At 42.3% G+C, this 288,358-nt stretch overlaps 14 protein-coding genes across 38 annotated transcripts in view; 5 read left to right on the top strand and 9 right to left on the bottom strand.

The window, feature by feature from the left end:
- Positions 1-5,126, bottom strand: part of mlec (malectin) — a 7,949-nt gene extending 2,823 nt beyond the window's left edge. Inside the window, exons 1-6 of one of the 7 annotated variants that reach the window (XM_061261565.1) lie at positions 4,987-5,126; positions 4,095-4,337; positions 2,829-3,007; positions 2,366-2,542; positions 2,042-2,099; positions 1-1,473 (exon numbers count right to left, since the gene is read on the bottom strand). The exon at positions 1-1,473 is cut by the window's left edge and continues 2,823 nt beyond it. In XM_061261565.1, the coding sequence (XP_061117549.1) occupies positions 1,229-1,473; positions 2,042-2,099; positions 2,366-2,542; positions 2,829-3,007; positions 4,095-4,302 (867 nt within the window). In that variant the 5' untranslated portion in view covers positions 4,303-4,337; positions 4,987-5,126 and the 3' untranslated portion in view covers positions 1-1,228. Of the gene's footprint in view, positions 1,474-2,041; positions 2,100-2,365; positions 2,543-2,828; positions 3,008-4,094; positions 4,338-4,440; positions 4,872-4,986 lie in introns of those variants that run through there. The other 6 variants (XM_061261568.1, XM_061261566.1, XM_061261563.1 and 3 more) reach the window with 6 other exon arrangements.
- A 2,396-nt stretch (positions 5,127-7,522) lies between these two features.
- Positions 7,523-32,957, bottom strand: cabp1a (calcium binding protein 1a). Of its 3 annotated transcripts, XM_061260490.1 has the most exons (9): positions 31,793-32,957; positions 12,330-12,539; positions 11,140-11,223; positions 10,967-10,997; positions 10,574-10,717; positions 10,150-10,259; positions 9,442-9,516; positions 9,264-9,336; positions 7,523-8,528 (listed from the first exon to the last, which is right to left on the bottom strand). In XM_061260490.1, the coding sequence occupies exons 1-9, from the start codon at positions 32,498-32,500 to the stop codon at positions 8,503-8,505; spliced, it is 1,461 nt and encodes a 486-aa protein (XP_061116474.1). In that variant the 5' UTR covers positions 32,501-32,957; the 3' UTR covers positions 7,523-8,502. The 3 variants fall into 3 exon arrangements, with proteins under 3 accessions (XP_061116474.1, XP_061116475.1, XP_061116476.1); XM_061260491.1 differs by lacking the exon at positions 11,140-11,223; XM_061260492.1 differs by lacking the exons at positions 11,140-11,223; positions 12,330-12,539.
- Positions 32,958-43,765: 10,808 nt separating this feature from the next.
- On the bottom strand, positions 43,766-50,242 carry asphd2 (aspartate beta-hydroxylase domain containing 2). Of its 4 annotated transcripts, none has more exons than XM_061259291.1 (4): positions 49,913-50,242; positions 47,292-48,575; positions 46,694-46,807; positions 43,766-45,518 (listed from the first exon to the last, which is right to left on the bottom strand). In XM_061259291.1, the coding sequence occupies exons 2-4, from the start codon at positions 48,157-48,159 to the stop codon at positions 45,409-45,411; spliced, it is 1,092 nt and encodes a 363-aa protein (XP_061115275.1). In that variant the 5' UTR covers positions 48,160-48,575; positions 49,913-50,242; the 3' UTR covers positions 43,766-45,408. The 4 variants fall into 4 exon arrangements, with proteins under 4 accessions (XP_061115275.1, XP_061115276.1, XP_061115274.1 ...); XM_061259292.1 differs by having other exon boundaries at positions 47,292-48,364; XM_061259290.1 differs by lacking the exon at positions 49,913-50,242 and adding an exon at positions 49,277-49,901.
- A 10,698-nt stretch (positions 50,243-60,940) lies between these two features.
- On the bottom strand, positions 60,941-128,550 carry LOC133140614 (glutathione hydrolase 1 proenzyme-like). Of its 2 annotated transcripts, XM_061260662.1 has the most exons (13): positions 127,827-128,550; positions 70,605-70,781; positions 67,548-67,678; positions 67,342-67,431; positions 66,087-66,279; positions 65,683-65,843; positions 65,305-65,454; positions 63,949-64,085; positions 63,611-63,798; positions 63,277-63,404; positions 63,091-63,203; positions 62,863-62,976; positions 60,941-62,487 (listed from the first exon to the last, which is right to left on the bottom strand). In XM_061260662.1, the coding sequence occupies exons 2-13, from the start codon at positions 70,772-70,774 to the stop codon at positions 62,341-62,343; spliced, it is 1,722 nt and encodes a 573-aa protein (XP_061116646.1). In that variant the 5' UTR covers positions 70,775-70,781; positions 127,827-128,550; the 3' UTR covers positions 60,941-62,340. The 2 variants fall into 2 exon arrangements, with proteins under 2 accessions (XP_061116646.1, XP_061116645.1); XM_061260661.1 differs by having other exon boundaries at positions 62,863-63,203.
- Positions 79,292-117,954, top strand: LOC133140970 (leucine-rich repeat-containing protein 75B-like). The gene is made up of 4 exons (XM_061261304.1): positions 79,292-79,912; positions 89,425-89,553; positions 93,287-93,399; positions 115,979-117,954. The coding sequence occupies exons 1-4, from the start codon at positions 79,622-79,624 to the stop codon at positions 116,571-116,573; spliced, it is 1,128 nt and encodes a 375-aa protein (XP_061117288.1). The 5' UTR covers positions 79,292-79,621; the 3' UTR covers positions 116,574-117,954.
- A 144-nt stretch (positions 128,551-128,694) lies between the features above and the next one.
- On the bottom strand, positions 128,695-143,068 carry anapc5 (anaphase promoting complex subunit 5). The gene is made up of 17 exons (XM_061260660.1): positions 142,356-143,068; positions 142,051-142,130; positions 141,050-141,159; positions 140,690-140,936; positions 140,343-140,409; positions 139,980-140,081; positions 138,865-139,055; positions 137,587-137,668; positions 137,180-137,272; positions 136,578-136,759; positions 134,218-134,353; positions 134,064-134,138; positions 133,619-133,740; positions 133,236-133,343; positions 132,598-132,745; positions 131,245-131,407; positions 128,695-129,549 (listed from the first exon to the last, which is right to left on the bottom strand). Exons 1-17 carry the CDS (start codon positions 142,554-142,556, stop codon positions 129,338-129,340), a joined length of 2,319 nt encoding a protein of 772 aa, XP_061116644.1. The 5' UTR covers positions 142,557-143,068; the 3' UTR covers positions 128,695-129,337.
- Positions 143,069-144,409: 1,341 nt separating this feature from the next.
- rnf34a (ring finger protein 34a) lies at positions 144,410-166,384 on the top strand. Of its 6 annotated transcripts, none has more exons than XM_061259355.1 (8): positions 144,415-144,630; positions 152,808-153,026; positions 155,072-155,461; positions 159,107-159,169; positions 160,343-160,544; positions 161,655-161,684; positions 162,111-162,152; positions 164,351-166,384. In XM_061259355.1, the coding sequence occupies exons 1-8, from the start codon at positions 144,622-144,624 to the stop codon at positions 164,533-164,535; spliced, it is 1,140 nt and encodes a 379-aa protein (XP_061115339.1). In that variant the 5' UTR covers positions 144,415-144,621; the 3' UTR covers positions 164,536-166,384. The 6 variants fall into 6 exon arrangements, with proteins under 6 accessions (XP_061115337.1, XP_061115339.1, XP_061115335.1 ...); XM_061259351.1 differs by having other exon boundaries at positions 162,111-162,173; XM_061259354.1 differs by lacking the exon at positions 144,415-144,630 and adding an exon at positions 144,899-145,011 and having other exon boundaries at positions 162,111-162,173.
- Positions 166,385-168,523: 2,139 nt separating this feature from the next.
- On the bottom strand, positions 168,524-211,907 carry LOC133139894 (lysine-specific demethylase 2B-like). Of its 6 annotated transcripts, none has more exons than XM_061259345.1 (14): positions 211,782-211,907; positions 209,555-209,643; positions 202,414-202,540; positions 201,413-201,789; positions 199,514-199,600; positions 180,250-180,474; positions 178,551-178,694; positions 177,535-177,621; positions 176,739-177,053; positions 174,615-175,492; positions 173,043-173,206; positions 171,564-171,725; positions 170,453-170,671; positions 168,524-169,615 (listed from the first exon to the last, which is right to left on the bottom strand). In XM_061259345.1, exons 3-14 carry the CDS (start codon positions 202,502-202,504, stop codon positions 169,434-169,436), a joined length of 2,931 nt encoding a protein of 976 aa, XP_061115329.1. In that variant the 5' UTR covers positions 202,505-202,540; positions 209,555-209,643; positions 211,782-211,907; the 3' UTR covers positions 168,524-169,433. The 6 variants fall into 6 exon arrangements, with proteins under 6 accessions (XP_061115329.1, XP_061115331.1, XP_061115330.1 ...); XM_061259347.1 differs by having other exon boundaries at positions 176,739-177,044; XM_061259346.1 differs by having other exon boundaries at positions 180,250-180,471.
- Positions 211,908-218,407: 6,500 nt separating this feature from the next.
- LOC133140890 (calcium release-activated calcium channel protein 1-like) lies at positions 218,408-222,145 on the top strand. The gene is made up of 2 exons (XM_061261171.1): positions 218,408-218,755; positions 220,660-222,145. The coding sequence occupies exons 1-2, from the start codon at positions 218,642-218,644 to the stop codon at positions 221,221-221,223; spliced, it is 678 nt and encodes a 225-aa protein (XP_061117155.1). The 5' UTR covers positions 218,408-218,641; the 3' UTR covers positions 221,224-222,145.
- Positions 222,146-222,421: 276 nt separating this feature from the next.
- morn3 (MORN repeat containing 3) lies at positions 222,422-225,687 on the bottom strand. The gene is made up of 5 exons (XM_061261641.1): positions 225,286-225,687; positions 224,075-224,232; positions 223,710-223,869; positions 223,244-223,428; positions 222,422-222,556 (listed from the first exon to the last, which is right to left on the bottom strand). The coding sequence occupies exons 1-5, from the start codon at positions 225,425-225,427 to the stop codon at positions 222,467-222,469; spliced, it is 735 nt and encodes a 244-aa protein (XP_061117625.1). The 5' UTR covers positions 225,428-225,687; the 3' UTR covers positions 222,422-222,466.
- Positions 225,688-227,819: 2,132 nt separating this feature from the next.
- On the top strand, positions 227,820-236,432 carry tmem120b (transmembrane protein 120B). Its single transcript, XM_061261138.1, has 12 exons — positions 227,820-228,001; positions 229,470-229,588; positions 229,732-229,848; positions 229,986-230,045; positions 230,453-230,548; positions 230,706-230,795; positions 231,861-231,926; positions 232,101-232,162; positions 232,430-232,522; positions 233,012-233,076; positions 233,558-233,626; positions 234,129-236,432. The coding sequence occupies exons 1-12, from the start codon at positions 227,939-227,941 to the stop codon at positions 234,243-234,245; spliced, it is 1,017 nt and encodes a 338-aa protein (XP_061117122.1). The 5' UTR covers positions 227,820-227,938; the 3' UTR covers positions 234,246-236,432.
- A 1,140-nt stretch (positions 236,433-237,572) lies between these two features.
- rhof (ras homolog family member F) lies at positions 237,573-246,647 on the bottom strand. The gene is made up of 5 exons (XM_061259641.1): positions 246,130-246,647; positions 244,504-244,591; positions 240,263-240,372; positions 239,034-239,168; positions 237,573-238,392 (listed from the first exon to the last, which is right to left on the bottom strand). The coding sequence occupies exons 1-5, from the start codon at positions 246,256-246,258 to the stop codon at positions 238,225-238,227; spliced, it is 630 nt and encodes a 209-aa protein (XP_061115625.1). The 5' UTR covers positions 246,259-246,647; the 3' UTR covers positions 237,573-238,224.
- Positions 246,648-251,803: 5,156 nt separating this feature from the next.
- Positions 251,804-280,771, top strand: LOC133140077 (histone-lysine N-methyltransferase SETD1B-A-like). 3 transcript variants are annotated; one of them, XM_061259633.1, is made up of 19 exons: positions 251,804-252,235; positions 252,728-252,854; positions 255,097-255,251; positions 255,671-255,769; positions 256,102-256,372; positions 257,418-257,539; positions 259,108-260,292; positions 267,707-268,438; positions 268,712-268,891; positions 269,690-269,783; positions 270,457-270,668; positions 270,776-270,875; positions 270,999-271,451; positions 272,005-273,468; positions 274,242-274,408; positions 275,138-275,263; positions 275,655-275,774; positions 275,997-276,134; positions 276,904-280,771. In XM_061259633.1, exons 3-19 carry the CDS (start codon positions 255,111-255,113, stop codon positions 277,075-277,077), a joined length of 5,778 nt encoding a protein of 1,925 aa, XP_061115617.1. In that variant the 5' UTR covers positions 251,804-252,235; positions 252,728-252,854; positions 255,097-255,110; the 3' UTR covers positions 277,078-280,771. The 3 variants fall into 3 exon arrangements, with proteins under 3 accessions (XP_061115617.1, XP_061115616.1, XP_061115615.1); XM_061259632.1 differs by lacking the exons at positions 251,804-252,235; positions 252,728-252,854 and adding an exon at positions 254,670-254,932 and having other exon boundaries at positions 271,002-271,451; XM_061259631.1 differs by lacking the exons at positions 251,804-252,235; positions 252,728-252,854 and adding an exon at positions 254,670-254,932.
- Positions 280,772-281,490: 719 nt separating this feature from the next.
- On the bottom strand, positions 281,491-287,489 carry LOC133140085 (4-hydroxyphenylpyruvate dioxygenase-like). The gene is made up of 12 exons (XM_061259642.1): positions 287,469-287,489; positions 286,952-287,056; positions 286,749-286,791; positions 286,512-286,594; positions 286,314-286,403; positions 285,721-285,824; positions 285,049-285,126; positions 284,391-284,553; positions 282,969-283,040; positions 282,745-282,867; positions 282,477-282,593; positions 281,491-281,878 (listed from the first exon to the last, which is right to left on the bottom strand). Exons 1-12 carry the CDS (start codon positions 287,472-287,474, stop codon positions 281,768-281,770), a joined length of 1,095 nt encoding a protein of 364 aa, XP_061115626.1. The 5' UTR covers positions 287,475-287,489; the 3' UTR covers positions 281,491-281,767.
- Between the last annotated feature and the right edge of the window lie 869 nt (positions 287,490-288,358).

The raw sequence follows: 288,358 nt of genomic DNA, 5'->3' as shown, positions 1-288,358 counted from the left end.
ATTCCTTTTATAGGCAAGATATTTTGCTTCCCCCACCTTTTGAAATGTACAGTAATAAACATCTTAGGTTTATGGGGAATACAGATTATTTGTGCTTCAGTAAGCAAAGATGGTCTTCCATTTTAATCGGAGGTATAAAAGGGCCCAGTTATTGGGGGGGAAAAATTTTTTAAAGGCAGCAAGTGAGTGCACTATGGCCCGTATTAATTTAATTGAAGCGACGTACACGGTTACTCTGGTGGTGGAATATTCTCAGCAGAAACATCCCGACTTGTGTACATTTCCCCACAAACAAGCTGTGGCATGAAGATTCAGATCTGGTTCATCAACCTAAAACAGGCATGTGTTAAATATTATATAGCACAAACTTGATGAAAACAAAAACAAAACAAAAAAAAAAGCAAGCAAAAATGAAAATGTATGAAATAAACAGCACACATCTACTGAATCTGCTATATTTTTCCACTTGCTTGCTTTTTGCATAACCCACAATCACACACCTTGTTTTCATACCCTGAAATCTACTGGATTGGTAATGGACCTCTTCAATTAGAGCAAGTCTCATCCCCTGAAAGATCTGTCGCCCTGCAGCATGCAACACTTCCATCCCCTCTGCACCTCTACCTTACCACTATACTAAAAGCAGCACTCACAGGTATGGCAGGGGACAGCTAATTGCTAGCAACATCCCCATGTATGGCACTTTCCATTTCCTGCAAGACCCGACAATCTGGTTTGAAAGCAGTCCTTTCTTGTATTGTATGTGTGTATGGTATGCGTATGCCCGTGCATACGCTTGTGTGTATTTGAGAGAGATTGGAGTGATTCATTGTCTGTAACAGTGGTGTTGTGTTTGGTTGTCACCAGTCAGTTTCTTTCTTGCACACACCCATGCATGCACAAGCACACTCTTTTCAGCTCCTCTCTCCCTCTCCCTGGTCGATGGAGTAGGAAACTTTATGTCCTTGTTTCGCATCCTTTTCAGCTGTACCCATTTCTGCGGTGACCCTCATACCCACCCCTTCTCCATCTCTGTCAGTACTCCCAGTCTCCCTCACTCCCCTCTGTGTGTCTGTCGCCCTCTTTCTCCCCCTCCACTTGTTCCATTTGTTTCCTTGCGTCTGTATACCTGCCTCTTCCGTGGTTTCTCCCCTTCCTCTACTCCCTCTCTCCTCTTGTCCGTCATGTCCCCAGTCCTCCCCCAGTCCCCTCCCCCATTCTCTTGTTCTCACAGCCGACAGAGGCAGAACAAAGTAGGGATGAAGACCCCAAACGCCACCAGAATTGGGAACATCAGACTGCTGTTGTCGGCTGCATACGGGTTGGGCGTTCGTGGTCCCGACTGAACCCTGTGCTTGGGCACCGTCGAGGCACTCTTCTTACCCCCCTCCTCTCCTCCATCTACATCGTCCTCCTCCTCTTCCTCCTCTACCCCCCTCTCAAGGCCAGGGTGAGGTTGGAGTTTTGGCACATCTGACAATCACGATGGAAGGAAGGAGCGAGAGAAAAATAGAAAAGGGAGAGCAGGGAAAGAGCACAGATGAGGGATGGGAGGGAGGGGGAGCAGAATGGTGGTGCAGAGGGAGGAAACATTAATAAATGAGGGTGGGACGAATATAAGGAAAAAAACAGCACATAATGTGGAGAAATGCAGATGTAGGGAGGAAGTAGGAAGTAGAGATTGTGAAAGGAAAAACCGAGATTGGGGAAACCAGGGAAGAAAAGAAGTAGGGGAAAGTGGTGGGATTAATCCTGGATTCTACCTCTGAATTGCTGGACTGCTATATTGTTCATTATGTTAACACTGCTCTATGAAAAACTGCAGTAAGGAATGGGAGGAATCCTAGCAGTGAGAGAAAAGAGGGAAATCGGAGATTGGAGGAAAAAGACAATCATTTCAACAGACAAGGAGAAACAGGAATGCTGGAAAGATAATCTCTCTTTCTGGAGCTACTAAAAGCACCATAATTGCAAGAAATTATGCAAGATGAAAAGTAGCTTTTCCCCCTCTCCCAGTACCCCACACAGATGTCTTGCTCACCTTCCAGAGTCCCCTTCATCACATAGAGTGCACACACCTTAGGGTTGTCATAGTAACCCTGCAGAGACAGAAGCAAAATAAAATAATGTTAAGTTAAAACCATGTACAGAATGGGCACAACACAAGTCAAAGTAGCAAAAAGACAGTGACGCACACAAAAATTGGCACCAACAGAGCTGCATCACTTTCAGAACAGGACAAAAACCTGAAACAGATTATGTACATCACTGTAAAACTGGGTAATACCTCAGGGTGTCAGAGATTTCGTTTGCTGGAACTACTGTAAACCAGAGTGATTTTACATAATATGCGTGTGACTATTACCTTGACAAACTCCACGGTGAGCTTGCCGTTGAAGGTGGACACCTCATTCTGTACACTCAGCTTGCCCTTGCGGATAGAGAAGGACACAATCTCATCATGGGCTGTACTGTGCCCCACTCGTTCGAAGATATCCAGGTCCTTCACTACCACGTGACCGTTAAGCCGCACATCAAACACCTGAGAGGGAGGGAGAGAGTGAGACTTCAATAAAGGGAACATTAGGTAGTTCATAGCCTTGCACAGAAAGGCAGGCTGGGTAAATACACTACAGTTAAAACAACTTATAACAAACCTAAAGGTCTAAAATCATAGGTTTCATAATCACATTTTTTCTTTGACCTAAATAACTGACTGTTACACCAATATATTACTCGAAAGAAATTGCTTGAACCATATACATTTTTAAAAAATCACCTGACCTGCCTGAAGACAACACAGGTTCATGCTGTAGGCTGCACCTCACCTTTTGCTGGGACTGGGCAAAGTAGACCTCTGCATATTTCATAACCAGGGTGTAATCTCCTTCCTCACGGATTGGCACCTCATAACCGAACGTGTCCTCATTGTATCTCTCGGTCTGATACAAAACCTGGTCCTCAGGACTAGAGCGTAGGATGGGCAGGCGCATTCCATAGTCAGAAGCTATAGGTAGGTGAGCACAGATAAGAGATATTAAGTTAAAATGAACTACACTATAATACCATACACCATGGCATACCACATAACCTATATGTCCCCTGTTTTACAGCACTGATTGTAATGGTTGTGTGCATTACAGTGAATACAAAGCACGCTGCCATTACATTAGTGCAGTAAAAAAAAGGACATTACATACATGTGACATGGCACAACATACAAAAGTGGACAGCATGAGTGTTAGTCTCAGGGATACACTAAGCTAAACCCACTTTTTTTAAGCCGCTCTGGATAAGGGTGTCTGCTAAGTGATTGTAATACAATGTATATGCTATGAGAATATGGCAATGGTAATTTAATTATTTACTTCCCGTATAAATTGAATATTACCCTTATCCATGCAGAGGCAAAAACACACTAAACTTCAACAACTTCAATGAAACCTACTTCTGTTGAGGCCTGACATCCTGACGTACATTACCAGGCGCTTTCACTTCCCCTTTAAGCAAATTAAGTGAATTCCCTTCAACGATAATGAAGTGAAGAAATACCCCTGTGGGATCCGGGATCCAGAGAATGGGGTGCATATCGCAGGAACACCAAAACCCCATTAAGAGCTTGCCTTAATCGCTTGCAACGTTGTTACCGAACGTCTCGATTGTAAGCAATTGTTCATTGGGACTTGATGAACCAGTCCGTGTTGTTTCAGAACAAATAGCTAATCAGCTAGCAGCTAGCTGGAGGAATTGACAGCTGTGCAACTGAAACGTTTCACTTCAAGTCTGTCTACCGCATGCTCGTTTACAATGCCTGTCTCAAGAGACAACTGGTAGGCTATGAACTTGAATTTATCGTCGAACATGAACAAATACCCAAATCAGGACACACTGACAATTTATGCAAACGACCTGTTGTAATTATAACAGTTAATTAAAACTAAAAAAGAAAATCCTTCAAGGAAAACTTATTAACAAGTCCTCTCCATCTTGAGTGCTCAGTTGACTGGCTTACTACACAAGTAACATTAGATAAATTACACTATAGCTCGGTACCTCAGTGACATATTACTCCCCTCTCCAAGAGTCACACTCACCTTTACCGACTTTCCCCTCCAGCGGGTCTTTCTTGAAATGAATACCATGCAGATCCGTGTGAGCATCACCACCGGCATTCACTGCCCAGATTACACGTTCAGCCAGGCTTGGGCCCCCGCCGTCCGCCCGATACTGTTCAGCCAATAGCGACAGCACCGCCACGACAAACCCGGCACCCCACGGCATCGTTACACGCCGCATAGCCATCCACAACTGGGAACACACCGACACACACCCGTGGGCTTCAGATTCAAAGGCAGAAGACAGCAGATGTTGATTATAACGCTTGCCACTGAATACTCAAAGTAAAATATACACAGCTAAATAACGTAGCTATACATTTACCGATAGATAAATAACAAGGAAGCTAGCAGTACCATGAAGGAAATTAGCACGTATAAGCCAGCAGGGCAAAGAGCTAACTTACTCGTCGAATGCCGGTTGCTAATTTTAAAGCAGCTCCGGCCAGTTTAGCTGCTGTCCCACTCAATGCGTGTCTACCTGTCTAACTGACTTCCTCCTCTGTCAAATGTTGCCAACTGTAGAACTACAGGTATTTTCTTACATTGAAAAATCCTATATTACAGCGTGCCTCTCTGCCGCTTCCTTGGGTAAAAGAAAATCCGGATTATTCGTTTATTTCTGCATGCATGCAAAACTATTGCTATTCGTAATCTTAAGTGTCTATTTATTATGATTGTTAGTTTCTATTGAGGCCCACACGATACATTGGCTAGTGATGTTGGTGCAGGTTGAAGGGGGAAGGGCGAGTCTAACTTGCTGGTTGGGCAACATAGCAGCGGACGGACAGCAGCAAAGTCCAATCACATAACAATCCAAGGCAATTGTTTTACATCCACAAAGATATTACATATTAATTAGAGCGCATACCTGGTTCTAGCAAATCACTACGCAGTATTGACGGGACCGGCGACCACAGTGTATCAACTTTCACTTCATTATACTAATGAAAGGTAAAATTCGGTAGATGGGAGGGAAGAAAGAAAGAGGCCTTGAGTGTTTGGTTGAGCTGCACTGCTGTTCAGTTGGCAGAATGCGGAAGGCAGGTACACAAGCATGCAGTGAAAGGGGATTTTTACAATTCAAATATAGTTAGAACCAGATGCACACAGTCACAACGGTAACAATTTGATTACGTCATTAATACGTTTGCTAAATTATCTTAATGGGAATTAAAATATGCGAGCAAGTTGGGTTAATTTTCCTCAACCATGAGTCCTTCAGGTTACATTAGTCACCCATGTTAAAAATGGTTTTACCTAACTCGGTGTCGTCAGTACAGACGATAGTATTTCTTCACTGGCCACAGGTAGCTTTGTGAAAACCTTCAGTTTCAACAGTAAAACAGTACCGCTGATATAATTGACAGTACTCTTTCCACAATAAATAAAATATTTAGAGTATATTTTGACATATAAAGTGTAGCATCGATCGATACAATTATGCTTTCGTTACTAAAAATATAGCTTCACTCCCTTAGGTGTAGGCATGTGGTCGGTCTGAATATCATCCAATCAGGTTGGTCCAGCGCAGCGCGGTGTGCGGTGCATTCTGGGCTGTCAAGGGAGGAATGAATGAGCGCGTGGAACGTTGTTATGGCGACAGTTGATGCTGTCTGACTGTCCAGATGTTGGTAAAAGCTGAGATACTTGATAAAACTGTCTCTAGCAAAAAATATGTTATTTTATTAATTGTAGCTACTACTGTTAATGTAACGGCTCCTTATGTTATTGGTAAGGTTGATGTTTTGTTGTAAACAGTAGCCTATGGCCATATATAGCATATTTAGCTAGAGCGAACGCATAGCGTATTAACCCACTAGGCTAAATGAACGTAGCTAAATGTCCGCGGTGGCATCTAATTATTAATGTATGTTAGTTGAATTAAATTATTAGGACTAATAAATAAATGAATTAATCAAATAATAAAAAAATGCCCAAGCACAAGCACAAGGTGGAGTTGGACGTCCACTTCAAATGGCCTGTTGTTGTGAATACATTTGGACCACCAGGAAGTGTGTACTGAATCTATGCTTTATGACTGACATCATTAGACCGAGCCTTTATATACTTACTTTACTAGGATGAGGCAAAATTGGTACTTTTTAGTCAAAAAGCAATGCAGATATCAAAATGCATTTTGTGAAAGTTGGTATATTGTACTGGTTCATTGATCAATTTCCTCATTTCAGGCATTGAAGTCTTCCTAGCACTTTCTACTCAACTGGCCTCACAGAGGTTTGCCTGGCTGTGTAGTTGTGAGGTACACCTTGATCGAAGCAGCATATTATAAGTAGGACAATACTGCTGCCCATTTATGCTCTTCCCTTGATCTGTGACTTCCTACAACTTCATCCATGAGTTGAGAGTTAGATCTCAATCGAGTTTACCTGGTTAAATAAAATACAATAAATGTAAATAATAATAATAAAAAAGTGATGATAATGATGACGTCAACTGTGTAGGTCTCCGTTGTTACCAGACGGGGGAGCCCGAGTTATACCTCGCTTTAGACCAAGAAAAAGAAGAAACTGTTACCATGGAAACTTGGCCATTTCACTACCTGCGGCAGATATCGCCGCTGATCAGTGCATTTGAACCACAACAGAGCACACGAACAGCGCCCCCTGGGCCCGGCACCTTGTTTTAAGCAAATGTACTGGAATAATTTGCATGTTATGTAAAATATGCCCCAAACGTGCACACCATGTCACTGGAGATTTCTCCTGTAGATTTTTACTCATGGCTGTCTGACCAACTGTGGAAGTGGTAATGTTATGACTGGGTTTTTTTTAGGTCATGTAAGGACCAACCATACCTAATTGTACAATCTGTCTACAGGTTGCTTGATTGCTTATAGGCTCAAATTCTAAATGGGAAAATTTTTTCCTGTGTTGGCTACTGCAAAGTACTTTACCTGCAACATTCACTATATATTTTTCCATCAGAAAAGAAAGCATGCTGGCAGTAAGTTGATAAATGTGAGTTTTCAATACTAATTGTTCAAGGACACAATTGTTGCCCGGAACAGCTGACTATGCTCTAAGTGATCATAATTTCTGCACTATGAACCTTTACACAAACAACAATTGGTCCAGTTTGACTTTGTATCAAAGGACTGTATATTACCTTTCATTGAACCAGTTATGACATGAGACAAACTGTCATGAGTCTATTGATGCTCTGCTGCAGAAGCATTTATGCAATTTACAGTAAACTGGATGTGCATCAGTGGGGAAGTAACCCAGTGAACACAAATCAAATGTCTGTAATTAATCACTGATATAACTTTATATCAGTATACTGATACCAGTAAACTCTATGTTGTCTTCATATCAGTTCATTATATAAGGATCTTCATGTGCAAAGAAGCCCAAAGCTGTATCACATGAGTTGACACCAGACCATTACCTGTAAAGGAATATTTATTATCTGTCCTCTGAAAGGAACAGATGTGTTTTCTTTATAGTTTGTTTCTTTTTTGGCATGCGTAAAAACACGTAACATGACAGAAATCAACGCAGACAAAGTCACACACCAGTAACTGCCATACAGTACATTTAAACAACTAACACACAAACACAGTTTATCGCATAAGTGCATCCATGTGTTCAGAAGCTGTGTAATTAAGCTCAGGACGAGTGAAGTAAACCCAGCAGAAGTCTGCTTGCTGTGTATTAGACAAGAGAACATTTCTTACAGACGTTAAGTGCAGATAATGGGATGTACTGTCTTGTATGTCTTCAGTACAAAACTGGTAATATTGGAGCATAGTGGTCTTCACATGGCTTTGTGATGCTCCTCAATATGTTTAATAAAAAGTAAAAAATATTCTCTTGTCTCACACATTTTATAGCTCTGACTGCAATTGAATCACTCATCCACTTTAATTCATTCACAAAGTCAGGTAACACATCTTAATTAAACAGAACACACACAGACACATACACACACAGACATGCATACATACCAACAAGCAAAGAGACATACATACAAAGTAGTAAACATAACTAACAGACGTTAAACATAAATAAATAATATTGCCATTACATGGTAGGACAGGGGAAGCCCCCACTCCCCAAATAAGATATGTACAATGATATTTGAGGATTGGGGAGGGTTGAAAGTGCTGAAACTGTCAGTGTGTCAGTCTATCACTTGGTGTCAGTCTGGCTGGGTTTGGGCAAGCTGTGGTGATAATTCTTCTTGGTCTGTAGTTGAGAGATCAGAGGATCTTCAGTTTCCAGTTCTCTTTAGGAAAGGTGGCTCAGTTCAATGTAAAGTGATGTTCCTCTTCTTTCTCTTTCAATGTTTCTTCCTCATCCGTGTAATGGGGCAGGGGCAGCAGCTGACTGACATCCAGTGTATGTGGTCAGGTCCTTGTCTTTCAGCGGGACATCATTCGGACAAACTCTGGGGAGAGAGGGAAAGAGAGAGAAAGGGAAGCACAGAAATGTGTCAAATGTACACTCAACACTACAAGGTAGTATATAGTACAAGGAAGGTATGGTTGTAATTGACAAACTCAGTTAGGTTGAGCAATAGCGCAACTGGAACGCTAGTGGAATGACCTGTAAATGTCCCGCAAAGATGTTAGATTTAAACCTGAAAAGGGTGAGAAAAAACAACAACATATATATTGGCCAACCTGTTACTGAAGTATAACCAATATAAACAAAACAGCTGACTGATTCTCACCCATCTGCTTTTTTTTATTAAGGTTTCCCTATGGGAGGAGGTCTATGAGGTGCAATAATCTGTTGATAAAGACATAATCTGACAGTTACAAAGCTTTCACCCTCCCACCTGTCACAATGCACTTTTGTAATACCAGAGTGCTACTGTAGATGGGGTGTAATGTGAAAGGTCCAGTGTTAGCTTGTCCCACACTACAAAAAGTCATATTCATACAAGTATAGTGAGATGTGAACTTTCCTGTCTTCTATTTTCCATCATAGCAAAATTGACAAATATATGTGTAGATGCTCCTTCTTTCATTCTCTCTCTCACTCTCACAATGTTCACATTTCAAAGAGCAGCAGGTTTGTGTGCTCTGTGTTATGGTAAAGATAATGAAATAAATATGGAACTTGAATATGACTACACCCACATTTTACTAAAATGCAAGAGTGAATTGAAGCTGCTCACCTTCAAAGTCAACATGGCCATCACCGTTCAGGTCAATGTCTCTCAAAATATCCTCTAAGTCCCTGTGACCAACCTGCCGGAAAAGGGACATGGTTTACTGCACAATTATGGAATCACAATTATGGACAGCAAGGTGGACAGAGTGCCAGGCAGTCACAGGCTACCCATCTGACCTCACCTGTTGTCCTAACAACTTCTTCATGGCTTCTCTGAGCTCTGCTGTGCTGATCTGTCCATCACCATTGGTGTCAAACTGAGAGAGGAAGGGATCAAGCCGTTTGGGGGGGGGTGATAGGAAATGAAAGAGTTGTGGAAGGGGAAAGACAATGGGGCAGAATGAGAAATTTGGAAGGAAGAATTGAGGACTGCTTGATATGCTGTTCTCCAAAAATTCCTCCTGAATTCCAAATACTACATGTAGAGGCGTTATCAATGACTGTGTTATACTGTAGCTTCTGTACTCAACCAATTGTTTGAGACACAATAAAGAGATTGCCTGAAGGTAAATACGATATTTAAAATCCAAAACAGCAAAAAAACTGATTGGAGAACCCTGATCCTTCTCATGAGTACCTTTAATGAGTAACTTAAACCGAAAATCATAATTTTGTTTGTTGGTCTTCACATTCAGAATGATAAATATTTGTAATTTCAAAGGTATCACAAATATTAAAAATTTGCATCTTAAATATTGTGATTGTGAAATTAACAATAGATTTGTTGCAATTAAACAGTGTTCTAAGATTCAAAATACACCATCATTTAATTTAATAATTACAACAGTTATATTTGAATGATATCTTCAAAAATAAACAGGTGATTTGAACATTTTCTGTTGGAATAGAAAGGTTACACACTCTCTCCTCCAGCTCTCTCCATTTCTTACCTCTTTGAAGGCGTCCCTTAGCTCCTTGACACCAATCATGTCTGCCGTCTCTGCAAGAAGCTTGGGTCCCATCAACTCCACAAAGTCCTCAAAATCCACATGACCTCCCACTTTAGGGACAGATGGTGGAAAAGAGAGACAAAGATCATGACCAATAAAAGGCTTTAGAGAGAAATCCCAGACCAGTAACATAGTTTATTTGAAGAATCACTCTCTGCACTTTCATGCTCACTAAGTGAGCCAAAAGACGCAAAAGTCTGCCTGATGGTACACTTGATCACTTTTATGGTTACTGCAATACCTTATAATAATTGACTTGGTAAATTATGGCAATGTAATTTATGCAATTAGTGTAGGACCCTTGAAAGGAAGAGTTACAGTGTTTTCTTATGATGTGAGTAAACCCTGGTGCGCACACACTCACGGTTCATGTTGATCTGCTGGCTGAGTTCAATCAGCTCCATCTCTGTGGGCATATATCCCATGGTCCTCATGCAGTTCCCCAGGTCTTTACAGCTGATGAAACCATCTTTGTCTTTATCAAACTCTTTAAAAGCTTCACGCAACTCTGCAGAAACAAGCACCTTTTTAAATTTCTTTCATTTACACACACAATATTCATAACAATCGTTGTAATACTGAGAATCATGACAAATCTAAGCTGCTACGTATAAATTCTCAATTCTCAATTAAATTTCTCTACAACTCTTGCTATATGACACACCAGTCAAAGCCAAACCTACATATGGGCTCCATCTGCCCTAAATACCCCATATACCATCAGGCAAAAGGGCAGCCTCAGGGCAACAGGACTCACCATCAATTTCCTCTGGTCGCAATTCTCTGTCCTGTAAAACAAAAAAACAAACAAACAGATTAACCACCAGGTATACTACTGAAATATGACAGGATTCATTTAATTAATGAAAAAAAAGTGAATTAAGTAAAGAGATTCATTAGTGCAGTATGTTGAACTGGGTGAATGCCCACTTTGATACATGCATTTGAATCCAGGCCTGTGTGGCTGAAGGTGCAACACCAGGTGACTGGAGCTTCCGCTTTCCTCATGCTGCTCTGTGGTAAGAGAGAAGCTGTAAGGCCCATGATCCTCAGCACAGGCAACATCACCACAACTGTCAAAAACCCTCTTCTGCATGTTCTGAGGCCGTACCCCTCCACAGAGGCACGGCCAAAGCCGTACGCACACAGCTGCTACCTCTGTGACAAACGCGACTGGTATTTTCTGCTCTTTGACGGTGGTATGACGGAGGAATCGTTGGTCTTGCTTACGCAGGAAGGGTATTGTTTGGGAGGGGGGATGCACGTTCTTAACCCACCCGCCGTGACCAGCGGCCTTTAAAGGAGATGCTAGGCGGCAGGGGAGAGACACTTTCCAGAACCCTCAGGGGTTAACAAAAGGATAGAGGGCAGGAGACTAAACACAATGTGCTCGCTGACATCACACTCCGCATGCAGCCTAACCGGAACCATGGAAGAGAGCTGGGGAGGGGGGTGGGGGTGGGGTTGTGAGGGCAGCTCTATGGCCTTTTCCCAATCGCCACCCCCCCCCAACCAAAAGCGTGTTTTCAGACCATAAATCATTCGCCTTTGCCCCACTCTGCAGTGTCTTTACTGCTTGCCTCTGTAGCCTCTCTATGAACACCTTGTGATGAGAGGCAGGTCAGACACAGGCACAGGCCATCAATTTGGTGCAGGTGCCAAAAATACCATGTTCTTCCATCCATTTCAAATGGCTTTGTGTTGTTTTGATACTGTGACATGTACAAGATTCTGTTAAAGCGGTTCCTCCAGCAGTTTGCTCCAGATTCCTTTTGACTGCACAAAACAGATAACATCTTTTTTATCAACAGTCCTCAACACACACACATGCACACACACGCCGTTTCTCGAAACGCTATGGCACGCAGTAGCATGCAATCCTACAAAATCTATTTTTGTAGCTGCCATTGTATTGGCAGTGCATACCAAACTTCACTCTTTGGCTCAGGCTGTGCCATTCTCACATGCAGCAATACATTAAAGAGATGCTGTGGATATATGGATTGGACTGTATACTGTATGCGTGTTGGCAGGTATTTGCTTGCACATGTATGCATTGCCTGTGTGCGCGTGTGTGTGTGTGTGTGTGTGTGTAAAAGTGTGTGTCCAGACTTACGTACAGTCTGCCTGTTCTCAGCGAATCCTTTGCGGAGGAAGATGCAGGCAGGCCCCAGTATGTTGTGCATCAGAGCGCAGTTCTGGGCTAGGGCCACTAGAGGCTCCTGGCAGGCCCCCGGGCCCCCTCCTGGGCCCCCTCCCGGGCCCCCTCCCGGGCCCCCTTCCTCAGAGGACCACACTGCTCTGTACCTCCGCTTCTCATCCTGGAGCATCTTTCAGGGGGGGCCCAGGAGATGAAGTAAGGGAGGGGGGCAGAGACAGTGTTAGGAAAATGGAATAATAACTGCAACCTGAACACAGAACTGAGAGAAATGCATAGACACCATGGGTTGGGGGAAGGGGGGGGGGGGGTGACAGTGAGGATGAAATGTGGGGGATTTGGGGGGATTCTGGGATGACAGGGTCCCCAGTCGGTCTGACTGACGGATTTATGACGTCAGTCATACTTCCAGCTCACTGGAGAGCCTGCATAAGCCGGTTTTAATGTTGGTCAGCCCATCAAACATATCTGTGCAGCCATGAAAACGCGTTAAGCCCAAGTGGCTGGATTATCATGCTTAACTCGCATGTCAAGAACGCCACATTTCAGCTCAATTCCAGCACCCTCATCACACACAGCCCTTCACACTGTCCAGACCCCCTTCAGGAGTTATGCACCAATAAACACACAATACGCTCTCACTAACTCCATCTTTACTTAGTCAGGAGGATTCAGATTCTTAAGTAAGCTCTTCTTAACTCCACTCTATTTGATCTCTCTGTCTGTCTTTCTCAAACACTCTCTCTCTCTCTCTCTTATCTCAAGTTAAGCATTTTCTTTTAATTAGGATTTGCCAAGCTTGGCGATTTTTTGTTTTATATCCCTCAGAGGTGCAGCTAAAAGCATCTTTCCTTTTTCTTGTTCATCCCCTCCTCATTCTGACACCAGTTTGCATCAAAACTATGACTAATACTGCAGAGCTTGGATTGCCTTCATGCACAAATCTGAGTTTCTGGTGGAATCAGGATCATTACATGCAATTATTACGGACAATGCTTTAAATAACGTATGTCAGTATATTTAACAGCCATATTGCATTTGTTTCTAGCAGCTTGAGTGAGCAGTGTCAACTAAATCTTGCAACAGAGTCCATTTGCAGTTGCACTAATGGAAAAAAGCTAAATATTTGCTGCCTTATCATTTATGCAATATTTAAAAATGTATTCAGTTTTTAAATGTTCACCCCTTAACTATTTATGTGGAGTTTGTGCTGGGGTATTCTGTACCTCCTACTTGTAATATTATTTGAAGAGGCTTTAAGGAAGTCTACATATTATTGGATTAATAACTTGTTATTAATAGCTTGTAATTATCTCAATATTCACATCTAGGATCAACCTTCCTCTGTTATTCCATAGTTTCACACACAATTATTTAAAATTGAACATGAACAGTCATTACTTCACAGTAACATGTAAATGATTATTGTATCTTTAAAAAAATGATTTATCATATGAACTAGCCTAACTGCTGAAACCTCAGATACCCTCAATTCAATTGAACCCTTCCCCCTTTCCATTTAGTAACTATGATAATTGCTTTTTTTTTTATCACTCTCTCCGGTTCCTGTTCTGCCATTAAATTAAGTAAGCATTTACTTTAATCTTCCTCACCGTGTTAATACAACAGGCAGTGCACAATGATATTTGCCACTGTGCTTTTGAGTGGTGGGCAGGAAGAGGGATGTTGCCCACTGTTGTCATTGTAAAATGCAACGGTACAGTGCTATTGCTATGGCTGCTCTAAGGAAGTACTGCATTACATTGCATTGTATTATATTCATTTAGGTAATGGTCATGTCCAACATATATACATTATTTTACAGCAAAGTACAATTGCATGGGTACTAAATCTTCAAAAAACATTAGCAAGAGAGAGAGGTAGAGAGAGCTAGAGGGACCAAAATAAAGAGAGGAGCATCTGTATTTCTACATCAATAAGAAACATGTGCCCAGTTTTCCATTCATTCATCATAACAGTTTACTAGCTGAGCTGTGTAGACTGGCACTACAGACCTATACACTGTCAAGTGCACTGTAAACACACAGCCAGTGTGTGAGAGAGACTGAAGTAAAAGAGTGAGAAGGTGGAAACAAACAGGGGATGCGAAAAAGAGATGTAAAGAGAGACTAAGATAAAGAAGAGAGGAAGGAAAAATGAATGAGACCTGGTGGACCTGGAGCTCCCATGATGAGTAATTCACACAGACAGCTGAATAATGCAACTTGCACATCTATTAACCAGGGCACGTGTTTGGACAAGGTTACCACGGTCAATAATTGGGCATGAAGCCTGATACTGACAAGGGAGATGCAAAATGTTTCAACCTCAGCTGTATAGTCAGAGAGACTGAGAGATGAAATTTGAAATAGAGTGACTAACAAGCTGAGCCAGTACTCCTTTGGTTGAATTCTATAATCTGCACTGTGCTCTGTTTACGGAAGCAATGCCAGACACATAACAGATGAAATGACCATACAAGTAACTGGCATGGTCCCCAGAGACAAGTATTTATGTGCTCTTAGATGAACAAGAGAACCGGAGATACACTTCCTACAGAAATGCTGTGTATCTATAAATGACGCAGTGAAATCACATTTCTGATTTCTCATTACAAGTGAAAGAGAAACAGAGCAAGTGAGAGTGAGAGAGAGAGAGTGAGAGAAGAAGAGGAATAGAGGAATAAGAAATTGGAATTTGGTAATTACAAGGGCTTGAATGGAATCAATATCATTCAAATGTTGAATGTACTGACAGAATGTGGCAGAATGTGGCAGGATTTTATGTAATGTAAACTTGCGTAAAGCATTCACAGAGCTGGAAACCATACAGCTGGAAATATATCACAATCAACTGTTTGGCAACAGACAGACACACAAAAAAGAAAATGAGATAGAAATGCATGTGTACAGTGCAGTATTGAGGGAACATTAGCTTTAGCTCACTTTAGCTCCCTCTTCCAATAGTCCTCTGTTGCTTTTCCTTCTTACAGTTTATCATGAACTGTTTTTTGGCCCTAGTGTTCACGGTCAAGCTGCCATGCACTAACTTTTTTACAGTCATACAGACAAACAAAACAAACTGATGACTAACATACTGACTGTAGATTGCCAAACAAACAGCCACTCCAATACACTGTTTCACCTTTTATTTGTGCCATTTTACTGGCTGGATCTTGCACATCATGCCCTCTGATGCCCTGTCAGCTGTTTCTGAGTAACTGAGTAAAATGTGCATGTGACTGTGGCTGACATACAGCTACAACACAATTATGCATTCATATAATTGCCATTACATACATCTATTATATCTCTCAAACTGATAACAATGACATTTAAACAACATCCTTCCAGTTCATATATAAATACGACAGCAACTACTGTTAAAGGGTATGTTATATGTATTATCTGGTCTAAGTGGGGTATGACTATTTGCTGTAAGTTGAAAAAAGGAGAGTGGAGTTGGAGGAGAGTGCTGCCACCTGTTGTTTCTGTTTCACTGTTAATTCCCTGTCAGTCTGCTTTGTATTTACCAGCTTGTGTGTGTGTGTTTGTGTGTGTGTCTGTGTGTGAGTGTGTGTTTGTGTTTGTGCGTGTGTCGGAGGGGGGGCGAGGGGCGGGGGGGGGGTTGGTGGGGGGTCTGGGCGAATCGCGTCAGCTGCTACTGCCATTTGAACTGATGGTGCAGTGATGCACTCAAGCATTACGGTCTCTGCACCTGTAAATCGCACCCTGTGGAAAGACACCCTTTCATTAGAAATTTCAATTACCCTGACTATATTTCTACATACAACGTACATCCCAAAATATAGTCCCCCTCTCACAACGGTTCCCCTGCACTAGCTGCAGTAATGTGTCGAAAGGCAAATCTACATTGAGATCTTTTCAACGTTCATGGATTGTTGTGGTATTCTTAGATGTGACCCCATTTAACAGCCTTGTTTTTCAGTTGAACAACTCTAGCCCTGTTTAAAAAGGTGGAGAGTTGTGTGATCATTCCCTGGGTTGTGTTTCCTCCTGGGTGGCCCAGGGGGTTTGTAAATACTGCGATGCAGACCTGCATTACTGACCTGCACTGTATCCTGCCCTTACCCATATGGCTCACTGTGTCCCTGTACACAATGAAAATGTATTGACATTTACTGAAAAAATACATTGGATGACACATTTGAAGACATGAAGGTTATCCAAATCTTTCAGTAAATGCCAATGTACTAACATTTCTTAATATTGATACATTCTCGGTCGTTATACAGCCAAAGCAGAAATAACTGGTATATCTTGCGACATATTTCAAGCATAAATTATAATGAATTTAAAAAGTAGCAGTTTATAATTAATGCATTAATGTTCACAGTTTGATTGTGTGAAGAAAGGGAATGCTGTTCCCTGCTACAAAGCAACGCAAGCAAACAATGGACTTTGAAGCCTCTCTTCCTTGAGTGCTGTGCTCTTTTGCATGTAGGTCTGCAGGTTGGGAGATTGGCCATCTGCAGGCTGCAGCTACTACACTACATTGAGGTGGTGTCTGAACTGAGATTTAATTAGAGGGCCAGCTGGGACTTGCACTCTTAATTAGTTATCAGCCCAAACTTGCCCTCAGATGGTCTGAACATGGTCTCCTATGTATTCCGAAGGTAAATCACAAAAGAAGTGGAGAAGCTTCCTTTCATTCACATTCTATGCCCCCATAGACACCTGCTATGCCCCCACAGTCACCTGTTTTAACAGACCTCTGAAAACACATGTTTTAGAAATGGCTTTTAGGTGTTTGTACTTTAACCTGAACAGGGTCGCAGGGGGGCTGGAGCCTATCCCAGCATACATTGGGCGAAAGGCAGGAATACACCCTGGACACGTCGCCAGTCCATCGCAGGGCACACACACCATTCACTCACACACTCATACCTACGGGCAATTTAGACTCTCCAATCAGCCTAACCAGCATGTCTTTGGACTGTGGGAGGAAACCGGAGTACCCTGAGGAAACCCACGCAGAATATGAGAATATGCAAACTCCGCACAGAGAGGCCCCGGCGACGGGGATTCGAACCCAGGACCTCCTTGCTGTGAGCCAGCAGTGCTACCCACTGCACCATCCGTGCCGCTGTATACAGTATATGTCTTGTTTTATTTTATTTGTTATATTCTATAAAGCATTTTGTGCTATACTTTTTGCATGAAAGGTGCTATATAATAAATGAATAAAATAATAATGATAATTATTATTATTATCATTATTATTATTGATAATTGATAATAGTCCACAAAAGAATATTGCAGTGAAATACAGCCCATCACAGCATCTAACATCACAGCGTAACGCAAGTACAGTACAGGCCAAATAAAAAGCTGTCAGACCACACTAATGCTCTACACAAGAGCTTAATGAGGTACAATTATATTTCTAATACAGATATAATACAACACAATGTCTTATCAAGTCCAGCAGAGTGAAATATAACTGGTCTATTCTGTACAGTCTGTTACAACAGAATTGCAATGCCAGCCTGCATAGTGTTGAACTGAAAACTATAGCAAAGCCAAAACCCTCCTGTACAATGAGCCAAAGCCCTCCTGCACAATGAGCCAAAACCCTCCACCCTCCTGTACAATGAGCCAAAACCCTCCTGTACAATGAGCCAAAACCCTCCGGTACAATGAGCCAAAACCCTCCTGCACAATGAGCCAAAACCCTCCTGTACAATGTAACAGAGACTAAGACACAGCACTCACAGTATATTCACTCAGAGACTCAGAATACATTAAGCACAGCAATCCACAGAGAGCTTACCTTCTTTTTTTGATTTTTGATAGGAGATTTTATGCAGTTTCCCATAGCTAAGGATCTCTCAGTCTGAGTGTTTGTGTGTGTTTGTGTGTGTGTGTGTGTGTGTGTGTGTGTGCACGCGTGCGTGTGCGTGTGTGAGAAAGTCTTGTGAATTCTGTGAACTCTTGTTTGTGTGTGTTTGTGTGTATGCATGTGTTCGGGTGTTCTTGAGTTCTTTCTTGGGTGGAGGCTAAAATTTGGTGGAGACATGAAGAACCTAGGGAAAGATGCTGAGAGCCCAAGGGAAAGGGAAAAAATGGAAGGAGAAAGAGTGAGAGACACAGAGAGAGAGTGAGTGAGAGAGAGAAAGAGAGAGAGAGTGGTGGGCTCTGCTAGTTAGCACGGATGGATGAACCTGCTGACATGAGAGGCAAAGAAGGAGAAAAAACACATCAGCTCACACATCTGGAGAAGCAGAGGGAGGGGACAGAGGAGGGTAGGGAGATGGAGAGAGAGGGGGGAAAGGGGGTGAAAGGGGCATGCCCGTCATCCAGCTGAAATGTAAGTGTTCAAAGCAGCAAAGTGAGGATTGGGGGTGTATTCATCCACCTGCATTCTCCAACCATTTCAGTCTGCAACCATCCATACGGATAGAGGGAGAGAGAGACTCAGACTCATCAGCCAGCACATTCTCTTTTCCTCTTTAAGAGCTCAAGACACTAAAACAAAAGCACATACCCACATAGTCCATAACATGCGCACACACACAGGGTTGTGGAGGCTGCTAAAAATACAACACCAGACGCAAACAGGCCTATTAAATGCATTTCAAAATTCACCCACAGCACTGCACTAGCAGAGCCTGAGATCACTGCAAGACGTAAGCAGAAATAAACCTGCTTCAGTGGCCTTCAACTGAACATGATATCACTGTGCATTCACTTCTCTGTATACTCTTTACATTTCTATACACTTTTCTCTGCCTATTTTCTCTTTGTCCTCTCTTCTGCTTTACTCCCTCTCTCCATCTTCCCAGCACCTGCATCTATCACTCTGTCCTTTCATCTCACTTCTTCTTCTCTTTCTCTATCTTTCTTCCTCCCTCCCTCTCTTCATGTCATCCCTGCTTTTCTCTGAATCCTCTTGGTAAAGACACCAAGCACCCACACCCCCCCGGCGCATAAGAGGCTCACTGTAAACTTTGAAACACATCACAAATCAGACACAAGTGGTGTGTGCTTATCATGTAAGCACAGTGTACACACACTCTTGTACACTGATGCATATGTAAATGCTATGTGAGTTCCTCACACATGCAACACACTTGCACACACACACACACACACACACACACAATCACAAAGAGGGAGAATAAGCAAGAGTGGTAAACACTGGCAGTTAATCCAAAGCAGAATGTTAATAATTGCAGACAGAGTTTAACAAAGATGTCTGTTTGAGCTCATGCGCCACGGTAGGCTAATCCCATTAGATACAGAGGGAGAAGGGGGCTAAGGGGAGGGGACCGAAGAAGCAGGAGAAATCTTTTTAAATGGCGCAGGAACGACAGAACAGAGACGGAGAAGGGAAAGAGCATGCTGGCTGGCTGCCTGCACAAGACAAGGAAGAAAACCACACGGGCCAAGTATCCTAAGACCCTTTGGCATGTGATAATTTTCCAACCTGTGTGGATGTGTGTTTGAGGTGCGATGTGAAACGATGCAGAGCTGACGGAGATGTAGTGAAACATTAAACGATTCAACACTGGATCTGTAATACACCCCTCTGCCTCTGTCCAGCCCTGGATATCTGCTTGGGTTTTCACTCATTCAGCGCCTGCCTTCATCCCCTCATCTTCTATTCTGTCCCAGACTTCCCTCTCTCCTACCACCTCCTCCATCCCTTACACCCACTGTTGCCATCTTTGGGTGGCCTTCTATATTGCATTAATATTATGCACGCATGCACAGAAACTCACACACACACACACACACACACACATTTTTGTCTTTTTTCTTCTATTTCTATAATACACATTTATTTTAATGTAATTTCAGACCCTGTCTAAAAGGTGGCTGCACCTTTAATTGCCATTCTAGGTTTTGAACAAAAGGAGGCAAACTGACCTCACACTGAGCACGCCAAGGCCAGGGAGCCATGCGATAAATATAACTACACTTTTCCATTCGCCCCCTCTCTTGCTCCCTTTTCTGCTTTCCCTTTCTCCTAGCTCCATCTCTATCCTCATCTCCCCTCTCCTCTCCATCATCCCTCCCTCCTTTCTGTCTCCTTCTCCACAGGGACCACGACAAGGTCATTCTGACCTGGGCACAGACGCACACAGACACAGAATGGAAGGAGAGAAAGAGAGAGAGAGCCAGAATACCTCAGCTGTGCTTTTACATAACACTTCCTTACATTGTTTCGGAAAGACATTTCCACATAATATCAGTACGGAGATGCAAAAGAAGAGAGAAAGAGAGGGGGAGAGGAAAAGACATTTTGCTGCATGTTTTTCTTACATAACCGCACCTCTGTGAGACTGTGTTCACGCGGCTCTTTCTTTGTCTCATCTTTCTCCTTCTCTCTGACAGGGTGCCATGCAAGACGCTCTCTCATGCTGGACATATGTCACAATGACTGACACATTGATTGGTTAACACCACAGCTAAAAGGCTTCTGCACTGAATGATGGACAGGCGAAGCCTCACACTCTGCAGCACACTGATGAACAGAGAGGCTCAAATTATTCCATTCCTTGATGGCTCATAGTCATACATGACATCAGTGTAGAGCTTTATAGTAGAGTGGTCCCACATACAATGCCCAAAATGTTTGGTATTACTGCCCCATTGCCCTTTCTGTGCACGGCCCTAGAGTCTTTTTACAGTGCTTTTCCCACCTCTCTGTTTCCAGTCATCTCCATTACAACTTTTCCCTGGTGTGTTCAGTGGGCATCTGCACGTTATGAGGTCTAGCCGAGCCATGCACTTCAAACAGAATTAATTTCAACACACAGCACATTACATTGCCTCTCATGTTAATTTTGTATTTAAACAAGCACTGGCCATTAGCAGAGAACCTTGATTATATTGATCTGAGTTTTGCATTGCATAACCTGAAATGGAAAATACCTCTTTTCATAAAAAATGCTAAATGAAGTACATGTCCAGCTCTTATGATTGGGTTGAAAATTAATATTTCATTTAAAGTAGAATTTTCAAAACACATACTGTTTAGAAACCTGCCTTTTCTCTCTTTTTGTGTCTTATAATCTGGTTTTGGAGAGGGCTATATTTAGCTACTACTGCCAGAGTGTGATTTCTGTAGGGATTGTGTGCAGGGTTAGAAATTGGCGAGAGAGACTGGATCAGGATAGAATCGCCTCCTTTGGGATGATGTCAATTTTAATAATAGCCAAAGCTTCAGTGTGTCAGAGAAACTTGTCAGCAATGTGTGTGTGTGTGTGTGTGTGTGTGTGTGCATGCATGCGTGTGTGTATTTGCACCTGTTGTAGAAAGCAGATATAATCATGTACGCAGTACAGCCTCCACAGCTTATCTAATGAAAATAAATATACAGGTTTTATTTTTGCCATTTCTGTAAGAGCTGTCTGGCGGGCTTCATTTAATTTCCCAGGTGATAGGTGCTCTAGGAAATCGAGTAAAGTATGAAATTACCAAAATAAATCTACACTTGGAAATTAATTCCTTGAGATTAAGTTTTTTTTTTCTTCTCAAAAGTGACAGGCTTTCAAATAATGTTATTTGAAACCACCAACAATGTCTACTGGAACTGCGTCTGATATGTGTGTCACAGAAGTTAAAATTCAAGGTCAACAAATCATTTTCAGCTACTTTCTATCTCAAATCACCTGCCAGTTATGTTACTGGCGACGTCTAGGAAGACACTCCTGCAACCATTTTACTTTGTAGACACAATGATCTAAGAGTAAATTAATTCTCTTTCGCTGTTTTTAATTTGATATTTGCCATTGAAAAGAGAAGACCGGGGAAGGATAATAGAATACTAAATGGTGAATACACAAAAATCACAGGCACATTAAAACTAAAATGATAGAATAAACATGTAATTATGCTTATAGGTATAGAAATGATCATTTGGGACGTGGACACATAGATACAATCTCCATAGTGCACTTTAGAACAGCCCTCCACAGCAGAACTATCTCACCAGGGCAGTACCACTCACCCCACTGGGGCCATCATCCTTCCACCTCCAGGGCACCCCCAACATCCCTAGCATGCCTCTATGTGTTCTCACTGCTGTCTGCCACCCCTTCCACCAAACAGCTGATAAATGCTTCTTCCCAAATTATGTTCTGGCCAAAATGTTCCAGTATTAAGAGCACTTTTTTCATTCCACTTGAATGGGCCGTGACATTACCCGCAGAGAGTACTCTATATAGAATGCAACGAAACTGTCCCCACAACACATTCTGAAAATTACCCCTTGCTCTTGCAAAACTTCAATTTCACAGTTCAGTAAACAGTAATTAGGCATACCTTCTCATTATGATCCTTAAATTAATGTCACAACATTTCACTGCCACCACAGGTTGAGTTAATGTGCTATAGCTACGAGGTGAAGAAATAATTTCAAATCTTAAACCTGTGCTCACTGCTGGTCCACTGTCATCAGCACCTCAGGGTGGCAGGGTAATGTTGTATCATTTAGGGGGAGCCAACGGCAGTCACGATTTTAGTCCCCAACATTATTTATTTACAACAGAATGACATCCTGTCATTGAAACTGCAATGGTCTAATAAAAAATAGCTTGGGGTAACTACAACCTTTCTTTTGTACCACACGTGTATATCTGCACATACACACACACACACACACACTAGTCTAAGACATTTTTTAGATTTGAAAATTCATGAGGAAACAAGATGTCTCTCCATCAAGCACTAATATAATTATTTCAATAAATCAATCAGTAAAATTTGACTTACTATTGTGCCTGCGCACTGAAAAAAACTAGATTATTTTGCAACAATAATTTACATTTTATCATACAAAAAGTAATGCAAAAAGACAACTATGAATGAACAGCAGGATACATTTTTACATCAAATATGATTGGGTTAAATCACTTCAATTACACCCCTCTCCTAGCTCAGTGCCAGAATCAAAGAAATCAACAGGACTGCTTCATATTCCTTATTTCACTAATTAAAACTATATATCCCTGAACTGTACTGTAATACTTGCTGCATATCAGTATGTTACCTCACTGATATGCAGAAATGTACACAAAAGGTGTGGGGTGATCAGCACAAATTGGCAGACCAAGTGATATACTGACAGAAGATGGTAAATGGCAGGCATTTATATAGCGCCTTTATCCAAAGCACTGTACAATTGATGCTTCTCCATTCACCCATTCATACACACACTCACACACTGACACACTGACGGCGATTGGCTGCCATGCAAGACCCCGACCAGCTCGTCAGGAGCATTTGGGGGTTAGGTGTCTTGCTCAGGGACGCTTCGACACAGCCCGGGCGGGGGATCGAACCGGCAACACTCCGACTGCCAGACGACTGCTCTTACTGCTCTTACTGCCTGAGCCATGTCGCCCTTCACGCCATGAAGAACTTCACGCCATGTCACAGCATCCTTCAGATTACAAAAAATTATTATCACTATTAATCACCTACTTCTGCAACAGCTGTGCCACCACCCTTTTTTTAGAGAAGTGGAGCAAAAGAAGGGCCAAGGGCAGCAAAGCAGCTGCTGTACTGACCACACCACACTTTGAACATCAAAGTGGCTTTCGTCAAAGCCCAAGCTCACGATAAGCAAGTAGCCATGAATATAGAGCTTTTGATTAATACGAGAGGTTTAATATATGCTCTCAATTACTTTGGTTTTTAAATAGAAACATCTTGCTCTTCAAATACTGCCCCGCCTTCACTTAAAAACACAGAGGACAATACGGTGAAACTCGGGACTTCATCAATTCACAGCTCAAACAGCACCTGTAAAGCATATATGCCAATTAAAAGAGGTTTGAAAGGATTATAATTCTTTCAAATAGTATATAAAAGTAGAGAACGGCAACCGAAGATAACCATCCAACATAGACTTTTTTGAGTTTAGAGTGCTGAATAGAGTTGCTGATAGCTAGGCCATTTTAAATGACCTGTGTTCCAACTTCACAGAACATTCTGGCACCAAAACTGTGAAATATTAAGAATCAAGGAAAGGTGATTTTGTAAGTGTCAATAACAACCCAATTACAGGACGGACTGGGTGACAGAACACAATATTGTTCAGAATAAGATTTATTTTGAATGCTCTATGCAATGTGCAGGACGAGGTATAGTCACTGAAAGACCTCCTGTCAAGGTCTGTTGCACAGATCAAATACATTTAGTTAAAAAATGTTAAAAAGGGAACTACAGTCATCAGAAATAAAGTGCTGGGCATGAATCAACTCTTTCTCTGGATTGAGTCTTTTTCTCTGGACTCAATACAAATTCTATTACTGCTGAATTTACACGAAACATTTCATAATGTACTCTATTTAAAATGCAGTCAGACTTTCTTTTAAAGTAGCTGATGGTGAACTTTATTGAGAAGGAAATTCAGCATCATTTTTGGCCACCAAGAGGTAATATATGAAGGGAAGCCTTGGAGATTCACCATTTGTAACAAAAGGAGGCAAATTTCTGTAATTTGTCTGGCATTTCCTGTTGCTGTTTGCAAATGTGGGCAGCTGAAAGAGTCTGATGAATGTATTGATCTAAGCAGTCAGGCTACTGTTAGCCTATAAGTCTGTAAGTATACGGGAGGTCAGACAGCATGGTTAGACCATTGATCAGGTCTCTGGGAGGCCTGGCACCAATGCTATAGGCAGTGCCTCAGTCCACAAGGACTCCTCATAGGCTGATGTGTTAGTTGCTCACTTGAGGAGTACACTGACTCTACACTGAATTGTCCACAATAGCCCCCCTCCACTCTCAACGCATTGCTGTTTCTCCTCTAATTCTAGCGAAATAGTTAAATGATGTCTACGCATTCAGATCAAACTCTGGCTACATTTGGTTGACAAGTGAAAGTTTGCTATGTGACTAGAACAGTCTTGCTATATCCGGGTAACACCTGAGCTATATTGGGGTAACTCAAGTCAGTTGATGTCTGTTATGTCTCTCAACCTAGATTATGTTCAATTTTGAAGAAAAAACCCTTTTCAGCTGCCAACGGATCAAGAACACTCTCCAGAATGTCGGCAGAGATGTGTCAAAGACTACCATAACAAGTTCTGGAAGCCTTATGGACAGATTAGATGAGTATTAACCAGAACCAAAGTGAAGGAAATAGAAAACTGCTTAGAAAATACACTGCAACTGTTCATGATCCAAGGAACTCATTTGTGCAACATGGTGGAGGTAGTGTTATAGGTTTGGCATGAATGGCTGCTACTGGAACTGGTTCAATTTTTAAATATTTTTTTGCAATGTTCTTAACTGGCACAAGTCAATCACATGCCCTGAATCCAATTGAACACATGTTTCACTTGCAGATGACAAGACGGACGACCTAGCAGAGCATCACCAGGAAAGACACTTAGCATTTGGTCATGTATACGGGTTACAGACTTCAGGTACTCAATGTACATGACAAATAGCATGCAGGGTAGATTTTAAAGAGATAAAGCAGGAAGTGGCATTTAAATTCTGGAGTTCACCCTGTTGACGATGGTGGTGAAGAGTATCTTCCATGACATATCAACATCGTCATTCTGCCGGGTACTTCAGGAGCCAATATCATATTTTTAAGAAAGCAGACACTGCTGTTCAGTCTCCTCTATCTTGACAATCTGAAGCACAACTCCTCTAAACTCCATGAGTGACTGCAGAGAATGCACTCGCTACATTTCAAATATAACAGCAGAAATAAAAACAACGGAAATAATCATTTTTCTAATCGATACCTACCTGTACTCTCAGTTCATTTCCGGAATATGCGGTGAGATTTCAGCATAAATTCAGAGAATCTGTTTGTCATCAATGCTTTGAATACCGATATTGCAGGCGGTATACGGATTGACCGATGTCAATTTAACAAAAAGGACAACGCGTTTACTGCATCTATCCCTCCATACAGCACTATGGACTGGGTCTAATGAAACATGGTATACTTCATAAGTGACAGTAAGTAGAAGTATTGTGATGTTAATTAGTTATTTTCATTTGGACAGATTTACTATGTCTGCAGTAGCCTTTTTCCGGCCTGATAGGAAGACCAATTTTCCCAAAACACATTTTATCCATGTGTGTGTTTTCATGAAAATGGCTGGGTGATTTGCTGTTTGTGAGCTTTTGCTTCTTCAGAAGTACTTGAGAGAGAGAAAAGTGTAGCTATGATGTTAAAAGAATGCAAAGTGTGTGATGTAATGAAATTTTTTTTAACTAATGTGAACTCATAAATTAATATTCTTTTGCAGCTATGAAGACATGGACTTTGCTGTTTTGATATTTCCAGTTTCCAAGTTCTACAAAATGTTTGGTACAGCCTACCAGCTGATTTTGTTATAAAACTGCAAGTGTACCTAAGATAATTGATGCAGTTTTAAAGGTGAGGGGTGGTCACAACAAATATTGATTTTATTTAGTTTTTAACTTTTCACTGCTCTTTGTAGTACATTTTCCAATATGTAAACTGTTAATTTCATTATTTTTTGAAAGCATCTTTGCTTTTTTTGCCAAAGACTTTTGCACAGTACTGTATATGTTAAATGATAATTTAGATGTTAAGATTGATATTCATTGTGAATACCAGTGCAAAGATATTAGACAACATACGGCATTCTACCTGTGCTACATCTATGAATGGCTGCAGATGGAACTCAGCTTTTATAAATCACGTCTTCATAGCTGCAAAATAATATTAATGGATGATTTCACATTTCCTGCAAAAAGTGAGATTTTATTACATCACACACTTTTAATTATTTGAACATCTTTTCACAGCTATCTAGTGACTCTGGTCGGTTGATCAGACACCTGCATTGCATGGGTAAAAGCATATGTGAAAGGTCTTCTTCCAACTCCAATCTGTGCAAGCTTATCTGTGGTTTGTGAAGCAGCTGATACCATGTGTTTCAGAGAAATGCAGATGTCTACAATCTCCCAAATTGGCAATAGGTCTCAAACATGGGGTCTGTGCATGGGGTTGCAGATAAATGGTAAATGATTGGCATCTATATAGCGCCTTTATCCAAAGCGCTGTACAATTGATGCTTCTCATTCACCCATTCATACAGACCCCTACAACTGATCCAGAATGCTGCAGCCCGTCTGGTATTCAATGTTCCCAGACATTCACGTCACCCCCCTGCTCAGCAACCTCCACTGGCTGCCTGTTATGGCTCGCATAAAATTTAAAACGTTGGTGCTCGCATTCCAGGCAGTTAAAGGATCAGCCCCTCTATATATTCAATCCCTTATCAAGACCTATACACCAACAAGACCCCTTCGTTCTGCCACTTCGTGCCATCTGGCGCCTCCCCCCTGTCACACCTGCACTTCACGCTCATGACTGCTGTCTGTTCTGGTCCCACGGTGGTGGAATGACCTCCCGGTGGATGTCAGAATGGCAGAGTCTCTGACCTCCTTCAGGCGCAGACTGAAGACCCATCTCTTCAGGCTACACCTTTCCCTCCCCAACTCCATGATTAGCCTTAGACTGTAATGGCACTTATGTATAGATTGTATACACATTGTTACTTGTATAGGTATTGTTGTTTTTTATTGGCTGTTGTATTGTTGTATTCTAGCTGCCAACTGTTGTATGCTAGTTTGAAAGTTGATTGTACTCTTCAAGGGTTCTGATTATCTGTATGTTTACACTAGGACTCGGAACTGTACTGTCCTCTCAGGTCCTCTTTGCACTTGTTCTTGATTTGCACTTTGTTGTACGTCGCTCTGGATAAGAGCGTCTGCTAGATGCCATGAAATGTAATGTAATGTAATGTAATACACACACTCACACACTCTCACACCGACAGCGATTGGCTGCCATGCAAGGCGCCGACCAGCTCGTCAGGAGCATTTGGGGGTTAGGTGTCTTGCTCAGGGACACTTCGACACAGCCCGGGCGGGGGATCGAACCGGCAACCCTCCGACTGCCAGACGACTGTTCTTACTGCCTGAGCCATGTCGCCCAAGATAATTCAATGGTGACAATCTGATTTAGCTCTCTTCCATAAAAATTTCCATCTGCATTGCTTTTGCTTTTTCACAGCTTCACATCTTTCAGTTGACATGGGGTGCTCCAGATGTAGAGGTTTGTTGTTCTCACTGAGCAATGGAAAACAAACCTTTGACTTCAGCAAGCTGCTTTCTAGAACTGCTTTGCAAATACAAAGGCATTTGTAGCACATTTAAAATATTTTCAGAACCATGCAGGTGTTTTGGCCAAATTCCATCATGCTGATATCAGACAAAGTGAGCTGAATCTGTTTTCTATCCTGCTATAGCTGTCAAGGAAAGTTGTCTTCAGTACATTCATTCTGCAGTGTGTAAGCATTTGGATAGCGACACAATTCTGTTGTTTTGGCTTTTGGCATGAGGTTAAATTGTAGACTCTCAACTTTAATTTGAGGGTATTCACCATTAACATCCACATTGGGAAATCAGTGTAGGAATTAGAGCCCATTTTATACATAAACACTGTATTTTATGGTTGATTGCAAAAAGACATGATTTTGCCATTTGAATTTACGATAGCTGCATCATGAAAACTGAGGAGAAGTCAGAATCTGATGTGGGGAATTTTTTGTATCATGCAAATGCAGAAATAAAGGGAGAGCAAATATTCCTTTGAAAACACGACAATGACATGACTGAAACCAGGCACAGCTCACCGTCAGATCTGTCTGATTTCAGTTTGATCTATGTAATAGCTTTTGTGAAAAAAGATGGATAAAAGATAATAATAAGAATTGCTGTCAATGCCTGATAACTTGCTTTAGACCTGGACAAGGAGAGATCCACTTTAGCATTCCAGGTTCCAATGCAAATCTTATCAGCTTGGCTGATAAAACTATTTCCACACAACTTTGTTGATGTTTTCACATCATGCCAACTGCATGCAAGGTATTTTCAAGGTGAGAAGCTGTTATGACCTGCCTGGTCTAGGACCGACCATAACAGGAACAACGATAGGGAAATGAGTGGGGAATGGACAATGAAAATGACTACTGCAGGCTGACAATTAACTCTGGTTCCTATCTGCCTATCCCAAATTATCTAACCTGACTAGTCTTCGAAGGCCTACCGGGTGCAGGGCGGCTTTGAACACTGAGCTTCAGAGCACTTAATCTGCAGGCTGCAACCAACAAGGATTTTAATTTTCACCCAGTCACCTTCAAAAATGAAGGAAACTAGGAGTGCTAAGGCAGGAAACAGAGTTGAATAGAACGGGTTAATCACAAAATCCAGTCAGCATGTAAAACCGAGAGGGCTAGATGAGGATCGAAAGCCAAACAAAATAAGGTCAAGCATGCTAATTCAACAAAGTATTCCAGGACACAAGCAAATTTCAGCTAGTCTGCACTGGTGAAACTGTGTTTTTTTCATACAGAATAACCAGAAAAAGAAACAAGTGTAAATGCAAAAGGTTATGCCAGAGGTCAGAAGAGAAGCTATATGCTAAATTGTTCTTTGTTCCAAAATTTAAAAAAAAATTATATTTATAGTTTCCCAGAATCCAAACACTGTTCACAAACACAATCTCTACTGCGTGACAATCAACAATTAACATCATGCATTTTCACTGTGGTGGTGGAACTACCCTTACATGATGCTCTATGACCTTGAACCATTGTGCTCAATTATATGACACAGACTGGCACCTGTGGCTGGGGATTCATTAAGAATAGGAAACCTCAGCACTATGTGTTTATAGTGTTCTCCCACAGCATGTGATTTCAATCCAGTGCCTTCAAAGATGGGGTTCATATCTACCACAATATCCACTTTTCTTATCACAGCTGATAACCCGTACGCAATACAGCTGTGCAAAGTCTTCATGCAACACAAGTTCAACCAGAAGGTGATCAGGTTCAAATCTCCTGTGGATGGATTACCTGGCTCCAGAGCAGGAAATTGAATTGGAACCACATCAGTAAGAATCCAGTAACAGTATACACAGATATATAAGACAGTTAGGTGGTCTGACAACAACATATTAAGGAGTATTACAATAACAGTACTAGTACAATAGTGATATTAGTTAAAACACAGGAAAAGCAAGACTTAATTTTGCTGATATAGGCCACCCAGATTTGGTCGTTTAGGTGAACAAGTGACCTCCAGTATTATCACAGGAAACACCAGCAGCCCCGTGTCAGTTCAACGAAAATAAAAACAAAAGGACTCCCTAAACCATGCAGTCACCCACTCATTCGAAAACAATATAATTTTAAATTGATAGTCTTCACCCAGATGTAACGCATCGTAGGTTTTCACGGCCGGGATTCCGCAAAGTGTTGAAAATATGATCCGCAAGAAGCAACCCCCCCACCCTCAAACCCCCAAGCGGCAGTCCCTAACGACTCAGCGATAGAAACAGACGTCAGCGTGATTCAGACTCCAAATATACACAGTTCCGATAATATTTTTTTAACACACACAGGCCCGGTGGGCGTCCTTTAGACCGCGTTGGGTTCTTTCGCAAGTTGACTGTCACTTATGCGCCCCGAATAGGCTAAACATGACGCGTGTGGTTCTCAGTTGACACCACACGTTATTTATTTTTTATAATAGCAAACACATTTTCAGTGAGTAGGCTATGGGTAATGACAACGGTCAACTTATGTGAATCCGTTAAGTATTTGCCTATAGGCCTTCTCCCCTCAGCATCAGCTTTGTCTCGGAAATTGCGCTATAGTCTATAGATCTATAACATAGAAACACAGTAATTACCACATTTCCGCCTTTATGTCTCTAATAATAATTATATCCTAAATTCTGTTTTCACGAATGAATGTGGGCTAATATAGGCTAAGCTTCCTGTTGAAAGAGTTGGATATGCAAATATTCAGGTACGCTATCCATTCAAGCAGACCGCCATCTTTGAACTCACCTGGTTTGAATGTAGGCTATGCAAATTAGACCTAGAATCACCAATGGGATATCGATTTATCTAACGAAATAAAAACACGTGACTTGCTAATTCATGTAGGTTATTTTATTTTATGTATTGTATTCCAAGTGTGTATGGAAGCAGCACAGGTGAGCATTTCAGCACTTTTAATAACTCAGTGCTACCTTCTGATCAATAGGCCTACAGAATCCATGCTTCGTGACCATATATTGAAGGACTGCATACCACCTACATACTTGTAGGCTTGTGTAATATTTTGGAATCGCATTGCACCGGAGCGGACTCTCACTTTCTCTTATACGCAGAACATGCATAGCCGGCCCAGCCTCACCCAAAATAAATGCGCCCCCGTGGTGCATTGTGCTCCAAATTCAAACACTTGACCACTTTACAATTCTTAGGAAAAGTTGGTTTTCTCTTAGCATAGGCAAAATAATCTGAGCCACTTGTAGACATTAAGGACACAGGGCTAAGACTTCATGTGTTTTCACATAGTAACACGCAACTTGGCCTTACCTGTCCAAATACAGAGTTGAGTATGGGGTGTAGATTTGAGTCAGATTCTGAGGAGGCCGTGCTGGATCTTCCGGAACGGCCAGATGAGCGACTGGAGGACGCAGGCAGCGGTGACGATGAAGCAGGGGAAGACAGGCTGGCGGGCGGGTCGGAGACCAGGCTGAGAGACGAACTGGCCCTTGTATGGTCCCTTGACTCAAAAAAGAACGCAGCATCGTCATTGCGCTTTGATAAAGAGTGTGCCGGGGAGGGTACCCGAACTGGAAGAGGGTTTCCGTAATGATGTTCTGGACCTATGTCGTCCGGGGCGGTTCTCTGGTGATGGTGATGGTGATGGTGTGGGTGTCTGGACGGCTTGTTACGCTCCCTTCCACCCCGCCCGATCCCCTGCCTCTCCGGCAGTTCTTCCTGGTCGTATCCGGGGGCAAAGTGGGCGTGCGGATGGTGGGACTGGCTTTTGGTCCCTCGTTTCATCCCACTACTCCGATTACTTACGAGTCGAGGGTGACACAAAGGTCTTCGGGCGCTAGCGTCGCACTCAGCCGGCCAGCATGTTTCTTCTGCAGTACTGCTGCTTCGCTGAGCGACGGGGCGATGATTGCTGCGGCGGCCGTTTCCAGTGTGTTCAGAGCGGTGTGTGGTCTTGCGACTCGCCGCTGAAGATTTCAACAGGGAGGTTTTTGATTCGCTCTTTGGAAGGGAGCTCATTATTGCTGTTCTTCTTGTTTGATAAAATTAGATTACTGTTAAAACAAAGTCGCGCTTAGAATGTCATGTCCATGTGCAGTTGAGGCATCCCGACAATGTGTCAGCAATGCCACATACTAAGCTACTGGACTCTTTCCTAAGGTTGACAGCGCATTATTTAACAGCAATGAAGCAACACCAATTTGTTCACTGTCTCTCACTCTTTTCTCTCTCCCGCTATCTCAAGGAAAAACTGCTAAGTTTCTATAGCCACCTGCTCGCTCCGTAGCGCCGCGTCGTTATTCTGTTACTGAACGTGTCCGTTTGTATACACAGCAATGTTCCTGTGTGGGAGAGACGCTGCGATTGACATCAAACCGCACACTGTCGTGCACGAGGATGTTTTAAGAACCCCGCTTTATGCTGCAGGCTGTATTGCGTGTCTCGCTGTCCTTGGACAATGATGTAGCCTACCTTGAATCTCGGTCCCAGCTGACGACTGATTCAAATGACCCGTTTTAAAGCCCTATATAATGGATATTAATTAGCTCCAGAGACATTCTATTTTTAAATCAGAGCGGACACATTGACAGGAACATCGTAATAGTCTTCGTCACGGTTCATCTGAATCTAGTCCCAAAGGACGGAACATTTAACAGCAATAATAATAATAATAATAATAATAATAATAATAATAATACATAAATCAAATTTATATATATATATATATATATATATATATATATATATATATATATATATGGAGGAGAAGAAGAATAAATTTCAGTGTTATGCATGATCTGTCTGTATGTTTCAGAATGCCTGTTGTCATTGAACTGTCATTGCCCCTATACAGACAAGGCTAGCCTATAATATAGGTAAGGGACTGAGGGTGATCCATTGTGGACACCCTGCTTGACACTCATTACAAACTATTGATCTCAGATATCACTTAGGCTAAGAGTGTGTCCAGCTCATCTGAACTTCCTTCTCAGGTCCTGTTATACACTCATCCCCCATCGTGGAGGATGAGTGTATAAAAGTGTCATTACTGTTTATAATTTGTTTATTTGGGAACGGGTTGCTGCATACCAGGCCATAACAGGAACTGACTTGTGTGCATGCATGCGTGGGCGCACGTCCGTGTGTTTTATGTTTTACTACGGCCATGTTGCTGGTGTGTTTTTGGGACAGGTCTGCACCTGTCCAGTGAGCTCTAATGGCCAAGGAGTGGCAGAGATTTTCTTTCCTGGATGGTGTAATTTGTAAAAGCTTTATTTATTTATGTAGCATTTTTATTGTGTCACTGCTCAAGGTACCTGGCTGCAGGTATCCAGGAGTACAGATGGAAAATAAGTCAGCTGTCAGTTAAGTGGCAATGTGTGGGTAGTAGTGCAGCTCGTGCAGGTAAATGCACAGGTATTGCGCTCTGGGGCCCCTGTGTAGTCTCTGTTGAACCTTAGTGAGGAAGTGAGGAAACCTTGCAAGAATGAAGCAGCGCTAAATCAGATGTAGGCAAAATAGTTGCTAATTTGAATTAAGACAATTGCAGTTGGTGACTAAGAAAGGTAATAATATATATGGCCAATTAATGGTGCACATAACATCCATCCTTTCATATAGCGCTCTATCCTTTTTCTCTTCCATCCTTCTGCTGTCTCACACTATTCCTTTCTGGTGTACAGGAGCCGACGTGTCCCCCCGCCTCCATTTTGGCCCCAGTGAAGTGTAAACTCACAATCATGTGCTTTCATACTGATGGAGAGTGCTGCATAACACAGTGTCCTTCATTTAATGCCCAACCCCTCTTAGCTTCATTTTCTTAATAGTCTAATGCATTTTGCATTTTAGAGGGCATATTCTATTCGCTGCATCAAATACTGATAGCTGCCAATTGTGAAGGACAAGCTTGGCATTCTCTTGGCAGACATGGTTATCCATTGTGATTTATCGCTTAAATTCATATGGCTTGGTATTCACTAAAGCAGTACTGGTGGAGTACCTTGATCAAGGACAATAGGAACAGAACCCATGTCCTCCTGGGTGACCTATTCAATATCGACAAGTTCGACTGACGTCAAGCCAAAGTGCTACCAAGAAATAATTTCAAATATGCAACATATCCATGAAAAATGTTTTATTAATTGCAGGTCAGATGGAAAATGTAAAACAACTTTTTACATGTTGTCATCTGCCTCTACATCTCCTAATTGACAGAAAGGCCAACTATCTCCTGCTTATTTTTTGTTCCCCATACCATTTCTATCACTTATATTTTCCTCCTGCACCCTTCCATTTCTCCTTCTGTTTTGTCCTTTTTCATCTCTCTTCAAACCACACTCCATTTTATCTTCCTTTTTATGCCAGCTTTCCCACTCCCACTCTCTCTCTTTCTCTCTCTCTCTTTCTCTCTCTCTCTCTCTCTCTCTCTCTCGCTCTCTCTCTCTTTCTCTCTCTCTTTACCATATTTCCAACTCTATTCCATTTGCATTTTTTCTGCTGGATTTAATCAATCATCTCTCCTCCTTATCAACTCTGTTTCTGTCAAACAGATTGTCACTGTACAGCACCTCTTCTCCCCCTCATTTTTGCACTTGGCTGAACAGTATGCAATCCAGCACAGGGCATCTGGGCTTCAGGGCATAATCTGGCCCATTTTATTTTCCATAAATATAGTCAAAACATGAAAAAGGACTTATGCACATAATAAGCAGCTGCAAAAAAAGACATGCATTCATCCCTGTGGGACAGAAATATCTCACTGCACCCTCTCACCTACTTCTCTGTTTCATGTAGGATCTGTTATCATGTGATTTGTCCACAATATACCAATATGTTCTTCACATTATTAATGTAGCATTTTATACATATGTAATATAAAACATTATATTGCATATGTATGAAAATGCAAAACATTAATTAACTAGAAGAGTGCCAACCTCTTCCAAGCCACAACCATCTTGCCTCACATGAATGTGCGCAGGAAATATAATAATAACTTGGCAATCCTAGCATTACTTTTCCAGATATGTCTAACAGAAAGTTTGGCCTGATGGTGGCGCTAGAGGAAAGCTAACAGGGTCACCAAAAGAAACAGGTTTTGTCCTCTTGGGAAAATGAATGAGCACAGCTAATTTCATGGCAATTCAGCCAGTATATTTTCAGATACAATATGTCATCACAGATGGACAGACAAACGGATGGATATCCATCATTACATAATCTTCTTGGCAGAGGTAATAAACAAACTTGTTTCTGGACTTGATTGCTGCTTGCATTTCCCTCATAATGCATCACATTGTAGCCTTACCCACGTAAACACCAACCATTGTACACTCAGTGCCATGCTTCTTCAGATCTGGGGCCTCATTTATAAAGAAAGTTATTGGATTTAAGTTTAAAGGCAACCTTAACCCTTAAACCTTAACCCATTAAAACACTTTAAACAAGTGTTTTAATCTTGGTATGGATTTCACAAGATGTAGAAAGCTTTGAGATTGTTTTCCATGTTGACATGATTCCATCACACAATCTCTGCAGATTTGTCAGCTGCACATTCATGTTGCAAATCTCCTGTTCTGCCACATCCCAAAGGTGTTCTATTGGATTCTGATGACTGAGAAGGCCACTGAAGAACACTGAACTCATTGTCATGTTCGTGAAACCAGTTTGAGATGACATTTGCTTCGTGACATGGTGCATTATCAACCATTAGAAGATGGCTACATTGTGGCCATGAAGGGATGCACATGGTCAGCAACAATATTCAAATAGGCAGTGGCATTCAAGTAAAGATTGGTTTGTATTAACGGGCCCAAAGTGTGCCAAGAAAGCTTTCGCCCATTTCACCACTGGCCTGGACTATTGACACAAGGCAGGTTGGGTCCATGAATTCATGCTGTTGCCTCCAAATTCTGACCCTTGCATCTGTATGCCTCAACAGAAATCGAGATTCATCAGAATAGATTACATTTTTTCAGTCTTCAACTATCCAGTTTTGGTGAGGCTGTGCCTACTGCAGCCTCATATCTTTCTGTTCTTGGCTGACAGAAGTATAACCCGGCGTGGTCTTCTGTTGTTGTAGCCGCTTCAAGGTTTGATGTGTTGTGTATTCTGAGATGCTTTTCTGCTCACCAAAAGAGTAGTTATCTGAGTTATTGTGTCTTGCTGTCAGCTCAAACCAGTCTGGCCATTCTGCGCTGACCTCTCTCATCAACAATGTGTTTCCGTCTGCAAACCTGCCGCTCACTGGATGCTTTTGCTTATTTGCACCATTCTAAGTAAACTCTAGAGACTGTTGTGTGTGAAAATCCCAAGAGATCAACAGTTATAGTTACAAATACTCAAACCCGCTCGTCTGGCACCAACAATCATGCCACGGTTGAAAACACTGAGATCACATTCTTTTCCCATTATGATGGTTTCTATGAACATTAACTGAAGCTCCTGACTGTAACTGCATGATTTTAACCAGTGCACTGCCGCCACACAATTGGCTGATTAGATAATCGCATGAATAAGTAGGTGTACAGGTGTTCATAATAAAGTGATCATAAGTTGTTACAAGGCCAGTGTGAAGTTTTACACAAAAATACTGTTTAAAAGTATTTAAAAAATGCTAAGGTACCAATATCATAAAACCTACTTACAAGTCTTATAATTCCAAGGTCACAAAATATTTTTGAAATAAGTCACCTCAGAGTGAAACTCTCACCTCAGTGGAAATCTTTGGATATCAGTGGAAATCTTTTTATTTAGCAAAAGAATAAAATAATAGAAATAAGATTTTAAGACTAAATATAAGTCAGAATTACTTGTTAAACTTGACTTATTTTTCAGTTCTGGCACTGAAGATTATTTCCCAAGTTGTGCTTATGGGAGAATTTAGAAAATAACTGAGACCTGGCCTTTGAGGGGCCCGCAGCAGGATTTGATTTGGAGGCCCTCCCAACCCAACATTACACATAATACATACTGTACACTGCGTATATATTAAATAATAATATAGCCCCCCGGTGGTAGTGGGGCCCTAAGAAGCCTCTTATTTTGTTAATTGGGTATGGCTGTCTCAGGTGGCTAATACAAATCACAGAGGAACACCAATTTGAACTTGCATGAATGCTCTTAAAGCAGGAACACAGCCAATTTTGGGGATTCTCCTGCAGCACTCTAAAGTGTACTGCAACCACATAACCAGCAGGTAATTAAGTATTAAGTTATGTACAGATGAGATCATATCCATGTGAAGGTGGGATTTTATAAATAACTACATGGCCTTTGGTGTAAGTCACGATTTAATATACAATTTGATCTTAAGAGCATTTTGTGATTGAGGCCCCAGGTCTCACATATGCAGCCTTGGTCTCTATCATTGACTTGCTTTCCTCACACTGTTTGATAGGCTACTCATGATGTGTTGGTGGCAATGATAATGAGCACAACAGCTACACAAAGCTTACAGTGTGGGACCATGTTTGAAAGAGTTTTTGATTAGATAAGATGTATCCTTAGAGAGATGCCTGACTGAATTGAGGGGGCACACCTCACAAGCTCATAATCATATCTTAAATGGTGACATAGAATTCCTCTTAACATGCACAACACTTTCATACTGTTTCTTTAGTTTGTGTACTTATTATTTTAATGTATATAAAAATGCTAAATGCTCATGAGTAATGGTGTCATCAAGAATGTCACAATTGAGACTTACTTAACTTACTTAACATTATTAAAATCAGAAGCCTGAAGTTGCATGACAAAATGAAGGGGTAGAAGTCTAATGAAAAAAAGAAGAGAACACCCTGCTCTTCTTCTGCCCTGTTTTTTTTATGATTCTTATTATTGTTATTGCTTTCCTTTCCTCTCATTCCCCCTTTATTTCTCTCTTTCTCTCTCTTCATTCTTATCTGTCTCTCATGAGTGAGGTGAGGATTTCTTTGGTTCTCACTTTACTCTTCAAGTGATGTTCACCTGCACCACAGCATATGCCTGTGTTGTTGTTGTGTTTGAATGCATATGATTATGATTAATACAAAGAGAGATGTGCTTGAATCAGGTGAAAGGGAAGCGGCAGTGTTGGAATAGAATGAGAGGCAGCAGGTACTCTCGGGTGGTGGAGAGGACATGCGGGGAGGAGCAGTTTGATGAAATCAATTTTAAAACAAAAAACGTAAAGGGAGGGAGAAAGTGATGACGAAGATGGAGAGAGGAAAAGAGAGAAAGAGGGAGAAAGGGGGAGGGATGGAGTGACGCATGAGGGGCAAAATAATCACTACTATTTATAGACACACAAAGACCTTTGTCTCTCTGTCACTCACTCTTTCTCCCCCATTTCTCTCCATCTCTCATTCCCTGCCTCCCTCTCTGCCATAGGCCCATATTTCTGCTCAAAAGACTCTCCTCTGTTTTTGTTGGCATAACGAGAATCTGCCAGTATTTTCAGCGCCAGGCAGAAAACAGAAATGCACGGCAAAGACGCTTTTGCGCAGGGTGTCCTCATGCAGTTATCCTGTAGCTCCCATTCATTCATCAGGAGGTTATTCCATTTCTGCATAATCACCACAGATCCTCTTCTCTGGCACAGCTTCTCCAGGTGCAGGCTTTACACAGCCCCCTGAACACTTCTGCTGTCAGGTCCCATTCCTCTGAGGTCAGTCAGAGATTCTGCAGATTATGTTTTAATCCAAGCTCTTTTAGGACACCATTTGCCTTTAACATTTTTTTATATTTAAAAAAACGTTTTCTTAAAATTTCAATTTTCCTTTTGTTTTTTCCTCTTACTTAAAAACATGGCATAATGTAGTCATACAACTTTCGTTAAGGGCTAATAGATACCCTTTAGATATATGCATGCTCTCTGCTAATATTTTGTTTATTTTATTGATTTATATAAGTCTATGCATATACAATCAGGTCCAGAATTATTGGTACCCTTGATAAATGTGCACAAAACTGCGAACTGTAAAGAATAGTTATTGACATGAGCTTTATTTTCCAACATGTGTAAAGTAATGTGTTTTATGAATAATTCAAAGGAATAAAAATTTTTCTGATAATTTATTTCCCCAAAACACACTTATTTGCACCCCTGGTTAGAGAACAAATTTCAGGGACTGTATCTCACTGCAGTTATAGACCCCCTTCTTCAGTTCAGACCACAGGAAAACCCAAGGATGTCAATTATTCTGAAGAGTTCTGCATGGGGGAACGATCAAAAATCCCCCCAAATGTTTTTCTAACCTTATCACAAATTATAGGAAAAGACTCATGGCTGTAACCTTTGCCTGGGGTGTTTGCACAAATTATACAACCAATAATTGTGAAACCTGTTTTTTTGGGGAAATATCTTCTTAGTTATTTTTTTTTATTTAAGACTTTGGTAGATTCTATTGAATCATTAATAAAGCACACTACTTTGCACATAAAATAAAGCAAATCAAAATTATTCAAAATTTCAAATTAACTATATTGTTATTTAGTTTACAGCATTTTGTGCATATTCATCAAGAATGCCAAACATTCTGGAGCCCACTGTAGATTCATATCTGTGTTGTTTATTATATACAGCCTTTTTTCCATCTTTATTTAGTGTGCAAATGATTCTACAGCTGACGGTATAATACAAAATATAAATAAAAATGTATAATATAACTGCAGTAGGTGTTGTTAGTGACAGGAACGTATAATCACACAGCTGCCCATGCGATCACAATCATATTGCTATATTCAGCAGACACAATGTGTACTGCCCTTGCATTCAGTTAACAAGCTACATTTACTTTAAATTGCCCTGGGGATGAGATGTTGGCACCTGCTGATTGGGACTGAAAATATTAAGACACAAATCCACAGATTGGCCCATTATCCATGCAGCCTGTAATACCTAACATCATGTGAGTGTTTCTCAGACCAAATGTTGGGCTTTTAATACACACTAAAAATGAATTAATCCAAACAGCTGCATGGACAGCATGTCCTTGATAGGGGAAATGCCTCCTGTATGCAGCATTGAACTCCCATTAGCCTTTTTCAGTAGTTGTTTCTGCCATATGGAAACAAAGTATTTTACCTTCAGGCCAGGCCTCCAACGCTGCAGATGTGCAGGTTCCATACAAATGTTAGGACTGAGCTTGGATTGTTCGTGTAGTGGTTGGGTCTTGCAGATGACACCCTGATGTAATACAGTAACAAAGACCTTTCTCTTCGAGGGAGAAGAGCGGAGAGGAGTATCTAGCTGAGGTAAGAAATAGATGAACCAGACAGCAGGAAGCAATGAAAAAGCAAGTTTGAAAATGCAAGATGAAGCCTTGAAGGGAAAAATGAAATGCAATATAAATGTTCTCCCAAAAGAACAATAGAAACCTAAGTGGCAGGGTTTGTGTGACGCAAGGCCTACTTAGCAGTTAATAACACTGGTGTCAGTTTGCACAGAGGCAATTAGCTCCTCATTAAGATCTCTTTACAATTAAAGCATTACAGCAAATGGCAGTGTGGGATTAAACACGGCCTCTGTCTGCATTAATACCCTGTATGTACTGTACCAGAATGCGTCAGTTTAGTTCACACATCTCTCTCTCTCTCTCTCTCCCTCTCTCTGGGCTGCTTCATTTGATAGTATTGTTATCTTTGGTCTCTTCATGTTCATTTACTATTATTAATTAATAATATTTACTCGTCACTTTTTTAGGGAAACCTAAACAATAATACGGAGTAGGGATTTTGGTCCACATACAGTTCTTGCATATGGCCACACATTCATGATCTATTCTACCTCATCCTAAAGGGGCCCTATTGCTCTATTGGATTGAGATCTGTGCAGGCCATTGGAGTAACTGAAGTCATTGTCATGTTCATGGAATCATCTTGAGATGATGTGTGTGCTTCTTTGTGATATGATGCATGATCCTGCTGGAAATCATTTGAAAAAAGGTAGACTGTGGCTATGAAGGGATGCACACGGTCAGCAACAATGTTTCGGAATGCTGTGGCATTCAAATAATGTTCAGTTGGCATGAAGGGGCCCAATGTGTGCCAAGAACACATTCTTCACACCATTACACCACCGCAACCAGCCTGCACTGCTGGCACAAGGCAGGATGGATCCATAGATTCATGCTGTTTACACCAAATTCTGACCCTACCATCAGCATGTAACGGCGGAAATCAAGATTGATTAGACTAAGCGATGTGATTCCAATCTTCGATTGTCCCGTTTTTTTGATCATGTGCCCACTGTAGCCTCATCTTCTGTTCTTAGCTGACAGCAGTGTTGTTCAATTTAAAAAAGAACATAACCTGTCAGAAATGGCTCAAAGCCACACAGTCACAATAATGGCAGCTGGCACAAGATGGAAAAAAACATAAACTCAAATATGAACCTGCACATGTGGATGGATACACTCAAACTTTACTTTATTAGCTATTTATTAGACTTACTTAGTCTTCTGCTGTAGCCTATCCACTTTGTTTGATGCGTTTAGAGATGCTCTTCTGCATACCACTGTTGTAATGCATGGTTATTTGCATTACTGTCACCTTAGTGTCAGCTTTGACCAGTCTGGCCTTTTTCTACAGACCTCTCTCATTAACAATGCATTTCTGCCCACAGAACTGCTGCTCACTGGATGTTTTTTGTTTTTCTGCCAAGTCTAGAGACTGTTCTGTGCGAAAATACCAGGAGATCAGCAGTTTCTGAGATATTCAATCCACACTTTCTGGCACCAACAATCATTCCACGGTCAAAGTCACTTTGATCACATTTCTTCCCCATTCTGACAAAAAATAAATAAAAAGCTGAAGCTCTTGACCACGTCTTCATGCTTTTATGCATTTAATTGCTGCCTCACGATTGGCTGATTAAATACTCGCATTAACAAGCTGGTGTACAGGTTTACCTAATAAAGTGCTCACTGTGTATGTGTGTATGAGTGTATGTTAAAAGTGATATGACATGAAGCATATAATGGCTATTTTAAAATATTCTACAGCATTTTTGATGCTTTTACAAAACATTGTTTTGCTGCATAGGGAGCCAAGGCAGCCCTGGTAAAACCAGGTCCCAGTAAGGCCCCAAGCAAGACTGTCTCACAGAAAGCAAGTCTGGGACTACTGTACACATGGATCTTACTGCAAAATGACCTGCCTGCTCCCTCTTGCGTTGCTGTCTTGAAATGGCACTTTGATTAATTAATTTAATTTCCACTAAGAAACCCTGGGTGGATTTTGCATACAGAAAAGGGTTTGAAATATGGTTTTAGCTTTGAGATAACTCATAAATAACTGCTGTGCATGCAGCCATGTCTGTTCTGTGTACCTCCCCACATATCTACAGTAAATGAAAATCAAGATGATTTTATTGAGAAATCAATAGCAAGGTTTATGAACCTTTCCCTCCTTTCTGTGGCAATCATTTCTAGTTAGACCCTCAAAAGTTTGACCACCAGCATAAATGGTGGGATGGGGAATTAAAGGAGTCCATCATGTTTTCACCCCACCAAGGGTGAAAAACAGCCTTTCATAATATTTTTCAGCAGCTAAGCTACCTCATTAAAATGTCTCCATCTATTGGAAGCTTACTAAAATTATACATTTTAGTTTCTTGCTAAAATTATACATCTAGTGCAGACTTTCAGCTTTGATGGTTTTTACATCCATATTGGGTGAACCATGTAAGAATTACAGCCCTTTTTTATAGATTTACGGGACGGAAAGTAATTGGGACAAATTAACCTGAAATCAACCTGAAATAAAATCATAATATTCAATATTTAGTTGCAAATCGTTTACAATCAGTGACTGCCTGAAGTCTATGATCCATATCTATCACAAGATGCTGGGTATCTTGCCCGGTGATGCTATGCCAGGCATGTACTGCAGCCCTCTTCAGCTCCTGCCTGTTCCAGGGGCTATTCGCCTTCATTCTGGTCTTCAGCAAGTGAAATTATAGTATTATAGTGTACCTGCAACTTACAGTACTTCCTGGAAAGTCTCTTTCTACCAGAAAGTTTGGGTAAATTGTTCTATTACTCACTTTCCATGTCTTTTTGACATCTAAGATTAAAGCCTCAATGAAGGTGGAATCTTCCATTCAACAAAACATCATACTGATGTCCAGAAACCGAAATGCTTCTTTAGTCAGCTGAATCTGACATGGTTATACTGCATGCGACTACCTTAACTGGGATATAACCTTTTTGTTTTTGAAATTGTATAATTGACATAGTTTGCAAATAAACACAACAATATCAGCCTAACGAATCAGAAAAAGGGTGCAACATAAACAATAGATCGAAGACACCTTGGGATATGGCCATACACTCATTTATACACATTTCATGTCACTCATCATTGAGAGTAAAAAAAACATACAATGATCACATTGAAAGAGATGAGGAGTCACGTCACATATTTACATATCCATCCTTGCACACTGAAAAGAGCGGAGTGAATACACTTGATAGCAGCTGTGGCAAACGTCCAGCACCTCACTTCCCTCCTTCAGGTAATTGATTGTACATTTCAGACAGAGTTGAGACTTGTTAATAGGCATTATTTACTCATTAGCACACCCTACTGGCCAGATAAATCCCTGCAGCCCCTACTTTCTGCTTTCCTGTAAGTGAAAGGCCCTGCTTTAAGGCTTCAATGAAGATATTAATTCTTAGTCTAATAGTGGGGTATTGTTGGTCCTGGGTCCTTAACATGGCAGTGCTGAGTAGAACAGGTACACCATTTTCCTCAAGGTACAGTTTGTTGCATTCCGTCTGGTCAGTATATACAATACCTCTGCATGAAAAGGATCCTATGGTCTGCCTGATTTGCAAGTTGGATCTTTACATATCGTGTTGATTCCCTGCTTGACACCAATAATTTGTATGAAAATCCATCTTAAGCCTTCTTTAAATGACCCTGCTGTGGTTAACAAAGATTAAAAATGCATGAAGAGCGTTTCTGTGTTGGAGTGCTGGCAAGAATGAGAAATGAATTCCAGAAATGAGAAATGAGTTACAGATTAAAATGTCATAGCCTTTTTTGTTTAAGAATTTACTGTTGCAAAATTCACGGCACAGAAAGCAATGGAAGCAGAATGTCACCATAAAACTGGAATGCAGCGGAATATCACAGAACATGAGTATAAAATTTCACTCAACAATAAAATCACTTTTTAAAATTCCAAAACCTGTACAAAAGTCTGCCCATACAAGAACACTGAATATATGAATAACTGATGCAATAACTTCAAAGTCATTTAGAGAACAAGTACTGCACATACACACAAAAAGAATAAATATAGCCAGATATGCATGCCCATTATTCATCGAATGAGCCCATAACAGCTTTCACGTTACAAACTTCAAACAGTAAGAAACTGGCTCCAATCTTTTTTTTGTTGTCTTTTTTTTGTTCCCAACTCCAGTGAATAGCAATATAAAGTATTTGATTCTGAATTCAACATCTCCCTTTACCCCAATATCTCATCAACAGTAAATCTGTATCAGAAAGTGTTTACAGTACAGTGCAGATTGTCTCTGACAAACTAGTAAACAAGATTCATATGTGCTCATCCAACAGTGTAGTACAATATGTGTGAAATGTCTACCTCTTTTTCAGTTAATGTTAATGGCCGTTAATGTAAATTGATATTTAAGTGCCTCCAACATACAGCACTGTAGATTATCACAATGGAAATGGGGTGAACCAGCAGTAGAATTAGGTTAGAGAGGAGACTGTAAACATTACATTGCACTTCAGATAAAGTCTGTTTGGTCAAATGTAAGTCCCAAAGAGAAGATATAACTTAGTGGAACTGGTGATCAGAGTGAAGAAAAGATATGTACATGGGAAAATGAGGACGGGGACATGAGGGTTCTCCCTCACTCTCTCTTTCTTCCCCTTTCTCTCGCCCCTTTTTTCCTTTCATTCGTTCTCTCTCAGCGACCAGGAGTAAAGATGTAATCCAGCGCCTGTCTCTCTGCAGCTGCCACATTTGGATGCCAGAGGTCCACCATGAAGACCACCCTGGGGCCGTCCTCTGCACTGCCTGAATAAAATAAAAAAAAGAGAGAAATTGGCACGCCAGCCATTCTCAGACATCTTTACAAGCCCCCAGCTTTCATGTGCAACGACACGATGGCTAAATCAAAATGTCCGCACGCCAGACTAGCAGACTGGGCCCTCGTAGACTTTGGTCTTATGTACGGCGACATTGACTGAAGTACTTAGCAGTGATGACATCCACAGAAGCGCAGGGCTGCGAGGGTAAATGCGCTAATCAGACTGGACTTCGGACCTCAGCCATTGCCATGGATACAACTCCTGGTTTAAAGTAAAAACTTAACCAGATGTTGGAACGTCCAATCATGTTGGTAGGTTCAGTAAATCAAGGCAACAACTTCTGCCATCATTTCAAGAGAGAGCAGACTAGCCTATGCAGACCACCAGCAGTGCTATGCAGACACTATACTTTATGCACAGATAGGCAGCTGAGGAGTTAATCTATCAGATGCTGCTACGCGCACCACGTTGTTGTGGAAGGATGAGCCCCAGGGTCTCGGATCAAAACTCGGATCAGACCCAGTGGTAACTACATGGGCCAGGGTATGGGAGGGTTCAGTTGGTTACTGGTCCATATTTCCTTGCCGTCTGGCAATCCCCACTGGTTGATAGGGCGCCTGTGGACTGCATATCAAAGCTGTACAGCATATGAAAGGTCACTCCACACAAGCCTAGCTGTACTATGAGGTCTGAAAAGAAGCAGGCTGGCGACACCACGTGTTACAAAGGAGAACTGTGGAGGTCAGCACTCTGGAATCAGCTGTAGGGTTTGCACTTGAGTGTGGCTGCAGTGGCAGATATTTGGACATCCCAAGATAAGGGTGAAAATGTTCAGCCCACATTGAATACCAGATTTATAGAAAAAACAATACTGTTTGCGATATGAGGAGGAAACACCCTAGCATAACCCTGGCAACTCTGTAGAGTATTTGGGGTTCTGTGGGCCATATCACACTGTAGGGTGCAATACTACATTGAGAACCACCAGCAGGATTTAGCAAGATGCACCTCTAAATAGCCCCGTTATTCATCTCTCAATGAGCATTTATCCTTCCTGTACCTCACCCTCCCAGATTCCAAAGCCAAACCGCTTTTCTTTTAAACTGTTCAAATATATTTCAATTTAAATTCTCTCTCTCTCGCTCTCTCTCTCTCTCTCACCTTCGTGGAAGGCAGTGTGCAGGAAAGAGTCATCAAACAGCAGACAGCTCCCCTCTGACCAGCACTGCGGCTCTCCTCCCACCACCAGTTCACAGCCAGAGGGCACCCTCAGACCTGGAGACGGAAGCAATGCATTCAAAACAAACTGAACATTCAACCGAAATACAGATATATCACCAAAGCTCTGCAAATATAAAAACAGGACTGCTACTTAATGTGGTATACTGTATAAATGAGGATATGAGGTATCCTCATGAGGTATATGAGGGTACTCACACAAGCTTACACGCACATAAAAAACACAAGTTGACCATTTTGATAATTTGGTCACTGCACTGCGTCTCTCACAGTCTGACCAAAGTGAAATGCAGCAGATTGAACAAACCTTCGTGGAAACCGGGCTGATGTGTGCTGACAGCCTCATATGTTTTTATATGCGTTTTATTGTCTTGAATTCCTTGCTGATCACTCCCCCCCGGAAAATATTAAAACTTATTGAAATTATTGAAATATTTATTACTATTTGTTTTCACTCACTGAATATAATAAGACACTTCACTCTACAGATATGTGCCTTCCCAGAACTCCCCTCTCTCACCTAGGTGGCAGCGCAGCCTGACGTTGGTGGGACCGTAGTGTTCGGTGATCATCGCTCCAGGGCTCAGCACGGAGAAGCAGGCGTTCCCGAACACATTGTTAGCGATGAAGGTGCGCAGCTGGCCCAGCACCCTCCAGGCCCTGGGGCAGCGGCGGGCATTAAGAGCCAGTGGGGTGCCCTGGTTCACCAGGTAGAAGGTCCACCACTGCCCGTGAGGGGTGCTGTTGGCCTTCCACCCTGGCGGCAGGGCGGACCCAGACCTGGCCGGGGGGTGGTGGTAGACGCTTTCAAACTCAGCCAGCAGGGCGGGGAAACTGCGCTCCAGCAACTCCACGTCGTGCTTCTGGGCCTCCCGGGAAAAGAAGGGGGCAGAGGGCAGATCAGGCAGGAAGAAGACCTCAGGCTTCTGGATAGAGGGGCGGCTGGAGAGGTAGCGGCCCTGGTCGCGTACCCCCTTGTGGACGCGGCCCATGCCGGCCCAAGTGTAGCGCTTGGCGTAGTCCTGCAGGCTGTGGTAGAGGCGCTGGTTCAGGCCCTCCCCGGCGTGGATGCAGCGGAAGCACTCAGGGGACTGGCAGTAGGCAAACCCGTTCTGCTCCTCCACACTGGCCACCTGCCGCGCCTTGCCCCTGGCCCCCACCTCGGGACTGAGCAGCAGCCCCCCGCCCCCTCCCCCACCCCTGCCCGGGTCCGCACTGTAGCCTCCGCGCAGGGTGGGGGCGCTGTGCTCGCGGCCCACGCGGTAGCAGTACCACACGAAGAGCAGCAAGAGACAAAAGGCAGTGCCCACAGCGCTGGACTCGCACTCCCGCATCGACTGCATCCCACCTGCCACCAGCTCCCGCACCGTCTCCAGGGACCACTCCATCACTGTGTCCCCAGCTGCCGCTGACTTCTGCACTGGCAGATTACCGATCTATAAACCCACAGACCCACTGACCGTTTCGTATTGCGTGATTTCATGCATTGATTGCCAGTCCAGCCAAAAATCTCCTCTCCCTCACTTCTACTGGTGAAGGGGTGTGACGCCAGCTATCCCAAAATGCTTCTCAGCCTCCTTCAACTTTGAAAATCTGAAACGGCAAGACGTGACACCCAGATATTCCGCTGTGACAATCCACTCCATAAAAACCGTACTATGATTAAATCCTCATGATGAGTGTACATGGAAGATGACTGTCAATGGATAATGTTACAGTGTGTGGCACAAGATTTGGCCTGATTTCTTCTTGTTAATTTCAACAAGACACAAGCGGATAGACTGCAGGGCATCCGTTCTGTGCACTGGAAAAGAATGAGAATGAGAATGAGAGAGAGAGATTAAATGCAATAGAATGCATACAGAGAGGAACACAGAAGAGAAGGCATATTTGACATTGTGTCAGCAAGTACTGAAACAAGATATCAAATGAAATTTAGCCAAGTCACAGTACACCTTATGTATTACTGAGACAACAGTTTGCCTGCCGATCTCCCCCACACAATCTACTGTTTGAACAGCTAGCTCCTACTTTCACAACACCCAGTCAACCACCGTCCCTGAAACCCCCAAGCTCACCCACACAGACAGCACTATACTGGATTCGCATACATCTCTCACACACTCAGTTCAATTTTCCACACACCTCTGCACTGCACTGTGCAAATACATGAGTCATGGGTACAGTGCTGCATTCTCTCAAGCACATAAAGTGCTTGGTTGAAATGCACAACATGGAATTCAAAGATATGCCTGCTATCTAACAAGGAACAAAAAGGAGGTAGCAATCTGGCAAAATAAAATGCTACATTGCATCCAACAAGCATACATTTAGATGGTGAAACATAAATATGTGGAGTCAGATATAAGGCGGGTCGGATGTCTGCTACAGACTAGGCGATCAGTAGACCAGACTGTCAGTATCAATGTCAGCAGCAAATGCCGCAAGAAAACAAAAACGATGCTTTACTTCAAATGGCAAAACAACAACGGTTTCCATACTCACGCCACCAAACTTCCTCACTCCTGAACAGCCATCTCGCCTAGCGCAGCTCTTCAAACCAGCAAAGCAGCCTCTCTCTCCACTCACGAGCACAGCCTCGCGGACTGCGGGCACATCGAGCCGCCGCGCAGTGCGCCCACTGCTCGGGCACGTTACCTAATCAAAGCCTATTTGGGTGATAACAATTATCCCCGAGACTAGCGTCACAGTTTCTCCCTCCTGTGGACGTCCCTCCCTCCATTTCCCATTCTCTCCAGCCTCTCGCAATCTCCCTGCCTACAAACTGTCATCCGTCGGCCATAGTGTCAACATGTACAAAAAGCACGGCATATGGTCAGATCTGTCACTGCCTGACAATAGCAGAAACCAAGCTAGTTGCCTTGCCTTTACAATTAAATGCTGTAATGGTAATTGCCTAGCTAGGAAGCTTTTGAGTGAAATTGTCAAGATGAATGGTCATAATACGACTAATAAAACTAATACTAATAAGCGCCATCGTGCACACAATTGAACTGTAATGCACACACTGCATCATTCACTCCTGTCAATCACAGCCGCCTACCTGTCTGACTGTCCATAAATATGCGCACTGCAGAACAGCGGGAAATGCAGTTCACGTGTGTCATTGGTAGTACTTACGGGGCAGGTATATAGCTTGTAATCTGTAAAAAAAAATTAAAAAACGAATCTCTGATGAACGCTGTCGATAGCCTCGCTCGTGCAACGACTGCCAGAACCTTCACAGCGTGAAATGCTCCAATCGCACTCACATGAATGAACATCGGCTTGTTTTATATTACAGATATGTGAAAATACATTGCAAAAACTATTTTTAAATAGCAATCGACCACCACATGAAAACATTTAAGTAACAGGTGTTCGGAGATAACGTCTGTGTTTGTAGCCAGCTAACAACTAGCCAGATAGCATGGAAACTGCAGTTCCCCGAATGCATTTCCTATCGTCTCGTCCAGGAACTTCCGCCTTAACGTTACACGTGACGAAATGAAGCTTTGCTGATGTGGACAAAAAATAAAATAAAAAAGACTACAGCCCTTGATCTGTTGTTGTCATTAATATAGACATATTATCACATCAAAAGTATAACGCGTAAATCGTTTTTATTTGCTGTATTTTTAAAATAACATAATTGCATCATTCACCGTGCCACGCCATTCAGAATGTTTTATTATTTTTTTATCAATTACCATTATTTTAATTTTTAAGTTTTTACTTTTAGAATATAAAGAGTGTTTGTATGATGACAACATTTCATGATTTGTTATTTAGCTCAGTGGTTCCCAAACTCCTGGTGTGCCCCTGTTTTTCGTTCCAACCACAATTGCGATCCAAGAATTTTGACAAGATGTTAATTTTTCTTAATTAGGTGCTTTCATATTTAGAGGAATTAATTACCTTCTTAAGCCACATTTTGACAGTTAGCTATGCATACTATAAAGAATACAATTACCATTTTAATACTGTGCTTATTATGCTATATTGCAAACAATGCGTACATTTTGCATAAGAATTGCATAAAAAGTGGTAAATTATTTTTAACACTGAAAACACCTGACCATTTGGAACATAATGAAGAATTAAAAAGCAAGGCAAATGATAACATCCTGCATCGCGTTGATGTGTTTAATGGAAGAAATTTAATTAAATGCGTTCAACTACCTAATTATTAGCCTATTAGTTATCTTCAGCCTTTTATTTGCAATAACCACAATATCAACTTGGTAATTATATTCTTTATGCCATTGCAAAGCTATTTAAGGCATAAAATGGACATAAAACAGACATAATCTGAAAAGCACCCAATTAAGAAGGATTAACAGCTTTTTGAAATTATTCAATAACAATTGGGGTTGGAACAAAACCCAGCATACACTGGGGTACTTCAGCACCTAGTTTGAGAACCACTGATTTAGGTGACGATTTTATCCAAAGAAACTTACAATTGATTAGACTAAGCAGGGGACAATCCCCCCTGGAGCATTGTGGGGTTAAGTGCCTTGCTCAAAGGCCCAACAAATGTGTGAATCTTATCGTGGCCACACCAGGGCTACACCATGGCTTGAACCGCTATAGGGAGGCCTGTTGCGTAGTGGTTACGGTAAATGACTGGGACATGCAAGGTTGGTGGTTCTAATCCTGGTGTAGCCACAATAAGATCCGCACACCCGTTGGGCCCTTGAGCAAGGCCCTTAACCCTGCATTGGTCTGACTTGACAAATAGACAGTGGGATTGTCCAATGCTGATGGTTGAAAAAGGGATTTTGCATGCTTGTTACCTCATTTTTATTCTCTAGTGAAGCAGAATGTGATGGAATGACACAATATAGTTCCTTTAGACTGAGATTAACTAAATTAAGTAAAATTGTATTGCCAATTTCACTTTGTTTGATTTAATGTACAATAATTGTTAGGGATGCCAATCATTTTCACACCTATGGTTTAAAAAGAAGAAGAGATTACTAAATAAAATACATTGACTCATGAGAGTAAATTTATTGAAATAAAAGTATATCGTTTTCACATATGTTTGAATATAAAATATAGATCATTATCCATGTTGTTTACTATATGCAGCCCAAATCAACACAAACCCCAATTCCACTTGTGAATGACTTTTTGGGTGTGACTCTCTTTAGGCAAATGTTTTGCATGTACTCTATTGAATTCATTAACATTACACAAAACAAAATTTGGAGTGGTCAGCCCCCCACACTTCTGGTTGATTTTTCATGGAAAGACCCTGAGGTACAGGTACAGTGCAACATATTTATCTCTGGGGCTAGTGGTCTGGAGGACTTGCTTGTGTTCCCATCATATGAATACTGTTAATGTCAAACCCTGTTAAGTTTCCTCCTGGCCCCCCTTCCCCCCACTGGGGAAAGGCTACAGCAGGGCTTTATACAACCCTTGCATAGTCCTTGGGCTGCTCCAATAGTTTAAAAAAGATAGCAACCTGGTGGCAGGGAGAAGGGAAGCATTTATAATCAGCTATGGCTCTTTTTAGGATATATTTTAGGGTATATGCTGTATATGCTACTGTTTTGTTGCCCAGTGCTTGTGATGTCAATGTTATGTGCTGTAATTAATTGATTGTGTATGCAATACTAAAATATTTAAGATGTGAATTATATGGTAGTAGTCTTCAACTAGCATGGAAACTTGCATTGCACAGTGTATTTGAATAGAAAGAATACACTGAACCGATTTAGTTAACCCCTTTCCGAGACAGTTTTTTTTTCATGATTTAGAGATATCCTGCAGCAATGGGGCTCAGCAGTAGATGGCGCCATTGCAGCACTGTTGTGCACCTCGCTGATCAACCCGCAGAGCATGGGCCTTGGCGGGCGTTCTTTATTCACTGTGCGGAAGATGAACGGTATAGACATGTCAAGCATGACGAGCAGGTTTCCTGTGCCACCCCATTTACCTTCGCATATCTGCTGTATGTATGCACATTCGCTTTGCTTGAGGTTAATGAAACCCGGGAAATCTGACTCAGTCATACACTTAGTGAGCACTTTATTAGGTATTTATTAGACTTATTTTTTAGACTTATTGGTCTTCTGCTGTTGTAGCCTATCCACTTAAAGGTTTGACGTGTTGTGTGTTCATAGATGCATTCTGCACACTACTGTTGTAATTTGTGATTATTGGTAGATGTCTGACCATACAAGAACATGTTTGTTTGTGTTTGAGGGCTAGATCGACATAACATTACATTACATTACATTACATTAACGGCATTTGGCATACGCTCTTATCCAGAGCGACGTACAGTTGATTAGACTAAGCAGGAGGCAATTCTCCCCTGGAGCAATGCAGGGTTAACGGCCTTGCTCAAGGGCCCAACGCCTGCACGGATCTTATTGTGGCTACACCGGGGATCGAACCACTGACCTTGTGGGTCCCAGTCACGTGCCTTAACCACTACGCTACAGGCCACCCCTAGAGTTCCAGAGTTCTGACATTTCAGAGTTCCAGGGCCACAGCTGGGAGGACCACTGTTCTCTGACAGTCCTGTGCTGCCAAACTTCCCCAAATCCTGTGAGGGAGGCATCTGTTGTCACCACCTCCTGTCTCGAGGGGATTAGGCCCAGGAGAGCTCCAGCAGTAAGGAATTATTGTCTTTGCCATGGAAGGAGGACTAGAGGTAATGCTGAGTGACCTTGACCCACATGTGCCTGCGCCGCTTGGGGTCCAGGTTGAGGCTGTTGACACAAACTGGGAAGGGGCACACCAGCAGGCCCAGAGGGAGATGTGAGGCTCAGGGGTCTGAAATGTGAGCATCCCACTATCTGCGGTGATGTTGGAGGGGGTGGGGGGTGGGGGGGGGGAAGTGACAGGAAAAAGTGATGGCTGGAGAGCATCCTGAGATTAGGAAACTGTACCTAATTTTTTTTACTTGTAGAATTGTAAAAATAGGTCTTTGCTATAAAGAGGGGGAGCATGAGAGGGTGTCCCCCTGTCCTCTATCCTGAGACGTGCTCCGCAGCTGGATCAGATGTGTGCCAAAGCTTCACTGCTTTAGTATGCCATGTGCTCTGTTTCCATCCAGACGGTTTCACACCCTTTCACAACCAGCAACATTGAGCATTAGCAGTCATCAGCTGTGCCAACCATCTCAATGACTCACACTGTCTCGCATCATTCTTTTAGAAATTGTGTCGTTTGAATGGTACTTTATTGCAATCATGAAAAAAATGTTCAAAGCATTTGCTGAGGGTACAATCTGTTCTTCGAAGTAGATTTAGGAAGTATATGCAGTGTATATGCATATGCATTCAAAATGCCAGTGTGTGTGACAGTTTACAGTCCGTGGGTGACTCCCGACTCCGACTCCATCTATGTTTCTTCAAGACAGTTGTTTTGCTTGGAGAATAAGACCGTCTCGACTGTTCCAGAAAAGCAGAAGTTTGACAAGCTAGTGAAGGGGCCATTGCCTTCTACACGGAGGAAGCAGAGTCCTAATCCAGGATGTACGAGAGGCAGGCACTGAAGTGACATTGATAAGCTCATTTCCCCTACTGCTGCCAAGCAAATTAGCACATTAAAATTCAATTTAGCTTTAACTGACAAGTAAACAGATGTCATTTTTGATGACTCACAGCATAATGTAGCACAATACTGTTTACACCACACATCTTTTCATAGATCGTCAGTCTGATAATATCTGAACAAAAAGAACAGCAGTTAAAAACATTTTTCAGACTGAAAATTCCCTCTGATTATTATCCCTTAATCTACACATCATCGGTGTGTGTACTCCCAGATCCTTGTCTTCCCCATTCGTTTTGTAGGTGGAACAGACTACACAATGCATTTGGCTTCATCCTGAATGTCATGAAAGGTCAGTGCTCTGCAGAATGTAGGTTTTGCACATCACAATCTCCTGTTGCATAAAGAGTCTCTTGTATGGTATTATATCCAGTGAATTGCTGCCAGTTTGCCCACAAAATAGGATAATTTTGCCACACATTCACAATAGCTAAATATCTGTGTATTTAATGAATGTGTCAATCCAAATGAAGTGGTCCTCTCAATAAATTTCGTAATGCTGTATTGACACTCATGGAATGTATCACTTTAGAGTGCTATCCCTAAACTTCTCAGTTGTTGTCTAAACAAGTCAGATGCTTAACGCTGATTTTCCTTCTTTACAGGTTACAGCCTCAGTCCAGCATAAAGGGTAACCAACAAATCTTGATATACTGTATCGCTGTTGAGGCATCAAAATTTGCTAATGGACTGAGGAAAAACACCAATGACCCTGACTTGATACGTTAAGCTTTCAAGGTTCGATTGCATATTGTGAGCTGAATGGCTTTGTCTCTTTATTCATTTAGTATCCTTATAACTCGTTATATGTTTACTCGTCTTATGTATGTTGTGATTTAGTTTTAAACTGGTGATATCACAGCTGCTAAAAACTGGGGTCATACTGTCCTGTAGACACATCACGACACAGAACACAAACTGGAGGATCTGCAGCATTACGTATTCATTCTTGCTCCTTGTGTGGGCGTTTGGCAGTGATCTTCTGTTCCTGCAAGTTTGACAAGGGCCCTGGAAGCAATAAAGGGAAGAGACACTTTCAGGCTGTTACAGAATTCTCTCTTCCTTAAAATCTGCAACGTTAACCCACCGGGAAATATAGCACATCTATTCACTGTGCACACAGGGCACCAGATTTTGCTGGACGTGGGCTTACTCCCAGCAGCGTTCTGCATGCTCCGCGAGGCAGAGAGAGCCTTCTATTTATCCAAGCAACCCAGACACGCCGAGCGACAGCTGGCTGCGGGATTCATCAAGCAGGGCCTGAGGGGGGCGCCATCGCTGTCTCAGAGCTTCATTAGTTTCCAATTACAAGCCTCCTGCCACCAAGGGGAAGCCACATTGTAATAAGCCCCTTTATGCAACGTTAACTCATCTGAAAATAAGCCCCTGGGCACATTTGATCTCTTTGTTACTGGTGATATCCATTAACTTTTCTCTTCCTGTGCCATCAGTTCAAACCCTCACAGGTTGCTGCTTTAAAGGGGTTTACTCAATGATTCCTTAAGGTGGCTGGTGTGTGAGGGAAGAGGAGATGAAATACAGTGGAATGGTATTCACTGCCAACTTAAATTTGTGCTGCTTTTGTACAAATGTACCCTTCTGCTATTTTGTAAGTGCCTGTCATGTGGGCCTTGAAATTATGAAAAATGATTTAATAAGCATTTGGAAGCTAAGCTGCACTTGAACTTTTAAAGAAGGATTTGGGCACACGCAGAAAACTTTCCTTTGGCCTCAGAAGATCTTTGCAGCACGTTGCAATGAAGAACCTTATGTGCCAACCATATGTTTCTTTATTACAATTTTTCCTTTTCTCAGAATTTGGAATGACCAATTTAATAGACCAGTCTCTTTCTCAACAGCGAGAGCTATCCAGGTGCCCCCATAAGTTCATTTTAACTGTATTAATGTCAACAATTCCTTTTGCAAAAAAATATTGCCGCACACACGCTGTTTGTACCTTCTATGTAACAAAAATTTAGTTTTCTTCATTGTCTCTTGAGCCAGCCTCTTATAATTTCTATTCTCTTCCGAATCTCATGGTGAGACAATGGTGATGCTGTTTGATATGTGACAGAATTCATTTTGTGATATTGTACTTTATTTGTCTGTCCAGTGATACAGTGAGCATCTTAGACAATAACAGAAGAGTTAGCGGATCGCATCAGAGCAACGATCAGCAGAACCCGTACCCCTGATTTAGAGTACAACATCACTACCTCCTGGGACAGCATGGGGACCTCCCATTTTTCAGTTCTAGATGAGGTTGGCACAGCGGTTTCAGTCACCAGCTCAATCAATGCGAGTGTATTTTACCAAGCATTGTATGATGAAAGATTGGCCAGGTTACCACCTTGACACAACACCACCTTGGAAGTCAGTCAACTAGGGTAAACTTGCAAAATTCCCCTCAAAAAATTTCAATAAGCTTAATTTGCATTTTTCTCCCCAAATTGAATTCAAATAATTCAATAAAGACTCATTACTGTTGGTTCTTAATGTAATCTTTTTCATTATACATCCCAATGGCAGTTGCAATTGGTGGAGTAATCTGAGGAAGGAAGCCAAGTTTGTAATCTTACCCGTTCTCCAAGTCCGGCCAGCAGCCATACCATCTGCAACCTGCTCCTGCCAACTGGCTGGGGCTACGCAGGTTTGGGCTTGGTTAATACTTGGATGGGAGACCTCCTGGGAATGCTACATTGCTGCTGGGAGGGGTGTTACAGTTTTGGTTCCAAAGTGTACTCTCCCAACTATGACATAGCCTTGCCAGCCTACCATCTATAGGCAGTTCTGGCATGGTCAGGATTCAATGCCATGGAGAACAACGCCACTGCAGCACAACCCTATAGGGCACAACCAACGCATGGAAGCTCACTTTTTTTTTACTTTTTACAAATGTATTTTTGAAACACTGTTTTCTAGGTGAGAAGCCCCCTTCTTCCATGGCTCCTGTTGTGCTTTACTCTGAATCCCGGTAAAAGATACTGGTGATCGGGGGGTCAGGAGGTGGGCGGCCTGTAGCGTAGTGGTTAAGGTAAATGACTGGGACAGGTAAGGTTTGGGGTTCGAATCCCAGTGTAGCCACAATGAGATCCGCTCAGCCGTTGGGCCCTTGAGCAAGGCCCTTAACCCTGCATTGCTCCAGGGGAGGATTGTCTCCTGCTTAGTCTAATCAACTGCATGTCACTCTGGATAAGAGCGTCTGCCAAATGCCAATAATGTAATGTAATAAGGCAGTATGATTAAATGCATACCCTGGTAAGTGCATATCTCTAATCCTCAATTATGTCCAAACCCTAGCTAAAATCACCAGGCTTGTCACTGCAGTGATAGTACAAATCAGTTTGTGGATCTGTTCCCCACTCTTCTCCCACTCGTGGATGTACAGCGTGCACTTTATTAGGTATTTATTAGACTTATTTTTTTAGACTTGCTGCTGTAGCCTATCCAGTTTTTTGAGAGGTTTGATGCATTGTGTGTTCAGAGATGCTCTTCTGCATTCCACTGTTGTAATGCATGGTTATTTGCATTACTGTCACCTTCCTGTCAGCTTTGACCAGTTTTCCCCTTCTCCTCTGACCTCTCTCATTAACAATGCTGTGATATTTTTGTGATTAAATTTGACGCATTGGAGAGTGAAATTCCTTACTGTAGATGCATTTTAGACAGAATATTAGGATTAGAAATTACTGAATGAAATTAAGCTGAGCCAAAGACCTTTCAGGGCAAACTTTCTTCATAGTGTTTCACTAAAGTTTGTTCTTGTATAAAAAAAAATTGAAATAAAATAATTCAAAAGGATCTTAACAATACACTTAGCTTTCACGTCTGTTTATTCGTATTTTCCTTACTTCTACATATTTCGTCCAGAATCAGAAACAACACAGAATTCTTCCCTGTGGCTACCCATCAGACTGAAGTCATTTGAGAGAATGTCAGAATATTTATGCAAACTACATAGCCTTCTATAGTCTTCTATTTCACCCAAACAAATCACTCAAACCCTTATTACAGTTGTAGCTTTCTCCTGAGCTTTGGGGAAATGGCATCTTCATTAATTTTGATGTTGGCACAAGCAGCCGGGGACTTCTTGTATTTCATGGGATTTACTCATACAAATAAATATTATGCAACCTTGGCTACCCGAGGACATAGCATCCATCTGCAGGGTCCTAGACACCATGCTTTTCCTGCATGAACATGGAAGTGCAGTCAATGGCAGGATGTGTGGGCGCACTGGGTGTGGCTATTGAGTGGTCATATTTTTGTGAGTGAAGGGAGTAAGGCGAGGAGTGCACAGCTCTGAAAGTGGGCTGGACTAGGCAGAATATGTTATCAGTGGGTCTGCAGCTCAATTCTCTCATAGAAAAAGCTGTGCACATTGCTTAGGGCGTACTGCTAATTTACGTAGTCTACGAATGCAGATGTTTCTCCCAAGATGTTCAAATTGGACAGCATATGATCCACAAAAACAGTTGATTCGCATTTGAATAGGCTATGCACATGTGCCTATGGGAAAGCCCGATATTTACCCATCAGCAATATGATGAGCTGTGAGTTGTGCCATAGGTGAGTGGCGACGGTGCAATTCTCAGGCGATGAGCTGCACTAGAATGTAATGCGATGAGCTGCACTAGAATGTAATGCGATGAGCTGCACTAGAATGTAATGCGATGAGCTGCACTAGAATGTAATGCGATGAGCTGCACTAGAATGTAATGTGATGAGCTGCACTAGAATGTAATGTGATGAGCTGCACTAGAATGTAATGCGTTGAGCTGCACTAAAATATTATGCGATGAGCTGCACTAAAATGTAATACGATGAGCTGCACTAAAATGTAATGCGATAAGCTGCACTAGAATGTAATGCGATGAGCTGCACTAGAATGTTATGCGATGAGCTGCACTAGAATGTTATTCGATGAGCTGCACTAGAATGTTATGCGATGAGCTGCACTAGAATGTAATGCGATGAGCTGCACTAAAATGTGATACGATGAGCTGCACTAAAATGTAATGCGATGAGCTGCACTAGAATGTAATGCGATGAGCTGCACTAGAATGTTATGCGATGAGCTGCACTAGAATGTTATTCGATGAGCTGCACTAAAATGTAATACGATGAGCTGCACTAAAATGTAATGCGATGAGCTGCACTAAAATGTTATGCGATGAGCTGCACTAGAATGTAATTCGATGAGCTGCACTAAAATGTAATACGATGAGCTGCACTAAAATGCAATGCGATGAGCTGCACTAGAATGCAATGCGATGAGCTGCACTAGAATGTAATGCGATGAGCTGCATTAGAATGTAATGCGATGAGCTGCACTAAAATGTAATGCGATGAGCCGCACTAAAATATTATACGATGAGCTGCACTAGAATGCAATGCGATGAGCTGCACTAGAATGTAATGGGATGACCTGCACTACAATTTAATGCGATGAGCTGCACTACAATTTAATGCGATGACCTGCACTAGAATGTAATGCGATGAGCTGAACTAGAATGTAATGCGATGAGCTGCACTAGAATGCAATGCGATGAGCTGCACTAGAATGTAATGCGATGAGCTGCACTAGAATGTAATGCGATGAGCTGCACTAGAATGCAATGCGATGAGCTGCACTAGAATGTAATGCGATGAGCAGACTGATCTTGACTGACACAGCCCCAGCAGCAGCTCTCTTCCCACTTTGGCAGTCTAGTCACAAAATTAGCAAGTGGCTTAGGGGCATCAAAATCCAATGGCCAAAATTCCACTTCACCAGGGTGACTTCTCGTGTCACAGCATGTGCCGGTTGGAAAAAAGAGCCCTGTATAGGAGCTTAAGGCATTTCCTGAGACTATAGCCACCTGCAGAGTACACATGCTTTAGGCATGGAAACAAAAACGTAACAGAAACATGGAGATACTGCTAGATAAACAATCAATAAATTAGTAATTAATTCAAATACATTTTTCATTCATTTGCTAAAATTCTAATTGAATAATTCAGGTGTCAAATCCTGGTAAAAAGGTTATTTTAATTTGGCAATGTGATTATCATGAATATATTTTAATGCAGAGAAATAACGTGTGACTGTACAGAATGATGGTTTTTATTGCCAAGTCTCTTGAATGTGTGAACAAACGTATCATGCATTCAAAGTAAAATCCTGCTTTTAGATTTTAAATATCACCTTTCCTGGCTGCTCAGTTAAATTATGGTCACATAAATTATTTCCATGTATGATCAATACTTCATGAAATATTCAGTGGTTGTGTGGACAGACAGCAGTAGGAGGCAGGAGTTCAGCTGTAATGGTTACTTTCTGAATGCTACTGTAGCTAGGGGACTCAGTGATGGCCCAAATACAATTATACAGTATTTAATATTGACTGCTACATGATGGCATAAAACAATAGAAATTATTTAAATTTATTGGATAGTAAGTAGCATGTTGTACACTGTTCAGCAGGTGTATTGACATTCAAATTATGCAATTTCTTTCTAAAAACCAAGGTGTAATATAACAATTTGTGACAATGCAATGAAAATAATGAAAATAATAGCAAAAAAGTAAAATAAACAAGACAAGACAAATGTTTTATAAAATGTTTAATAACAAGCATGGCAAAAGAACAATGTATGTTTTAAAAAAATATATATGCAAATGTCTTTTCAAATATACTATACATTTACCTCTTTAGTCTTACTTGATATTAAACATTAACAAACTATTTTTCTATGTTTTTCTCAGTCTACACATAGCATCATGATGATATAGAAAAAAATCATTAGAAAAAATAATTTCCCAATGGAACTCAATGGGAGAAATTTTGCCAGTATGAAAGTCAAACATATCCCTTAAACCCATAGCCCAAAGTAGCTTTCCAGTCCGACTCATTTCCAATGAGATTTTCATAGAATCTTCAATGACAAGAGACAGAATTCCACAGTCTAATCACAGTTGTGGGGAAAAATATATACATCATCTTGTTTTCTTTGATGAAAAAAAAAACTGTAATTGAAATCCCTGAACAAGCGGGTAGTAGACCTTGATATGAAGATAATGGAGTCTTGTGTTAATCAGCCATGCTACTGCATACGATCACAGATGAGAGACAAGGCTTCCTTCATTATACCTTTATTTTTCTTCCTTTATTATTTTATTATATGAAAAATGTAACAATAATCTTTTAGCCATATTTGAAAGAAAGAAGACAATTGACAGTCTACTAATATTTTAAAAACAGTAGTGCCCCTTTTCTTTCATCTCTATAAATAAACATGTCTGTTAATTCAAAGAAAAAAATAGTAGAATCGTGTCTGATGTGAACTAACATTTCATTTTTGTTTATGTTGGTGCATATGTGAATGTATACATACCACAATGTATTCCCTGTAATCTCCAAGCAGGCACTGGAGTTGTGTTGATTGTATCTAATGAAGTAGAAATTATACCACTAACTCCATCACACGCAACCCCCCCCCATGATCTTTTGATATTTACAGTAAGAGAACTGGTGTTGGCAAACGTGTACATGACGCCACCTACAAATATTGTTTCTCTATTTATAATGATGATGATTTGTCACTTGATACAAGGCTAGGATTAAAAAATGCCACTCCCGGAGTTGCAAAAATCTCACTTTGTTTTCAAAAACACAAAACTGATATGAAATAATGCTGACAAAAAAATAGCACTTTTAAAAAACAAGTTCAAGAGTGAAAATTAGAGGTATTGAAATGGAAGTGGAGCTGTTTTATTTAACCCCTGGTGAAGTAAAACAGGCTAAACATGGAGCAAGCAACAGGCTGGCTCTCCTTAAGGAGGCCACAATCAAATCTCCCTGAAAGACATTTGGGACATTGCGTATAGAAAGGGAGCATGGTTCTTGCTCTGGCTCTGCTTGCTCATGGCTCTTGCTCATTGCTCTGTGGCAGGCCTGCGGGCCCCAGGTGTGGGGGAGTGATGTTGAATGATACCAATCTCTTAGAGGTCAGTACCCGGCTGGATAACCGCCTTTCCTGGGATCAGATTCGGCACAGATATGGTCTCCCTGGCGAACCACAGCCTGCACGACTGCCCCTGGGGTCTGGTGCAGCTTTGTCACATGGTTTTTCTGCTCCAGGCCATCCAGAACACTCTGCACATACACCCCCCAAAAAATAAACAACCGAAAACCATGTGAAGGGTAGCCTGTTTAAGCTCATTATTGGTGTTGTTGACAATAATAAGAATAAATGTAATAATAATAATAGTAGCAGTTGTAGTAGTAGTTGTAGCAGTAACAGCAGCAGCAGCAGTAGTAGTAGCAGCAGCAGCAGCAGCAGCACTAGCACTAGCACTAGCAGTAGTAGCAGCAGCACTAACAGCAGCAGTAGCAGTAGTAGTAGCAGCAGCAGCAGCAGCACTAGCACTAGCAGTAGTAGTAGTAGCAGCAGCAGCACTAACAGCAGCAGTAGCAGTAGTAGCAGTAGTAGTAGTAGTAGTACAACTGTAGCAATAACATGAGGCTGACCTTCTCAAAGTCCTCCTCCACCATGGTCATATTGGGATTGAGCTGGTTGTGGACCCTGGGTTCCGTCACTGCTTTCTTCAGGTCATAGTTGAAGACCAACGAATTGAGAATCACCTGGAGCAGAAACGAGAGGGCCAGTGCTGGGGGTTGCATTTCCTTTAGGCTCAGTATACAGCACTGAAAGGTCCTCGGTGGGTGAAAAAACAACACAAAAAGCAACAAGCTTACCAGAGCGGTCGCGGTTGTGATCATTGTGCCCCCAGAGGCTCCCACCACCATTTTCACTTTGTTGTGTTTGTCGAAGATAATGGTTGGACACATGGATGAAAGTGGCCGTTTACCTGAGGAAGGAAAGGAGATGTAGGCACATGCAGACATTTGGGGAGTAAAATGATTGGGTTCTTTGAGTCCCACCTGGCTGGATGAAGTTGTTTGGTGATGGAGGTATCCCAAATCCGTTAGTCATATAGGGAGAACTGAAGTCATCCATCTCATCATTGAAGATGATCCCAGTCGAGTGAGACATAACTTTAGCACCAAAACTGGGGAAACAGAATCAAGATGGAACTGTAAATTATATTTACCATGTACCATGTGAACCACTGGCTTTCTTGTGAAATCATATCTTTGCAATAACCTTAGCTATTAAAAAGGGACAGCTATCTCATGTTGCCAAAGCTTGTGTAAAAGTACCACGTATAAGTCCTGCATGCAAACACTGCCATTTTTTGAGAGCCAAAATCCTTACTACAGGTTAATAGTGCTGGTGGCTGCCACAGCACTGCCATCTTCTGCTATGACGGACAGGTGGGCTGTTCCATGGTTGTCAGGGACAAAGTAGTCCGGCTCATAATAGTCGTCAGGGTGAGTGGTGTCATCTGTGATTTTACTCCTGATTCTGTCTGCGAAGTAGTCTGAGGTCATATTGTGAATAAGCTGAGGGGGAGGAGAAGAATAGTCACAAAGCAAGAACTGTTATTTCTTCCTCAACAGCAGAGATACATCGCTACTGCATCAAAACTTTCCTCAGGAAGCAAAACCCTGTGAGTCCAGAGAGTCGGAAAGGGGCAACAGAGGAGAGCTCACGTCTGTGATGTTGAGAAAGCGCGGGTCACCCAGATGGCTTCTCTTGGCGTAGGCAAAGCGAAAGGCCTCCACAATGCGATGATATGTCAGCGTCTTCTTCTCAGAGTTAGAGACACTCATACCTGTGAAGTTATAGCCTGCAAATAAAAGCATTGCGAGTCAAAAACAGTGGGAATACACATCATTTTCATGTCAAAAGAATCAAAGCAAGTCACATCTCATCGTACTGTTACAATAGAGCTGTGCCAGAGTGCAGGTAAGCTTTGCTCTCGCTGCGTTCTGCAGAGAATTTGAAGATGTAAGAAGTCTGTGGTTTTGATGAATGCTTTGTGCGATAACAACCTCAGTATGAGTTGTAATGAATCTTGAGGATGAGAGACTAGTGGGTTTTAGAATGTGCATTCATTTTACTCATTTTAGCCCATTAGTGGCAAATCAAGCCATTGGGACTCCAGAGCTTGGCTAATAATGTTTCCCTGCAAGCGGCCTCTATGAATTAGCGGGATTAGTGTTTCTCTGAGAGACAGGAGGGTGTGTAAAGAGAGCGGGCGGCAAAGAGGTGGGAGGGGTAGACTGCTGAAGCCCCCGGTAGAAGAGTGAGTGGTCCGTTTGAGCAAACTGACAACCAGCCTAACAGCACTAAATCTAGTAGTAGCACTTTTGTAAAATAAACTTCTCCCAGACCCAGATATGCTTTCCATAGCCGCAAGAATAATTGGTGAGCAGATGTTGATGTCACTTTCAAACGTCAGCTTGCTGGATGGTCCGTCCAGTAAAAAAAGATTTGTCCAGATTTTAGTGTGCAATATACACAAGTCTGCCTACTATTACCGTCTGTTAGGACCAACTGCACATGAAGTGTACTCCTTTGACAAAATGACAGCATAATTGGTGGACGGTGCAACATGCAACAGCAGAGGATGTTGCAGGAATGAGAGGGGTCTATGAATATAATGAAGCATTCTGAGTTAGGAGATAATAGGGGATATAAACTGCATTATACAGTATATCAAAAATAAACTTTCTCTTGTTTTTAGACACATATTTGGATACTTCTCTATATCAAGTACCAGGACACATAACTGCCCCAATAGCACAATGAAATTACAACTAGCACCCAAACCAGTGAACTCTAAATCGTAGATGCACATCATAGGTGTCGGCTCTCACAGCCTTCCATACTGCCTCCGGTCTCTAACCACACACCATAGGTAGAACCTCCACACACTGAGGAATTGACTGAGTGTGATTTACAGCTCTCCCACCATGATACACTCTCACAGAATGTGATCCACAGATCTCTCCCTAACTGAAACCCCTGAACCCTCAATGCCAATACCGAGCGAGGTTCCTTACCATCGACAATGTTGAGTATGAGGGCAAGCACAGGACCGCTGGAGGGGGCATCTGGGACGTGCACGGTGTACTCCCCCACATTGAGCTTCAGTGGGTTTTCGTTTAGCAGGGGTTCATAGCCAGCCAGGTCCTCCAGTGTTATAATTCCCCCTAGAACAAGCAGGCATGAAACACAGTTCAGTTCCAAGCAATATCACACTGGCAGGAATGCATAGAACTTCGGTTAATTCCAGAATTAATAATTGACCAAAATGTACTTGAAGCTGCTGAATTTTAACCTTTAAACAAATTGTGCTCCTTCTCTATGCCAACTGTCACCAGTGTGAAATAAATCATGTCATTTGACACAAATAATGATAAAGCAAAGGGGACAATAACCTGCAGCCTGGATTTCCTCCACAATACTGTGACCCATAGTCCCATTGTAGAAAACATCGGGCCCCTCTTCTGCTATCCTTTGGTAGGTGTCAGCTAGTTTAATAAATTTAATAATATCGTTTTCCTTCAGGACGTTTCTGTGCGTGTCACAAAACACTTCACTGAAAAAAAAAAACAAGAACAAAGAAAATGTCATAAGAATCACCCAGCTCCAGTCTGTGTGTCTGGGGAAAAAGGCATCCTTGGACTGGTTTGACAAGAGAAAGTTTTATTTCTCCACATACTGTGACAGAATTCACTTTCAGACAAGGGATATTGTGTGCAGTGAATGCATGCAGCACTCTGTCGTAACCAGGACTGGATGCTGATGTGATGCAGAAACAACCACAGAGTGCTACTTTTACCAAAAGTCCTCATCATTCAGGATGGTGTCCTGGTTCTTGGCGATGGCTTTAGCCAGTGCTTTGCCGACGGGGAATCCTCTGCGTGCCAATGCGATGCTGGGTTCAAACAGCTCTGCCCAAGGTAGTCTTCCATGACGCTTGTGTGCCATCTCATATCCGCGGATCTCTCCAGGGATGGCGATGGCCAGCCCACCTGCCAGCAGATACACATAATTTGTTGTGTGTCTCAAAGGTACAATAGGTAAGATTTCTGTGATAAAACATTGTTACAATACCACCGTAAATCCCTTCCTATCATTGAAAATGTTGACTGACCCTGTCTGTGTTAATAGTCCTTAAATTTGGGTTTAAAAATATATAGTTGATGGACCAACACTCAAAAACATTGTATAGCTGTACAATAATTAAAGCACATTGGTCGAAAATTGGTTCATTGGTTCTAATTGCCACAGTTCAATGTCAGTGCGTGGATTAAAAACAGTGTTGTGATTTTAGGGTGTTGCTGCAATTCCTCTCTTGACCATTAGAAGTCTGGAATTACCTATTGTACCTTTAATACCAGAACTTACAAAATGTTTCATGAACACATGCTATTTGGGTGATGCTTCTATTCAAAGTGACTTATAGTTGTTTAGACTAAGCAGCAACAATCCGCCTTGGAGCAATGTTGGGGTTGAGGGCCTTGCTCAGGGGACCTGGCTACACCGGGTCCTAGTCATGTACCTTAACCACTTTGATACAGGCTGCCACCTGAAGCATATACTCTATAGCAATGGAGAATTCATTTTCAAATGGCTGCTAGGGTGGATCCCAAGCCTGCATAGAGACCATTTAAAGAACAGCCCTGTGAGTGATGCGGACTCATCAGCTTCGAGCTCCACATAGCATGTTAAATACAACTTGTAAGATAAGATCATTTAGTGAATGACCTGTCATGGCAGGCACCATTCCAGCCTTTCTGGTTTACAACAGGGCTGGAATTGAAGTTTCAGCAGTGAATTCCAGAAAACATGTGAGCTCAATTGAGGTTTGGAGGGTCTTTTTATTATGGGCAAATCACCGGTGATTCAAGGCATAGCTCAGAAACAGGGTGGGGACACAGAGGTGTAATATTAACCTTGGAGCGACCTATACATCCCCCCATTCACCCTGCTATCATACAATGATGAATTATCTACCCATGCTCAGTCTCCGTGGATTCTTCCAAATAATTCAATGAACTAATGATGACATGTTACTTAACACAGCACACTACCTTTCCGAGATAGCTGGGTATTATTGCCAAACATGTTTTCCGTTGCATTCATGGGTGCAGTCTCCCTTGCATCAATGGTTTCTACCTTTCCTGATAGAAATACAAAAAAAGAAAACAAACAACAAAAAAGCCAAACAACAAAATCAGTGCTTTGTACTTTTCCTGTGGACAAACTGTGGATGAGAACAGGGGGGAGGCAAACCCACCTGTAGATGCATTATAGATGGTGAAGAAGAGCCCCCCTCCAATTCCCATGCTGTGAGCATTCATGAGCCCTACACACAGCAGGGCGGCGATAGAGGCATCCACTGCTGAGCCGTTCCTCTTTAGGATGTCCCTGAGAGCACAATAATACACTGGGGCTGGGTGTACAGAAAAAAGGTGTCTTTGCTGGTTAGGGGTATAGCACATATACACTCAGTGTGCACTTTATTATGTATTTATTAGACTTATTTTTTAGACTTATTGCTTCTTCTGCTGCTATAGCCTATCCACTTAAAAGGTTTGAGGCATGTGTCCAGAGATGGTCTTCTGCATACCACTGCTGTAATCTGTGTTCATTTGCATTACTGTCACCTTCCTGTCAACTTTGGCTAGTCTGGCATTTCTCCACTGACCTCTCTCATTAACAAGGCTGTCCGCAGAACTGCTGCTCACTGGATGTTTTTTGTTTTTCGCACCATTCTGAGTAAACTCTAGAGACTGTTGTGAGTGAAAATCCCAGGAGATCAGCAGTTACAGAAATACTCAAACCAGCCCGTCTGTCACCAACAATCATGCCACGGTTGAAATCACTGAGACCATTTTTTTCCCCATTCTGGTTACTGATTTGATAATCACAGAAATAAGTAGGCGTACAGGTGTTCCTAATAAAGTGCCCAGTGAGTGTAGTTCCACTATCATTCTCCAAGTATTAAAATCTGGATCGGTTTCAGGGAACTTCTGACAAAAGCTCCCTTTTCATGTCCAGAATACCAAAAAGACTTTCTACCTTACTGTGAATTCTGTTTTCATGGCAAAGTTAAAGGCAGTCAGGGAATCAGGGAAACAGATTTTTAACCAGGAGTTTAAAACTGAACCAGAAACTGAAAGCAGTAGGCTGAAAAGCACTTTTCCACAGTTGAAAGGGGTTTTATCATTTTATTTTACCAGCGCATTTCCCAATAATAAATAATATGCATCTTTGTTTAGATGCATTCAATTCATCATTCATGAGAGCATTTGAATGGATCAAAACACAGAGAGCAATATTCAGTTTGAATGAACAAAATGCACAGTTTCAGTGCCACCAGTTCCATTGACCCAATTTACCAGTGTTAGGTGATAATATCAGAATTTTCATTCAGTGCTTCACAATAATATCTAAATATATATTTTTGACATTCTGGTGGGTTTTTAATTATTATTTTAATGAGTGTCAGTACAGTTTTATGTAAGCTCAAATATTTTTCCCCCTAAGCATTGGAATTTTAATGGAGGCTGGAAAGCCTTGAAGAGAAACTTTAGAGAAGCCAGAACTTTTTGCTTAAGGAAATTATATTCAGCATGAGAGCCTCAGAAATAATTAAAATTCAGTTGATTCCATTCTGAATTTCAATAAGAGTTTGTCCTGAGGCACAATTCCGGGAAAATTTTTTATTTTAACTGGAGGAGGACATGAAGTGAAAGTCCAGGGCCTGCAAGATGTTATATTTTCTAACTAAAATGTTACCTTTAATGAAGAATTTTTCTTTCGATGTCATTGATCTTTGAAGTCTTGGGTATTTATGCATTTGCCTGCATTTCAGTTTCTGTTCTGCATACATGTTCATGAGAGGATGTGTGGGTTTACAGGTAGATATGTGAGTGTATGCTGTCGTATTTGGCTGTGTGGGTATTTCCAGATGCTGGGTATCTTTCCAGGTGATGCTCTGCCAGGCCTGTTCCACAACCATCTTCAGTTTCCATTTTGTTTTTGCGGTTTTGTACCTTCAGTCTTGTTTTCAGCAAGTGAACTGTATGTTCAGTTGGATTCAGGATGAGTGACTGACTTGGCGCGATAAGAACATTCTACTGTACTACCAGGTTGCTTGCTATCGATTAGCTCAACAGTGCATTCTTGCTTCAAAACAGTGTATCATATAGTGCATTCTGATACACCCAATGTTTCATTCTGATAAAAAATGCTAATTCTACACCTAGAACACTAGACCATTTGGTAGGTTCCTTGTGCTGACTGATGTCGTAAAAATACACAGCAGCAACTGAGCAGCCAATTGTCCAATTATTTGTCTAAAAAGGTCTAAAAATTCAAACACAGATCCAATAAGGATGTAGTGGGTGGGTGAGAGTTTTGGCCTCCTTACAGTGAGCTTTCTGCTCCACACTCCACTAAAGGCTCCAGGCTCCCTCCTCTCATACGGCCAAGAATCTTGGGGTGACTCTTGATAACCGCCTCACCCTGGCTCCACATGTATCCTCCACTGCCAGAACCTGCAGGTTCTTCCTCTACAATATACGCCGTATCCGTCATCTCCTGACGGAGAAAGCCACCCAGCATCAAGCCCCTCCAGCTGGTCCAGAATGCTGCAGCCTGCCTGATCACCAGCCAGCCCAGGTCGGCTCATGTCACCCCAGTCCTCATTGGCCTCCACTGGCTTCCTATTGCCGCACGCATCCGCTTCAAGGCCCTAGTATTAGCATTTCAGGCTGCTAAGGGGACTGCCCCATCTTACATACAATCCTTAATCAGTCCCTACTCCCCAGCTAGACCACTCCAGTCTGCCAGCTCTGGTCGCCTTATGGTTCCCTCACTACGAGCACCTGGCGGTTGAGCTGCACATTCACGCCTGTTTTCCGTTCTGGTTCCTCAGTGGTGGAATGACTTGCCTACCACTGGACAGCAGAATCCCTCCCCCTATTTCGACACAGACTAGAAACACACCTTTTCAAACTGTACCTTAGTCCTCCCTCCTGATCCCCCCCCCCCTTTTCCGATATCCCTCTTGTCTAACCCCCCAAAAAAACAAATAAATAACATTTAAAAATATATATATATACATATTTATATATTATATATATATATACATATATATATATATACACACTTACGATGACTACATTTTTTGTTTAGAACAGCACTTACTAGTTACTTACTAGTTATGGGTGTGATGGTTTAACTTCTGGAAGAACCTATGCACTTGTAAATCGCTTTGGATTAAAAGTGTCTGCCAAATGACTAAAATGTAAAATGTAAAAAATGCAAATGGGTTCTTGGTTCTTACCTGCCAATCTCAGAGCATTTCCCTGCATCTGCCGCCACAGCTGCCTTGGAGTAGAAGTGGTCTGGAAAGCGGGTCCTCTTATTTCCCACTCCAAAGAAGATGCCCAGAAAGATGCACACCAAAGCCACCAGCAGTACCACCACACCAGCGATAATCGACTTCTTGACCATTTTCCTTCTGAGGGTAATCAAGACACCTCACAGTCATTTTCGTTTTACAAACAAAGTGTCATTTCATGTAAAAGAAATATTCTCTCAAACATGATCTTGGTAGGAATTTGGTCATTTGTAAAGTAAAACCAAAATTTAGGTCAATACAATTTAATAATACAGCAAAATTGTATTCTTTACAGGATGAAACATACCACTTGAAAGCAAGGCACTGGCAATTACAATGCAGTGTTGTACAGGTACCACCTATATACACCTTTCCCAGAACTAAATGTACCATCCTGGCATGTTGAGACAGATTTGATCAACCAAAACTTTCTAACAGTTTTACTACTTTTTTAGGATATCACACACCCAGTCTCCAACATCCAATTGTTTTGTTTCACAATTGTAGCAAAACTGCCTCCTTGACATTTTATCTGCACACGCTCTGCCTTAGAGCATATGCTGTGCTGCTGTGATGAAATACCACATTTTCTTCAGCTTTACTGAAATGTCTGAACTATCCTGCGGATCCGAACTGAATCATTACATTACATTACATTACATTATTGGCATTTGGTAGACGCTCTTATCCAGAGCGACGTACAACAAAGTGCATACCCATAACCAGGGATAAGTTCGCTGAAAGAGCCTAGAGGGAAGTACAATTTCAACTGCTACCTGTACAACAAAGATCAGGACGAGGGCCTTTTTTTTTTTTTTTTGAGAACAAAGAAACAAACAAACAGAGCAAAAGTAACCAAAGTTAACTATCCAAACACTGCTTACCTAGCCAACTAAAAATACTGATACACAAAGCAAGTCACAGAGACAACAATTAAGGTTCACAGGGAGGTAGGGAGGGATGGGGAAAGGTGCTGCTTGAAGAGGTGTGTCTTCAGCTTGCGCTTGAAGGTGGGGAGAGATTCTACAGTTCTGACCTCAACTTGATGCGAGCCATGACAGGCAGCCAGTGGAGGGAAGAAAGCAGGGGGGTGACGTGCGAGTATTTGGGAAGGTTGAAGACCAGACGAGCTGCTGCATTCTGGATGAGTTGGAGGGGTCTGATGGCAGACGCTGGGAGGCCAGCCAAGAGGGAATTGCAGTAGTCCAGGCGGGACAGAACCATCGCTTGGACCAGGAGCTGGGTCGAGTAGGGGGTGAGAAAGGGGCGGATTCTCTGTATGTTGTATAGAAAGAACCTGCATGACCGGGTCACCGCCACAATGTTCTCGGAGAGGGACAGTCTGCTGTCCATCACCACGCCGAGGTTCCTTGCACTGGGTGACGGCGTGAGTGTGGTATCCCCGAGGGAAATGGAGAGATCCAGATGGGGAGAGGTTTTAGCAGGGATGAATATCATTTCAGTCTTGCCTGGGTTGAGCTTTAGATGGTGGTTGTCCATCCAGCTCTGGATGTCCCTCAGGCAAGCAGAGATACGGGCTGAAACCTGCGTATCAGACGGCGGGAACGAGATGAAGAGTTGGGTATCGTCCGCGTAGCAGTGGTAGGATAGCCCATGTGCAGTGATCACAGGGCCAAGGGAGCGAGTGTAAAGAGAAAAAAGAAGCGGACCTAGGACTGAGCCCTGGGGAACTCCTGTGCCGAGGGGCCGAGGTGTTGATACCGAACCAGCCCAGGCAACCTGGAAGGAGCGACCAGAGAGGTAGGACTCAATCCAGTCCAGGGCTGTGCCACAGATGCCCGTTGCTGACAGGGCAGACAGGAGGATGGAGTGATCCACAGTGTCGAAGGCAGCAGAGAGATCTAGAAGAATGAGGACAGAGGAGAGGGAGGCTGCTCGTGCGGCATGGAGTGACTCACTGACGGAGAGGGGCGCAGTCTCTGTCGAGTGGCCCGATCTGAAGCCAGACTGATGGGGGTCTAGCAGGTTGTTGTTAGAAAAGAAAGAAGAAAGTTGAGTAGAAGCAGCTCGTTCTATAGTTTTAGATAGGAAAGGAAGAAGAGATACCGGTACTAGTTCTGGATGATGGAGGGATCCAGAGTAGGCTTTTTTAGCAGCGGAGTGATGTGGGCCCTCTTGGAGGATGCCGGAAAACAGCCGGAAGACAGGGAGGAGTTGACAAGGGAGGTGACAAATGGGAGAATGTCAGGTGTGATAGTTTGGAGAAGAGAAGAGGGGATAGGGTCAAGGGCACAGGTTGTAGGGCGGTGGCAGAGCAGGAGTTGAGAAACACCAGAGTCTGTAAGGGGGGAGAAAGTGGAAAAGGAAGGGATGGGCCTAGAGGGGGGGAAGGGCACAGTGAGGGGGGCGGTGGTTGTAAAGGATCTACGGATGACTGTGACCTTCTCATCGAAGAAATCAGCAAAGTCATCAGCAGCAAAGGAGGACTGAGGAGGATGAGGCGGTGCATTGAGGAGAGAGGAGAAAATAGAGAAAAGTTTCCGGGGGTTAGAACCGGAGTTCTGAATTTGTGTTTGAAAGTATTTTGCTTTGGTGGCAGTGACAGCGGAAGAGAATGCCGCCAGGAGAGACTGGTAAGTCGTGAGGTCTGAAGCGTCTCTGGATTTCCCCCACTTCCTCTCCGCTGCGCGGAGGCTGGCCCTGGAGGTACGGAGGGTGTCAGATATCCAAGGACTGGGAGGGGATGTGCGAGGCGGCTTTGAGACAGGCGGACAGAGAGAGTCAAAGGCGGAGGAGAGAGATGAAAGGAGGGTGGCAGATGCAGAGTTAGTGGGGAGTTTGAAGAAGGATTCAAGAGGGGGGAGTGAGGCGATGACGGTGCTGGCGAAGGAAGAGGGGGAGAGGGAGCGGAGGTTACGGCGGGCTGAGGAAGTGTGGGTGGGAGGAGGGGGAGGAGGATGGGGAGGAAGAGGGAGGGAGAATGAGATGAAGTGGTGATCAGATGTGTGCAGAGGGGTAACCGTGAAATCGGAGCATGAGCAGTTCCTCACAAAGACAAGGTCTAGGACATTGCCCGCCTTGTGGGTTGGAGGAGAGTGTTGCAGGGAGAGGCCGAAGGAGTGGATTAGCGGTAGGAAGGCAGCAGCCTGGGAGGCTTCTAGGTGGATGTTGAAGTCTCCAAGGAGAATCAGTGGGGTGCCATCCTTAGGAAAGGAGCTGAGAAGGGTGTCTAGCTCATCAAGGAAGTTTCCCAGGGGCCCTGGAGGACGGTAGATAACTGCAATGAAAAGGTTAGTAGGGTAGGATACTGCAACAGAATGGAATTCAAAAGTGGATATGGACAGGTCAGAGAGGGGGAGAACAGAGAATTTCCACGAGGGGGAAATTAAAAGACCAGTACCACCGCCACGGCCGGAAGGCCGGGGAGTGTGCGAGAAGGAGAAGGAGGATGAGAGGGCAGCGGGAGTGGCGGTGTTGTCAGGTGTGATCCAGGTCTCCGTGAGGGCAAGGAATTGTAGGGACTGGAGGGAGGCATACGCAGGGATGAAGTCAGCCTTCCGAGTGGCAGACTGGCAGTTCCATAGTCCCCCTGTGACAGCAAAGTCCTCACAAGGGGTCAGCGGGGGGTAGCCGAGGTTTGAGGGGTTCCGACGCCGTGGAGGCCCACGTCACAGGGGGGGGGTCTTCGAGGGAGAGAGCAGACTGGGATGGGGTGAAACATAACATCACAAACTGGGACGGAGCGACGCTAGAGTCGCTCTGACACGCCTATTTAAATGGCCTACAATTGCTCACAAGCAATATGAAATCAAAGCTAATCTACTGATAAATTCCAAAGCTATTTAAGCTATTTAAGACAAATGTTCAATCACTCTATAGGTATGCAACCAGTATAAGTGATTAACAGGTAACAGACAAACAAACTGGCTCAAGCCCTAACCCTTGCTGTTCAAATGAGCAATTTAAAAATCAACTTTACCGCGTCTAGAGGAAAGTCCGCAGCGATACTAAACACCTGGTCAGAATGATGCACTTACTGACTAATGACAACTTTCGCGAGTCTAATATACGCTAGCGTCGCTCTGACACGCCTATTTAAATGGCCTACAATTGCTCACAAGCAATATGAAATCAAAGCTAATCTACTGATAAATTCCACAGCTATTTAAGCTATTTAAGACAAATGTTCAATCACTCTATAGGTATGCAACCAGTAGAAGTGATTAACAGGTAACAGTGATAATCAGTGGCCACACCTGTCTCTCTCTCTCTCTCTCTCTCTCTCTCCCTCTCTCTCTCTCTCAATTATTTGCCTAGCACAGTTTCAGGTATTCAATAGCTGAAATTGATTACCTCCTTATATACTCATGTTTGATCTCATTAAACATCATCTCTCTCTCTCTCTCTCTCTCTCTCTCTCTCTCTCTCTCTCTCTCTCTCTCTCTCTCTCTCTCTCTCTCACACAATTATTTTCCTAGCACAGTTTAAGGTATTCAATAGCTGAAATTGATTACCTCCTTATATACTCATGTTTGATCTCATTAGAAAGAGGCCAAAACCATTATTTTGATAATATATTAATTCATTACTTTTGTGACTGTAACCTGTCCACGCCTGTAACATTCCAGGCAAAGGTTGAGTGAACATGTCAGTGAACCTTTTTCAATGATAGGAAGGGATTTACAATGGTCTTGTGAAAATGTTTTAAGGTAGTTGAACCTTAATCTTTAGATTAAATCTTGAATAGCTGTTGTAACTGAATACATGTATTAATTTTAATCAGGTTGTACATTTTCATAAAGGTTGATCCATAGGTTGCTCTGCCAAGTATTTGGCAATTTATTTGGTCATTGATTTATTTTTTATTTGATTGATTTAATTGAACTTTGTTTTAATTAGGTCATTATCATCAACCTATTTAACATGTTGAATAAGTGAGGAGTTTTAATCCTTTACTTCCAGCCACCACCATCGGGACTGGATTATGGGCTAATCACATATCCATAATTCATAGTATAGTATAGTGAATGCTAGCTAACATTAACCAGCCAGCTAGGGAACTAGCCGGCTAATGTTACCCTGCTTTACTAACGTTAACGTTAGTTCTCAACACTAGTATTAATCAATTTGATCTGGCTAGAATCTACCTTGATTGAAGTGATCATAAGTGATCTATTCTTTGCAGTTGGCTTTTAAGGTGCTTTTGAATTAAAATGAAATAGAGAGGTCTAATGACAAACAAACCAGTCACATTACTGTTGTAGGGACTACAACTTCCACATTCCCACAGGAAAATTCTGCGACGTCCACCACGAATGACGTCTAACTTGGTTCAGCCAATCCCGTAATGGCGGGAGCAATAAACGGTCCCGTATAAGAGCAAGACACGTTCTTGGGATCTCTCTTCTGGCTCTTCTGCTTCTTCTTCTGCTTCTTCTCTTCGACGCACCCTTTTTGGCCAGTCGCTTCAGCTCATCTGCTCCGAGACTCGGACAGAGGCTGAATGCTGCACAGCGCACTACCAGGCCTACGGACACACCCAGTTACCTCGCGGTAACTACGTGGCCTATAGTGAGTGGAAATTGTTGTACGCGGAACGCTACATCAGTTTACCCCAATAAAGCTCAACAACGAAACAGCAACGAACTTTTACACCTGGAAAAGGACCAGCGGATCAGACGACAACGCTGCTAAGGCGCTAAGACGGGAACACCCCAGCCTGCGCATCTCTCCCGGACACCATTCACAGCACCATCGCCGCTTCTACAAGGACAGCATGTCTTTTGGATCCAGCAATGCGTATGGACTCAGTAAGAAAACAAACATTCAGGCATAGCCAGTGTTTAGTTTAGTCTTAACTGTTTTTGTGAATCTGTGTTTCAATATTTACCATCCAACCATTGTAATGTGTTTGGTTAGCTACATATATATGTACGTGAATTGATTCGCCGTCTTTTGCGCATATATAGAGTAAAACTACGCAAGTAGTCCCTTCTCACAGCTAACTCTAACTCATTACCACACCCATAACTCTAGCGACACGCGCGCTTGCGCGCGCCACACACACGCACACACACATACCCAACTAAATTTCCTTACTAACTTCCCGTTAGTTTATCTGTTATGTGTTTGTATGTTTGTTTAATAAATATATTTTATTAAACCCCGGTGTCCGTTTTGGAATCGCATAGACATGAGAGCCGAGTTAAAGCAGTCTTTCGAAGAACTTCCAACCTTCAGGTTATCGGTATGTTTAATCATTAAAATTGGTTATTTTAATTATTAATTAAAATACTAAATTTGTGGTTAGATATTTCTGATAATAGTAATTTTATGAGACTGATTACTTTTTGCAGTTATACTGCTACACAACGTTTAACTGGCGCCCCGGTTTCGTAGAGAGTAAAATCCCTGCGTTATTTGGCGGCCCGTGCGAGGACCCTACATAATTTGGAGTCCCGTGCGAGGACCCCTACACTGTTAAGGGTCTTTCAGTGAACGTACTACTACTTGCTAACAATAAGAGTAATAACTATATATGTAACTATAATCATAACTATAAGCATGTATATGAGTTATGAACTTAAGAACCTGAGAAAGCATAATGAAGTGAATAGGTCATAATTCCAACTTTAATTTGTAGTCTTTAGGGACTGCTCAAATGATGCCATCCATTTCTAAAAAAGAAAAGAAAAATGGGAAAAACAAATGCTTATTTTATGTCAAATGGACAAAAAATGTACCAGAGCAGGATAATAAATATAATGCATCCTGAAATATAATAATTCAAAGTATTCATACTTGAATGTTTTTTTTTATCCTAATCATTTTAGTGCAGTAAAATAGTTTCACCACAATAAATTCAACCCATGATGCAAACAAAATTTCCTCGACATGCCTTGAATTTCTCATTTACAAAAGCGTCTTCCCAGCCCCCAGTGTCAATGCTCTGTAAACAATTACAGAGTTTTCACATTAAAATAAACACATTATTTATATAAAATCTAAAATAGCATACACATTTCCATCCAAATTTTCTTGAACCTTGCCAAGTTAGAGACAATATTAATGGATTGTAATTTTCAAGTCATACTACAGACAATGGAATTTATGTCTGAGATTTCACTGGACCATTCCATAATACTTTACTTCTTACTCCTTTTAGTTTTACCATGGTGTAATGAGTGTTCATCCCAAATGCAGATCTCTTGTAGACTGAAACAGGTTATTGTGGGAATTATTCTCAATTTGGTTCCATCCATCTTGTCTTGGAAACAAGCTCCCAGTCCCTCCTGCTGAAAGGCAACCCCATATCATGATGCTGACCCCAACACGCTTGACTGTAAGGATATATGGGTGATGGGCTGCATGTGGTTTGTCCAAACATACTATTTTGCTTACAGGCAAAAAAAAGCTTTAAAGCATCAGACCACAAATTATCTTTATCACAGGGTCTTAATGCTGGTCTTTCTCAGAAGTGTCTACTCAGTCTAGCCACTTTTCCAAAGAAGTCAAATACATGAACTGTTGAAGAAATAGTTGATTTCAGGACAATTTCTCCCATTTCAGTCAATGAGCTCTGCAGTCAGCTGGCCTTTTGGTCACTTCTGACAGTTGCCTTAGTCGTCCATTTTCATGATATCATAATAGGCAAACAAATACCATGCATACTGTTGTTGTCGTTGTTTTTTTGTTTTTGTTTTTGATACAGATAAACTCCTAACCTGAATTTTGAAGATGGTAAATAAGGTTTTTCTTTATCATGTTTCATAAAACCAGTTGTAGCATAACAAGTTTGTGTATGTGTAGCTACCAACCTAAATTTGAACTTTTGATTGTACTCTTCAAGGGTTCTGAATTTCTGTATGTTTACACTAGGACTCGGAACTGTACTGTCCTCTCAGGTCCACTTTTGCACTTGTTCTTGTGTTTGATTTGCACTTTGTTGTACGTTGCTCTGGATAAGAGCGTCTGCTAAATGCCACCTAATGTAATGTCATGAATTGACCGTACCTCACGATTCTCGCTTTTCAACCGGTTCCAAATGCCTCCAAGTTTCACAGTATTGCTGAGTGCTTTTCATAAAAGCAACACAAAATGAACCAAAATAATTACAAAACAATATGGTAGGCATGATTACGGTTAAATTGTTCCTGTGTTTGTTACACCTTTAGGGGACCTTATTACATATACTGTGTGTGAACAGCAGCAGTTAATCATTCAATGTATTTCTTTATTTTTGAGATGATGTGGAAGTTAAATGACAAGCCTTATGGCGGCAAAGGCAGCCTTCCCAGTATCTGTGCTAAAATGTTGGTGGTTTGAGAAATGAAAATAAATAATAAATAAATAAATTGAAAGAGTGACTGAACCCGAAAGGTTTTTGCTATCCTTCAACACAATTAATCAACAGGCCTATCAAATAGCCTAAAACGCCGCCATAGGAGGCATCGGATAATGCACCAATAAATGTAAAACATTTGTTGACTGGGACATTAAGGAAACGCACAAAAGTACACATTAGGTTTCTGAAGTTTAAGCCAGGCGAGGGCATTCCTTTATAAAGACACATGTTGGCACGGTAGGCTCTGATTGGACAGAGACTGTACGAGACGCGTGTGGTGCGGTGTAGCAGCAGACACAAACACTGTTGTAAGGGGACAGGCACAGAATAGCAAGCGAGGAATCGGTAGCCGCTAATTTAATGCGAACACCCTTACCGAGGAGACAACATTAACGTAACGTAGCGGGGATCATGCCCCAGTAGCATTAGAACTCTAAAATTGCTATGCTTTTCATTTTAGATTCCTCTTGTTTTCGTTACATTGAACAATAGTAATATGATGATACAACATAGTCATACAATATGAGTGCTTTGCTCAAGTTTGCATGATTTGTGGCTCGCAAAGGTCTGCGTTATTAACATGGTTACGTTATATACTGGACATAGCACATTACACTAATAATTCACTGTGAAACTGTTTATCCCAGCAACAAAAATGGGTTCTAGACTGAGCAGACAGAGTAGTCTGGACAGCGAAACGAAATTTTCAAAGAGGAGACGCCAGGCGCGTGACAGCTCTGGAGAAGGAGAGAGGAATGGAAGTCGGGGTAGCGGGGAGTTTTTGTTTACATCGCTGATGCTGAAGTCAGACAAGCTACCGGGAATGCTGCGGAAAACGAATCACAGTCCGTACGTGAGGAGGGTGACATGGATCAGAGAGATACAAAAGCTTATCCGAGAACATAAGGTGGACCAGGCAGTCGACGTGCTCAAATTACTGAGAAAGGTGAGGACTTATCAAACTCAGTGTTAAAGGGGGGTGTATGGGGTAGTCTTTTTGATGAAAGCTAAACCGTTACTTTCTGTAGGATAATATTATAGATGTAAATTAAGGTTTGTTCAAGATATGGTTTCAAACTGCAGTAGCCTACATGCACAACCTGTGAGAAATATCTTTGTGCCTGTTGCAAATGGACAGATAGTATGAATAAGTGATTATCACTGGAAATAAAGAACTGGTTTAAGATGTAATTAGTATTAATTTATTTTAGGGTCATACTTAATTACTAATTGACTGACTCAAATAACCACCGGTTGCTGGTGTTATTTAAAATTATCGTGCGGTCACTGGTAAAACGGTGAAAAGTACGCTATATGTGTTAGGCCTACGTTTTATAGTGGTTCTCGATAATTACGGTTTATCAGATAAAATAAGGTCTTGGTGACAAAATTTGTTGTTACAAATGTTTTTGTACTACACATAATCAGTCCATAGAGCTCAACTCAATGTCAGTTGAATCATTATTTGTTCCTCGGTGCATCATTGGAATTTGAGTTATTGCTGTTACGACTACCACGACTACTGATACTTCTGCGACTGCTTCTAATGATATGAATACTATAACCACAATACAAATGAAACATCATAACGAATCTTAAAGGTGACTGGAATGTCCCTGACTGTATCTAGCGACTGTGTCTTTAAAATAGATTTCTCATCAGGTGATGACAAGCAAAACCGTGTCAGTAGACACTAGTGACTTCTGAATACAGACTTCCCGAAACGTGCTTATGCTAATTTCGTTATTTATATTATTACATCTGCAAATGCTGCATCCTTCCAAGCATCCTTACTCCCTCGTGCAAGGCTTTCACCTAAACTATTTTGTTTCATTAATCAAACTGTTAAAGTCACAAATTCAGCAAATAGTGTTCACTAACTAGTTTGTCTAAATATATACATATATACCTAGCATGAACTATACAGTTATATCTGATACTATCTACATTTATTTCACAGGAACGTTTGCTATTTAGCGCTTCAACTGGACAAAAGTTAACACACCTGTTTAGCTACAGTATATTGCTTGAATGCATAAATGTATCGAGTAGTTTCCATTTTATCCAGATGTGCTAGGCATAATTTGTATCTGGTTGCATTTTTCAGACAGCAAGTAAGTCTGTAAGTGGAATACTGAACTTCAGTTTGCTGAAGCATTTCTACAGGCCGCTACAGGTTCAGAAATAGGCAATGAAACAAAAAGCGACATTTTGAAGGGTATCATGCTGAGACGTCACACATCAGGTTTGTAGCCCCTTGATGGCATTGAAAACAAGGTGTAAACTGAGTGTCTATTTGACTCAGTTCAAGGTCAATCCTTGTCATGAAAGCAAGATGCTTTAATAAAATATTTGTCAGGCTGCACCCCAAAGTAGAACAGACTGGTGTTTTGACACTGATTTCTCCTGGGGGTTTCCCCCTCCGTTATTTGCCATTTTCAGAAGCTTACTGTAAATGCTTATGGTGCAGTTGCCATCAGCTCGCATTTTTGAGCCAACATGGTGGAGCATGAGTGGGTGTTCGTCTCCCTCTCAGTCTGCTCTTCTGCGCAGAGCCATTGGATACAGAGATCCCCATCTGTTCCACCTTCCTCTGAGAGGCCGTGTGGAGTTCCTGTTCAGGGACACTGGAGTTGGCAGCAGAGATGCTCTTACACCCCCTTCTCCCAGGCAAATGCGCTCTGCCTGCCAAAAACTCCCCAAGAGATGAAGTAAAGTGGGAAGATGGATTTTTGTACCTTCGTCTTCTGTGAAACAGTGTCAGAGTAGGCAGTTACCCTTTATTAATGAAGCAGGGAAGACGGCTGTCAGTGTGCTTTGCCTGCAGGGCAAGCCATTCCGGTTCTTTCCCTGGGTGTGGGCGGAATCGCGGTATCTGGATGGATATGAACCCAGGACCTTGTGTGCCCCCTCTTGGGATTCGGTGTTGAAATCAGCCGGAAGGTAACAGGGAAAGGTCACCCCTGCCAAAGACATGCCCTTAATGTTCTTAAACACACAGTTATTAGTGCCTCAGACTCATCTCTGGTTTCCAAGGACTGGGGTACTATTTCCTCCCAGCCTGACCATAACTCCATGCAGCTCAATGAGAGGAAGAGAAAAACGTATGCCCTTCATGAAACAAGCTTGAATTTTCTCTGCCTTTTTGTTCTTTTTTCTGACTGGTTAAATGATTATTTATTGATGCCTCATCACGCATGTATTTTTCTCGAAACAGGAATTTTTCCTGAAAGATACTGTACATAAATACACATATAGAAATCTATGTACACACATACATAGTACTGTCCTCAGGAACATGTAAAGGAATCATTTCCTCTCATTTTCTTATTAGTCTATTAAATAATAAATTCTAGTATTGTGTATTGAGAGAAAATCACATGCAGGAAAAAGGAGGATATTTACTTCGCTGCACATACTACATGTATCTACATACACATGCTTCCATACCCTTAAGCCCTTATATCTCCAGTGATACCAAGGATGACAACCATGAGTCTTTTCCTATAATTTGTGGTTAGATAACACATTTGGAGGGATTTTTGACCATTCCTCCATGTAGAACATGTCAGAATCATTCATATCCTTGGGATACTCCCCTCATCAGTGCAAACCACAGGCTTTTTATAGGTTTTAAGTCTGGAGACTTGAGATGGCCATTGCAGAACACAGTTGTTGTTTTTACTTGACCACTTCTGTGTGGATTTTGATGTATGCTTGGAGTCATTGACCGGCATATTTGACAGTAGGTATGAGGTGCTTCTCCTTGTATGCATTCAGTTTTGGCGAATTATCTCTTATCTGACCATAGCACTCTCTTCCTGTCATAATTCCAATGAGGTTTTGCAAATTCAAGATGCTTGGTTTGTTTATTGTGCTCAGTAAGGGATTTTGCATGTTTGTTACCTTATTTTTATGTTCCAGTTAAACAGGAAGTGACCTTGTGATCTAATTCCTTTAGACAGAGATTAACTAAATTAAAGTAAAATTGTATTGGCAATTTCACTTTTTTCATTATATTTACAATAATTGTTAAGAGTGCCAATATTTATTTGCACCAGTGGTTTTCAGAAAAAATGAGATAACTAAATAAAAAACAGAAAAATGAATGTTCAATGTAAATGTACATGTTGTTTATTATATGCAGCGTTTTTATTAATGGTGCCAATAATTCTGGAGCCCACTGTATCTATCCACTCTTTGAACATTGGCCTTTCTCTCCAGTGCTTGAGAACAAGCCTCAGCATTGCTACTACACCCATACATAATATCCTAACCTGGGTCTAATTCAGCTCTGGTACCTGAGATATATCATAGAACAAACCTACTCTGGGGCTCTTTGGTATAGAAAGCCCCAGGCCCTCTTTGTTGTTTCAAAGCTCCGAAGAGAAACCCTACTTGGTTTTCTCTGGCTACAGTTTTTTAGGTAATGATGTGCTTTGTTTTCAGTGCTTCCCCCATTTTCTCTCAGATAAGGAATGGGCGGTTGTATAGAGCCGTGCCGTGCAGCCAGTGTGGGGAGCATTGACAAGCCGGCCCTCTTGTTCGAAGCACATGATGTTCCCAGCGGTTTCTTTCCATGCTGCAACCCAAGAGCAAGCAGACATGACCCCAGGAAGACCTTCACAAACATCTTGCAGACTGCAGGTCTGTCACTAGAGAGTGATCTTCCTGAACCCTGGATGTTTAGGATGTTGTTGCCCCATGGGGCTACCGGACACAGTCGGCACAGGCATGGTGAGGATTAGACCATGGGGCCCATCCCCATGCCACGCACTAGAATAGTGCTTTAAAGGAGCCACCCAGCAGCCCTGGTAATACAAGCTATTATGTAAAACTAGTGTCAACTTCCCATATCTAACCAAATTGGTAGGCAAATCATTACGATGATTCATGGCTTGCATACTAATCAGCATGGTGTGCATTGCTGGAAAGGTTGATGTGCAGAAGCGTTGTCCAGCCATGGGCTCCCTTTGCAGGACTTCACCACATTGCCACCCTGCCGCTCTGTCCGGAGGGATCAGCGTGCTCCTTCTCCACCGCCGCTCTGGGTCCTGTCAGGCTGTCACTCCACGTCACAGGGCCCTGTCAGAGTCGGCCATTAGAGTGCATCCACTCTCTCTGCCTCTAATGTCGCTCCTTCACTCACTGATTCTCCTTAATGGAGCCGTGGTGTTATAGCAGGGGAACCGCTGCAGCAGTCGTGGTCAGAAGCATGAGGAATTGCCCTTGTTTTTTAGAATACCCATCGGCCGCCCACCGTTGGTGGTTTGCCCCACACGGTTAAGCACACAAAGAGACACACACACACGTCTGTGTATGTGACACCATTCTAAGCGGTATATAGTGCAGAGAACAAGAATTTACTCAGTGCATCTCCCCGTGAAGTGCTTATTGAGTGCCAGAGGGCAGCATGGGCGATGGCTGGCCGTAGCCTATTAACTGTGAGTGGAGTGACATACGTTTGCGTGGAACCCAGTCACAGGGCAGCACCTCTCATTACTCACTCAAGCCTCTCCTCCTTTGTCTTCATCAGCAAATTCATTTTCCCATGAACTCAGGGGACCACAGATAGAATGGTCCAATACCATAATGGACACTGATGATTCAAAACCAAATTAAATCAATAAATCTTTCAAAAGAAATATTCCAACAATCCCCCCCCACTCCCCACACCCGTTAGTCAAAATGAGTCATATTCCCTTGTTGAAGGCAACATTTCGGTTTCAGTTATGAGAAAGAGTCCCCCTCCCCCAGTGAAGGAAAAGGAGTGAAGCTTGGCTGGATGTGCTGCATGCAGTGGGGAAAACACTGAATGTAATAGCGCTGCGATAGAGACTTGGGCTGTTTACTCCCATATTAATCTCCTCTTCCTTATTACAGTATTCTGTACCATATCCCAACTGATTAAAATGCCCTGTGTGCATTAAGCAGCGGGGTACATAACCACACACGTAATAATGTAAGTATCGCTTGGACGCTAATGGCGCTAGCTTCAGTGTGGCGAGGGATATTTATTTACATTCTCTCGGCACGCAGTGTAGCATAAAACAATAGCAGGGTATTTTTTATTGTGTCAAAATAAATGAGTTCAATTGTGGTGCGTGTATGAAACTCCTCAGTAATGAAATGGGGTATGTGACACAACGGGGGCCACAAGAGATTTGCAGTGCATTTGTGAAAGCTTTGTAAGCATTTTGTTGAGTGTTGTGATCAGTTTTCTGAATTACAAAGGGCATTTGTGTAGTTTAATGGGTAAGGAGCTGGGCTTGTAACCTAGAGGTTGCATATTTGATTCCCAGTTAGGACACTGCCATTGTGCCCTTGAGCTTGGTACTTGAATTGCTTCAGTGTAGTGCCCTAAATGGATGCTATGTTTAAAAAAAAAAAAAAGCTAAATGTAATTACAACTACTTGGTACCTGTATTGTAAATCTGCTAAAATCCATAGCAATGCATCATCTTTCATAACATTATAATGGGGGCCTTTGCTTTCATAGCAATCTCCATCAGCCCATAATACATAAAACATGGCCAAAATCGAGGTTATACAATACATAACCAAGTGCACCAGCATCTTATTAGTGGCATGGCAAGTCATGCCTCTGAAGAAGACGACCCATTTTTTTGTTATGTTTTCCGTGTGCATAATCGTTATCCAGGGATCTACGCATCCTTTGATAGGATTGGTAAAAATAACAATGAGGACTATTACTGTTGGCATGCAGCCACTTGAAAATCCTTTCTAAGCATGGATACAGCTAATGAAGGCTCCCGTTTACTGGAGCGCGCGCTGGGCTTGCTACCGCCGGGCGTGCGTGCAGAGAGACGAACATCATCGGCATTGCAGTTCTTCGAAGTCATTGGACAACATCTCTGACCACCGCAACTACAATTTGTGCTCATTAGCTCTCTGCACATCCCATTTTCTCCTTTCTCTCTCTCCCTCCCTCTCTCTCTTTCACTTTCTCATTCCCTCTCTGTCTGTGTGTCTCTCTTGCTCCTTTGACCAACAGTTAGTTTTGAGTTAATTACAGTGAAGACATGTCTACACTGAGCAGAGTGTAGCACATACTTAATCAAGGAGAAGGAATTGCCCAGGGGGGCCGTACAGCTCAACAGACGTATGAAAGGCTGCCTGTGCTCCGGCCCTTTAGATGAACTGTTCCAGTCTTATTAACTTAGTCTCAGATTCATGTTATCAGTCAGCATAGAATTAACCAGCTTGCTGTTGGCTGAATAAGGCCGCGCATAAGCAATCATGCATTATTGCGGACTGGGATGCTGCCTTCCCGCTGGAACGGCTATTCTTCATGAAAATCACTAAATGGTTGATTCAGATTTTTTGGTGCAATTTAGCCCCCCTCCTGCCCCTCAAAAAATATATTTACTTCTGTATCCACCTTCAGGATGCTGAATCACTGGATTGAGCTATTCGTTTTCTTAAACAACTACCTGCGGGATTTAATCAAATGTCCTTGTGCAGGCTGCAGAAAATGAGAGAACAGGACAAGGAAGGAAAAGATAGGAATGATTTTTACGCCTGTCGGAGGGTGGCGGTCCCTGGAAGAGGAGCTGCTTGACCATTTTGGCTTTCTTCTATTTTCTGCTGCCATCCTTGTTAGAAGAAAGCCAGTAATCTGTGACCTCTGCCTTCACACTCAAGATGTCCATTATAATCAGGGCCGTCTGGTCTGTGCCCGGCTTCCCATCTAACGATCCCACGCTCTCATTACCGGCCTTTTTGTGTCCGTCTCCCTGCAAAACCGCAGAGTCCCATTAATGAGAGCTCGGCAGAGCAGCCTCGCACTCGGACCTGCCACTCAATGGCGTGTCGCTTTCAAAACACAAACACACACACAACACCAAATGATGAGCTCTAACACACAAAAGAAAAGTATCTTCTTGTGAATACAACTTGTTTAAAAAGTTTTAAAAACCATCAGTTGAAGACCCTTTTTTTCCTTCTTCAAATAACACGGTTTATGAATCACTGGCATATGTTGGCTTGTTACTAGCATTTTGTGTGTATAAAGGCAGTCATAGTCAGGCTTATGAGAAGATGTGAATGTTACGGAATGGGAATCAAGCAGCCAAAGGCTCCCCTCCCAGTTAAAAAGAACACCGAGTTCTTTCTAAACTGTCGTAATCTGACCCTGCATACAAACGACTGTGGCTGAAGCAGCACTGTGTTTTAAGGATGCAAAGGGAACTGAATCACAGACAGTTGGCTATTGAATATTCCCTGTCTGTTGATCTCTGTATCTAGAGTGTTGCAGAACTGTTGGGACTCTTAGTTTCCATAAATGGTGCATTTTTGCTTTTTAAACAGGCTACCATTTTAAACAAACTTGAAGAGATCCACCCCGGAGTGTGGCTTGTTTCTCACCATGCCATCCCTTTTGCAGCAAGAGCAAGTATCAAAGCAGCTTCGGTCTTGACATATATGCCACCCGGAAAATTGCATTTACAACAGACAGGGACATATTTCATGCTATTAGTGAATCCTGCCCAATAAATCCGTCTATAAAATATACAGAAGCAATTAAATAATAGATTTGCGGGACCAGACTTTCAGAGTGCTACTTCTCTGCATGTGTAGGGAGAGAAAGAGGGGAGGAGGAGGGAGAGAAAGAGAGGGAGGGGGAGGGAAAGAAAGAAGGCGAGGGAGAGAGATTCCCAGTCTGCACCTGTAATAAATGAGACTGCAGGCCTCCTGACAATACAGTGGCAAAGAAATGCTGATGGGGGCTTTTTCCTCTAAGGCGAATGTTTAGCTTGTCAGCTCCCACCCTGGCAGCCCACTGTTTTATAATCTGCACAGCCCTACGCTCCACAATATCTTATCTGAGGTTATGGAGAAAAGGCCGCCTGTTCCTTCAAGACCTGTTGTGTCTGAGGTGAACTGTTAGCCTCCTTGACATGGGACAACACCCTTTTGATGTCTGTCCTGTGATGTGGGGAGCGAACCCACCTGAAAAATGCAGCCTCCCCTCTGACTTTTATTTGGTCTGTCACTGCAGAATAGTGTACCAGCTGTAGCATATCTTTCTCTCTCTTGCTCTTGCACTCTCTCTCTCTCTTGCATACACACACATGCACAAGCACGAAGACACAAGAACACGTCCAGGGGCTTGAGATACCGTTCCGGGGTTTTTGTTTATTTATAACTGTGGCAGAACTGACAATGTTAGACTCGAGGCAGTTCTCTGCAGATGTGTGCTGTTCCTCTCCAGCAGAAACTGACAGATGAGCTCCTGTCTCGAGCAGGAATACGCTGTGCCGTATTCAGGCTCTGGACTCGTGACGAAAGGGTCTTGGGGAGAAAAAACATCCTGGGTTGGAGCGCCACTTCTGTCGCCCAGAGCTGGGTGCTTTAATGTGAATTGCTCTGGCAGAACCAAGGGCATAAATGGGCTCCAAAATATGCAAGCCACTTTAGATAAAAGTTTGAGCGTCATGAATGAATATTAATAGCAGAAAAGTGTAATGTATTTTTATCTGCCCAATATGACTGTCACAGTTATAATTAGATCAAATGACTTGCACTTCATGACTTCCTGCAAAACACACCCCATCTACCTTATGGATCGAGTCTATTAATTAAGATAGTTAAATAAGCTAAGGGTGGTAATTAATGCAAAAACACATAACTTTTCAGCGTGATACACAAAATCAGGGTTGGATCTTTTAACATCCGACCTGTTGAAGATATCTTGAGAGATGCACAAAATCCTGCCCGTGAGAACCAGATGACTTCAGCTTACATTTGAAGGCCTTTTTGAAAACACTCACAAATATAGAAATGCCTCTTCCCGTTGGAATATACACTCACTGAGCACTTTATTAGGAACAAAAAAAAACAAAAAACATCCAGTTGGCAGTAATTCTGTGGGCAGAATGTTAATGAGAGAGGTCAGAGGAGAAGGGCCAGACTGGTCAAAGCTGACAGGAAGGTGATAGTAATGCAAATAACCACACATTACAGCAGTAGTGTGTAGAAGAGCCTCTCTGAACACACAACGCATCAAACCTCAAAGTGGATAGGCTACAGCAGCAGAAGTCTAAAAAAGAAGTAATAAATACCTATTAAAGTGCTCACTGAGTGTATTTACATTGAGGATATAGCTGAGGCAGCTTATGTAATGTAGCTTATGTTTGACAGCTGGGTATTTTCACTCATGTAGAGTGCCTTGCTCGCGGGTGCAAACCCCTCATGGGATTTCAACAGCCTTGTGCTTATTGAAGTTCCCCAACATCTATTCCACACTCTCTCCCTGGAGACAGGAGTCAAGTGTAGAATCTCGTTTTTAAATAGATAATAAAAATACAAGTATTTCTTCAAGAATATGAGACTTTTTCACCTAGCAAGTTAAAGGTAAGTGTTGAAATATACAGATGTAACTGGTCTTTCTCATAATTTCTCTCAGCTGATTGGTTTTCTTTCTGTCTGTTGAAGGACCTTGGTCTAGAGGGAACATCTCTCAATGACATTCTGTATAAGAACGCAGCTTTTCTGAATCTGGTGGACCCCATTTCCCATGAGCTTCTCATCAGCCTGGCCCGTGACATTCAGTGCCCCAAAAAGGTGAGTTCTCCTGCAGCAGCCTAAAGCCTGAATTGTACTCGGTGTGCGACCCTTGCCATATGTCAAAAATTACGTCTTTTGTTGTCCTGGACGACGTCATACTTTGTTGCTCATTGTGTATTTGACAGGATCAGCCAGATGGAACACCGAAAGTCATTGTCATGGACACGTCTTGTTTAAAAAAAAATGTAAACAAACGGTCAGGAGTTCGACTGTCAAGAGTTGTCAAACTGTCAGGAGTTTGACGTCTCGTTACCATAGACACAATAGAACCCTCATCGCAGACCCTTGCCGAAGTATTCAGTTAATGCGAAACATTATGCAACATTTTCATTTGTGTTGTGCGACTCTTATCGCAAGGGCTGTACAATGAAGTATAAATCAGGCTTTATAGTCCCATACAGGACACCCCACATTGTGGTAATGTCCTGAGGGGGTCTGTGGATCACAAAACCCAATTGTGATTTTGGGGATATATTCATAAACAATGAAGAATTAGGAGTCATATATATAATAATGAGGATTCATTTACTTCTGTTATCCTATCTGTTTGAATGGACTTATGTCCTTGAATGGACATAAAGTCACTTATTTGATTTTGGATTTAGCTCCCTACCTGTACTTAACAAGCGTTTGAGGCCAGTCCAAGGGCATGTGTATCTATCTGTCTGGTTATCCATGCAAAAAAACCTGGAAAAAATCTTGCTCTCCCGGTACTGTTGAACGGCATTTGGTTTCAGGTTTATTATCTTCATGACAAGCAGTCTTGGGTGTGTGATGATGATGCAGACCGTTGCTGTAATCTGAGAGGGGAGGCAGTTTCTTTGCAATAGGAATGAATAGGATGCACTCAGGCCAGGGTTTGCCCACGTAAATCTGCAGTGTTTGATGGGAGGAAGCGGGCATGGTGTCTGAGTGGAGACCGCCTGTGCTGCTATGGAGTGGTCGTGACTGCTCGTATTTTCGGGACGGCGGGAAGGTCAGACGATATGCAGCAGGAGGGGCGGGGATGAGGGAGGAGAACTCTGGACTCTGAGTGGCTCACTTCCCCTGTCTCTGGGCAGTCTGCCAGGTGAATCACAGGAGGGGCTCTGAAGCCTGTAATATACGTGGGTCACTGATTGTTCTCCATAAAACAAATCCAAATCACAACTGCTTTCTGTCTGTCTATGTCTGAGCTTTGTAGTGCCAGTTAAAATAAAATAAAACAACCATTGTAGAGATTGATTGTCCTTATTTTTTGGAATGTGTGTTGGGGGAGGTCGCAATTCATTAAATCCTGTGTGTAAGTCTGTCAGTCAAGCGCTTGAATAAAAAATAATACAAAAATCGCAAAGCAGAACCCTTCACTTCCAAACAGAAATTTATATGTGCCTTTTTTTTTTAAAGGTCAACCCCTGACACACGTAGTACCCGAGTGTTTCCCCAGCACCAAATAGTATTTTCGTCTTAAATCTTAAATGGAGAATCCCCTAAGCTGGTCTGAGCTGTATTAGAATCCAGTGCGCATTTGCAGGAATGAATTCCCTCCCATCGCCCCAGTGCACATCGCAGTCTCCGGCCCTGTTGATCTAATTAGCTCACTCATGACGAATTGCGGCCTGCTCACCAGGGGACAGTAGAAAGAGTGAGGAGTGCATGGCTGGGTCTAATACCACCCCCCTCCCCCTCAGGCCCATGTCCGTGTCTGCTATCCCACAATCCCGAGCGGTGAGGCAGGAGCACGAGGGCATCAGCCCGCTTGCTCATCATGTAAAACGTCACAACTTGACATTAACAGAACTGAAAGAGCTCAGTATAGACTGCTGCTTATCTGAGGAGATCTCAGAACATCAGGGAGCTGTCAAGCTTTTGTCTAATGTGTCAATATCATCCTCTGTGTGCTGCAGTCTTCTGTATTTAACATTTTGTAGAATCGTGACATGCAGCGAGATCCTCATTTGAAAAGATTAAAAAAGGAACATTATTTAAACACCCAATCAAGACAAATTCTCAGAATTATCTTGGAACCAGTTATAATTTTGCCACTTATGATTTCAGGACCAAGAAGAATCATATTTGTTTACACTGAATATTTATATATTCAATTGATGGCTCATTAAGAATCTCATGTATTCTACAGACAAAGGTGATTTATTTTAGAAAGATGGTACCTCAGATGACAAAGATGGTATCTCGGATGACAGAGTTTACTCTGAGATTTTTGCAGCCAGTGCAGAGACATGGATGGAGCTTTGCCAAAATTGTGAAAAATGTTGACCTCCATCATGAGGACACAATGGCACAGGACGCAAAGACATGCAAGGTGCTATGGGTAGTTTAAAGCTCCTGTCAAATGAGATGCCCTTTTGAAGAAAGGAATAGGACTGGTTTTAATATGTGAAAAGTCAGCCCGAATGGCTTCATTGTTAGAATGTTCTGGATGTTCCGCAGGACTGCCCAGGCTCTTCTCCCTTCTTTGCCATTATGTTCGTCCTTGTGTTGTGCCCCTGTAATTAGATTCACTCTTCTTCCTTGGGCTCAAAACAACTAAATTGGGTTTTGTTCCCGGAATATCCCAAGGCAATGGTGTTTACTGGCCAAGAGTGACAGCTGAGAGAACACTGCGTGTGATAATATTAGAGCCTCTTTCCTTTTTGTTTAAATTGGGATAAGCCTTTGAAAGGATTGGACCAGAGCGTATCACCCTGATCTCGGAGACGAGGCCTGCCTTAAGGGAAGGAGAGCCGGCTGTTTGTTGGGAGAGATCGGCGGGGTTGTGCAGACCAGGCATCAGGTTGCAGGCTGTTTGCTCGACAGCAGTATGTGTTGCTCAGGTACACATCACACTGTAGCACCTCCGCCACTACCGCGGTGTCACACTGTGATCCGTGCCGAAAGCAGTCTGATCACACTGACAAACACTCTCCTCTAAGGCCTGTGAATAAGGAATAAATGAAATGCACAAAAGGCATTCACATTCTTTACCAGCGATATTGTGAAGGCTTTTATTCACATTTACATGTGTTATCCCCTTTTAAATGTTAAATATTTTTATTTTAAATTGATCTGCACCCCCAGGAAGACAAAGTAAAGAGCTAGTTAGCGGTTCTTTTCATGGTAATTCATTTTTATTTTGTTGAAGAGGGGTTTCCTGTTCTCTCTGTACTCATGTACTGCATAACCAAGGTACATGAATACAATTGAATGGATCATTCTAGAATAGAATAATTTTGTGAACATTTGTGGTTCAAGGAGTACTTCAAGGAGATTTAAAAATATATTCTTTATGGGTAGGTCACCATTCAACCAAGTGGTGATTGAGAACTGTATATATCAGAGAATGAAATCTGGAAACTAGGAATGAAATGTATTTTAAAGCTAACTGTTTGGAAAAACGGAACTGTAGACTTCACAGAACTGAACTGTACTTTCCTCTTGGGTCCTGAATGTATTTGTCCCTGTGTTTGATTTGCACTTCATTGTTTGTCGATCTGGATAAGAGCGTCTGCTAAATGCCTTTAATGTAATTTAATGTAATGAAAACTATAAAACAATAGCAGAAAGAAACAAGCCGACCGATAAGAGATGGAGATGTAAGCTCTCTATTACATGTGGAGAGAACTGGGAGCTTGGCAGTTGAAAATGTTGTACAACATTTTCGGGCAAGCAGATGAATACAGATTAACTTGCGGTAATCATGTTAGCTCCGAGCTTTTCCTAATTAGCCATGTTCCATTCTGTTTGTCTGTAGGATGTTGACACTGTGAAGTCTTCAGACAAAATCTGCAGACAACTGATCTACCACCTGACCCCTCACTCCAAATGGCTACGTCAGAGCATGCCCAGAAGGAAGTCTCAGGCATGGTGAGTCCGGTCATCTGTCACAATGCTGAAGTCTGCACCCCTGCTACCTGCCCCCCCACCCCCCCACTGTGCTGCCATGGTCCACACGCCATTAATGCCAACTAAACCACCGTCATTTCTCATCACATATACTTCTTGTGTGGATCAGATGCCAAAAATAATTTAAATTAGAATTAAAACCCCAAATAGAAAACATGTTTAACATTCCATCGGGGGACTGTCTGGAGGATTTTCCACTTTTCAATCCTGCCCTTTATAAATGACGACTATATAAAATATGGTTGAGCATATGTGAATATAATTGGTTGTTAAAAGAGAGTACCTCACTCTAAGGTGACCATGTCCTGCTTTTGTTCCTCGCCCGTGTCTTACTGTATGTCTTAATAATAAGTAAATTAACTGAGGGAAATTAGTTCCTTCTGACTCATTGTAGATTTTGATGGTAATTGAGCCTATTAACATGAACATCACACTTCATATCCCTGCATTACTCTTAGAAGAATGTATTGGGTAGTACTACAACTCCTGATCATTTCCAGGGAAACTGATATCTAGCTGCCTTACATGTTTTTTGAAACTAATAGAGAAAATGAGCATCAAAATGATATTTTTTCCTGAATAACAGAAGCAGATACTGTGACACTGTCGTGGGTTCACTTCCTCTGCGGGAAACAAATAGCACTACACACAGCAGGATGTGCGTTCTGAGTTTTCAGCCTGAAAACACGTTCGCAGATGGACCAAATATTCTGTTTTATACCCGATTCTTGTGAAGGTTGTTTTGAACAAACGGCTGATCTGGGGTTTAGAGCTGATGGGCTCAGACAGGAGCAGAACACTCAGTCACCTGCAGGTAGTCATCCACAGGGTCTGAGAGCAGACTAGGTGCTGTACATCTGCACGGATGTCGTGGCTTGTATTTGTTCAAAGCGAGCCTCAGCTGGAGTGTACAGCGTGGAGCCAGTCAGCGGATGCGGTTAGCACGCTCCGACAAGTCAAATCACATCTTCCTGCCAGAGGCATTACCATCGATTGGTGATGCCTGCTTGGCTTCCCGGTGCCAGGCCTGGGTAGCTCTGCAGACAAGACCGTAAATCTCTATGTATGCTAATGAAGAAATCTGATTTAAATAACCACACATCTCCCTGCCAGCAAAATGGCCCTCCTCACGTTGTTGACCTAGCAAGCAGGCATTCGGGAGTGCCCTCAAGAACAAGAAATGAAGAGCAAAGCTGCATTCAAAGTCTCATTACGCTCCGCTGTAAATCCATTGGATGTGCTCAATAAACGCACGCCCTGGCTGAATTACCAAAGCACCATGCTCCATTACACTCAGTCTCCCCTGAGAAAGGTCCCAGCCCAGGGGGGGCTTTCTGTTCCCCCGATCCGGGGGAGGACACGGGCCGGAGTCTCCGGCGGGCGGGCGGGAGGGTTGGGCGCGTGACGCACTCGCCGGGAGAGAGCTGCGATCGCAGGCGTGGCGGTGCTGTGTGTTTATGCGCTGAGACGTTTCTGAGGCAGTGTGTGCCTCTGACAAAGGCCTGAGACACGCCTGGCTCCAGGCAGCCCAGAGGGGACCACTGGGCGGAATGAGAAGTGACAGTCACCTCTGTACCACGGCGAAGTCAATGCCGGAATGTTCCGCCTGACGACGAGGGACCAGAGCCATACCGGTACAGATGGGGCGGCTCAGTCAGCTGCTCGTCATACACTACCTCTGTCGTGTGTTTGAGTCTGTGTGTGTGTGTGTGTGTGTGTGTGTGTGAGTATGTGTGGGGGGATCCCTCTCTAAAGAGGTACATACATATGTAGATGATCAGATTGATGTGCATTAGGAATGCAGCGGTTTTTGTAAAGAAATGAACTGTTCAGACAGAAAGCACAGTTCAGTTCACACATGTTTGGTTTGCTTTTCCTCTTTTTTCTAGCTATGTTTTCAAAAGAAGTACTCACACATATCTGCTTCCTTTTCAATTTTTCATGTGAAGGAGTATTGGCCATTTCATACAGCACTGAAAACTAGGAATACAATGATCAGTTAACTCCGGATGCTGTCATTTAAATACAATTCTGTAAATAAATTTAAAAAAAACGTTTATTTAAATAAAAAATTCCGGTGAACTATTTGTTAAGACTAGCATTTTGTTGCCGTGAGTGCATCTTATAGTTGAAGCTCCAGTAAAATGGTCTGTTTGCAAAATGGAATGAGAAAAAACACAATGGCAGCTCCTCTGACATTGTTTAATCTGCCATTTGAGGGCCTTATAAATTTAGCATTAACAACCGTGGATAGAGTGATGTCTACAGTATGTGCAAGCATTGCTTCACAAGTGTGTCATATTGTAATGCATGTGTCAGAAAGGATCTCGATGCTGATATCACCCTGGTGTGTCTGTTACAAGTGCAAGATATACAGATCATCATATCCAGCATCATGCTTTACCTTTTGTGAGACAACTTATGTTGCAACCATATTGCATGCATTTTGATAGAGTAAAATCCTGCATCTACATAGTCTACATAGTAATACAGTTTGAGATCATGCTGCATTTTCTGATGATGGCATTAGCCTGTAATGTGGGTAGTATTTTCTATTTGAAAATTACAAATGGCACTTTTTGAAAGAAAACGTGTTTGTTCTCAGCCTTTTGAGAATGATCTGATTACACGTTGATGACTATTTTAAAAAACATTTTGGTCAGTTAAATGATAATTTAATTGGCATTGGCACTGGCACTCTTTTCTCTGCTTTACCAAAAAAGTCAAGAACCAAACAAACAAACACCAAAATAGTGAACTGAACAGATCTGTCCCATTGCACCCCTATTGTTCAGTGATTTATCAGTAGTATAGGCTTATATGCAACTGCTTGTTTAGATGTTATATTTCTCGCAGTATTGATGTTGTGATTAAGCTTGTACTCATTGCAGTGTTTCTGCTGGTGTTGCAGAGACAGGAGAGTCACTTGAGCATTTAACACAAATATCTTTGGAGTATAAATGCTGAAGGTGATTCTAGGAGAGGCAGGGGGTGGTGCCAGGCGTTGTTGAAGTATGGAGGGTAATTAAGCAAGGCTTAGAAAGCAAAAACCATTTTACTTGCATCTGCCGGACTGTGTAATTTGTATATAGAATCCCAGCTGATGGTGCAGCAATCACCAGTGGTGCAGCTGATGTGTTTAGGTCATAACGGTCATGCAGACTGCTGAGTTAATGAAGAAGAATGCTCTGTTTTTCCTAGCACACCCTCAGAATGGCATAACCGCATGATGCACAAATATTGTGGATCAGACTTTAGCAAGCAGGTAATTTTATGCGGTCGGGAGCCATCAGGATGGTTAATGACTTGCAGAAATCCAAACGATGAGGCGCTACTGTAGCATGTTAAGAAATTCACCTATGAAAACAAGAAAAAGTAACAGGCACCGAGGGCAAGTGCGAATTGAGATGTTCTCATTGTCATTACATTAATAATACCTGCTGAGCACTCAACTTTTTGTGACCAAGCAACTTTTTCTGGGGGAAATGTCTGTACTGGGCTAATCTTGTCAGAAACAGGAAGAAGAAGCACCTGCTTCTGGGAATAATACGAAACCCAAAAAAGCCTCCTCATGAAAAAATTCCAGAGAAATCTATTCTTATTCAGTCGGTATGAAAGTGGTTATTGTACATTTATTGAGTCATTCAGCAGGCCTGCTGGTGCTAAGTGACAGTCTGACACGTTGTGGAGCAGACAGAGGCAGCACTACTCATCTCCTGTGTCGTGTCCAGGCACTTGCTTGCTGCAGGCTAGCCAGAGACACAACGCCTTTTACCATTCACATAGCATTTCATGTAGGGCTCAACACAACCTGGAATCGTGTAAAGCATTTTAAGCTGAACAAAATCATGTTTAACTACTGCCTGGAGGTACAATAACTTTAAAATAACTTTGCTGTGCCCGGTTGATTTACAGCAAAGCCTACTTATGAAATAGAATCATATTATTGAAACGTGAAAGAATTATGCAAAATTTAGTTCAGCAATGTCCTTCTTCTTAGCCAAGCGCATTCTGAGAAGCCTGCTCAGTCGCATCCGGGACCCAGAACACAAATGCGCTTGAAGCAGTGTTAGATATGGCACTCTCGCGATGCCTCCCACTTGGGACGGTGGGGTGCATTTTGCTGTTGTCACCCCGTAGGTGGTCACACATGTTAGCTTGCCTTCGCACTTTCACTGCACCCCTCCCCAAACTTATCTCAACACGCCCGTTCGAACGTCATGTTGCCTTTCCTGCTGAGATGTGCTGCAAGACGGGCTGCCTTTGTTTTCTCATACAGAGCAGTTATTTGGAGCAGTTGTTTTAGATTTAGTTTGTATGCTATGCCCACTTCAGGCCTTTCTCTGATGTATCTGCCAGCTATTCTTTTTGAAATCAGTGTAAGAGGTAGCAGTGTGCTGTAGTGCTTACCTGACTGGATCACCACCCAGAAGGTCGTCTGCACAAATCTCCCTCTGCTCTTTTATGCTTTGTGAGCATTGTTTTGTGTGGTTTAGTGTCCTGCTGTTTAAGTGGCTGTTGCGTTAACTACAAACTACCGTATGCAAGCCACCACTGGGCTAGGGCATAATTTGAGCAAATGAAAGGGGTCGTATACTTGGTCATGTGTTCATTATCTTTGCAGCACATTAAACTGCTGGGTCCAAGCCCAACAGAATTCAGCTCCTACTGGTTTGGGAAAAAACTGGGCCTGTGTGCAGCTGCTGAAAGTCCAGGCTCTCCCCCAGTGCAGTGTTGGGACATAATTTCCCTCAAGAACCATTTAAACAAAACGGTGGTCAGACAGAAAGCACATCTGTAATTACACCCTTTTTTTTTTCTTTACCCCTGAAGTTCCCCTGAAAGAAAATGTTTTCCAGGAACTACCATTAGCATTAGCATTAGGAGACCGCACATTTGAGAGAGCCCACTTGCTGCAGAACAGCAGCAGCTCTGTCATGGCTCACAGTACATACTAGGGTTGTGCAGTGACAACTATCTGTATCTGCATCTGTTCAACCAAAATAAATGATCTGTAATCATATTTGGTAAATAGGGAGTGGGAGTGTTGTGTATCCACTTGTCTTGCACTGTTATTTACAGCGTCTGTTAACGTCTTTCAAAATGCATTAATGTGTTTCGTTGTTGCTTATTCTTTACTAGGACTTCAGTACTCGATACTATATTAGTACATACTATACTTGGTACTAGATTAACACAGAACATCACTAGGCAGTAAATGAGTTAATGATAATATGAGTCAACATGTAGAATTGTGAGGGAACTGAGATTGGGAGCGTTTTCTAAATGTAAATGTTTTTCTATTTTGTCTTTTGTCAACATGCTGCAAGAAAGAGCCTCCTTGCTGTCTAATAAAGCGAACAGTGATGGATGAGTTCTTCCGAGTTTGTAATAAATCATAATGCTCCAGCACACATTGTGTAAAGCAAAAATATCCTGCATGCATGTTTCCATTGACAATATTTATATATTTGTACATGATGAGCAGAATTTGAGAAAGGGTGCTATCATGTGTTAATGAAACATTTGGAATAACACTGATATTGCAACAGCTTTTCATAAGTTCCAGCAAAATTGGCTTCTGCTTCTTTAAGAGACATTTGTGAAATATTTATTGTGAGTTATATTGCCATCAAGGTTTATTAACCTGTGTACCAACCCATTATTGCAAGGCAAGCATCCATGAGAGACTCTCTAACTTGCAGCTAATAGTTTTCTTAACACAGTTGAAAGAACAATCTTGAAGAAACAGCAAACAAAAATTCCAAACCGTGCTTCAACAGGAGTGACTTATACCATCTGGTCAGTCTGACAACGATGTGTGCAAACCTTAGACTATAACAACAACAATCTATAATTTGCTAGCAGTCAAATCTGATCTGTTAAACATGCCCACATCATTACATTACATTCCTTACTCCTTATTCTTTTAATGTCACTGATTGATCAGATTACTTTTATCACTGGGAATCTGACCTTTATGATAGCTAATATTTCTGCTCAAGGTGATTGAGTTGGCCTTGTGGTAGTTATTCTTGATCTCAGTGCAACCAAGACTGAAGACTTGATAGGCTTGCCCAGGTAAGGTTTCATCAGTAATAATTTATGATTCCATTTTCCATTTGTTTTTGTGAACTTCCAGTGAGGCATGTACTGTGCACTAAATGATAACTAGGCAAGACTGTTTCTTTCAGGAGTGTTTAGTTAGCCTGCAGAATGAGAGGTCAGTCAGTTTTCCATTCGGGACAAAAGCTGTATGTACTCAACTACAGAGTCAGTGTGCTGTTCTCCATTATGAACCTAAGAGCAGACGCCAGGTCATTTTAAATAATGTGCTCACACTTTCAGTAAGCTGAAAATAATTATGGACTTCAATGTACCATGATTGATGGGTGTTCTATAGTGCTGTTTGTCTTAAATGAGCATATGCTTTCCTCTGATATTTTTCATTTTTAGAATTGGTTGCAATCAGTGAAGTGACAATGATCGGAAAATTAACAGAACATATTTTTGATGTGAAAATAAATTGAATTCCTGACAGATGCAGAGTGTGAAGTGTGAAGACAATGTTTTTTTTCACTGAGAACATTCACGTTAATATAGACATGCACTGGTTGTTGAAGACAATAAGACACTAGGGATAAGGCTGCCTCGAAGCACCAACTTGTTGCAGTGTAAATCCAATGCGAAATTAGAAATCGGACAGAGTATCTGGTCACAGATAAGTATTGGCTTCGAACAGGTCTTTGTTATGTTCTCTTCTGTATTACTTTTTGGAGTGAATGACTCAGACTGGCCAGCCAGAGCACTGGGTGATGTAGTAGTCTTTTTGTTGGCCTATAATTTGATTTGGTCCAAACTCCTGGCTGTGATATGGGAGACAATAAGACATTAGACATGACAAGGATTGCTCTGTATTTTGAGAGGTGTTGGATTTGACTCCTGCCCGAGGCTATGGAATCAGTGCTGAGAGATCATTGAAAAGTGAGACTGTTTTGTGCTGTAGAATCCTGAAACGTTGACTATCTCCCCCCACCTGCAGATTTCACAGATCTTGGGTGTGAAACCAGTTCATTTTCTCTGAAACAGACCCATTAATGCATACGGAAACTTTCCGAAGTCTTCACACCAATTTCAGAGCTGCGTTTTTCCAACCCACCCACTCATTATGCCCCCTCCCTCCCCACACCTCCCTGCGCCCATTTCTCCATCACATTTATTTTTGTCACCTTTCCCATTTATGTGCCCATTCACTACACCAAGAATCACACCAATTTTAAGACACTCCATCACTGGCAATTTCTGTAAATTTCCCATCCTCCTCTCATCTCCCTCTATCCGTGGCTTAGCAGAGTCTCAGTGCCCTGAGAGGGCTGTGTGTTTTCTCATTGCGAGGACATCCGTGGACGGCTGGTTTTACTGTCGGGGTTCCATTTGACAGGTCTGTCAAAATTCCATTTGCCACTCAAGGGTTTTTACCACTGCAGCAAGGGTTTTAACTCCCCTTCCTTTCATGCCACAAAGGGCAAGAGAGCATGTGCCTGTTTTCTGTTACTGTACATTATTATCTGGATTATACTACAGTCCTGTCGATAGCCCTTCCAAAGTGTATTTCAAGTATTTGTTACAATGTCCATCAACATAATCCTCTCTTTGTGTGTACTAACAACATCCTAGTATTACTATTTGAAAAGTGTGAATTACTGATCCCTGTAAACACAGTGCAAATCACATTTGAAACATTGAAAATGTGACAGCTTGTCTCTCCTCAGAATCGCCATTGACCCATGTTGTGTATTTTATGTAGCATACCCTAAGGGCTGTATCTCTGAGGTCATCAGCTTCCATTTTTCAATTGCCATTTCATAACAACCTGCGGAAGATGTTAGGACTGTGAGTGAATCTGCTTATTCAATAGTCCTCCAGTACAGACATGACTGTTACAACCAGGTTTTGAAACAAGATGGGTAAGAGGTTTGGAACAAGGTGAGGGCCAGAGGAGGAAGCGGGTAATATGTGTGTAACAAATGGCTTTTCTACAGCAGGAAAACAAGAGTCGTTCATAATTATTCTCTGTTCCCATAATGGAGAAAAATCGCCCTGTGGTGTAATCACATTTTCCTTGAAATCATAATTGAGGCCATGCTGCAGCCGAGGCTGTTTACTGGGCCGAGCCTCCCTCCCAGAGTCTGCTTCCCCTCGCCCTGCTGGGTCATGAAGCCCTGTCCTTCCGTGGAGCAAGTAGTCCGTGTCCTGCTCCGGCTGCAAAGCCAATCCAATCAATTGACACCTCAACCTTGACAAGGGGGCTTAAGCATCTCTCCAGGTCTCTACTGTGATTGAAATCACACACTCGCGTGGATCAATGTCTGCAGGAAGTGGCGAGGCTGCCGAATTGCATATGCAGTGGGGGATTTGCAGACCATGAGCGTACCGCACTTCACATTGGAAAAGGGGACTTTAAACATCATGTGGCAAAATGGCAAAATATGTCCCTTTCAAAGGCAAACAATTTGCCTTGATTTGATCAGCTGGTTTCATTTTGCAACCTCACTTAAAACTTCTCTGATTTGATGTAACTTTCAAGGGGAACTTTGATATCTCTCAGAGTTGGCATACTACAGATAAGTGATCATCACATATTTTTTGTTCTATCCAAACATTCATGCAGTTCTTACTGAGTGGATGAAGCTTATCTTAATTAAAAATATGAAAGCTACTCTAAACTGTCAATGATTAAAGATCATTTTACCATGCCAGCTGCATGGCAGAGAAGTCTCTATTGTGAGACGGAGTGTACCCTATAGCTTAAACCCTGGACCGTGTGAAGGCCAAGTTCAATTCTTCAACCTAATATTTAAATTCAGTGAATTACACCTGGGCAATAGGTCAATGTCACATATCAAAAAGTGCACATAATGACTTTTGGAGACGAAAACAAGGACCATTGGTTATGATGGTTATTTGTTTCATTCAGTGACACGTGTACATTTAAAATTATAAACATCTACAGTAGGTCATGTTTGTACCAGCTATACAAATTTAATTAGCAGCTTTGTGTGCCCAGACTGTGCCTTCTGTTTATGGAAGATAAGCCATAATTAAATGTCTGCAATGACCCAGTTAGGAGTAGAATGTATAATTAAAAAGAATTAGCTTCCCACATTGCTTTAATGGAATTGTAGAACTTCGGTAGTTCCGGAATCATACAGTAGAAATCAATAGTTTTACCCTCAGTCACAGGCTTAAGTTCCTGGTCATATAGGCTAATCTTTGGGAACCAATCATATGCATGCCTCATTATTATTGGCTGGTGAAATTTTCACTGTTAAATCTCACTACAGGGAGAGTTTTTTTTATTACAGTATACACTCACAGAGTACTTTATTAGGTGTCTATTACACTTATTTTTAAAACCTATTGGTCTTCTGCTGCTTTAGCCTATCCACATATGAGGTTTGACGCACTGTGTGTTCAGACATGCTCTTCTAGATACCACTGTTGTAATATGTGGTTATTTGCGTTACTGTCACCTTCCTGTCAGATTTGACCGGTCTAGCCCTTCTCCTCTGATCTCTCTCATTAACAACACTTTTTTGCCCGCGGAACTGCTGCTCACTGGATGTTTTTTTTTTTTCACACCATTCTCTGCAAACTCTAGAGAATGTTGTGTGTGAAAATCCCAGGAGATCAACAGTTTATGAGATACTCAAACTACCCTCTCTGGCACCAACAATCATTCCACGGTCAAAGTCACTTAGATCACATTTCGTCCCCATTCCGACATTTGGTCTGAAAAACTTAAGCATTAAGAAGCTGGTATACAGGTCTGCCTAATAAAGTGCTCACTGAGTGTATGATACTGGATTAATGCCAATGTTTCACTGCATTTCACTGAAATCCGTATGTCCTGACTAAATTTATTTGATTTTACTGAAGCTGTATTAAACTTTATGGCATGAAATATAAAATTATAATCCAAAAATGTTCTTTTAATTATCTCACGCTGCCACGGTCGTGTTCTTCTTGTTAGAGAATGTAAGTGATAAGACTGAGTTCAATTCAGTAAAATCAATTGTATAATTTCAAAGAATAGTCTAATTAACTATGCATTGCATTGGTGATCAATGTTAGCAAAATCTTCAGAAAGTCTTAAGAAGAGATTAGAACACCAGATCTTTACATTATGCAATCCTTGAATTGGTTTGAAATGCATCTCTTGGTATGAAAAGGTTGGGCAGGTATTGTCTGTAAACAAAATAAATAAAGCAATAAAGTTACTATTCTGGATTCATTTATTGCCATGTTACCATCATTACCTATGACATGACAAGAAGGTTCTAATATGAGAGGTTCCTTTGCATCATGCCAGTGTCCCAGATGGCAGGTACCTCTGAACAAGCCCTGAAATGCCAAAACTAATGAACCTTCAGAGCAAGCTGTTTCTATTAAGATTAGAAAAGAGGTCTCTCTCGGGATGAGCATTTTTCCAAATCTGTATTCTACAGTGAATTTTCTTCATAGTGTATCGACATCTTTGGACGAGGGTGTGCGTTCCTCCCCTGTGACGTTCCCCGTAGCATCACAACTGCATACAGCCAATGGTTGTAAGTTCACTCATGTTTCCCGGAGCAAGGTTTAAGTGGGCTGTGTGATTTGTGGTGATGCCACCTTATTGTGGCGCCCTGAGTGACGGTCCCCACACGCGCCCGTGCTCGTGCGACAGGCGAGGACTCCACAGCCGTGACTGTGACTCATGCCTGAGCAGTGCCAGCTCCTTGCCTGCCTGTCACCACGGCTTCGGGCCACGCTCTGGCATGCTCGCCCCGGCTGGAGGTGCTCGCACGTCAGACCGCTGAAGAGACCGCTTGGGATGATAACCCTTTTGATGGAACCCGACCAGCCCAAGACCGTGAAGGAGGGGACAGGGCTAATGAAAAGCTAGTGAAGCCAGATCTGTTTCAGCCCAAGGTTTTAAGATGCCATTCCTCATTGTGATTCTATGCATAGCCGACCCTCTTTGATCTTGCCTACAGTATAGGCTCCCACAGACAGGGGGGGCTTGGGGGATTGAGCGGCAGCGTAGATGTTGGAGGTAGGGGGGTTTCGGGGAGGGGTTGCGGTGGTCTGGGATAGCAGCTGACGTATGACATCAGGGCTGGGGGACAGATGGGCGCACAGGGGTGGCCGAGGTTCAGACTGCCCCTGGAGCGTTCGTCTTCCACTGCCCACTGTTTCCAACCTCAAGCTGTGTGGCATTATTACTGTACTGTCCATGCATCTATTATTTATATATATATATATATATATATGTGTGTGTGTGTGTGTGTGTGTGTGTGTATGTGTGCTGGTGCATGTGTGCAGACCCCTGCACCATGGATTTAGGTCTTTTAGGGGCTGAAATCAGGTGGTACTGTGGGAAGCCTTGCAACTTTGTAGCACCTTTTACCGGACCTCTGCTGAGACAGTGCTGTTGATGGGGGCGGACCAACTGTTCTGCTTCAGTCACGTGGTCCGCACCTCTCTGCAGGGACTCCATAGTGAAAAACACCAGCGGGATAGAGCGGCAGAGAGGGTGGCTCGGAGGCATGGCAGCAGGGAGCTGTCCTGAGGGTGGGGGGGCTTGCATTAGAGCAGACCGTCCCGGCCGGAGCCGCGGCGCATCCGCGTCTGATCCAGATTGCAGCTGGCAGCCCGGGCGCTGCCTGCGCGGGACAACCTTTTCAAAGGCCAGACCTGTGCTACGTGGGAGGCCACAACAGCTGGAGCACAATACAGCCAGGCTCCACTTTTCCCGGGATCGCACTGGGCTGCAGGGCTTTTCCCAGCCTTGCTGCCCTCATAAAGGAGCGGTTGAATAATGGAGGAACGTTAAAACATTCATGCCTTCGCAAAAACAAAACCCTGTGAAGTGAGCCACTGGGTCCACCGGGGGGGACGTGGGGAGAAAATCGTTCTGGCTCCCAGAAGAAAGGAATATGGCGCAAAAGGGCATCATTTATTCATGGAAGCCTGCTTTGGAGACTTGACTATCAGCTTTGGCCATTACCGCAGAACACAGGATGTGCGCCTTCCTCTTTTAGTGGATCTTATTTTTTTCATCTTTTTTTAAAATAAACCAAACAAATACTGAATCCAGGTTAGAATAACTACTTTGTAAACAACCCACTGTACAGCAGTTATTCTAAGTGAGATTCAGTATTTGTCCTTTAATATAACTACAGTAACAAAAGCAATAATTACTTAAGCCAAAGTTTAATGTTGATCGCATACTGGCCTAGAAGTAGAAAATGCATTCTATGATATTTATATCCAATGCAACCATTTGAATGTTTCATCTTTGAATACAATTTGGCCAAAAATATGAAAAAATATCTGAAGCCAGTGAAATTTGATTTATGTTAGCTTTTAATGTGAATACTAGGCTGGCACCAGTTAATATGTGCAAAGAGGGTACTCAAACGACCCTTTGATGGTGGGCGGTTTATCCCAGCACCCTGGCCTGAGCTGGGGATAATCTGACAGACAGGGAGGAGCTGCGTCATGAGAGGAATAGTGCCAGGAAGTGGGTGGTGGGCAGAGAGAGAAGCAGAATGCAGGTCATGACCTTGCAGTCATCTGATAGGGGACACGATGCGAGGTCTTACCCGAGAGGAGGCCTGGCTTTACAGTGCTCAGAGTGTGTCTCCTCGCACCCCCGGCCCGGCTGCCATTTGCTCTCTGTGGGGGGATGTGAGCAGCAGCGCAGGGCCCGGTGACATAATCTGCCTTCATGCTGTAGATAGCTGGGGGAGGCAGGCGAGGACTATAAATCCCATTCTGGCTCAGGCTCTGCCCGGCACTCTCTGATTTAAATGGCAGTTGAGAGTCGTTGCCAGGCGCTACGAAGGGGGAAAAAAAGCGATATGTGCACAGAGGACTCTTGTAATGTCCTCTGCTGTAAAATAATCAGCGGGCAGTTTGTGAGATGGGACAAGGTAATGGGGAAATGTAAAGGCAATTGAAGTGAGTGCGCGATGGCACGTCCCTGCCTGCTTGGAAGTGTACATTTCAGAGGAACGTCCATCCCAAAAAAGAGTCTACTTTTTGAACAGGAAGCATGGTTTTCTCTCCCTTGCCCTCTTTCCGCCTACACAGAAAGCCAGCCAGCCTTTGGCAGTTGATACCAGAGTGTTGTCCAAAGGATGGATTGGTTCCCTAATGTGCCAGTGATTCATTCCCACTGGGGGAGAAGATGCTCAGAGGATGCTGCTCTTAAATTGGCATTGCTTTGCCTAATAGCCTCATTTAATAGGAGATCCATGTCCATAGATCCAATCACCAAAACCTGATGATGGCCTGCTTGACAGCTCTTCCCCTGAAATCCAGGTGTGTTGTTGTTTAATACACTTGTTTAAATGTACATTATTTAGAGGGGATACTGCTTTCAAGCATTTCTCTGAAATACATGGTAATGGTTTGCCCTGCGATGGACTGGCGACCTGTCCAGGGTATATTCCTGCCTTTCGCCCAATGTATGCTGGGATAGGCTCCAGCCCCCCTACGACCCTGTTCAGGATAAGCGGGTTACGATAATGGATGGATGGATGGACATGGTAACGGCTTCTGTACAATATGTTGCACTGTTGCACAGATCCGATGGACTGTATTCAGTACGATGCACAGAGAACAATGTTTTGCTGTGCTTTGACCTTAGGCAGCTGACTGTTGGATGAGTATAAAGTTGGATGAGCAGCCCGCTTTTTCACAGCGTAGCTTCTGTCGAGCCCTGCCCGGAGCCCCCCCCTTCAGCCATATGGTGAAGCCTCCCGCATCCGCTGAAGGTTTTTTCCAGCCCCCGGCCCTCACCGAATTTTTAATTAGACCCCCAGTTCCCCTCAGTCACCGGCCAAGGGCAACAGCCCGCTCCTCGGAGCGGCCCGAGGAGAGGCCCTGCCTGAGCTGTCTGTCGGGCAGATTGATGTCAGGCTCCTGGGGGTGACATTGTTATCGCTGTGATCTGCGGGCGAACAGGTACGGCGGCGCGCTGTGTAATGCAGACCACGTCTCCTCACGGCGAGGAGAATGCGCAGAGCGGCTCAGGGAGATGTGACGCAGGAAAGCAGTGCGGCAGAGACGGCAGAGACGACAGAGACGGACGCGCCCGTCTGGCTCGTCCGTGCGACCGCCCGTGCCCTCCCGCTCGCTCCTTCTCCTGTCTCCTTTCATTCCTGTTTGGCTGTAAAGAGGAAGTCAGCCTGCTGTAAATTCCTCCTCTAATGTAGATCTGGGAGAGGAGGCGAGGCTGTGTGAACGGCGGGGCGATGCGGCAGTGTGAGCGCAGGACCGGATAGGGGAGCAGTGTGTGCTGTACGTGCCTGTTTGTGCCAGTGTGTGCCCTGCCTGTGTCTGTGGCCAGAGGAGGAGGAGGACAGGGTGCAGGGGCGCGCACCCAGCCTTCCCCCAGGAGGACTGCAGCGCTGCCGGGTGATTAGATCATCTGCTGCTGGAGATGAAATGAGCTTTCTGGTCAGTAATAGGCAGCAAGGGATAAAAGGGAGGAGAAGAAAAGAGGGAAGGGAACAAGAACGGAGCGGAATGAGATCCTGTAATAGAGTAGGCTAGTAGCCTTGCCAGGCTCTGTGCCGTTCACATTAATGAAAGCATAATGGGGAGCCTGCTTCTGTGTTTCTTATAGCATTTGCACACACACGCCAACGCATGCACACACACGCACACACCAGTGTAAATAATGAACTCCAGCTCTATACCTGCCTCACACTGCTTGTTCACAAGCTTCAAGGATTTGTAACATGGGGACTCGGTGGTCATTTGCATAAAGCACAGGGAAACAGAACTGCACTGTTAACATAATGCAGACGTCTGGGAAGGAATGTGCAATTGGAATATGACTGATTATATGAAGGGTTGGATCCAGGTTAGGGCACATTGAAAACACTATCTCATGTTCTTCTGCACAAAGGCAAGAAGCAACTAGCTATTGCCACAGGGATTGTTTGCAAAATAAAGCAGAAAAGCCAAAATAATTGTGTCTAGACATTTGTACTCTTGACATGGTTCTAATTTGATAAAAGGGCTTCTGTTTGCTGGTGTTCTCTGACAGAGTGTGTACATTTTATGTTTATATTTTATCTTAAATTTTGCTTGACATCGTATTAATCCCTTGAAATTATGGTTGCTGTCCATTATTCTGTGAATTATGGTTTCTTCACCAGCACATTTCCATAATATTTAAATGTCAAAAAATGTGTTACTGGAGGGTACTGGAGGATTTTTTTTTGGTGGGTTCTCTCCAGTCTCAGTAAGGCTTGTTGTCTGAGGGACAGCTTAAATGTGGTACAGCTTTGAGAAACAGCTTGGAGGGCCTTGATGTCTGTACAGGTTGTGCGGCTGGCCTTCTGTCAAGGTGACTGCAAATGCATGTACTGTTCAAGAACAGCAGGTCCCAGTTTTATTGCCACTTAAGGAGATTAAGTGACTGTTCTTTTCTTTTTTTTTAAACCGCAATTGTCATTGGAGCCTCAGTTTCTGAAGCAGGTGTGTTCAACCAGCAGCCCGCTGCCTTGTACACGGAGGGGCGGCACGGGAGGGGCACACTTCAGAGATGATGAGCTTATTTAGGTCAGAGCTGTCAGATCACTCCAGCACTGAAGGTGGAGGAGGGAGGGACGTAGCCTTTCCTTCTTAGAGATCTAATCAGCTTTATCCTCATCAAGATCACACTAATAATCATCAGATGAGCTGATTGACAGATTTCTTCACTGACGCAGTGACATAGGTGGCTCCAGCACTTGTGTACAGATATGGCAAACAGAGCGTGTTCTCTGTTTGTGATCCCAATAGTATGTTTTTTTTTTTCAAGATTTAATATTTGTTTTAATATTATTGCATTATGTGTCAATTGATAGTGTATTTGGTTCCATGACCCATACTGTATCTGACAGTGTGTTATTAGTTTTTTGTAGAGCTTTAACTTGTCCGATGCCTCTAATATTTATGAATGACACTTGCTGGTGTGTGTTGGAAGATGTGGGGTGTTGTCCAGCTGTGGTTGGTGTGTTCTGGCACTACTAGCTGATTTCTTGCCTGCCTGTGTCGTTGTCTTCCTCCACTAATGAATCCAGCTTGGTGAGCATGGACGCTGTGAGGAGGCTTTAGCAGACTGATTTCTTCCTCCTTATGAGTCGCTCTTGGCTGTGGCGAATTACAAATTCTGGCTCGTCTCACAGCTGACTGAAAGCCATCATCTGTGCCATTGTCCTCAGAAGACGCTTTTCAGGTCAGGAGAATATTGCATGAATGTTTTATTTTATTATTATGAATATTGTTCACCCACGTGCTGGCCACAGCTCTGTCTGCTCAAGATGTCTGAAGACAACCAATATGCTTGCAGTGTACTACAGACGGGAAAAGACAACAACAGGAGTGTGTTTCGTTTGACGTTCCCTATGAGATTAGATAAAAGAACACAAACTTCCAAAAATATTTTTAAATTGTGTTTTTGGCTGTCATGGTGGCTTAAAAACGTCTGCTGAAACGTCTGTCTAAATGGGGACAGGTTGTGAAATAAGATGTCGCCGTAACTCACCGGTTGCTGGGAGGCAATGAGCTCAACAAAGCGGGGTTTTTAAGGGAGTCTAAATCATCGACACCGGGATACTGGCAATACCACATGCTCATGATCTCATTCTCTCCAACACAATCTGCTGTTTTTAAAGTGTGGACTGTAGCAAAAGCATGTCCACAATGGAGACTTAGTATTTAGAAGAAATTCCCATGGTTTTTTCTTTTGTTGTTGGTGCAGAAGTCTTAATCTAGGGTTGACATAAATGAATAACAGAAAATCAATCAATCAATCAATGAAGTACAAAATTACAACTGAAGGGTATTTCAGAAATAAATAACTGCACTTTGGTTGGAATTGCAACACAATTGTCTGACAATGAAAGCAATTTTAAATGCATCAGGCTCAATAGCCTACCCAGAAATGAATAATAAGTCATTATGAGAAATATTCAATAGGTATGATACCAGAGCCAGATACATTGGATGCAGTATACAAGCTGTGAAGAGTATTAATATCTGAGAAACAGATTCCAGCTTCCATGGATATTTCCTTTTCTCTAAAATCTAAATGTATTTTTTTGGGGCTTGCTATTTACATTAGTGATTAAAAAGTATCCAGTGCCTGTTGTCCTCAAACTGGAGTATAATAGACAGTTGGGTGCACCAATCTGTGCTCTCATTATTCACCCAGCAGGGCGCCGATGCCCTTAGTATTCAGCTCACCCTTCCCATCCTGACTCAACTGGCAGCAAATTGATGGGCAGCCCACAGCGAGCCTTCTACCATGTCATTAAAACCATATTCCAACATTCAAAAATCAGCACTCCAAATGCCAGGTACCTTTTAAAGGAAGCATGAGGATTATGACCTTCAGGATGGCTAGTCCAAACAGATATTAACTCTGTTCACATGTCATTCTCCTTTCTGGGTGGAGGGGGCTTTAACATTATCCTGTGGAAACTGGGATGTACAATGGATTTATACATTTTCAGCTCCAGTGGTGCTTGCATGTTTTCAAACAGTACTGCCTTTAGTATTCCACTCATGTGGCTCAAGGGTGAATCCACAACCTTATAGATGTTTCTTGTGCTCTTGAACACAACAGTGTTAACTGCTCAATAAACCAGGATCTCAGCCAAGGTCTTTTTCCAAGAGAAACTCTTCTGTAGCCTCCTTTCCCCAACCCCACTTTGACTGTGGCATCTCGATTCACACTCATCTTTGCTTGCAAAAAACAAATACCACAGATTTTGTTTTCTCAATATTGCTAATGCACAAAAATATTGCTAATGAGTTCCAAACTGCACAAAAAATGGCCAGCAGGTACAGCCCGTTTTCTATCTGAATATATTAAGAGGACCCAACAAAACCTGCAATGGTTAGTTATGGTTTAGTGTTTGTAATCCCATTGAATTATTTCCAATGGAAAGGCTTTTCTTATGCCCCATATTTATCTGTGCTATAGCAATTGGGTGGCAGTGTAGCAGAAGGGTTAGAGAACTGGTCTTCCAATTTTGAGGCTGTACTGTTTAGTTCTCTGGTGGGGCACTGCTGCTGTACCCTTATACTTGGTACTTGAATCACTGCAGTCAATATCCACCTGAATAATATGGATTGTATGTCAAATAATGTCAAGTGTGTAAGATGTGACCTGGCTAAGCAAGTAAAATGTACATTTTGAATTGTTTCACTGAATAGTACAAAGTCTAACAGTGCTAATGTAATGCAGTCTAATTAGTTTTTTTCATTCATGCAAAATAAACCCTTTCACATTTGTAATTTTTGTTTATCACTTAGATGCAAAAAGGTGTGGGAATTGTTTTTGTTTTTTTTAAGCTGTTTCTAAATGCTATTGATTTGCTGCCCTCGAGATACGTGATGTCAATTCCGTATTTTACCACAGTTCCCATCATGCACTTGCAACACTAACTCTTTTCTTGGAAAATGGGTTAGCTAGAGCAAAGGAAATAGAGTAATTGTAAGCGATATTTGTGCATAATCTGTTCTGCATGTCTGGGTCAGAGCAAAGCTGCTGGGTCATATTGCTGTATAATGCTGTTAAGTTTCAGGGGCTGTAGGCTTGATCTTGCGGGTCCCACTCATGTACTTTAACCACTATGTGCATATATTTGATTTCAAAATTATTTTTTTAATAGGTCAGACAATACTGGTAACTGCATATGTATATTGTGTCTTTTTGATGGATTTATGCAAGGATCACATTAGTTATCATCTGCTGCATAGACAGTGTGTTACAATACAATTCTTCTGTAGCTCCCCTGCCCAGCAATTGAACCAAAGTCCCTCAGGGTTCATATTTCACCTAATAATCTGCATTATCTGCAGAAACAAATGTGCACCAAAGTGCTCTGGGTGTTTGTGAACGGACCTGTGTGTGTTTGTTCACACTCCTGCCTGCCTTTCTGATATCCCTGGGTGGGAGAGGGATGCTCTCTGAATTAACTCCCAAGTGCTGTGCTCTTTCAGAGTCTGCACTTGCAGTTACAATAACGAAGACGGTTCATAGATTATTATTCATTAGACCAGTATTAAATAGTATTTTCTGATTAGGAATTAATGGATTATAGCTTGTGAATGAGCAAATACATACTTGGTGATAATTTCATCATTTTGTGCTCACTGCAACAGAAGCAGTGCTATTATGATATGACAAAGAAAATATGTCCACAGTAATATAACATTTACATAGGGTGGGAAGGAGAGAACATTAAGTAAAATATTCAGTCTGGATTATCTGAAAAGGCTGCTCACTATTCGGATGTGAAAAGAATATTGCTGACTGGAGTGGCACTTTCATCTCCTTTGGTTTATCCTTCTGTTAAAATGCAAATATATGCAAATACAAAGATACAACCAGTCCACACATGACAAGTCTAGGAGAAGAAAAACAAAACATCTTTTCCTCTGTATAGGGGTGAACCTGTTGCCACAGTTTATTAACCAATTAGTTTAGTAATCAGAGTTTCAGAGGTAATCAGCTTCCATAGATCAGATTGAGATATTTTATATATACTGAAGCAGTTATAATTGAAGCGCTATTTCCATGCTCTCACTATTGATTTGAACTGGCTGTCTGCTGGTCCCAAGTCAAGTTGTAATCCATATTTTCACACTGTTCCTCAGAACACACCGATGTCCAGACTGCTGTTTCAGGGCACGTACTGTCTGAAAGAGGCACGCCTGGGGTGCTCTGTGCAGAGTGCACAGCCAAATGGAGCTGTTCCAGCTTCACAAGTACCTGTCTGTGTGATGCAGGAACTGCCTCAAACTACAGACTCCAACCCACATACAGCTCCCTTAATTCTGTTCAGCCTTGAACAATTCTCTCTATATGCTCTGTAGTGACATAAAGCAATGAAAACACTTGGAAATAATTATTTTGCTGCTAGCATTTCATGAAATTGATTTCTGGGGGGTTTGAACCCAAAATAACCCCGGACCCCAGCAACATCACTGATCTGAGCCCATGCAGGAACTATTGATTACTTGGCCCGAGCAGAAGACAAACAAGTTGGCTAATTCCATGCATGCATCGATAGACAGTGATGAAGCACAGTGATGAAGCTCACTGATGAAGCACAGTGATGAAGCACACTGTGAATGAGATGATTGAACCGGCGTAGAAGCCGAGGACTGGATAAGCAGCGTTGTGGGGACCAGCATAGTTGCTGGTCTCTACAACAGGGCTGAGCTCTCCCTCAGTGTATGTGCTGGAAATTATATGGAAATGAAGGCACAAAGGATCAATATGACTGCTGTATATCTAATTTGTTTATGCCTTACATTGCCAACATTCAAAAAACATGCTATGTCTTTTTTATTGTGAAAACTGTTGAGTACGAGCTCAACCATTATTCAGGGCACCTTCGCCAGAGAGCTGGGTGAGGAGGCTGAGTGTATTAATTGTGCTTCAGTACAGAAATCGATAGCTCCACAAATCCTGGCTCCGGTTAGCTGAAGGGCCTTTTTCCTGGCTTATGCAGAACAGAGAGTGGCAGGTATAATGACCAGAGACAGCAAATTTATGAGTCTGCAGACTGGGGGGAGGGTGTACAAAACAACTATGCAACCATCTGGATTATAAATATTTCCTAGTCATCTTGTAAATGAATTTTTAATCTGGCTGTGGCTGGGTTTTTTATTGGCTCCACCGGGTTTAATTAGTTCGATGAGAGGCATTAAGTATAATACCACGCACTGAGTGAGAAAATATTACATAATCTCCCTTTAAACAAATCTGTGGCCCACCATTGTTCTCTGAAATAAGACAGCTGTTGAGGGAAAGGGGACTACATCATATTCAAGGCAACAGCAGTGTCTCTTCTACCAGAGGTTCCTCTTTGGTTCTGAAGGATTAGGCCTACACAAAGACGGGGCGCTTGGGCGTTTGAGTTGAATCTGTAGTTCAGAATGTCAGAAGGTGTTTTTTCTTGCCAAAATTGGATGTATATTGCTGAATTTTTTTTTAAGAGCACTCCCTTTTATTTTTGCATTTGGCACCATTGACATGACGTCCATGGCAAACTGCCATCGGCGTACTCTCTCTGGTCCCATATGGATCTGAGATCAGCAGCAGCCTCTCACACGAGTGCATGCTCATCCCTACATCTCTCCCTGCTCACCCCGGCCTCCCGTCAGGAAGGCCAGGCAAATTAAACGTACTCCGAACCAGGGAGCTTGACCTTTGACCCCACAGTGACAAAGTGGAGCTACCTCTGTGATGACAGCTGGGGGCCTTTGTGTGACGGGGGCATGGGGCGGCACAATGGGGACGGTCAGCGCACTCGCCACTCTTTCCACACTCAGCTCTATCCACCCTTCCTCTAATACAACAGGGGTAACACAAAATGACATGAGCCATAAAGTTCCCAGGACACCATAAGAGGATATAAGTGGGGTCAGAAATCCCTCAATCCAACCCCAATCCCCAGGCTCCATGCTCTCACACGACATCCCACATCCCACACGAGTGCAGAGGAAAAGCCTGCACGTTCTGTTCATTTGTTCCATCCTGTAGGTTTCAGTGAGCGCAAGATTAACAAAGGACCCAGCTAATAGGTTTCTTCTGCTCCAACTCTGGATCATAGTATTGCATTATCATTTCTTTGCTTAGCAGACGACCTAATCCACAGTGGCTAATACACTTTATATTTTTGTAGCATATTCATTTATGTAGCTTACTGAAGCAATTAGGGTTATGTTTCCACTAAGTCATCCACATGTTAGGAGAATGTTTCTTTATTTTAGAACAGATTTGGTATAGGGTATCACACATCCGTGTAATAGATACACCTCTAATTGTACATATCCAGCAAGTGAGGGGTCTGGGTTTTCGGGTCACTATGCTGTTGTGTAATGGTTCCGGATTTACAGTGCAATTAATGCTTTGTTTCCTAAGCTGTACTGGGTTCTGGCATGTGGCTCCAGCTGATATTTCCTGTTCACCATCTCCTGTCACCCGCCGACACCCGCCCCCCAGAACCCCAGGGAGTCCGGAGCTTTGCACATCAGCGGCCAGCAGGCTACGCAATCAATCGGTTCTGTACAAACTGACACATTTTAAGTGGCTTCTACAGTCAAGACATAACATGGCTCCTTTCAGATCAATGAACGGGAAGGGACTCATTATGGGAGGGCTTACGCAATTAACACACACGCACACACACACACACACACAAAATAAAGATAATTTACATTGTTAGCTGCTGGGTGATATGTGAATGCGCAATCAAGGAGACAATTGGCTGACTTCCTCTGACGCAACATACTATGCAAATGAGCTACGAGGGAAAAAGACAAAATGGAGGGAGTGAAAGAATACTGATGCTCACTCCAATCACGTCAGTACCGCCATCATTTTCAAGCATTTCACAGCACTGGTTTAGAAGTTCGAAGGTAACGTATACATTTGGAAATCAAACGTCTTATATTTCATTTTTTCCTTCTCCCCCAGTCTGAAGACCACACTGCAGAAGAAGCTGTCCAACGACACTGTGGACCTGTCGGGCATCCCACTCTCCAACAGGGATGTCCACCGTGTGGTCTACTACCTCCAGAACAATGGCGACATGCTGGTGTCCGTGGACCTGAGCTTCACCGAGCTCCAGGACGAGAACCTCAGGCTCCTGCTGCCCTTCCTCGGCAGCCTGCCCAAACTCGCCACCCTCGCCCTCAATGGCAACCGTCTGACCCTGGCCATCATCAAGGACCTGTCTGAGGTCATGAAGGACCCAAAGAAGTTCTCCACGCTGGCCTGGATTGACCTGGGCAACAATGTGGACATCTTCACCATGCCCCAGCCTCTGCTGGTAGCCCTGCGCAGACGCTGTAGTCTAAAGAGCAGCCTGCCCACCATCTACGAGTACACTGAGGGCCAGCCCTACAGCTACCACATGGAGACCTCCATCGAGGAGGCCAGTCACTATGAGGAAGAGGAGGAAGAGGAGGAGGAGGAGGCAGAGGAGGAGGACAAGCTGGAGCTGGAGCCCTGGGGCATTGGCGAGAAGAAGGTGTCTCAGAGTTTTACCCTGCACTACTGTGAGAGGTGATCCCCTCATCAGGCTCCAAGTGGCCTGATCTGGTTAGAGGCCCCCCGTCTCTCTCTGTCTCAGCGTTCAGTTACCACCTTCTACCAGCCTTGCCCCGACCACCCCTAGCTCCCCTCCACACGTGAGCCCAGTTTCCCACATAGGCAAGTGTGAGTCAGCACCAAGTATAAAGAGGATCCTCGATCCAACAGAGCACCAGTACACTATAACGTCTCGCCTCTAAAAGTGAGCAAACAAACTAAGAAAAAACAGAAACTCAGTCACAAAAACTGAACTGGATGAAATGAAATTGCTGAAATATGGTGTTGTCTGTGACTTACTGTGTTGGTTGATGGTGCTCCTGGAAACAAGGTAAGGTTTCATTGGAGGGGGTAGGAAGAAATTTGAGAACGAACCCCCCCTTCTTTGTAGTGGCGGTGGCAACAGTGGAGCAAATTCCGAAGATCTTGGTGAGAAAGGCTCCGATCAGATGTACTGACGCTAGAGTGCCATAGTGGTGGCGCTGACTGGAGCCGTAGACCCAAAGCGTGTTTTCTACCAGGACTGAGCCTGTCTGTGGCCGCCTGGGTCTAGCTCCACATTGTGTGTGCTCTGTTAATCTCCCAACAAAAGCTATGAAACAAGTTCAACAGACTATACAGCCGACGACCCGTCACGTGACACCAGCAAAACTGCAAAGTCAAGACTTTTCGCTTTTTCCCCCCCTTTTGAAACGTTCACTTGTGTCACTTGTGTATATGTGAATGCCGGTACAAAACATGACACTGTTGTGTTGCGGGGGACTTTTTTTGTGAACTGGGGATGAACAAAGCAGTCTTAGAAGACAAACGGGTAAGACTCAACAAAAGGCCACGTTCGTTAACTGTCCACATTGGTCTAAATCAACTCAGTCCTATTTTTGCTAATGTTATCTCTCATGGTGGATCTAAATATATTGAACTAAATGCAAGGTCAGCTGCCTTACTGTAATTAAGCACTTGTGAGTGTGCAATGAATAGGCTTGTAAAACACAGTACCTTGTATTGTAATCACACGTGATTCCAGATGACGATTTAAAGATCAACTCAGACACCCCTTTGAAGTAATTTAAACAAAATTTAGTGCAATGTTAGATTGTACAGATCACATTACTGGGTAGACATGATAGACAGGCCGATGGTAAAGAACGGAGCAAAAAATATTACAGTCCTGAGAAATTCAATTACATGTCTCAACCTTGTCACAGGAAAGTGCCCAATGAATGGTTGCCAAAGTTGCTGTTGCCCTCACTTAATCCAACCCTGACATCTGAAATCCCATGAAGGGGGAGCAGGAGCAGCTACTGCTGCAGAGTGGAAGACACTCTCCTAGTAAAGTACATTTAAATAACAATAACAATAATATACCCATAACCCCCCCCCCACCCACCCCAGCACCGCTCCAATTAATCACAGAATATGGAGGTGGTGCAGTAGAAGGACCACGGAGGCTTGCCAGGTTTTGAGCGAGGCTCTCGTTAATTATGTGGCTTTTTGGGGCTGGAAGGCCCAGCCTGGGATCCCCTGTGTGGTTCAGCCATCTGCCCACTGCTGATGTTCTGCCAACAAGGTGGGGGGGTGGGGGGGTGGGGTGGGGAGGGGGGTCAATAGAGTCCCTCTGTTAAGGACAACCCAGGCAGGTAACAAATTACTGCAAAGCCGACCTAGGTCTCTCTATCTGACGGAGGAAAGGCTCGGCAAATGAATGTGTGCAGAGAAGGAAAGCGAAAGTGTGAAAGAGAATTACTTAACTTACCATGAGTAGTCTTTTTTTTTATTTTATTTTTTACCGATAAAATACTTTTTTTTATCTTTGGATAAATGCAAATGAACTTTGTCCTTTACATCTTAATTAATGGTCATTGTTTTTATTGATTTATTTTTTTATTATTATTTATATATATATATATATACATAGCATTCTTATGCATAGTAGTATATGGATTGCTTTGAGAGAGAGAGAGAGAGAGAGCACCTTTATGCAAGCCCTGTGTTTGCACTGTGTACATTATGTATCGTGCCAAGTAATCAGCACTATACATAAAACCAGGACTGTGTATGTAACATTCACATGAGGCTCCCTTAGAGGCCCAGTCTCTTAACCACCACCCCAAACCCCCCCAGGGCAAAGTGAGGACCTTTAATTACGTTGGCTGCCAGGCAAACAAGCAAACCTCTCGAGCTCTTTTATGAAGTATTCTGCATCAAACAAACACACTGTCATTGGACAAAGGCCATTTCAGATGCCCGTTGAAAAAGATTTGGGTTTTTAATTCTGCTTTCAGTGTATTCAGTGAGTTCTTGTGATTAAACGTATCAGTGCTGTTCCCATGATCTTAACAGAAAATCAAGATTCATTGTTCCAACAAAAAGCTGTAATTTGTTTTAAAGAGTGTGACTGGACTGTTAAGCACTCCTTTAGCAGTTCCAGCGAGGTGTTGTCAGTGTTTGGAGACGTTGATAGATTTCCATTTGGCCAGCAGTAGACCTACAGATGCCCTGGAGCTGGTTTCTGTCCAACTGCCCTACCGTTTTCAGTGCACTGTTATTAGACACATATGCAGACCGGAGTCTCAGTTCCTACTGCCACAGATCTTCCTGTACAGCATTTTGGGTTATTCCCACTGTAAGTGAAGAAAACCAATATTATTTTAAGAAGTATTACGACTAAAAGATGTTAAACTCAATACATCAAGTCCACATATCAATGCTAGCTATGAGTTTACCTATGAATCACACTTAAGGTTGCTGATTTAATTGAAACATTCAATTATATGAATAGTATTTATTATCAGTATGAATAATACATGTAAAAAAATATGGTCATAGGGAAACATTTCAGCGGTATATACTCTGCTATTAAGTTCCAGTGTTTTTTGTGTATACAATTTTCCTCCATTTGGTTGTTGTTCCAATTTAATGGATATGTGATGTTCAGTGTCATGACAACTATACAGTCTGCAAAAAAAATAACACCTTGTTGCTGCAACCCCTTTGTTAGTGCTAGAACATTGTGTCATTACATGTTCTTCAACAGTATACTGTCTGTGATTACAGTCTTTCTTACTATTGAAGATTAAGCTCTTCTGATGGAAAATGAGCTGCATAAAAAAATGCAACACAAACTGCAATAAACAAAAAACTGCAAAACAAAATGGCAGACAAAGACTAAACATAACCAATGTAAGTACACTATTGAAATTACTTGGTATTTCAATGTGAAGGTATTCACAATACTCAGTAAACGTTGGCCATCTGGCATTATACTTCAATTTTAGAGTGAGTTGAAAAAAGTGAGGAATAATAAAATGTACAGAGTTTCCAACCTTTACTTGAAAAGACAAATCCAAGATGAGGTGAAACTCAATTATGTTTAAGTCATTTTTGTGTCCGTGTGTCATTAGTTTTTTTTATTAATTTCATCTGCATGTGAGCCATGTCCGTTCTGTCTCCTGTATTCCGAAATAATAGAATTATAGGTTGTTCAATAAAAAACAAAAATAAAAATATGAAATGGCTGTGTTTTGTGTGTAAGAGCAATAGTACAGAAATGCATTGCCCAGAGACCTCCTACTGAAAAGACTAACTGGTGTACACATACTGTTGGAGTCTTAATGTTTGTTGGATATGCAGTGTGTATGCTGGGTGAGCCTGGAAACTGTGGAGGTGGGCGTACAGGGAGCAATTCATCTTGTGACTGGATTGTGCAGACGAGGGATTTTAATTTTTTTTCTTTTTCAGAGAACCGTATGTTGTCTTTACCAATTCACATTTGTTTGTTGGCAGTCGTGCAAGCAAAGCCCTGTGTGTGTATTTGTGTGTGTGTGTGTGGGTGTGTGTGTGCACATGCACATGCAAGCAGTTCATATTTGAAAGGATCACACATTCTTCGTGATTGATGTTTATGTACAACATGTGGAAGGACCACTTTGTCCTACAAAACACAAGCAAGTACAGTAAGGATGTAAATCTCAGTTTGTGCTAATACAAATAGCATAAAGATAACATTTATAGATAACAATAAATATCTGTCATTCTGTTGAACACATACCTACATACATATATTTGAGAATAATAATTTATCCATAACACAACCAACTGTAGCAGCGGTATTTTGGCTTAATTCAGAAGGGAAATTATCCCACAGAAACACTGTTGCACATCAAATTATTTATACAATTTAATTCATGCTGCTGAACTGGGTGGTGTTAAACTGACAGGTCCAGAGTGCTTTACTACTGATCCAAATGGCATTAGAAAAAGGCATCTTCATGAATATTTGTCACATAGCAGAATAAATAGCTACCAATTAGAGAATTGTTTTACCAGTATTTATTCAATTATTTAAAATGTTGTATGCGGTATTCAATTAGGTTTAAAAATAGAAAAGACTTTGTTATCTGCACACAGTACGGTACACATTTCATTGGATAGTGTTTATTCCGCTGACAGATGGTCTTATCCAGAAGGAACTGCAGGGCCATCATGGCAAGCTACATATAAAGCATATCATTAGAGCTGCAACAGCGCAGATAACTGCGTAGCGGATCAGTGATAAAGCATGAAGCTAAAACACTGTGGCAAGATAAGCGCTCAAGCACATCTGATACAAGTGCATATGCAGTGTTTTAAATGACTGTGAGGAAAAGCTTTCCTGATCTCACAGCACAACATGCCAAACCAAATCAACCATTGGAGTAATGTAAAAGCAACCATGAGTGATTCGGTATATTAGCTTCCGTCACACTAGCACATGCATAAAGCAGTGTTTTACCTGACTACTCTACAGAGTGTGGCACCACGCTACACTCCAGGTTAGGGGTACTGTGGTTCAAGGAGAACAACATCTACTACAAGACATCTATCTACTATCAGACCAGCTGTGGAACCCTTACAGGAAGGTCTTACAGGTCTCCAAACCAGATGTCAAGACCCCTCTAGACATAGTGGGAAGGTCAAGTGAGGAGGTAAAAATCCTTAATTGTCTTTGTGAAATTAACAAAAGCATGTTTTTTGTGACTCTTCCTGTAGGTGATGGAGGAATGCCACTTCCTGGTGCAGAACCACCCCAAACCATTTTGTCTCTCTGAAATAATTAAATGATAGTCATATTTGTTGTACACAGTGATATTTATACCTGCATATCGCAGCTATGCAGACCTCACGGAGCGCATCACTCTGACAGGGTCCCCCGCCTTGCACCCATCAATCACGCCCACCCGCCCGCCGGATTTGACCTTCCTGTACTGGAAGTGTGGCTGTGTCTTTTTCCGCCTGATCGGGCCTGGGGCCGCTGGCGGCGAGGACGGAAACGGCTCCCAGAGCTGGCTGGGTCTGGAGAGGGGACACGGCGCCCCGGGCCTGCTGTCACTCCACATGGGGCTCACCGCCCACTCACTGACTCACACTGCTCACAGTCTGCTACGCGCAAAACACGCTCTCACTCCTGTAGCTGTTCGTTTAAGTGGAGCAGATTATATCAGCTCTATTTTCCTCTATGGGTGGAGTGGTCGTATTTGTTAGGACCATGTGAATAACACAACAGTGACCGATTGTATATTGGCAGATATTTATCAATTGTCCAATAGATGCATCTTGTTAGCAGAAAGGTCTATTCATATGTCACCAAACAACACCTAATTTGTTCCTTTGCTGAGACTTTATATTGAACTTCGGTTTTAATGGTTTTATTTGCAAATAGACTGTAGGAAGCAAGAATGAGCAAAAAGACCGAGGCCACACTGCAGTCACCGCTGGGAGAGATGCTGTGGCTTCAATGCAATAGGAAGCAGATGTTCTTTAATAAATGACTGGTGGGAGGAGAATCAAGTTTCTGCAGTGTCAAGAGTGGCAATGGAGTCCATAAGCCTACTGTAGGAGAGCTGGAGGTGATCCAAGCTAATGAGGGCACTTCTCAGTGGGGGAAAGCCCATTATTTTAATGAATGCAATCAGTAATTAGCTTAGCCAATGCCCTGGTGCTGGGCAACCTCAACTGTTTACATCTTCATGACCCACTTACAGAACTGAGCAGCACACACACAGGTCCCTCCCTGAAGTCCCTACCTGTACCTGAACCAACCACCAAGCCTCATAATTAAAGCCAGCAGCTACACCGGGCTTGGTTAGCATATGATTGGAATCCTACTAGGAAAACCCACTCGCTCCAGACAACCAGTAGAGGGCAATCTTGCTTTAGAATGAAGCAGAAAAATGTAAGAATGGGTGGAGTGTGTGCATGAAGCCTTTCCTTGCCATGTGCTGTGAGGCAAATAAGCACAACCTGCTGTCTACTTGCATTCTTTAAAATTTCCCCACTAAAATGGCTCTTAAAAGATCTCATTTATCGGGATATGGGGGGTTCCCCAGAGTCCTGGTAATATTTCCAGTCTGGCACATTCAGTTCTAGCCATCTAATGATCTTTCAATATTACAGACCAAATTTAACTCATTTATTTTGTTATGTGAAGAACCATCTGCAATTTCACATGAAGTACAACATAAATTTTATGTATTGCACTAGCTATGAGCACATTCTCATCGGCAGTCCCTGGGTAGGCCACAGCAATAAAAGCAGAACACTGATGCAGTGTATTGGTGAGAGTAAAAATAAAGAAATGAATCCCTGCTCTGCATTGCAGCTAATGTGTTTTTTTAGACAATGAGCTGAAAGGCACTATAATGCAGTTTACATTGACATTCATCATTTCAGATGTATTGCTGTTATTAGTATTATCTCAAGTCAAATAATACAGTTAGTCAGTGTTCCATTTCCCCTCCTTTGCTTTTTCCTGAATGAATTCAGAGGGGAAAGTTCCAGTCTGCCTGTCCCCTGCCTCACACACACTGTCTAAACACAGACACACACGCACGCACGCACACACACACACACACACACACACTTTGTTCTCGTGGTGAGACATGGAAATGTGACATTTCCATCAGGTGGCTCTGAAAAGGTCAGTGTGCAGTAGTAACTCTACCAAGACCACACGATCCCTCCTCCGTAGCTTAAAGGATGCCGTACCAGCAAAGTTGCTAAAGACATTTGAAAACTGTCGCGATCTGTCATAAATGTTTAAGCTGCTTTAAGCAGTTATTTCAAACTTTATGGTTAAAAAAGGTGAAAAATAGTGTGATCTAAAGCAATGGTTTGTTTTACTATGATCTGGCTGTGTATGTAACGTGACAGCATCCCTAAAGTCTCCACCAACATGTCTGCACTTTATCAAATGGCCTTTGTGACAACATAACATCCAATATCTCAACCAAAGGTGTTACATGGGAGTCCTGTCTGTCACAGACCTATCAGCCCCTACTGTATCCCCATACTGGAGTATTTTAATGTAGGGCATGTACCCTCACTGAGCACTTTATTCGGTAGACCTGTACACCAGCTTGCTAATGCAAGTATTTCATCAGTCAATCATGTATGCAGACATGGTTCAGCTGTTTTAAACCAAATGTCAGAATGGGGAATAAATGTGATTTAAGTGACTTGACCATAGACTGATTGTTGGTGCCAGGCAGGGTGGTTTGAATATCTCAGAAACTGCTGATCTCCTGGGATTTTCATGCACAAGAGTCTCTAAAGTTTGCAGAAAATGGCGCGAAAAACAAAAAGCATCCAGGGAGCAGCAGTTCTGTGGGAAAAGACGCCCTCTTAATGAGAGAGGTCAGTGGAGAAGAGCCAGACTGGTCAAAGCTGACAGGAAGGTGACAATAGCGCAAATAACCACAAATTACAACAGTGGTATGCAGAAGAGCATCTCTGAACACAGAATGCATCAAACCTCTTAAGAGGATAGGCTACAGCAGCAGAGGTCCAATAACCCGAAAAAATAAGTCTAAATACCTAATAAAGTGCTCACTGATTGTAGGTTCTTCGTACCCCGGCTCCGTACCGCAGCTTATGCTGTCACCTAACAGTGCTGTCAACGCTCAGGCCCCTGCTGTGCCACCCTTACAGGTGCACTGCCCACCCTTCACTCAGAGGGGAGGCATATCCCTTACAGTAGCCTATAGCGCCTCATTGTGAGGAATGATTCCGTAGCCCAAGGAAATCCACACTTGGGAGGACAAGGCCGGTTGTGTCCCACCACTGCGGACTCCTCATCAGGGATGGGTAGGCTGAAACCTGGGACTCTTAGGACCCAGACCTTCACTGACTGAGCCATTCGGGAGCCTGACGAGTCTCATGCACCGGTCCTCCTGTGTAGCCTCAAGTAAACAGTTTCATTCACTTCATCTTCACCTACTCTATGTCAGGGGCTGTATAAAGCACAAAAATCCATTCGTTGTGAATGTAGAATTTACAAAGATTGGCTAATCCTTTCTTTAATCCTTCTCTTTTGAATAAGTCATCAAACTAGGTCCCTAAGATCACCTTATTGGAATTCCATAGCCAAAAACCAGGATGTCCCACTGAACACAAGCACCATCTACCGGTAATATCAGGGTGTATTACGCAGCACATTGGCAATGATCATTCTCTGTATGCTTTGCATATACTAATTTACCCCAGAGATGATTCTGCACACATCAGATGTGTAATGTCAGGTTTCACTGATTTTTACTGCAATACTCAAACTCTCTGAAACAGATTGGGGAGGGAGGTGTTTTTTTGACACATTGTTTTTTGGTGGATACTCTTGCAGCTAGTCGGGTAAAAAAGGCTGAAGCAAATAATTTTCTATAAAACAATGTGGTATTGTTATGTGTATTGTTAATTATCAAATAAAACAGACTTGGCTTTATTTTCACTATTTCAAGGACAGCAGGACCATTATTCAATGTCAATACTCAAGGCTAACCCAGAGACAAGCCAGTTATAACCATTATAAGTGATTAAGAGACTCCCTGCTCAAGAGTACTGGTAAAATGTATATTCACCAATGGTTCTATCTGTCATATGGAATAAACAAGAAACAAACATTAAGTCTCAGCATATTACAAACACAATGTAACAGGAAGGGTGGGATATCTCCTTCCTGCCTTCATCACACATCCCCATTGCTTCCCGCCCAGAGCATAGAGTACACAATGTTCCAGCAAGATCATAGATTGTTGAGTTCAGTACTTAGAATAGGAGGGGCAACACATCATTTACTGTAGGAACAAAAGATTAAGCCAAAGATAGGGAGAGGAGCAGTTACATTTGTACAGATGTTCTGTTTCTTTACAATAACAGACCATTTATTTATAATGATAGATAAAATGGAAAGGGTGCACACTAATCTCAATACACCAGGGGATAGGAGGGTGTATATCAGAACACAATGACAACATTATGCCTAGAGCTGAAACTTCCTAAATTAGCAAACCTGCCAACTACACAATGTCTGGCCCACAAATTATTATCTAATCATTCATATTCATTCATGTATTGCACTGTGAGCAAAGCTTAGTGTCCCCTACTGTGCATTACAGCCCTCACAACACTGCAGTCCAATGCATACTATGCTTGTGCTACTAGTCGTATAAGAGCAGTGAAAAAAGCTCTTAATATTCCTGTAGTATATATTGAGGTCATTCTTGGCTTTGGGGAAAACACTTTCTAGCTCTCTTAGGATTGTTTTGACAGTTGTGTGCCCTGGAGTCACCCCAGCTGTCTGGTGAATAATAATGTGTACTTTCAAAGGGATTCACAGAGCATTAGACAATGTAAATAATGTCTCAACCAAGCACCTGCATTTCTTCTGCATTCAGTGAGTCTAGCGTTCTGCAGCTCATTAAATGTGAACAGAAACAGCTTAGTCAGTATATGTGATATTAGTGTTGCTGTCTTTATCCCATGTTGGTGAACAAATATGAAATATGCTTCCTGTGATTAAAAGATTGTACCATACACAGTAATCACACTGCAGTCATCAAAGCCTACCCCAGTGCTTTCATAAGGCCATACCTGTTATGAACATTGATATTAACAGGAAATAAATAAATTTCAGTAAAGGACTTGAAAGACCTCAAAGCAGAATTAACTGAAAGTGCGCACCAATAGGCATACTTAATTTCCTCTAGGAAAGTTTATCTGGGACACTTTTTGTCTGCCTCAAAATGTAGAAAAAATTTTTTTCCATATAAATACCAAGGGAGCAGAAATAAACAGCAAGGATTTGTGTGGAAATATGTTAGAAAATAATTAGAGAAAAAGAACATCAAAAACTACAAAGGAAAAAAGCTTTCCATATAATCTTGATTCTATCACACTCGTGGTTGTGGCTTTTTGCATGCCTATAAAATGCATTCTGATTATCAGGAATAGATAGGCCTGCAGAGTAATGTGACATCATGAATTGTCAAAGATACTGAGTTCAAGTTTGGTGTTGATGCATCAAAGCGTTGCTGGAATATGAGCTCACTTCTTGTTTGCCGACTTCGCCGTTGATTACGATTGGCAGTGACAGACGAACGCTTGAATTTTTTTTTATTTTATTTTTTTACATTTTTGCTGTTAACTTTTGTGAGGCTTGGTCTGAACATCATCTGTGCATAATTTGGTGAAGATTGAAAAAAAAATAAAATAAAAATAAGTGAGGCCTGTGAAGCTTTCAGAATCCAATGCAATATGGCAGAAAATCCAACATTGGGGAAATTGACGTCAATGGGGGCATCGAATCCAACAGTACCTCATTTTCGTAAATTGAGTACAAGGCTCAAAACTTACCTATAAACGCATAACGTACCTCCAACTTTGACCTGTGGCGCTAGAGCGCTTGAAGAGGAGAGATGAACCTTGGTGAATGGAATCATGGGACTATTCCCAACCACTGTTCCAAATTTAAAAACCTTTTACCACACGGTTCTAGGGGCTGCCATAGACACCCGAGCCAGAAGACATGAATAATAAGAAAATGTAGAAACACACCGTGTGCCTACACTGCTTCGCCCCCAATTATAAGCTGGCTTCATGGAGCCCTTTTTCTCTTTCACAGGTATAGCAGAGCAAATTGAACTGTAGTTGTATGCTTTTTTTTGGTGTCAACAAATAAGAATCTGAACTCTGTATCCAGAAATTAATTAGTAAACGCAGCTTGCTTTCACTCCTTGCCTTGACTTGAAGTGAGCTTCATCCAAAAGAAAAAAAGAATAATAATTCACAACAGGCAATTACCAAACCCACTAGGGCATCACCCTCAGAACATTAACTTACTGCTTTGACTATCTGTCATCCCTAAAAGCATTACTTAACCTGGAGGTTGATGCAAAGCAATTCAGGAAGAACACAGTATACTTACAGTCTTGGGGTTCACTTGAGTCGACTTGCTCACGACAGTTTGTCATATGAGCTTGTGAATAAATTCGTAAACACGTTTTTAATTTGATTGCCCCTCCTATTATAAGAACAGAACTCATGAATTGACACATTTCCTTCCTCACTGATTATTTCAGAATCACTTTTAGGCTACATTCATGCACCAAATAAACCTCTACCAGCTTGCCGATAAACCTCAATCATTATCAAAACTGGATCAGCTAGGCAATATCAGCATATGTCCCTGTCCCAGCATATGTGACTTTGTTCCAATGTGCCGAACATACTGTGGTTAACACTATAACCATCCCAATGTACAATTATTATACATTACAAGCAATTTTCCAGGCAAACTATCCACAAACACTCCGTCCTAGTCTCCCAGGTGAATGATCAGATCTATAGGCTGCGTTTAACTGGCTTAGAGTTACAGTGCAGCCCTAGGGAAGAGCATCACCTGTGGTTTCATGCTTCCTGAAAGCACACCTACGATTGCGCCCTGTAGCCACTTATCTTAATCCGTGTTGAAGACTAATGTTGCTACAGCATTTCACAACTGGCTACAGTTTCACATTTTTTAACATTGTGAGGTCTGGGACACCATCTAGTGGCAATCGGGCACACACGCAGACAAGCAGAAAAAACTGTCCTCTTAAAAATGTATCTTAAGATGGCCATTAGATGGTGCACCTGGTCTAATAACCTGGTCTAATTTCCTCTCTAAAATTCAAAGTTAAAGGATTTTACCCAGTGTTTTCCTTCCCGCCTCACACGTTTACATGACAATCCACACCGACATTCCTTTTAATGCAAATGGGAAAGAAGCGCAAAAAGCAGACCGCTGCCTACCATTAAAACTAAAGACATTGCCTTTATTAAACAAATACAGTGATTTTAACTCCCTGTGCTCTTGCACTGAGGCGAGAAGACAGACTGGTGGCAGTTCTCCTGGGCGTTCTCCGAGAGGAAGGCTCACAGGCAGGTGATGAGGGAGGCCCCGCTCACAGGCGGGTGATGAGGGAGGCCCCGCTCACAGGCGGGTGATGAGGGAGGCCCCGCTCACAGGCGGGTGATGAGGGAGGCCCCGCTCACAGGCGGGTGATGAGGGAGGCCCCGCTCGCAGGCGGGTGATGAGGGAGGCCCCGCTCGCAGGCGGGTGATGAGGGAGGCCCCGCTCGCAGGCGGGTGATGAGGGAGGCCCCGCTCGCAGGCGGGTGATGAGGGAGGCCCCGCTCACAGGCAGGTGATGAGGGAGGCCCCGCTCACAGGCGGGCGATGAGGGAGGCCCCACTCACAGGCGGGCGATGAGGGAGGCCCCGCTCACAGGCGGGCGATGAGGGAGGCCCCACTCACAGGCGGGTGATGAGGGAGGCCCCGCTCACAGGCAGGCCATGAGGGAGGCCCCGCTCACAGGCGGGTGATGAGGGAGGCCCCGCTCACAGGCGGGTGATGAGGGAGGCCCCGCTCACAGGCAGGCCATGAGGGAGGCCCCGCTCACAGGCGGGTGATGAGGGAGGCCCCGGAGGACGGCAGCTCCTGGTCCAGGAGGCGGAACAGCATGGTGCACTTGTTGCGCTCGGGCACGTGGCCCAGGGAGAGGTGCACCTGAGCCTGCAGGTAGTGCACCTCCCGAAGGCGCTCCTTGCAGCCCAGCCTAGAGAAGTAGGCGGCGGCCTCGTCGAGGGTCTGCACTGCCATATCCAGGGCTGGCGGGAAGAGAGCAAGCGTCAGAGACAGGCCCGGCATATCAGGTCAGCTCACCACCTGCTCAGAGGTTCAGCACGTCACCTTGGACCATTGTTACCACAGCTACACAGATGAATGAAGAGGTTCCAGGCTGCCTTTGTAAAGACTACAAAGACTAGGAAACTGGTTGGAACTATATTCTAAGTTTATTTTTGTCTCTATTCCTTCCCATAACAGAAAGGTGTGAATTGATTGAGAAAGAAAAGGCAGGAAATAAATGGATTACTGTAAAGGATGTTTCATCATAAAAATAGACCAGCTGAAAGGGAACATGTAAGTGAGCTACAGTTTAAGAGCATTGCGCAAGAATGACATGCACAAAGGATTGCTGGAAGTTGCATCACTAGATCTTGCACTGTATTCCCTGGAAACTGGAAGTGCAACAGAGGTTACTCGAGCACAGCGACTGAACAGAGCAGAACACAAAGTACAAACAGGCGTGAAAAATGTTCCGCGGGTACATGTAACCAAGCAGAAAATCTTATACACTGATGCTCAAAATAGAAAATGTTCATAACAGTAACAGTCCTCTTAGACATACACATTTCTAACTTGCATCTATTCCAATCACCAAATTCTAACCAAATTCTAAGCTATGTTTTCTACTTTTACCACCCCCCCCCCCCTCCACACCCTTTACAAATTACTGCTTTACATCTCATCATTCAAATTTAATTAAACTGATAGTTATAGTTGATAATGCTGGCTACACAAACTATTTATAATTTCTAAAGAATAAAAAAATGAAATCTGCTTTATAAAACCCAAGAAAAAACCTAAACCAAAAACAACTGAGGCTGGAACATTCAGTGTGATTTCTAATGCCTTCAGACTAACAATGAGACGCATTTATAATAAGCTCCCCATTGCAGCAGTTCTACTTGTATTCACACGCAGCTATGGTCCATCGCACATCTGATAAATGCACAGACAACATGAAGGAAAGGGCTGGAAATTTTGAACTTTTCAAAATAGGATGAGAGGTACAGGTGTACCAGAACACCAACGTGTAACTTGCAACCCACCAGCGTTTAAGTAACTTGTAAGTAACACTGTGGAATACTGTTGCTATCAGATGGTGAAAAATGTCCTCCACAGCCAGTTGGCACACTGGCAAAGAGAAGATCTGCATGACACCTGAGTGCAGTGGCGCAACCATGGCAACAGATGCAGGTAGATACACTGACAATTCCAGTGATGATTGACTAGTCAGCAAAAACAGGACCGCAGACAGAGCTTGCCTTCTCTCAGTATATTCAGAGATGTGCGATTAGCAAAAGGGTAGGGAGCCTCATCGGCCACAGGGTCTGGTGGCCGCAGAGGGAGTCCCGGCCCTGACAAGGCCTCACTGCTCAGTGGCTTATATACTGGGGAAGAGTCACATGCAGCCGTGAAGCAGGGAAGAGCTGCTCTGAAGGGTGACTCCGTACTATAAATGACTAAACGCACCGGTTAAGTGGCCATTTAAACTGATAAAGGGGCATGAAACGAAGCTGACGGATCTGCAATAAAACAGACAACAGGGACTTCCAGGGAACTAGGCGCCCAGTCACCGACACAGAAACAGCAGCAAACCGGTGGGCAGAAGCAGAGAGATGCAGGTTGGGGGGGTGAAGGTGGGTTGGGGGGGGTGGATGACATAGCTCAGCGGTTACCTGCTCGTCTGTGGTCGCCAGGCGGGGCCCCGGCCATGGCGATCTGGCACTTGGCGACCAGCAGCAGGGCGCGGCCCTTGTGTATGACGGCTCCGTGGGCCAGGATGGGCTCAATGGCCTCGTGCAGGATGTTCAGGGCCTGCTCTGGGATGCCCAGCATCAGCTGCAGCAGGAAGGAACGCTCACAATAAGACTCGCAAAGCAGAAAATATTAGCTTGTGTCATGCTATGAAATACTCACATTTTGCCCAAAAAATTGGCAAATCATAAAACAAGTTACCAAAACTGAGGTCAGAAAGTTTATCTTGCAAAAAAATTTATTTAGACTTAAAATATTATTTCTAAGATACTTGTTAAGACATACTTTGGCAGTGTACCAGCCTGGATTCAAACAGCATTTGCCCTTAACTGTGAATTACTAAGGAATGCCTTACTTTCCATACCTGGGTTCAAAGAGTATTTATTTTGAATTTAAATACTTTCTGTGGTCCATTGACCTTGCCTAGAGCATTTGAGCCTGTAAGGAGGATCAGATGGGCAGGGCTTGTATTTTCGGGATGATTTCATTTGTTCCGATAGAGCTTGCCCAGCTTAGTCAAATTCAGAGAAGTATTTGAATCAAAAAATAGGTCTGTTACTTTTCTTAATTACTTAACATACTGTCTCCATTCAAAAGTAGTTTGACGACACCTTAACTTGCCAAAACGTAATTGTTAAGACCAGAACACTTACATTTTAATTTGAGTCCAAGTCAAGAATAAAATTGTTGATAGAAGAGGCCACAATATGGAGAGCAGTGGCAACTTATGAAAAATTGTCAATTAAATGAAAGTACCTCCACTTAGCAGACACTCTTATCCAGACATAAGCACATAAATGTATTCAAAAAGGTTCACAAGAGCAGCAGTAGAACAGAAAAAGGTAATTAATACTCTTGAGAGCCAAAGCTTTTCAGGCTATCACAAAGCACATTTTCAATCTGGTTTGTAACATTTCCAAAGTAAAAACAAATTAAGCCAACCCCCCCCCCCCCCCCTCGCTCACATTTTTCACTGGTGCTTCTACCAGCAGTCAGCCACCTGGCTTTGCGACAGCCGTATCTTGCTGAAACCCACCCTTTCAGTCCCTGTATATGGATGAATGTGCTCGGTAACCCTCCCATTAGTGCCGCCCTGTCAATCATGAAGCCAGTCAGAGAGGCCTCCTGCCTGCTGTCCAAACCCCGCCCTCAGCCTCGGCTAATTACTCCGAGCGGCACAGCCAGTGACCCCGCAGCAGAGGGCTCGTGATTAGACCGCCGGGGCTGTGGTCCACGGAGCCCAGACGACCCCGGCAGCTGGGGGGGACGCTCACCTGGGAGAAGGCCAGGTGCAGAATGGTCTCGGAGGCCAGGGACTGCAGGTGGTGCTGTCGGGCCAGAGCCAGGGCCTGGAGGAGGAGGGGGAGCGCTGTGGCGAAGCCCGAGGACTCCCAGTGCAGCTCGGCCGTCGACAGCATCACCCTGCGGGGCGAGCGGCGTGGAGACTTCAGGGGTCAGAACGTCATTTCTTACACTCATGAACTCAGCCAGCTGATTCCACCAATTAGTTCGACCTCCTGGCTGAATTGTGCGAATTAGTAAACCCAGGTGATTGGAACGAAGAGGACTTTTACTCTGAACCTGAATTTTATACCTTTGAGGACAAGACCATCCGCACGGCGAAAAAGCCAGTGCCAACACCGAGCGCCCATAAAGTGCCACCCACAAACCAGCAGAGCCAACCTTCACATGGGGAGCAGATCTGACATTGCCGATAGATAGACATTTGCTAAGCTCACAGGTCCTTGCTGTGGGATTAGCCAGCCGTTATCATGTGACCAGCCTCAGCAGAGAGACAGTGGATAAAGTGCACAAGGCTGAGAGCGTGTGCGAGACAGTGAAGTCTGGCAGGCGGAAAGAGCTTGTGTGAGCAGTCATCACCAGGGAGAGTCAAGTGTACGTGAAGGCCTACCGTATGATCATCTCTGTGCACTTGGTCTTCTCGCAGTGTTGCTGCAGCTGCTGCAGGACCTTGTACGCTTCTGTGGTCTGGTTCTGGGCCTTCAGCACCAGCGCCTTCCTGCTCCAGAGCACAGGGAAGATCCTGTAAAAATCCTGCCCTGGACCGGCTTCCTAATACCTGTGGCACGCTCATGATACTGTTCTCTGTGCAGCCTGCCGGCTGAGCGGAGCAGTTGTCCCAGCGGGGGGCTCAGCTATACAACCTGGCGACACAGGAAAACTACAGGTGCCAAATTGAGGAGGTAGTGCTATTGAGTGAAAGAGGCGGCACGATGCCCCCCCTGACCCCGGACTGTGCCCCTCACCCCTTAACAGCCTAAACCAGACTCTCACCTGTACAAGCCTTCCGTCTGGTTCAGAGCAGCAATGGCTTTAACATGGGGCTCTGCCAGGTGATACTTCCCATCATTCATTGCTCTCTCAAACTGGATCTTCAGGTCACATAGCATCCAGAGCTAAGGCACAGGGATTGACAACACACCGTTACATAATGCAGCATTAGCATCTCCAGATCTGAGAATTACATGCTTCCAACTGCCATTTCTACAGTTCTCCGATAATGAGCTTTATAGCTCGTCAGTCCACTGGTTTCATCACTTCTTGAAAACAGTAATTACACCAAGATTTTTAACTTTTTAAATTTTTTAACCCCACACAGGAATGAACGATAAAACTTATCGGATACTGGGCCCAATGCACCATGCTCCTGCTCTGACAGAGGACCACACTGGGAGGTGGATGGATGTGCGCTCCGCTTGGCTGGCTATGCACCCCTCACCTCTGCGTGCTTGGTGTGAGGCGGAAACTGCTCCTTCAGGTGTTGCAGGATCTCAGCTGATGCACCGAACAGGCCCTGATGAGACCAGACACAACACACAGTCAGGACTGGCACCAGGCTGAGGGGAAACGGACTGCAGGGGAGTGCTGGATACCTGCTCTGCGTGCAGCTCCGCCAGGTGAAACAAGGCCACGGCGAAGGCCTCGGTGTTGTTCTGCTGCACGCCGAAGCTGACGGGCTCCAGGCTGTTCATGTTCAGCAGCAGCTGGGCCTGCTGCAGGGCCATGGTGCTGAGACACAGGCAACACCACAGCATTAGACAGTGCACACTCACCTACTGTACTAGTCCCCTCTTTGGGAAATTTTGAAAAAGCTTTCCAGCAACTATTACCAAATACAGTTGTGTTCAAAATAATAGCAGTCCAACATGACTTACCAGATCAATCACAGTTTTTGGTAGAAAATATATTTGGCAAATAATTTACCAGTAGGTGTAGTAGTCATAGAAAACCAACAGAACCAACATTCATGATACACATGCTCCTGAGTCTGTGTAATTGAATAATTAATTGAAAGAGGCGTGTTCAAAATAATAGCAGTGTGGAGTTCAATTAGTGAGGTCATTCATTCTGTGAAAAAACAGGTGTGAATCAGGTGGCCCCTATTTAAGGATGAAGCCAGCATATGTTTGCATGCATTTCTCTCTGAAAACCTGAGAAAAATGGGTCGTTCCAGACATTGTTCAAAAGAACAGTGTACTTTGATTAAAACGTTGATTGGAGAGGGAAAAACGTATAAAGAAGTGCAGAAAATAATAGGCTGCTCGGCTAAAATGATCTCCAATGCTTTAAAATGGAAAGCAAAACCAGAGAGACGTGGAAGAAAACGAAAGACTACCATTCAAATGGATCGAAGAATAGCCAGAATGGCAAAGACTCAGCTCCAGGGTGATCAAAGACAGTCTGAAGTTACCGGTGAGTACTGTGACAATTAGAAGATGCCTGTGTGAAGCTAATCTATCGGCAAGAAGCCCCCGCAAAGTCCCACTGTTTAAAAAAAAGACACGTGCTGAAGAGGATACAATTTGCCAAAGAACACATCAACTGGCCTAAAGAGAAATGGAGAAACTTTTTGTGGACTGATGAAAGTAAGATTGTTCTTTTTGGGTCCAAGGGACGCAGGCAGTTTGTCAGACGACCACCAAACACTGAATTCAAGCCACAGTACACTCTGAAGACAGTGAAGCATGGTGGTGCAAGCATCATGATATGACTTCTGAAGTTTCGCGCTGCGAATAAACGCATCAACCAATCACATTGCGTGGAACGACGTTACGACTATGTACACTACGCACGGTACAGCAAAGAGTGCCACAAGTGATTCCAGATTAGTTTACAAAACCATATAAAAAAATAGAAAATGGCGGACCAGTTAATTGTTTGTGTGTCTCAAAACCCCGTGTTATATGATAAGGAACATCAACAGTACAAAGATAATGACGTTAAGGACAACGTGTGGAGCAGCATCACCGAACAACTCGGCTATCAGGATTGTAAGCTTATGTAGTTTACTTTTGGAAGTAGAGGATAATACAGGATGTACCCAAAATCTCCTCTTCTTCTGTCGAGTGAGAAGGTAGAGGACCACATCGTCATCACTGGATGAAGTTGAATCCATGTTTTTTTTCGTTCTGAAACTTAGGCGAATCTTTTGTAAAAAAAAAAGTCTCGCAAAGTCGCAAATTCGCATCGCCTCCGGTGTGTAAGGACCTTAAGCGAGCAGCATCTTGGTTCCAGACCAACAAAATTTAAGTTATGGAGTGGCCAGCCCAATCCCCGGACCTTAATCCGATTGAAAACTTGTGGGGTTACATCAAAAATGCTGTTTCTGAGGCAAAACCAAGAAATGCTGAGGAATTGTGGAATGTTGTCAAATCATCCTGGGCTGAAATACCTGTTCATAGGTGCCAGAAGTTGGTCGATTCCATGCAACACAGATGTGAAGCAGTTCTCAGAAACCGTGGTTATACAACTAAACATTAGTTCAGTGATTCACAGGAATGCTGAATCCTGAAGATTTTTCAGTTTATACAGTAAATATTTGAGTTTGTAAAGAAAAATGCAGACACTGCTATTTTTTTTTAAACAGCCCAATATTCATTTTTCTTCATTTTCTGTAAAGTAATTTAAAAAATTTACACATTTTTCTTCATGTTTTGATTTAGGATATAATGTGCAGTGTTCCCAATGCATCGAAATAAAAATTATTATAAGGATTTTGAGCTTTACTCACGTTTTTAAACACACTGCTATTATTTTGAACACAACTGTAAGTGGTTAGTGGTGGTTTTAAACCTCACCAAAATTATGGACCTCCGTCCAGTCCATTTTTCATACTTATAGTCTTGACCTTGTGCCAACCTGGTCAATGCAAACATAACTGTAAAAGCAAAAGGGTTCCACATCAACAAGATGATGAGGGGAACTCTGCCACATGCCATAAGCTGTGCCTCACCTCTTGCCGTACATCCTCCAGATGGAAGTGGTCTGTGCCAGGCTGATGTCAATGAGCTCTGACAGGCTGTGCTTCCAGTGCAGTATGTCTGTGTCCTTCAGGGCATCCATCAGTTTGTTTGCTGCCTTGCCCCCTATCGCCCCCTGCTGGACCAGGGACTGGATCCCTAAAGAGGCCAGGTACTGAAACAGAAATGTGGGGTTAGAACCATAAGACAGGGGTGCACAACTCTGGCCCCTCGAGGGCCGGTCTGCATGCTGGTTTTTGTTCCAACCAATTGCCTTGTTTTTAATTTGCTGATAGCTCTATACATTACCCTGGTTCAAGCCTGTACTTGAGAACTAGAGCACAGTAAAAGCATTAGGATACACTACAGCCTGCAGCTGTAGCCGGTACTCATTCACATGTCAAATACGATATGATTGAGTCAATCGAATAACTAAGAGCAGAAGTTGACACAAAATCCTGAAACAGATTGGCCCTTGTTGTGCACCCCTGCTGTAAGACAGCAGAAAGTTCGTCCAAAACCCAACACAAAAGTGCTGCAAAATGCTTTCCACTACAGATTGTACAAATGCTGCGATACGTCGGTTTTGTCTTACGGGAAGGCAGAAGTGGGCGGCCATTCTCACAGAGTCCTCAGTCAGCACCGAGCTGTCTGACCCCTTCATCTGCTCGAGCATGTACAGCCAGCTCTGGAACAACAAACACACGCACGCATATTTCAATAACAAACGTGGGAGGTGGAAATTGTCTAATGCAGGATAGTCCAATCTTATCCAAAAACAGCCTGTGTTAGTGCAGGTTTTTGCTTTAGCCAAGCACTATGACACTAGATTCAACCAATTCCCTAATCATGGCCTTCAATTAACACATTGATAAGTAGAACCAGGGATCTTAGTGTCAGGCTATAATAGAAACCTGCACCCACACTGGCCCTCTTCAGATAGGACTGAACATCGCTGGTGTAATGTCGATGTGAAACATGCCCTGTAAGCTGAGCTCTTACCAGACAGTGCTGGAGACACACATGGTCGTTGGACTCCTGGGCGATGCGGATGGCTTCCTGCAGAGCCAGGTCGGCCTGTTGACTGAAGGAGAGCCCTGGCTGAGTTCTGCTCTCAACATGAACCACCAGCTTACCCGTTACAAACCCCATACAACACCGTTGACAAGCGCCAACATGGAATCTACAGCACAAACCCCCAATGATAAATTCTAATTTATCAAGTGCGATTCTTGATGTGCAAATATCTTCCACCATATGCTACTGCGTGAAATGATGTGTGACATTGACGACTCACATTTACAGCCTGTTAAGCACTATGTCATATAACTGACTAAATGAAAAACTGTGCAGGATCAGTAATATCATAAAGCGCAGCCTGGAAGCATCACAATTGGGCCATCCAGCCCAATTAGTTGTGTGACCGTCCGTGACTTCTCATCAAAGCATTGTTTCATAATTCATGATAAATAGGCAGTGTAAAGAATAATCTTATTCCACTCAGGATCTATGGTGGTATGGTGTGGGGCGCATTTTGCTGGAATGGTTTGCATACCTTTATAAGGCAGTGTCAATCATTAATGCAGTTGAATAATCATGTCCAGATGGATTGTCTGTCTTTCAAGATCACTATACCCCAGATCACAGAGTATCAAAACTATTCTTGATATGCAGATTTTGGATGGATTATGCGCTTACCAAGTGCAGACAGAGGCAGTCTGCAGCTTTAACTAAAGCAAGGATAAATAAATGAAATGTGTGTGGAATGCACATGCCACACATTTTACTTGCAGTGAAAGGGTTACAAATAACATGGTGCCCATTTACCATAAGTAACTGGTGCTTGAGTAGTTTTTTGGGATGGCTACTCTTACTTTTACTGGAGTATATATTCATTAAAGTAACAATACTTGAGTAGAGAATACTCTACCCATCTCAGTGCAACCGTTTATGAAGCATGACACTAATATTACCCATATGCCATAGCCTTCTCATTCACTATATCTATCATTATAACCAATATGAGCTCTTACGGAGCATTCTGGAATGACAGCCGAGATGGTGTTTTCCACTCCATGCTCAGGGAGCTGAATTAATTGAACGTGTTATATTACTCCTTCAGAAATCCATAATTGCTAGACAGTACCACAGCAGCAGGCTGTATGGATGGACCATAAATGGTGAATTTATGTCACCATTTCTTCCACTACCTACATAGGCTTATGAGATGTTTCAGTGGCAGATCATACTGCAAACCAGCAGAACTCAGAAGGTACTCACTAGTGACCGAAGCGGCAGTGCAGGGCGGCCAGGTTCAGCGCAGCGTAGCGCAGGCTCCGGCCGTAGCCTTCGTCCCCGTTGCTCTTCCCCTCGGCTCCCGTCAGTATGAGCCGGTCAAAGTAGTGCAGGAGGCTGTGTGTGGAGATGAAGATGTCCTGCACCCGCATGCTGTTCAGGTAGCTCAGGTAATGCTTTAGGGACAAACAGAACATGCACACCAGGCTTCATTTCCTCGTCACTCTACAAACTACCTTGAAACATGAGTTATACTGCCACCTTAAGCACTTATAATTGTTACCATTACTTACAAAGCTTGAAGTGCCGTTCAATGTCGTTCAAGTGCAGGTTGTGTACCGTAATAGTTTATTTCTTTATTTTTTTTCAAATATCAGTGTCACGGCCCAGTGTATGGACCACATTGTAATGTCTTGTGTTTCGATCTATCTCATTTCCATTATCGCCATATCACAGAGGTGCTAACATTCAACATTGAGATGAGCAAGAACAAATGTATTTTAGGCCTACTTTAGTTCACACCATTATTTATTCATTCATTTTTATGCCCAGAAGCCTGGGTCCTATCTTTTACATCCATTGTGGTAGAGACAGGATCTAGGCTTACAGAACATATGCTGTGCAATGTGTAATCATTTTGCCAATAGAGTATTTGGGGGGAACTTTGCTTTGTTTTGGCCACATGGGACTATTTTTTTGTTGTGCACAAACTGTTGATCCCCATGTTATTTTAACACGGGTACATTTTGGGATGTAATATCAGTTTCCACTGAAACCGTAATCTGGATAACACAGAGAATCTTAGAGTGTTTTCCATCAAGTTAACAGGAACAAAGCCCCCGTCTGACCCGAAAGACTGAATCTCTACCAAGGTTACCATTACAGGCCTGTTCTTGCCAGACACAGGGAGAGTGCCTCATTCATTTTTTATAGGCCTTCTGCTCTGAGCTAAAGCACCAGATTTAGATCTTTGTAGGTATGGGAGAATTCTCCACACTTCTGCCTCTGAAGCCCTTCGTAGCATTCTTGTCCTCCTAGACCGCATTTAGGTGGTGCATTTGGCCCGTCAGTAAAATGTGTACGCCTGGTTGGTACTCTACCGCTTCTGCAAAGTCCGGGTTGAACTTCAGCATGTTGTTCAGCTCCTCCTGCAGCGCTGCAGGCTTCAGGGCTTTATTCTCATCGTTTTTCAGAAGGTACGCCTGGAGACAGAACACAGCGTTACCCTATGGTATTTAACTGCATTCTTAAAAGCAATGTTATTTTTGGTTATTTATCCGATGCCTTACTCCAATGTTCAAAATATTTCAGTTCACTGGCATACCACAAAACGACTGCTTGGGAACAAATTAATTTTATTACTTGGATGGATTGTTCAGATAAGTTTAATACGACCCCCACCTAAAATCTCATTTATCATAAGATGGCTCTGTTGGTACTAAAATTGACATGTTTAAACCTACCTGTCGCGCAAGAAAATACTCGGCTTGCTTCTGAGAAAGAGGTCCTCTGCTTGGGGCATCCTCATTACTGAAAACAAAATACAAATCAAGTATTGAAATGTAAGGCAGGCTTCAAAAACCAAAATGTGTGGCGCTACAGTATTATAAGTAATCATGAGTGTTTGATTTCAGCCAAACCATGAAAGTTTGTTAACTGAAAGCAAACCCAATGGGTCATACAAGCCAGTAACTGCCAATAAATGGAGGCACCACCAAATAGAGGCTTCATGAAACCAGAGTCATCCACTACTGCTGAAACAGTTGCAAAATTCAATAGTATAATAATAGGGAAATGGAGGAATTGGTACACTAGCTCAGAGTCGTGAAGTGGAGCACTGTGCAGCTCCTCTTTCTCCAGCTTTCCCTCGATGGTATCCTCGGTGTTGGTCAGCTCCATGTCTGTGTCCTCTATGGCTGAGGCAGAGAGGCTGGGCTTGCCATCAGGGCCTGGGCTGCAGTGGCCATTGCAGTAGTGCTGAAGAGCTGTATAGAGCTTGTACACCTGGCTGAAGGAGAGCTTATTGTAGGCCAGGTGCATATGTCTGATGAATAGACCTATAAAAAAACAACACATAAGTGTCATCCAGGCCAAAAAATATAAAATGCCTCACATGACAAAAAAACCCTGTATAACAATCAATGCAAGCATGTGCAATGCCTCTGCTCACCAACTACACTGGTCTTGCAAGACTCTGAGTCAAGATCACCGAAGGGTCTTAGGAGACCGTAGAAGAAGGACTCCATATCCGTCAGTTCCTCACCCGCCATCACATACAGCCTGGGGAAATGGAGAGCGGGGAGAATGACAGTGTAGAATTTATCCTGCTATTTTCCATTGATGCCTCCTTGTTCTGCTAACAGAACTCAACATGAAGCATCACATGTAGTTCACTTTGTTAATCGTTTTATGAATTTAAAAGCCTCAATCAAATGTACCGTAAGTCTCCTTTGACTAAGCTTGAAGAGATTAAGCATCTTAAGTCTTTCCTGGTAACTTTGATCAATCTGGTTGCTCTTCTTTGAACCTTTTCCACCACCTCTATATCTGTTTTGTGGACCCAGAACTTCACACAATACTCACAAGTGTGGTCTGACAAAGGTATTGTATAAGGCAACTTCCTTACATTTATACTCAATACTCTTGGCTATATATCCAAGCATTCTGTGGGCCTTTTTTACTGCTACAGAACAGTCACTAGAACCTGAAAGGCTTTGATCAACTATTACTCCCTGAGTCTTTTTCAAATCCGGCACATTCCAATTTTATACCACCCATAAAGTAATCCTTATGTTTTTTTTCCAACATTTAGAATTTTACATTTAGTTCAATTGATTGATGATTCATTTGCCAGGTTTCCACACACTGCAAATTCTGCCAGAATTATTACATAGAACCAGATCTAGAATTGATTTCCCCCCTGCGGTCAATGCAGATTTTTAGTCCTGTTCCAGGGACTTTTGAGCAGAACATAATTTAACATTGCAATCCAGCTCATTGAACTTTGATGGACCTGCTGCGATAGAGATAGTGAGAAGTATGAACCAACAGGGTGCTTTCAAAATCAGGCAGTATATGAGCACAATTCTTTGCAAAATGACATCCTAAAATAATAGTTACAACCTGAGGATAAACTATCGCTAATGATGATGCCAAACCAGTAATCCATACCTTATCTTGACGGCATAGGCCGTTTTGGGACAGCATTCATCAATAGTCTTCAAAAGCTGCCCAAGTGTCAAGTCTGGACCCTGTCGAAACAAAAAATGTAGGCTGTGTTACATGGCAGACACTGGATACTTGTCTGATGATGCTGCATCATTTTACTGTGGTCAACTCCACTGGACTAAATAAAGCGAATGGGCTAATGATAGCTATTTAACAAGTTAACCTAAACGAATATGTCTATAAACGGCCAACTGTTACGACACATCACGTGGATAACAACTGAATGGACTACGTGTAAAAACACTCACCTGTTGTAGCGGCAGAATTAGTTTGTTCAAACGTCTTCTCTCCAGAAGTGTCATGCGTTTGGACATGAACATTTCGTTCAGCAACACCAGGACGGAAATTTTATAGGGGGTAACCCAGTCTTTTATCCCAAACACATTTGCATGCACTACCCCGTTTGTCATCATCGGGTTAAAATACAAACTTTCGTGGACACTTGCCATGGTACCGTGTCGACCAGCTAACTAGCGTTTGCTAGCTTGCAGCACCATTCAAACGTGGCTACGGTAACGTGAGCTAGGATAGCTAGTTAATACATCTGCAGTAATGTAAGCGAATAAGTATATTCATTGCGTATGCATCATCGTTTGACAGATTCAGACGTTACATTTGACGTTAGGTGCCGTTCTGGACCTCATTCAATATTCACATCTACAGTCATCTATGCTAGCTGGTAGCCAAGAATAACTAATTTAGCCAACAAGCTAGCTAACTAGTGCTACAAGGACACATTCCTATTTGCATGGGTTACTGCCAATATGAAGTACTTAGCCAGCTAAAATATTTTACTCTTAGCTAGCTATCTATCTCACTAAGTATTTGTAAATCACTGTAAAATTCAGTGGAAAAAAACAATTAGATACCTAGCTAACTGCATTACAACAAGCCAGTTAGCTAACTCATCTGTAAAGAGACGAAACTACCGCCTAGAACATCCGCCTCTTCGTAGTTTAGTACACATAGTAGAAGTAAGAGAAATAGATCGGATCAGAGATTGTCTACTCAATCCAGATACACAACTTCCAAATATTCAATTTGGTTGTGCGTGTACATTGGGCATGGTGACAATTTATGATTGTTTGAAAATGTATACCACGGTAAGGCGAAGTGATTATTTTATGTTAAAAAATAAAATTGGCTACAAAGTGCAAAGCTCCTAAAGCTTGAGCTAATAACGTAGTATGTCTATATACCATTTGCAATTTGATCATTCACTCTTTTAGTCACAGTGACTTTAAAAAAATGCATTTAACGTGGTAAGCAAACACCACAAGAGCTAACGATAGATATATAAAATTGCACTCTGTACTCATGCCAATTGGGAAAGTGCCACAAGTGCCACACAGCACAAGTATTGTAGCTTAATTATTATCTTATTACGTGCTCAATGAACGCCCTCATGTATAGACTATGCAATACAGCATGTCCACTTATAATATAATGCAAATGCCATGTTGCAAGTCTGTTACACTACATTGCGGAAAAAAACAAAAACGTTAAATTAATTTTGTATTTACTGTTCTTTGATTAAATTTGACATTATACTAATATGTATAGATATAATCAATGCGATCGATTTATAACACATTAAGCCCTGTTTCTTGAGAGATTTTTTAAACACGCATGAACAGAATATTGTGTGGAGGCATCTTCACTTGTGAGTGCGTCATTCAGTTTCCTAGGGAACCGCATAGGAAACCAAGGCTGTGCAACTAGATTTTCCGAGACTGCACTTCACGACATTTTATTGGTATTGTTCATAGCAAAAAAGATTGCCCCTATTTCGAAACTTGGGTCGCAGTGTTAATGGCTACATAGTTTCCCTTTTAGGAAGAAAAAAAGCGCACGAAAGAACGAGAAGAAATGAGCGCTGCATTTCAAAGCTAGTGAAACTCATAGGCTGTTCAATAAACTGGACATCATGAAGTCCCTTTTCAACAAGACCACCTTTTCACATCTCACGTGTTTTGAGTAAATATGTATTTGATATCTAGTTGTTGGTGATAAAATATTTTCATTTTCCAGTCAGTGCAAATACGCAAAAAGCAGTATATACACGTATGATGCTACGATTAACTGCATTAGTATTACCGAAAATAATGATTGTGTGCATGGCCTGAGGGTAAACAATTTCTAGACTGATTTTTTTCTTTGATGAGAGGATGACGTCACATTATCCCCATCCACCAAGTGCAGATGAGGTGTTCACTGGCATGCGGCAGGTGGCACAGTCTGATTCTTTCAAACATTACATCATCGTATTCCGGCATTTTTTTTTCTCATTCAAGTCATTCTCAGTTTTTTGCCTGGAAGTAGCTCTTGCGAACCCAGTTCTACATCATCTCGTTTTTACTGACTTACTGAAATGCTTCAATGCATTGGCGAATGTAGCAAATAATGCATTTTCTTTTCCCTCTTGAAATTTCCGTTCATTCACCAGCGCAGTAACACCGGCTTTAGCTGACTGGTGGGCTTCCTAGCGAGGACAGCTGCAGAAGAACATCTAAAATGCTGCAAGTACGTAGCAACCATTAATATTGTATGTTGTACAGGCTTTTCTGTTCCGGTCATTTAAAATTGTAGCGTCTCAATATGTAACGTTAGCTACAGAAACGCTCTCAGTCTATGCACCAATGCATAAAACAGTTTTACACATCTCCACATAGCACGGTAATCATGAAAGTAAACGCCCTTCAATGGTGATTGGCTTCTATAGATAACAGTGCCTGCCACTCCCCTATGATTGGTGGAAATGGTGTCTGTTACTTTATGTTAGTTCTACTAAGGTACGGGGACTGACGGAAAGCGAAGACGTAATGGAGTGATCCTTGGTATTCTTGCAATGGTCATCCTATCAATATATTTTGGTAAATTCCATAACCGGGAGTTGCTATGAAGGTAAAGTCATTTTCTGTCACATTTACAAATAACAGTTTGCTACGCAGTTGGTGGTTGCTAGTCAGCTGAATGAGCTGTATATTTTAACTTTTAATTTAGCTTTGTAGCTTGCTAGCTAGCCCTTTCCGTTGGTTAGTTAACGCCACTAACGTATGGTTAGCTGGTTCTTCTATGCTAGTAGCTTTACTATACCGTCAGAACCACAGTCGAATCACATCTTATCCAATGTTCTGGAACTTGCTTAGTGTAACGTTATATTTGTCCGTAGCTTGCTAGCTAATCAAGTTAGCATAATATTGTAAAATTCTAAAGCTTCTCTTGAAGTCAGATTGAGGAACCTATTAACTATCACAAGCTTATATTTCAGTGCTGAAGAATTACAAGCAATTTAACTACATTCATTCCCTGTTCTCTAGCTAGCTAGATGTATTGCAATTTTGTAAGTAACTAGCTAGGTTACTGCCAGTCATGTACTATTTGTGATTGCTGGCTAAGCAAAGGCATCATCTTTGTTGTTGGTTGTTATCAGCTATATAGTAATAAATGATACTTTTACACTCTTTGGAAGAGTCAGTTAAAAAAAAAACTGAAATTATACAATGCGCGCAAGCCTACATACGGCAACGTTGCTATTTCCGCGCACTTCTATGCTTCGGTTTTTGTCAATGACAGCCACAGCTCAGGAGCTAGCTAAGTTGCTTAGTGAAAGCATAGTAACGATCATTGAAGAACACAAATCCCCTTGGTAACCAGTGCCAAAGCAACGAAATCACTTTTTATTCATTGTTTATTGCTACAGTCAGTGAATGAAGGAGGATTCTATTTTCGGTAAGTTAACGTTACTGTAACAGGGAGTACATTGTTTTGCAAAGCTCGCAAGCCGCTGTTAACTAGCTCGAAAGTACTTTTCAAAATTGTATTTATTTAATCGGTGACGTTTCCAAGTTTGACAGTATTTTTGTTTCAAATGAAACAAAATTAAGACCAGATAATTGGGTTATCTCAATGGGGGAAGAGATGTTACCAAGCAGGTGGTGCGATATATACGATAACCGGTTCCAAAATATATCAATAGAAAGCTAGCTAGGTTCTTCCGTTATATTTGAGAAACGCATAGGGACGTCAGGCAAGTTCCCCGTTGTGATGGTACGGGGTTACGCTGACAAAGACCTCAATGTGTCAGATGTGCTCGCTACTTTGTGAGCAGTCGATATACCCCCTTGTTGTTCAAACCTGTAGGTTATCAAAATGGTTACTTTATCGAGTCAACTTTTCACGCAGTTCAGAGCAACAATGGGTCAGGTTGCAAGAGGACTGTTAAAAAAAAAAAAAACCAAAAAACGAATGGATCCCATAATTGTATATCGTCTTTATTTTCCCGGGATACTATTTAATCATTTTAACTCAGGCAATCTAAGCCATCATCCTTTCTCTGTGCTGCTGTATGCAAAACGCAAAATCATCATTCAACAGTGGATATTTCTCAAAACCCACCTTCAATACAGCCTGTTGCAATAAAGTCCGCGTGTATGTGTGTGTGCGCGCCTGCAAGTGTGTTTTCAGATGGCGAGTGTGCCTACAATTAATTTCTTAGTCCTTATATAATTTGTTGCCCTAATCCTGTTCCCCTGCCGTTTTCAGTGGTCACAAATGGCTAGTTTGACTTGATCAAAAAGAAGAAGATCGCATTACTCTTCTTGTGTGCTACTGTTCATTAACACTGATATGACGAGTTGAGAAACTGTTGATGGCTCTCCAGCTGTTGCGGTTGTACTGTAAAATATTTCAGTTCCACTAATTCTTTGGTCCCAAGGGCCATTCCGTGTCAATTCAAATAAACAAAAAATGACACCGTAGCATCTCTTCAATTTCTCATTTATTTGTGTGTGGTGGTAGGCAATGACGAGGAATAGAAATTGTGAAATGTTCTGTTTCGTTTTTGTGCTAGAGCCTTCTAAAATTTTGGGGGGCATGAACTCATTTGATATTTGGTATCTTGGGAGTGAGTAGTATGTAGAATTCAAATCTGGCGTCAACAAACAATCTCTTTTAATTTATATTGAAAGATATTGGGCCTTGAATGAGATATTTTCAGGGCGTCATATCTCAATAATTCAAATATATCAGATGATTAAGAACGACGATATAGCTAATGAAAAATGCAATTAAGTTAATATATGCATATTTTCACACCGAAAAAGGAAGGAAAATGTGCCATCAACCTCAACTTTGGATGTGTTGCAGATTAAGATTCACACAAGATCACCAGATATGGGGTTGCCACAATATGACAATTGTCACTCTGGCTCAATATACAACACTTTCGTAATTGTCTGTCCCCCCCAGTGCTTTTCCAATGGGTACCAGCCACAGGCTCACAGTCCTCCGCTTCAATTGTAGGAGAAAGTGCATCCACAATTCCCTCAACAGCAAGGCATTATTATTATTATAATTTTTTGCCTTTTTTTGCCATTTTAAAAATAGCTCTTTCCATGAGTTCAATATACAATCACATGCATGTTTTCTGTCATGTTAGTTCATAGTAGTCCACTTGAAAGCATACTTTCTCTTTGCTAGGCTCTAGGCTTTACATTGCGCATTTAATCCGTCCAGTTACTGGAAAATAATCACTAAAACCTACTAGGTTTGTGTCATTTCATTCTAACAATGAGCAATGTTGCAACCATGTAATTTTCATGCAAACCGTAACCTCACATGCTTGGGTCCACTTTTCAGATTTTCCCTTTAAAGGTTAAGAAATCATTGCAGGTTTCTGGTTTTGCTGCCTTTGTCAAGATTATTTTTTTATTGCATGGTATTGCATATATTTCTGTGTCTTGCTGTATAGTGTAGTCTATAGTGTGACCTGTGCGTCTTGCCAAATGTATGACCCACGCACACCTGCTTTTTCAAGGTCAGCGCTCTGCTCGGATAGTTATGCGCTGAAGTACTTGAGCAAATGTTCTCCAATTCGACTTCAGTTCCTGTGATAATTGGGGTTTGGTTTTTTCCACGACCCCTGATTTCATTATTAAAACAATGGTTCATTTTTGTTTTGGCCATCTGATTGAGTCAGTCTGAGGCCCTGGTACCTGCAGACTAATAGTGCTTTTTCTGAAATATAGTTTTATAGTGGGTCCTGTTACAGAGACCTTCTGATGGAAATGGCCCCAAAATATGAGGGAGGAAAGACTATGGCTCTTTCTTGCTGTCCGCTTCATTTCACAATTTTCTTGGAATGCCACAGGCTGATTGCTACACTCTAAATGATGCCGAGATGTTTACTTGTCCTGAGCGGGTATGGTCATTTGCAATCTGTCAAAACTCATACAAACTAGGAGAAATATTGGACTGATAAATATGTCTCATTAAGCAGGTAAATATGACATGTTTGCTGTTATTGAAACTGCCAGTCAGATTTTAATATCCCAGGAGCAGCTAAAAGTGTATAACTGTTTTTGACTTTATTACTCTAACACACCTAGAAAACACTATGATAATATTTGATTTAGTCTCATCTCATTCATCATTTTTAAAAAGAATGTGTCTGCTGCTACCCCAAGAGTCCATCTGCATTTATACTCAAAATAGAATTGTTTTCTTTCATATTGGCGTTTGTAATACAATCTGGCTTCCTTTAAATTTGTGAGTCAATCTGAATGTGATGGGCATATCACCTGCGGCACATAGATTGCCTGGGTTATTGGTGTCATGCTTCAATCTCTTCAGAAACACAACATGAATTCATTTCTTCTGTATATTTTATGATGATTTTATGGCATCAGGTGTATCAGGGAGGGGAGCTCTAGAATCTCTTTAACAGAGTAATCAGAGACAATCCATTGCTGCCTGCATGCAATTCACTGAGCTATGTGCAGAACAGAACTGTGCAGGACTGTCCCACCATCGTGTAAGGGCCAGGTCTATAGTGAGGGAGACTTGTCAATTTAAAGTGTGGCTTTATATTCTAGCTTTTATCAGGACTTTATTTGCAGAATCCCTCTGTACTAAAAATTATTAATAATATGTACTTGAACCAATGTCCAGCAACTAGAATGAACCTGTGGATGTTTGTTGGGAAAGTCTGATTACTACAAGCATGCCTCTATTTGACGGCAGCATTCAAGTCTGTTTCATTGTTGGTCATCAAAGGGCAACCTGATTGCCAAGGATTAGATTCAAGACCCTGTGTTTTACTGGTTTCAAATTAGTCTTTAATGGCTTCAAAGAGAAACTGAAAAATATGAATCACTGAGCTCCTGTGTATCTTTTTTTAGCAAGTAGTGGCTCCTGTTGTAATGATGCACCAATAGTCTTATATTGCATCCTGAATATGCCAGTACTGACTGTGGCTGCCAGCCCCTAGGGTAGCGCATAATTGGTTGAAGGGTTGGCCAGTGGGGGAGGGTTTCTGTCAGTCCCCTCTGGCTGATTGGCTGCCTGCTGGCTCCCTGCACCAGCTCTGCATGAAGTGTACTCTTATGTAGTGACTGTACAGCTCAACAGGTGGACCACGCAGTGAAGAGCTGCCGTAGGCTGCACACGTTTCCGAAATGAAACACACTCTCTCGAGTTGATGCAGGATGTTTCCTTGAAGGGAAACCGGTGAATGGGCCCGTAAGTGTGATTTCTGGTTCACAGGTGATGACGGTCCAGATAAACATCGCTGAAACGGGAGCTGGAGTTGGGATCATTGCTAGGGCCAGGTTGCTGTTGAGAGGCACAGGGTGAATAATTTCCTGTTGCTGTTGTGTCTGATTTCTGTGGCTTAGCTCCTCCACGGATTTGCAGAGAGCTAATTAAAGCCATAGGAGAAAAGCTCCGCCTGTGGCAAGTAACGTCTGTTCTTTTAACGTATCTCTGCTGCCATGGCCACATGTATTATTATGGGATGGAGTTTTGCAGTAGGTTTGCCTGCACCCTCGCAACATGCAGCATCTTTTCTCCTTTTTTTGCCTCCTAAAGGGCGGTGTGGTGTCCCCTTGGGTTAAGCAGAGGTTTGCATTTTTTATGTGTCTCTTTGCTTTGATCCTCACGCTTTGAATATGCTCCCCGGCAGAACCCGGGACGGGTTTTTCCTGTCCCTCTCTTCTTTGAGGGTCGCCTCTGCAGTAAACCCCATGATCCGGGGCGGGTGGGGGGGGGGGGGGGCGGGGGGCTGTGACAGCAGGGGCAGTGCGGTAGGAAAATGGATCAGTTTGAAGCAGAATGCTGTTTGTCAGTGTGAGAGACAGAGCCTGTCTGGACTGATGTGTGCGCAGAGAAGGCCGATCACAGGCTGCCGCTTGTCTGGTGGATGCATGCGTCCGTGGGACGGCTGTCACAAAAGAATGGAGCCTTTTTACTCCCGTCTGGGCTGTGCCCCGGCTCCTCTGTACCGCCTGTGCTTTGGCACAAAGTGTTCCCGCGTGTGGAGGTGCCGGGGACGACCCGGGCTCGGATCGCTCGGAAGCAGCTGACACTGGCAGTGTTGATTGTTTGTGTAAGACAAGGAGGGCTGAAGTGTGTTCTTCCTCTTAGGCTCTCTGTATCAAAGTGAATCTGCACATTATGACTCTTTCTTTTCTTTGTTTTACTGATCTCTCTACGCTGCTCCTGCGCTGAAAGCTTTTTGGCTGTTTTGAAGTGTCCCTGAGCAGCCTATCCTGGTTGGCGACTTGCATGGCAGCCTTTAGCTGTTGGTGTGTGAATGTGTGAATAAGAGCTTTAGTTGCTGGGAAAAGTGCAAGCTATATGAATGCAGGCCATTTCCCCTTTTGTCCACCTGCTGGTAATGAGGGTCGTTGGGAAAACGTAACTCTGTTAGCTCGAACTCTGGGTTGGGGGGAGTGGGGAAAGTTTGTTCTGGCAAGGTCAGGGAGCTCATGTCAGCGATGAATAGCAGACTGGGGGACAGACACGGGCAGAAGCGTCGGCCGTACCTCCCACAGTGCAGGTAATCGCTCCATCAGGGAGCAGGCTGCCATTGTTTGCCCATCTCATCAGCCATTGCCCGTGAGGCTTTCTCATTAAGTCCTGCTGTTTGGAACTTAGGGGCTTAATATCCTGTCTCCATGAGACCGCCTGCTATTTTTAGACAGTGCCTGTCTGTACCGCTCATAACATCCCAAAAGTGTGTGGTATTATTTCCCAGAAACCATTCTGGTATACAGTTTTAACAACAAGCCAGGCAGGTTATCAGAACATGGTTGCAAAGTCAATCAGAGTGAGAGGCTTCTCACCGTGGTTGTCCGGGATGTTTGTGTTGTGAATGATTATTGTGTATTTCTATCTACTGGTTAGGACAGCCTCCAGAACAGCCTAGATCCTTTTTTGCGGCCTGGCTTCAGCAAAATGCAGCACTTCGGCCTCACATTCATGCTGTAAACCCCCTGTTCCACCTCATCCCAAAGGTGCTCTATTGGATTGAGATTTGGGGACTGTGGCGGCCATTGGAATAAATTGAAGTCAGTCATGTTCATTGAACCTGCTTGAGATGATGCATTACCTTGTGACAAGTGTATTATATAGCTGGAAGTAGTAAAGTGGATAGTCTGTGGCCGTAAAGGGAGACACAGCTTAGGTGCTGTGGTGTTGAAACCATTCTCAGTTGGTATTAAGGGGCCTAGCCAAGAAAACATTCCCCACACACCATGACACCACCACCACCACACATGGCCAGAATAATCTATTTAACGTACAATAGGTAAGATTTTTGTGTTAAAACATTGTTACAAGACCATTGTAAATCCCTTCCTATAATTGAAAAAGTCTCACTGACATGTTGACTCACTCTCTGCCTGTGTTCATAGTCCTTAATTTCGGCTTTCAAAATATACAGTTCATGGACCGACACTCTGTGCCAAAGCATTGTATAGCTGTACAATAATTCAAGTTCATTGCTTGAAAATTGGTGCTATTTGCCTCAGCCAATGTCGTGGGGAAGGGGGGGCGGTTCAACGTCAGCTCATTCACAGAGGAGGGGGAGTGATAAACAGTGTTGTGGTTTGAGGGTGTTTGTTGCTGCAATTCCTCTCTTGACTGTTAGAAGTCTGAAATTACCTATTGTACCTTTAATTCTGTTTACGCCACATTCTGACCCTACCATCTGCCTGTTGCAGCAATAGAGCAGAAATCGAGATTCATCAGTCAAGGAATCTTCAGTCATCCCGTTTTGGTAACGCATGCCCACTTTAGCCTCGTCTTCATGTTCTTAGCTGAAAGGAGTGAAAACCAGTGTGGTTCTGTTGCTGGAGCCCATCTGCTTCAACATTCAACGCATTGTGCATTCTGCACACTACCATTTGAGCATATGTGGCCTTCCTGTTGACTTAATCGAGTCTGCCCATTTCTACCTGACCTCTCTCATTAACAAGGTGTTTTTGCACAGAGAACTTCCGCTCACAGGATGTTTTTGTTTATCGGACCACTCTGTAGTCTCTAGAGACTGTAGTGCGTGTAAATCCCAGGAGGGCTGCTATTTCCGGAATAGGCCCTTTTTAAAAGAGGAGTGTGAACCGATCAATCGAGATCAGATTCTCTTTATTGAAGGGTAGAAGTTAACATGGTCCTTTTCTAATGCATTGGGAGACTACATTCAAATAGTACCATCATGAGGGCCACTACCACATTATACCAACCACTATCTAATATGAACTAATATTAATGAGAAAGCTTTCCATATCAAACACTGTGGCTGTCATTGATAATACACAGACGCTCTGCCCATTCTGAGGTGGTGCAAGCAGCCTCACTCTCTCCTGACTTTGCCACGGTGACTCCTGACCTCAGAACCTGTGTGCTCTTGTGACCCTCAGGCTGGGGCCTCATCCATGTGGGCTTCATGCTGTGGACTGCTGAATGAAGTGATGGGGACCGGGGCAGTGCGCGGACAGCAGCCCGGCTTTGGAGCAGGCGCCGGACCCTTCCGGTTCGCCCCCAGCGCCGGATACTCCACCTACCCGCCTACCAGCTCAGGGAGCCCCAGCCTAGTATGCAAGGCCTGCGGCCAGGCGTTCTCCGTCTTCAGGAGGAAGGTGTGTGGGACAGGCCGCCGCTGAAACTCCCTGCGGTTCTCCTGCTATCTGGGGTCATACAATCAGCCCGTCTAATGCACACTAATGATGCGGGTTAAGTGGATACATGAGAAGTGCTGCCGCAAGTTGCAGTTATGCTTAAGTCCTCCCTTGTACATTTCACTCTGTCTTGATAAACCAGGCTAGCTGTCTCCAATGGCTTTGAGTGCCCGTAACTGCTTTAAGTGTTCAGAATTACATATTCAACTGGCCACAAATGTAGTCATATGGACTAGGGTTCATTTAGCTAAGTGTGTATGTGATGTGTCTCCAAGAGTATCTGATGTAAAGTATCTGATGTGTTATTGGATACCTTAATGTAATTTTTCTGAATACATTTCTATTGGTAATCCTATTAAAATGTTATAATGGTTAACTAACATACTATTCACTATAAGTTAAAAAGGTAAGCAGGCGTTGATAACAGACTGACTCATTGGCCCACTGCTAAGTTGCTTCTGATACTCGGTTCATACTCGCCACATTAATGAACAACATTTGTGAGTTGTGTAAGAGATTCACTGGGGCAGATCGGGCCATGAGGCTCTGATCACTTGGATTGTACCACAAACCCTAAACCCCCCCTTTGTCCCTGTGTGAGGCTGCGCATGCTGCCCCGCCCCTGTCCTGCCCAGGATAAGACGTTGTAAATATGTATGAAGGGTTGGGCCACAGGCTGAGTCAGGGAGCGAGAGAGGCCGACTCACTGCTGGCACAGACCTCTGCCGGCCATGTTGCGATTACAAACATTTTTGGCAGTGCTTTTGCATCTCCGGCTAAATAATTTATCCAGAGGTATCACAGCTGCGACCCGCATAGTGCTTCTTCAGCAGCGGCGACGGTGAACTTCTCATATGTTTCATTCTTCAATTTGAGAGTCCTCTAAATGTAATTTGGAACATGTCTTAGAAGCGCCCTACCTTGTATTTGAATGGGCTCTCGGCAGATTAAAGGGCTGAAGTAAGTGCTTTAGCTCAGTTTTGTTGCTCATCGCTGTTGAGATGCAGGACGCCTCTTTCATGAACATTAAAGGGTGCCCGCTCGTCACCTGTGGGGGTGGAGGTGTGGGTCTGAGCCGGTGATGGACAGTCCGTTCTGGCCCGCGTCGCCGGTGTCTCCAGTGTGATGCACTCGCCTGTCTGCCTCTCGTCTGGCTCCTTATCTTCCCGTCCGGGGCTCCTGGTCCCCTTTTTTTCCCGAGGCTTACATAAGCCCATGACGGACAGCGGAGAAGAAAGTTCATCTCTGAACGTCACTGTCAGGAGTTCCATCAGCCAGCTCGTCCCTTCCCAGCCCCCCCTCCACCCTGGATTTTTCCTGGTCACCATGCCAACGGAGCGAACGATCCCTGGGCATGCATTTTTTACCGCTTGATGCCGGTGACATGAAAGAAACGATCTGCCGCCGGTCCGGGCGTCTGGAGATGGAGGGAGTCCGATAAGCGTTGGTTCAAGAATGCATTATCGCTTTAAGATGCTGATTTCTGTCCTTTAAGGTTTATCTTAAAACCCCCAGTTTCTGACACCCACAGTATTCTCACCTGTCTGTTGCCACTGAGTGGACCCCATGGCATAAATAGACTGCTAACAAAGGCTCAGACTTTGCATAGCTTTGCTAAAAGCCCAATTTCATACAGTAATGTAATGAACAGGTTGTGTGATATGAGTTCCATTTTGGTAACTCCATTCAAGGCCTGGTGACCTGCATAAACCAGGCTTTTTAAAAATGTATTTTGGCTCACTAGTGCCAGTGGGGGTTTGCTTCAGTATAGCTGTTATAGCCACCCCTTTCAATGTAAGTCAACGGTAACAATACGGTTACAATCCTGTTTGTCTACTGTGCAGTCTCTGGCTCCATGGTGTAACTGTAAAACCCCAGTTCCACGGTGTCAAACACTTTTCACAAGCCCATGGCAGGTCACTGGGTGATGTTTACGACACTTGGTCCATATGTACACTCACACCCCTGCTGTCCCCTCTCTCTCTCCTCTCCTCTCTCTCGCTCAGCACATCTGCTGTGACTGCAAGAAGAACTTCTGCTCCTTGTGCTCAGTGCTGCAGGAGAACCTGCGGCGGTGTGCCACCTGCCACCTGCTGAAGGGCACGGCCTTCCAGCGGCCGCAGCTGATGCGCCTGCGCGTCAAGGACCTGCGGCAGTACCTGGTGCTGCGCAACATCCCCACCGACACCTGCCGGGAGAAGGAGGACCTGGTGGACCTGGTGCTGTGCCACCAGGGGGCCGACAGCGAGGACGAGCCCGACACGGCCAGCCTGCACTCGCACTCCCACTTTACGCCGCCCCTCACCACTGTGCGCTCCGCCTCAGAACAGTCCGCTCTCTCCGCCTCTCAGGGGGAACCGCTCAGCAGGAGCGAAAGCTCAGGGACCACCCTCCAGGTACACGTTACATTACATTACATTACATTAAATCACATTACATTACATTACATTACATTAAATCACATTACATTACATTACATTAAATCACATTACATTACATCACATTTAATTCACAGATTTTAGTGACTTGCAATACAGCAAGTGCATACCGAAGGTCATCAAGTCTGGTACACGTGGTAAATGGTCCAAGTCAACCAGCAGCCATTGGAGTGGTTTCAGCTGGGGTGTGATGTGTGAGAACTTTGGAAGGTTGAATACGAGTCGGGCAGCCACATTCTGGATGAGCTGTAGGTGCTGGCAGACTTGCAAGCAGGGAGCTGCAGTAATCTAGCTGGGAGATTACCATAGCATGGACAAGTAGCTGTGTAGAATACATGGTCAGGTACGGTCAAAATGCTCCTGATGTTATACAGAAGGAATTTGCAGGACCATGATGTTGCAACATGCAACTTGCTCCATGAAGTCCATCTGGTCATCCAGGACCACCCCCACGAACAGAACGAGATGCAGCCACCGTAGTACCATCAGCAGTGACTGTGAGGTCTTGTAATAAGTTACAGAAACTCAAACACAGATATACCACAGAACTTATTGTAGCTGTGGCTGGTCTGCTTAGAGACACAATGGAGTCAATTCACAACACTGGACAAATCCCCTTTATTTGAGGACAATATCACCGAAAATGGCCATTCTGCATTGTTTTTTTCTAATCTATGTCTAGGCAGTTTTCCAAAAATGACATTTGGAGACTCCAAAAGGACACACGGAAACCAAATAATATTATGGTTCTTATGAGGTGTAAAATACTGCATTTTGCTTACTAAACTATGCTATAACTTTTTATTCTGAAAAAGGGTGTTTGCACCCCCCCATCATAAAAAAAAAGTACAATAATCACAATAATACAATTTTGTATAGTTATATATTCATTTTTGTCAAATACCCAACCCTCATGAACAAGTCAGACCCTTTCCATATGCTATTTATTATTCAAAAGCAGGCTGGCTCCTAGATAATAGCATTCCTATCTACAAGTACTTTTGTAGAAGTATACAGCGAAAAAACGGACAACAATTATAATTCCTCCAGAGAAATTCTAAGTAAACAATGGACATTCAATCAACGTTTCTCCTTGTTGGCACATTTTTAGAATGAGGTCCGCTGGACCTTTGCCGTGAAAAGGACAGTGACATTACTTTATTTCTTGTAGTAGGTGGATTTCCAAAATGTCCTCCCATGCTTGTTTTACCACCCACATGTTACAAAATAAGGAACTGTTGTTGCTAAAGCAATGGCATCTTAGAATAGGTTATACAGATACCCATAAAATACCTGTAGTGTAAAATGCAATGGTCTTGCATTGGACACCATCTTAGTTTTATCTATTTTTAACCTCTCCTCTGAATGAGAGTTTCAGTGACATTCGGTACACTGTTATTCCATTCTGCAAATGTGGAATAGTATAGTATGTGGTAGTGGGGACACTGGCAGGAGCTCAATATACTGTGTGTAAATCTTCGGTGTTCCTTATTTTATGTCTCCGGAGCCATTTGTGTAATGCTCGTAACAATGTGTGGTTCAATAAGTCCATTAAGCATCAATGCTCTATCTTAAAAGATGGGGCAATGTCTCCATTTCTGCCTCTGGGGCCATTTGGTGTTTAAATCTGCCATTTAAAAGGTCTAAATTTGGCTTTTTGATGTGTGGCTATATCAATTTCTCTGTGTAACAGCCATTACTAGGCGGAAATTGTATCAGTGCTCCAGTGAACAGCAGATAATATTAAAGCTTGTTTTTGTTTTTTTCTATTTTCTCTTGATGCTTGGAGTGCAGAGTGGGGGTGTCCATGGGGTACTCTGATTCTGCAGTATGGCGTCAAAACAAAAATTCTGCGTAAGCATGCGGGCGCTGGAATGACAGGCCAGTAATTCTCTGGGGCCGGAGGTTGGGCGTGTAGGGGGGGCCGCATCGTACAGCCTCCTGGATCCCTGACTGATGTTTCCACTGAGGCCTGAAGGGCTTGCAATTAACTGGAGGACTTTTTGGTACCAATGTTTCAAATGGATCTTTATTTGATTAGGGCCCATAAATGCCAAGGCAGGCTGGGGGAAGCAGCTCGGGGTTGAGTGGGGGGGTTGTGGGGGGTGGAGGACTTGACATCTGGGCTTGAGAAGCAGCAGGACTGAAGCAGGCAGGCTGATGCATTATTAAAAGCAGAGGATGCTGGGACGGCTGGTCGAGCCAGGGAAATGCTCACTTCACTGGAGGCAGTATGGGTGGGGTGGGGGAGGGGGGGGGGGGTGCTTGGACACAGCAAGTTTGCATGTGCACGTGTACAACTGCTTATGTGTGTGACTGAGTTTGTATGTGACTGCGTGTGCAAGCCCATGTGTTGCTGAGTGTGTATGCACATGTTGGTGTGTGCAGGCGTGTGCGTGAGGATGTGCAAGCAAGTGTATGTGAGTGAGTGCAGTGGTTGCTTTAGCACAGGACCTTTTTATGCTGTAATAAAGACCCAAAATGCTGGAGAAAATACACTGCGTTCTCTAAATGCAGTTTTACCACTGCTCTGAAAAATAACCAACCACCAATGGCAAATACGGCATTCTGATTGGCCGAGACGTGTCACGTGGGTGTGCATTAATTTTGTATTCCCTTGGTAACAAGAATCTAACAAGTGTGTATAATTTTTTCACAGCTAAAATATCAAACAAATATCAACGCACGCAACATCATGTGCAAATTATAAATGCATTGTTCAAGTAGTCCGGTTATAGATGACCTGGTGATTTAATTTGAATGAAACAAAATCGGCTTTTTAAAGTATTATTAGCCTGTGTGGCAAACATTCAGTTTCACCTCGCTTTTGTGACAAGTGTAATAATACAATTTTGAACAACATACACGTATTGTGTTATTGTCATGAGGTGGCAAATTCAAATTCAAATTTTGAAATGTCCTGTGTTCCAAAGGCGCAGCATTCCCTGTAGTGGTGACCATTGGAAAGCCTTTGGCTGGAAAGGGAAAGGGCTGCAAGTAATCTGCATGCGTAGCTGCTGCAGGAGGGCCACTGCCCTGCTGCAGGGAGGTCTGACTGACGATTGATCTAAAGGAATGTGATCGCTTCAGTTTGGGTTCAACAAAAACGAGTACTATGTCTTTCTCTTTCGCTGCTGCGTTAGGCTGTGTAGATTCATTTTGTTCTACAGTATAGTTCTAAAAAAAAAATCTTGTCTGTTCCAATGGACAAATGATAGAGAATTATTAATAGCGAGCCTAGAGGAATCCACTCTAGACACATATAGCCTTGTTACGCAGCCAGCGGATGAACGTGAATGGCATTAGGATGGATTAGACTGTGGCCTCCACTCCGTTCCAGGGTATTTAAAACTGGGGAGTTCAAACGGATCATCCACGGTGAATGGCTCTATATATACACACGTGTGTGTCTGTCCACCGAAAGCTTTTCTGTGAATGGAAGGCCAGGCCTGCAGGATTACAACACCAAGTGACCAATGAAAGATCTGCAGCTGTAATCGCTGCTAAAACCAGCCTGGCTTGGGCCTTCATCCACTGAACATCTTTTAAATGGCCTTAAGGCCCCGCTCATGCTTTTTCCCCTGCCTTTTGTGTTGACTGCAGGATCAAGCAGATGCCACGTCTCTCTCTCTCTTGAACCTGGAGACTCATGAAAACACTCCAGAGGTGAGGTCACCTTTCTCTAATTCGCTTCACATGGAGCGCCTGATGTATGTACCTCACAAATTATCCTGTTAAGTAAAAGCTCAGAGCTGCACTTCAGCTCTTACACCAAATTTCAGTGTAACTGTTTGGAAGGAGGTTTGGCCAATTGCACCTTACCGCAGTAATGTTAGCACATTTTACCACAGTATTACATTACATTAATGGCATTTGGCGGACGCTCTTATCCAGAGCAACGTACAGTTGATTAGTCTAAGCAGGAGACAGTCCTCCCCTGGAGCAATACAGGGTTAAGGGCCTTGCTCAAGGGCCCAACAGCTGTGTGGATCTTATTGTGGCTACATCAAACCACCAACCTTGTGGGTTCCAATCATGTACCTTAACCACTATGCTACAGGCCGCCCCTGTACAGAATACCTTCAATGGTGCCATTAGCTGATCAGGTTTCCATTGTGAATTGGTATCCAGCTCTGGTGTGAGTGTGAACCAGTCTGGGGTTCCAGCAAGGACTGTTAATGGGTTTCAGTATAAGTGATATGGGTTACAGCAGGGGTGCACAAGGTCTGCATGCTGGTTTTTGTTCCAACCAATTGCCTTGTATTTAATTTGCTGATAGCTCTATAAATTACCCTGGTTCAAGCCTGTACTCAAACACAGTAAAATCATTAGGATACACTGCAGTCTGCTGCTGTAGCCAGTATTCATACACATGTGAGATAAGATAAGATTCAGCCAATTAATTCATTACCAGAAGTTCAAAATCCTGAAACGGATTGGCCCTTGTTGTGCACCCCTGGTTTACAGCCATACGACTCAACTCCAAGCTCTGCTGGCCACAGTGTCTGTAGGTATTTCCAACCATTCAGAAAACCACCTGATTTCACTAATTATTTTACCTCTTTGGTTCAAGACATGAGCTGATTAGTGAACTCCGGGTTGGAGCAAATACCTGCAGACAGAGTTGAGTCGACCTGGGTTACAGTGTGAATTGGTATAGGGTTCCAGTATGACTTCTACCCTTGTGTGTTCTAGCATTAACTGTTAAGGTGTTCCAGAGAATATGTGTGATTAGCGTGTGATTAGCGTGTGATTAGCGTGTCAGTAGCGTGTCAGTAGGATGTCTTGCAGCTGTTTGTGGCATGGCGTGGAGGTCATGCCCCCCTCTCCTCCCCACAGGCCAGCCCCTTGACCCGGAAGCGGGCCCGTGCCTCTCTCACGGACATCTCCAGTTTAGAGGACATAGAGAACCTGTCTGTCAGGCAGCTCAAGGAGGTCCTCGCCCGCAACTTTGTCAACTATTCAGGCTGCTGCGAGAAGTGGGAGCTGGTGGAGCGCGTGAGGAGGCTGTTCAGAGAGAACGAGCTGAACAGGAAATCCAGTAAGCAGCCACTCTGCTCACACATGAACAGTACTTCATTCACTCTTTGTAATTAAGCCTGCAAGTGGGTTATTGTGAAATTATACTTTGTTTTGGATGGAAGCGCATTATTTTTCTTTGTGTGAAACAGCTGTGTGATCACAGCTAAATGAAATGCACCAGTCTAAAATACATATGCATTACATGCTTTTGTTCTCGGCGGAGGTGGATGCACCCAGTACTACACCAGGGGTGCCAATAATTATGAAGCTTTGATTTTGGTTAAATGTATATATTTTTAATGAAATGAACGTATGATTTTGGCTGGTTCCAGCCACGTCGGCATTTTGATTGCAGTTATTTTACTGTGTGTTTTTTGTACATTGCCAGTCATGGGGCTCCGTAATGTAAATACAGTAACTGTATTTGGAAGCAGTGTCAGATGGTCTAATGCTTTGCTTTATCAAAGTAAAGCCCTTTCTCCCATCCCACTGACAGCAGTATATTTAAATCGCGCTGTTGCCTTGGCGATGGTGTGAATAGTGGCCACATCTCCAAGAATCAGACTGTCTGTCCGGAAGGTTTGATCTATGTGGGATAGGATTTCCTGTACGTACGGTTTGGCGGACAGGATGGGTGCATTGAGGCGAGTACCTACATGAGGGATACGGCCCCAGAGCCACAGAAGAGCGCAGTCAGTGGTGAGCAGTGGTGGGTGTTAATCCATCATTGCTGGCTGAAGGGGACCAGGTTGGTGGAAATGGACCGCTGCTCACCACACTGAGTGAGCGTAACTAGAGCCATTGATCTTGTGCTCATCCTTTTTGGAAGTGAACAGGCAGCACTCTTGTGTCACCCCATGCAGGCTGCTGGCCTCTGCGGTCTGTGCCTGTGTCTCCAGCAGCCCAGCAGCCACACCACCATCTTGACTGCACTTATTTGGCATTTTTATGGCCCTACTGCAACGCCAGAGGGTCTTCACTATTAAAATGCACCGCTCTGTTTTTAACCTCAAGCTGGCAGTTAGCCTGTTATGATCAAAACTCATTTCCTCATTGTCTTCCTTTTGTTCTAGTTGCTTACGGCAAAGAATCCATTAACTCTTCTTGTTTTGTTTTTTTTATCCCTCAGTGGAAAATGTGAGCAACAGTATAACTGCAGGTAAGAGACTTGATAGATCATGTTTTGTGTTCTTTGCACCAACCACCCGACAGCCCTTTATAAACATTATCTGTACTGGTTTTTTTAGATGGATGAAAATGTTCTCCATTTGCTGGGAGTGCTTTGGTGAACAGCACCATGGAAAGCTATTTGTGTGACCATTCAGTGTGACAAATATGGAATAATAGAGACAAGCTGGAAGGGGGCAAATACTTTTTCATGGCACCTTATAACAGATGCGCATTGGTTCCCACAGAGTCCCCTATGCAGGCTGTTTGATGAACTGTAGTAATGTAATGCTTTTTTTTTCCCCCTTTGGTGTTGTGGGGGTTCTGATTTTGCATGGGGGTTTGCTACTGAAGTGAGATATAGTGACCAGACGAGAGAGACTTTTCTAATGACCGTGTTTTACTCCTCCCACAAAAGTGGTTGCCTACCCCCCACCTATCTGCAATGGTGGACTCGGAGGTAAGAGGCTGACAAACTCAGGTGACCATGCGCTCCAGCCGCTCCTATGTCTCCATCATCCATATCATTCCACAGCAAAGACATGAGCCCTCTGTGCATGCCAGTGGCACAAGCATGTGACTCATTGCAGTGATGCATCATGGGACATTGTGTTTTTTCCGTCCTCCCTCTTTACCTTTCCCAGCTGTCAGCCTTCAGATGCATTTGTGCTCTTAGAGATCTGTCATGTTCTTATCAATGACAGAATTTAAACATCATACTAAATGACTTTTGTGGGCTTAAGTCTGAGATTATCCTATAAAGGAAATGGACATGGGCCTTGCTGTTATGTTTAAGTGGCATTCTGGAAAAGCTCCAAGTTATCTCTCTGGAGTTTGATGTCTTTTTCATGCCAGGAAAATTCCTTTGACATTATGTTTAAAGCTATGGGAACTAATGAGGGCAGACGAGGAGGTTCGCGGTATGAAACCTCTGTGAATCCGGCCAGAAAATGAGCACACCAAAGTGTTACGCGAGTATGAGGGGGGGCTGTTATCGTTTTGGAAGATTTGTGTTTCCTCCCTCCGCATTCAACTGTATGGCTTTGTTTGTGGGTCTCTTTGAAAGTAATATAATGCCCAGGGTCTGTGTGTTCCCTGCGTGCCATCTGGTTATGCTCATCTCAGCCATTAGCCCCCGAACAGTCAGTTAGAGCATGTGTCCCATCTCCCGCCTGCTGCACAGTTGCCCAATTTTGAACTCTCTTTCAATTACAACTAGAGGCTGCCTGGCTGAGTACACGCTCCTATTATTGTTAACGTTTTTGTATATGAAGGAGGTTTAGTTAACTCGCGTATGGTTGTATACGTACTTTTCTTTTATCGCTGAAAAATCTGTGAGGAGAGCGGAAACCGACAATGTTTGCCATGCACAATATGGCCGCCTAACCACTTGAGCCCTGGACTTCAGGTTCTGTCTGGCTGTGGAAATCAGCCCGTTATGACGTGTCCCATTTCCTAGTGTCTGTCAGGTTTCTGGGGAAAGAGCCTATTGCAACCACACTGCAGAATAATGGGGCCCTGGCTGGTGTAGTGGCTCACTTCTCATAAAGCTGTGCCATGAATTCCTTGCAGAACATTCTACAAACTTTCTGGGGAGGTATACATTCATTGGAATAATATGTTTGCCACACCCTGTGCATTCTGCATTCCCATTGAACATAGACATTTTGATCACAAGGCTTCTATGACCTTGTTGCCTACATAAGCATGAAGCACATTTGAAGGTTCTGCATTACTTAACCTGGAAGAAGTAGATTAAGTGCTAAATGATGAGATAATATTGTCAGCTACCTCTAGGGGACAGCTAATAAATATACAACTCCTGTATTATTGGATTTTGAGCAGAAGACCTTTATTCATTGTAGTATATTTGAATACAGTTTGTCCGTTTGTAGAAATTGATATAATTAAGGTAATATACCTTGCTTGAAGGGTAGTTCATTCATAGAGGTTGCACAGTCGGCATGCAGCTCATACATGCTGTCTAATATTTGTGTACTGGATGCTCTATGCTCTAGCTTATCCTCTGACTATGGGTCAGAAAGCTGAAACGCCAATTTGCCAAAAGGTAGGACACCCTTAATGGCAGGTTCCTTTCCCACCTGGGAAATACACCTACAGTCTCCAGATTTAGGCCCAGCTGTTTAGGCACTATGCCACACTGTCACTCATGTTTGCTTTAAATTGAATTTACAGCAATAGGTGAATGGTCTACCACTCTGCCTTTTACATGGTAATGCAATGTCTGACAAGCACTGCACTTCCTCTGCAAAAGGTCAATATCACCACAGAAAAACACAAATAAATATCACTGCCAGAGAATAGGATGGAGCTGATGACAGAGGCTTAAAGACATTTTCTGCAGCTGGTTTTCATTTCCTGTGTAAGAATGGCAATAAAGAAACAGATAAAATGGTATTGTTTATGTGAAGGAGGGTGTTACATTTCTGTGATTCTGAGGGCTGGGGCTTTGTCACAGACACCAGAAAAACGGGGACACGTCATCATCTATTACATTTCAATGGCTTCTTTTAGCCTAATTTGAGTTATAGGAGGAAAGGTGTTTTCTGGGAAGGGGAACCCCGGGATTGAAAGGGGGGACACTCGTAAAAAATGTGGAGAGGGTGTGACGGTCCCACGTCCTCTGCCTCTTCACAGGGGAGAGGCTGCCTCTGACCAACAACGATGACAACCTGTGCCGGATCTGCATGGACGCCGTGATCGACTGCGTGCTGCTGGAGTGCGGTCACATGGTCACCTGCACCAAGTGCGGCAAGCGCATGAGCGAGTGCCCCATCTGCAGGCAGTACGTGGTGCGCGCCGTGCACGTCTTCAAGTCCTGAAGCCCCGCCTCTCGCGTCTCGTCTGGACAGTCACGGGCCATACTGTGAAGCTGCCCTCCCTTTCTTTCTTTGTTTTTAATGAACTCACAGCTCCAAAAATGTATTTTTGAATTCATTTTTTACAATTATTTTTCCATCTTGCATCAGCTGATGTCATCCACATTGACACTCTGGAAATGTGATGCTCAAAGGGATTTTGATTAAAATCATCATTTCCACCGTTTTCTTTTTTTTTTAATGTAGCAGTTTCAGGGGTTTTTTTGTACGACCATGTACTGCTTAATGAGAGAGAAATCCCAGTGTGTGTAAACTACATGCAGCAGGGCTTTCGCTCCAAACTACATTCCGCATTTTGTTTTTCCATAACCGTGCATTCTGGCTTCTGCCTTGTTTCCAGTTATCACTGATGTGTTCATTTGACACATCAACTTTTGTTTGAATGTGGGCTGTACAATCATATGTGCAATGATTAAATGAAAAAAGAAAATCTAAAAAGTGATTTGATCCTTGCTGTTTGAGGAACTGCATCACCACTAAATAATCGTAGCATTTGTAGAGCTGAGCACTACCTGAATGAGCTGCAAAGAACTGCGGTAACTTGTTTATCGAATATGTACTGTATTAGAGAAGAGGGGGTGTTGTGAATTAGGTGCCAAATGTAGGAACGTGCGAGGGAGTTAACGCCTCTCTCACCGTGTTCTTTCTGTGTAGGTGTGGCTTTTAATTAGCGTGTCATGGTATTCCATGTCTTCAGTTCCAGTATCAGATACTCACACTCTACTAAACTCGGTTAACCTACACTTCCTGAGGTTATAACCCCTGTTCTTTCTACGTTTCCAGTCAAAATGTATACGGATGAATTCTGGTGGCATATGTTGGCTGGAAATGGCCACCAAGGCTGGGTTGTCTGGTAAACTCAATCATGACGGCAATATTTCAAAAATATTTTTTGTTCCCCCCCCCTTGTTACTGCTCACCGTCGTGTTCTTCTTCAACACTGTGAGTGTTGAAATACAAAAGGAGAAAACAGGTGCTAAGTATATTCAAGTATTTTTCCCTTCTGTTTGAGATTATCTTATTCTACATATCTTTGACTCCGTTGTGGATGTGCTTTTATGAAATCTTTTTTTCAAGTGGGAGTTAAACCTTGAAATGTGTTTTTATTGGTTTACGTTAAATTAAGAGTAACACATAGAACTAACAAATATCAAAGATGATCTATTTGAAAGTTTATTACTCACGCTTATGGTACATAGAACTATATATAGAGGAAAAGTGAAATGCTGTACAGTTGCATATAATGTTTCATATCACTAACTATGAGATGTATATATCTATATTTTTTTCCATTTGCTTTGAATGTTTAATATCTGATTTTTAAAATGTCCTTCAGATTGACTTTATTATCACGGTAAAGTACTCACTGGTTGAAATGTTGCCACTTTTTGTTTGTCAGTCCACTAATTAAAAGCAGATGTTACAGAAGTTGGGGTTCCGCCCTCTCTCCATTCCATCTTTACTTTATGCTTCTGCCATTAACCTCCTTACAATGACCAGTTTCTCTCCCCTATCCTGCTCTGGGCTGGCTATCCAATATCAGATCTCTTAATATACCAAGCACTATGCTGTAGATGACAGTGTCATTGTATGCTGCTACTCCTCAAAGATGTCACATGCAGGCAACCTCCATGTCAGAGCAGGCTTTGGGTGAGACGCCCTCCATGAAATGTGTATTTTAAGCAAACAGTTTGCGAGGTCTAGTCTTTGTATTTTGGAATGTTGAACTTTTTATTTTGGTAATTTAAAAAGAAAAAATAATTTAATAAAAATACAGTACCTTGACTAATTACAGTATGTCCTGTCATCCCTTCATTCTGAACAGTCACGGTAACCATGGTAGTTTGGCTACACATATCACACTAGTCTTTTGGTTGAACAGAAGAGAAAGGGTGATGTTTTGGGTTTTGTTTTCCCTGTGTGGTGTCTGGTTTGATATATCACTGCACAGGAAGCCCTGGAGCGCTTTCCCCTGTGCACAGACCTGGCAGCAGTTTCACGTTTCAAGACAGGATCAGCTCTTTTCTAAATCTCTCTCCCCCTCTCCCTCGGCTGACCTGGACCAGCTCCACACATTACTCACAATACCAAACTTAACCCTTTCTCAGCCCTCTCAGAAGCTGAAAACATATATATATATATATATATATATGAATATATTTAAAGAATACTTTCCCTAATAATTTCCCTTACTTGCTATTGGTCTGTGTGTTCAAATGTAAATCCTTTATGATGATATCGGAACTGTCCATGTTATATATTCATTTTAGTAATTTGATTGTTGCACAGCGGTTGTGTAATGAAAAGTTACATTCTGAGTACCAACCAATCATCCGTGTAGACTTTTTTTGGTTTTCCAGAGTGGCTCTGGGTGATTTAGGTCTGAAAGAGCTGCATCAGCATACTGGCTACTGGTACAAAACATTGCTAATTTGGAGAAATTGAAAGTGGTGTTTAGGTATGCACTTCTATGAAATGCCACATTATTCATATATTTTAACACTGCTCCCTAACAACAGTACTGGCAAGGCCAAAGGTCACCACCCCTTTGTCGCTCAGTCAAAGCATCTAGCAACCACCTCGTTTTGAACAAATGATTGATTAGACTTCAATTTTGAAAATTTTATCAATACTCTCACAATTTGATTGTCTGACAGTGTAACTGATCTCACCCTGAGGCAGGCACAGGAGGATGGCCTGGCTCCTCACAAGATGTCTTTCTGTTTGTTCTAAAAAGGGAGTTCTTATGAATTGTTCTTTACAAATAAATGTGATTTGATTTAAATTGGACACTCAAAATGGTAAATGAAGCAGAGGCTCATCTGCAGTATGAGGTGAGCTGAGGATCTTCCAAAGCTTTTTTTCCAATGATGAAAAACACTTTTATTCATTTGGGGTTGGTTTCCCCGGAGGTGCCCTTGCAATGCGTGAACACGGTCAGAACCCAGTGCTAAAACTAGGAAGGAAGAGAAGTGATTTTAAATGTAAAGGCATAACATTTCAGCTGTCGTGGCCACACTCCATAATCTCCCTCTTTGGCCTGCAGGGTATGCCACATCTCCTCCAAATGAGAAGAAGCAGAAAACAAATGATGTCATCAGCCTACGGATGCAGACAGTGCAGGGAGTATGGCTGACTACACCACTGAAGTGGTACAACTTAATAACTGGTTATTGCCTGAGGCTTTTTAAGGAGACTTGTGCAGACTGGTACATACAGATACCAAAGCGATTATCAATACTAATGTCATATCAATGAAGCCACATATTCATAAGCCAAATAGCATATTTCACTTCTCTGATAAAGTCACTGCCCCAGCCTTTCCACATTTAGTACCAGTCTTTTTAGAAATGGGCTTACAGGTGTTACGAATTCCCATTTTTAGCAAATTTCTTTTTCCCTATCTCACTAAAATTACATTGTTGATCTCATTAGCAGCCATGAAGATATTTCTTAACAAAGATTAGGTACAAACCATGGCTGAATTGTACCACAAAATAAGAAACCAGATGGTTGGCCATCCATATTATTAACATTGGAAGTTCTGTCGTTGTTGAAACTCTGTAGTGATCAGTTTTAAGGTTCATATGCTTGTATTCAGGAAAGGGTGTGGTTGAAGAGAAACCATTCATAGCTAGCAGAACAACACAGCCTAGGGCACCTTTCTGTGAGCAACCAGAGCCTTATAAAATACCAAACTACAGAGCACAAAGGGAACACATGACCCATGACCTGGGCTGTTCTGTGTTTGGAACATCTGTGCTTGTTCCATGTTGCATGCTGCTCAGATAATATTCTTCTTTATATAGTCGAATAACAAAATGGCAAACTCAGCTCAGGTTGTAGGATATTCAACTGTGCATGTGACTGCACATTTAAGTACATAATAGAACATAACAGTCAACCTCTCAAATATCATCTCAGCTGATGATCCTTGGAAAAAAATAGCTGTATTTATTCAAGTCAAACAGTGCAAATAGTTTTCCTAGAATTCCCAGGTATAAACACATTGAAACAGACTGAATAATATATAGTAATAAGAAAGAGATAAAGTAACTTTGTACTGACACGTTGGATTACCCATGTCAGATAGGAACACCACAGGATAAATTAATATATTAACACCTCCATCTGGACAAGCTAGTACAGGCATAACTCTGAAGTACAGGATAAAGTCAGCCAAAGAAAAACAATGGTGCAGATTGAGAAATTGAAAATCAAAATGGTACACCAGTGTGCATCCAATACTGCATATATAGAGCTTAAAACACTTTTCGATACAAAAATATTTCAGCACGATGCATGAGGTTTGCATTGTAAAAAATGAAAAGAAAAAAATGTATGAACAAACAAATAAAAAAAGGAACTACAATAATTGTGGTCCTTGTTTTTCTTAAACACAATGTGACTTTTATAACTTAGAAGGCTTGTAGAATCTTACAGTATAAAAAGGAAAAAAACATGCTTTTTTACTTATTTGTTTATTACAGTCTCTCCTCTGGAACCAGCGCTCTGAGGTCCCACACACTGGTAATGCGCATTGTGGGAATTTGCCAGCATTCGCTGTACATGTGTTCCCACCTGATTCCTTGGGTATCTGGGGGATGGCAACATCTTCAGAGAAGCTTGAACGCTGCTGCCAATAAAACATTTCCCATGTCTCTTCACATGTTATCATACTGTTCATGCTTTCCCCCCATAAGCGGAAAAAAATCCTTCTTTTCCACAAACTCAAGTTTGTAAAACCATGTTGGCTTCTGCTCCGGATACTGTCCACAGAAATACCACAGGAAACAAAACGACAGGTTTATTTTTTTTCTCTCTGCACGCGCTAGTGTTAACTAGCTGATTTTCTGCAGTAATTTCTCCTCTCTGAGTCCAAACTGCACGCTTACGGACATCTCTGCTATGAACTGTTCACAGCCCTCCTTGGACACCTGTTTGCAGTAGCGCAAGTCAATGTGACAGATGCTCCCGCACCGCTTGAAGTAGATGAGGGATTGGTCTGTGACTCTATTGCAAACTGTAAGGGGGGAGGGAAAGATTAGAGTGAAGTATGAAACAGTAATTCCAGTAAAATGGGAAGTCAAATTTGTTGACACTTTATTTTCATCGCCATGCAGGAATACATGCACGAAACAGGTAGAAAAGTGTAAAAATGGCTGTACAGCTAATGTCAAAGAATCTCTCAAGTGCAACAGCAAAGTCAAGTGGTGAAAATTACTGGATGGGTTATGGACGGTTATGGATGGGCCCAGAAGTGTATCTCAGACACCTGGAAAAGCTCCTTTTCCCCACAATCTAATAATGACAAATCTACAAATACAAACAAAACATTTCTGACTGCAATGCCTGTTGTAGGCACTACAAGAACGCCATCAAGCATTGTTATGAAGTAAATCTAATTTTACTGTTATGCTTGAAACCCGCCTAGTGCTCCAAAAATGAGCATTCCACACTGCTGAAGTAGGGCTGTAATGTAAAACCAGTAATGCAAACCTTTCCTTTGAAATTATTATCTACAGTTCTCCAACTAGACTGGCACTGGGAAAGGAAGACAGAAACATCTAGAACCCAGTCCTGGTTTAAACAAATAAGCTTTACAAGAATAAACCTCACATTAAACATGGTCAAATCCCCACTCATTCACAGACAGACATAAGGGGGGAAAAGAAAAACAATGACAAAAATAAGTAAAAAACTGCAAACACTAATTATCTGAATACCTGTTCTGAGTTCAGTTCTGCATCTTGTAACAGATCATAGTTTTGGGTGGGGTGGAACAGGCGATGTTTAAAGTTTGTGCTTCAATGACGGTGCGCTTGTGTAAATGTACTGAACGGAAATTTCCGTTTCCTACCTGACAGGTTAATTTCTGTAAGGGAATCCCGAGTTGTCGTTCCCACTGCAGTTAAAATGTTAATGGACTGGTCTGTTATGTGGTTGCAGTAGCTGAGGTCCAGTCGGGAGAGCAAAGGCATGTGTCGGATAATGAGGCGAAGCGAGGTGTCCGTTATGTCCAAACCCGCCAGCCGCAACTCCACCACATTCCGCAGTTTGCTTCGATTGTCAATCTGACCTGCACGTGAGGACAGAATAGAACAAAAAAAGAGGAAACAAATGAGGCTGTATTTTACAAAAAAAAACAAAAAACATTATCTTCTAAAAACAACCATGATTTTTTTTTTTCAGTTTGAATTAGGTTAGCAGATATTTTTCAAGTTTGGACTACAGTTAAGATTAATGCCAGGAAAACAGACCCATAACAGCTGTGAAGTTGTTTTAGAGCAAACAAACTTTGTAAGATCAAATGAAAACAAGATGTCAGCAGTAGAACTTGACTGTAAAAAAAAATCCTGAATCTCAATTGTACTTATATTCAGTAAAACATTTTCTAAATGAATTGCAGAAACTAGAATCCCTACAAAGCATTCCCTGCACAATCACTGCCTGATGGACTTATGAAACATCACCACTCTCTTTTCCACTTTTCCACCAGAGGTCACTGTAGTGCAAAACAAGTACCAAAAAAAGTAACAAAAAGCAGATTGCTGTTCAGTTTAACAGAAACTGGAGGCAATTCAAGCTTCAGTTCTTTCTATAAAAGACACATCTCTAAAAAGATTAATATCACATACCACAGTATAGCTTTCCAGAGAGCTAGATTCCTGAACTAACCCATCTCTAGATTTGTATGTTCAGGAATTAACATACAGTATCTCTCAACAATTGTCACTTATCACAATATAGCTACCATAGAACTTATAGTTCAGAAGTCTCTCTAGCTTCAGATACAACAGGCATTATCAACATCCTGTTGTATAAACATCTATCCTAAATGAACACATGCATGACAAGTGCTCTGCAATTTGAACCAGTTACTGTACAAAGCACCCTTATAGAATTAGGGAGGTATGGAGGAGTTCAAAGATGCATGATGACATTCCATGTCCAGCACAACCTGTGGTTACCTGGTCTGTTGTCGGTTGAGGGTGAGAGCAGGTCTCTCATCTGGGCATCCTTCAGTCCCTCCACCCACTGGACGTCCAGGGTGCGCAGCAGCGGGCAGCTGGATGTGCAGAGAGCGGACACCGCCACCCACGAGCACCCGGACAGGAGCAGCACCCTGAGGCCTGCGAGACAGTCAGCTGGAGGTCAGTATCACAACCAAACAAACAGAAAAAGACAGCTCAAGCTAAGTTTTGAAATAGCTGGTAGGTGGATGGCCAGTTTAGACCAGCTCCTAGCTTGACACGGTTTGACCAGCTCAAGCTATGTTTTGTGGTTGACCAGCTGATGCCCAGCTAGACCAGCGTTATGACCAGATTGGCCATCCTGGCTGACCAGTGCATACCCAGCTAGACCAGCTCATAACCAGATTGACCTTTTTCAAACTGGTCAAGCTGGCATAGCTGGATTTTACAACACACTGACTGTTTAGCTTGAGTCAGCAGCACAGTGAACACACTGACTGTTTAAATGGAGTTAGTGCCACAGCCGATACTTTTACCATTTAACAGCTCTTGCGGGGATCACCTAATTTCCCTGATTATTTGGCTTTTGTAGTGGTTGAAATATAAAACTGCTAACGGGGATAAAAGTACTGTGTTCAATGAGCCAGAAAGACCTAAAAATAGAATAAAAGTAGAGGATTTGTGAGTTCCCGGGACCAGGGCCATCCATCACCATGATGATACCCCAAACTCACCCTCGGAGGGCCAGTTCCTTCACAATTGAACCACTGTTGGATAGGATACACAATGCTCTGACACAGCCCTTTCAAGGCAAAAAGAGAGCCCCCTCCCCAACCCCCTCCCTGACTCTCCCCGCAATGTGCTGATGTGGCAGAGTATGCCCTGGAGTCATTTCTGCTTTATAAATGGAAAACAGCTTACAGTACCAAAATCAGCTTGGAATAATGTTGCCTGTTTCACATAACTCTGCTCAGTTACATGTTGCAGGAACCTTAGAGATTTCCATTAGAAACAGAGGTCCCATGTGAGTTTCAGGTCAACAAAAACCGCCTGCTCTTCGAGTGATATGCCTGAGTGCTTTATCTTGGTTGCAAAGGGGGTGCAAAACCAAGTAAACTGAGCTAATAATCTATGTCACATTGAGCAATTGATATTCTGCATGTATTCTCATTGAAATGTAACATCCCAAGAAGACATTAATGTTTCACGTGAAAGAGAGCTGATAAGACCACATCCGCCCTGGTTCCATCAGTTGCCACTTCCTCACATTTGTTGGGCTGCCATTGGTCAGAAATATCACACAGGAACTGTGACACCAGTCACACTTCTTTATTTTTATTTCACCCGGCTAGCTTTTGTTTTCTGATATCTTAAACAAGATGTATATTTCCCCCTCATCATCTTAACGTTGAACTAATTTATAAATAAATGTAAATGCAATTCTTGACTCTCAAGTTCCCTCTGCATGAAACCTACCTGGCAGTCTGTTAATAAGCCAGCTTAATTGCTTCTTTGAAATGTTGGTCCAGCTCAGGTCCAGAGACATGGGCTGCCTGCGGATGATGCCACTGAGCATGAGTGGAGTGATGGATTTGCAGCGATTCAGGTCTATCCTGGTCCACAGCCTCTTGTCACAGCACCTGAGGAGGCAGGGCCAGACACAGACAGACACAATCAGCAGCCAATCAACAGAAAGTGTCACAGTCAGGTAGACATTCATATCGGGTAGACAAAGACCCCCTGTATGTCTCTGTGTGGAACCATTTAAAATCTGTTCACAAAAAAACCTTTTCCATGCCTCCCAAGGGTCCTGCCATACGCAACTCCCCTACACCTGGGTTACATTTTTACATTTTTGAACATTGAAGAAGTTATAGGGCTTCAAAGGCAATTTACTTGTATGTTGAGTAGTGGGTCATGCATGTCGGCATTGATAAGCATGAATCAATATAGCAGCTGTTTTTAATTAATTTTTTACTATTCATATTTGATAACATTACTCTTTATGTGAAGTTCTGACATTACAGTAAGCAATAGTGAGGCTGTTTTCCAAGGAAACATATGATTTATGAATCACAAAGCACAGGAAGCCAAACAAAATCCCCAGGGTGGGGTTTCTGAAGATGGGCTGAAGGTAACAAGGCGAGCCAAACGGGCTGGATGAATGTGAAGTGATTTTAAAAATCTAAAAGTTCAGACATCAGGAACGGCTGGCCCATGTAAAAGTAGGGCTGTACCGATTAATATATTAATTAGACTGATTAATCATTTAATGCTTTAAATTATTTTTCAATGACATGCACCTTTGCCATCAAATTTGAACAAGTAAGTAATCCAGTTGCTGTTGTCTGGGAAAGAGGAAGCAGCACAAAATCATCAACATCTGTGTCATTAAATCTTCTGGCATTTACATGGATATTTTGGATACAAGTCAGACGCAGAGGGAAATGTAACCATAGAAAAACAATGTGTACTGTCTGCTTTTTAAACAGAGTTTTTTGTATAACGGTCGAGTGACTAGTTTACATTATCAAATTTAAGCAAAGCATCTGATGTACCTACTGTTAGCTGGCTAAATGAAAACGATGACGGGCAACCTTCCAAAGACCCATGTGACTCAGCAAGACTGGTGGCATGAATGTTAAGCAAACGACTCGCGGTCTAAAGTCAACAGCACTGAGTGCAGTGAGAGGAAAAGCACTTACCAGCTGAATAGCTGTATGGATTGCAACAAATGGCCAGCCAATAACATGGAGGTTAGAGGCAGCCCTACAGCTAGCTTTGGAACCCAAGAAAATATCTATATTACTATTTAATGAATGGGCTTAAAGTCTCCCAATTAATCTACAGATTAATTAAAAAAAAGGTTTTAATTGGCTGACAGCCCTAGCAAAAAACTGAAAGAAAAACCAAACTGCTTTAATTTACAATGACTTTCCATCCAATAATCCAGGGGAGGATATTTATTCTCTTTCCCCACAAGCCTGCCATTGCTGGGAGGTTTTACCTACCCACAGGCCACAGTATGGCTGTTTGAGCTTCACTCACCATCTGTTCCAGGTCTTGCAGACACGCATGCAGACGCACAGCTCTCTGTGGGGGAGGTGGCCGAAGATGGCCATCCACACCTCGCGCCGCAGCGCGTGCGTCTCTCCGTCCACCAGGGGCAGGCGGTCGGGTGGGGGGCTGATGGGTGGGGGCCGGATGACATGGCGCTCCATCTGGACGCACTTGGGAGGGGAGCGGGAGGGCGGGGGCCGCACGCCCTGCGAGCTGCGATTGAGGCCCAGCGGGGAGAGCTGCTGGAGGTTGGGGTGGAGGCGCAGCTCTCTCGGACCGCCGTTCATCTCCCGGCTCTTCAGGCGGAGGCGGTCGGCGGCCAGGTCGCCGCCGTTGTTCACAAGGGTCCGCTTGGGCTCCTCGTTCTCGCTCTCGGGCTCCGACTTTAGGGGCTGGCAGTTCTCATTGGCCAGGCTGTCCTCGGTCTTCTGGATCTCCTGGTTGAGCTCCTTGCTCAGCTCCTTGCTCAGCTCTTTGTTGGGGAGCTTGCGTTTGCGGCGTGCGCGCATACGGCCCTTCTCCTGCTCGCCCTCGCTGCTGGGGCCCGCCCTCGGGGAGCTGGAGCGCGATTGGTCGCTCTCTCGGGCCGGCGTCCTGACCGGGGGGCTCAGCAGGTCCTCCCCTGTGTCCTCCTCATCGGCTTCCTCTGCCCCCTCTTCCTCCGCCTCTCCTGTGCCTTCCTCCTGCTCATCCTCCTCCTCTTCCTCCTCCTCCTCTTCTTCCTCCTCCTCCTCCTCCTCTGGCCCCTGCTCGCGGTCCGACTCCCTCTCCTCCAGCTCCCTGTCCTCCTCGTCCTCCTCCTGCTCCGTCTTGATCTGCCTCAGCAGCTTGGGTATCAGGGGGTCATCGGACTTCCAGGATTTTCTCTGTGAGGGGGGGAAGATCACAGGGTCATCATCACATGGCAGGGCCTCCAGCAGGCCTCTAGAGGGCAGCACTACCAGCTGCAAAACAAGACCAGAACCACAGCCCTGCAGAGCCATGCAACTTCACAGAGGGGTCTTCAGGACAAAAACTTTACATGACCACAGCAGCACAATGTTGTGGACAGTATTTGAGCTGAATTTGGGAATGAGGAGTGAAGGAACGGTCCGTGTTGAAGCTGCTTGCTGACTCACCCGGTTTCCTGCCAGGTTCTGACCTAAGTGCTGGGGGAACGCTATTCACTGGGTGCAGCTGGAGGCATTGGGGATGAGGGTGCACTTAATGAGTACAGAGGATTAGAGAATATTACAACCATAACACCGAGCTGCTGTATCAAAGGCATGTTTGTGAGAGTTCCTCCATGTGGTTGTTACCATGGGCAACGCTCTGGCATTGTGATTGGGCGTCTGAGCTCATAACCAGGCTGCATAGGGCACTACCACTGCACCAGGCACTTAACCAGATTGCCTCAATTAATACCCAGCTGTGTGAATTGCTCCTTGCTCCGCTTATTTACAACTGATTGTAAATAATAATGCAATTCATGTCACGCCAGTACAATTATCAGCAAAGCAAATTAATATCAACCATCAGAGTAAGCATCTTGCAGAGAGATAGGTCAGTTCTGATCATATCAGATCAGTCCTACATTTATTTTCAGTCAGAAATGGGTCAACAGTCATTCCTACAGGTAGCAATGCAGCTGGCAGCTGGCTGCTGATCTCAATTACAAAATTTGCAACATTTAAACATGACTAATGTGCCCTTGGAATGAAGCCAGGAGAATGAGTAACACAGTGGCCTGCTGGTTCCCCTGAGGTCTCTCACACCCACACTGCTAACACTGTACTGGAGCTCAGCTTGCCTTTTTGGTCTCGTGAAAAACAGCCATCTTCACAAAACGTCTATAAATAATACAAGACAATAAGCTGCCACCCCCTTTTCCTCTGTGCCTGTTTAAATACAATCTCATATTGCACTGGCAACAAATAAACTCCAGACAGATTGCCATTCAATATTAGCCTTGTATCAAAATTACATCAAAATTGTGACTGTCCAACTAAATTGAATAAGTCAACATATTTTAAATGTAATAATATTACTGAAGTACCAATTATACTTCTTGGGGGCCCACGCCACTAAGGATAAAAACAGGAAGGAAGAAGATAAGAGCAGAGAGCACCGTACCCGTTTCCGTATGACGGGGTCTGGGTCCTTGTCAAAGAGCTTCCTCTTCTTCCTGAGCGGGTTCTCCTCAGACCTGGGCTGGAGCAGGCCGTCCGGCAGTGGGAGGGACGGCCGCTTCTTGGGGGGCTCCTCAGGCTTACGCTTGGGGGTCTCCTCCCTCTCGGCTTTCCTCTTGGCGGTGGGGACCACGGCGACCGCAGGGCTGGCTAGGTCGACTTCATCCTTCACGTCACGGTTCGGACGCTGTTCCTTCAGCAGGGATCCGGGAAGGTTGGAGGCATACTTAAACCCAGGGCCTCTTTTTTGCTTGTAGGCCAAAAGGTAGGAAAACAGCAAAGACGACTTTATACCTTATGCCTATCGCAATCAGGTAGCTAGCTTTCATTAGACTGCAGGTCTAAAAGGTACTAAGGAGCTAAATGACCATGCCTCACATTTCACAAAGCTGAATGGAGTACATAGCACACAGCAGTCCCTGTCACATAGTAAATGACAAGCGGCACGTGACAGCATCTGATCTTTACATGAACAGGAAGTATGAACCACAAAATAAAGGCACAGTCATTTTTTAGCCAAGGCAGACAGAGAACTTGAAGCTTTAGAGCTGAGTTCAGCTTTAAGTAAATGTGGAGCTCCATATTCTCAAAAGATTTACGATGAAAATAAATCTCATACATGGTCATTTGATTTTTAAATCATGAGAGGAAACGAAAAAAAGGTTTGAAAAGCTTAATGAAAAATATTAATATAAATCACATACCACCTATAGTACCTGAGTCCCAGCATAGATACTTACTTTCCCCGTCTTCCCAGCATGATTGCATTTGGGACATTCCCAGCAGTTAGGAAGCTCGTCATTCACTACTCCACCTGCGTCTTTGACCTGAGGGAAAAGAGACAGAGAGAGTTAGAGAGACGGAGGGGAGGGGGAGGCTGATCTGCCCCCATTCTGCCCCCCTGCTTCTCGGCTCAGTGAACGTGTTCAGACATTCTGAAAGCTGAACGAGAAGGAGAAAGTAAAAGCCTGGTTTCCTCACCGTAGTGATGAGTAAATAGAGAACCGAAAGTCTGAGTGAAGACCTCCCCCTCTCCACCTTCTCTGTTTATCAGTTTAATGCCCCTTCACCCCTCAGGCACATCATAAGACAGCTTCAAAAACAATACCCACCCACCCACTCCCCCAAAAAAACAAGCATGCTGACAGTAAATTGTTATAGTGCTGTTTGAAGGTCAAATTCCTGGATTGTCTGGATTGCAATGAAGCGATCCGGTTCCATTATTTTTTAAGTGCCATGTTCCTGCTGCTGGAGTTCATGTTTACGAGAGGACGGTTTCCTTGGTTGGGGACTGCTCTGGGCGAAGCTAATTTGCCTGCACTGGGGCTGAGAGAGCTTGCAGAGAGGCACTGTCAGCTGTTTTGCATTTTGTTTTACATGTAGCTCATCAAGCTGAGCCACAACAAGGTGTTTTTTGTTTTCGTCCAATCTTGGCAGTCACTTTTCTTCCTCCTGCTATCCAAGTCAAGATTTAGCTCATTTGGCAAGGGAGGGAGAGGGAGGGAGGGGACTTTTGTCTTTTATGGGAAAGCAATGGAAGGATATTGTTTATCTGCCAGCACATAAAACCGCTAACATGTCCTTCAGCCTGTGATTGAAAGATTTGCTGAGTCAACAGAGGCGCAATAGGGCATGTTATTGCTCTAGCGGACATAAGTGCTCTGAATGGCTGTGGTGCCACTTGTTGAGTAGGACGCACATAGACATGGGCCCTGGATGACAGGGCCGGTCACAAAATGGAGGTCCCCATGCTCACCTTCAGGCAGCCAGGATGCACAATCTCATTGCAGATGGAGCACTCCATCAGCATGACATTGAACTTGTCCTCCTCTTCCTCCACTGTGTCCTCTTTCCCCGCCTCTCCACAGACCAGGCACACCGCAGTGTGGGGCAATACAGGCTGTGGAGAACAGACTGTCTCAACACTGCTGTCCTAAAATCCAGAACACTGTGCACCCTAACATGCAGAAAGCTGCACTTCTATCAAGGTGAACAGTGCACACCAAATATACTGAACACTGTGCACCTACACATTGCATTTGGGGAAAGTAAAAGAGTGAACTGTTTGTACTTTACATGGTGAACATGGAGTACAATTTAAAAATACTGTGTGCAGGGCACTGTCTCTCCCTACCACAAAAAACACAGAGCATGTAATATACTTCACATTTTTCTCTTAACACTGTTCTCCCAGCACACTGAAAGCTGTGCACCTAAAACTGAACCCTGGCCATCAAACACACTAAACCCTGCCCATAGCACAGAGCACACTGTGCACCTAAGACAGTTATTACTGTGCCTAATGTACTGAATAGAGTACATACTAACAGCAGCGCTACTAATACTCTTAAGACTGAGCAACCAACAGACTGAATGCTAAGTAAACAAGGAATAAACCAGGCCAAATCAGGCCAAGCTATAAGAAATAGCTTGAATCATTGTGATAGTTGGCCATAAAACATACCCCACAATATTAATCCATTTCTCATCTATTTTAGTACCACACTCAGCGAAACATTGATATTATTTTGCACTATTTCCTCAAAGCCTCATCAAGGCACCACTTGAATATCAGCTGTGCATGAAGGAATGCCTAATACTGCTGAACTGAATCACAAATGTGCCCCAAGCCACCCCAGTTTATAAGCGCTTTTTAGCACAAGACAAACAATTAAACCACAAGACTGTGTAATCACTTTCATGTAACATTAAGGATTGCCCCAGGACAGGCATAGACAGCCTATGTGCTCGGTCTAACCTGATAGTATAATCTTTTAGCAGAATGAAAACTAATCTCAATGCAGAGCAGGACATAGTTCTTACTACAACTTTTGTACTTTCTCACAGAAACTGACCACAGTTATTTATAAACACACACACACAGACTCAGAGACACACTTGCACACACAGACACACATGCGCACACACTGATGTAGACTACAGATAACTTAAGAATGCAGAAATGGAGGATGTTAATCTTTAACAGAGCAAATTTCAGCCTCGCTCTGTGATCATTCCAGTTTATCATTGTGAAACACCCAGACCATTCAAGTTATTTTACTGGACCACACCTAAAACATTGGCCTACACTGACTATTTGTAATCTAAAAATGGATGTATCCTCACCAATAAACTGGCTTTTAAAAATCTGCAAATACAATGTGTATGAAAAGCATTCAAGCAGGTCATGTCCTCTGAATTGAGACAGAAACTACACTCTCAGAAAAAATGGTTCCAAAATAAACTCTACCTAGTTTGCACGTTTTTTGTTGGGTAAAATGGTTCTTTGTCTGTGAGCTTTCACACTAAAATAGGTTCCTCTATGGAGACAAGCGAAATAACCTTTTTTTCTGAGAGTGTATGGTCTGTTTCTTTCCTACAACATTTGCGCACATTACTCTGACACACACAGGAGCAAAGCCCCCCCATCCCTCCTTGTCCTGGGCTGGACTCACCGCGATGCACTGCCTCATGATGCAGGACTGCTTCATGCGTCCCGGTCCGCCGAACTTCTTCATGTCCTTGCAGAAGTGGCACTCCCCGCACTCGGTCCGCAGGCAGGCCTCGCACTTGCGGCACCGTGTCCTGCGTCTGCGTGCCCCTGACGTGGAGCGGCTCGCCGGCAGCTTGACGGTGGTGGATCCCGCCATCTTGGGCTTGGGGCGGTTGGCAGGCCGCTGCTGTGGAACAGACGAGCTCGGTCAGCCTCTAATGCAGCAACAACCCTGTCAGCCTCTAATGCAGCAACAGCCCTGTCAGCCTCTAATGCAGCAACAGCCCTGTCAGCCTCTAATGCAGCAACAACCCTGTCAGCCTCTAATGCAGCAACAGCCCTGTCAGCCTCTAATGCAGCAACAGCCCTGTCAGCCTCTAATGCAGCAACAACCCTGTCAGCCTCTAATGCAGCAACAGCCCTGTCAGCCTCTAATGCAGCAACAACCCTGTCAGACTCTAATGCAGCAACAGCCCTGTCAGCCTCTAATGCAGCAACAACCCTGTCAGCCTCTAATGCAGCAACAACCCTGTCAGCCTCTAATGCAGCAACAGCCCTGTCAGCCTCTAATGCAGCAACAACCCTGTCAGACTCTAATGCAGCAACAACCCTGTCAGCCTCTAATGCAGCCCTGTCAGCCTCTAACAGAGCAACAGCCCTGTCAGCCTCTAATGCAGCAACAACCCTGTCAGCCTCTAACAGAGCAACAGCCCTGTCAGCCTCTAATGCAGCAACAACCCTGTCAGCCTCTAATGCAGCAACAACCCTGTCAGCCTCTAATGCAGCAACAGCCCTGTCAGCCTCTAATGCAGCAACAACCCTGTCAGACTCTAATGCAGCAACAACCCTGTCAGCCTCTAATGCAGCCCTGTCAGCCTCTAACAGAGCAACAGCCCTGTCAGCCTCTAATGCAGCAACAACCCTGTCAGCCTCTAACAGAGCAACAGCCCTGTCAGCCTCTAATGCAGCAACAACCCTGTCAGCCTCTAACGGAGCAACAGCCCTGTCAGCCTCTAATGTAGCAACAACCCTGTCAGCCTCTAATAGATCAACAGCCCTGTCAGCCTCTAATGCAGCAACAACCCTGTCAGCCTCTAATGCAGCAACAACCCTGTCAGCCATTACAAAAATGTGGCTGCCAAACCTTGAATTTGAATTTGAAATTGAATTAATAATTATAATTGAATAGGATTTGAATTGAAATGTAAATTAATTGAATAATAATAAAATATATATATTTATAGGAAAAAAACAAAATGTTGACTGAATTCTGGCGTTTCTCGTTCTCTTGTTCTTACATTTTCTATATTTACCTTACCTGTACACTGGTAGATATGTACAGATCAAATTCAGACGAGGGCCCTTACCCATGTCATTGCCGGTGAGATTTGAACCCACAACCTCCGAGCCCAGTTCCTACACTAATCCACCCCATCCTGACAAATACCCTTGGCCTGTACTCAGGCCTCTCACTCGCTCTCACCCCTCAAACAATGGCATGGTCTTGTGGAATGTGTATGCAGTGAGTCAAACAGCATCATATCACAGAGTGAGGAGTGGAGCACTGACTCAGGCAAACCTGATAACCTACTGACCTACCCACATCTGGGGACATTTACAGGCCCGTCCCAACACGCTGCTACTGTCTTAGGAAATTTCCAGCAATATTCCATAATTCAACAACAACTCTGGGAATGTGTCATCTGGCCAGCAGGTCAAAACCCCCAGGATAAAGATGCAGGTGCAGCATGGCTGAAGAATGTAACCCTTACATAACAATGAAATACCACCACCCACGATAGACAAGAAGCGCAGAAACATGCTCTTTGTTATGAGGTACACGGTAGAGGCTTGCTTCTGTTACATATTTTTGATGTCTCGAGTCAAAGGAAAGCCCTTGATTCAAAACCACCTGTGTTTTTGGACTCTCCTGAACCTTACCTGGCTAAAAGACAAAGTAGTTTCAGGAGAGTACTCAAAAGGCATACACTTACTTAAAAGTACATAAATTACATGCTACAAGGAACAGAAAGCACACTAGGCAGGATCTGGTTACAGATTATTAAGAGCAGAGGAAGCACTGGGGGAAAAACTGCGGGTCAGCTGACGACTCTGGGAGATCAGAGCAGACATAGAAAGCATGAAGCCAACACTCACACTGTGCTGAAAGCTGATCCCAGTACAGGCATTCCTACAGCCAGCTGCACACAGGGAGCAGCACAGCGTCACTGTCTGCAAGGCAGAGGAGGACACTCTGTCTTCTGTCATAATGACCCTACTGCAGCGCCGAAGGGCAAGGCAATGCTAAAGCTAATGCTACGTCATCCACGTAGGATCATGGCAAACGAGGAATGAGGACAGGTGAGGGTTATCTCACGCATTTCCTTGACTGCTCTAGTGCGGCTCGATCAAAGTACGTGTGATGAAGCCCTTGAGAATTTCTCCAGTGATGTGGTGGGCATGTGAGTATTGAGGTCAGGATGACCGCATTCGAGAGGAATCTGCTGTCGCTCTTCAATCTGATGTCGGTTGCTATACCTTTACAGACTGAACATGCAAGCTCAGTGTCAAAGCACAGTGACTCAAATCACCCCAGGGAAAAGAGAGATGATTGAGGCTCAAAGAATGAAGCACATATTGTGTATTTACACACACTCCCTCCCTGTTTTTTATTCCTACATATTCGGTTCACATCAGTAAAGGGGAGGAAAAACATGTTAAAATGCCAACATGAAAGAGACTAGAGAAATCATTATGGAGTGAAATACTTCTGTGATCATTCATCGTCATTTTACAGATGATTAAGAATTAAGCATTCTCCCTTCCATGACTCACCTATTCATCTGGTCAGTATTTTTTTCTCTTAGCTACTGACTCATAGTCAAACCCTACCCTTTTCTCTGCCAAAAAACAAATTATGTCACCCTGTAGATTCATAACTGCTGCATGCTCCAGGTTAGATAACTAGTGAGTCTGACAGACAATGTCAGCTTGACAGCTGCTGGGTAAAGCCAGGGGACAGGCTGAGTGGAGAAAAGCACTGTAACGTGACACTGCTGCTACCCTGGCTTCTGTTACCTGTAGCAGAGTTAACAATGGCCTGCCTATTTATAAACCTGTCACTGTCATGGTCTGTGATCCAGCCACTGCAGCCTAGATACTGTCAGCTCTCTCGGGGATACAGTGACACCTAGTGCCACCAATGTCAGCCTGGCTCCTTATTCACATGCAAAAGTCATATTGTAAACTGCTTTGGGGTCACTCCATCCCATTTAAGAGAGGAAGAGGGTAAAGTGAGGTGCATTAAAAAGCCTGCCCTCCACCCCTATCAAGGATGCAAGGTGGGAAAATTGAAACCATGAACATTTGAACATGCTCAGCGAGTGGCTGAATGAATATCAGGATAAACAATCATAAAAAAGAGGCTTCACAAGATCACTGAGCCCACAATCATCTTCTCAAACACCAGCTTAAGTACACAATAAGCTTCACGCCATAGTACTTCATTTTCAAATTCCAGTGTCCTCTTGGCAACACATCTGCTTAATTATCTGTTTAAAACTAAGCCATTTCAGGATAGAGGCAGAAGTTGAAAACTACAGCAAATGGCTTCTGTAAAAGGAGGGGGAAAAGGGGCTTTCTTTGATGCTGAAACATTTTAATTCCAAGGTCCAGTTATCTTTTCTTCCTACACAGCCTCTTTTTCATGGCTTCAGGCCAATGTGGCAGTGTGTTCCATAGATTTAGATTTAGATGGGTTCGATGTGTGTGTGTGCATGCGAGCATCGGTTTACGTTGTGAGGCGGGCTGTTCTGATTTCTTCAGTATATGAGATGAGATTTATGCAAAACATCAAAGAAATTCCAACAAGCGCCTCCATCCTCCTGTTCCCAGATACCCAGGATGCATTGCATCACAAGATTAGCTGTGAGCCAGGAACAGGCACTCGACAGTGGTCACACAGGGTGACAAAAACAAATGTAATCTTTTTTTTTTTCAAACAGTTACTGGACTTGTACTTGTGTCTTGTAAAAAAAAAAAAAAGACAAGCTATCACTGTTGAAGTTAACCTGTCTGCACAGAATTTACTGATGCAAAAACATTAACACTACAATATGTTTATTTATCCAGGTTGGTACTAAACAGATGTTAGATAGGTTAATACAAACCTATGGGGATATTCCTCACTAGTCCCCTCAGCACAGAGCAGTACCAGCGTCCCCACAGGCACAGGTGGGAATTTTACAAGTCTTGTTAAACTATTAATACTTTAATTGATTTTACTGGCTGGGGGCTTTTAATTGGTTTCTGTACTTTCCACCACTGGGTGATAGTTCAGAGGAGTTAAATGTGGTGCACACAGGGAGGTAGGAACTGGTGTACGTACAGTGAACACGCTGATACAGCTACTTACAGAAGCAAAGCCTGTGTCTCTCAGATACTGGTCCGTAACCAAATCCCACAGTTGGCTGTGCTCATTCTCACAACCCCCCCCCCCAAGCAAGCTTTCTACAGAACTGTACCCTTCAACATGAAACCATGAACACAGCCCGACAGTGAAAACATAAGGATCATTGTTCATCTCTAACAGGAAAAACACTCCCATTGGGAAATATGCCCTGAGTTTGACATGGACCATAGGGACTGACTGTACCAAAACAAACCTGACATAACGGTAAATAACACAAAGACCTGTGGGTAATATTCACCAAGTAGAGGACAGCTTAAGCTCCACTAATGAATAGTGGGGGGGGGGGGGGGCTTTTAATGTTTTGTCTGTAAGGAATGCTGCCACAGACAATGCTCAAGTGACTGATAAAACAGAGTACATTTCAATTTATTCAACCGCATTTTCAGAAGGCAGAAATTATCATATGATATAGCCAACAACCTCCCCAAGAAACCCCCAGCCTGGGGCTGTGTCAATTCAGCAGCCTACAGATAACAACTAATCCATGGCCCCTTGAATCACAGCTCACTGACAAACATGGGCCCTCTGACAGCATCTTATATAATCTTCATTCATGAATTGTATTGGTTTAAGAAAAGGGAGAAAATCTTTTTAATCTCATAATAGCCATGTGCCATTTTCACACGAAACGTACAGTGTGGGCTCACAGGGAGAACAAAGCATTGCATCGCGTAATGGCTGACTGTACACTGTTGCATCCTGGGAACACAAAGGCCCTGACTCATCACATGACTGTGCTGCTCAAACCTAGCCAGCCCTTTTTGGATTCTCTTACAGGCCAGCCAATCTTCTCACAAGCACCTACACTGCTTTTTTTCAAAGCATTCCTGTTGCTTTCACCATCTGAAAATCTCAGTAAATAAAACTAATTCAAAATGGAAGCATATAATTACAGCATTTCCAAAAAAATCTCATTTAAAATGATCCATGAAACTTTTTCACTGTAAATGTATACAGAAGAATGAAGAACATGATGTGTAATTAAAAACACTGACAATAAGCCTTGCTCCAGGACTTCATCCATGACTATAAATTCTTCATAAGTGAGAACATGTTTTAGTTATTCTTGGAGTTTTGGGAGTTTTGTAGAAAGGTCTGAATCATGACTGGCCCTCTGGTTATGTATCCAACTCTAGCATTGGCTCTGATCTGTGCCATTGGTCCACTGTCAAATCTTGGACTCCCATCCATAGCCAGGAGTCCTGCCTCATCGCACAACAGCGACAACTCTGGTCAAACTGGTGCTTGCCTGTACCAGCTGCATATGATGCACAGTTGCCAATGCAATGCTGCATGGCAGTGTACTGTAGTTAAAAAAATGGTGACTGCCTGTATGAAATTTGGAGTTTACCCCCATTGACAGAGGATGGAGCAGTGGTAGGGTGTACAAATAGGAACTGGGCAGACAGATAACAAGTATGTTTTCTCATCTTGAATAGCTATATATAAGCCATACAGTCACATTTTAAGAGTTAAACGATTTAAGGACAACCTAATATAGGGAATTATATAATCCAGCACTAAAGACTGAGAGGGTCTAAAAGCATACTGATGTCATACAAACTGTTCCTATCACCAGTGACAAAAATGTTTACTTCATCAAATGAATCATGGGTCAAAATATTATCGCCATTAGATGACATAAGACTTGAGTGAGGTTGGTGAAGCACAACATCAATTTAAAGATTGCAAGCAGGTATAAAATCCATTCAACTAAAACATATATGAAGCTCCTTGACATAAATTGCTGAGGTTCTTGCAGCTGACATTCTGAGACCTTTGAACAAGACAAGCTGCTTTTCCAGTGTGTACTGAATACAAAGTCTTATCTCAGGAATGCTCCAGGCTGGACACAATTAGTCCAGTGTGACTCAATCAGACACCCCCCAGCCCTGAACTCGAGAGAACAAACATTACCTTTGGACCCCAACTCGTCCTTTCAACTTGACCTCTGAGCATCAAATAAGGCAATATGCCATTCACACATTCTGCCTTGTATTGCCCTCTATTTCCTGAGAAATAAACAGAAACTACAGGAAAGCAAACAGAATGAGTGGGAGACCAAGATAAAGGTTTTTCATATGAGTTTCTCATATGTAAGTCATTTCTCATACTGAGGCCAACTGAAAGAAAGATATTCATAATGGATTCCTGGATTTACAGGGTGGTGCTTGGACAGTGGTTATTAGTAAATCTTTTCAGACCTTATCCACAAGGGAGTGAGGAAGATGATGGTGAATCACAGTAAATCCCACAAGGGGGTCTCAACAGGTGTTCAATTCTTCAGTGTGATCTTAGCAGATGCTCTGATCTCCTAGGTTGAAAGCAGGTCTAACACAAGATGCCACTGACTACATATGGAAAAACACTGTATATTGGGGCAACACCTAATATAAAGTACTATGTGCCAATCTTTTTCTTATAGGGACATTACATTTTGTGAGCATGTGAAAATCTGATTTTCTGTGAATGACGATTGAATGAAAAGGCTTTTTTTTATTAATCTCCTGTGAAATAGATGATTGCGCAACCAAGCCTACCTGGAAAGGATGACTTCTGAATGACATCTCTATGAGTCACAGAGCAAACATCCGCTGTAGTATCTCGCCTTTTTATGAGCAAAGCTTAATCTGTGGACCCAGAACAGCAGAGCAGGAACACGCACCCTCCCCCACGCAGCTGAACCAGTGTCCTCCCACCTGCTACACAGCTCTGATCTTCAACATAAAGGCCAGCTTCATGAAGACGCCTTCCACAACATCAGCCAAATCGGGGTCAATCTGGGCCTGAGGCACCTTCGCCAGCAAAGAAACCCATCAAAACAAGCCTGACCCCTAGACTCCACGGGTGCATTCAACATGCTCCACCCCCACACAGATATTTAGATACGAGTCTAAATTAAGAACATCAATTCTGCACAATGCCTCAGAAAGAATGCCACTGGTCTTTTTATTTTTGTATTTCTCTTGTGTGCACCTGGAGTGTAAGATATATTTTAAGTTCATATGCAGTTGAGTCTTGTCCGCTGGTACGTGGGAGTAGTGTTTTATGAACAAAAGGCATCACAGCTGACCGGCATTTAGCAGCACTCATCCCACAGCATGCTAAGGGCCGACATAGCCCCCGCTCTGCGCGGCCTGAGGACTCTGGCTGCTGAAAATCGCTGTGCTCTGAGTCATTGTTCCAGCATGCAGTGGGAGGGACTTTAAAGACTTGCCACCCTCCCAGCTCTGTGGACAGGCCTCAGTCCAGTATGGTGGAGTGCTGGAGATGTGCATTACCTGAACCAGGGCTGAACATCAACAGGAGCAGCTGCACCAGAGCCCTCTCGATGCAACAAACACACAGCAGCATGTCACAACTTCTCTTTCCACACCTACACAGTGTCATTCTCACCGAAACCAATGTGAACTCTTAGCTAAGCAAATCAGCTTTCTTTTCTAGTGGCTCACTTCCTGAGATGAAACCAGTAGCTAGTAATTCATTAAAAAGGCATGCCATCTTGTAAAAGAACACGTATGAAGTAAGCTCTGTATTGCTTCTTCTAAAGCTCAGATGCAAGGCTGTCCATAGTTTGGGTAAACTGGCGCATTGTTTACAGCTTTGATGAGTCAATTACAACACTCTAAATCTCTCCACTTTTGTCAGGCCATTCAAAATGAAAGTAAATGTAGACTAATTTTTAGTAAACCAAGATGAGATCAAGAGATTACATTTGTCCCCATCCCTTTGTATTAACATGTCTCTGGTCTTTTTTTTTTAATCTTCAGATAAGTATTTCACTGAATAAATCCTACAACCATTTCAACAGGTTACATCTTCACTCCACACCATCAGAACAAAAATAAAACATAAAGTTCAATTTCAAAGTGATTTTTTTCCTCCACAGAATTCTGAATACCTCATAGGTATGAACTGCCAGAACAGGTCTATAAAACAAGACCCAGGGGCATAACAAGAGAAAAACCACAAGAGTGAGCAGCCCTTCTCATTGTTCCACTGTTTCTGCTCCCACCCGTACCCCTCCCCCACTTCTGCCAAACAAGATGCCTGTAGCCGTCTTAAAGGCGCAGTGCAGTGGGCACTCAAAGGAATATGTTTGGAAAGGGCTCAATAATGAATCCCACCCCCCTTAAAAAAAAGAACGAGGAAGTGATCCATAAGAAACATGACGATTCCCCCACAGGATTTTCACACTGCACCAAAAGTACCCTCCCTAAGTCAAGAAGCACAAATAATTGCTGACCGGTTGTTTCTGTAGTGGACTGTAAAGGTGTGTTGTGTTCATTGGATGCACGAAGTAAGCTTGGATGCGTTATCCTTTAAAATGTTTCTGTCCCTACATTTGTTTCCCCATGTATGCAGGAAGGACTAGGCAGACAAACCTAAAAATAACCATCATTAACAATCAGCATTTTTTTTTTTAAATCACAGTACACACTGGTGTGTTGCAGTTACTGTCCTGTGTCTTACGTCGATGAAGAGCAGTTGAACACAAACAGAAGCAGCATGTCTACATGGAAGAGACAAAAATCAAAGACACAAACTAATCTCCAAGGCTGTACATGTTCGTGTGACCACATCACTGAGATGTCCACAGCTACAGAGGTTATTGGTTGACATGGGAATGCAACTGAGAGAGCTGTCCACAAGGTTGCAGAGGGCCACACAGTAGCCAACTGGTGGATCAGGCAGCCGTATGCCAAGATTTCAGTTTAGCAACAAGTAAAAAATTAATAAAAAATTGCACTTACGATGACTGTATGATTAGAAGAGCACTTCATGGGTATTTTACTAGTTATGGATGTGTTGCTTTAACCTATGGACTTGTAAATCGCTTTGGATTAAAAGCCTCTGCCAAATGACTAAAATGTAAATGTAAATGTAAAGTGATGTGTAAATGACCGTACCCCAGGCCTCACACGAAGGCCAAACCCTCACAACAACCCTCCTTAACTACACAGAATGTGTGAGGTGGCCCACTGTTGAAGTAATGGCACAGTTAATGGTTTAAGGATACCAACCAGCCCAGGACACAAACGCCTGAGTGACTATTAAGAAACGCATTACGCAACGCATTCAAATTCAAAGGCATCCCAATATTCAAAATGCAAAAATCATTCTGTGATTTCAGAGGTAAGGGACACCTTACATGCACCATGCACAGCCTTATTGCCCCCCCCCCTACATGTGCATCAATTACTGCTCTGTGCTCTCCCAGTGAAACATAAGAGCATGACATGGTGTGACAGTCACCTCTCTGCATGGCAAAGGCCTCCACTCTTTTACTGTACCGGACCAAACAAAGTCACACCGTCAAGGCAGAACAACAAGTCTGGGCTGCCTGGAAACAGCATGTGATGCAAAGGATGCCCAGAACAGGAGACGTTCTGATACCATCACATGGTCACTGTACAGTACGTCCTGAAGGCACATCCAGCGCACTGAACAACTACATTTCACACCGAAGAAAAAAGGGACGGTACATTATACAATCCTAAAAACATGCCACACAAGACTGAGATGCAAATAAATGCAGAGGGAACTGGAAGGGTTTTTCCTTGTTTGTTTATGAAGTCTGCGAGACAAAATGGAACCCGCAGTTAAACATAACTCAATTCTTCGCCTGGGGCTGGATGAAAGAATTGGAGGGAACGGTCCATGAATCATACTGACCAAGAGAAGTGAGAAGCTCTTACAATACGGTGGTAAACAGACGCACAGTGAGGCTGGTATCAAGCGAGCGCTCCTGTCCTTTTTGTCACAGAACAAGCAGCAGCTGCCCAGGGAGGCCTGTGGCAGATTGTGCACTGAATGGCTTCCTCACCGCATTGACAAGCCCTGCTTGCATTGTGCCCCCACTCCCTGTACATTCTCACACTCAGTCCTGCCAGTAGAGAGAAAAGAAAGAAAGAGAGGGAGGAGAGGGAGAGGGGGGTGGGGAGAGAAAATCCTCTTTCTTACACACATATGCAACACACACATAGTATTCCTCTCCCGTGGTTCTGCTCACACATTTAAAAAACCCACACAGATCGATACACACACGTTCCAGCAGCGGTCGGTAGCCTAACCTGCTCAGCCTCTGAGTCGTAATCCTCATCGTCAGCACTCAGTGACATGGCCATGGTTCTATCATCGTTCATCCAACGCAAAACAGACTGACATGGCAGGAGCCTCAGCCTGCTGCTGTTTGCTGGTTGGCCCTCCCCTGCACACGAGAGCAGGCAATCGCACAGGCAGGCACAAGGCAGCGGGCTCATGAATATTCACCAGCGAGGTCAGGAGAATGGGGGCCGGCCCAGCCAATGGAGAGCCAGATGGTGTATGATTACAAGGGCTGGCCACAAAGAGAAGCCACCATCAGCTGGGCTTACATGCTTCCGCACTGTGTGTGTGTACGCATGTCTGTGTGTGTGTGTGTGAGAGAGAGAGAGAGAGAGAGAGAGGAGGGGGCTGGATGTAGAGACGTGTGGAAGACAACACCGAATTAGGCTGCTCAAGAATCCAATGAAAAAAAACAAGCGATTCTAAAAATAGCACATTGCAATTTCAGTTGTTTGCTTTTCTTACCCCCGTTATTAAAAATGTTGCTCGGGGAGCAACTGTGCCGGCCTACCAGTTTCCTGCTTATTGAGACAGGATACCATCTGTTGGTCAGGATTTGATTGCTCTGCCCTCAGTGCTTGCAACTATGCCATGCTTTTGTTTCTGCTGCTAGCAGGAAATGAAAAAGTACTCCCAGCACAGTTAAACTGAAGGACTAACTGCAAGCTCAGATTTACATAACAACGGGCAAGTATGTCCCACCTAGAGAACACTCTGCAGCTATATCACTCTGCAGTATTTCACCGAACCCCAGCAGTAAATACTCAGTTATAGAACACTGCAACACTAACTCCCACTGCGAAACAAATTACAGAAAAATCTTGGTGAAGACTTTACACACAGAGAAAAAAACAGGTCAGCACATCCTGATTTGATTCAACGTCTCTAGGGGGGACAGCAAATGCTTCAAAATTCCCCCGAGTCCCCTCCCCCGCATCACATGAGTCAGTGCTCATAACAGCAAGCTGAATCTTTGAAACAAACCAAAGATAATTTATTTTAGTACTAAACAGACAAATAAATTCTGAGCTTCAATTAGTTAGCTTACACTTATGTAACATAAACGTGGCATTGAGTGTAAGAATGTATCATAAATATACATTTCATAACTAAACCAATCACCCAGAGTGACCTACAATGGAGAATAATGTACGTGCATTGATCTGATTTATAAGAGTGCTAGTGCCAGACCTGAGCTTTCTCAGATCAAGGAGTACATACAGTTGCAGGAAGTATTCAGCTCTGTGAGCTTTTTCACCTTTTGTCCTGTTACACCTTCATTTTTTTTTAATGCATTTCAATATTTTCCAATTTCACCCAACAATGTATTTTTACCTTCTTCAGCTTTTTGTTTCCAAATAAATTCATATTGATGTTTCACAGGCCAATCGTTGGTCTGCATGACAGTGTGACTGATGTGAGATCGCACAAGGGAGGGATTTATCATGTAACTGAACACGGGTGTTTTCAAAATCCACATAGGTGGGCCTTGTGACCCGGCCAAATTTAGGTGGTTAATATAAATGTTGTGAATACATTCAATTACATAATTTCCTGGCTTTATATCATTCTGAAGACATCTAAACACACTTTTACTTAATTCATCGATTTGATGATATAGCCAGTTACTTATATAGGAATAGAATAGAAAAAAAATCTTCATATATTTGTACTGTACAATATAGCAATATAGACTCTGAATTTCTGGCACTGTATATAACTAAAGCACTATTGTAATTTAACTATTATAAGCAAAAACCACCATACAGACCCTGAATAAACTAAAACGATTTTTTTTACAACATAACCTGAACTAGTATAAAATGGAAGTATAAGGGGGAAACAGGGTGCAGGTGGTCAGTTTGTGCCTGAAGAAGGACAAAGATTCTGAACCACTGTGGGACGTTTGTTGCATCAATGGGGGGACAGTGAAGATAGGCATTATGTCAAGGAAGAGTGACTAAGGAGAGGGAATACATCTGGACAGGATGTAAGATTTGAAAACAGACTGAAGGTATGGTGGAGCTATTTCATTAACTGCCATAGGCTGGTACCAAGATTTTAGTCAACTGTGTATTGTCTGCATTTTTAGTCATGACCTCTAAACATCCTTAGATCAGGATGCGCAAGATGTTTTTTGTCTACTTTTTTCCAAGACAAAGGCACTCAAACAAATAACAGACATAACATAATCATGTGCTGTACAGTAGAAATTAATTGTTAATTTGCCACAGCTGAGTACACATGGAGCGAAAGGGTTGTGTAGAGCATACATCTGTAATGGTTTACTATACTAATGTCTGAATACACACTGGTGAAAACATTGTGGCCATTCCTCCTCACTGTAGCTGGGTTTTCAGAGTCTTTCATGGCTGAGATTCATGTCTGCCTTCACAGTGTTGCTGTTAGACGTCCCTTCTGTCGAATTGTTGCTAGCTAAATTTCTGCCACAGGCCCAGTACTGCGGCTCAAATTACACACAGAATTGGTATTACTAACCAGTGTGTGAATCTTTCTTCTCATATTATTATACTAGCCTTAAACCAAAAGTCTCATTTCATATTGTTTTCAAAATACACATTTCCATGGCATTGTATTGGTATGTTCCTGTTTAAAGAAGAGACGCATCACCAAAGCCAGTGTGGAGAGCCCAAAGGCCATTTACATAGCAGTGACAACATCAATATTTCTTAAAATTCTACAGAAGACAGACAAAAATCCATTATTGTCTTCCCACTGCTAGATCTTCTCAGACTGCAGCGCATGGATTTTGTATGCCTGTGGGCACAAGAGAAAGAAATCCATTATGGGAGGCTGTAGTTTCTGCAAGTCTCACAGGAAGTTCCAGAGATAAATGTGTTGCTGTTCTAGGTGAAATTCAGATATCTGTGGAAAGAAAAATACTGTATACACTGTTGCATTTGTACTGCAATAAGCATGAAGGGCAACATATGAAAAAATAGAATAAGTGCAAATTCTGTTTTAGATCTGTAGGCAGATCATCATCATATATTTGTACTGTTGAACTTCATTTCCATGTCATTGATCCCCAATTGATGGAGATACATTTTACTCAACCAGTGGCACAGAGACATAAACCGTAGAAAGGTGACACATTTTCTTGCCAACAGCAGATCTGGAGCCATATTACCCTCTTATTATGTCATATCACCTCATCAAGACAGAAGCAATAACATTTGTGGCACTTATACATTGGAAGGTATTTGTAAATGGTCAATGGTTGTATACGGTTTGTAATTAAAAATATAGTGTGTTGCTTCTTGGACTGCATCAGATATGAGCAAAAAGCTTTGCATTCGAGTGAACAGAAAATAAAATACAGCAAAAACAATTCTCCCAATATCTCTATATATGGAAATATATGAGTTTTAAAATATTAATGTGTGCTTTGTGCATGGTGATTGCTGCATCTCATCATAAATAATACCTCATTAGTCTCAGTGGTCAGGCTTAGACGGCGCAGCAGTAACAAGAAGTTCACATACACAACGGCATTTTCCTCACATAATACATTTCACATACTGTTTTAGCTTACTTTCAATTTATTAGAATTATGTATAAACGTATGTCATGTGACCTTGATTTGTGCAGAGATTTAAAAAATGTAAGGCTAAAAAATATTCCATCCATCCATTATCTGAACCCGCTTATCCTGATCAGGGTCGCAGGGGGCTGGAGCCTATCCCAGCATACATTGGGCGAAAAGCAGGAATACACCCTGGACAGGTCGCCAGTCTATCGCAGGGCACACACACCATTCACTCACACACTCATACCTACGGGCAATTTAGACTCTCCAATCAGCCTAACGTGCATGTCTTTGGACTGTGGGAGGAAACCGGAGTACCCGGAGGAAACCCACGCAGACACGGGGAGAACATGCAAACTCCGCACAGAGAGGCCCCGGTCGACGGGGATTCGAACCCAAGACCTCCTTGCTGTGAGGCGGCAGTGCTACCCACTGCGCCATCCGTGCCGCCAGCTAAAAAATATTAAATATTTTATTGTGAATATTTGAAGTACTGAAATTCCCCATTGGTATCTGCTAATTAGCATAAACACATCAACAATAGCAACTAAATAAGGAATATAATAGTCAAATCTGCCATTCATAGCCCTACTCCATGTCATATTACCAGGCTAGTAACCATATCCCATGGCTGCACAATACAATATGCACAAAAGCACTGCATAATAGTTAATATGCATAAGTCTTTGTATTTGTGTTTGTAGCTTTACTGATAGAGGGTGCTGTTTATACATATCCTCCATATGTCTGCCATTCTAAGATTTGTTCTACATTTCCATCTTGTATTAGCCAAATAAACTTGCAATGTGATGTAGTCGTGTAATTCACATTTTAAGATTTCTGATGTGAGCTTTACTCTGACACATTTCCAATTTCTGATCATATGACATGGTGAGAAAAATGTGTAGGGCTACTTCAAACCTGAAACAAATGTTGTAATTATTTTACCTGCCCTCACCAGATATTGTTCCAAGGGCAATTACCGCTGTTTTATTCTGCTATAAGATTATGGAGTGCCAAATGCAACATTAAGTGCTATCATTTTTCCCGTATTTAAGCAAAATATCCCTTTCCCCCTCACATTTAATGAAGAATTCCCACATTTACAACCTTTGAAATAAAAGGTGTTTGTTGGCTATGCTGTAACAGAAATATCCCCAAATTATATATATTATTTTAATTATATATAATCTAAATGTTTAGTTAATTAGTGTTTTTTTATTATGTAGCGAATGTATGGTCATTCAGCTAAATGTAGAAACATTTCGTTAAATATTTTTCTAAATGTATATAACATTTAGGTAAATGTTTAAATATGTGTAAAACATTTAGCTAAATGAATGAAACATTTATGGGGCAGAACAAGGTGCTTATCAAGGTGCCCATGATTGAAACAAGCTACCAGTCGACATTAAATTAACACTAAATCAGATCAGATCAGGTGAAGAAATAGCTGCGTGTTAAGGTTACAGTGTAACAGCCAGTTGATAGGACTAGGGTTATTTTTAATATTACATTAAAATGCCACTGATTCTTTTAATGTTTAATGTTTCATACATTTAGCTAAATATTTGTGAAGTTTCACATATTTATAAATTAATAGGCTTTACAAATGAAGGAGCAAAACTGACTATCATGAATTTGATGTAGGCATGTCACATCCTCAAACAGCCAAATAAAAATGAGCAATTAGCCTTCAATGTTTCTGCAGCATTTTTTGTGCAGTCATTTGGCAGGCTTATTTCACACCTACTTATCACTTCAGACTGTTAAAAATAAACATCCTTGCAATGTCAGTTGAGATGAAAGCGTATCCCCAATTTGTTCATAAGATTGGGGGGGAACTGAGGTACTCCACTCCAGATACTTTTACCCACCACATTAATTTACACGGCCAGTCTCTGACAGTTTTGTGCAGCTGGCAAAAAAGTAAAACTGATTTATTTTGTTCCCTCCACAACAAATAAAACTGGCTGTCTAAACACATTCCTGCAGGTTTAGGAAAAGGCAAAAGGTAAATAAAAGTGGCCAGGTCAATTAGCTTGAATAACAGAATCTTAGCCAAAAGTATAACTTTAATAGATCTATAGTATACATTCAGTGGTCGCTTTATTAGGTAGACCTGTACACCAGCATATTAATGTAAATATTTAATCAGCCAATCATGTAGCAGCAACTAAATACATAAAAGCATGCAGACGGTCAAGAGGTTTAGCGGTTTTTCATACCAAATTTCAGAATGGAGAAAAAATATGATCAAAGTGGATTTGACCGTGGAATGATCGTGGGTGCCAGGTTTCAGTATCACAGAAACTGCTGATCTCCTGGGATTTTCATGCTCAACAGTCTCTACAGCTTGCGGAGAATGACAAAAAACATCCAGTGACCAGCAGTTCTGCGAGCAGAAACGTGTTGTTAATGAGAGAGGTCCGAGAAGAATGGCCAGACTGGTCAAAGCTGACAAGAAGGTAACAGTAATGCACACAACAGTGGTATGCAGAAGAGCATCTCTGTACAAACAATGCATCTAACGTTTAAGTGGACAAGCTACAGCAGCAGATGATTTAATAAGTCTAGAAAATAACTAATAAATGTTTGAATGTTGAAAAGTAGTACACAACTATAAAACATGGCATTAACTTTACATAGTCAAAACAGAGAAGGTAAATTCAGACAGAAGAGTAAAATGGCAAAAAATGCTGAGCAGTTTACACAAGCACAGAACAGTGTGAGTGTACATTAAGTGGTATTTTAGCAGACGCTCTTATCCAGAGCGAGTGTAAGGACTCCACAAGAATTGATACAAGAATTAAGTGATACAAAAAAAGCAATTATTCTCGAAACCTCAGATCAGCCACAATCGATTCATTGAAGTGCAATCAGTGTGTGCAGCAAATTCCCATGACAAAAAAATTATATACAGCCTTCAGGAAAATGTAGGACCTAGTTACACCCAAGTTTCACCTTCACCTTTTCCCCTGCTGCACGAGCAGCATCTGGGAAGTAGAAGAAAGATTTTAAATGTACACAGCCGTGAAAAAACCCACACCCTCCTCTCTAGTCAGCCTCTCGGGGATGCATGCCACAATTGTTATAGGTAGGTAAGCCCACCTCCTGGCTGAGAGCTACCCTCATTGGATGTTAGCTAAAGGGTCCCTAAAAATCTGTCGTGGGACAGTCACAGATATCTAGAAAACATTTCTTCCCCAGAGCAGTTATTGCTAGCCACCATTTTTTTAAATTGCCTACCCCAGCTTTAATGTTTGTGTTACATCACCAAACCACCAAAGGCAACAGTCAGCCCTGTAGCCTAGTGGCTAAGGTACTGTACATGACTAGGGCCAGGAAGGTTGGTGCTTCAAGGGCCAGTGTTGTTCTCTGTTTAGTCAAATCAACTGGAAGTTGAGAGATTCTAGGATACATATTAATGGACAAAGACATGAGGACTGTGTATTCTCCAAGTACAAGGTAAATGAATGAATAAAAAGCACACAGACTCTCCTGCAGACACATCAGTGGCAGGGGATCTGCATTGACGGAATTAAAGCAAAATCTAAAGGCAGGACAAAGCTGCTGTCACCTGAGGAAGGTGGCTTCACGCGTTTAGTTTACCAGCATGCTGTAGGCGGCACATAGAATGCCAGGTTCTAAAACAGCTCTGGCACAGGAGTCTCTGCCACATGCATTTCTAAACATGGCTAATTGAGCCAGTGGCAGCATTAAGTGTCGAAAAATCTGAATCACTGCACTACATCATCAGTGCCACAATTATCTTTGCATGTCTTTATTTAGAACACAGATTCACACTCATTTACATATTTCTGAAGTGACACATTATGGTGACATTCTATCATATTGCTCATTGTCAGCCCTGAATTTATGCACCGTTGTTTTCACCTCTGTAGCCATTTGCACATCCAAACATGAATGCAGGAGCACAGATAATGAATATTTCACCATGCAGAGGAGGAACTATTCATAGCACGATATTTAATCTCATAAATGAAGATGAGAAATATGGTGAGGAATATCACAATCATGTACAGTATATCCTATCGGCAAGTCAGTTAAACACCTAGGCAGAAGCACTCACATTTTTGCTGTCCTGAATGAGATATTCTGTATCTGTTAGTGCGACTGCACAATGAAACACCGTGTGGCAGCTAGAGACAGCACAGCTGCAGCACAGAGAAGGGTTTGGAGCCAGGGACAAGGCAGCAGAATTGAAATGATTTATCTTTTTCTCCTGGCTTACTTTTCTTTTTTACATTACACTCTCATTACAAACAGCAGACTTGGAACTCAAATTATGCAAATGGCTTTCACCTGAGCCCCAGGAATGAACTTAAAGGAGAAAGATAAAAGCAGCACTGACAAACTCCTGCTGTAATTGCAAATTACATTCTATTTTGGCCTTTTTTAGTGCATAGTATTCTTATGCTGGCAGAACTTTCAATAAGTCAGCACCACAACCAACATCTAAGGGCCTTCTAATGTCACATCTCTACACCAACAGAAAAGATTATATTTCCACATTCTTTGTGGTTAATGAAGTTAAGAAATGCAAAGCAATATATGTAACCCCCCCCCTATTGAATCCAATAGCCTGTTCTGTCTCTAATTCTCAAGACTACTAGGACGGACTTGATGAATAAACAGACCAACAAATAGTTTCCCTTGAAGCTATGAATGCAAGAACACAAAACTGGGTTCCTCTGCTGCCTTCTCTCAATATCAGTTAAAGACTCAACCTAAGGCTATTAGGCCAGTCAGAAGGAGCCGGCAGTGGCAAATTACTCTGAATAGAGGCAACAGAGACCACAGAGACACAGAGAGAGGCGCAAGACACCAGTGTGCTGTATTTGCGCTTTGCATTAAGAAATGCAGAACCACGTCAGGGTTGCTTCTAGCTCTTACTTCTGAAGTCCATGCTGGTCATATAAGAACAGAGACATGTAAACCTTGCACTGAGCAATTTCTTCCACCTTAACCAGACGCAGTGCAGCAAGACAATGGTTTCAGCAGACATTAGGCTCTCCTCCAAAGGAGTGAGAGTGTGTGTTATATTCCAACGCCAGGCTGCTATCTGGCCCCTACCTTTGCCGGTTTCTTGGGCCAGCACACAACGGGCATTCCAGCCAGGGCTAGCTTAGCCTCATCCTCTCCATGTTCCTTTAAGGCAACCTGTGGAAACACAAATGGTTCAATGGCCAAGCAGCAGAATGCCAAACTCCCACAGCAAAAGGGCACAAGACTGAGATACATTTCGCGCCATACAACTGGTTGGCCTTGAACAATGCCCTACTTCTATTATAATCATACAGCTTTTCACTGAGGAATTATCACATCAGCCTGGCTGTGCAGTCGCCAATGCTGCACTCTCCTCTGTGACACTGACTGCAGGATACTGATACACCTGTCGTATATTGGGAACTGGTCACCGTAGCCCTGCTGGTCAATATGGCACGTTTCAGGGCCCAATAAATGTGTTAATCTCCAGCTGGACTGTCCAGGGGACAGCCATTGATATAATATTCAGCATTTATATGGAACAGTGGAAAGAATAAAATCATTTGTGACATCATGTGAGGACCAATATCTACCCATTTTGATTTGTTTATTTACCTTCCATCCAGATGTGTGCTTCGTAGCAGGGTTATTTTACGGTATTTAATTATGTTATTCAGTGAAAGCTCCTTACTTTAAAGGCAATTTGTCTGTGAATAAGTACATACTGGACAAAAATGCGTAATGTAATCATGTAATCTTTTGTAGCAATTATTCCAGGGGAAGAATAAAAACTGAGTCATAGGTAAGCTACTAAAGCCAATACATAAATGGCATGCAGATCATATAATTTGATCACATTTGATAAGATGGCTATATTCTCCATACCATGCTCATTTTTGCATTTGATGATTAGCTAGAGAATTTTAATGTAGGGTCTGGAAATGTTATTTTAAAAAGACGACAAGCTTTTTACACTCTTGAAAGAGTTTCAGCAATAACTGTTTCTCTTTATATCGTGGAAAAAATGAAGAAAATGCATAATTATATTGCACTCATGTAATGCAAGTAAAACTCCAATAGCTGAAGAGCAATGGCATCATAACTAGAGCATGTTTTTATAGACGCACAGCAGAGTGCCTAGCGCTCATAGCAGCATTTTGTGCCATCACGGTCTGTCCATATTTTGTGACAGTTGCACTTAATACCTACAAGCCAATTTGCACAGTATAAATGCATGAGATACCCATTCCGTAATGGGTCATTTTATGGTACTCCAATGCAAAGAAATGCTTTTAGGTTGGTTCCAATAAAAGCTATGTTTAAAAACAGAATTTGAGAGATTCTAGGATGCATATTAATGGACAAAGAGATGAGGACTGTGTATTCTCCAAACAGGAATAATTTGCCAATGAGTTTGGGAAGGGGGGGGTGAGTGCAGACACTGGCCCATTTGTCACTGAGAAACATATGTCCTGTGGGGCTCCTGTTGCAGTTGTTTGTAATTAAAGTTATGAACACCAGCGGCAGGGATTACAATACAAGCCATATTGCTCCTGTATAAATGTAAACTTTGCCCAAGCCAATCAAGTGAATTCCCAGCAAGCCTGCTACTCCTGGCTGATACACCCCTAGACTGTTTACACTTGATTCCATTTTTGCACTGACCTTAACAATGGCATCTGAGCATCATAGGAATGCAGACTCACTGTACTTAAGTGCCACAGTGGAGTGCTTGGGCTCATTACCTGTGCCAAGCAGGGCCTCTCTTTAACTGTTGGGCATAGGACTCTGTGGAATCCAGCACCCTTGACAAGATTAATGTAGTGCTATACAGAAGTACTTTGGCAAGATGCTAAGAAGTGGAATAGTAATGGCTTTTGAGTGAGAATTGCTCCTTTAGGGGACCTGGCATGTAAATAAAAGGAAAAGAGAAACGGCTGAATGAGTGAGTGAGATAAGGAGAAGCTGAGGGGGCTCAACCCTAACCTTCATGTCCTCCAGCAGGGCTTGGGGGTTGTCCATGCCTTCCGGAACACTCTTCTTATTTTCGGGGAGAGACTCCAACTTCTCCACCAGAGCCTTCAGGCCCTTGAGCTCCTGCTCTGTCAGGTGCGCCCACTTCCCTGAGGGCTCGGACACGGGCGAACCCGACGGGGTCTTGGGGCAGTCCAAGAGCGGGACAGCGGGGGTCTGCCTGAGGGGGCGGGGTGCTGTGCTGGTGGCTGCATTACAGGCGGGGGAGCAGGGGACGTCTGGGGAGGCGCGCTCTCTCCGCCCAGGCCGTACGCGCCCTTCACATGGGTCCTCCTCCATGTTCTGTTTCAGGTGAGAGAAGCTCTCTGCATTTAGCTTCCTCTCAGCATCTGGGGAGGTCATATGGGCCATCAGCAAATAAGCTGGCCTCAAGGCTTCTGACAGAGATGTTGCCCAAATTTGGGGTTTTATTGCATACAATGAACAAGTTTTTACTTTTATTTTGCTAAAATATTTTTAAATGGCCTCAATAATCTCACTGTCCAATGTTGCAGTATTATATAATAGTATTATTATGTGGACAGCAGTTGTTAAGCCACACATACTGTTCCAAGATGCATATAAATAGTGTAACTTCTAATGCGAAAGAAATCCGCCCCCCAAAAAAAGAAATTTCACATTCAAATAATAGGAGCATATGCACCACACAAAACTCCTATAAATAGTATTTATTTTGATGGGGAAAGATGACATTGTTCTTTTGGGATAGAAAATAAAAACCTTATTACAACTAGTTTAAGCAGTTAAAGTAAACAGTGGTCAGATGTGCCATTGAGTTCTTAATGAACCATTGGATTAGTTCCCACTCACATAATTACACCGGAACATTAAGCTCAAGAGATGAAAAAAAAAACCCTTGTCTTGTTTATTAACTCTTGAAAACAGCAGCGGAGACATTACTCTGCATGCTGAAGGGCACCGATTAAACATTTCCATTGTTTGTGTTAGCTTACCAATTAACATCGAGTCCCTCCAGAACTCCTTTCTCTGATGGGAGTGTTTAGTCAAGCAGCACAAGTGTTTCTCCAGGACATACCAGCACATCTCATTTTAGAATGGATACTCCAATTTGTCAGGAACCTGAAACAAACATTGTTTTTTAAACTATATTCATGTTTGAACAATCATGGTTGAACAGCCGTGTACTGACGTCTGAAACTTAACAACTAGAATAGTATTATGAAGTAAACAAGCAGCCCCACACAAATGCCATTTTTAGTTTCAGTGCCCCCATGCCACTAATAAACCATCTGCGCTCCTCCTGCGCCAGAGCGATTAGAGAATGAATCTGCAGCGCCTGGAGACACTAGAGTCAGCAGCACTGGAGGATCCTGTACCTTCCAAAAAAACCCAAAGCATAACACTGGTTCAGATGGTCACTTTCAAGAATAGTTGCAGTGAGTGAGCCTACAGACAAACAATAAAGAATGAACATAATTTAAAATCAACACCCAGACATAAACTCAAGATATCAATTTTCCAGACAAGACTTTCAAAATTTGAAGGCAAAGTCGAAAACAACTCCTAAGTCAAAAACAAACCGTCTGTGAATATCCATTCATCGTAATGCTACTTAATAAGAAGCCTGTGTTGAAAAAAAGGCCACACAATGGCAATTACGACAAATATCGAGCCAATAATTTAAATAAAATAACCGCAGACATTAGGCTGTTTAATTTATTATACTTGGATTCAGATGGTCCCGAATGGGTTTAAGTGATAAAACCTGAATCATGCTCATCATGAACATATTGCAATGTGATTTTAGCACAAGGGCAGTTTACCAGGCCAATAGAGAACAATACTGTGATTCACACATACATTTGTGTAAAAACAATTGCATCTTGCAGAAAGGTCACATTACTCACAACTACATCAAATTCATATTAATTATGTTTTTCCATTGCTGGTCAGCTTTTAAGAAATAGAGATGCCAACACTACAGACTTTTAATTTAATGAACAGAGGGCACTTTGGAAGAGAATGTCTTAAGAAGAGATCAAATCATGGCTTTCATGCATCTCGATGACTACAAATAGCAAACATCTTCCCGTTACTGCAACTGCAACAGAAAATATGTTTTAGTTTTCTGCCTAAATATCTGTTGAGTTCTTTCCCACCTTATTCATGCTATTTCCATGTAATTTTCTTTATATTTAAATAATATCTACCACCCACCCCCATCATTTCAAGGCTGACTTGGAGACTGCAATGCTGTGTAATTTATTAGTCGGCAAAGACCAGGCTATTCACTCTATTACTGAGGTTGCAATACCCTGGCATTGGTTTCCACAAATGAATGCAATATTTATAATTAGACTCGACTGCTCATTTAACCACAAGTGTCATGATGTGTTGTCATCAGCATTTATTTTCCGTTAAACAGCCACAACTCCAACAAGATATTTTTAGGCATGTCTTAGAATATGTTTAGAATATGCTGTTTGTGGAGGCGCACAGCAGAACATTTCAGTGAAACTTTTCATTTTCATGGAAAATCCAGCAGTTATTATCTCAGTATTTAAGAATATCTACACTGTACCTTTTTCTTTAAGCAAGTCAAAGCAAAATTGTACATGTATTGATCAAAAATGAATGAATTGCTTAAAATATGTTTAATGAGAAAGGTGTACAACAAATTCCCCAAGGGACTCTACATTGCATTGTTTTTTTCTCTGCCTCTGAAATGTAATATGAAAATTCAATATAATACAGCATATGAGTCATTGTTTGAAATAATATTGTTTACAGATGGTAAATCGGCAAACCCTGTTCTGAGAATTCACTACATGCTAGATTGGGTAACAATAATCTGAAAAACAATGCAAGCTAGCTCACCAAAAAACCCACGATGGACAAAAGCAGATAGATCTACATTGTTCTCAATGGTAACTGGAACAATCACATGCCTTGGAACAATCGCATTCTTCCTTGCCATTAATTATTCAAATATATTGATAATGACTTGTTGCCCTTGACTGCCAGTGCAGTCCTCTTATGCAAACCCATTTATATAAAGCAACATAAAACAATACATCTTGCACAGAAATGCATGAATACACCGTTTTGGTGTATATCAATAAGCAGGCCCGTTACGTCATACTGTCTCTTTTTAAAAAGGGCTTCTGTCTCATGTCTATGAATATCACAATAAAAACAGCATATTGGAAATCCTACCAAAGATAAGCATGGTTAAGCAGGTAATCACAGATTCATAGGACATATAAATATATGCATGTCATTTGTAATATAAACAGGCATCCGTGCATGCAGTGCTTCCAGTCTGTCTAACCATTAGCATTCCCGGCCAGTACCCCAATTCTGAATTAATGCAAATGATTGTACTTTCATTAGTGTTCTCTCTCTCACTCACACTCTCCCTCCCTCCATCTCCAGCATATTAAAATGGGGGAAAACTGTGCTCCAAGGCATGACAAACAGAGCACATAGCCAGAGAAATATGGGAAATAAAAATGGATCCTCATTATAACCACCCGACAGAAAATTTAAATCCCCCCACACCCAATGAGTAACACAACTCAACATTTACAGCACAACGTTGCTATGCAAGATAACCTTCATTTTCGATTGAAACATGAGTGCTAGGATGCAAACTAAAAACATCAGAAAAATACTGCTTTTTTTCAATCATACACACGATATCCATGCAATGAGGAGACAGAAAATTTCATAATTACTTAAAAATATGTATGCATTGCTTTGTATTGCAGTGGCTATCTGAATAAAAAAATGTATTAGATACTGCACACTTTGTTAGCATTAAATAAGGGGGTACATTTAAAATAATAATTATCATGATTGGTGCGGTTACGACATCTTTATTCAATTAGAGCCTTAAGTGAAATCCATTGCAAAGAGTAGCCTAGGAGGATATTCTAAATGTAGGCTACTCTGAGCCATGCAGAATACATCTTTCAGGAACACACAGTGCTAACGCACACCAGGTATTCCACTGAGGCAGGAGGAAAGCTAGTTTATACCGGATTTTACATTCGAAAACATGATCTGGTTGAGGACTTCACTTGTGATGGAAGCTTTTAGCAATCTGACTTGAACCTTGAACACATTTCAATGCGTTTTGACTTTTGAACACGTTATTTTAAGTGGAGCCAAGTCAAAATTGGAGAGGTATTTTCTCCGTCCATATACACATACAGACGGTCTAGGCCACTGCAGTTCTAATCAAGTTACAAACGGAGTCTTACAGAGACACAATATTCCAAGGAAGAGAACAAAATTCAGGCAAATTATGTTATTTGTTTTTCACAGCAAAAAGATAGTAACCTATTACATCAGGTACCAGCTGTGTGGAAAAAAACTGTCTGGTTATCCTTCTCGTATATGTCGACGGTTGTATCACACAGAGTCACGATAATTATAACACTGACTTTGCAATGCTGGAAGTCAGGATCCAAACAAATGAATAACTCACTTGAACACAAATGTACAATAAGAACAAGAATCACTCTACGAATTCAATGCAGTGACCACAAACTTAGCGGGTATTGTAATTAATGTTTTAATGGACACGTTTTCTAACGGTCTGTCTCAGGCCTCCCTGCCTCACCGGAGGTTATGGGCTACACCACCCTGTCAATATTCCAACTGTGCATGTACTAGCGGCAAAAGGTTATTGATCTTTTACCTGCAGTCTAATCATCTCTGACTCTGACCTGCCTGTTTTGCCTCTCCACAGGACCACACCGTTTAACCCAGTTACTGCACTGCCTCCTTCACGCTTACAAGGAGCTTACATCGTCAAGTAAGGGATAATACCCTATGAACGAGTCAGTTATGAGGAAATAATCGCCTGACAGGGTGTTTACTCCCATAGGGTATTGTCCCGCTTACACCACGGCTAACTTGCCAGAGTAATGTAGTTATTGACAATTTAGATAGAAATGAATGTATTAATTGAAACGCAATGGCAATGGGATAAAAATAGTGCCCATTGCTAAGAAAAATCAGAATGCCGGAGCCTATTTACCCTAGGTGGTCGGTTATTTTTCAGTGATGTTAATGTCCAAAACGCACGAAAGCCAAAAACAAGTCTCTTTGTGGTGTTTGCCGAAGTGAGTAAAAAAAGATTACCCACGGTCTTTTGAGCTTTTCGATTTTCTGTGAAAATCACTGAAATATCTCCAGAATGGCTCCTTGTGGTTTTTTTAAATTAATCTCTACCGATTGCTGGCAAACATTTTGGAAGAAAAAATATATATTGTGTGTAGTCTATTGCTAACTTTCTAATGAAATTAACTATTTCAGCATAAATAAGTATTTTATCTGACCATTAATATTATGACATTTCTCCAGGTATGGTATAGATGTAAGGCCTCAAGGACTGGTTGTCATTCAGTCTCTAATTAGGATTGGTTAAAGACAGCCAATTACCATTTTATATGAATTTTACATTGATCTTATTTAATTCCTATTCTATTTTATTTAAATATTTTTTCCGATTTGTTTAATGGTCTCATTTTTGTTGTTTATGTTTGAATCAACTTTCAGTCCGATGTGGTTTACAAATAAAATGTCTCATTTTTAAATTTCCATAAATCTAGTCTTCTCATTCTGCCCCTGCTCATCCCCGCTTTATGCTATGAAATACCACAAATTACCAAAATATCAGAATCTATCTTAAAATGCCCCTTTATGGAGAGATGGATTCCCTGAAACCCCTTGCTACAAATAAAATTGCATGTTCAATTGGCATCAGCCATTTAAGAAAAGAAGCAGCCTTCAACATTCCTTCTGAGACGTTTTTATGTTCATCTCACCGTCCGTCACTCTGTTAGTGTCTTTCCATGAGATCTACTGATTCACACTTACAACCCCCCACAGTACTGTGTTCAGCTTGACCTTTGTGAGGGAGAGAGGGGGAATGTGAGACATATTCCTTCTCTGCATTACAGCAGTGGATCTGCCACATTTGCTGAGGCAGCAGCCCAGTGCTGCTGCAAAGCGACTTGTACAGGGAACAGATTCTTCCTGACGGTCGCCCGAGCAGCCTGATGCAGGCTTGACACAGATGAATGGCTATGTAGGACTGGGAAGAGAGGGCACCGGGTGGAAAGCTGTCTCTCCACAGGACTCTAATGCAGGTAAATCATCTCTCAGGTAAATAAAGTGCAGTATAGTATCTTTGTTGTACCATTGAGGGATATGTGAACTTAATTTACTGGACCCAAATGTATCTCTTGAGGCTTGTGCCTAAGAATGTTCAAGGGTCGTTCACCTTTTTTAGAAAGTCTTAGACCAATTTTATGATCTAGCGTCACTAAGAAGTTTTTGTCCCTTGTCTGCTGTAATGTCCTCTTAGTCACTGTCCCACCCCAAGTCCTCTGCAAGCTTCAGTATGTGTATAACTCTTTAATATAAATTTTTACATATGAGGACAAATACCAGCACATCATACCAGTCCCTTTTAATACATTCTGACTGCCAAAGAAATCTCAGCTTAATTTCAAAAGTAAATTTCTTATCCACAAAGCAATATACATGTTTAAATAAATGTCAGTGTGCTCCTCCTCTCCTACAGTCCTCAGTAGCTTAATTTTCACAGGCCAGTCAGGCCAAGCCAAAGGCTTAAGGGCCACTCTGTGTCAACTCAAATGAATCTCTTCTCTTCAATTTTTGTATGGTGGTAGACAACGACGAGGAACAGAAATCCTCAGCATTTGAGCTTCATACGCTGCTTTGTATTTGTGCTAGAGCCTTCTAAAATTTAGGGGGAAATATATGATTTTGAAATACCTGTAATTCTACAAGCAAACTACCAAATCATTTGGTATCTTGGGAGTAATTATTGTGCAGAATATTGTGTCAAAAAACATTAATCTCTTTTTATTTTGAAGATATTTGGTTTATTTTGAAGTGATATTGTTTTCATTAGAAGCCATTTTCAAGGTGTCATATCTCAAGAAGTAAACATAGTTTTTTTGTCCATTGTTTTGTCTGTGGAAGTTTTATGAGTCCTGTCTCCTATAAAAAACCAAATACATTAAATGATTAACAACAGCGTAAGTTAATTCAAGTTAATTCACACATATTTTGATACCCCCGAAAAGGGGCTTCAGAAATGTGATAGTATCCTCAACTTTGGACATGTTGATGATTCACAAGGGCATTCATGAAAAAATTATCACGGTGTCTTGATAGATTTGGTTTTTGTGGCAGCTTCAAAAACCCTAACCTCATAGTACATTCATATATGCTGTACCAAACAAGATAAAATGGAAAATAACTTTAGAAAATTCTGAAGATCAAATTGAACAGATTCTGTGGTGCACTTCATTTGAGTTGACACAAGATTGCCCTTAAGCAACATTGTGGCCTAAAACCTCATGCCAAAGACACAGACTGTTGGCCCATATAACTGCTATGTCACTAAAAATCCCTCCTTAACAGGGCCAACTTAGTTTCATTCTTCCTTTGAAAGTTGGCCAATAACTTGTGTGTTTTGCATAAAAAGCTACTTATTATTCCTTATGACTACTCTGCCATTGACCACGACCACACTCTTTACCCTGTCTAGCCCGACATGGATCAAGAAGATAAGCCTAAAACATGGGCTTGAGCCTCATGGTAGGTGACAGCTGATGTCTAGGAGTAACTAGTCATGTTTACTGTGCAATTAATCTGGCCTGTTCATCAATAATGAGTCATTAACATTGATGAAGGTTTTAGCAGTCCAATTGATGCCCAAACAAAATTCTATCACAAAATCCGGCAATTTTTTCATAGGTCTGAGAGGTTTTTTTGACATTTGCTGGTGGGACAGTTGGGTGGGCGAGAGGCACACCCATTTTCTCTGTACCGCTGCGCTACAGTAAAGCTGTGCCGCGTTACTGTCGCCTCCCAGCCACGACATGGCCTGGCAGCCTGCACTCCCCTTTACATAATGGGCTGGCAGAGACTCCCCCTCCTTTTGTTGCAGGGAGCTACAGTCTGGCTGTCTGGGAAGGTGAGAGAGTGTCTCAGAGCTGCCAGCCCAAGGCCTCCAGTTAGAGTCAGCTGCAAGGCTTGACTCAAGAGCAGGAAAGGGGATGAGAATGAACCTTACAGAGAGCTCACCTCTTTTCCTTTGTGGATGTTTTGGCTCATCCACTGAAATGGAAGTGGAGGTCAGGGGGATAGTCTAGTCCTCACTCCTCAGATTGTACCTGTGAGTGGTAGAGAGGACGGGTCAGCAGAGTCAGCAAAGCAACCTTCATCACAACAGACATGGTTTTCTTAGTACCATAGACGCAATTAAGTACAATAAAGAAACTATATAGAACAACAGTAAAAGCACACAGAACTGAAAAGGGGTCACATTAAGACTCAAAAGAAACTCCTCCTGCCACAGGAGCAATGCAATGCCTAATTGCGGTTTCTGATTCCTGGCAAAATCGATAGAAAAAGTGCCTGTCCTCCCGCGATAGAGCAGGTTGTGTTTAATGTGCTCCAATTTGTCAGACAGCGTAACTGTACAATTTAAGGCAGGACTCAGAGAAGAAGGAAAACTGCAGAAGGTAGGAAACATTTGCTATCTGGGATAAAACATCTCTGTTATTTATCTGGTGGAAGGGGCACAGAGCCCATTCTAATCAGTACCTCTCTTGCGGCAGATTTAACAGCACATAAGCCACATTGCCCTGAATGCTGCAAAGAGAAAAAGTCAACTAAATTACCATTCAGCATTTGCTCACTATGGGATGCTTTTCCATTTATTTAAATGAATTGCACCAATGATTAAAAGTTGATGAAGCATTAATTACTGCATTATTCAGAATGGTTCTGGCTCAGCAAGGGCACCATTTGGACTGAGCCCAACCAACTCAGGAGGGTGCTCAGAGACCCACCCTCCCCACACACTGCTCAGTCCCAATCTTTTAGAGTAACATGCTAAATACTGTCACATGCGCATGTGCAAGGCTTGACAGGAGACATACAGTACAAGGTAATGGAACTAACAAACGCAAGCTATGTTTCAAGACACTCTTCTTGACTAATTGCACTCAGCCCCTATTATCGTACAGGGGTGTCTGTCTGGATGACCTGTGACTGTATGACCATCCACTGTAAAAAATGGATGGTCATTCAGACAGTGATTATTTAGGGCTGTGTCAGTAAATATAGAACTTTGTTTCTCAGGGCATTGGTCCATATAGCAGGCACATTCACAGATATTAACTACTGGAGTACAATGTCAAAATATACAGTGTTTTTAAAGAACATGCTAGAAATATAGAAAATAATATAGGCTAAGATGAAAAAGAACAAAAATGGAATATGAAAAATGATAAAAAATAAAGACCCTCTGCTTTCTTTGATATTGTGGTCACCTTCACCTCACTTCCTGTTAGTGGTCCCACGTCAAGCCTATAACCTATATTAATTCACTGAACTCTGTAACCACTGTCCTTAAATCAGTGACCTTGTTTCACTGTGATGGCAAACCAGTCACACTTCTTTACAGAGCAATGTACTCCATCCCCTAGGGGTAAACCCTCACAAAAGTTAAATCAGAAGAAGTTGACTATAGAAACACCACGGCTCTCCCTTCAAAGCTCACTCATACTCCAGTTTGGCTGTGGTCAGGGTGTCATGGCCCCAGCACACCCCTCACAGAGTGCAGGATGCTGTAGTCAGAACCCCACTGCCTGGCTCTCGTCCTCAGTGTAAGTAACTTGGGGAGGGGGCCAGGGAGCCTGGGGGGAGGGACTGTGACCTTGACTCTGGCATCGGTGAAAGCGACAGGCAGACTTGGCGGCTCCTGAGCTTTCATGAGACCAACCCCCCCCCCCCCCCGCCCCCTCTCCCATAACAAACCTGCAACTGCAATGCAATCCTAGCCAGCAGATACAGGGCATACAGCAAACACCCCCCCCCCCCGCAAACCCACACTGAAAAAGCAGGACCACAGTGTTTGCCATATAAATGGGCCGAATAGGCACAGTGCTGTCTGTTACAAACGTCGAAACAGAGTAAACAGGAACAGTAGGCAGAGGCTGCAGCTCGCTTCAGGTGTACCTGCAAGGGGACCTGACACACACCCTAGCCCTCCCTACCTGCTCCCAGCAGTACTACACCCATTCCTTAGACACCCAGCCACACACACTACCAGCCAGCCCTTGGCAGACTGCATGTCTGGCAACCAGCTGGAACCAACAACCTGAGCCACTACACAGAAACACCAGCCAATACACAAGGAGGAAAGAGGGAAAAGGGCTCCAGACTAGCCACCTTATTTTTTTAAAAGTGAGCCCCCCCAGCAGTGTCTCACTCCTCACTGAATCAATGACAACCAAATACCCACCTGATAGCTTCTCCCCCCCTCCTGCCCACCACGTCTTGGCCCATGTCTCAGCTGCCGGACGGGAGAGATCCGCGCTTTCTTGTTCCACCTTCCTCTCTCTTTCTAGAGAGGTTCATTGAGAGAGGGAGTGAGGGAGAGAGAGAGAGATGGAGCGGCTCCGGTGTGCAGGCTTGTGCTATCTTCTCCCGTTTCCTGATAGGCTGAGGGGGACCGACCGAGTGCCTGCCTCAGCCTGTGAAGCACTGGGCTCCAGCACGGAGGAGCCCGCTGCCTAGCAACCAGCTGGAGTAGTCGTAGGAGGCAGACGGCTGTAATACGCATTGCTGTTCCCAGCACAAGGTAGCAAGAACAGGGGGGAGCGTCATCACACACTCCCTGTACACCACACACCCAGTTCCTTTCCTGTACCAAAGAATCTGGAGGACCTTTCTCAGAAGAAAGGGTCACTGTTTTAAAATTCTATCTAATTTCAGTTTTAAATAATTTTGAGTCCAGTTTTCAGTAATTTATAAAATGAAAACACTGCAAAAGTGCATGGTTTGTAAACAAATAAAACATTGCCCCAGCATTTGTGCACTGTATACATACAGTATATAAAGGGGTCTTTCTGGATCAGTCATGATTTCCATTAAGACACTAGTACAGTACATGAAAATGAACATTAATGGGTGACAGAAAACTGAAAAAAAAATGTAACCTGGGGAGGATATTTTGTTGGATAAGACAAAAATTACACACCATGTTAGTGGCCTTTGAAAGCTTTTATTTACTTGCAACACAGCATCAAACCCAGGTGCCTTGTAAATTCAGCCACTTTATCAGTTTACTCATCCAACCTGTCAAGCAAGACTTGTAAGAGTTAAGTTAAGAAGTCATATACAGTACTGTGCAAAAGTCAGAGACATTCTTTGTTTTATTAAATTTCAAGTTAAATAAGTTATTCATTCAACAAACAAGTTACAGCTTCCCAACAAAAGTTGTTGCCAAAAGTGTCAATGGCGTTATGTTAAGAACTCTTTGTCTTCAGAAGTGACTAACATCCAAGCAAACAACTGCCCAAACACACCTTAGCTGCCTTATAGATTTATTTTTCATGTGCATCTAAAATGGCTAAATGAGATATTTCCATGTTCACATTGAGATTCAACTGCATAAGGAAGGTGAATGTCAGATGTTTGCAAAAGGAGTTCAAAAGATTGTTACAAGATACAAATAACATAGTACTCCTGACAACCATTCAATAACTGGTAGACCACAGAAACTATCACCATCACAAACAGGTCAGGTACTTAAAGATGTTATCTTTGAGAGATAGGAAAAAACCAAGCTCCACTCTTGCTTCACGTCTGAAGAAATCCACAGATGTTTCTGTCAATCTTTCCACTGTGAGAAGGCAACTCCATGCAATGGGTCTGAAAGAATGTGTAGCTATCAAAATGGCACTACTGAGAAATGGAAATAAAGAAAAGAGAAGAAAATTTGCACCAGTACCCCAAAACTGGACCCCTGAGATGTGGAATAAAGTTTTATGAACTCATGAGTCTAAATTAGAAATTTTCTGAAGAGAAAGCAGCATGTATGCTGTCGAAGCAATGAAAGACTGTCAGAATCATGTCTGTAACCATCAGTCAAAGATGGTGGAGGATCAGTGCACATTTGAGGTCATATAACAACATCTGGAGTTGGTGATGTGGTTTTGATTGAAGGAATCAATGATGATAAATACAAACAAATCTGAACATATCAAGCAATACCCTGTGGATACTGTTTGATTTGGAGCACAATTGATTCTACAGCAAGGTAATGACCCCAAGCAGACATGCTTTGAAGATCAAGCTGCTAGTGTCCTCAGAACAATGGACTAGCCACCCCAGCATTATTGAATGTGTTCAGGATTACTTGGATCGAGAGAAGCAGAAAATGCAGCCACAACTTTGAAGCTGTGGAAAATCATCTCTGCAGATTTCCCAAAGCTCAGAGCAAATCTCCCAAAAAGAATGCAAGCTGTACTAAAGGCAAAGGACACTCTAAACACTGAAAATATTTTATATCATACATAGATTTGGAGGTTTTTGTGTAATAATTGTGTGTTAAATAGTTTTTTCCTGACACTGAAAAAAAAGACTTGCACTTGATGGCTTTTTCACTGGAAGGTAAATAAAAGATTTACAATGGTTCTTTGTGTGTTTGTGCAGTCCAAGTTGCAATATGAAATCCATTTGGGCATCAAAATTCTATATAGCCTATGGAGGAAATATTTGGGGTTTACTGTACAACATTCTTTTGCCTCTGGTCAATAGAGTGTTAAGAATATAGTTTCACAAACATACTGTGTGTCAATCATCAGAAGATATTTATCAACATAATACAATTAATTTCCTCATTGCCATTAGTCTGTGCTTTGTCATAGTACTTCGGAAACAAATAATGCAAATGACTCACATCAATTATGATAATGCTTTGTTGAAGGAAGATTATTTAAAAATATCATATTGCCAAACATTTACTCTGGCAACTTGATAAATCAGATAAATCCAACAGACACTGAAAAATCAGAACTCGCATTTCTTTTCAAGTGCATTTTTACTGCAGAGATGTTAATTCCTATCCACCCTCTTCCTTTTACAGACTATTATTTCACAGGAGTGAGCTGCACTCTTTCAAACAATTACACAGGCAAAGACAGAAATAGAAGCCGTCATTTCTCTCTTCCCTGCTTTCTCTTTTTGAGAGGGAAATCTATTTTAATCTTTTAAACTCATTACCAGTGCAGAAGTGCCTGTGGCACCCAGCCAAGGCGAAACATTAATGAAGACGTCAGGTTCCATTCCACCGCCATCACTTCATCCATTTTAACTTCATCTCATCCCTTCATCTCATCCAGATTGTTTTACCTTTTAAAATGATTCTAAAGCTAACCTGCAGAATATTGCTCACAGTAGGCTCCTTTAAGCTGATAAAGCCAAAGGAACTGAGCCCTCAATTTACCATCCAAAGATGTGAGGATAAATATGGTCTCTTTCTTTCTTTCTTGTTCTTTTTGGGAGAGGGTTTGTATAACATGTGGATTCATACTCTCAACACTGGATATTAAGGGTGATCAATCTCTGGTTTGTTTACAGGTCAGTGCAGTCTGATCCCCCAGATTAAAAATGTAGCCTGTATCAAGTATAATACCAAGGTAAATCCAGAACCTACAACTGTTAGCAACAAATGTTCCTATTTAAATTTTATTTGGCTTCCCTTATATCTAACTTTACAGGAACACCTCTTGGGTATGAAATACAGTCCACAGCTCCCAACATCTCTTCTTTTTCAGAGAGAGGAGTCCCTTCAGTAAAGCCTGCAGCCATAGTCTTTATTTGACATATTTTATGAACAAAAACAAAATATAATGTTGGCCTGCTTTAATTCTATGTAACTATCCTGGCTCTGACTATGAATAGCATTCAGTCTGAGATGCACATAGAATGCGAGTAATGCATGGAAATGTACTATAATTATTTATCTGATTTTAGATTACATTTCTGCAGTGACAGCCTTTAATCTGACTGACAAAGGAGGTACAAGGTGCAGGGAAAACATCATTAACAATGAAATCTGATTATGTTCCAAGGCCTGAGCATGAAACGACAAAAACCTTTATTCTGTTCAGAAATAGCCACATGCAAACTGCAAGATGCAAATCTAGCACATACTGCTCACTATGACCTCCACTAGGTGGCAGTAATAACCTATAGATCACTGTTTCTCAAGCTTTTCAATATTGGACCATAAATTACAATATAAAAATTACAAATTAGAAATTCCGAGGCACATACTCATGAGTCATGAACCACTTCATACATGCCCGCAACCCAATTTGGGTCTGGATCCATAGTTCTTAATAACACTGCCAAAGAAGATCTATTCAGGAGCCAGTAATATAATCTTATCTGCTGGCAAATCATCCAAAAAACTATGGACACCTCAAAATAACATGCAGTTGTACTAAATGCACCTTAAAATTTATAGAGGGAATACGTCCAGAATAAGTCCAGTTCTTCAAAGAAAACTTGCTTCTGTTAAAGTAGTAGATGTAACTAATCGACTATTTTGATACACTGCACACCTATGAGGCAAAACATATCAGTGGCTGACCTATTTAACCTTCCCATTGATATGGAGACCATAGCAGGTCATGACTTGATTAGTCGGCCATGCAATGCACTGCCCTAAATGCGGCTATTGACTCTAGCATGTCCCGGCACAGTGGGGCCAAGGTTGGTGTTTATTTCCCATCATCCTCTCCTGGGCCTTATTATCTGTCATTCAGTGTGCTCTCCCTGCTGCTCTCAGCTGTTCCTCTCCTGTTACTCATTTCAGAGGCTTATGTACTCTGTCTGCCTAATGTGATGAACGAGCTGCAGCTATGCACATTCTTGCTCTCTTCAGCTTGCAATGGCTTGTGTAACTGGCAAACCGATACAGTACACAGCAAAATGATCTGTGTGATGTCACCTCTAACAGTACACGATAGTCCAAAAGGGGCTGTAGGTACTGTATTAGTTATAAATACTCTATCTGAGATTTTATAGTGTACATTTTGCTGTAGAGGAAACCTGGAATGGAGCCTTGGCAGGTGATGTTTTCATGGTTCCTGCTCACCGCCAGAGGGCAGCAAAGGACTCAACCTGTGCTTCTCATTATTGAATCCTTGTAATCCTTGTGCCTTCTCTTCTGTATTTAAGTTGTCCCAGATCCCTTGCCCATTTGCTCATGTACTTCTTATTCCAGTCACAGTGTAGTTTTCCTTTCACCTGTGTTTATTTTGTACTTGTGCTTTACTTGTGCTTCATTGTTGTGACTTACATCTCCAGTTCACTGTTTCCCTGCCTCCAGCATTGCTTCCATGGACTTAAGTATCCATTTGAGAGAGTATCCATTTTTAATTAAACAACCACAATACCAATAATAACAAATAGAAAATTCAGAAAAATACAAACACACATGCACTTACGCACAGACTATCCCAACTGGGGGTCCCCAGTTGAATTTGTTGGCCAGTTTCATTGCAGAAATATTCTCTTTTAGTTTGGGGTATTGCAAACAAGCATCTGCTCTCGTCACAAGTGTGTGCTGACCATCTTTTCACTCTTTAGTCCAGCAGGAAAGTTATTGTGTCAAAGGAGTATACACTCCCTGAGCACTTTATTAGGAACACTTTATTACACTTATTTATTAATGCAATTATCTGATCAGCCAATTGTGTGGCAGCAGTGCAATGAATACAATCATGTAGATACGGGTCAGGAGCTTCAGTTAATGTTCACATCAACCATCAGAATGTGACTTTGGTAAATTGTAAATGGTTGGAATCTATATAGCGCCTTCATCCAAAGCACTGTACAATTGATACTTTTCATTCACCAATTCATACACACGCACACATACCAATGGTAATTGGCTGCCATGCAAGCTTGTCAGGAGCATTTAGGGGTTAGGTGTCTTGCTCAGGGACACTTCGACACACAGGGGATTGAACCAGCAACCCTCTGACTGCCAGACAACGGTTCTTACCGCCTGAGCCAATGTCACCCCCTTTGACCATGGAATGATAGTTGGTGGCAGACAGGGTGGTTTGAGTATCGCAATACTCAGTCGCAATCCTTTAGTAAATTTGGCCCGAGGTGTCTGTAACAAACAATTTTTACTTCTTAAAATGATTTTGTCAAATGAAACCCGTCTGCAACAGTGCCAGTTCCCACATTTGATAATAAGAAACTAGAAAGTCTGGTCCTTCTCCTGTCCAATTCAACACATGACAATGGCTTCCATTGACACTGATACCGATCTAAACTCTCAATGCCACACATTAATTGGAATGGAACAGGAAGGAATAACAGAACAAACCATTGTCTTTTGGCTGCTCTAAAATCACCTCTATTGCAGGAAGCAACAGTACTTCTGATAACATCGTGGATGAAAACAAAGTAGAGTATGCTGTGGTGCCAAATAACTAATGATAAACTAATGTATTCATATTCAGATAATACAGATTAATATGCAGCACCCACACTTTTCTCTACTTTATTATGTTTTTCTACTTGTAAACGTATCAGACTTGTTCTTGGTTTTAAGATTTAATTTCAAAATAGATCATGCTCAGTGTTCTTCACATTATGCTGTTGCATTAAAATGCCCGAGCTTGATGAAAATGATATGCGATGTGGGTGCTTGATACCTTTTTGGTCCTCTTCGCACTTGTACTTGTGTTTGATCTGCACTTCGTTGTACGTCGCTCTGGATAAGAGCGTCTGCTAAATGCCATGTAATGTAATGTAATGTAATGTAAATAAATTAAATTGTAATTTTAGCATTTTGTCGAAAGATCTTAAACCATTCTGTGTGAAAAAGACAAAACAATAGAGAAAATGAGGAAGGGGGCAAATACATTTTCACAACACTTGTTGCTTGTATTACGTGCAACAGTGTTTACTGTTAAAAGGCATGACTATTAATCATCATATTCCTCATTAAAAAAGACAACTAATTTGGCCGCTTCCCAAATTAATACCACTGCGGGCGTTGTGAATGACGTGACGGCCTGTATCGCTTAACCGCATTGACTTGTGGGTAACATAGAGTAGTTTCCTGAGAAAGCAGGGAACTGTGCTCGATGTTAAACTGTCGACGTTTATTTTTTTTCTTTTGTTACACTTCTCTTTGAAGCAGGGAATTAGTTAACGACCTCGGTCTCATGAGTCCAGACCACTTGCCATTCTTTAGCACCGCTTCCAAACGGAACTTGTTCTCGCAATACAAACCGGACGGTTTGCAATCAACAAAGTTGCCAGCTAGTTCCACTGTACTTCAGCGTAATGAGTCTAAACGAGCATTCGATGCAGGCCCTGTCGTGGAGAAAGCTGTATTTGAGCAGAGCTAAGTTGAAGGCTTCCAGTCGGACCTCAGCTCTTCTCTCGGGCTTCGCCATGGTGAGTATCCTTTGGGGACGGCGGTATGATTGTAGAACTCGAAAAGCTGCTTATGTTGTCAAATTAGAAGTCTTTGGATTTGAATAGTTTTTGAATAGTTATTAAGCCCACTGATTTAACGTTACATGACTTGCCAGTGCCTTAGCGCTGTGCCATTTGAACACGTGTTAGAAGTATAATTAGCTAAATAGTTTTAAAGACAGCTGACAAATTGATGATTACCTTGTCAAACCAGAATTAAAGTTTTCGGACCAGCATTTATTCTGCGAATGGAAATCCACCTGCATTGCTCTGTACTAATTCATCGATTGGTGTAATTGAGTTTGCCTTGGCAACAAAAAGCCAACACTTTTCACCTTACATCGTCAAATACTGGAGTATAAAGGGCTCAGTTAATCAGCTGTTCAAGGAACGCAGAAAGAAATGCTCTGTTCGGACTCAGACTAGCTGCGTACAAGGTCAGCTTCGCAACGTTGTTGCTAGCTAGCTATCTATCTATCTAAAGCTCTGTGAAAGTTGGTACACAAATCGACAGCAGACGTCTTGTCATTGTAGTAAACGTATTCTGGGCTAGAGCTGTACCATATTCCCAAATAGATGGGAAGTTTAAAGACTGTGGAATGTGGCCATTTACAGGAAAGATTTTACCACCACAAGGATTTCATATTGGATTGGATTCCATATATTTCAAACATTGTTCCACTAAACGCTATTCAATGAAGCAAGGCCAAATATCTGCTCCAGGCAAAATTAAATACATAATTTGTCAATGTGCAAAAACTGTTGCTGAAAAACGTGGCATTTATCACAGATTTTGAATAAGCATTTGCTAGACAGTTACTTTATGGTGTATACCTCAGAATACATTTTATACCCCTGGTCAGTAATACTGGGTTGGGTTGATAAAGCCTTTGTGGATTAATTTCATGTTCACAATGTGGGCTAATTTTCAGAACACAACTAGTTAACTAGTTAGTTAGCTAAATACCTTATCCATAGTTACATTCCAAGGCATATACTATAATTGTATATAGCCATCCTGGATTTTTTGAGCTCATTAGGAAAAAGTGTATTGTAACTGCACCACTGTATAACTCAGGTTATGCATGGACACGCTCACAGTTGAGCATTATTCCTGTAGTGCACCTTGAAGGGTTTTTATGTTCAACCAGTTCCTTGCTCTTGCAGTGTCATTAATTCCGTATGTTGTTCATTAATTTGTTACTTTTTGGTCGTCTGATAGTACGGTCATTGATGTCTTTGAATGACCCTTGCATTTAACATCTGTGATATAGAGGTGGTACGGCATGGACATTTGGTAAGGACTGTCAACAATGATTAAAGGTTGACCTTGTTTTCCTAATGTCTCGTAATTACATCCTGTAATTACTGTAAATGTCCCTGGCTAAGAGGTTGTGTATGCTGTTAGGAACAACGCTGGAGTAAATTCAAAGCAATCGCTTGCACAGTGGTGGGACTAGAACCTTGCTTCCACAGCATTAAAAAAAAATTAAGCCTCTCTTTCTAGTCTAGTTGAGATATGGAGAAATAATAAAATCTCTGATTTTCATACAAGGTTCTTTTACATATCATTTCATGAATTAAATTAATTTACACAAGCGTTAGCCATAATTATACCATGGTTTCTGATATCCAGATTGCGATTGCAAATCAACCTTATCATTTGGATGATGGACGTCAATGTCATGGATTTGTGGTTGTTCTCAAATCAACTGCATGTACACTGTTGCTAATGACTGGTGAATAATAAATTATATGCAGTGACTTATTTTTGTGTACTTTCAGCAACATACTTAATCTCTTCCTCTGATCCACTTGTCTACCCACTGCTGTCTAATGAGAAGCCCCCATAGCCCTGAAGATGTTTGCCTATCTTGTTCCAGGTGGCGATGGTTGAGGTGCAGCTGGAACCTGACCATGTGTATCCTCCAGGCCTCCTGATTGCCTTCAGCGCCTGCACCACCATCCTGGTGGCTGTGCACCTTTTCGCCCTGATGATCAGCACCTGCATCCTGCCCAACATCGAGGCCGTCAGCAACGTGCACAACCTGAACTCGGTGAAGGAGTCTCCACACGAGCGCATGCACCGCCACATCGAGCTGGCCTGGGCCTTCTCCACCGTGATCGGCACGCTGCTCTTCCTGGCCGAGGTGGTGCTGCTCTGCTGGGTGAAGTTCCTGCCGCTCCAGCTGCCCAGCAAGAACAATGGCACCAGCACCATCAGCGCCGGGCAGGCAGCTGCCATCGCCTCCACCTCCATCATGGTGCCCTTCGCCCTGGTCTTCATCGTTTTCGCCGTGCACTTTTACCGCTCGCTCGTCAGCCATAAAACAGACCGGCAGTTCCAGGAACTGGCAGAGCTGTCTAACATAACCAGACTCCAGAACCAGCTGGACCACAGAGCAGAGGCTTCAGCTCTGCAGTCTCCCGCCTCTCATTTTCCATAATGGTTCATCATCATGGAAAAATAATGAATTAGTTTGAGCCATTTCATTTTTTGACTACTGTAAAAATAGTTTTGTTTTTTTTCCTCAAAGCATGGACATAATATAAATAAATGTTTATTTAAATAGATCATTTTTACAAATGTACAGGTTTCTGCTGCTGTTTGGAGGACTTTTTTCTTATTGTATAAATATATATCTATCATATATAAATAGTCCAGTCAAAACAAACTTATACAATGAATTGTATTTTCAAGCGCTATCCCCTTTCGTCCGACTATCTGAATGTCCTCAAGCTCTAATGCAAAAGCAACTGGTTACATTAAGATTCTTGCGTATAAATGTTTTAAAGATATTTAATGTCACAAATATGAAGGATTTTTTTATTATTTAAAGTTGTTTCCAAGTATAGTATTTGCTATTTAAATGTGAGCTTTTCCCTGTTTAATTCAACAGTGTTCAGAAAACATGTCAAATAAGGTATCAGCATTCACTTGATTTAATGGTCACATCTTGGTTGACTTATTTTTTAAATCCCCTAATTACAAATATTGTTCATTTTTTAGAATTGGTGGCTATAACTTGCTTAATTTGAGAGTTTCTGATTACATGGTAGATAAATGTATTCCAATTCCTTTTATCCAATAGACCAAAAATAAAGGCAAATGAGTCCTAAGAAATGCTTCAAAATGTCCCACAAAGTCTTGGAGTTAGTTTACAGGTGTTCCATGTTTAAATTGGCACATATGGGAAATTTAAGAATAGAGGTTTTATCATGTTGTTCATTTGTCACTGTTACACTGTTATGTTATTTGTTTGTCTTCTGGAAAAGTGAAATATTTACATGCTGTGACTATCTGCTTATACATGACTTCCAGTGCCAAAGATGCCTCTTCCAACATACCAAAATAAATTCTGAAACCTATTCTGAATTTTAATTTATGAACTTGTGGAGAATTACATCACATCTTGATTTCTAATTCAGTAATAGTATCGTTTCTTTTGCTTCCATGCCGTTGTGTCAACACGATGAAGGAGGAAATTATATGCACAGTATGTACACAGTGTTCTGAACAACTGTACTATCAGTTCATTTGGTTTTTGTCCTGCCCCACCAACAAATTCTCTCCCAACTTGGATTGTTTTGACTACTGTCTTGGAACTGATCCGATGTTAACAAAAGGAAATAAGAGGCACAGGAGGTAGTCTCATTACTCTTTATTGAATAATTTATTGATCGATCTATTTAGCGATTATACTGGTCCCCCAAGGATGCATTGCCTTTCAAACATTTCTGAGCTTCCATTAGAACTGAATGTACATCCTCCAGGTAAACCTTGGGAAGAATAAGAAATTAATCCATTAATTTACTTTGGTGTAGTGTACATTACCAGTATTTTACAAAGTAATATTTATCTAAAGTAAAATGAGAATTTAGCAAAATTGATGTGGAGATTAGTCAAGTCTAAGAGCTGTTGCTAGAGGGAAATGGATCCGGTTAAACTGTGGCATGACTATATAGGTTCATGTTTTTATCCAAGTGTGTATAATTGTGTCTTTAACCCAGCAGGATTGAAGGCAATGCCTGTTGACCATTGTGCATTTTAGGTTTTCTGAGACATGTTCTTTGGGTGTAGGCAGTTCAAGCCAAGTGATGTGCTAATTTTAGTCTGTAAGGTTTATTTAAGATAAATTGTTTTTATACAGTCATCAAGAATACAGAAGATTAAGGCGTAATGAAAATGGTTGCCACTGTGTACATTATTCACCCCTTTCTCTTTGTGTTTTGCATAATAATCTACCTTCCTGAACTGTGATGACTTGGATGCAGAATTTCCTGCTTTGAGCAGAAAAACATAGATTGCTGCTACTCTTCTTTATATTAAATTTAGATGTGGTCAGAGGACTAGAATGTCATTCGCTTGAGTTATGGGTTATCAAGTGTGCCACTAAAACCCACTTCCTTGGGTCTTCTATCTGAGTAGTATATAGGGGCAGAAGACAGTTATAAAGCTGTAAGTACCTTTGGAATAGGGTAGGTTGTTGGCTTTGAGGCTTCCTTTCTCCCAGAGTCAATCATTGTTCCACACCTGGCAATGTCCTGTGCCCATACCCCTTCGTAAAGCTGACCTTTGTCTGGGAAAAAGAATTTCCCTGGGCCATGTTTCTTCCCATCCTTCCAGGTGCCTTCATACCTGTGACCTCCAGCTTGAGCAGATGTGAGCAGAACATTACCACAAGGAAATCATAATACATACTCAAAATTCTTAAATGCAAAAATCATCAATGTGTTCCTGGCCTCCAAATAATACTGCTGTTAAAAGTTCATATACTAAATGTGCATCAAAAACCTGAACTTGCAATTTCCAATATTAATGTCTTGTCAAAAGAACTGTGCTTTCAAACATTGACTCTACCATCACAATGACGTGTGTATCTGTGCAGCTCACAAAACAGAGCCAGTACAATGCAGAATAAACACTTCTTACCAAGCCATACAATTCCTTGGCCGTGGTGGTTATCTTCCAGCCACTCCCCTTCGTATATGTCTCCATTGTCATAATACATCCTGCCCCAACCATTCCTCTTGCCATTGCACCACTCCCCATTATAATAGACAGATTCACTGTAGAAGTAAGTTCCACTTCCCTGTGAAAATACGCATGCACAATGAACCACACATGAGAAAAACTGCACTGTTAGTCAAATCTCTGATTTTTAAAATGCATGATTTTAATTTCTGAGATAAGCCAAAAAAGATTTCTTATAGAATCAATGTATAGAAAGGCAGTGACCTCGGGCATAAGATGCATTTCACGAAAGCACTATGTTAAATTGCAGACATGGTTCTTACGTCCTTCTTGTTGTTTTTCCATCCTCCTGAGTAAACCTTTCTGTATTCTTCAGATCCAGGTAGTTTCACACTGAATGTGCCAAACCCATCACGTTTTCCGTATTTCCACTCACCATCATAAATGGCTCCAGTCTTTTTATAAACTTCGGTGCCCTTTCCTATTTAAAAATGAAAATATAGCCATGATTCCCTGTGGGCTCCAATTCAGTTGATCACTGAGATGAGAGGGGATGAATCAAAACTAGAGAAATTCAAATGGAGAGTTTAGCATCCTGCTATATTACAACTGTGGGGAAATATACCTTTGGTCTTATATGTGAAGTATAAAGCAGATACCATCAACTCACAGTCCTTGAGGCCTGAGAACTGCTGGTTTTCCACCCTTCCTTTACCTGAGAGGCAGGTATGAAGACAGTCTGGCCAATCAGTAGCACTAATTATTCAGCGAATTACCCAGGAGAAAATAGAATAGATTAGAATAGATAAAATAGATTTGAGGGCCAGATTTGATGATCCCTGGTGTAGAGTTGATGTTTTTTTTAAAGCATTTGGCTTATTTCGCTTGTACGGTTCCCATATATTGCTCTCCTGGGGCAATTAGCCTACATGTAAAATAGTTGCTTGTATTGTGCCTACATGTAAAATAGTTGCTTTTATTGTGCACAATATAGCTGAGCTCTTTAACCACCTGTCGTATAACAAATAAATAATTTCATCCAGCTATCAACTAGATTGCACACTACAGATTGAGACAGTGGAAACACATAGGTATTTTTCTTAAGGTTAGCTAAGTGTTATTTAAATTGCTCGACTCATCTTCCCATTGTATGGAAAACTATTACATAAAATGAGGTAACATATTTTAACTGATCAAATTAAAGACTGGATGTCTGAATCAATAGGCTCCCAATTAGGTTGCTGCATAATGTGGCTTAAGTGGGTAAATAATCCCTCTAAACAAGTACCTAATTTGGAAAAATGAACAGTTTGTCAAAATTCTTGGATCGGAGTTGGAACGAAAACCAGCATACACAGGGGATCTCCGCAGGACCGAGTTTGAGAACCACTGGCGGATAAGTTAACGGGTCAAACAGACTGTTTTCACAGTCTGAACAAAATACTGTCCTTCCATTTCTGTACAAAAACGAGTTTACAATTAATCACAGGGCATATTTAGGAGAAAATTAACGTTAAGTTTATATTGACGTTACCGTGTTTTTTGTCGTTCAGCCATTCTCCTGTGTATTTATCTCCGTTGGCCAAATAAATTGTGTGCCGCAAGCCATTTTTCTGCGCCATTCGGTCCAATAATTTGTTTAGGGGTTCCTTCCCAGTTACTTTGAGGAACGGCATGACAGCCAACTTGTAGGTGAAAATAAAATGCTGTAAATTGTGAATAATGCGTAGTCCTAGCCATATAAAAAAAATTACCTGACTGCGAACTAGATAACTTCTTTTACTTCATGATCTTGAGCAGCAACCTACATCATCGCGAAATAATTTGTCCGCTATCAAGCAAGCATCAAGCCTATGCAAATACCTCTAAAGCCCAAATAAAAACGATTCGTTTGCTCTATGTATTTTCACTCCACTAGTAGTCAACAGACTTGCCATCTCTTAGTAACAAGCTATTATACAATGGTCAACGTTGAGATTTCTACTGCTGCCATTTTTGTGGAAATACAGAAACTGAGAGCTACCGGAACTTGTTATTCTCTAGTTATTTATAAACAGACCGGAACTCGAAAACCAACGAAAAATAAAACATAAAGTAGTCTCTCTAGGTTCCGGGTTCTGACTTCTAAGTGTCTTTTCGGAACTATAGCAACAGCCATCCAAACGCATTACCCCCCATACACTGTCTCGTGGTATTTTTCACGAAGTATGCCTCGTCGCGATACTTGTAGATGTGTTGTGCAACAATTTCACTGTTTATGGTAATGTATTCAATGAAAGAATGAATGGATAAGTTATTTAAAATATATTTCCGAGTTTCATTTGTAGTTCCAGCAAGCTAATGACGCCAGTTTGACCGCGAAATGTTTTGGTTTATCATCTTTAACGGTAGGCTATGGCGACGCTTGTACAATAAAGTGAAATGAGGATGGAGTCGATTAATTTATTTATTTGGGATCAATGTTTTAAAATTAGTCTTAAAATTTGTGAATCCGCGAAAAAATCTATACAAGCTCAAAGAAATTAAACAGTGACATCAAGTGGTATGAAACGTAAGATTTAACTGCTAAGGTCTATCTGGGTTGTTTACATCAGGTGCTTATTGCTTATCAATGCAATTGATTGCAAAATGCAGTAGTAGGCCCAAGAGCATAAATTATAATGAAAGTTTTGTACTAACTTTCTTCCTAGTGCAAAAATAATAAAGTATAACGTATAAATAAGTATAAATAAAATAGCATTAAATAAAATTAAAGAATCAGTTCCACAAATTTTAGCTTGGCCATGAATGAACTGAAAGAGAAAGCAAGAATGGCTTTCTTGCCATTAAAAAATCTATCGAAATTCCATTTAGGATCTGGCTCAAAATATTAGAATCAGTGATCAAACCAATTGCACTTTATGGCAGTGAGGTATGTCGCCTGCTTACCCAATGTGATTTGGCTAAATGGGACAAATGTCTAATTGAGAGCAGAATTAGGGGAATAGCCTCTACTAATAAACACATTCTGAAAATGAACAACCTCAAATCATATCATATTTATAAAGCCCTGCAATGCCAAGAGCTGAACATAGAAAGGAGTCCCCTCAGCTTGCTTGTCATGAGGCTTACTCACAGGCAGATACTAATACCTGCCTCAGGGCAGCCATGCATTATAACAATTAGGCCAAATCAAAGTATGACTAAAGAAAAATACAATTATATCACTTATTGGAACCAAACCACAAAAACTCAACACAGGTTTGAATGCTATTTGGCCCTACAGAGACAATATAATAAAACAAAAAGCTCTCATATACACTGGGGGAGAAAACAGAATGTGTGGCATTGGCTGCAAGATATGTGGCCTCCTGTCACAAAATTAGGTGAGGCCAGTGAGACACCATCTCTCTTATATGTATTATTAGTAGTTCGTATTACTGTCCTAGTACTGGTGTTTGTCATTCAACTTTTAGACTCTGTAGGTTTGGCTTTCGTTATGTATATGTTCACTTATTATTATTATTATTATTATTATTATTATTATTATTATTATTATGTGTGAAGCATGTATCATATGTCATATGTGAGTGAGAGTGAGAGAGTTTCAGCAATTTAAAATAGAAATGGGACATTATTTTAAGACATTACATGGACTAAAAAACAGAAATGCAGTTAACACAATGGACATATATAATGGCAATATATTTGCGTCTTATTTAATTTTGTTATGGAAAAAAATGAGAGAGAGCACTGTACTTACCATTGGTTATGGCTAAATAACCATTTATTTAAAGAACCATTTTATTGGTTCAGACAGTGTTACTGGGAGGTATATACCTGCGCGAAAGTGGTTCGAGACAAAACGTCATGCGTTGAGTATTCATAAACTGGCATCATTTCAGACGAGGATTTCCGCAGATTATTTGAGTTCTACAAATCCTGGACCGGTTCATAGCAGGCAACAATAGTTGTACTGATTAATCCACATGAGATAGAAATTAGTGCACTGCGCAGTACTTGCTCCAAACTGACGCTTGTGTAGATACGGTATAGCGCGCATGCACAGTACCACTGAGCTGGGAGGAGGGAGTTAGAGTAGATTGTGCTGGAGAGAGTTGATCTACTGCACGGTGTACAGCTGTGGAGTACTGGGGGTGGTACTGTGTGAATGACAGAGAGGTGGGAGAGCTCTATGAGAAATAAAGATGTCACTACAAAGGTGCCAAAATGAATGGGAAGAAATTGACCAAGAATTTCAGCAGCTGCAGGTAGGTCATATTAAGACGAGACGAATCGTACTGGCCTGCTTTTGTCACAGAAGTTGACTTATCCGGTTATCAGTGTTTGTACTTTGTAACGTTAGCCATCCTAGCTATCTCCGTATCAGCTAGCTAACAAACTATGGGGTTAGATTGACTAGCTCTTGTATGAGTCATTGGTGGCTCGCGTGTTTGCTATCTCGCTAGTTACCAGTGACACGCATGTCTCTGCATTGTTGCAAGATAGATTGTTTAGTTGGCTTCATCGACCTCCGGGTCGCTATCTATTTAGCTAACCGGCTACAATGTCTTTTGTTTCAAATTAGCCAACGGCCTATAGCTAGCCTACGATGACAGTCTGAAGTCACTCTAATCACTTTGAAGACCAGGTACCTAGTCTAGCTAGTTTGTCAACATTTGTATCACCTAATCTAGCTAACATTATCATTAATTGGTTTCAGAGATTTCCTTTAGCAGCCTGACACGAGAGTAGCTGAATAGCATGGTCGCTATATGAAGCTAACTGAAGATTCACTTGGGTTGACTTGGGTCAAATCAGTGCCCATGGTTGCTAGCTAACTGTTGGGTAAAGATTGTGAATGACAGACAGGGCACACAAGTCAAGTTCATTTTGAAATAATTTCAGCACCGAAAACTGGTTGGGTTGAGAAGTCTAGTTGTTCACTTGGGTTAAGTTAGAGTTGCTGACGTATGCAGGTGTTCGGCGTAGCAGTCTAGTGTGCTGGTCTTTGGTTAATTGTAGTACAGATAGCTAAATCGCAGTTCACCCGAGTTCATAACTTTCTTAGTGAGACGGCGTTCGTTTATCATTGATCACGATTTACCATTTTTTGTTTTGCTTTCTTCTTGTTTATTTTTCACATGATTGCATAGGGTACCATTTCATTTAATTTTTTTAATTTTTCATTCATTTTTGTGAGATCAATAAATATAACCAAACCATAACGTCAGGCTAAAAATTGTTTATTTTTTTATGTATTAGGCACAAAACAAACGACCATATAATAGCATTGTTCTATTTCTGTTATATGCTACAAAACGTTATTTTCTGTATAGCTAGTATTTACTGTATTGTGCATATTTGAAACATAGAATGCCATTGCTTTTAATGAGATGCATGGTGACCTGAAGCTTAATGCATTTTCTTGTTGAATCTGAAACACAGTACTGAACAGAAATCATCATCCATCCTATTTTTGGACACTACCTCCATAAGCGTCTTATACTATCACCTTGGTGTCTCTTAAGCAATTTCTATTTATTTAATTATTGAAATGCATCTTTTGAGAGTTCTTATGTGGGAAGTCGATATTATATAGTGCTGAACAGCCAGTGTTACATGCATATGTAGACTTTGCGCTTTGTCATCATGTGCTGTAGCACATCCATTCAAGGATATCTGCTGTACATGGTTTGCACCCAATTGTATTTTTTTCTTCCTTCTTTTATGTCAAAGGAAATGCACAAAACATACAGACAGAAGCTTGACGAACTTACCCAACTTCAGATGACATGTAGCAGTTCCATCAGCAAACAGAAGAAGGGCCTACAAGACCTGAAGCTCAGTCTACACAGGTGTGTATGTGTACAACTGGAGGCAGCATCCGGCTGCCATCCACGTTGGTTCTCAAAACAATAACCTGATCAGCCATTTGGATATCATCCACTTTCATATTACCTATGTGTTGAGCAAAACAATCTATGTACCTGTTCCCCAGGTGTGCAAAAGCAAGAAGTCCTAAAGAAACCGACCAGATCAAGGATATTCAGACACAGATCAAAGATAAGCAAAATGCCTTCTTTGATATGGAAGCTTATTTGCCAAAGAAGAATGGGTAAGTTCACGTGGTTCACTTTAAGTTGTAAAATACTAGCAGTGACACTTCTTCAGTGTTGAATGAAAGGCTTTATCAAACTACTTCCTTAAACTACTGGTTTCAGGCCTGTGTTCATAAGTGCTGCTCTGTTTCAGGTTGTACTTAAGTTTGGTCCTTGGCAATGTGAATGTAACCCTTCTCAGCACCCAGGCAAAGTAAGTTGACTTGAAAGATCTATATGTAATGTAGTGGTCTGATACCTGTATTGCTCGTCCTGGATACTACATTGTATTCCATTTGAAAATTTAGTAGAGACTTGCTTTTCCTACATTTTATCATACACTGCCACCTGTAATGATGTTATTAAATGTTGTGTTACTGTGTAAATGTAGGTGTGCTACTCATCTCTTTCAAATTTTGATTTGTCACAGCACTTTCCATTTTATTTATCAGTTTTACTTTACCTTTAGAACAATAAGGGGCACTTTAAGAGGGTTATTGGTGTATAAAAACAGCACTGAAACACTAGACAAAAGATCTAGAAGAGAAAAGAAAAAAGAAAAAAAGGACTTATGGTGTTCAGCGTTGCTTAAATTATGCTTTTGTTCACATCCACAAACAGATTTGCGTACAAAGATGAATATGAGAAGTTCAAGCTTTACATGACTATAATCCTGATGTTCGGTGCCGTAACATGCTGGTTCCTGCTGAATTACAGGTGAGCTCCATCTGCCTTGGTCCAAGTGGGCTTATCTTGCTTTATTTTCAGTCAATCACTCTTTACCAAAGCAGTGTTTGCGGCCTGATTTTCAGTGACAAACCTATGAATGAGACACACAGGTAAGGGTGACGCTTGTGTGTGTTTGTTGCTTCAGAGTTACAGATGAAATCTTCAACTTCTTGCTGGTCTGGTACTACTGCACACTGACCATACGGGAGAGCATTCTCCGGAGCAATGGGTCCAGGTAAACAGTGCATATGGGTGGTCCACTTTTCTTCTGGTCAAATGTAGCTTTGGAATTGGTCAGAATAGAAAATGTTGCTTGGGTGTAGGCATTTACTATAGTTGTAAAAACAGAACACTGGATTGGCATGTTTAAATGGATGTACAGTACCAGTCAAAAGTTTACATTACATTATTGGCATTTGGCAGATGCTCTTATCCAGAGTGACATACAGTTGATTAGACTAAGCAGGAAACATTCCTCCCCTGGAGCAATGCAGGGTTAAGGGCCTTGCTCAAGGGCCCAATGGCTGTGCGGATCTTATTGTGGCTACACCGACCTTGCCTATCCCAGTCATTTACCTTAACCACTGCACTACAGGCCGCCCTATTTCCTCCGTTTGTAATCAATTGTATGTATATTGTTGTAAGAATTCACATGTGGTCAGAAGTGCAGATTCTTAGCTTTTATTAAACTGTGCTTTTATACATTTTGGTTTCACCATGTACTAATTACAGCAGTTTATATACATGGCCCCCATTTCAATGTTTAAGTTTAACATGATGTCAAGTAAAATAGTCATGTTTTGTTTTTGGCTGCATATTCTTTGTATGCCATGACTTCCTGAGGTATGTGACCTAGCAACATCACCAGAGTCTGGATATCTTGTTTTCAGGTTGTCTTACAGGTGATACTAGAACCTGATAGTGTTAATGGGTCACAGGTGTCAGGAAGTCATTGTATGCAAACATTTTAAAATACAAAACATTACTATTTTATTTGACATTATGTTCATTTATCTCAAACATTGAAATGCATGGCTACATATAAAAAGTACTGTAATTACTAATGTAGAAAAATACCATTTAATAAAAGCTGAGAATCTGCACTTTGACCACATATGAAGTGTTTGATTACAAACAGAGAAAATAAATCCTTCATCTGAAAAAAGCAGAAAAGGGCAAGGTATGTCCAAACTTTTGACTGGTCCTGTTTAATTGCCATCAAGATTTCTATGTACTCTAACTGAAGTTACTGAATAAGTGATACCTGAGATAATCTGTTTATTCTGTCATTTCCCTTTAGAATAAAAGGCTGGTGGGTTGTGCATCACTACGTCTCAACCTTTCTGTCAGGTGTAATGCTGACATGGTGAGTTGTGTATATTACACAGGTCCTTCCTTACAATCAAGGTTTAGAAATGTTTCCACCGTAGTTTCTGCCGAGCCACTTCATACAGAGTTCAGGTGTGCTTTTGTATCTCATGAGCAAACGAGTGAATGGCCTGATCCCAGTGTTGGTCTCTCTTGTTTTGCCACTGGAAAGGCCCGAGGGGGTGATGTATCGGATGTTCCGAAATCAGTTCCTGGCCTTCTGCGTCTATCAAAGTAAGCTTCCAATAAAACAGAAGGATCACTGCGTTGTGTTTGCTGGTAGGGCACTACAGTATATGCTGTTGGGGAAGAGCACCAGAGTTTTATTATGTGGATTGCAAGTTTGGGTCCCAGCTTGACACTGCTGTTAAACAAAGTTCTTAACCTTAATTGAGACATTATGGATTCAGCTTTAGGAATAGTTTAGGAATAGTTCACCATAATGTGCAAAACTATCAGCCAACCTCTTTAGGAGGGCTAACTTGATTTCTTGCTTTAAAGGTTTTGTACAGTTTCTCCAGTATTACTACCAAAGCGGCTGCCTCTACAGGTTACGAGCTTTAGGGGAAAGAAATCATCTCGACTTGACAGTGGGTGAGTTACTTTACAGCAATCGAAAATGTTCTGAAAGACAGCTGGTTTGCAGCTTGGTCAATGGCCTGAAAGGGATTCTGAATGTGTGTGTCTTGTGTATCTTGACTGGGGAACAAGGTGTGCCTGAGCCTTTTTGTTGTTATTGTTGAATAACTTGTTCATATCTGTTAATGGATTACAGTCAGTCACAGTGAAAGTACATCGGTTTATCTGTCGATTGGTTTCTGATGGAGTTGCTCAAGAATTCAACACCAATGGGGGCATCAGCCAGTTATTTCAGTTCACATTCTTGACATATCGGCACTGGCGGTGTCGGGCAGCCTACAATCTTGATGTACTGGCTTGGAAACCTCATTGCTACCAAGGATGGAAAACGGCTTATTGACAAACAGAAGAGTTTCTGTTAGAAAGATGGCTAAGATCCTGGCATTCTGGGACCACATAGGATTTCCTGTTTGTGTTCTGATGTCATGAGGCTTTTTACTTCAGAGGGATTTCAGTCGTGGATGTGGAGAGGCCTCACCTTCGTCCTCCCCTTCCTCTTCTTTGGCCACGTAAGTGCACTCCCTCAGACGTCAGAAGTGATATTGGGTAACCTTTGTGACTGTCAGTCTGTGGGCGGGGGGGTGTCAGCAACCAAAGTGCAGAGCAGTAACATTGAGAAGGTGAAGTTTGGGACAAACTGTCCAGTACTGACCTCTGAACAGTGGTGTGATCTCAGCCGCCTAGTGGGTGTGCCGATAGCCCTCCTGTGCAGCAGCATAACTGTGCACTTTCACCTTCAAGCCCTGGACTGTCCTACCACATTACATGGTGAACAAGGCTAAAAGCAGAGCATGTTTCAGTTTCGCTGGGGCAGCAGCTGTTTTGATGGGCATATCTTATTACCTGTGTCTAAGGTCTATTGTATTCTGATTAATGGAGTTTGGAGTGCTGGCATTGCTCATAGCTGTAAGCCAGCCAATCTGGAAGCAGTATCCAGGTATTCTTTTGATCCAAGTTTAATTGAAATGCTCTTGACTTTTTTTGTGGCAGTTCTGGCAGTTGTATAATGCAGTGACACTATTTGGGTTGTCCAGACATGAGGACTGCAAGGAGTGGCAGGTGAGCATGGAGCTACGCTCTTTTAATATGTGATTACACTCTTCCATTTGCCCCTTGTTCCTGATCCTTAAATTAACTTGTCCCCTGGTTTGACAGATTTGATGTGCCAGGGTTAGCTTAGCTAGTTCGGTAGTAAAAAGCGCAGTGAAGTGCAGTGAAGGCTTGTAAGCAGGTTATAGTGACAATGCTCCTTGTTAACATAACCCTCAAATTCAAAATAACATTGTTGCCCTTGGCTGTGGGCCAAGCCATTTTGTATTTAGCTGATTAGTAACTCATTTGTATGAGAAAATCTCTTAACTGATTTATTTCGGAGGTTAGTAACTTCAAAACCTCAGTCAACATTTGCAGACAGGAACAATTTCTGCTTATTACAGAGAACACACGCCATTGCTGTCCCAAGGTTATGTAGGGATGAATCATGGTGCACTCATTTAAAACTTGCTGTCTAGGCCATTGTGGGTAATTGCTTTTTTCCTCGGGGGCGGTGGGTGTATTTCAGGTCTTCATGTTGGCCCTGACGTTTCTCGTCCTCTTCCTGGGAAACTTCCTCACAACGCTAAAAGTTGTTCACCAAAAGGTTCAGGAAAACAACGGGAAAATGCGGAAGAAAGAATAGGAAGAAGGAGAGGAATGGGGAAATTCTAGGTTTTCACACAGCCTAGTGAGGAGAAATGGCGCAGCCGTTGGGCCCTTTTTTCAGATGGTTCCAGAAAGGAGAGAGCCTCTCCGTGCGATCTTGCTGACATTGCTGGACTCCTCGCTGTTTGATCAAGGCCATGCTGAGTTTTCTTTGCGTCTGGTGGGTGACCTGTGTAGTTTTGTATTTTTTTCACGCACATCCAGTTCCAGGGGGAATTGTATAACCGTGGAACCACAAAAAACCCAGGAGGCCTGAAGTCGCTGGCATATCAACAGTTTTTTTTTTTCTTCTCTCTTTTCCAACGGATTTTGGTTGTGTGCGTGAGTGCATTGTGTACGTATGCGGGAGCCTGCTCTCTCAAACTTTATGCAATACAGAAATAGAATAAAGAAATTCAGAATTGCAATGTAAGACATAAATATATATATATATAAGAATAGGAATATAATGTATAGATAGGCATAGACTAGATATGCTGTCACAATACTGCCCTTTGATCAAAGTGCATGCATCACATTGCAGACTACTGCCTTCTCACATGTCTAATTGTAAATTCTCTGTTTCTTGACATGGCTATATTGTGAAATGTCATACAGATTCTGGAAAAAAAACATGTTCAGGAACTTCTGACATTTATACAACATGAAATGTGTTTTGTTAGATTTTTTTAACCTTTGGAGATGGTCATGGTAAGAAGTAGAATAGCCATGGAGGTATAACCTGCAATGGTTATCAGTTGACACTTGCTTTTGCTGCTAAACCCGCTGAGATCTCTGGATTAATATGACCTAATCTACGTAGTTCAGCAGACAACGTGCCAAAGCCGTAACTACGTTGCCGATGGATTCTAAACCTGAACCAAATGGCAGTAAAATGAGGTGTGGATTGTTCGTTAGGTATTAGTGGCATTACAGAGGTGCAAACATTACAACACAGTGGTCAGTTTGTCAGTTGCCTTCAGTGATTTCATTCAGTGATTAAAAAAACTAAAAAACATTGCCGTTTTATAGAAAAAAAGAAAAGTTATGTTTACAAACAGCGGCTGCATTGCCTGTCACTGTTGAATGTGTAATGATCTCCCCTTCTGTTTTACCTGCAAGCCATCCATGAGGGAGCTTTGTATTCTAATTTCATTATTCTGTAATAATGCAGAAACTGGTGTTTGATAAACAAAAGCATTTCATCCTTAATTCATTGACAGAATATACAGTTTATTTGTAACATGGCCGCCTCAACGCACAACAAAGATTTTTTTTCCTTCCCTTTCCCCAAACGTGTGATAATGCTGTATCCATTGTGTCGTGTTCAGTTTTGTTTGCACATATAGCACGGGATCTCTTTGGTGTCCGGGCCTTTGCTTACCCTGTGGAATGGCAGTGGGCCATGCATGATCTTTGTCTTCCTAGCCGCAATAGAGCCGGGATGAACATTTTGTTCAGTGACAAAAACATTTGTTGTGTTTTTCGGACTGTACATTGCCATAAAACGATTAAAACTGACCTGCTGAGATGTTTTCACATCCTTTCTTATTCAACAGCTTTGGGAGGAAGGTGGCCGTGGGGGGTGTAAAAGTATATTTAACACTCATTCATTGATAGTCATTAATAGTGTTAGTCTGATAAAAGCAAGCTCACTCAACTCAAGCCTCAACCAAGGGTTTATGCAATTTCATGGTGTCATCACTTGGTGGTGCTCATGTAATGATTTCCTTGTATGACGGTGTTTCTGGAAATATATATCGTCAAGTGCAGAATTGCAGGTAAAATGGAAAGTCATTTACTCAGCGTTTTTCCTGGCTGAGAAACCTCAGTCCCCTTTTCATTTGTGTCTGTGTTGTAATTGGTTATAACCTTCCTCAGTACACTGGTGAATTATTTAGTCTTGTACACTGTGTGCCCTTCGCTCTCTGCATCATCTCTTATCCTTGCAACAGTATAAATATCCCATGTTAAATTTAGGACAGTAGTGGGTGCAGAGAGAGCACTTGTGCGGCAACTGTGCTGTTATGCCCCTGTTACTTTATCTGGCTTCACCAGCATACCATTTCTTAAATTCTAAGAATAGACCGTTATTCTGTATACAATGGCTCTTGCTAAATGTGTTGTTTTTTGGTTCTGTACTCCTTCACACTGGATTTTAAATAAAGCCATGAATATGAGTGCAGACTGTCAGATTTAATTTGAGGGTATTTCCATCCATATCAGGTGACCTGTGTAGGAATTAGTGCTTTTCATATCAGTCCCTCATTTTACATTATTTCATGCACAAAAAGTTAACGAAGGTTGAGCTGATTCTGGGTGTGGAATTAGCATAAAATGGTACATCCATTGGTTTACTGATGATTAATATTTCTCTCAAATTCAGTTTCCAGTGTACAATGGGGTGCAAAAATGTGGGCACCACTGGTATAAATGTCTATTACAATGAATCCGTACATGATCAAAAGCAAACCTGAGCTGTAAATAGTAGATTGCTTTTTTCGTTCATTTTTTTTACTGTTTATAAATGATAAAAATAAGGAAAAAGGCCCTGTGCAAGGTTAGGAAACCTTTTGGATTATTCTTTTTAAAAAGGTGATTTACTCGTTATGGCTTCAATGAGTCAAGTCACTATAATTCCAGGACTAAACTTTGAATTCTCCATGCCCTCTAAAGTATCCAACTGCGAGGTTGGAAGTTGAGGAGAGGTTGAGCATTCCTGCAAGACAATGATCCGAAATCCAAAAGCTTTAAAATGAGAAAAAATGTCATGCAATGTTGTGCCATTTACAGCTCAGGTTCGCTTCTGTTGACTTCGATAGTAATTGTAAAAAGCTTTTTGAGCTGAGGTGACCAAATTCACATGAGTTCACAGGATTTATCATCTAACATTAACCTTAGCTGTCAAGTTTTGTGTACATAATATTATTTCTCAGTCTTCATCTTGTAAATCACCTTTTTAAACCTACCTGTCCTTAATGTTCCAATTGTGGCCTTGTTCTGACTTTATTTATGTGTGTGTATGCACGTCATTAGAGTGCTTATTGAAAAATAAAGCAGGTGTCTTGAAAATTGTTTTCTAAAAGCCATCGAAGGACTGAATTTTCACTGCATCCTCAGTGAGAGTTTTATGACTCAAAGCCATTGCCGCCACAGAAGAAAAACATTAGCATTAGCATGAAAAGGCTTTTGAAAGAGTTATGTGAGGAACAGCAGGAAGGAATGCAGCATGTTCACAAATTCAAAGGCCATGGTGTCAGAAAACTGTGTCAGAATTTACAGATGCTGTCTCACGCTCCACAAGAACCAGACGGCCAGCACAGAATTTATTTATCCAATTTATTTAAAAACAAATCATACTGCTTTTATAAAAATGTGTGAAATCAATGCCAAAAAACAGATGCACATTTGTGTGTTTACAGCCAAAGAAGTAAGTAAATGCATATATCAGTTTGAGAATGACCAACAATCAATCTTAATCAATTAATTCTAGCTGCTTTAATTAGATGGAAAAACTCTAAATTGATTGATTGATTTCTCTATTTGTGGACTGATAGTTACTATTTCATAAATATGGGTATAGTGTGTAAAATCACAAATTATAGAATCTTAAAATATTTAATCTCATTGCCACACAATAATACAAAATAATATATCAGCGTCAGCCAAGTAATGGGCTAGCAGCATACAATTTCTCCCCAGAAACATTGTGTGGGGTCTGGTCCAGCCAGTATCCCAAAACATGTGGGGGATTCAGGCACTTGGACTTCCTGATGGAGGTTGGGCAACATGTTATTCCTGGAATGGCTCAAAAAATGCACGCCCACTCAGCTTCACCAGGTGGGGGGGAAAGTAAGTTTATGCCATTAAAAAATAATATTTAAAATATTTAGTTAAAAAAAGAGAATTGTCTTTAGCAAGAGCAGACACAGTTTGGAGTACTACATCCTCTCAGTTGTCGTGTGCAAGTCATGTGATCAAAGCAGGGCGCAAGACCCGCTCTTCTTGCGTGCATGCCTGGCTCTCCGAATGCCAGCCAGGCCCCGTTTGGCAGCCTCTCTGAAAATGTCCTCCACATTCTCCCTGTACTTTGCTGAACATTCCAGGTATAGCTCTGCGTTGATCTGCTGCTTGGTCTCCTCACCCTGCCCAGATACAACAGGAGCACACACCTGAGCACACACCTGAGCACACCTGCGCTATGGCTGAATGGCTATTGTTAAAGTCAGCTGGAGCTGTGGTTCAGTTCTCAATGAACCACACGTCCTCAGCAGTGTTTGAATGGATCACAACAGAGTTGGAAAGGAATGGAATAACTTGGTGGGAGACAGACTAGGGGAGAGTGTTTTAGCTCCAGCAGAACTGAAATGGTTGCTTGAATTGATTTATTGTAAATATGAGCTAGAAGGCTACAACAGCCATTGCCCTGCTTTGGATCTCAGTTACAAGCCTAGGCCTTATAACTATCCTGCACTACTCTGCCAATATGTTTGAAAACATTAAATTTGTCTGATATACACTCAGTGATCACTTTATTATGTGTTTATTAGATTTTTTTGACTTTGGCTGCTGTAGCCTATCCACTTAGAGGTTTGATGCGTTGTGTGTTCAGAGATGCTGTTCTGCATACCACTGTTGTAATGAGTGGTTATTTGCATTACTGTCACCTTCCTGTGAGCTTTGACCAGTCTGGCCATTCTCCTCTGACGTCTCTCATTAACAAGGCGTGCTCAGAGTGTATAAGAGCAATAGTAACTGAACACTGTGCACAGGTGCTCCTCTTTACCTGGATATATGTGATGGGGGCCTGACCCAAAGCCCACAGCTTCCTGGTCCGCTCCTTGTCCTTGCGGAGGTCTGTCTTGCAGCCAATAAGAATTGTAGGAATGCCACGGCAGAAATGGTTCACCTCTGGGTACCACTGAGAGAGGATTCAAATTTGAAATAGGTGCAAGATTGTAAGTGAACTGCATATAATGTGCAATTATGTTTGATCAGATGATCATAACTGTCAAAAGAAAAGTTCCGTAAAACCTTTTTGGAAACCTTTTGGGAAATAATTGTGGGAAATAGTAACACGCCAAAAGATCTTGTGTGAGTGAGACTGCAAAGATAAGTTTCATCATCATGAGTTCAGCATCATGGGACATTTAAAAAAACTTCTATACCACAAGCTGAAGAAATTAAACTGGGGGAAATGTGCGCACGCACACACACACGCACAGCATCACTTTTTTGGAGGGTATTTTATGGTCTCTGAACTACAGACCAGAGTGTTCTGTGCCTTACACCCCTGTGGTGTGTGAGTTATGTACCAATAAAGATGTCCAAAACAGCTTGTTCCAGCACCGTCAGTCAAGTTAAAGGCCAGACATACAGTCTGGAGTTGTGAGAAATGCAGATCCTCACAGAGGTTGTTATTGAAGAACAGTTTGTAGTGTCTCAGGGGGTCAGAGGGAAATTCCTTAAGGACACTCCAGTGAAAGCAATGCAGGGCAGGGATATAACAGAAGAGGGGTGAGACGTGGCGTGGGCAGCATTATTAAAACAGTAATTAGTGAGTAGAAAACCCTTGTCTAACGCATCTGATGAAAGGATCCTAATGAAAGGCTTTATACTGTATTTTCTACTCAATACATTTCACCCTACCATCCCCTTATATAAATATACACGCCCACACATGCACACAGAGACAGAGAGAGATAAAAGAAAGAACATTTTTTTAAACATTACAGTAACATTACAGACATCTGGTTTACGCATATAGTGATATGCACCACTTCCTCAGGGAAATAAATTCTACTGATGTCAGTCTTCACTTTTAATCATTGAGATGTGGCACCGTAGATGCCTGTCTTTCCTTTAGAGTACACATTCCTTATAATGGAAAAAACTGAATTTGGTTCAGGGGTGGGGTTTCATGCGATTGCATATGTTTTTGCTCACAGAATTCCTTCTGCTGGAGTTTGCTGTCAGGGTTAGTGAGGAAAAGCATGAGGGGAAAAAAATATATACCTTGATCAAAACATTCTCAAAGCTGGTGGGGTTGGTAACATCATAGCACATGAGCACAAGGTTGGCATTCTGGTAGGAAAGTGGTCTAAGTCGATCATAGTCCTCTTGACCTGAAACATTAATACACATATACACAAACACAAAAAATTGAGTTTAATGTTCCAGCATTTCCACTAGTTAATTGTGACAAATTGGAAATTGAAATTGTGCCCTTTAAAATGGTATGGTTGACCTGTTGACTGCAAAGCTTACTTGATAACCAAACACTTCTAAGCCCCAATGGACACTTGAAACAGAAAGTGTAGTTTAGCCTCAAGTGAGCCCCCAGTTTATATGACAACTACGGTCCTGGAAAGTAGCCATTATGGATGTATTCTTTACACATTACTCGTTGCTATTTTGCGATACATAAATTTGCCAACAGCCTGAAGTAGGATCTGATATGATGTGTCACATAACAGTTATGTCTTGTACAATCAAACGTTATGAAGAAATGGGAAGCTGTGACAAAAGCCCTTCTAAGAGAGCTTTTTACTGCATGAGAGAATTAGTGACCATACTTCTGACCTTGGCTGTAAGCAATAACAACCTACTGTTACCCATACTAAATTACAATTTGTCTAAAATGAATTGCAATCAATTCAGCACCTTTAAGACCTCGGAAATAAAGAGTAGGCTACAACTGTCACATGAGAGAAAAGGTGACTGCATTCAGATGATTAGTTGCAGAGGACCATAATGTGTTAACAATGACTTATGAAAGTATGACACTCTTCCAGGTTCTGAAATTGTGGAAGGTCACTAAGATCTATTTTTATGTAACTCTCATACCATGGGCATAGTTTCTTCAGAATACTCCTCAAGAGTTAGGTTAGCTATTTCTATAATTTGAGTATAAACATATAAAAGGATTAAAAGTTAAACAAATCAGGGAAGTCTATATTAAAAGCAAGTCTGGCAATTTTGATGAAACGGTAGGTGAAATTTCCCTGTTAAGTTGGCCAGGGTAATGTCAATACCTTGTTTCTTGGCAGGAATTCACACAACATTACTTTCATACAGATATCTCCATAAACTCACTGGGGAAATTGGAGAGAGAGAAAAAGTCCAGGCAGACAGGAAACAAAATAAGTAAGGACTTTATAAAAGAGCAAGGACTTTATGCCACTGTCTATGTGCATATTTTCGTGTTTGTTTATTTTCAACGTGAATGGACTGAGCTGCCATTGTGTTGGAGGAATTGTCCAAAGGAAACAGGACTAAGTGCTATCACACCAGTCAGCATTAGAAGAAGCATGAATGAGGCATGTCACTCTGCCTCACTAACTGCTGCAACAGCTTACAAAATGTACAAAGGCGTGTTGGTGAAAAGATATAGAGAAACCTCAACTTCCTGCCTCTTGCTTGCACTTCCTATGAGTGAGGATGCCCTGTTTAGCTGTCTATGCAAGATAAGCTGCAGCATTTTGGACTACACTGCATTTACACAGAAGGCTGTTCACTTCTCAGAATGATCCATGTCAACTGTTTCCTGAAACGGATTAAATTAATGCTCTTCAATATGGTTATTTGTGGGCAATTGATTAAACTATCAAATCCTGTAAAGTTTTTTTTTTAAAAACCTTTAACGTGTAAGATCACAAATATGTGATTTAAATGAACAATTTTAACTTAAAACTTTGAAAAAAATGTTTTATAAAAAACCTTTCAAGGGGTTAACTCTTCAAAGGGTTAATGCTGTTTTATATATCACCAAAATCACTTCATAAAAGACCTTCAGCAAGTTCCCCACGAGGAGTGTTGACATAGGCATGAAATCTCACGCACAAAGGCACATCGTCACAGCAGCTTATCTGTGTTCAGCAAACACAGCGTTATTGTTCCTCCTACAAGTGAAGAATCCACTTCCTTTTATGCCTACAACACAATGGCAATTTTTACAGGGTATAAACAAATACAATTGCATTCCATTACAGTAATTGATACAGTCTTCTTTATGGCAAGTTTTGTATTGTGTCCTGCTGGTAAGCTTCTGGGGCAGCAAGTCTTTCAGTAGCTTCCAAGAGACCAAGCCTCTGTCCCACTCATTCACAATGGCTTGTACATTGGTGTAGGTTTGAAAATGTGACTCATAAATTAATCACTGCAGAATAATTTTAATTTGGGTGAAATCCAAAGTCATCATCGGTTACTATAAATGAGAACCACACAGCATGTTGGGCCAGTAAATACCAAGCTACCAAACACTTCCATTTTGTATCTTTGTGTCAATGAGCTACTGAACATAAACTACAAGCCAGTGATATCAGGGCTGGGACAATCATTTTCTAAATGAAATATCTCTCTCACAGGGGCAGCCAGATGAAGCTAGAAAAACTGGTTTTCAGCTTTACTGAAACACTCTAGCATTCAATCCTGACCCGACAAGTATCAACTATAGCTGGCAGTCACGCATGGTTGCACAGAATTGGACATATTGTTGCACATGGATGGGGACCTGCAGTTTTCCTGTATCAGTTGTGTTTTCAGTGTACTCTGACAATGAAGCACATGCTTAGCTCAGCTAGAAAATAGAAACATAGCTTACTGCCAGCACAGATATGTGTGCGTCCATGCTCTCCCTAATTGATGGACGAGGTTGTTGTGATAAAACAGGCTTCAGAATACAAAGGGGCAATTTCCATGGCTTACATAGTAAATAAATGGCAAGAGAGCTCATGGCAGATGTGTGTTCATATTGACAATATCGCCTCTCTCCCACTGCAATCAATAGCAATAACTCATACATTCAGGTTACCAAAGGTACTAAATTGAATCCAGTGAGAAAATATTTGAATTGTTATTTAGTTAGTTAAATAAGTCATGACTGAAGTTTCAATTTTATGAACATCTTTCCCTGAAATGCTCATTTGTTTTCCATTTTGTTTTGTCTTTTGGCTGAGGGTGACATCTTAACCACATCCTCTGTTGCCGTGACGGCAGCCTGCAGCACTGCAGTGTGTGAAGGCGTGCTGCTGCTCTGCCCTACAAGCATCTCTGAGACTGACAGACACACTGTGGCGTTTCCTCCTACGGCGAGGATGTATCAAAGGCACAAATCCATTTTAGGCATTGACGCCCTCCCTCAAATGACAAGGGAGAGCTACAAAGTCTGAATTTACTGTCTACACCAGCTCTACTTCTGCTTCATCCACCCTGAAATAGCTTATCCATGTCTCCTGAAACACTCCGGTGGGTGACACGGGCCAGCAGAAATAGCCTGCAAGCGAATGGCTGGCAGGGTGGGTATGGGTAGATGAGGCTACCCCACCCTTTCTGTCGTCTTGGATCAAGCTCTGTGTTAATGCGAGTTGCATAGAATCACTGTTGACCCTCATATCTATATTCAACTCACAGCTGTTCTGTCTGGCTCATCCCTGGCCTGCTTCCTCAATCTCTCTGCACTGTGGGCAAAAAACTTTTTTGAAACATGATATTACCCAAAATTGGTACAAAATAAAATGATTGTCATGTTCATGAGTAGACTATGTCTGAAAGCCAAAAGTGAAATTTCCAATTGACTGATAATAGCACAGGCCTAACGGATCAAATATACAAACACATTTAATGAATCCTCAACCCAACAAAAGACTGAGCAAAGGATCTATTTTGCGTGAATTGAAGCAATGTACAAAACAGTGCTGCTGAAATAGTGCATAGCTATACCATTGCTGTTTGAATTCACCTACCTTTTTTACATTAGGTAACAAAGGCCAGGTTTTCTTGTCGTCAGGCATATGCATGATTCACAAATATTCAATGGTAAGTTGAGTCAACAATCATTAAACAAATACTCTGAGACTGAAGGTTCAATAAAGGCTCCAAAAGCTCAAATTAATGACTTGTTTGTAGGTTTCATAACTCTTGTTGCCATGTGGAATTTCAACATGCATACTTTAGTACTTGATACATAGTACAGCTCCTGATTTATGAGTGAAACTGATAAGCCACACTCAGAACAATTCTCTCTCTTTTTAAACTTTTGTCCTGGTCACAGGCAAAATAAAGTTTTGGATTAAAGAACAGTACTAACATCCTTTTATTACACTGCACTGTGGTGCTCCCTGTCTTTTCTGTGGTTGTTGACTATTGAAATCTTTAAAAGCAGAAGACCTTAGTTCTTACATGGCTGGCATACTTGAAGTTACCCAATAACCCCACCCCCGCTTTTGTCTTGATATACCCGTCCAGCAAGCTCTCACCTGCTGTATCGTAGAGATTCAAGATGACTTCTTTGCCTCCATAATTGACTGTGGTGATGTACTTCTCAAACACAGATGGAGCATATTTCTGTAAAAGGAAATAGAATGCTTTTAATGTTGGTTTTCTGGGGTTGTTTTTGGGGCATTTATGTACTACAGAATGGTCTTTGTGTGCTTCTTTTTGGCATGAGAAAGGAAACAAAAGCTGCAAGAGAATATCAGCAAACAAAGAGGCATTGAATACCTTTGGGTACCTACCTTGAAAAAAAAATAATAATAAGCCTCAGCATTATAATATTGATCAAACATAATAAAGTGTCCAGTGAGTGTATGTGAATTGAAGAAGGCATGGCTTGTTAGCATCAATGGTTAAAACAACCATTCCTCTGGCTTGACCAACTGAGGAAGCCGTTGGCAGCTAATTCCACTAAACAGTCACCATGACAACACTGAAGGTCATGGTCAATCAGACATTTGTTTTCTTGATTCTATTTACCAAAGCCTCCATGTTCTCTGTGCACTAAATAAATATAGGTATGTTCTCTTGGGAACTTTCATCTGGACACCTGTGTCTGTGTGTGTGTATGTGCCTTAACTGTAAGCCAAAGATTTCAGTTTCCGAGATGAATCCACATAGTGAATTTCCACATTCCTGTCCCCCTAATTCTAATCTTGTCCAGTGATTGTAATTTTAATATCACACTGCTTTTGTTTTAAAGATGCTATTTTAAGACACTAATTTTAGATGAATTGATTGTGAATATTAATAAAAAGAGACTACACTTATTATATTTATTATAACATTTCTACTGTAGTTATAAATTGTCTGACATTTACTTTTTGTGGGTACAAATTATTAGGCTATGTAATCAAACACATAAAAATGTGTCAGACACAAAAACTAAAAAAGCGGGTGAGGGGGGAAAAGGCTTTCACAGCCCAGCTGCATCTCTCCATGAAAACGAATGAATGTGTCTGAGAAGATGCCGTTACTTTTCGATTGTATTGATTGTCCCCCAACAAGCACGTGCCCTCATCCAAGGGACACTTCTTATCACATTGCAGTTCACAAGTAAGGCTCGCACAGACGTGAGCCAGAGGAAGATACTTCATTACCATTTTAACAGGGCGGGGTTGCATCCGATCAACCAGCAGGGGAGCTGGTGCATGATTGGGCTCTTTCATCTTAACCCAACTGAACCCAACTACCCCATGCCTATATGCCCCAGAGCTACCCTTAACATATTATGATACCCTTACTTTTATCAACAACTATCACACCACACTGAAAGCAAATGTGCCGTTAAAATATAGAATGTCACAGAAAACACATGCATGCCATGCGAGTATAGCAACCTCCAAACAGAGCAATGCTGTTCTGTCAACAGTCAAGACCAGACAATGGTTTCTTGCCACCATACAGTAGCAGTTTCTCTACAGGGATCAGAAACCACTACAAATGTGATAATGATTCAAGAACTGAAACCAGTCTATTCAAACAAGGTTCTGCTATACCTTTTCCAAACTAGGAAAAGGTATGAACCAATGATCTAACACAAACACACCATTCAGTTCAAACTGTATTAGAAGGATGATTAGATGTGTTGACCCTGTATGGCAGCTTACCTCTGGAAAATCTCCTTTGGCATACACCATGAGAAGGGATGTCTTCCCACAACCCCCATCTCCCACAATCACAATTTTAAGTTCCTCTCGCCGCCTGCCGTGACTGGGTGCCGAGCCGTTATGTGTCATGTCCCTGCGCGCAAAAACCAGAGCGCCAACGTGGGACAGCAATGATCATCGGTTTCCCCTGCACTGAGACGCCTGTCCACAGGGAACCACTTGTAATCAAGGAAAAGAAACAGGAACCTGCCGGGCTGACCGAGACTAGTCCAGGCAAGTGGAATCACGGCACTGCCATCTCCTCCCGTACTCAGGTTTCTTGAACTTGGCGAGCTATCTGGCGTGTCCGGAAACTGATCTGTGGTTAACCTAACCCTGCACTCATACGCAGCCAGGAACCTGCAGGCTGAAGACCTGGCAGCTGGCCCCTCCTCCTGCTCTTTCTGTTGTGATGCCTGTCCCGGCAATGAGGCTACGAGCAGCCTACACTCTGTGCGTGCATTTGCATACTGCCGGCTGTTTTCTGACCTTTATGCTGTTGTAGCTGGTTACAGGGCCTCCTCCCTCTCTTCGGGCTAACCACACTGAGTAGCTGTGATCTGATTGTGAAACACACACACACAGGAACACTCACACAGAGAAACACACACTCACACAGAGGAACACTCACACAGGAACACTCACACAGAGAAACACACACTCACACAGGAACACTCACACAGAGGAACACTCACACAGAGGAACACTCACACAGAGGAACACTCACACAGGAACACTCACACAGAGGAACACTCACACAGAGGAACACTCACACAGAGGAACACTCACACAGGAACACTCACACAGAGGAACACTCACACAGACTGCCACCACTGGGGTTGGAACCATTAGCCACACCTTTAATGTCAAAGCCACGTCATTCATAACTTGCCCTGTGGAATTTCTGAAGTTCAATAAAGAATGAGATTTTACACTTCAGACACCCTTGCTCTTGTTATCTATTCACTACATGTGCATATGATTGGTTTACTAGAGGTTACTTGGAGGGCAGGAACAAAAAAAGGCCTATTGATAACGATTCACACCCTGCATGCTTGTGAAAGCAAAGGAGTGCTTGGAAACAGAAAGACTGAAAATGGAAAATGAAAATATCATGCCTATGAAATTGTATTCCAGTCAATTTCATTGAAAGCTAAAGAAAATGTAGCTTTATTTTGTCTTTTGCAACGTAATTTCCTTATGAAATGGCACCTGTATAGCAAAAGTGCAGGAATACCCTTTTAAATAACCTTTTATATTCACTGCTATAACTTTAAGTTCAACCGAAACTATTCATATGTAATTTTCCTGAAAATGTATTTGAAAGAATACTAATTTAGGCCTTTAAGAAAATGTGTAGATGACTACATAATCATCCCTGTTTTTTTATTATAATATATTTGATAAGATGTGAGCAAAAAGAAAACAAAGGCACTAATGCCATGCTTCAAAGAAAAAACATAAACACCAAATAAAAGATGAAATATTAAAAATATATATGTATATTTAATATAACATTATTTTATTAAGTATTAAATAAGATATTGCAGATTTTATTTTTTGATGTTTATAGGCTGACAGCAGAAAACCAAGATGCTAATGGCCTACTTGAAAGAAAAAAGATAACATATAAATATGTCATAAATGATTATAACTTTTTTTTTTTTACATAAAAACCAAAAGAAACATAGAAGAATGTGCTCAGAAGACCTGCAAGTGCTTTGATGCCATCTAGAGGAATGTCATCAAAAGTCATCAAAAGGACAGTTGCAATATGTCAAGCCCAATGCGGGACTCCAGAAGAAGCCAGTCATAGGCACAGTGTACATCAAATGCCTCTCAACACAATTTATCTTTCACAAGTAAATATGTTACATATACATTCTTTTTTCTAGTTCGATTAGTTTCACTAATATAGCGCCGCCATGCTATAGTGCCACCATACGGCTAATCGGCACCCAATTTGGCTAATGATGGTTGAGAGGTACCTTCTCTTAGTGTGCCCAGTTTCATGTGAATCAGGCAGCTGAAAATAAGTAGTACATAAACAAACAAAATTCAACATGGCCACCAAATCAAGATGGCAGTGACCAAAACATTCATTTTCATACTTGTATGGATGCGATGTGTCACTGTAGCAAGTTTCAAAACGGTGGTTTTTAGTGAATTTTTCCATTATAAAAATGAGATCTATAGCGCCACCTTGTGATTTAAGCAGGCTAATACTTTATGAAGCTGTCCTCAGGATTGAATGTCAACAGAGACACCAAGTTTTATCATTTTTTCTTAAACAGTTTAGGGCACTCCCACATGTGGGCACATTTTTAAGTGTAACAACCTAAATTATGTTGGGATTTAAGAAGTTTCCAAGACAATGCTGAAAATCTAAAACACTTTTTGTGGTAGGGAAAAATTTGTTCTACAAAAAAAAAAAGGATTCTAGGTCACCAGGTTTACACAGTTACAGCCTGTCAAAGTCTGCATTTTTAACCATTTGCTGTAGCACCATCAATTGGCGAATTGAGGCTAAAATTACTTAATTTCCCTTTGGCATATCCCTCTAATAATGGGCAGTTTGTTACAAACCTACCAGGCGGTTGAAAAATCTATGAAAGAATAATAATAATGGCAAGAAATACATTAGCAAAAGTGTTCCAGCAAGACAAAGAAGCCAATGGGAGGTACAGACCAGTGCTTGACAATACCACGTAACATTTTGTAATGCTCTGCCTTTCAAATGCAACTCAAGGTCATAGAAAGGAAGGCACTTACTTAGCCAATTGGGCTGGGGCATAATTATAGGGATCTGTCCAGAAGCCCCGACTGTAATAAAAATCCACAGGATATTAACTGTGGTGAGGATCTCAGTTTAATGTCTCCAATATCTAAAGAATGTCATCTCTTACTATCCCATTACTCTGATGGAGACTAAGTTCTGTTCTGGCTTGCATCCAGTACTAGTCTTGACCCCAGATGCTCCCAAATCCCCCCCACTAAATTTGACTCAGGGTTGAGAACGTGGTTTGTGGAAACAGACACCCAGTAGCAGCCTCCAAATCAAACTATTCAGGATCATTTTTTAATGATTTGCCACAGACTAATTGAAATGATTTGTCGAGTATCCTTACAGAATCAGTCTGCACCAATATGTAGACAATTGAGCCAGTACACTGGGGGCCCAGCCTGCCCTTTAGAAATTACACTCTGGAATATTGCCAGTTAGAATTCCTACACTTAGGAAAACCAAATAGGTCTGAACATACATGCAATGTCAGAATTACAGATCTGTATACCAGTATTTTGCACATTTGTATGTTTGGTATCCACTCATCAGGACTGGACATCAAAGCCTCCTGGCCAACTGTAACACAACAGTGACATTAAGAGAAAGATTAACTATGTTATAGCCCACTAGTCTGCCAAAAGGCATTATTTGATGGCCCAGAGAAGAAAAAAAGCACAGCAAACCTTGGTTTTCTTTCGCAACAAACATAAACATCTACCAGAGATCAAACATAAACTTCAGTTGAAAACAAATGTTTGACTAAGAAAAATCTTGCAGTCTCATAAATTAGTCTGCTGTACTTGATTTGTACGGTATGCTATTTTATCAGTCACTCTAACACACAAAGCTGCTGCAAGTTTTAATGAGCTCATTGAAGGCAGCTGAAATGTGTATACACTATATCTCAAGACAACAGCACATGCTTTGTCGGGTCAATAGTAAAGATAAAGAATATACATTCATTTTAAACAGGTTGTCAGTCAATGATAAGACTCACAGAAGGCAAGGCAATCAAACAACCTGGGTGAATATAAATCCTTATTTTAGTTTTTATATTGTAAATATTTAAATGTAATCATTAGCATACATTACATTGAATAAATAAAACATTTGGTTGTGGACAAGCAATCAAATGCAAGGAAGTAATATTACAAGCATTAAAATATTTTACTAGGCTATAGAACTATAATAACTGATGTTCATGCATCTTAATCGAGTACTGCCCGAATATGAGAGGAACTACATAGCCTATTCAGTATCAAACATTCTAAATGCTCAGTTTAGCGTGAAACAAACAATCGTCATTTTGTTCTCGGTGTGAGGCTTTAAACTAATTGCAATTCGATTAAATGTAAATCATGGAATAAATCGTGGAAAGAAATCACGTTCAATGGAGAATTGCTGATCACTCACTCCACCAAATCTACTACTAAACATTACTTATGTTTAATCTAATACAACATGTAACGAAAGCCAGTGCTTGAATTTAGTATTGTAGCTATGACCTCTTAAGGGGCAGTTACTTTCATTCGCCAGAAATCGACTAGACTTTATTTAGCCAATAGAGAACGATCGTTCGCATTAGGCACAAAGAGGATTGAATAGCCTACAAAATACTGAGCGGTCTCGCTCACTCAAGGTAAAAAGACTGCAATGGCGAGAACCTCCTTGCTTGTAAATAGGAAGAGACAGGTGTACTATTTTCATAAGCATTAGCAACATAATCCTCAGCGCAATGAGATTCAGCGGCTTCATAAAACCATCTGGTTTTCAAGACTACCAATTAGCTGTAAGGATATGGGAAGGAAGGTGAATAAAACCACGATACACTACTTGAACGTTTGCTCAAACCAAAATATTTATCTTACTGCAAATAATCACCCACAAAAGGACCGGTAGTCGTTTGGTTTTAAATTGGTTCCAATAATTCAGACATGAAAAACAAACAGTCACAAAGGAATCTCCCATTGCTACCCGTAAGTGCGCAATTTATGGACCAAGGAGAAGGTTTTCAATTTCCATTAATGGCTTAAAACCTCCAACAATGCTGACCCTATGACCCACTGTCATGACTAACGTGGTTTAAAGCCTAGATATAGGCCGGTGGTTTTATAAATACATAAATAGTCGTTCTAATACAAGATTAGATCCCACACTACCCAACTAGTCGACAACGGTTCGTCTGCCTTTTCGTCAGTACTGAAACTAGCTCTTATCAGATCACCATAAGAAAAGAAACATTCAGGCCTAACAGTCTGACAGTGGAAGGTATTAAGACCATTTAATTGTACGGATTTTTCCTTTCCGCTTCAGTTGCATACAAGACCTTACAGCTCCGAGTAGCTACATTTTTCACACAATGTTTTCTGAGGCATTACATGACAATCTTTGCCTGTTCTGCACCTGGGCCTAAATAAACGATTTCAATATTATAAAAAAGCACATTTACAGAAATGAACTTTAAAATTCACACTGCAATTTAACACTGCCAAAAAAGTGATAGTTTGTAAAACATAGTTGCATAAAAAACATGAATTTTCCTCGTGACCAAAACAAAGGATTCAATTTTGCTTGCATAATTTTCTAGGACAGATTTTTTTTTTTTTGCAGGAGAACAAAATGCCGACCCCATGCATCGATTGTTCTTGAAGAAGGAAAATAGAGGTTCGTTGTAAATTCTCTTCAACTGTCCGCTTGAGATGCTGTAGTACAACTTTAAAACGGTTTTCTTTTTTCGCCCCAGCCGATCGCGTGGTATGCAGTCAGATCAGATGCAGGAAATGGTTGGCAGACAGCCAGACTCTCAGATTACAGTCGTTTACCAAGCCTGTTTTCGAGTGGACGGCTGACTAAACGCAGCAAAGCGAGAATGCGCCACGAAATGGCTCTTCATGTCGGTTATATTTGATGCATCACGCACTACACATAGCAGCTGAAGCCTTCCTGATCACTGTTGATACAATATCTGATAATGATTAAGAGAGAGACAGAAAGGGGAAAAAAAGAGTTGCATTTGGAGGATTCAAAACGATTCTTCCGAGACAGACACTCGCCCAGCAATGGCGCAGCTTGTTTTTCAGCTCTGAAAGATCAGCATTGTGTGGAGAAGCCATTTTGAAATCGCAGACAGCAGAGAAGCCATTACAGCAGTTCATAAAAAAAGTCGCTTTTGGATAAAAGGGGCAGAGAACCATCCTCTAAAGCAGATTTACCCCTAAAACACACTTATATTATCCCTAGGGTGTCGTCATCTTCGTGGATTACGTTTACATAATTTTAAGTGTAAGTTCTTATCTGGTATGAACCATTTTAACATTTTAAAAAGTTTTCTTCTCAGAACTCATGTATAGTTTTCTATTCTGTTATGTGTAATAAAACCTGGAAATGCTAAAATGTTTTCATTAAACCAATTGTTCCATATTATTCATATTTAGGCAGTTAAAAGACAAGGGCAGTGGATGTTTTAGTATTGAACCATTACATAACCTTAGCTACTTTAAACATGTACAACAACCCCTCGCCTGCCATAATATAATTTGTCCATTTAAGAATTTATTAGGTTTTTTCTTTATCTTCAAATTGATGAGTGAGGCTTTTGACGACACGCCTGCTTTTGTGGGGGGAAAAAAGAGGAAAGCCATGTTTGCATTTTTCTATTCTAAGAGACATTGCTAGGATAATCTGCATTCTTGATGGCCAGGAAGCAGCTTCTTAAATGTTACTGTCTTGGAGATTTCAAAAGAAATCTTATTCCCTTTCTCTTTTTTGTTTTAGGAATGGCACTCCCTGTCCCATCTAAAAAGAAACCATGTGCATTAATGGATCTGAAGATCGAGCTGAAATTGTTCCTTTTTCTTCTACGTATAGGCCTGTTACATATATATTTCATCAGAATGAAAAGGTAAATATTTCTGAGTATTTTATCACTGCTTGGGCTGTTTGAGTATGTTATGGTGCCTCTTATGTAATCTGCTGGTTAGGGTGGAAAACATATGTTTATATGTGCCTTGACAATAAGATAAATTAAAATGCGCCCTTGATGCAAGGTCAGATGCATGCACTTACCTTCATGGTTGAGAGCATTCATTTTAGTGCAAGTAACATGAAGATTTTAAGATTGTCATTTTTTCTAGTTTTGTTATAGTGCAGACATAACAAAAAGCTATTTCCTATAGTGATTTGACGGTCTTTGTACTTAGTTCAATTCATCTTAACCACATTTTTGAGAAGAAATATCTTACCATTATCCAAAAAGGGGTGGGGGTAAATTATTAAAAGCTAGAATGAACCATTTAATAATAGCCTTGCACCTGTGACTGAATTATTTGTAACATTTCCATTCATATTCTGACTGCTTTGTTTTCTGAAACGTGAGCAGAAATTAACTTAAAGCTTTAAGGAGACACATGGCATGCAAATTAGATATTACAAGAAAACAATAGGCACATAACTCATTACCTTTTGTGTCTATTTGAAGTACAAATCTTCAAATTACAACATTGCCACTTTTCCTTTACAAAACATTAAGCTTAAAACATCACAGTATTAATTTCTAAGGCTATTTACATTATTAAAGTAAAGTAAAATTGACTTACATATTGCTACATTCATACTTGGCCTCTTTAGTGTGCAATGTCAATGATGTGCCTTTACAGCATTAAACAAACAGTAGTAGCCTATTATTGTATATTTATATTTAGCACAATAGTAACATATCATACTAAAGCAAGCTGTTTATTCACTCGTTTTTTTACTTCAGAAGCGAAATGCTGACATATGGGTGTGCCATGACCTAGTTAGGACAAAGATGGATTCCAGGAAGGGAAAAAAAATAAAAATATCAAGTGGATTACGTCCAATATTATCTTCATTCTTCTCAGATCCTTTAAATGGTGCAAACATTATAACACACTGATATAGTCCGTGAAGAGAAGAAATCAAGTATAAGATCCCTTTTGGAACCATGGAAAACCACACTGGCCATTTGTCTCCACTGCAGAAAAATGGCTACCTGTGCGCTTGGCCTCTCCTCTACACTCTGTTGAAGGATGTCTCCGTACGGCTTCTAATAGAGAAGCTAAAATGGTAGCTTCAATCTGATTGGCTTGTCGAACTCACTGTTGTTAACCAGCCAATTGCCCAAGCACTGCAAAATATCAGACAATGTTCACAATAGTTGCCCCCGTTCTACATATCTACATTTATAAAGCGTTTTTTCCTCAACAAAAAGATTAATAATGCAGGATGTTTCTTGGGCTGAAAAACATAAGGCAAATGGAAGCTTTTTTCTGATTGGTTCTTGCCGTCTGCATGCCTTAAGTAAAATAATGAACACGTAATTGTCCTCTAGAACCTTAAAACTGCTACTCTTTTTAAAGGCATATACTTTTCCTCATGTTAAAAACAAAACAAAAAAGCTAAATACTATTAACACCGAACGTTTTATAAATTAATATTGGCTGGGCTGATTACAACTCAATTCTCTGGTAGTCTACTAAACTAAAGCCTCTCTTCCATCTTGTTTCCTGTGTGGGTAAATCTAACCGGTACATTCAACGCTTTTTGTAGCTTGTAATTTCCAACCAAATGCGACATAATAAGGAATATATACATTAAGAATGTGTCGATTTTTAAATGGGAAATGCATATTATTGAAAATTATAATATGTAACGATTTATTTTCGACGAATTCTCAAAATATTTGAGTATCGAATGTGCGAAGAGATGGTTGGATAGCTCCCAGTGTAGCTCAATAGTGGTGTATTGTGGGAGAGACCGAAAACCCAGACCAGAGGCACACAATATGTGCTGGCTCGCGAAAAGGAGGCAGGATCCTTTAAAAGCATGTAATGTAATCAGGGAAATGTAAAAGATCTAACCGTTTTGGTGGAAAAGTCTCGATCGGAATATCCTACATCATGTCCAAGCTGGGAGAAAAAGCCAGGTTAAATGAAGATCACGGTAGAAAGCAGAGTTCAAGTAAGCTTGCCTTTTCCACCTTCCCTTCTGTCTGTTTCGGTAATGGGGACCAGCTTTAAGCCCCATTACCGACATAACCGTGTTTTATGGGACAATTGGTACAAGTTGTTTTTTTATCTTAACATGCTCTCAATGCTTTTCCTTCTGTTAACATTCTTCTGCAGGTCTGGCGAACGGGATGGAAAACAGCCATCCAGTTTGCAGCTCAGGGGAGAAACGTAGTCACCATTGGAGGAGTTACAAGTTGATTATTGACCCAGCGTTGAAAAAGGGATCGCATAAAGTCTATCGTTACGATGGACATAATTTCAGCATGCCCGTGAGTTTGTGCCTTTTCTTTTTATTTATTATTATTATTTTTTTACAATTCACTACAAGCATGGTAGCTAAATTGATACATTTGTGACAGTTCGCAGCGAGCGTGATTGTCGTAAGGAATGATATTAAAGTAGGAAAGTCGTTTGTCACAGCACCTGACACACTGCATCAGTGTCACAATATTTCCATGGTTACAAGCGCGTTGATTTGCCATTGTAGTAACAAAACTGTATGCATACCCATGTTTAACTTGTACTTTTCAGCTATATTGCATATTAAAGCATAGCACACGTGCATAGGATACATGCGCGCCATGGAGCCGTGCTTCATTTGCAAACTAGCTACAGTAGCTAATGAATGAAGTGAAGGTGGCTATGATTTTGACTTGACTGCGAATGTTTCCCCCCCACTTTGTAACAGAACCCGGGAATGCAACCCGTGGATACTGTCCGAGACCCGAGAATCGGTCGTCTCTGGACCAAATACAAGGAGACCGATCTACCGGTTCCTAAGTTCAAGGTAGGCACACCCCCTCGCTGAACTTGTCTAATGTGACAAGTGTTCTGTTTCAAAAAAAAATCTCAGCACTACGGTCTGATCAAATCATAGGGAATTCCCTATAAACCCTGTTGTGACTCACAGTTGTATAGATACAGGTCGGCATGTCTACTGTTTACAGTATTGCTTAGCCATGCGTACATTGGATACATGCACGCACAACTGCATACATTCAGGGTTTAATGTACATAGCTACTGTACGTTCAGAAACTACAGCAAAAATGCATACCGTTGGCGTATGTTATTTATCGAAAATTGTTAACTTTCCTTCTACGCTGTATATTTCTTTACAGATTGATGAATGTTATGTCGGTCCCGTCCCTCCAAAGGAGGTGACGTTTGCAAGACTGAACGACAACATTCGGGAAGGTTTCTTGACAGACATGTGCAAGAAATTCGGCGATATAGAGCAGGTGGAAATTTTGTACAATCCCAAGAACAAGAAGCATTTGGGAATAGCAAAAGTTCTTTTCGGCTCCGTAAAGGCGGCAAAGGACACCGTTCAAAATCTTCACAATACTTCTGTGATGGGAAACATTATCCACGTGGAGCTCGACCCTAAAGGTATGCAGGCTTAATTATATTCTCTGTCTTGTTTGTCCCTATCTGTTTATGATTCCGGTTAGCATTCTAAATATACACTTTACATTTTATATATTTAAAAAAATGATAGCAGTCTTTAACAAGCTTAGAATCCCACGCTGCAATGCAAGTCTTTTGTTTCTTGGTAATGGCACGGTGCCTGATGCTGTCAGAATGCTCGTTTTGTTGAACGTGCTGCAGGTCCGCTATTTCCACACCATTGTGGCATGAAATGTTGCCAAAACGGATATTTATACCGCTCAGTAAATGGACGTCTTAACCGATTCAAGGTACTTTTTAAGTGAGCATATCATTAATTGCAACACTTCTTACACCTGGCAATAATAGTTATTTTTAAACTGCTAATTTTAAATATTTCAGTAAAATAACTCTGTAACTAGCAACACATTATTCATTTTAATAGAGTGCATAGTCTACATTCTCATGTATTTTCTATGCTGCATTTTCTTTGAATGATAAAAATGCTTAATGGATAAAATAGTAGTAGTAGTAGTTGTGAGCTTCCTCTTAAAGACTTGATGGAGCAGTTTGCTGTAGCAGCTGACTTTCCAACCCAAATATTAATCCCCCATTTGGTCAGGGTTTGATTCCCATCAGTGTCAGTGTATTGTGACCCATCTGTATCTGTAGTCTTCTCTACTTTCTACGTGTCTGAATAAAGTGGAAAAATACAAAAGGAGAGCTGATTGCCTACTCCCCTTTTAATAAAAATAAAAAAAAGCCTTTTCCCCTTTACTTAACATGCGGCCTTAGCTGTAGAAACATTATTTGTTGGCTTTGCCATTTGGCTGTGTAAATATTGTGTGTGTATGAAGTTAATGTTGCTGGTTGTCAAATATTCCTGTTAGCCTGTGATATGCTTTTTTCTAACCATGCCCTGAAAGTGAGTGGCTACAGCAGTTTGGTAAAAGGAATTCCTCTCACATTTGACAAGAAATGGTACAAGCATGTCATATGTCAAAACCTTCAGCTCCTCCACCATTCTCTTCTCGCCTATATAAAACAGGTGAAAACCGAATGCGGTACTTCGAGCTCCTGATCAATGGTTTTTACACCCCTCGGACTCTTCCGGTGGGTGGTGAGGACCCTCGAGAGATTTCACCCCACAGCCTCGCTGATGCCCTGCTGGTAAGTGCTCTGTTGCATTCAACTCAAGAGCCTAAATTCCCAATGTTCTAATCTTTACTTACTGACTCCTCACTAATTTTCACACTGAATCGTATGTTATGCTTTGGCTGATGGAAACTAGCGACCTGTTTAGTATGTCTAGTACATCTTTGCTGGTGAGGTGCTGCAGTATTTTACAAATAGATAATTTTTTTATATGAACTATTTGAATCTCCTGTTGGAACATTTTTGTGGACATGGAGCCCAAATAAATTTCCTGATTTGACAGGGAGGACAGGGTCCTGTGTAATGTCTGAACCTTGCAATGAAGCCACTAATTAGTATTTTTTGGGAAGGAGGTGGGGTTGGTTTGCACACATGCAGTGGAGATAGAGGGTGAAGGACGTACCAGTAGATGGGAGTGAAGAGTTTCATTCAGTGCCATGGGATTATGCACTATATGTTAAAAAATAAATTGTCTTCAGACTGGGTTATATACTTCTCTGCAATCTTCGCTTTGCAGGTGCACTCATTGATTGTTTCCTAAAGTTGTATTTATTTTCCTTTCACAATCTAAACCACTTTACTGCGCCAGAGAAACAATGCCTTTCACTATTATAGGAGGACAGTGCCTGCTCATCAGTTCATTTTCAGTCTTAGGAACCTACTTTTGTTTTTTATTATGTTTATTAGCCTTGCTTGAAGACAGGCAAAATAAATAACCTTCTGTCTGGAAGCATGAAAATGAAATTCAGCATGGATTGTTCAAAATATTTTAAAATAATATTTCTTGTCACTTAAGGCAGGCACACAACTTGGGTCACATTCATTTTGTGTGTGTTAGCTAAATGTAACTGACCAATAACCTTGAAAAAAGTTATTTTACCCGCACTTTCTCAAAGGTGGCAGCTGAGTGACCATGTCTTAAATTTGAAACTGGGGCATGTATTAGTCCATAGTAACCTGACAATTCTTTTGACTACATGGCTTTTTAAAAATGTCTAAATGCATTACCTGTATTTGTTTATTCATCTTTAATGTAAAGTGGGGAAAATGGTTATTTGAGATAAGAGTGTGGAAAGCTGCAGCTCGGGATGTTGACAACTTTATCAGTGGTTCAGTTTATCTGTGCAGCAGGTGGTAAAGTGGGGCCCAGTGTGGAATGTGCCTCTGTTCCTTGTTTTTACCTGTCAATAGTAGTGAGCTGAGCAGTTTGATGGCAACCTGTACTTTGACCACTTCTGCCAAGAGGCTTCCCATGAAGCCTCTAATGTTGATTATAATTAAAAATGCCATGACCCTGAGTTCAGCGGAACTACTTTCTTCCTACTAGCTGTTGGTTCTCCAAGAAGTTGGCTGGTGGATTTTAATGCCCCCCGCGTATCCTCACTGACAGTTTTGAGAAAGTGGCTAGACAGTTTTTCCACTAAATTTTTTGCCCTTGTGCGTGGATTGGATATGCTTTCTGATGCACAGTACGCAATGAATAAATTGATGCATTATTTTATTCAGCACCAGGTTGTCAGGCATTGGGCTGAGAAAGTGATTTAAGTTGCGGGGTCACCATGTGAAATGTTGTTTCTCTCTAGGCTATCGAACCTGCCAAGAGACTGTCCGAAGGCAGCTCTTCCACGCTGGGCGGTCCCACCACCCCTAACAGCATTAACACGCCCCTCTCCCTGGACACGGCCTATTCCAGCCTGCGGCAGGACACGCCCAACAGCTTCGGGCACACGCCCCAGTCCCAGGGTACCCCGCATACTCCACGAATGGCGGGTACCCCCTTCTCCCAAGACTCCAGCTACTCCAGCAGGCAGACCACCCCAGCTTACCAGTCCAGCCGGGCGGAGGGCTCGGGGGGGTACAAGGCCCGGAGGCACGAAACCAAGTTTCAGGACGCCTACAACCGGCGGCCCGAGCGCCACTATGTGCACAACACCAGCGGGGCCTACCGTGGCTCGGAGCAGACGTCCTTCTCCAGCCCCCCTTTCAAACACCAGCCACCCCCGCCACCCCCAGAGCCCGCCCCCTCCGCCCCGCCTGCCAGCTCGGCCGGCTACAAGTCGGCTTTCTCTCCGTACCAGGCCCCGCCTCCCCCCACATACCCCCACGTAGAGCCAGCGCCCCACCACCCGCCCCGGGAGCAGGAGTACAGGAGGATCCCCCCACCCCCTCCTGCCGCCAAGGCCTTCCCCCCCGGTACCACGGCCGCTGCCGGGGCCTGTGTAGACTTTGTGCCGGTGAAGGAGAAGCCGGAAACGCCGCCCCTCCCTGACCCCCCGCCGTCTGCTGAGCTGCTGCCCGCTGCCCCGCTGTGCAGGACCCCGGAGCAGTGCCCGTCCCCAGGCACCCCCACGCTGGAGTCGGAGCGCAACAGCCTGGACTCCCGCATCGAAATGCTGCTGAAGGAGAAGAGGACCAAGCTGCCCTTCCTGAGCGAGAGGGACTCAGACACCGAGGTGCGCATGGAGGGCAGCCCCATCTCCTCGTCCTCCTCCCAGCTGTCCCCCATCCCGCCCTACACTGCCAACTCCCAGCCTGGCTACTGCGGGGCCACCCCGGCCTCCCGCCCCTCCAGCACCGGCCTGGAAGACATCAGTCCCACGCCTCTGCCCGACTCGGACGAAGACGAGCCCGTCCTGGGGACGGCCTCTTTGGTGCGGAGCTCCGGGGCCTCCTCCCCCTGTGACCCCCTCTCCCAGGCCAAGATGGACAGGAGCAAGAGGAAAGACTCCTCCCTGGGGGATGAGACGCCCACTGACAAGATGGATGTGGTAAGACTTATATCTCTGTTTTCACACTCGGCGAATAAGAGTTTACAGCCATATTTTTGCATTTTGTACCCCCTTTAGCGAAGGCTTTCAAATCCAGCCCTTTAGATGTATTATTTGTGATTATTGACCTTGGTCCTGAGTGCCTGTAGGACTGTGAAGTACTTGTGTGGACCCAGTATCCACTAACCTCTGAAAATCTCTCTGCTATGGCACTACTCAGGGCTGCGCTTGCCATGTCTGTGTTTCCATTATATTGAAGACAAATTACATGCACTCATGACATGTTCAGATTGTACTATTAAGGTATGGGATTGAACAACTGAACAATGGGATATGCTCTTAAATGAATGCGTGTGTTTTTATGTTCAAATCTCGTAAACCTTTGAGACGGGAAGCTTTTCAGCTGAAACCAATTTCAAGCAGAAATAACTGCCATTACGCCAATACACTCAGTTGTGGCTTAGTGATGTCATCCCAACTGTGCTATGAAACTGTAAAAGAGGCCGCTTTGTGGTACAACCATGGTTGAATGAATAAAACAGGATGAAATCTGTATGCTCAGTGTACTTTTTTGCAGACTACTGCTCTCATTGCCCCTTGAATTCAAAGTTTGTTTGAGAGTATGACTGGAGGTAATTTTCTTTAGGAAATCAGATCCATGATGCATGCATACATCAACTTGTGACACAAAAGCAATGAATACATTTTTTGTGTAGGCATAATGTTTCTTTTGACTGCATTAGAGCTTTTTTGCCATTGAATAATTATACCCAATTCTAAAATGCTGTTGCATGTGCGTAATTGCATTTGAATATTAGCAGAAATAGTTTGCAGACAATAAATGTCACCAGAGCCAAGGCTCCTATAGGGGGCATATAGATAATGTTCCTGTTATTGTAATGGCTGGCTCTGTTGTTGTAAAGTTGTGAGTTACCGAGTGAAGGAATAAGGATAAAAATGTAGGCAGTACTTTGTTTTGCAGTCTTTTTCATCAGATGCTTCTAGGACATTCAGAAATTGACTGTGTGTCGATTTGAATGGTAAGTTCTAGAAAAAAAGTATTCTTTCTGAAAATTGCAGCAAGTTGGCAGGATGCTGTTCACAGCTTTGTCTGAACAGGCGCGTTCTACAAATCGGCTTATGTCTTTGTCATTCACCCTACTGAGTTCTCCAAGGCAAAGAATTCACAGATTGTTGGAATGCAGTTTTGGGGTAACAAGTGTGTGCTAATGGTATATAATTGAAGGAAGCAATTTATATTGTACATGTACAGTGGCATTTAAATACAGCTGGAAATTAATTCTTGCAAGCCACTGAATGGGAATAATCCATGTACCAGTGTGTAATACATACATTGTGTAATAAATACAATACAATGCATAATACATAAAATACAGTGTGTATACATACAATACAATGTGAAATAAAAATACAGTGTGTAATGCATACAGTATGGTGTTTGCATGTCAGAAAACCGAATGGAAACCAAATCCTCTATACTTCAAGTATATTTGTAAAAACTGTGATAATTGGGGGGGGGGAAAGAAAAGCCACAGACATGTAGAATCACAGGAGCATCTTTTATTTTGATTTTATGACCATAATCCCTCCCATTGTGGTCAAGCAATCTGATAGTTTTTTTTTTTTTCATATTAGGTTTGAAAGTTGCTTTATGAAATGTGTGTCCTTTTTGGGGATGCAATTTTACTTTGTGCCATGTTATTTGGTTAGAATTGATTATATTTACTGGGTTGATGTTGTCCTAAGGCTCCGTTGAGTTATGTCAGCCCAGTGTAGCTGGGGAAAAGGGAGTCTATTCTGAGACGGTGATTTTACATAGCCTAGAGCTGATATGAGGGGCTGTCACCTCTTTCTTGTAGCATTTGTAGCATTTGATCAATAGCATATAATTTATAACGTTTTGGCCACATTTTGAATTAAATTGATATTGTATCATTGTCCCATTGTAGATAAAATGTAATGGGATTGAGTTGCCTTATAAAATAAGCCTTCCTGCACAATTAAGTATTGTTTTAATGGTAGCAAATATTTTATGCAATCATGTCTTGTCTTGCCCAGATCTCCGTGAGCTACACTCATGTCTAAGTGAACAATATGATTTGAACGAAACGATTTCTCTGCACTATTTATTTGTTAATAATGTTATAATTTTATGAATGGCTTATGGTCTATTGGACCCAAATTTCTTTTTCAATAAATTATTAAGAAGTCTACTATTTTTTTTTTTTCCTTTCAGAGGGGAAGTGAGTCAGCAGAGATGTTGAGTTCTGGATAAGTTGCACATTTTAGGCATGCAAAGTTTCAGCCACATTGAAACTTTAGAGCTGAAAAGCTTGACTGGAAATGATTGTCAGTAATCTAATATTTTTAATGTAGTATCTCAGCCTCTGTGGGCTTTTTCTGCATGTCGCTGTGGGTGAAGATTATGTTTGAGAAGGGCTTCTGTGGGAGTGAGCAGTGGCTGCTGATGAAGGTTTTCAACTTGTCTATGTCAGCTGAATGTGACCATAGTAAATAACAGGCTAGCGGGAAGCATGTCTGCATGCTGTGATGTGGTTGGTGTGGCCATAGCCAGGGGAATCGTGTATACAGAAAGCTTATCGAGTGTGAGTTCTTTTAAAGTGTCGCCCAGTTTTCCCTTTTCATTTTGTGTGTGTGTGTGTGTGTGTGTGTGTGTGTGTGTGTGTGTGTGTGAGAGAGAGAGAGAGAGAGAGAGAGCGCTCTCCCGGTGTCAGGTACCTGCTGTTTGTGTTCAGGACGGTGATAAATGGGTTTGTGCCTCCCTGAGCATTTCACACGCAACATATTTACAGAACCACTGATGAGGAAAATGAAATGCTTAAAGTGAACGTCTCTGTTAATATGTTGTATAAGTGGTGTATTTTCAAAACTTCAGTCTTGTCAGAAATAGCCCTTGTGTTTTATCTCTGACACACAATGGGGCGAGGAAGGCCCACTAAAAGATATGAAGGAATTCATGGATAATGTATGTGCGTGTGTGTGTCTGTGTGTGGGGATCCGCAGCAGCAGGGTGCTTGGTTTGCGGTGGGGACAGAATAGGCCAGTGAGGGGTCTGCAGTGATCAAAGGCACTGGCGGTCCTCAATAGATCTAAAGCAGAGTCCTCAGCTGTGGAGGAGCTGCAGGGCTTTTAGCAGCTCTCAGCCTGTAGTGGAGCGCTGCTGAGGGGCTTTGTGCTGGAGAGAGAGAGGAGAGGACATTCCAGGAGGGAAGCACTGAGATGTGAGCCGGGACACATGCAGACCTTAGGGGTGGGTTTGGGGGGTGGGGGTGTTAACGGGGGGAGGGCTGGCGGTGCAGCTCTGCCCCCCCAGTGTGCTTGCCTGCCGTTCGGCTGACTCATCCTCTCTGCTGATGAAAGGGAAATCCCCACTCGTCCAGTGATGCTACGACAGGAGAATGACGGAGGAGGCTGTCAAACTCCTCTCCCTTTCCCTTTTCCGATTCCACCATCTCTCCGCCTCTTTTTTCTCTCTCCGTCTCTTCTCTCTCTCTCTCTCTCTCTCTCTCTCTCTCTCTCTCTCTCTCTCTGTCTCCACAGCAACCCCCCTCCTGTCTGCTGTTTATGAATTCCAGTCTTCTGGAAGACACTAAATCTGTAGCTATGGGGGTGACTGGAGGAATATTGCACGCTGGTATTATTTTACAGGCCAATAAATTGTCAAACGTTTTCATATTTTGTAGCTACATGGTTCCAAGTCAGAGATGACCATTGAAAGATATAACTATGCGATAATAGTTTCAGAATGATGGTGTCCTGATACTGTTTTATAGAAGCCATTTGTGCAGACCTGAGTAGCTTCTTGTATTGGACCCTGTCGTCCTACTCCTGTCTTTTCTCCTGTCTGCATACTTGTGCGGTGGCTGCGTTTGTGTCTTTTTTATTTTAATGAGGGCTCTCTTCACAAAGAAGTTCTCTATTACTCTGGCTTACCTTTCCAGATTCAACTTCTCCAGGTTTTCAGTTGTTGGAACTATGTTTAGAGTACTGAATTTTTTGGTACATGTCAACCATTCCATTGGGGAATGATTATCATTCAACACAAAAATGTACCTGCCTCCACTTACGTATTGGCATCCCGATCTCAACGGTCCAAATGATCCACTCAGGTTTTTTATTTGATTTTGTAATAGACAGCTGTAAGGTCCCATGTTATTACAAATTTGCATAAGCCTATGAAGTCATGAAACAGTTGGCAGTTTCCAGTATCCAGCTTGGATATTTCTCTGTTTCTCAGTTTCGGTAAAACCTAGTTGAACTTATTTTAGTGCTGTTTTTAAACAAGGGCTTTGCTTGTATATGCAAAAAGGAACTCCAAAAACACTTAGCCGCTTCAAAGTGACAACAAACACTGCACAGGCTACTCTTCATTCTGAACTTCTGCCTGTTCCATATATGAATCAATGTTCCCTATATTTTCTTCTGGTAAATGTTGTCATTCCCATGGCTACTGACAAAACCATGACTAGCTGTGGAAGCTCAACAGTAGATCATCAGCAATAACAGACTTTCCTAGTGCAAAGTTGCAGGTCCTTTTGTAGGTCTCCTAATTCTGTTAGAACAGTTCTACAATAGGAAGAATTGTTGTGACCAACAGGATTTGGCTGTGATAGACCACAGGAATCTGAATGGTGCATAGAGCAAGCTTTGGGAAAAAAAGTTTGATGGTGGTTTTAGCTTTTTAAAACGTGTAAGATTAGAAAAGGTCACTTCTGTGACAAATACAGAGTAATGTGACTTTGCAGGCTGCTGGTTACATCACTCTGTCCAGTGCCCGCCCGTGCTCATTGTCATGGTGGAAGGGGAGTATTTGTTATGAGCAGGAAATTGGAGGCAGTCCTGTGCAACAGTTGAGACCAAAACAGAGGTTGGATCCCTTTCATTTCCTTTTCTGTTTTCTCCCCAGATAAACATCTTATAAAGGAAGCAGATTTCCCAAGACAGTTGGTTTTGCGTATAGGTAACATTTCACTGGGCTATCGGGAGTATATGGGTAATTCCGTGAAAAATCTTGTGGGAGTTGACCCCTCCAATTTTGCTCAAACTTTATGTCAATGTTCTTATATAATAAAGAACATCCAAAACATTAGCCTCATTGGATTCTCCTGACATTAGCCTAATTGTCGTTCTAGAGATATTGGCTCTTATATATGAAGTGGAAATTGTGGTTTGTGTTGATTTTGGAGCTTCATATCTTTGGCATTAAAACAGGGAAATGTGTAGTCTGATGCATTTTTCTGTCTAGTTTCAGATTACGAACTATGAATTTCATAATACTGCTCAGAAAAAAGTTATGGTCATTCATAAATGCTAAATCCTGCTTTTTAAAATATATTCATATTTAATTTTCATGGCTTACTACAACACCACCACTGGGTGTATAACTTCCATACTTATAAGAGTAGTAGATATGTTGGTTACAAACAGCTGGGAAAATTAAGTCCAATAGATCATTTATTAAAAAATGATCTAATGCCAAAGTTAGGTCCTACTTTGTTACTGCTCCTATACTCAAACTTTATGTTGAGTTAAATCATAGTTTGATGGCCTCCTACATCAGCATCACTTTGTGTATGGTATTCAAACTTGAAATACTAGTAAATTACTTTTTGAGTAACACCCCCCCCCCCCCCCCTCCTCCCAATATTTCTAGAATGACAAATCCAGTGAGGCTATTGTTTTGGATGTTCTTTATTGAATATACACAAAGTCAACTCCCACACCTCTGGTTGATTTTTCATGCAATGACCCATATGTTGTGGTGTCATTTATACAAATAAATAGGATGGGCCTCAATACGTGCTAAGAGAGCGGCTCATTTCATCCCCCCTCTTGATGTTGCCTTTAGTTCATGGCTTTGAGTTTCTCCCAAAAAATATATTAGTCTTTGAATGCTGACCCTGGCCACTTACTATATGTTGGTCACAAGCACTTCATCTTGAAGTTCAATTAAGGCTAAAGGGCTCCTGAGCCACAGCGTGGCCTATGAGGAGTTTGACCTTGACTGTTTGTCCAATTTGTCAAGCATGAACACGCCCCTTGCCATTCTGGGATGACTGATGGCTTCCATTTTGGTCCACTATTATGTCCATTATTGGAGTCTCATTGGTCAGTTTTTTTATTCTTGTTTGATCAGTTGAGTAATCCTCAATAGCAGTGTGCTGACCTCTGTGACCGTTTGTGCCTGTTCCCTGGAGATGGGAGGGCTGAGGGGAGGAGGGACAGGGAGGAGGGTCTAACAAAAATCAGGACTGCAAGGTCCTGCAAGGTTGCTCAGTTTTCACTGTCTGTGGATCTGGCCTACCACCAAAAATGTACATTTGTAATAAATACAAGGGATTTTGGCTGTAGATTTGAACTTGACATACAATAAATAGTCCACTGCATCTGTTCACAAGGACCCATAGAAGAGTTGGGAGGGACATATCAATTGCTGAATATATTACATTGAATCATTTAAACAATAATTGATTATTGGGTTTTGCAATATCTACATTGTTACTGTCCTCAGTTCTGGTGCACGAAAGGGATAGTCTGTCATTTGGAAATTGAGAGGTGAATTATTGAAGCTATTTAACAAGCTGCAGTAGCTGTAACAGAGCAGTGAGATCTGGTCACAGATCTCTAAAGCATTTCTGCAGTTGAAAGTCTGATTGAGAGCTCATAAAAAAACAAAAGAATGGCACCTCTCCTGCTCTGCCTCAAAAGATACTAATCTGTCATCCATTTGAACGTGATGAGCTTGTGAGGGTGAGATGGCACGTATTTGATGGGTGAGTTTCGGCAGCTAGTGGGAGGAGGGGGGTACAATACAATTATGAGGACAGTGAGACAATTGATGAATGGTACTGCCCCAGCCATTAACAAAGGACACTGTAATGAACTGTGAATTGACTGACAATGCTCGATGCAATGATTAACATTTTAACATTATGTATGACCAAAATTAAACATTTTATTTGTACATCCTCTTTCATAGTCATTAGTTATTTTCTCACCAATATTGTTGCATGCCTTTTTGTAAATGTGTGAATTGTAAAGCGCAGATTTATTTCCAGGAAATGCATTCAAATAAGTGTGAGGAATATGCTGTTTTTACATTATCATTTGCACTACCTTCCTTTTATTGAATGAGTCACACCATTTAATGTTTGCATACTTTCTGTCACTACTATACAGTACTGTGTATAGAAGTCATTACCACAGAACCCATGGATGCCATGACTGATACGTGTATATATATATGCTTTTATTTTCAGGGTCTTTCCTCTAAAATTAAAATGGGGGAGGGGGGTGGTCTTTTGAGATATGCTTTTGCATCCAGATGTGAGAAAGTATTTGATTGTTCCTTGCTCTTTGTCTTGTCACACAGAGCCACCAGTCCTCTGGAGAGGACATGGAAATCTCGGATGACGAGATGCCCGGCACACCGATAGCCAGTGGTGACTGCGCCAAGGGCATCGTGGTCAACTCCGCCATCACCCTCCCTCCTCCCGGGTTCCCTCCTCTACCCCCTCCCCAGGCAGGCTTCCCGCTGCCACCCCCACACCTCCCGCCCCACCCTGCCGTCCCCGGCCCCCCTCCGCCGCTGCCCGGCCCCCCGGGCGTTCCTCCCCACGCCATGATGCACCCGCTGCACCCGTATGCGCCCAACATGGTGCCCATGATGCAGATGGACCTGGTCAGCTGCCTGCCCCAGTGGAGCAGCATGCAGATGTCCTTCCAGATGCAGACCCAGATGTTGAGCCGCATGATGCAGGGCCAGCGGGGGTACCCCTACCCTCCCTTCATGGCCGGAGGTGGGGCCATGCAGTTTGGGAACCCCTACCGCCCTTTTTCCATCGCAGGGGCACCGTCAGCGAGCATGGGGCACGGACAGCCCTGGCCCTTGCCCGCCATGCCTAAATTCAACCCCGCGGTGCCCCCGCCGGGGTATGAACCCAAGAAGGAGGACCCACACAAGGCTACGGTGGACGGGGTGCTCATGGTTATTGTCAAGGAGTTGAAGGCTATCATGAAGAGGGACCTCAACCGCAAGATGGTGGAGGTGGTCGCTTTCAGGGCCTTTGATGAATGGTGGGACAAGAAGGAGCGTTCGGCCAAGGTGAGTCAGCCAATCAGTCGCTGTACTCGACTATGAAACAGGAACTGAGTAGCTGAGTAGTACCAATAAGTATATACATTATCATAGCCTGCTCAGGTTATTGTAGCAAAACCCCAATGTATTGTCCCAGTTGCATTTAAAGGATGCATTCTTTGCCATTTGAAGATGAAAAAATATGTTTTATTTTACTAACTTGCATCGGCCTCAGTGCTGCCTGATCTACTTGAGCATTCTTTGTTGTCCTGAAATGTAACTTCCCTTGGCTTTCTGCAGGCTTCTCTCACGCCGGTGAAGTCTGGGGAGGGGAAGGAAGAGGAGAAGGAGAAGCCCAAGCCCAGGGAGCCCATAGCCTCCAGCCTGCTGGAGAACTGGAACAAGGGCGAGTGCTTGGGCTATGAGGGCATGGGGCTGGGCATTGGCCTGCGGGGTGCCATCCGTTTGCCCTCCTTCAAGGTACCGCCCGCTCCCACCCGAAGCACACATGGGCCAGCCCTTCTTCTGACTGGCTTTGCGTTTCTTTGTGTTCTCAAAACTCTTTCATTTACGTAATTGGATCAGTGGCCAGGGTCAGTTAATGCAGATGGCTTTGTCTTTGGTAATTGAGATGGAGTCTGAGAGCATCTTCAGGGCAGTGGATGGCTGCTGGGAAAACTGGGTTTGCTTACAAGCCATTTGATAGACAAGTGGCTTTGTTACTGCTCCTATACTCAAGGCCGCCACCTGTATTGAAACCTGCACAAATGGCATAGGCACAATGGCCTCTTGTTGGTTGTTTTTTGTGGCAATGCAGAAGTCCTGAAAGAAGCTGCATAATGGATGTTTGTAACGGCTTGACATTTGAGAGGTTGAGCACAAATGCCTGCTCCATCCTTTCACTAGTAGAGGTTGCAAAGAGAAAGAATGTTTCTGGCCTTCACCTTAATCACGTCATAATAGCATTTCATTTTTGCCGCAAAAATATAATCAGTACGTTTTGTGTCCTCTGGTCATGTGAATGAATTGATCTGATTTATTCAAACATGATAGTAATTTAGGATTTTATTGAATGAATTCTGGAGAATTAGTTATTCAGAATTCAGTAGTACAATATATAACATTCTGTCATTTCCTTTGGTGATAAGGCATATATTGTTTTGCTGTTCTGTGCTAGGAGTTGTAGTTGGATAATGTTTCATGATGTTGCTTCAGCCAAATTTGCAGAGGATGGGCACATAGGTCGATGAGGGCTAATGGTGGGTTTTCTGTGTTCAGGTGAAGCGGAAGGAGCCCCCTGACCAGGCGTCCACAGGGGACCCAAAAAGGATACGCCCCTCTACACCTGTGGATGATGAGCTGGAGGATGAAGGTTAGCTCAGGATGCCCTAAACAGCCTCCAGTGTTGATGGGCTTTGTTCATACTTAATATGTTGGATTGGCATGCTCATACATTTGGCTTTTATGTTGTTCCTCTAACAACGTTTTCCAAGTGAGCATGCAGATTCATGCACTTTCCCACTTTCCCTTGCCTCTGCATGGAAAAAACATCTACTTACCTTTCACCGATGTGCCTGGACAAAAATGAAGATGATCTGTAAATAGCCTTGTTAAAATGAGAAATATTGTGTACATTAGTAAAGGTATACGTGTCTGTATAAGGTGTTGTGCAGGATGGTAAGAGGAACAGGAAATGGAAATAAGTCGTTGTTCAGAAGTAGTCACTAAGCCTATAGAAGTTTGAAAATACATATTGCAGTAACAAGAAACAATGAATGAAAAGGAGTAAGGATGCATGGTTATGTTTTGCTGTTGATTCCATAAATTCTACATATATGTGGAATATTAATTAGCAGACTGTTTTGGTTTTTGTTGGTTAATGTATTTGTTCTGATGTGAAAGCCTAGTTATGTTTTCAGTTATCCTATTTGTTGGTAACTTAAAAGATTCTGCAAAAGTATGCCTTCTTCTACTAAATATCACTGCTATGCTGTGTACTTTTAAATAGCGGTGGAAGTTCCGACACTGTGCATTCTTGTTCTCAGAGTCTGAGCGGGACCGGGACATAGGGGACCTCTCAGACATGTCCAAGAAGGACGGCGACGTCTTAGCCATCAGGCGAAGACACGCTCGGCCGCTGGAGCTGGACAGTGAGGGGGAGGAAGAAGAGGAGACTTCTGGGAAAGAGGAGGAGTCCTTGTCGGACAAAGAGGAACCAGAGGAAACCGAAGCATCCGAAAGGCTCTCCTCTGGCAAGGTGAGTTTGACATTTTTTGTGTCAAAGCTCATGTTGTGTGTTGTCGAAATAGTGAAAGCGTAGGCATTCACAAGGTGAGTGAACCTGTTCTGTTCTGGGTTCTACAGGAGGATGATGAAGATGAAGAAGATGATGAGGAGGAAGAGGAGGAGGATGAAGATGAAGTCGAATCTGACAGTAGTGAGAGGGAAGAATCATCTGATGAGGGTAAATATGAAAACAGAGAGCAGGTTATGCATTCACAATTAAGCACAGCACACCTCAACTACAAGTATTTCTTAGTAAGTTTTTTTTAAATTTGGTTCTGAATGGACTCTCTTCATCTTCTAGAAGTTGGCAGCATGACTTCATCCAAAGCAGACTCCGATTCCTCTGAGGAAAGTGACGACTCCTCCGACTATGACTCAAGCTCTGAGGAGCATGAGGATGAAGAAGAGGACGTGGAGGCGGGGGACGAGGAAGAAGACGAGGAAGAGGAGGAGCTCCGGGTGTCCACATCCGATGACGATGAGGAGGAGGTGGAGGTCAAACCTCCAGCCACGCCCACGGCACCGGTCCTGCACGACGACGAGCTGGAGCTGGCTCTGCTGGGCGTGGCGGAGCAGGGGATCGAGCAGGCGGAGCTGCGGGAGGAGCCAGAGGAAGACCTGCCGCACACTGCCTTCCTGGAGGGCGACGAGATGGTGCACTGCATCAGCACCAGGCTGGAGGACCCCGTCTCTCACATCCTGCCCCCCGAACCACCACATGACCTCCGGCCACCCTCACCTAAGGGAGTTCCAGGTTATTAAAGCTTCGCTTGTTCATGAAGATAATATTGCGGTTATAGTTTTTTCTATATATACATAATCATAATGAATCATCTGGGCATTGTTTAAACTAGGATAAAACACATAACCCATAGCCATGATTGCATCAGTGTAATAAAGCATAAGTGTGATCAGTGTAAAATGGTACTTTAAATTAGAGCTGAGAGTTCATCTTTCTAAACAGGAGGACAGAGCAGTGCAGATATGGAGGTAAACCAGAGGAAGAATCCCACAGATATTAATGCAATACACAGTGGTGCATGATATAATCATTATGTTTATATTGCAAGTTGTTACTATGTAGTGTGGCATTGAGAGGCACTCCTAAACTAAAGGATTATATGCAATATTATTAAGGGTTAAATTAGCATGGTGCATTATGGGGAAATGTAAATGAAATGCAACTTTAAATTGAACTGGACTGAACTGAACCTTTTGGTGAGGAATTTGGTGTTTGTCTAATGTTTTTGATATGGGCTGAACTACATCAGCTCATCATCACAAAGCTTTCTGTGTTCTGTGTTTAGCAGAGGAGCCCGAGCCGGAGATTGAGGTAGAGGCTGATCTCCCAGAGGTGAAGATGGAGCCTCATGAGGACTTTGGGAACCTCCGCCCCCCTACCCCGACCGGCTCTTTGGTGGACAGTGACCTCGATGTACGGCTCAAGGGCAAATTCTCCTCCCCTACGGCGGAGGAAGAGGAACTGCCACGCACGCCAGGCCGTGAGGCCGTCGCCCTCCTAGAGGCAGAGGTGCCCGTCGAGAAGCTCCTACCTCCAGCATCCATCGTGCCCCACCCTATCCCCTGCTCAGCCCCCATCATTGAAGTCCAGTCCCTGCTCCTGCCCCCTGGTCTGCTGCCTGACCTTCCCCCCTCAACCAGGATCACGGCAGATGAGGACTTGCCCAGAACGCCTGGGAGGGACTTAATGACCAAGGTGGCCAAGTGCTTGGGGAAATCCCAGAGTACAGACACTGTGCCAATCACGCCGGGCAGCGAAGCACCCCTTACGGGGAGCAGCCTGACGCTGAGCTCTCCCCACATACCCGGCAGCCCATTCTCTTACCCCTCCCAATCCCCCGGTGTCAGTGCGGGCATCCCACGGACCCCTGGGCGGGACTTCACCTTCACCCCCACCTTCCCCGACCCCGCCTCTGTGGCATTCGGCATCCCCATCCACAGGAAGGCCTCCTCCGACAGTCTGGAGGAGAGGCTTCTGTTCAAGGAGCCGCCCCCCAGCGCTTCCCCGCTCAGCTGCTTCCTCGGGCCACCGCCGACCCCCGCCCTCTGCCCCGACCCCCTTCCCGTCGAGTTGGACTCGGTGCCACCCCCTCCTCCCACCCCCTGCGCGCCCCTGATAGAGTCCATTCTGAATGAAGCCAGCGTGCCAGAAGACCAGCCAGCCGCTGTCCAACCAGCGGAACCTTCTGTGCCTCCCGACATCACCCCGCCCAAAAGGAAGCCAGGGCGGCCCAAGTCGAAGAAGACCCCTGTAGTGGCCCCACCCGAACAAATGGAGCAGCCCCATGTGGCCGATGTGCCCCCCTCCCTGCCGCCTGACCTCCCGGTTAAAGACCTTCTCGCAGACATGCCGGTCACGGCCACTGTTGTGCCTTGCGCTGCAACAGACCCTGCGTTGGTGACCCTGGACTTCAGGGAAGACTGGACCCAGCTGGAGGAGCAGGACAAGCTGCCCCTCCAGGAGCTGGACAACCGGCTTCTGGAGGAGGATTTCCTGCAGAAGCCACAGAGGAGGGTGAGGCGGCGGCAGGAGGAGCTGCTGCTGGCTGCCCACTCCCCCGTGGCCTCCTCTCCCAGGCCCTTCTTCCCCCCACGCTCTGAATTTGAGGAGATGACCATCCTCTACAACCTCTGGAATGATGGCATTGATGAGGAGGACATCCGGAACCTGCAGATCACCTACGACAAAATGCTGCAGCAGGACAACGGCAACGACTGGCTGAACGACACCCTCTGGGTCCATCATCCTCATATCCTTTACCCAAACTCCATGACTGGCCCCAAGGCACAGTGGTGCTTTCAGTATAGGTTAGGATCATCATTAACCCTTTTAAATCCTAGAGCTGTCATCATGTGTTGACAGCAAGAGGCCAAAAATGGGCTTAATTTTTGAAGCTCATTTCCTGAGATGTTGCTCACTTGGGCCAGTGAGGTATAGGTCTTTCAGCCACCTGTTTCAGTGTCAATGATACCAATAAGAACAAGAAATACTTGTGGAGAAACACTCCACAAGAACATGTAGTCACCATAGGTTTTTTCTTCTTCGACTAATGTGTCTCCCCATGTGCTTATTTGTTAAATTATTGTGCCATTTGTCCTTTGGGTGGCTCACGCTGTAAAGACTCTTGTTCCTAACAAAAACATGAGCCTGGTGACTGGGTATTTCACTCCCAAGTTTCTCCATTGCTAGTCATGGCCGGAGGCAACAATTGGCCTCACCAGGGGATGATAGGGGGCAAGCCGGAAATTTTGTCCCATCAGTCTCTAGTGGCCACTCTACAGTCTGGGGCAGTCTTACAGTCACAGATTTGTCAACCAATCAAAAGACCTTGCTCACCATAGTAAAACACTGTGTTAACTCGTCCCACTTTGATTAAATGTGGTTGGATAGTTGAGGTTTTTTGTGCGTAACAAACCCCAGACATAACCATAACTATTACCAAACACGTTTTAGATGTTACCCCATGTGTTTGTGTGACTGTGTGAAGCTCTCTGGTTGTACCCATTCCTTGACTTCTGGCACCAACCAGCATTGCTCCAATAAAGAGGAAGAAGAGGGACGACGGGATGCGAGATCACATGACGGGATGCGCTCGCAGCGAGGGTTATTACAAAATCGACAAAAAGGACAAATTGAAATACCTCAACAGCACACGGCCATTGATGGACGAGCCACCCATGGACACGCAGGTAAGTGGTGGTGATTTTGGCTCAGAAGCGGTGGTTCCCTCCTTTTCTGCTCTCAGATTACGTATTGCAAAAATCAGAATAAGGATGCCTGCTTAGAAAATAACACAATGTGATAAATAATAGCAAATATGAATAATGTTATCCGGTAAATGCTGAGAACAAGGACTGAAAGGCTGAAATGAGTCTGTAAAAGATGTGCAGCTATATTTGTATAGACCATTGTATAGACAGCGGGCTTGATGCCAGTGTTCCTAGAAAACCTCCAGTGGGTTGAGTCATTTTGTTTACAAATTAGCTAATTAGCTTGCTGATGCCAAAAACCTTCTGTAGAGTTTTTAGAGGCAATGTTATCTATAAAAATGTCAGAATCAACATGTTGTTCAGTGGTAGATTCCTCCTTGTGACCTGAAATGAACTTGCTGTCGGAAATGAAAGTTAATTGGTTTGCTATAAAAATAGGCTTTCAGTGCCATTTTGACACTGGTGTATAGCTAACACCAATGATCGTGGTATTACCAGTTGCAAATGTACAAAAAAATAAGAGCCTGTCATAGCGTATATATTTATAACTGGAGCCTCACCAGAAGTTTATCAGGAAAAGAGTAAGTTGCACATGCGCAAATGTAGTGTTATTGTTTTGGTCTTTGAAGTGGTCTCTATAGACGTCTGTGTGGCAGGCAGAGCTAGAGTGTTATAAATTGTAACCAGGGAATATGCACCTGCCTGCAGGGGATGAGTATCCCAGCTCAGCCGCACATCTCCACCCGGGCCGGGTCCGAGCGCCGGTCCGAACAGCGCCGCTTGCTCTCCTCCTTCAGCTGTGACAGCGACCTCCTCAAGTTCAACCAGCTCAAGGTATGGATCCAGACCCGTACCTCATTTTCCACAATTCACATTTTCTGTGCAGTCTGGTTCTCCCTTTTGAATATACACCATAAGTATATCGTTGGTACATGTACATGCATTTAACATTTATCCTCCAAATTTGGAATGTCTGTAGGCCAGCCTCATTTGCTACCACATCCATAGGATGGTCACTGGCGGCTAGTTTCTATAATTTTTCTAATTAACCCTAACTTTGTATCCATGTTCATTATGTGATGAAAGCTATCGCATATGTTTAGGTCATAGAATATTTAGGTTTAATGTGGTGGAGAGGTATTCGTCCATATCTAGCTTTCCAGGCCTGATGTATGCCTGTCACAGAATGGCCACCTCATACAGCCATCCCTCACTCTTCTAACAGTTCCGCAAGAAAAAGATCCGCTTCTGCAAGAGCCACATCCATGACTGGGGCCTCTTCGCCATGGAGCCCATCGCAGCAGATGAGATGGTCATCGAGTACGTGGGCCAGAACATCCGACAGGTGAGGAGCTTCTTCTATCAGGCCAGGCAGATACCGCTTCTTGTATTCCCCCGTTTGAGCTGACAACACTGAGCATCTATAGCGCTATGTGGTGGCATTAGTAAGAAGTATTGAATTGTCCATGATGGTCCTTGAGGGCTCCTTGAGTTTTGAATTTGATTAACTACTGCTGGTGGTACCATGAAGCAGTGCTCAGATTAATGTGTTTGTCCCCACCCTCAGGTTATCGCGGACATGCGTGAGAAACGCTACGAGGACGAGGGAATCGGTAGCAGCTACATGTTCCGAGTGGACCACGACACCATCATCGACGCCACCAAGTGTGGGAACTTTGCCAGGTTCATCAACCACAGCTGCAATGTGAGTGTTTCTGCCTCCTGGCAGTTCAGGGGAGGCAAGATTTCCTAATGTGTTATGCAGTAACAAGTTGCTATTTTAAGGATTCACCATCACCTTGCAAATGCATAGGAATCTATTTTGAATGTTAATTTGATGCATAGGTGTTGTCTCATTGTCTCATCTATGATGCGTGCTATTTAATAGAACTGGTGCCACAGTTTTCTGGGCTTATACCCAAAACAATCATAACATGAAAAGGCTAGTGGATTCAGGCTGCAACAGGAAGCATTAGCTTTGACAATGATTGTGTCTCCCCTGGGGACCTGGTGTTTTCTAAATCCTTAGATGGTGCAGTCAATAAAAAGGGGTTATCACCCTCCACCCCAAGTGGATGCTATAAACTGCAAAGTGTGAAAGAGAAGGATGTTGTTAATGGGAAATGACTTCGCACAGCTCATTGATCATTCATATTAAACACAAAAAGCATTGAACTTTCACTGCTTTGAGACTTTCTGAGTTACAACCCTGGTGGCAACACTGGCATATGGGTGGATAAATTATGATTTAATGTTAATGGGATTACATTATAAGCGATTGTTTCCTCGTTTTCACAAATTGGCACCAGCCAACTTCAATAGATTAGGTACAGAAAACTATGCTAAGCTAGGTTTACAGCATCTTCATTTCATGGTGGAGTTTTTTTGGGTTGTGTGGGGACAACAACAGAATTGGATTGTCATAAATTCAGATTAATTTGTGGCAGAGGATGATTTTCTCTTTTGTCTTCCAGCCCAACTGCTACGCAAAAGTTATCACTGTGGAGTCACAGAAGAAGATCGTTATCTACTCCAGGCAGCCCATCAGCGTAAATGAGGAGATCACATACGATTATAAGTTCCCTATCGAGGATGACAAAATCCCGTGCCTGTGCGGGGCGGAAAACTGCCGGGGCACCCTGAACTAGAGCAGGACTTGGGCATGGGATTGTTCAGACTACACTAGTCAGGACCTACAGACCTACGGTTCAGACTACAGTAGTCAGGACCTACAGACGTACGGTTCAGACTACAGTAGTCAGGACCCATTGCATGGTTGCACTATGCCAAAAAAATTGGAAACAATCAAACTTCTACAAAACTACAAAGCAAAAAGGGGGATGAAAACGGGAAGATGTGTGTGAATAGAACACACTAATTAATCGCACTTAGGCTCAAAGCTTCTTCCATTAGCTCCTGTGCAGCTAGGTGTTTTTTTTTGTTGTTGTTGTTGTTGTTGTTTACAGTTTCAGGTGCTTTCTCTACAAACATTTAATGTGTTACTCATTTTTTTCTGCCTTGCGCACAAGACACTAGATCTTCTCACCCTACCTCCAACTACTCACCTTTCCCATGTGATCTCTTCCATAGCCCTTCCCTCCATCCCACACACAGTACTATCACTGCCTATTTGGAATGTAAAGCTGCTATGTTTTCCTTGAGTGTCAAACAAGTACGAACATAATTCTTCTGCTCCCATACAGGTGCTAACGTGTGCGGTGAGAATCACTATTACGTGGAAGTGAATGTTGGGTTTTCGCTGATCGATTACTTTAATTTGTCTCAATTATATTTTCATGGAGGCAACAGAGAGGCCTTGGGTTCAGTGTTGCAGTTTCTGAAGGATTGACCATGCTAAGTGGAAGTGCTTTAAAAATGGTGATGCCTAATGTTTGCTGCTAATAGACTGTTTGCAGTGGAAAGCTAGTGGGATGCTAGTGGAAGGAGGCCTTTTTTTACTGCTTGCCCTGTGTCGTGGGTGTGAGGGGCTCGTAGTGAAGGTATACTAGCCTAAAAGCTAATGTTCTCAATGTTTACCTCATCGTTTAGTTTCCCATACTTCATAATATTTTAGATTTTTGTTTGTTTTTCTATATACCCATGACTTGAGCTCTCTGAGAGAAAAACAAAAAATGACTGACGATCACTAGTAAATATCCTTGTGTGAGGGGTAAATTCAATGTACATTGTGTTCAACATTGTCCAACATTAATACTGTAATCAACTGTATAGATTCATTCCAAGAGAGCTTGTCTCTGGGAGTTGAATCTGTACATTTATAAACTATTAATATATACTGCCCCCTGGTGGCTAGATTGCAGAATTGAAGTTGAATTCCTAGCTCATCATGACTAGGGAAGCAGTTTGTAGTTCCGTTAACCAGATCACTACCCTGCTGGAGGACAGGCATTATGTTAGTATGTCACCTGGACACTTAACAGGATGTTATTCTGTGTGAGGGAGGCAGTCAGTTTGGCAGTGTAAGTAATATACTTTGTTTCAGTTGCCTTTTTTTACACAGATTGTGCACTTTACTGAAAATTACTGAATGAGGTTACTTTCCTTACCCCTCAGTCCAGGGACAGTTTGTCTTTACTTTTATTCTATGCTTCCTGCATTAGTGTTTGATTATAATTGGTGGTACTGGTACAGACATTCTAACTGTATGTATGTGTGTGTGTGTGTGTGTGTGTGTGTGTGTGTGTATATGCATGTGCGTGTGTATGTGATTCCCTGAACAACAATGCCTCTGTGAAGTCTCTCAGTCTCATGAGCATGTGCTACGCAGTAGGTATCATTTATATATATATATATGTATATATCAGGAGTTTTGGTCCTAGTGAGTGCAAGGCAGGACCTCACCAATATGACCTCTTAGCCAAAATTCTCCTTTTATTAGGTAAGTCTGCCCGCTGGTCCCTCCTGCTGCTGTAAAGAGGTGCTGGACAGTTCCTTCTGACCCAAACCTTTCGGTTGTGACTGAAAGAAGCGGCCTTAGAAACCATAGCTAGTGTCCCTCACTGACTCACAGCTGGCTGACTGACAGAGCAAGCAGCTGCTGCAGTAGCAGTATTTGTACTCTAGAGGGCGAAACAGACTTTTGGAAACAGTTATGGCCAATGAGAACAGTGCCTATTCAAATCTCCTTTTCAGAACTAATGGATAGCACCTTTTCAGATAGAGTGTGTGTGTGTGTGTGTGAGTGAGTGAGTGAGTGATAGAGTCAGTGCGCATGGTCTTTACTAATTCTTTGGTGCTACAGCTGAAATGTCCAGGGCCTTGGAAGGAGGCTCCTGTGTTTACATATTTTTGGAAGTAACTCCCTTAACTCCAGCCTTTCACACGCTGTTTATTCGTTTTTGTTTCACCTGCCATTTTCGTTTCAGTTCCCATATGGTGCTTTTTCTGTTTTCATTTAAATTACGTATGTATTTTCACCATCTGTCATAAAAGTAGCAGCAGTAATTATTGGTTGTTCAAGTATAATTTTGTTTTGTTGTTGTTATTGTTACAAATGCACTAAGGCTGGGGCCCTTTCTTGCCAAGGGCCCCATCTGTAAATCAGAAACCCCAAAACCCCACATTATTGTACATCCTGCCTGCAGCTTCTGAGGATTCACACAGGGTTATGAGGCGGCTTTTTAAACAGAATCATCATTATGTTTATATTGTACATGTTAATTTGTATCATGTGAGGCAATTTTATCTTCAGCAAGGGTGCGGGAAAGGGCAGTGGGGTACTGAAAATTCCATGAGTTTATTTCCTCTTTTTTTTTTTTTTTTTTTTTTTTAGAAAAAACAAATGATTATTTAACAATTGTGATATTTTCAGGGAGCATTAAACATGTAAAGTAAAAAAAGAAGATAAATTGTTTATTTGAAGCAAAGGTGCGTGTAATACATCATATGAACCGGCATTTCCCTTGGAAAGATTGTTTCTTGTAGAAACGTCTTTTTTTCCTTTTTCCAGCCCTTTGCTCTTTGTAAGCTGTAGATTGTAAATAGTTGTGGATGTTTTTGTTTGGGGTGTTTGCTACAGAAACGCAGCTTGGAGGTATGCACAAAGTGTAGAGTACACTCGTGCACACACAGCTGGTAGCAATGTATTCAGCTTGTGTCAAGCTTTTTTTGTAAATTCTGTGTACATCTATTTGCAGTGTAGAGAATACAAGCATTATTCCGTGAAAGAAAAAATGGCAAAAGAGCTGGGTGAGCTTACATGACTTCTCACTTGCCTATTTATTATAATGACTGAAATGTTTAAAAATAATAAAATTAAGAAATAAAGGCATCTTCAAATATTTATGGACAGCTAAAAGTGGATTTATTGTTTTTACACATACACTAACGCACAATCTCCTCCATTGCCACTGCAGAAGTCTCAGTGGTTTAAGCAAAGCTTATTAAATATCAATGCCCACTGAGAAGTTTCTAGCTAGCCTCTTTGCAGTTTGTTTTTATTCATTATATTTGACCATTTTTAACTAATTTTTCTAAACACATTCATATTTGGGAATAAAAACAGGTTCTGTGGATTGAGGTATGGACATTGAAATGGTTTGCAATAAAAAATGTCTGAGACATTTGTATTGGTTATTTTTATTGTTTTTAATTTTACTAAGGCCCAGCTTTGGAGACTGTACTGTTTATTGTTTTTTTTTTTTTATTTACACACCTAGAGGTTTTTGTGTTGATGGATAATGTGCCGAATATCTTTGTTGACAAGTGTTGTGTCTTGCTGTACATATTTGTTCATACTTTTGTGAATTCATGATTATGTATTATTGTATTATAGTAACTTTTATAAAGGAATCCATAAACATACTGACCTTTTGTTAATAATCTTGAACTGTGTCTTTTGTTAAGGGTGCCATAGTACCCTAATGTAGTGCATACAGAGCACACCGTATGTACTGTGCAGGGTGTATGTAGGGTCCAAACCAATATTGATACTTTTATTGCATGCATTGCCAAGCTACATATCCACAACATAAAATATTGAATGATTTTAATATGAAAAAGCAATGGCGTCGATAAAGAACAAGGAAAATTTGCCGTGAAACGTCACTGAGAAGACAAAGGCTGGTGTGCAAATTTGTTCCTTCTCATGAAGTCTTATTAAATGACCACTCATACAATGTCATTGCTTATATTGGCCACATTTAATGGAAATGTAAGTAGCTTTAATGATCGTACCTGTGGACTTGTGAGCACATGAGTATATACTGGCTTAATGAGAGGTATAAAAAAGAAGCATAATTATCGGGTAGTATTTTTAACATAAATGTGTAGCATAATTTAGCATAACTTTTGGGAAGCACTGGTGCATTGCTAATTTGTCTTACCATTTTCCCTAAAATAATTTATATCCATTTTTGTGGGGATGCATTATTAAACAGTTTGGGGAATTCATCCAGCATGCTGTGTGATGGTACTAGCCTTTCGCAGCAGTTTCTGCATGTGAGCGCAGAATCTATAATTACAGCAAATAGTTGTCATTAGCAGTGTTAACATTTTCTATAATTACTTGCTCTGTGTTTATTGAGCGGTGGCTTTATATGTGGAAACATTGTTTTGACAATCGTTATCTACTGTGATTCATTGCATCCTACATTGATTCCGTTGTCTACAGAGTGAAATCAGCCCTGGCTTATTTTAAGTATTGATTGGAAAAGCAGCAACTAGTAAGAAAAACCAGGAGTCACAACAAAATTTATAAATGGGTAAGAAGGAATTAATAGAAGGGATGCAATCTGACCGTTTGTCCCTTGAACAAAATGTTCGGTCAGTTAGTTGTTTTTGCAGGGGTTACTTGGTGCGAGAGGTTCTGGGATGGATTCAAAGCTTTTCTGAGATACCATTAGGGGTCAGGACCGTTAAATTTCCTCTTGCATTCTGATCAGCCTCAAGGGCCTGGAAGAGAGACTTGAAATTCCCAGCTCCAAAACCCTGTAAACATCAAGACACGGCTGTTAAACCTGGCTGCGTCATCATTTTAGTAAGACCTTTAAATATAATTTGCAATCGCTAAGCTCTAAACGTGGCTCATTCTTTTTAAACTTGCAATAGGCAGTGGTGGGATGAATATTTTTAAATGTAAATATGTATACAGTCTGTTGTAAATGTAAAAATAATCAAATAATCAAGATTTGACTTTTTTTCCCCCTGATTCTACCCCAAAAGTCTCACACTTCCCAGATATCATAATTTGTATAATACAAACTTCAAGTCTTTGGTGAGGAACACATTGTTATACGTACTTAACAATCTTATAAGGCCTTTTCTTCAAGGAGCAAATATGCAGCAAAATGTCCATGACCATAGAACATACTTTTCTGAGTCATCTCATATTATCTTGAGCCACAGAAAATTCTGTGATATGCTGAGAGATCATGCTATAAAAATGACTTTTTTCTGGTAATATAAAATAATATAAATGCATTGCTTTAATTCTTTAATTTTCTACATGAGGTAAGGACTGTACATAAGCATGAAAATGAACAATGCTACCAAATCTATAATTTCTATTCTTCCTCCGGGGTCTCACCTGGTGATTGTGTCTCTGAATCACCTCCAGAAAAAGAGTGGGGCGGTCCTGAACTGGCTTGGTAAATATCTGAAGCAGGTATCCATCGTCATCATAATCCACCAATATCTTCAGCTCCTGGAAGATCAACAGCAAGAGTAAAGCCTCCATTTTCTATTTAGTGCTCTTAAGAGTAATCACCAGGAACTGAAAAATACTCATTCCCTCCACAGGGATCCCTGGATTTGTTGGAGTTGGTTTAAAGAAGCTCTAGAATACAAATGCTGACCTGCAGTGTGTCCAAGTTCTCCGTGATCTTCACTTTGGAAAATTTTAGTTTCTCCCTCAGCTGTTGGTAGTAGGTGTCTGGCACAGTCATGAACTCCATTCCACGTTCCTTCAGGTTACGAATCTGAGGAAATTTTCTAAATTTAAATCAATGGAAAACTGACTGAATTTGCCTTATTAGGTATACTGCCACCTTTGGCCTGAAGCATTAGACAGTCTACTCACAGCTGTGATGATGTCTGATGTGTTCATGGCGATGTGCTGGACCCCTGGACCACCATTGTAATCCACATACTCCTGTGGAAAAACAAGAGAAGGAACTGTGTCAATCAGAAACCAGGACAAAAAAAAAACAGTCATTCTACAGTCATGGATTTAATAATATTTTAAGAATATTTAATAATAGTGATAATAAGCTTTATTTATGTTGCAGCTTTCATACATAAAATGTAGCTCAAAGTGTTTTATTTTTAGCATGAAGAGCAATTACAAAGAATTAACTAAGAATTATAAATACAAGACATTGTACATAAACATAATATAGAAATAAAATAATAAGGAAAAAAGTAACTGATAAAACAAGGAGAAAATATTAAAAACAGTGCTGCTAGATATACTTCAACGTGCTTTACATTAAAAGCAAGAAATGAAAATTGAAAGAAAGAAAAACAAAGTGCTTTGCATTAAAAAGAGAGCAAAGTTCTTCTCTGTAGCATATGTTTTGGGATATTCTACAGCAGTGATCATCAAATCATGGTCCTTGAGGTCCGAAAACTGTTGGTTGTCCAAACTCCTGTCAATTGGTTTTTGGGAAGACCTATAAGAAGTCCATTGCAGTAGTCCAATCTACTTGGTTTTTCAGTATCATGCTGGTTTAGGAATGGGTGTACCACGGCAATATCTCAGAGGTGAAAAAATGCTGTTTTGGTCACCTTATCTATATACTTCTGGTTTAATCCAGGGAGTCTGATTCCCAAAACCTTCAGAGCTGATTACTTTTGGCTTTGGGCCAAACTAATACAATTTCTGTTTTATCCTCATTTTGTTTTTTTTAAATGTTTAAGGCATCTGCATCACTTGGCTCAAACAGATGCAAGCATATATAGTGAGAACAGCAGAGGCACAAGGCAGCTCCCTTCACACCAAAGGTTGTTTCTCTGACACATGGTCTCCAAGACTAACATCAAATTTCCTTCCTGTAATGTATGTTTGAAACCAGTTTAGAACACAATCAGAGACCAACCCAGCTCTCAAGACAGTTTAAGAGAATTCCATGGTCTATTGTGTCAAATGCCACACTTGAATCTTGAACACTGGTTAATGTGAACACTCTTTATGTGAGCAGTCTCTGGCTATGACTGAATGAAATCTAGAATATTGTTTCATTTAAAAAGTTGTTTATTTGTCTGAAAACAACTATTTCTAGTATCTTGTTTAAAAAGGAAGGTTTGCCATGGGTCTGCAATTGCTTAAAACTAAGTTAGCCTTCTTCAGTAGAGGTTTAACAACAGCACTTTTGAAGGCATCAGGATGTAAGAATCATTTTCAAGGGATATAAGAATCACTTTCAAGATTGTTTGAGATACTATTGACGATAGTCACATCATTTTGCATTGCACTGATGCACTGTTCCGAATGAGATCTTGCCTGGATCTGGGACTTGCGTTTCCCCATGGCAGGTTCGTTGATGGGCATCTTCACCGTCTCCTCATAGTTGGCCACAACGATGGAGCGCAGGGCACTGAACTCTGTCTGCATCTGTTTGTCGTCCACTGACCAGAATCGGTGGAAGAGCAGGTTCTTCCGGTACCTGTGGGAAAGAACAAGGCTTGAGCACCTGCGTGGTTGCAAAACACCCAGAAGTCAATGAGAGCTGGCCTTAGGTCCTCCTGCTCGGTGAACCCTGACCTGTATCATTTGAACAGCAGCTGCTGCTGATCTCATGGCCCGTTTGATCTCGAGTGCTGTACGATGGAGGAGTAAACCTACTCCAGATGCAGGGCGTTGTTGAGATCCGGATGGAAAAACTGCAAAGTCATGGCCATGATTGGCCTGTGCCAAACTTCCACGTCTTGCACAAGACTGTCCCACCCCCCTTCCTCCAAAAAACCCGCCACTCTGCAAGCCAATCTGGAGAATATACATCTGGCTGATAGATCCCACTGGGCTCCTCTGCACAGCATATCCCATGATCCCTTTACGACAAAATGGTATGGAATTTTAGGCCACTTTCTCTCTCTTTGTGTCAGCGTATGTGTGAGCATGTATAGCTTTATAGGTCCCCGGAAGCTATCCTGCACATTACCATTCCACTACAGGAACCATCTCGTTGTCTGGCTGGTTCCCCACCACATGGTCAATGAAGTCCAGCTTCACAGTTGGCCTGTGGGATCAAGTGTTCAGCGTTACAGGCAGCTACCACTCGGATCCTGGCTAAGTCAGACACGTCTTTAGATACGTGACTGAAAACACACACACCTCTCAACTATAAAATATAAAACTCCTACTCCTTAATCTTAATATACAGTTGGTTTGCAACACTGCTACTCTGGTCTAAAGTGCACTCACTCATTCTAGTCTTACCTACATGTGATCAATAAAAGTATACATTTATTTTTATTTAAATATATGAACATTCAAGCTACAACAATAGACCTATTCCACAAAGCAGGATTACTGAGTTAGCCAGATAACTGCTCTGAGTGAAATCCAGAACCCATCCAGATCTAGCACATGGACTGATGTTATAAGAGCTGTTCCACGTTTTACCTTCAGAATAAAACATGTCTATTTATTCTGATTACATCTGGTCAACACATTTCTATTCACTCTCTGTATAGTCTATATAGTAGTCTCTCATCTACATACACCTGGCCAAAATGCATATATTCATTATTAGTCAGCTGGTATGTACAGCTGGTCTACAACATGCCTAGTCTTTCTCCTACTCTTACCCTTCAGGGTGTGTCACACTCACATTTTGGCCAGAGTAGGGTCCGTGAAGAATGGTGCCTTAAAGCCGGGCAGGAACAGGCCCTTGTAGTCTGTCCTCTCCACCAGTGTGTGTGTGGTGTCACCATACTGTGGAAAGTGACACATTTTACATTCCACAGGAATACATGGAGAAGAGATATCGAGCATTAATTGCAAACACCAACACCTTGAATCCTAGTATCAGTGTTGAACAAATGTACTGTCCCTGATGTTAAGTTTGTGGCCCATAATGAATAGAAAAGGACTTCCCTTAAACAGCTTATTTTCCCTGTGAAGTGACACTTGGACAGGTAGTGATCTACATGCAAATAAACAATGGCTCAGAATGAATATTATAAATGTTATCTGACATATTGGCTGATAATACATTTTTGACAAAATTACATAAAATTATGAACTTTGAGTCATGTTTAAAAAGTATAGAAATAACAGAAGAAGAGACTTTTATCATGTCTACTATGTAAAAAATGTTTTAATAATGCAAGTGACTGAGCATGGTCTGTAGTTTGTTCTGCCTTTTGGGCACATGACTATTCCTTTGTGCAAGATAAAAACCACAGTATTTGTCTCATTTACCGTCTGAATGACAGCTAATTTCACCCAGCCGCACTTATCTTCCAGCACGTAGGGATCCTTCACGATGACAGCCCCACGCTGTCTGGCTTTCTGTGGGGGATCCAGACAACACATCACTGTAGGGCTCAGAAGATCCAGTGAGCAGAGAAGGTACTGTACAGCACCTTACAGCAACGAGTGTCCAGAATGTGCCAGTACCTCAACAATGAAGTCACAGTCCTCCACTGTGAACGCAATGTCTTTTGCTCCGTCGCCATGATTCACCGCGTATTCTCCCATCTCTGCATTAAAGAGTGTGTGGGGAGGGAGGGGTGGTGTTGAAAAAATGAGACAGCACAGCAATAGGTAAGAATCAGAGTCTAATGAGGTTCCCTTTTGTCACAATGCACCAATCTCTGATCCACGGCCTGCTCTTGGCCTCATTCACAGCCTTACCTTTGTTTCCTGGATTGAGCGCAGATTGAAATACAAAAAAGATCTGCAAGAAAATAAAAGGAAAAACATTTGAAATGATAACCTTAGCAGCCAGCCACCAAGAGTTTATCACTGGAGGTTGCCTGATTCATCCAAAGGAGTCTTCTTACCTTCTACCACAGAATGTGTGTATATGATTAGCTAAGGAAAGACACAATTCCTACCTTTCCCTGTTTCACCACATGTGACACCACATCACGACAGCCAGTCTCCAGGCCCTGGTACGCCACTGGTTCGAATCCCATCTTGTTACAATAGAATGAGGCCGTCTAAGAGATCCAAAATAAAGATTCATAGAAATAGCTTTATCATTGCATTAAAAAAAAAAAAAATCATTAACTATCATTACACACACTGATTGAAGAACACCCACATAACAGTTTTAAATAGAAAAAAGAAAGAAGTATCATGGCTGTGGAGCAAGTGTACTATTTTTCGTGTATGGATGTGTGCCTGCTTCATGTCTTCGGAACGACATCTACTGGCCATAGATGAAATTGTCTTTGCGTCCAATGTGTATTCAATCAAGATCAACAGGGTGGTGCAGTCTGCGGCTGCATGCAGGCTGTCCCCACCTCTTCGGAGAACCAATCGCGGTTTCTTTAGAGAAAACTCCTCTAACTTTTTTATCGGGGAGGGGGGGCAGTCCCGAAAAGCATCCCAGTGTGTGATTTCTGTTACCTGCATGGCATTGCCGACCCAAAACGTGATATGGTCAAAGCAGACCAACCTGCCCCGTTCATGCTGATGAGCAAAAAGAACAATTAATCAATTTGCATCAAGCGTGTGCGATCGTTCATATTTTAATATTATTTTGTAATTCAGCTGAACAGCTGTATATTATTTCTGACCAAACCGTTAATAAACATATAGCCTATCATGATGCACATTTTATAAAATCAGTTAAGAAACATTTCATGTTAAGCACCACGTACCTTTTCGCCTTTATCAGTGTAAGTAGTCTAAAATTTGAAAACAAAATGTAATTTATATAAGTATTAAGAATAAACTCAGTAAAATAATAAGCAGTAAAATTCGCATCATACATTTCTGTTCACCGTATCACATCGCTCTATCAGTAAAAAGTATGAGCATGGTGTTTGAATCCATAATGTTATGTAAATAATAAGGAACAAAACATTAAATTAACAATTAAGCAAAAACATTTAAATTAAAATGAACGAAGCTATTTTCGTCTGGCTAAAATATAAGAATATAATTACAATATCATTTTCTCTGTATATTCTCTCACCATTTTCCCGTTTAGGTCCTTCCTCACCAAAGACAATCAGTACAGTAAACTAAAGTTCATAAACGACTTGAATGAACTTCAGAATACCACGCCTACCAGCTTTTCTGAGAGAGAATGGGATGAGGATGCATGGGATGGCGTGCGTCCCGCAGTACGCGAAAATGCACCCTCCTTTCCTCCACTCGTCTCCTCCCCCATAGTTCCAGAAAGAAGGAGATGAACAGTGAAGAAAAGGCCTGTTTCAGCATATGTAGCTCTTCCGTCAGACGCTGCATTAGTAAGCTTGTGTACGCGTTCATTTCTTGAGTAAATCCATATG

The sequence above is a fragment of the Conger conger genome, chromosome 11, assembly GCF_963514075.1.
Source record: "Conger conger chromosome 11, fConCon1.1, whole genome shotgun sequence".
In the NCBI taxonomy this organism is placed as follows: domain Eukaryota; kingdom Metazoa; phylum Chordata; class Actinopteri; order Anguilliformes; family Congridae; genus Conger; species Conger conger.
The sequence above is the reverse complement of the archived record's forward strand: the minus strand, read 5'-3'. Positions and strand labels throughout refer to the sequence as shown.

Bases quoted from the DNA above. Each gene is read 5' to 3' on its own strand.
- cabp1a (XM_061260490.1), bottom strand. From the start codon at position 32,500: ATGAGCTCCCTTCCAAAGAGCGAATCAAAAACCTCCCTGTTGAAATCT. The intron at 9,517-10,149 runs GTAAGAAATGGA...TTCCTCTCTCAG, and splicing joins TAAGGGACGCCTTCAAAGAG to TTTGACACCAATGGTGATGG. The intron at 9,337-9,441 runs GTGAGGTCAGAT...CTTTTCCGGCAG, and splicing joins AGAAGTTGTTAGGACAACAG to GTTGGTCACAGGGACTTAGA.
- asphd2 (XM_061259291.1), bottom strand. From the start codon at position 48,159: ATGGAGTGGTCCCTGGAGACGGTGCGGGAGCTGGTGGCAGGTGGGATG. The intron at 46,808-47,291 runs GTGAGAGAGGGG...TTCCGTCTCCAG, and splicing joins CAGGCTGCGCTGCCACCTAG to GTCTGAGGGTGCCCTCTGGC. The intron at 45,519-46,693 runs GTGAGAGAGAGA...TATTTTATTCAG, and splicing joins GCACACTGCCTTCCACGAAG to GCAGTGCAGAGGACGGCCCC.
- LOC133140614 (XM_061260661.1), bottom strand. From the start codon at position 70,774: ATGGTCAAGAAGTCGATTATCGCTGGTGTGGTGGTACTGCTGGTGGCT. The intron at 67,432-67,547 runs GTGGGTTTGCCT...TATTTCTATCAG, and splicing joins CATCTATAATGCATCTACAG to GAAAGGTAGAAACCATTGAT. The intron at 65,844-66,086 runs GTAAAAGTAGCA...TTTTTTTTTCAG, and splicing joins CTGAATGATGAGGACTTTTG to TGAAGTGTTTTGTGACACGC.
- LOC133140970 (XM_061261304.1), top strand. From the start codon at position 79,622: ATGGGTTCTAGACTGAGCAGACAGAGTAGTCTGGACAGCGAAACGAAA. The intron at 79,913-89,424 runs GTGAGGACTTAT...TGTCTGTTGAAG, and splicing joins TGCTCAAATTACTGAGAAAG to GACCTTGGTCTAGAGGGAAC. The intron at 89,554-93,286 runs GTGAGTTCTCCT...GTTTGTCTGTAG, and splicing joins ACATTCAGTGCCCCAAAAAG to GATGTTGACACTGTGAAGTC.
- anapc5 (XM_061260660.1), bottom strand. From the start codon at position 142,556: ATGGCAAGTGTCCACGAAAGTTTGTATTTTAACCCGATGATGACAAAC. The intron at 134,354-136,577 runs GTGAGGCACAGC...CCTGTGTCTCAG, and splicing joins TGGAGGATGTACGGCAAGAG to CACCATGGCCCTGCAGCAGG. The intron at 132,746-133,235 runs GTAGGCCTTCAC...CTCGCCCCGCAG, and splicing joins TGCACAGAGATGATCATACG to GGTGATGCTGTCGACGGCCG.
- rnf34a (XM_061259351.1), top strand. The intron at 159,170-160,342 runs GTGAGGTCACCT...TCCTCCCCACAG, and splicing joins CTCATGAAAACACTCCAGAG to GCCAGCCCCTTGACCCGGAA. The intron at 161,685-162,110 runs GTAAGAGACTTG...CTCCCACAAAAG, and splicing joins GAGCAACAGTATAACTGCAG to TGGTTGCCTACCCCCCACCT.
- LOC133139894 (XM_061259345.1), bottom strand. From the start codon at position 202,504: ATGTGCTGGTATGTCCTGGAGAAACACTTGTGCTGCTTGACTAAACAC. The intron at 175,493-176,738 runs GTACGGTGCTCT...CCCCCCTCACAG, and splicing joins ACCCCGTCATACGGAAACGG to AGAAAATCCTGGAAGTCCGA. The intron at 171,726-173,042 runs GTAGGTTTCATG...ACTGTCTCGCAG, and splicing joins GCTTATTAACAGACTGCCAG to GCCTCAGGGTGCTGCTCCTG.
- LOC133140890 (XM_061261171.1), top strand. From the start codon at position 218,642: ATGAGTCTAAACGAGCATTCGATGCAGGCCCTGTCGTGGAGAAAGCTG. The intron at 218,756-220,659 runs GTGAGTATCCTT...ATCTTGTTCCAG, and splicing joins TTCTCTCGGGCTTCGCCATG to GTGGCGATGGTTGAGGTGCA.
- morn3 (XM_061261641.1), bottom strand. From the start codon at position 225,427: ATGCCGTTCCTCAAAGTAACTGGGAAGGAACCCCTAAACAAATTATTG. The intron at 223,429-223,709 runs GTAAGAAGTGTT...CATCTGCTCAAG, and splicing joins CCAAGGAATTGTATGGCTTG to CTGGAGGTCACAGGTATGAA. The intron at 222,557-223,243 runs GTACTTACAGCT...ATTCTTCCCAAG, and splicing joins CAACCTACCCTATTCCAAAG to GTTTACCTGGAGGATGTACA.
- tmem120b (XM_061261138.1), top strand. From the start codon at position 227,939: ATGTCACTACAAAGGTGCCAAAATGAATGGGAAGAAATTGACCAAGAA. The intron at 229,849-229,985 runs GTAAGTTCACGT...GCTCTGTTTCAG, and splicing joins TATTTGCCAAAGAAGAATGG to GTTGTACTTAAGTTTGGTCC. The intron at 230,796-231,860 runs GTAAACAGTGCA...ATTTCCCTTTAG, and splicing joins CTCCGGAGCAATGGGTCCAG to AATAAAAGGCTGGTGGGTTG.
- rhof (XM_061259641.1), bottom strand. From the start codon at position 246,258: ATGACACATAACGGCTCGGCACCCAGTCACGGCAGGCGGCGAGAGGAA. The intron at 239,169-240,262 runs GTATATATTTTT...ATCCTCTCTCAG, and splicing joins TTGAGAATGTTTTGATCAAG to TGGTACCCAGAGGTGAACCA. The intron at 238,393-239,033 runs GTAAAGAGGAGC...GTATCTGGGCAG, and splicing joins CCCCCATCACATATATCCAG to GGTGAGGAGACCAAGCAGCA.
- LOC133140077 (XM_061259631.1), top strand. From the start codon at position 254,872: ATGTCCAAGCTGGGAGAAAAAGCCAGGTTAAATGAAGATCACGGTAGA. The intron at 255,770-256,101 runs GTAGGCACACCC...ATTTCTTTACAG, and splicing joins TACCGGTTCCTAAGTTCAAG to ATTGATGAATGTTATGTCGG. The intron at 271,452-272,004 runs GTTATTAAAGCT...TTCTGTGTTTAG, and splicing joins CTCACCTAAGGGAGTTCCAG to CAGAGGAGCCCGAGCCGGAG.
- LOC133140085 (XM_061259642.1), bottom strand. The intron at 285,825-286,313 runs GTAAATGAGACA...CACTTTCCACAG, and splicing joins AATTAGCTGTCATTCAGACG to TATGGTGACACCACACACAC. The intron at 282,594-282,744 runs GTCAGCATTTGT...TTGATCTTCCAG, and splicing joins AGAACTTGGACACACTGCAG to GAGCTGAAGATATTGGTGGA.